The 219,555-nt window shown below is 46.2% G+C and overlaps 3 protein-coding genes across 4 annotated transcripts; all 3 read right to left on the reverse strand.

Moving 5' to 3' along the window:
- Positions 1-11,083: 11,083 nt before the first annotated feature.
- On the reverse strand, positions 11,084-122,258 carry LOC149344258 (endothelin-converting enzyme 2-like). Its single transcript, XM_089547191.1, has 27 exons — positions 122,226-122,258; positions 117,952-118,243; positions 112,018-112,077; positions 111,384-111,439; positions 103,840-103,938; positions 90,659-90,985; positions 90,095-90,628; positions 88,979-89,012; positions 83,924-83,983; positions 74,777-74,944; positions 70,334-70,393; positions 62,389-62,579; positions 45,856-46,032; positions 43,146-43,229; positions 42,970-43,079; positions 39,529-39,763; positions 30,618-30,716; positions 29,875-29,952; positions 28,933-29,045; positions 27,220-27,278; positions 26,723-26,774; positions 24,316-24,380; positions 20,806-20,909; positions 18,537-18,593; positions 16,319-16,426; positions 15,291-15,349; positions 11,084-11,186 (listed from the first exon to the last, which is right to left on the reverse strand). The coding sequence occupies exons 1-27, from the start codon at positions 122,256-122,258 to the stop codon at positions 11,084-11,086; spliced, it is 3,417 nt and encodes a 1,138-aa protein (XP_089403317.1).
- Positions 122,259-122,421: 163 nt separating this feature from the next.
- Positions 122,422-131,568, reverse strand: LOC149344259 (chymotrypsin-elastase inhibitor ixodidin-like). Of its 2 annotated transcripts, none has more exons than XM_089542579.1 (3): positions 131,412-131,568; positions 124,191-124,269; positions 122,422-122,736 (listed from the first exon to the last, which is right to left on the reverse strand). In XM_089542579.1, exons 2-3 carry the CDS (start codon positions 124,258-124,260, stop codon positions 122,543-122,545), a joined length of 264 nt encoding a protein of 87 aa, XP_089398705.1. In that variant the 5' UTR covers positions 124,261-124,269; positions 131,412-131,568; the 3' UTR covers positions 122,422-122,542. The 2 variants fall into 2 exon arrangements, with proteins under 2 accessions (XP_089398705.1, XP_089398706.1); XM_089542580.1 differs by having other exon boundaries at positions 131,422-131,554.
- Positions 131,569-194,659: 63,091 nt separating this feature from the next.
- Positions 194,660-202,618, reverse strand: LOC149344260 (choline dehydrogenase, mitochondrial-like). The gene is made up of 3 exons (XM_089547192.1): positions 202,486-202,618; positions 199,604-199,823; positions 194,660-194,807 (listed from the first exon to the last, which is right to left on the reverse strand). The coding sequence occupies exons 1-3, from the start codon at positions 202,616-202,618 to the stop codon at positions 194,660-194,662; spliced, it is 501 nt and encodes a 166-aa protein (XP_089403318.1).
- Between the last annotated feature and the right edge of the window lie 16,937 nt (positions 202,619-219,555).

Genomic DNA, 219,555 nt, shown 5'->3' on the forward strand with positions numbered 1-219,555 from the left:
CTCATAGTCGCTGAAGGTCAAAGCGATGCAGTCGGCGAAACTCGCGGTACATGGTGCAGTAAACTGCTGCTTTAAAAGCGGCAACTTTTAACGTAGCTAAACCGAGTTGACGTACGAAACATGTGTTTATCCTGGATTGCTCATGGTTTTGCTTTGTTCGGTCGTCGGCACGTCTGGTAACGATATTAAACATGAGTCAGTTAAGCTGTAGTCGAGGTTAAGCTGAAATGATGGGGTCGCGCCGCAGGTGGCAGTTGACGAACACGGCGATGTGCAATGCACAGTGCTAGAGTGTGTTGCAGTTTAATACGAGGCGTGATCGACTCCTTTCAGAACATAGCGCCCTCGTGCAGGAGTCAATGATTGTGGTGCAACTTTATAACCAGCGGATACAGAGGAGCGTTGCGAAGCCCCCGCCCGCTTAAACTACGGCCGCTATCCCTTCGGCAGCGGTGACGTCTTCAGCTAGCTGGAGAAGCTTGATCTGTGTCCCCTGGTCAAGGCTATGCATTAGAGCCCCCAGTAACAGTCAGTAATGAGCTGACTCGCGGGTGGGGACGGCGAGCAGTTCCATATGATTTGATTTAGATCGCCTTTGCTATCACAATTTTGGAATTTGCCTTAGTAGATTTCTTCGGAATAGAAGCTACACAGTTAAGGATTTCGATAGGTCTTAGTTTGAACTATACGCCAGTCTTTGGCCTGTCGTTTGGAGAGTGTTTTACCTGCTGGGGGGAGTCTTGAGTATTGCAAGCCACAGGATTTCTCTGTAAGAAAACAAACTGTCCTTGTCGAGTACAGGGTGGGCGGACTGAACGACCGAGCTCGGCGCTACAGTTATCGAGCTAGGTTATGAGCCGCTTCATTACTAGGGGCTGCTTCGCAACGTGTAGTAACGTATGGTCAATCTTGAGACGCTGACGATGGTTTCGGCCGAGGATCCCGCAATGGCTAGAACCATTGCTGTTTCTTCGCCAACTTGGGCGTGCTGAGTGCGTGTAGTGCCCCCATTTAAGTCTGCTCAATTCAGGCATCACTGTCTTCAGCGGTCCACCGGGTAGTATGGTCCCCATGGACACTGTGGTGGAGTTGTAGGATCTGCGCTAATTGGTGAAGCCAGTGAAGCTGATCTTCTCGTGCTGGCGCTGGTTCCATACTTAGTCGCGGCAGTATTTACTTTATTTCTGTATGACTGCTGCTATTCTATGTTTTGCCAGGGCCACCTTCATGGTCAAGCTTCACACAAACTCGATGAGCCGGTTAGACCTCGTGAAGTACTGCTTTCGCACTGAAAGTATTGCATGCCTAAAACCACACACTTTGCGCTTGTACTGTAGAAAATTGATGAATTTTAATAGAGTATATCTTTTCACGAAAAGGAGATATACGAACTGTAGCCTTACCCCAAGTCATTATGCAATGGAAAAAGCAACGAAGACAAAGAAGCATCACAGAGGCGACACACCCGCCGCGGGGGCTCAGTGGTTATGGCGCTCGGCTGCTGACCCGATAGGTTCGGGTTCAATCCCGGCCGCGATGGTCGAATTTCGCTGAATGCGAAACTCTAGTGCGCCGTGTACTGTGCGATGTCAGTTCACGTTAAAGAGCCCCATGTGGTCGAAATTTCCGGTGCCCTTCACTACGGCGTCTCTCATAGCCTTAGTCGCTTTGGTACACTTAACCCCCACAAACCACAAAACCACAAAGACGACAGCTACGGGGATAGTTTATTGGAGCAAGCAGGTGACACATTTATACAAAGAAGAGCATGATATGACCAACCGGGGTAAGAAATGAATGTGCAACCCGCAAGGCAGAATATTTCAAATGTCAAGGGAACCAGAAATAAATATGTTCACAAGCCAGATAAATAGACATGCCATGAGTTGCGAAAACAATTGTTAAATATGATCACGGAAAAGCGGAGTGAAAAGCAGTCTAGCAGTCACAGCAAAAAAAGCAATGTCAGAAGTAAAACCTGAAAACAAAAGCGAAACCATGAAAATGACAAAACCTACAAGAAGCGAAAGCAATAAAGGGATGCAAAAGTAGTAAAACGACGAGTAACGCAAAGAAATCAGAACATAAAACGGCTGACTAAGCCGATTTCTTTCTCTGATAACAAAAATGACTGCATACTAACGCACCGGTGACCAGTCCTGTACATAAACAAGTGTTCAATAATTTCCCTATGAACCTTGTTTTTTTCCCACGCTTTTATGTCAGACTCATGAAACAACAGTTTGTATTCAAGTTAGTGCGTGAATTTTATGAAAGAAGGTACATTATAAAGAAATCACCGTTCTTTATGGTTTTTCATTCATACTTTCTTTGTTTTTAAGTGTTTTAGTGCTTTTGCTTTCCTGTTGTTTGGCTCAGGTTGTTCTTCGGAATTTGTTCCACAACTTGAAGGCGCATCTTCGCCTCATGACTTTCTCATAACCTGGCTTGTGCGTGTGTTTGTCTCCTGGTTTCCTTGACCGTGTGAATGTGCTGCTGTTGAGGGAGACGCCTTCAGTTTTACAGTTTACCGCGATTGCTGACTTGATAAACTGCTTCAAATAGATATGTAGGCTGCTCGCTCGAGTAGCTTAGTCTATTGTCAGCGTTTGTTGGACCCTTTCCGGGTTCCGTCTTTGCAGTCGTTCTTCGCGTTGCTTAGTGGTTAATAATTGCAACCGATTAACTAAAACGAAGCGAATAATGGGTTATATTCATAGTATTCATTCGTGAACCCTAAGCTTGTGTAACAGTGCCTGATGATGTTCCTCATCGTTACTATAAATTCAATGTGTTCGGCATTCAACATTTTCTATTCTCTTTCTGAGGTTTGCTAGAAGCTCTACTCAACTCTGAAATTAGAAAGATGCTCTGAGGACACAATGCGAACGGCCCAGTTCAAGAAGAAACATTAATTAAACATTTCCATATTTTTATTTGTTACGGTGGCTGTTATATCGCTTACAGTTTTACAGTGTATGCTGGCTTCCCTGTGATTTTATAGGTTGGCACCCATCGCGCGAAATATTCCATAAGTGGGAACACTCGCTTTGCTGTGACGTGGAACACTGCAGGAAACAACTCACCACTTAGGCTAAGACTTCAACGGTGGCAGGCTTCTAGACATCACCCGTAGCAAGCAACGGCGGGAATTGATCCCCAGGCCTTATTATTGTATTGAGACACTGACTCCTTTCACGTTTCATTGGTAAGCAAAGCTGTGTGAATGCAGGTGGGTTGCACGCGAAAATTCGGATTCTAAGTCGGTTTGTAAACATCAGAGTCATAAAATCCAACAACGGCCTCCGCATCGTAAGCAGACAAGCTGCAGTTGGCCACGCGAGTCATACCTGGTATTGAATCTCAGTTATTTTGTGCCTCACACATAACGAAGCGAAGATATACACAACGCCAGAGTGCTCAAGGGAGGTAGAAAACAGACGGTCCATTTTTACAGCCAGGAATAGAGGCCCCGGTTTTATCTGCGCCCTTTTACCTTCCTGCCCGAGTTTTTAGGAGTACCCAAAGGGTTCAGCCATCGCATTGACGGAAAGGCTATTCATTGAGCTCTACCGAAATTTGAGTTAGGTGATACAGTTAACTGAAAATAGTGATGACTTGTTTATTTATTCATGACCCCTTCAGTCACGAAATATTATCTATTCACAAGAGCAAGTTAAAAATTTCAGGCATTTTTTTTAAACAAGCCTTGGTTTCGCACGGAAAAAACATTGCATTCTTCATTGATGATTACTTTAATTTCAGTCAAGTCGTAATATTTTCTTGTGGTGACTCTACACGGGTTTAAAGATGCCAATTATACTTATTCTGAATCATTTCTGGAAGTGGAAAGTTCTAATTGTATAAAGATTCAGCATGTTTTACGCCCCTCAAAATGCTACTGCATGCTGACCAAGCGAACGATTACACCTACGTTCGAAGTCACACCGGCTATTACGTGAAAAGCTGCGGCATCCTCATCAAAAGCACTTTTATGCGATCGTCTCGCATGCCTGCTTAAAATGGTTGTGAAGGCAGCTTCTAATGAGCAGACCAGATAGTAGACGACCACGCTGGACGGCCTACCAGGTGACTCAAACGTCACTCATCAGAGCAACCGTCAGCTGCTGCGACTATGCGACGCTTTCCTTGTAGGCAATTTCCAACTCACTTCTCATTTGTGGTTTTAACGGGCCCAAAGCAAATCAAGCTATGAGCGACGCCGTAGCGGAGAGCGGCGGGTAATTGACCACCTGGGGTGCATCAACGCGCACTCACTTCGCACAGCACAAGGACCTGTGACATTTCGCCTCCATTGAAATGCGACCGCCGCACCATAACCACTGAGCCATCGCGGCGGCTGTGTATAACATTACTGTTTCGCCAGCATGACAGCGTGAAAATTTTCATTTGCAGTGCTAACTTCGTGCTGGAATTACTGTAAGCAAAGAAAAAACATCACTGCATTCGTCTTCATTCTAAACATCCTTATGTTTTCTACTGAACACCATGAAAAGTAGCCGGTTATGGAATTCACAAGAAAGGATTCCTAAATATTTGACATTGACAATACTGCAATACTAGGTTCAGTGAATATTTATCTGAAGTCATGCTGCGGGGTAAAAAAATGCCTGCGTTTCCACGCTTCTCGTCAAAGTGAAAAAAAAAAAGTATTTTTTGCTGCGTCATTTTTCCGTCCGTGCACCAGCCATCTCTACCCCGCCTCTGTCGAAAAGTGCATGGCAATTTCACAACGGCCGACGATAATTTACCCCCGCTGGCACGTTAGTCCAAGCCCCCAAACTCTTATCACTACAAAAATAGCAAGCTAAACAGAAGGAATCGATGTCATTATATCCTAAGACAAATGTTGGGGCCGAATAACCTGGCGCACAAAAGTCGCTATCCGCAGAAATAGTATTTTACACAGGGAGCAAATAATGGACATTTATCATAATGAGCATTCTGCACAAAAGCTACTTTGCTTCCAGGAGATCTGTAGCGTGTATGCTTCATTCCAAGAAATATGCCTCCCGTAAAAATACTTTATTTGCTATCTTTATAATTATTTGCTTCTGGTTTGGAGCATAGCTTTTGTCCCTAGTTCACGCGTTTTTTTTTTTCGATCATTAACTTCGGCGGGGACTGAAGTGGGCAGAGCAACACACCGATGGACACATTACGCAAGTTTAGCACTCCTTAGAAGTGGCAGCGCTTTCCTGTCGAGCCAGAGTATTAACATTCCTTCTTTCCGTCAGCAATACACTAATAGGATGCTATGACTGCAGATATCTCGCCTGCACCATCTTTCACGATGGTCACTAAGATCTCTTAATAATAGTGGCATTCTCACTAAGATTTACAGCATGGAAATAAAACAGCATTTTTTTAATTCTATCATGTATATTAAATGACGATCCCTGCAGCGTTTTTCTGTCGTTCACTAGACATCTTCACTTCTAGCATTCATACTTAAGATTCCGCAACAAACTACACTGAGTTTTGTAAGTAAATGCCCCCGTCTTTCTAATAAACATAACCCCCCCCCACACACACACACGCACACACACAAACACACAGTTTCATAGTTGAGCCCGCCAGTGACGATGAAGAATGTTCTCTGCGCGCAATTCTGGATATACGAGGTCGTTTGATTTTGCAGCAGGAAGCAATAATTTCATCCAGAAAGGTTACGCACTGGTCTGGGTGTGATGCCCGGAGTAACTAAGAATATAATTATTTCAAGGTCACATTCGGAAACTTCGAGTCTGCTTACCTGTTTATCAACTGATTCATCACCAAGCCCTATAATCTCTCTTCAAGACCTTTGCTCCGGTTTTCTGCTGCCTGAAAACGCACCATCTGTATGCGCCCGTAGAGGGATGTAGCAAAAGCTCACAAATCTTCTTGGCAGCGTTATATTGACGCAAAGCTTTGAAATGCTTCTTTGTTCTTTCCTCAAAGCTGACTGAACGCAGCTTTATCGCCTTGTTCGTGCTGCAAGAGGCGAGCAGAATTATCTCCAATGATCGCAGCCAGGCGGAACCAATTTCACGTTGTTCGAGAGTGTTGTGGTTACCGCCGTATCTCAAAAGTTCGTTGTCAGCTTTAAACTGAGCACGGCCGAGAGCGGTAGGGATTCTATTCGATGACCGCTGAGCACCCTTGTTGCTATCGCCGCCGAGTCATTCTGTTATTAGTGCACGCTAGTCAGCTAAAACAAAGAAGAGTTTTTTTCGGAAAGCGATTCACTATCTTCGTGTGTGCCGCGCTGCCATCCGCACTACTTGAAAATGCCAGATGCCGGCAAAATTACAATACTCACAGGAAGATTTCGGCAATACCGGATAATCTTTATCACAGGAGACGCTTTAGACATACCTCTAGATTGTTCAGTATTTCTTTCTTTCGCATTTCTTTTAACCTTGGAGCAAGTTCTCTCCGAACACGCCAACAGCGAGGAGTTAGAAGGTCTGCCGCATGCAGACTTGTAACCGGGGATAAATCATCGTAAAGCTGTAAATACAAAGCAGCCAACGATATAAACAAGCGTCCCTGGGGTTACAGCTTAACGAGGGGTGCTTCCTGATCCCGGTGAACTAAAAGGGCCAGAATATGCATAATGATTAAAGATTAATAACACCAGAAAAGCTCACGTAGCGACCAAAAACGCGCTCCTGAAAAGAACGGGATTTATCCAAACTACTGTAACACACGGCCACAACATCAGGGACGGACTTAAGGGAGTTGGGGGAGCAGCGCGAAAATTGCTGTGAAGTAGCTGCATTGCTTCCTTAATCTTTGGTCTGAAAGAGTAGAGAAATACATTGTCCACAAGTGGCCACACGCTCTAAGAGTTTCTTACAAGTCCGTCTCTGCGCCCCGTTCTCTATGGATCCTTTAAGCACGGCCCTTCGTCTCCATCGGCTGCGAGATATAGTGACGTGTTCACGTTTCTTAGCGTGGCTACAAATAGCAATCACGTCTAAAGAGCGTTAACGAACGTTCATGCATCTTAGAACGAAGGCCTAGCAGACAAAACAAAAACTCCGCGTAAATTATCTGATGAAAATTTGTAGTTGGTGTATGAGCCGTTTATAAGGTGTTAACCAAAGGGTTGCATTCATTGCAGCTAATATTAACAAAAATTTCGAAATAGATCGAAGTGCTAACCAAGAGGACTAGACAGTTCAGGGAGCAGATGCGAGCTGGCGAAAAATGAAAACTGTAAGCTGTTCTAATCGGAGACTTTAAATCGAAACCAGGGAAATATTTGGAAGGCCATTAGTTAGTAGTAAACAAATGAATTCTATGAATGACACGCTTCACTACTGGCGAATATACAGAAAATAAAAATTATTTTATGATATATGAATGCCATCTTCTGCAAACGCGAGACTCGGAAATTTTATATTGACGAAACAAAATGGCCAGAATAAACAGAAATGGACATCAGGACCTCCGCCCATCCTTAGGTCAATGAGGCACAACGCTTTTAGACAAGGGGACGCATAGCGACCACAGGACTTTTACCTGTCTTATTGGGCTAGGATTGAAAATGGAAGGACAAAACGGATGTCAGGGATAATTAAATAATTGAGCGGGAGTAAGAAAAAAATGCAGCTCCTCGAATGATTGCTCTAAACCAGGAATTCCGTTTTAAGCGTGAACGATAATCTCAGCGTGTAGCCGTCAATGACAATTTCTGTACAGTAATAACGGTATACGAAACTAACAGGTCATACGGCGGACACGCAGGATACGAAGTGTCTTATTAAGAAACGTCAGAGCGTGATAATGGCGGGAGCAAGCGAGAAGATTGCTATGAAGTAGCTGCATTGCTTCCTTAATCATTGGTCTGAAAGACCAAAGATTATCTGAAAGATATCCGATAGAGCAAGCAAACTATCCTCATTAACAGGCACAACTTAACCAGACAAGGAACTGTAAAATGGATGACCAAACATTATTCAGGCACGGAGCGTGCAAGTAGTTATAGAAAATGGAAACCTACAGAAGCAAAATGCACTTACAAACAATGACGATAATCCCACTAGTAAATGCGCGGATGGTACACTACTGTTACAGTGAAGAAGTATCTACTGATGAGATCAATAGCCCGGGTATAATGCTGCAGGGTGTGTAAAACGACGGCAAAGTTAACCCATGATCTCTTAGCGTAATAGTACGAATTCCAAGATAAGGCAAGCGTAGCCGAGTGCGACAGATAATCAGGTGCCGACGTGATATTCCAAACTTTGCGGGGATAAAATGGCCGGTGTGGACAAAAAAAAAACAGGATGAATTGGAGTTATATGGAAGGGATCTTTGTGCTTCAGTGGACGTTGTTGAGCTGAGGGCGTCGATAATGATACCCCTGTAACCACCGACGATAATGGTAGAATAAGAGGCGCCTTGGGAAAGAAAAATTGCAACGTAAATAAAAGTAAAAGGATAATAGCGGAAGGGTAGCATGAAATGCGCGAGTTTATGCGAAGGATGGCTCACAAATGCAAGGGCACTAAAATAGTAGTGCTGAAAAATACAAGAAATGCATGAGTACTTAGAGTTATCAGCTTACAATGCATTAGTTGCAAGGAATTCACTTCATATGTTACTAGAGGTAACCGGCACAATAGCCTTCCGCAGGGAGACTGAGAGAATATAGATCGAATGGTTGCAGGCATGGATCTCAATTATAAACTAGTTGTTCACTGCATGCTTACAGGAGGCAATAAAATGCTTGGATTTGGACCGGCTAGATAGAAGAGTAAATGCGGAGCATCTTGCTAACCTCAGATCGTGGAAGTAACATAGTCTCTCTCTATGTAACGCAATGAATTGCAGTGCACGTATCAAACATCATCCCGCAAAATAAAAAGGTATTTTTAGAAACTGAGAATACGATTGCTGACACATCGTACAACCGACCGCTAAATATTAATAGCGCTAAAAATACGCACAAAGGACAGCGAGCAGAAACACACAGGACAGACGCTATTGTCTGTACTGTGTCTTTTTGCTCGCTATCCTTTGTGTGAATTTTAGTGCTAGTAATATGTCGCAGTCGGTCAATTGAAAGCATTAGCTAGCCCGACTTTATTCTCTAATCGTGCAATATTATTGAAAGACGACATTTTAGAACAGGTAGCAAGATTCTGAAAGTATGAGACCAAGAATGGATACAACAGGCATTGTATTAGCCGAATGTGATCACAATGATAAAATAGGTCTGAACGAATACAGAAGGCGTTCTGAGTTTTTGAAGAGAGGAGTCCAGAAATAACCTAAAATTGGGAAATGGTACACATGAACTGAATCATGTGAGTGCCAGGTGACAAGAAGTTGAAATGGCAGCATTCTAAGAAACAAAAATTATCACGAGTGACAACCCTAAAGGCAGAAAGGAAGGAAACTGGGAGGAATCCCACTATAAATCTATTTTATCTGTATTCAAGAGCAAGATAAAATTAAACCTGAATTTGCGGTAGCACAAGCGCCGCATATTTTCTGCATTCACCTGTGCATATTGATTGCACCTAAACTTGCTTCTAGGAAATTATATCGCATTTGCTGCACTCATTCATTATTACAGCGCAACGACGGCACAAAACAAGAGGGTTCACAACAGCGCTGCTGCTCCTGCACATTCCTAGCGTCCCTCGCTCTGTCACTCCCCTCGGTGCCAATAACAGTTTTTCGACCGGTACGTAGGTTGGTTATTGCCACATTTCAGGGTTTTAAGCAACATGTGAGTTTATAGCTTCAATTCAGTTGCCATTTCAGTAAGGTGGATAAGGAATAATGAAGTTTCTCCGTTTTTCTACAATCTGTAGATTTTTCAAACTTCCGAAATGAAGTGTAGTGTTCGTATTTTCAACTGTTCTTTACGGTTGAAGCCGTTGAGCCCTAGTATGCGTATGTCCAAATATTTACACGCTCAAAGAAAACGTGGGGAGGTTACCCGGGCTTTGTATGTTATTGCACATTATGGATACAAAAGGAAGGAAAGAAAAAGAAAACAGAAAAAGTAGATAGCTTGTCTAGATGGCGGTGCATGGAGGCACACAATAAACGGTCCTTAGTGTTGTAAACTTCAAGAACTGTACCAGAAATTTTGCCGCCTTCTGTGCCATTTATTGATGGGACAACATTCCAGGGTTTTTCCTGTGGAGCATGAATGTCACACGCTGAGCAGACATTAAATGCTTTTATCATACCAATAGTTGTCGCACACTGAATTATATCATTCCAGTCAAGCACCAATAGGCGTTCGTAACGGCGGCACCCAGCTAAATGCGGCTCCCCAAAAGGCAGACCCCAGCGGGAGAGGCTGGCTAACTTTCAATTCCCGTTTATAGTGCTGGTAGTCTTCTCTCCTCAGAACGCTATGCGAAAAGTGTGTTGCGTCATCATGAGCAGTCGGGATTGTAATCTCAGTCAGGTCGCTGTCACAAGAGCCGCATTGAGTCGGCGCCCAGCCAAAAACGATGTTTGCGTTGATAGTGCACTGAAGTGTTAGCTAAATTTGTGTGAACAAACATCTGGTGAGCTTCGTGAAATATGACTACTTTTATAGCGTGAACTGCCACTTTGTCATGTACAATGTGTATCCCGCAAAAAAGAACCCATGGCAGTACCGAGAGCTGTAGACTGTGCTGCTTCTGAAGGGCAAATAAAAGGGACGCTAGCCGGTGAAAAGCCTGCCTATGCGAATATAACTTTTCCAACGCCCCACCACAGCGAGAGAGTAGATTTTAAGCAGATTTAGCTTCATTCTCCTAATTGAAAGAAACCTTTCACGGATGAAATAATCTGTTAAATTTTGGTTCATTTTTGCATGCATAAAGGTTTAAAAAAGCAAATTTGGTAAAAAAAATTCTGTCTTAAAAAAATATGTATTTTGAAGACACCACTTCAGACACTTCATGAAAAAGCACGATGGCATCAGTTGTTTTGCAACGATGATAAGACACGCCTTTTTATTTAATTGCTCTTGAGAGTAGATTTTAAACTGAAATATTTGTTCCTTGCTCGAACTTCGCATAGGAGCTGCCGTAATCGTATTGGGTCCTGAGTTCTATCAATCCCAAAAGCTGCACTTTTTAGGAGGATTCATCTTAGTGTTAGCAGCGCAATTGAAAGCGGTTGCAAACTCGTACGAGTTCTTCAGTGGGACGTTGACTCTGGAAGGAAAAAGAACACAAAAGTAAGGTCAATTAATTTCCTCTCAAAGCTATAAACATATTGTGGTAAGTTGTTGGCACAACTAACAATATTGTGTGCAAAATGCGGAGAAGCAAAACTGGGAAACATATGAAGGATACGGGCGGGAACGATAATTTTTTAAGCTCCTGTTTAAAGATGCGAAACGCTGCCTTCAATATCTTGATGCTTTAAAATTAGCAAACACTATATCAAAATTAAATTAAGAAGGCCAGCTGTTTATTCAGATCTCTTTCAGGTAAAAATAGTGACCATGTAATTGTTAATTACATGGTATTAACAAAAGAAATAAAATCAAAATAGAAACACTCCCCCACACATTTCATGCTTTCAGTGACTGCTCAGTCATTTCCCGGTCCTCTCACGGGTGCCTCCCTAACTGCGCGACCTCATTCTACGTAGAGCTTGAGGTATTACACGACGTTCTTAAGTCCGCTGGTATAGCTGAGGGTGGCGCTGGTCAGCGCTCTGAAGGATAGGTTACATACAGCAAAAGAACCCTCGAAAGTAGAAGATTAGTAATAAGGCTTCATTGGCGTTTTAGCATCTTAACCAACTGCAGTTATACGTTTACAAAGAAAAGCTGTACATTCCTCAAATAAACTTCGCAGTTGAAGAAAATTTGCCATGGTCCACCGCCTGTCCCACTTGGGACCACCGCCTGTCCCACTTGGGACCACCGCCTGTCCCATTCACTCGCTCAGCAAACTAAGTTATCCGGGAGGAACCACAGTATATGGTAGGGCGAGACCAAAATGATCGACAACGCGAAGTGGGAACGGTCTGTGCAAAGCTAGGGAGAATCTCGTAAGATGAAGTAGATTTGTAATAAGGGAGCAATTACTCATTAGCACTCATGCAAGTGCACCCGTACGGCTAAAAGCTGTACAGCCATCCTTTATAGCCGTATGGCTGTGCTTGTGTGGATGTCAATGAGTACCTACTCCCTTATTGTAAATCTTCGAGCGCAGTGCACAGAAGCAGCGATGGCATAGCGATGATTGAACCACCTTGCGTGGAAAAGGACTGTGTTTCAAATCTTGGTGCCGCAGCATTCTCCACCGCATAAAAAAATTCAAGGGGTGCACTTAATTCTCCTTACGTGCGAAAACTTGAAAGCATTCAGAATACCGCACGTGCCGGCCCACAAGCCAACTGACAGGGAGCGACGCAACTACTTGTAAAAAGGTGCTTTTTCTTTTTGTTTTTTTGCGGCGTCACCGACTAGTCGACATCTTGTTTAAACTAGTTGCTATCACGTTACTATACCAATGGCGTGACTGGTTCATAACGTCCCTATCACTAACTCTTATTGCCCCTATTACGTCACTATTATTACTGTCACTATTATTAGTGTCACCGACTGTTACTATTACTGCTGCTAACTACTACTATCTCGCTACTACTGTCAACATTATTACTCTCATTAACTATTACTGCCAATAGCTATTACTGTCACTATTACGATCAGTATTTCTGTCGCTCTTACTTCCATTAACTACTACCACTATAATTATTGCTGTCAGTATCTATTAATACTGTGACTATTTTTGTTTATTATTAATTACATGTTATTTATTTATTTATTTATTTTACCCTCAGGTAAAAGCATTACAGAGGGGAGTGGGTAATACATAACACTGCAAAAAATACAAACAACAGCCGAGAACAATAAATTGTCAAAACAGAGAAGTTAGAATAAGTGATAAACACAATATATTATTCAACAGAAGCGGTAACAGCAGTCCGAAACAATACAGGGTCAGGAATTGTGGCGACTGAAGAAGGAAGGTGGTTCCAGTCATATGACGTGTGAGTAATGAAATAATCCGAGAATGTTTTAGTTTTGCATGGAGAAATGCCTACTTTATGTATGTGATCTGTGCGGCGTGAAATATATGAAGGGGGAAGAAGTAACTCGCAGCGAATGGACTCATGATGAAATATTTTGTGAAAAAGACACAAGCGTGCAATTTTGCGTCGTGATGCAAGTGCAGTTAGGCCCAATGTAGCCTTCATAGCCGTTACGCTTGACGTACGCCGGAAGTCAGAGAGAATCAAGCGCGCTGATTTGTGTTGTACCATTTCCATTTGGTCCATCAAACTCTTAACACCAGGGTCCCAGACTGATTACGCATATTCTAGTTGTGAACGTACGAGTGTGGTATAGAGTAGAAGAATTATGTTAGTTGGCGCTGCGTGAAATTTACGTCTCAGATATCCCAGCATGCGATTAGCTTTGTTAGTGATGTCCTCAATGTACGCATGCCAGGTAAGGTTAGACGTAATATGAATTCCGAGGTACTTATATTTTGTAACTGAATCAAGTAGCACACCATTAAGAGTATATACGGGAAGATCGCTATTAACACGAGAAATGCGCATAAGTTTGCACTTTTCAGCATTCAAAGTCATATTCCAAGTTTTGCACCATGTTGAGATAGTGCTAAGGTCAGATTGAATCATGTGCTTGTCGTTATCATTTGTTATTTCCCGAAAGAGGACGCAGTCATCGGCAAAAAGATGTACAGAAGAAGAAAGATTGCTGGGTAAGTCGATGAATATAATAAAAAGCAGGGGACCCAAGACGGTGCCTTGGGGAACCTCGGAAAGACAGGGTGAACGGCGGAATTAACATTATTGACGGCAACAAACTGCTTTCGATTAGTAAGGAAAACTTCGAGCCATTTTAAAATGTTAGTGTCTAAACCTACCATGCGCAGTTTTAGTAACAAAAGATGATGGGAAACCTTATCAAATGCCTTCGCGAAATCTAGGAAGATGCAATCGGCGATCGAGTGACGGTCTAAAATAGCATGAAGTTTGTGTGTGAATAAGAGCAGCTGTGTTTCGCATGAATATGACTTCCTAAAGCCGTGCTGAGAAGGATGAAAAAACGAGTTTGATTCAAGGAAAGCGACAACATGTGAAAAGAGTATGTGCTCTAAGATTTTACATGGAACGCTGGTAATAGATATGGGCCGGTTGTTAAGAGGCGAGTGTTTATTACCAGATTTATGCACTGGGACCACCTTACAAATCTTCCAATCAGCCGGTAGTTCACCTTTCTCCAATGATTGCTGAAATATTTTAGTTAAGGCGAGCGATGGATACATTTTCGTACTTTTCAGGAACTTTGTATTAATGTAATCTACACCAGCACTGGAGGATATCTTAAGGTTGTCAATTATTTTAACTATACCATCAGGATGAATGACCACAGGGTATATGGGTTATAAGTTCAGGGCCGTGTCTTTGTACTCGTCTCGTCGTCTTTTGCGCTGTGACATAGTCGTAACAAGCCCGCCAATTCTCTGTCCTCTTCTGCTAATTGTTAATGAGCGCCTCGGTTCTAGCAGTCTTGACGCCACAGGTAGCGTAAGAGGGTCCTCGCAGAGTCACCTCTGTCTCTTCGATAACGTTTCATGTGGCGCTTACGGTTTTACAGGACGTTTCTATGTCCGCTGCTGTGGTTGGCGGCGACGTAGGTGTACACTCTCAAGGTTATATTACATGCGACATAAATGCCCTCGACAGTCTATGTTTGGACAGCCGCCGTTGAAGCTCATTTGGTAGAGCATTGCACGCTAGATGTGAAGGCCGTGACTTCGTTTCCCACCGGTGACATCCAGTTATTTTTTCTTAGCTCTATTCCAGGCCAAATATCTTTAGACATGCCTATTGATTAGCTGCACAAAATGAAAGCAGGGGAAACACTCGCCTATATTTTTCTCGGTTTCACTGATTTTTAGCCTTCATGTGTTTATCGTAATGAGCTCCTCATTTTCCTTTCCTTCTCTGCTAATTATGTCATTTAGTCAGCATTTGTGTTTTGAAGGTTATTCTCTTAGACGTCATAAATGATTACGAATAACATATAATATACGCTATTTACCCATTATTTATGCCTCTAAAGCTATTGCTCCCTTTGGCAGAACATTTCAGCAAAAACAAAACTACATAACCAAGAACTTCCTAGTTACGCAGTATGACTCAAATGACTGTGACTTTAGAGTAGGAGCAACCAAACACTTTACTAAAATAAATGGTAATTAAGTAATTACTTGTCCTGTAAGGCTGCCTTGCTTCCTTTGGTAGAATTATCTGGCCTTGCACAATAGTCCTGAAACGAGAACAGCCCTTCTGTAATGAAACCGAAGAAAGGTCTTCAAGAAAAAAGCACATGTATATGATTAGAAGCGAGAAAGCTGAGGGAAGAAAAGGATAAACTAAAGTTTATCCTTCGTATCATTGCGCATTAACTATGCTAGAAGGAACTCAGGACGGCACTGTTCATTTACGACAGTCTCAAGGGAGAGTAGGTAAACTCCCAAAAGAAAATATGGCATCATTGGCATTAAATTCGTGCGTGGTTGCATGCCCCAAGACAAACGACAACATAGCTAGTCACCTGCTGCCCAACTTCGCAACACCTACACTTTTGCACAATACAAACAGGAGATACCACACACTAATTTAAGAAATTCAATTTTTTCATTGATGTACGACAAATCCACAGTGATAGCTTTTCCCCTCCCTCAGAAAAGCTTGCAGCAAATTAAATTCGGTGATATTTTGCATGAATCAACCAGCCAGTTGCTTTATTCAGCGCACTACATGTCGCCCATTTTGTCATCTGCGCATACGTCGCTACGTGGTTAGTTTTCCAGAGGCTTCAGGCTAGACCAGGAGCGGGATTCATTTATGGGCTGCTCCCTTGACAGTACTCGCAATTTGAAGCACGCGCATGTGTGTTCGTTCGCCTAAACTTACTCGGCTTATTTGAAACAGTGAGAAAAGAGAAGAGTAACGGTAGAGATCTGGTAACTGGACGCCGGGAAAGTAGGACCATCGAACAGAGATATCTTTTGTGCGCGAACATTGTAGGAAAAAAAGGTAATCATTGTAGGAACTTTTTATTAAAGCTCGTATGGTTTACAAGAGACGGTTTCTTCTATAGGACCCCTCACGGATTCCTTCCTTTATAACGGGGTACGTTTCCTTTTTAGCAGTTCCTTGACATTCACAAACACAAACCTATTTACATTGCTCGAAGAAGATGGCCTAACCGCGCTCTACAACTTGCACTTACGAGAGCGTAATATACGAAGAAAAGCTGGTCTGATGTCACGTCAGGCAGACCATAGAGGCCATAGTCGCTGTTCATGTATTGCTTTGTGAACAGCTTGTCCTTAAAAGCCTGCGTAGAAGATGCAAGAATTCAGCAAGTGTTGCAGAAACGCATGACATCATGACGATGAGTACTCTCTGCAAAGCGTTCAGCATCAACTTCACTGGTACATCAAGTAATGAGTGTTTATTCATGGCAGGTTCCTTGGCGTATCAAGGGTATTTTCTCTAGTAATGAACTGAAACATAAAAAAAAATTGTGGCCTCAAAAACATTCCGAACATTTCTGTTCTATGATATGCCGAATGAATAGCAAATATTTTGTGTGTAATGGTTCAAGCATCTTTGAGAACTGGAAAATTGCCACACGACTAAAAGTCGGCCAGAATCAGCTCTTTATGCAAGAAAGGTGACTGTTCAGCTACCACCTGAATTATCCCTGTACCAAGAATGGCGATCGTTTACTAGCAACTACCTATCGATTAATTCCCCTAATTTCATTGCAGTATAAATGAACTAAGCACATTATTTCTAATTGATTAACTAAATTTTTAAGATAGGTCTGCATTCAGTTCAATTGTCATGGAGCTTGTCGTAAAGGGTATTCGGCAGTAACCCATTCCGTACTGTCATTCACTCGCTTGCGTTCACCCTTGGAAGTGATGCCCAAGTTTATTTATTCATAAATTTTAGCAAAGCTTTCAGCGAAATCAGTCATGATATATCAATTCCCAAAGTTAAAAAGATTGGCCGTTCAGAAATATTATTTTTCTGCATTTCAGAAAAATTAATTGCCGTAACCAGTATGTTTAATACAGGGAGAAGGATAGGATGGTGTCAGTGATTTCTGAGGTAGCTCAATAGAGTCTAATTGGGCCTTTATTTTGCTTTATATTAATGACACCGTTTACACAGTTAACCCTAGCATAGAGATTCGTTTGTGTGCAGATGGTTGCGTTTTTTATGGCGATAATAGATGTTCTAATCACCAAACTGAAATCGATTTCTCTCTAACATCCTTGAACAGTGCCAGGAACAGGGCATGGTTCTAAACGACTGAAAAGCAAACTTCCCTCGAGCCAAACGTAAAAATAAAAGCGATCAGAGATATTACCTTCGACAAGCACCAATTTGTGAAGCCTCCGGTTTTAAATACCTAGATGTAATGTTAACAATGTGTCCTGGAATTCATAAGCCGAAAATGTCTCTGCGTACACCTATCGCAAGGTATGATTTTTACCGAATAAACTTTCGAAAGACCTCTCTGGCGTTAAACTACTCAACTATAAATCACTTATCAGGCCTAAATTCGAGTGTGCATGTGTAGTTTGAGTTATATATATTTAAGCCAAGACTGAAAAACTTGAGAGAATCCAAATAAAAGGAGCAAGCTTTACTTTCTGCAAATTGTTACCATCTTATTCCAGAGCAACCAAATGATGTGCAACACTGTTAAACCCGATGAGACAAAAGAAAACTATTCGTTAAGAATTCCTTTCCTTCACCATAAGTAATAGCCTGGCGCTTGATCCTGCGCCTTTTATAGAACTTTTGATTACACGCCCCACTCGTCACCACCATTTCGGTTCAGAGACACTGCGGTTGCTCAGTTGTTATGGTGCTCGGCCACTGAAGCGAAGCACGCGGGTTCGATCGCAGCCGCCACGGCCGCATTTCAATAGAGGCGGTATGCGAGAGGGTACTGCGTGATGTTAGTGCACGTTAAAAAACCCAAGTTTACGAAAGTTTTTGGAACCCTTCGCTAGGGTCTCCTTCATAGCCTGAGTCGTTTTTCGACGCTACATCTCGTAAACAGAATCAAACCATTAGCTTCACTTGACTCGTACTCTGATCAAACAGATAGCTTTAATTTTCCTTCCTGCCGACTACTCATTCTTTCTGAAAATGACTGACAGCGCGGAATGGTGCTGCATGCTACTTTTAGTGGTCCATTTTGCTTATTGTCCTCATGCTTGGGTCTTTACTATGATCGGCAGTATGCCATAAATAAATAAAAAGTTTTCTTCCGTAGGTGTCATGTCTCCATTACAAGGAACACTGGATAAGAACTATGATATCGAAATGCATTATATTATTCTGCTCCACCAAAAGTTTTTTCAGCGTGTTGACATGAATGTTTTTACTACATTTTTAACCTCTGAAGTAGATGTGTCAATTACCTCAAAGGCGATGACAAGGGCCGAACTTTCTTCAGCCCTAGATTCCATAGACATGACCTGCAGGGAGTAATACTCATATAGTTGCAAGTAATACATGGTGGGGCTAAACTTTATCCTGCCGATTTTTGAAAGAAACGATGAAAATTTCTTGAGCCTTTCATTTGCGTACGCGGCGTAAGAAGTTGCTAGTTGGTTAAACATTGCTTAAATGGGAACAGCGCAAACATAGGACAGAGGAACGTACAACAAATGCGGTGACTTACTAGTTAAGTTTATTCAAATGGTGCACACACATTCAGTTGTCTCGAGGCAAACTGCTAGCTGAGTCAACGTCAGGGGAGGCGTAAAGGGCCGGATGCAAACGATAAAATCTTAAAATCTATCAAAGTTTTTACAAGGAATGATGCCTCTGGAAAGAGAGACATAAGAAAATTGAAACACTAAGATGAGGTTGAAGGATGGATAATGGGCATGCGGTTGGGTAAAAAGATAAACGTGGATTTCACTTTATGTCATAGGGTTAAAAAGTAAAGAGAGTTCTACGAGAGGATGAATCAGTTTTTCAGATAGGCAGTCTCTTTTGGATAGTAGGTTTATGGACGGACGGCTGACACACGTGTCACCACGATGTTTAATTACCTAAGCTTCATGAATCTCACGTGTGCGATTTCCGTCATAACTTTTCAAATTTTTTGTCTTTTCGGGGGCTGGCACGCAAGAGCATTCTCTACAGTGAATGGGTAGATTGCAGCCTGTGCCGGTCTTGAGTGACTTCGATTGTTCCACCAGATGCTCGTTGAAGCACCTTCCTATTTGTCCAATGTAGGACACACCCTACGATAGCGGTATCTCATATAAATCCGATGCCACACAGGGCTTCAGATATGGTGCCTTGTGGCTACTCATGCACGCGCTTTTCGGCTGATCTTATTAATTTACTCTTTTACAGAGCCCTGCGAATTTGTTGGGCGCCGAAAAAGCTATACGTGAGGCGTGCTTCCAGGCTCTGTAATTCAAAATTGTGATGACACGTGTGTCAGCAGTCCGTCCATCAACCTACTATCGAAAGAGACTGCCGATATGAAAAAGTGATCCTATCTCTCACATATCATTTAACTTTTTAACCCTTTTACATATAGTGCTAGCTACGTTCCTTTTTTACCCAACAGCATGCCCATTATCCATCCTCCACCTGCACCTTGTTGTTTTCATTTTCTCCTGTCACTCTTCCCATACGCATCGTTCTATGTTTAAACGTTTATATCTTTTAAGATTTTATCGATTTTTGCGGCCCTTTGCACCACCCTTGACGTTGACTCAGCTGAAAGCTTGCCTCGAGACTACTTAATGTGAGTGTACCATTCTAAAAAACTTCATTTGTGTGTCAGCGCCTGGGTTGTACGTTCCTCTGCCCTGTGTCTACGCTGTTCCGCTTTAAGCAAACTAGGAAAAAGCTGCTGTATCTCAGTTATGAAGGGAGTGAATTCATTTTTACGTGGTATATTTTATTTTTTTTGCTGCACGTATGGAAACGCTGCAGTTAAATTCCTAAAGCTAGAATATAATTGCTCTTTCACCATACTGCATTTCTGTGAACAGGTGTCTCCTGTTGCGCTTGGTCTAAACTTCCCACAAAGCCCCTTTCCCTTGATATAACGACAGAATGCCATTGGCTAGCGACCAAAGACTTCCAGTGCCGGTATCACAATGCCAGGACAATCCAAGATAGTATCCTGGGGTGGTGAACCGATTCTATGCAAGTTTTAGAACGTGGCGCCATATTAGCCAATGACGAAGGGCTGGAATTTCCAAAACTGCATAAATTCTTCAGGAGTCATTATAGTATCCCGGCGCCGAACGACACGGTCCCTATGTAAAACGTTTGCTTGTGCGCTTCTACAAAAACAACCTCTTTATATTACACACAGCCATGCTCTAGAGCAGAAGGAGAAACATCTCTTAAGAGGTAGCTGTACAACGATAACGGCACCCGTGCTGTCTATTGCGTGTTATCGACCTTGTTTTCTTTCATCGTGGTGTTCTTTTAGCTATGGCTCAGCACCAACTAGCTCAAGCTAAACTCTTTCTGCATGAGTATCTTTGTTTCGACAAGCGAAAGCGCTCAAGCCTTAGAAGCGAGTGAAATTGCACAGGCACGTCATCGCATCTGCAGTTACATTCCGATCTTGCAAGTAGATGATTCAGAATAGAGACTGGTTTTTAACAGCACCTGCAAAGTAATAAACAGGCCAGGATTCCCAGCCTTTACCTTGTTTTGTTTGCTGTAATGTGTTTCCAAGCACTTGGAAGTCGTTTCAAGATGTTTCAAAGTCACATCAGTCCAAAAAAAGTTGACGTCATTGAAAATATTCACTGAAAAGAAACAATAAGACATTACTTAACTGGATGCCTTTCTTAAAACAGCTCAGGTGCGGGCTAGTTGGTTGATGATGGGTTAAGAAACAGCGCACGGGATTGGGACGTAGACAGAACTGGACAGACAGCGTAAAAGTGTTCGTTCGCACGCTTCTCAGATTGCCAATCTTGCCAGATAAATTTACATCGCACAGCGAAGTAGCGTGGCAATCTTGTACATCTTTCTAGCTTTGCACGCTATTCCCAGGCGGCCCGCTTTTAACCGTGTCGACGGTAAACAATAGTTTTGTCTTATTTCTTCAATAGTGCTATATTTTGCGCGGCCTTCGGCACCACAGCACTAAATGGCACCGTCTTAGCAACCACCGTTCATCCGCGATCCTAAATACCATTCTCCAGCTAATGCGGCAGTTTTCTTACGACGCGCCCGACTAACGCTATCAGCGGCACCACTCAGCGGTGGCAAGTGCGAAGCCTTGTCGAAACAGTGGCGCAAGTTCCGATTCTTGTGAGCTTCGCCGTTCACGTACACAGAAATTGAGGGCAAACATAATTTTTCGAACCGGAAGTTCTTTATGAACCCATCTTTTTTGCAGACCAAAAAGCCGCGTCGTATCGAACAATATATCCGCATATAGCTCCTGAGGGCGCTTGCAGTCTTACTTATTGTTAAAAACGGACTGGTTTCTATTCTATGGACGCCTTAGCAACTCAATGAAAGCGGTGGGCAAACTTTATAAGCGGACTTTTGCACGAATCGCAATATCACATCATGGGTATGAGTATGTTAACAACAGTATCTTACAGTATTCCACAGCTGCCTCACAACTATTGTCAAAAACGCACTCCATTGGTTTTCTACGGCAGCCTTAACCCGATTTTGCCATGCATCGGAAGGTTAGGCAACTGCCATTAGCATGTTCATAACAGTATCTTACATTTTTTCACAGCTGCCTCCCAGTTAAAAGGATCGCAAAGAAAGCCGGCATTGTCTGCAATTCGTAGAACTATTGCTAATCATACCAAAAGCAAAAAGCAGGCAGTTTTGCATGGACACTCTCTGACAAGCATGTGTTAAAAACAAAATGAACTTGTGAAGAGTGTTCTCGATCCGCTGCATAATAGGAGAACTTTAGGGGACAAGCGCAAGAGAGAGGATGCATCGCCGTATGATAAAACATTTCTCCGCTATATTCCAAAGGGCCCAATGTCAAATAATTTGCACTTATCTGTCCCTGCATTTCCGTGCGCGAAATTGAATGTGTATTTTTTCTGTGACGAACTAAAGATGTTCTGGCCGCACTACTTGATGATATCCCCTCGGTTCCCTAAATAGCAGGGAATGTAGTTAGTGTGGGAATGAAGTTAGCGGGCAGTGAAGAGTGATGAAGGTGCTGCCGCTCCGGCACTCCCGAAAAGTGCGCCACATACAGTGATGACCAAACACTTGGAACTGGCACGCGCAGTCACAAGAAACGATCTGGCTGTCCAAGCTGTGGCTTAACTGAGAAATCGCAGTCTAGTCAAAACAGCCGCACACATATTGATCGCTAGACATCCAGTTAGGAAGAGCGTAAAAATCGGCTGAGGAAAAGCCTAACTTCCACCACACGAACGTCCCCAGAAATTATCTTGAAGTACCGCACCGAGTTCCCGTACGCCGCAGATGACGACATTTCGCTGCTAACTTAGGACGCCTGGAGCCATTCTGTATGGCTTACGCGTCATACCTTATACCCCTCGAAAGTCACCCTCACGCATTTTGTTCATAGATTTAAACATTCTACCTATTTCAGCCCTTTCGTTCTACAACATTCGTATCCTTTTCTTCAAGATTCTTCATCATCAGCTCCCGCTAAGCGTATTTTCTCTCGGCACGACCATAAGCAACATCACACGTTTTGCGCTGCGTAACAAGTTTTTACTACCTAAGGTCAGAAAAAACTATGGGAAACAATGCCTTTATTTTTCATCCATATCATTTCGGAATTCTTTGAACTTAGACATCAAACTAATACGCTTTCTTTGTTCAAGGCCAAATTAAAGCTTTTCCTTCCTAATGTGTGATTTTTTTTTGTTATTGATCTTATGTATCATCGCGTACATGAGTGTTTCATTGTACATTCTCCTGCATTATATTGTTTGTATTCAAATATTTCGGTAACTCATAATACATTATGTATACTGTATATCTATATATTCTCTGCGTCGCTAATTAATGTGTTGTGTATTTTCTATTTTGTTGCTTATTGAAATTTATTTTCATGGGAGGTCCCACCCGCGGTGTTGTACCATGGTACCTCTCGCTGTATTCACTTGTAACTTTGTATGGATTCCTTAATAAACTTTCAACTTTCAACCTCACTCATGAGTAAAGAGCCCGCGGCGTCTTGTCTAGAGGGTCCGATACCACACCGATTGCTTACATCGCCTCAATAACCAGCTTGCACTGAGGCAAAGGCATTTGTTTCCCCTTTGCAATCAAGCTAATACCAACATCCAGATATCAACTTGACGGCTGGGCTGCAGAGGGATGCTTACTGGCCCAGACGGACCACATAACACTGACAGTTTAGTAAGGAGAACGCAGTGCCGCTCCTATTGCCACGCGCACGTTGAGCAGGCAATAGGTTTGATTTCTAATGCCTGCGCTACGTGCGCATTAGCCGGCGACAGGAACCCTTCCTCGCTATATAGGCGGTGAAAGAAAACGGTAAACTTTGTGCTTCGGTGGGATATAGAAGATACCTTATTTTCATGTCACGAAGACCTGAATACAGCGCAGGCTGCTCAAATGCTACATTGTTAACCCCACGAACGACTAGTAGCTGCTACCACACAGTAGTCTGAGCCGTTGCTAAACTTGGGAAGATGTGTAGTGCAGTTTCTAAACACCTGCGAAGGCTTTAATGCAAAGCGCAGCGAGGACAGACAAGATCGCAGCTCTTGTGCTGCTGTTATTTTTTGTGTCGTATACCCCACTGCGCACTGTATGTTTCTTGAGAAGCCAAATAGGCAAGCTTAATACCAAAGCTAGTAATGCGCGTCAGAAAGATATATACTCTTTCGGATGCATTTTTTTCTGTTGCTGCCACTGCTTGCAGCCACCGTGACGTGAAGACAAGTGAACATTAATAAACTAATTCAATCGGGTGTGATGGAAAACGCGGAGTTCGACAATACTGAAGAAGAGAAATACTGTCGACGGGAAAAAGTGGTTCAGAGCTACCACGTGGTTCGGAAAAACGCACACGTCATCTCGATCGCGCTACATTTATAGATATGAATCCCGAATTAAGCGTGAGGTACGCTGAGCTAGCCAGAAGAAATGTCAACACTCTTAGCTGCAGATATAGCATGTGCAGCTGCAATGCTCAGATGCGAGGGTCATATAGCAGCTTACTTCCAAAAGTAGCCCGGAATAGGCAATTCGCCAACCGGGGTCCTATTCTTGGCATGTGAAACATCCTGCGGAAAGAGAAATTGACAAACAGTGTCTGTTAACTTCCCGATGGATTCATAAAGGTTTGCACAAGGTAGTTCATTGCAAAACACTACCATTTCCTTCCCATTACTGCACCGCAAAATGTAAGCACCACTGTAGAGCGGTAGCACAAGCATTAATTGTGCATTACCAACCCAACGAGCCACTGAAATCGCCAACTGCTGTCCATAAATGAGCAATAAAGACAACATAGCTGTTTGTATTTATTCAGGAGAACAATACTGTCTGAAGACCACATATTATGCGTTTTATGCGCGTTGAGACTACCCGCTCGCGAAAACTTCACCTTTACAGAACGCCGCCATGCATGCGGGAAGTGCGGGGTTAGATCGCCAGTGCCGCCGCGTACCTACCGGGAAAAGGATGGGTACAAGCTTTTCCCTGTTCTCGTGCTTGGCTTATCTTGGGGGAAATGCTTGGAAAATCGGTCCTTGGCCCCACCTCAAGTAGTCGAAAACACCTTATGCCATGGCGCTCTGTGGCCACAGATGCCCTGGCGCCATATAAATTCATCGCCATCATCACCTTTACAGAAGGCGCTCATATCTGTTCACCTTTATTGGGGCCATGCGGCATATCCCTGTAGGAACCGCAATGGGGCCGCTCTTGTTTGCTTCAATCTACCGTCATAGAGCGACGACTTTTGCCAGATAGGTTATTTAAATTCTAGCAGGAACCGATGGTCTGACTTGTGTTTCCGTCATTGAATGCAGTAAAAACGAAGCAGCTGTCAAAACCTACGCACACAATCTCAGCTAACTTTTATTCTTTACGAAGGCAGGTAATCCCATTTAGTTAGAAGACGAGCGCACTACAATCGCTAAGCATTGTCTGGAGACTCTCAACTTCCTTTTCAGCATGCCACACTCAGGAACATTTTCGTAAGACGTGAAAATCTAACTCACAAAAATGCTAATGATCACTAGCTAAAATGCACTATGTATTATTTTCAAGGGGTCTAAATGCTGTCCATTCAGCGCCGTGGGGGGAAAATGTCCCTTTTAAAATTTCCTCATTCCTTCTGTCTAATTACTATTAACTCTACTTCTATGAGTCACTGCTACTGTGAGTCACTGCGCAATAACTGATTCAGTTTGCTTTACTGAGCCACTCGAATTAATTACATTTAATGAAAACCTAGCGCAAACATAGTACAGCCGAGCCTAACTAAAGCGACCTTCGATATTGCATGTACGCTCTCAAATATTGCAAAACTAGGGTTTGAGTCGTGGCAGTACCTACGAAGCAATTTTCATAATCTCGGAACATTGGGCTTCACACAGTTGTGTCGTACACTCACACCTACACAGGTGTGTACAGGCTCTGCACTCCTTCAAAATTTGAACGAGAAATTTGGGCTAAACCACTACATAGAGCTCTATACCCCACAAGGGTTTTCAGACCACACTTTTGTTATGAATCGGCTGCGTACGACTACAATTACCTCGTGAGTGCGGACAATGAACCTGCCTAGGCATTTCAGCTATTCATGTAGTGTCCCACGCAATGTGAGGCCCAAAAAATTGGCTGCGGCTTAGCTCTAGCAGCGCGGCGCTGGCTCTAGCTAAACCTGGAGGATTGCGAAAGCAACATCGGCGCGTAGCCATATATTGTTGCGTGAGCTACACTGCCCACAGTCTCGACGTTTCGTGTGCTCTTGCACGACCATACTGCGCATGCGCGAGGAGCAAGTGACGCCACTGCGCACAGCTGGCGTGCCAGCTGTGCGCCGCTAGCGCATGCTCAACTGGCGAGCGCGGCGGCGGCATCTCTGAGTCACCCGCGCAGCGACAGTGGCGGCACGCCAGCTGTGCGCCGTGTGACGTCACTGTTCCTCGCGCATGCGCAGTAAGGGCTTTCCTCGGCTCCGCGAAATGGCTCGGCGACTCGCGTAGTGTTGCTTTCGCAACAAAATTAAACGGTACATGCTGTGAGAAAATAACATAAGCAGCGAAATTTTTCAGAATCCCGTTCCTGAATGTGTCCCCTATCGGCTGCTCAAATTCGGCTGCTTATCGGCTCTTCAGCTGCGTTTGATACTTTCGCGCACAAAAGTCGGAAATCTGTTCCCAGTTTGAAGCCTCGGCTGGTTAGTTTAGAAGAAACCTTGCTTGAATGAAAAGGCTGTGTTTGTTCAATAATTCACGCACCAATATATATCTTTTCATAAACAACGCATTTTAGGTATTATATCACTTAATGTCTTCTCTCTATTGTCCTATATTTCGGCTTATGCAGGTGTTTTATTTGTTACGAGTAAAAAATAAAGTCCAATAATTGAACTTCAAATTTATGAAATGCATACCCTTCTTTCGCTGTCGTCGGTACAGAAATATTGAAGAGGCTCAGCGGAAGAACTGCAAGTGAAAACCAAAACCAGGTCGGCGACATTTAAAGGACGGTCTACCCTGTACAAGAGTGACAACTCTGCGAAATTCAGCCCGTGATTTAGAACAAATTGAAGCAGTCTTGGTTAAGTCATCATTGCGAGAGGCAAACACGCATGCTGTTGTGAAACATTTTAAAATCCTGCTAAACAGGCAAAGAGTGATAGTCTTTCGCAGGAACCAGAAAGTAGAATTCAAAATATAGCTTTTATACTACTAGCTCTCTTAACGTGCGCGTATGTAAGGACATGAACAGTTGCCTGAAGGCGAGAACGTCAAGAAAGTTAGAGGGTCAGTCGAAGTATGAGTCATCCACTCACGATAGCGAAGCGCTTGTAGCCTTGTGATGTTCTAATTCACGTTTTATGTGGTGTGTACAACACGTAAAAAAAGATGAAAGCAGTCATGCACTTACCGACGGCGTTCCGTTCCGGGTAGTAATAGCAGTCAGTGATGAAGAGCGATACGCCCCTCCTACAGCGACAGGAGAGAAAGCAGTCTGTTATGGATAGTTTCTCTCGGCGGTTTCTGATAGTAGTAGGCACGCAAGAAATGGAGTGTGGGTACTAACAAGCACAGGTGGTCTGATGGGTTAAAATAATTGTTTAGCCGTTTCAAGGTCACATCCTAGCTGTGATGAACCACAGCTTGAAGATCTTAATGCTGGTTTACGTCAGTGTGGGATTATTAGTGTGCGAAAATGGTTGGTAGGTTTATGGGGTTTAAGTTCTCAAAGCGACTCGGGCTATGAGAGACGCCATAGTGGAGGGCTCCGGAAATTTCGACCACCTGGGGTTCTTTGACGTGCACTGACATCGCACTGTGTGAAAATGCTCATTACATAAGGTTACCTGCGGTTTCTTATTGTACATGAGCTGCAAAAAGTATTTTGCTTCATGAATAAAATCAGATAATGGGGAACGTCGCAATAACTTTGTGGTTGGTGCGGCGCAGAAGTGGGCTGCTGCATCCAACAGACTCGTGGCTGAGCGGATTATTTCTATCTCATGACGAAGTGAAAGGACATCTGTGACAAACTCAATGACACCAAATCTAGCCGCACGTTCGCTCCGACAGCTTGTGATACCACGTTGCACTCCTTTCTTACTAAAGGAATTTGAGTTCAAGACGTGTTATTGCGCCCATATCAACCGGGTCTCTGTTTGTAGCTGTTTTTATGTGCCTTACATTAATAGTAAAAATTAGAAATGGGAAATGGAGATGGCAGAGCTCGCTATACGGCGCTCTGTTCTGGTGCGGATAGAGCTCAGAGCACTTGTAAGGTGTTTTGGGATATACGGCTTTATTTTTATAACGAAATTTTTTTCTTCACTTTAGGCGTCGGTTTTGGCTCTGGGTCTGTTAAGTGTCGGCACTAACTTCATCGCTATTCATGAAGGATGTTCTACTGCGATGCTGGATAATCGCAGCAAAAAGCCTTTCATGTTCAAACCGTGAAAGTGTTGTCGGAGAACAAGCGCGAAGATTACAGGCGTCCATTGTCTGGCGACTCATCAGAGCACCCAATTCCAAATTCCTCAGTGTGCCCACACACACACTACTCCAGAGTAGCGAAGGCATGAGCGGCATTGCGATAGAATCATGAGTTAAATGCAGTCGCGATCTCATAGACGGAAGGCGAGTTTTTTCGCTGACGGCTCGTGGAATTGAACCTTGCGAGTGCCCTTCCCAGTTTACAACTATTCAAGTGTTGTGTAACATATCTAAAAATTTAGAGGAGACATTCTAGAGGCCCGTGTACTGTGCGATGTCAGTGCACGTAAAAGAACCCCAGGCGGTTGAAATTTCCGGAGCCCTCCACAACGGCGTCTCTCATAGCCATAGTCGCTTTGGGACGTTAAACCCCATAAACCAAACCATAAACCAAACCAGAGAAGGACCTTCCACTGCTTGTATGTGGTTGGTGCCTAAACAGCGTTCGTATACTGACACTAAATTAACCATATTCCCTAGTGGATCTACAGCTGTAATGGTTTTAGAGTATAAAGTTTACCGTGAAAGCCACCCCAAACCTGTTTACAGTGCAAAAGAACCATCTTTGTTTTCATTCAAAGGAAAACAACGGTCAGTATTTTGCCGCCTGCGGCACAAGTACTCCTATACTTACCTCCCTTCGACCAGAAACTGCCACATTGGGTCGGTACGCATGGATCCTAGGAAAGAGCTGATGTTGAGAAAATAGTCGAGTGGCTGGCTGATCATTGGGACTTCAGCTTGTATCTTGAATGAAAAGAAATGGAAACCTGTTTAGTTCCTAAAATAGCGCCAAAAAATTATCCGATCGATCACGTCTTGCGACATACATTTTGTGCAAAAATTTTGTGAACAAAAGGAAGAAACAGCGAACTACTCAATGATGAACTACCTCGATGACTACTTCTGAAGAAAGTGAATCTAATTTCGTTCGTTTTAGTTTAGTTTAGTTTCTTTGGTATGCCATGGATATATTAATGAGTCGCTTTCGCGTCTTGAAATGAGCTACTGGGAAGCGTGCTCTTCAATTTCTCTACCACCGTATTGCTCATTATCAGCTGTTTTGCGTCAAATTCATCGAACACAAGCTTACTTGGTACTGACAGTCAGGAATTATGCTAATGATTAAGGTCTAGCAATGTCAAAGCAAGGATACAAAGAAAAAGCGCCTGTATTTCTCAGAAGACAAGATACTTTGGCGTCCTGACCAATTGTTTCAGAGTTTCGCTACAGTGTCAAAGGGCTCCTTGAACATGGATTTCATATAAAACCGTTGAATTTGAAGCAAAAGGAAACGGTGCTTAAGGTCACTTAATTAGACTAGAAGGCCAGAACGACCATCACTCCTTGCGAGAAACGAAAGGAAACACAGAATGTCTGAAGAACCGGTAGGCTACGAATAAATTTAAACCTGAATATTCGTTGTACGATTACATTTATTTGGTGCTAGCAACATTACTGGATTCCACATTGCATAAATAACCGCCTGCTTGGGTGCTGCTTCTTGACACTGCCTTGTTTTTTTTTTCCTAGAAGAATACTGAAGAATGTCAGAAACATTCATGCTGATGCAAACCTTTCCGACGAAAGCTGTCACCATGGAGTTTGTCGCGTATCGAGCAGGAAAGAGGGACAGGATCCGGACGTCTTCTAGCTGTTGGATGTTTAAGAAAGCCAAAGAGTGACCGGGCAAGTTAAAAACCAAGCTCTTTTGCTAATATTATTAGCATCGTCTGCGCCATTTTCGAATTTATTATTTCGAACTATTGAGTGCTTGCTGTATTTGGAGTTGGAATGAATATAAAAAAATTATCGGCTGAACTCAGCTAAGGCTAGGTTAAAGATTCTGTGATAGCCGCCATAGGTCGGAAATATCACGCGGAGGGGGCAGTTGCTAGACGCTGACAGAACTGAACTTTTACAGTGGCACGCCTTCCTGAGAGGAACATCGTCCGAGAGGGCAGTTCAATGTCCGCCCCTTCGTTCTATCGCTAGCGCCCCTCTCGCTTCTGCACGGCCTCTATCGTGCGTGGTAACTCCGGCGTTAGCGGCGCTCTCCGCTACTCTCCCATTTTTCTGGATTTATGCTTTTTGACGCTTTCCTAAATCTTCAGATTCAATTTTGTTCTTCACTGCGCTAGCAGTATCGTCCTCTTCCGCGAAGAAGCCGTGGTCTGTGTGTGCGTGTGTGTTGTCCGTAAAGGCACTCTACTGCCAAAGCGGGGGAGCTGAAATGCCGTGAAGTGGATACCTGCTGCATGCATCGCCATCGCGCAGCTCATCTATGTAGCCTTGAATATTTCGTAAGGTATAATTTACCTTTTGTGAAATGATGTTCTTTGTCCAGCTGTCCACCGGCCGCAGGTGCGAGAACTCGTCCAGAAAAGATGAGCGCACTTCTTCCGCCAAAACATAGGCCTAACCACGAAGGGAGAGAAAAAGAAAGTGACTGTCAGGTGCAACTCTCTAAAAAATTGTGATGAACAAGCCTTCCTCGGGTTTTCAAGAGTGCCTTCAAAAACATGCCCAAGAGGATGAAAACATTTCCAAATTAGGCTTATTTCATAACTAGTGTTCCCTACGGTAACAGCTAGCCAACGAAAAGGAGAAGCGCGCTTTGTACTTAAACAAAAAAAAAATCCGCCCGTCCGTCTGTACGTCCATCCGTCTATCTAAAGCCCCATTTGGCAGATGGCAAAGTGGAGAGAGCTAGAAATGTCCTGCGCCACTTTTGAGGGGAGAGGAACAATAGTGGGAGAGGGAAGACGAAGAGAGAGCAGGAGGCGATGGATGGCGGCTGCGGAGAAGTGCAGAAGAGGCACGACATGTCACATTGAGTCTGCTGGAGCCTGGGTTGCGTCGGGGTAGTGGAGTTGGAGTGCGGCGTGTCATAGGATGATTTACGGACTGCATCAGGCCACCCGAGCTCGTGGCCTGAAGCTGTCAGCGGCCGCGGCTGCTCCTTCTGCTGAACATTATTCCTAACACAAGCTATTCAGCAATAGTCGCATTGATCGCCTGTACTTTCTTGCTCCAGATATGTCTGCACCGCGGCTTCGAACTGAAGTCTTCTCTGTTTGATATGCAGTAAAAGTGATTTTAACTTAATGAAACTGCCCAGTTGAGACATGTTTAATTTGTCGGTTTGTTTTTTTCTTAGGATATACAAGTCAGTGTTACGAGTATTATGCTTTTTTAGAATCGACACTACGCAACGGCAGCTGCTTTTTGGTTTTTGTGAGGTGCTGCGGCTTAAATTCAATCCTATTCAACCCTCACTAAGCGAATTAAATATAAGAAGAACTCTAGCTGGAGTCAGTTGTAAGAGCACAATGAATTGTTTCTGATATCGCAGGCCAGCAAAAACACTAAGACAGGAGATTACAAAATAATATGCGTCATACCGAAGGACTACAAAGAAAATTTTCACTTTACTTTCGACCTCACCGCTTTAAGCGAACGACGGTATAATATACACCAGCGGGTGGTATGACGCGGGGGCAATATAAAAGTACCGGCGTGAAAAACAATACAGACAGAGAAGTACAAACAAGCTGCCAGCGCTTATTCGCAACTACCGTGAAAATTAGGTCCTTCACGACTACATTATGAAGAAGTTAAAGAGAAAATGGTACTGTGCACATATGTGAGCCAATGTGCAACAGTATATGAGCTAATGTGAACATATTTCAAAACTAAGTTCCATAATTTCTAGCGCCCCAGAAATTTAAAAAGTCTCTGACTCGAGATTTCGCTACACTGGCCATTTTATCTATATGACGCAACTAGCTCATGCTGTGTGGTAGACCAACAGGAAGGTAACTAATATATACTTAATTAGTGTTATACAAGCAGCTGTTCTTGCTTAGACAAAGATACCAGCTGCCTTTCTACAGAAACCTATCTCTACATTGCAGTAGCAACAGAAACCTATCCCTTCATTGCAGTAGAGTTACTTTCACCCTGCTACTTGGCATTATAACGTTTGCGGGACGTTGTGTTTTCTACTTTCGCATGTTATTCACTACTATTGTGAAGGCCATGGCCAGACAGTCATTGACTATTGTGTCTGTTTTCCCGTCATGTTAACTGCTACCAGTGCTGAACAACTCTTCTCTTTCTGAAATATAGAAATATTCAAGGTGAACTTCGTAGTTGGCCTTCATGTAGCAGCTCTAGCAGAATAGTGAGCGGAAAGCGCTACTTAAAATACAAGCTTTAATACAGGGAAGCAGGGAGAAGCTTCAGACCTCTGTAGAAGGCTTCGATCGAATGGCCAAACGATGTGTTGACCGAGGTTTCAACAAAACTACATATTCTTCCCGGTACACTGGGTTACCGTATATGAGATTCTCTAAACTTCTCAGATCAAGGTATTTAAATAATCTCGTCAAAGATGACTCAGTTAGGGACGGGAACGAAAGTGTATTGTGGGGAACCAGGGTTAAAGAGTGATGTATGTCTTCATGAAAAAATCCTGTCTTCTGGCTTAGTGGGCATCTTTTGGCTCCCTGCGCTTTTGCAACATCTTATTGCACATATATGTAAAGAAAAAACCTGCCATTTTACACCCAACTAAAAACCATATATTTTCTTAAACGTACAACCTAATTAGTTCTATCAAGCGTTTTGTTTTTCTTGCAGGAATCGAAAGCTCACTGGCAAAGAATCCATCCCCACCTCTTGGGCCACTGGTCATTGCAGAAAACCTGAGCATAAATTTTTGATACAGAAATGCGCTCATCGGTACTAGTCGCGCCGCGCGCGAGAGAGCCAACTAACTTCTTCCTCTTCTAGCGCATGCGCTACTTCTGTCTCTTCTTCGAATGCATATCTTCTTCGAATGCATGTATCACTGCCCCCCTCTTCTGCAGCATCGACACGATGCGGCTGGGAGTGAAAAGTCAGCGAAAGGGTAGAACACAGCTGCAGTGGACCGCAGTTCAGTCAGGTAGCCGGTCGTGGTAAGGCTTCATGCGAACAACGTGTACGACTTCAGTTCGGTGCGACCGGCGCGATGAACAAGCTGTCGGGGCGGGAGCAACTGCATAAGTCACATCACTGATGCGGCGAACTACTTCGTAAGGGCCGAAGTATCGGCGCAGCAGCTTTTCAGAGAGCCCGCGGCGACGAACAGGTATCCAAATCCACACAAGGTCGCCGGGAGCATAACTGACGAAACGGCGTCCACAGTTGTACTTAGTGGCGTCAGCCTCCTGTTGACGGTGGATGCGCAGGCGGGCCAGTTGACGCGCTTCCTCAGCACGCTGAACGAAGGTATCTACGTCGATGTCAGCGTCAGAGTCGCAGTAAGGGTCGACGGGCAACATAGCATCCAACGGAGTGGTCACCTGGCGACCGAAGACAAGCTGAAAGGGGGTCAATCTGGTTGTTTCCTGCAGGGCGGTGTTGTACGCAAACGTTACGTACGGCAGAATGGCGTCCCAAGTTCGATGCTCGACGTCAACGTACATTGATAGCATGTCGGCTAGTGTGCGGTTGAGTCGCTCTACCAACCCGTTTGTCTGCGGGTGATACGCCGTAGCACGTCGGTGGCTCGTGTGCATCAGAGTCATCACGGACTGGGTTAAGCGGGCCGTGAAAGCAGTTCCCCGGTCAGTAATAACAACGGCGGGTGCTCCATGACGCAAGACAATGTTGTGGACGAAGAACTGCGCCACTTCAGCAGCAGTGCCCTTGGCAAGAGATGTGGTCTCAGCGTACCGTGTGAGGTAGTCAGTCGCAACGACTATCCAACGCTTTCCAGGCGAAGACTTCGGAAATGGGCCAAGGAGGTCCATGCCCACTTGATGGAAAGGGGTCTTCGGTGGATCGACGGGGTGAAGAAATCCGGCCGGTTTCAATGGAGGAGTCTTCCGACGTTGGCATTCACGGCATGTTTTGACGTAGGCCCGCACCGATGGGAGTAACCTGGGCCAATAATACTTTTGTCTAATCCGCGCGAGTGTACGGCTGACTCCAAGGTGGCCGGCGGATGGTGCATCATGACAGGCACTCAAGATCTCAGACCGCAGCTGTGATGGTACGACGAGTAGGAACACTTCTTCGCTGTTGGCAAAGTTGCGTTTGTAGAGAACACCAGACCGTAAAGTGAAGGTGTGAAGCCCTCGAAGAAAAACACGCGGAATGGGAGCTTCACTGCCTTCGAGGTAATCGATGAGCGGCGCCAACTCCGTGTCCGCCCTCTGAAGCTGCGCCATTTGGGTGGTACTAACAGAGCCCAGGAAAGGAAAATCATCGGTGGTTTCTTCGGTATTGATTGGGATAGGCGCGCGCGACAGACAATCCGCATCCTGATGCTTGCGGCCAGACTTGTAAACTACTGTTAAGTCGTATTCTTGCAAGCGTAAGCTCCATCTAGCCAAGCGTCCTGAGGGGTCTTTGAGGCTCGCCAGCCAGCATAAGGAGTGGTGGTCGCTTACCACACGGAAGGGTCGTCCGTAGAGGTACGGTCGGAACTTGCAGATGGCCCATATCACTGCAAGACATTCTTTCTCCGTCGTTGAATAATTGGTCTCGGAGCGCGTAAGTGTCCGACTAGCATAACTGATGACCCGTTCTGCACCGTCTTGCCACTGGATCAGTACTGCACCAAGGCCAACATTGCTGGCGTCAGTGTGGATGTCCGTGGCAGCATGCTCGTCGAAATGGCCGAGTATCGGAGTGCTTTGCAGACGGCTGCGAAGCTCGACAAATGCAGCCTCTTCGTCGGTCCCCCAGAGGAAGGGCGTGTCGTCACGGGTCAGTGCGTTCAGCGGTTCCGCGATTTTCGAGAAATCTTGAATAAAGCGCCTATAATAGGAGCACAGGCCTAAAAACCGGCGAACGGCCTTCTTGTCAGTTGGGCGTGGAAAACCTGAGACGGCAGCAGTCTTGTCAGGGTCCGGGCGAACACCTTGTGCGCTGACAACGTGACCAAGAAAGCGAAGTTCCTCAAAGCCAAAATGGCATTTCTCGGCTTTGATGGTGAGTTGCGCGGATTTGAGCGCTTGTAGCACAATGCGCAACCGCTCCAAGTGTTGGTCAAAGGTGGGCGAAAATATAACGACATCGTCCAGGTACACCAGGCAGGACTGCCATTTCAAGCCGGAGAGGACAGTGTCCATCATGCGTTGGAAAGTAGCCGGTGCTGAGCACAGACCAAATGGGAGCACTTTAAACTCATAGAGGCCGTCAGCACGAAAGCCGTCTTCTCCCGGTCTCTCTCATCCACTTCGATTTGCCAGTACCCGCTTTTAAGATCCAATGACGAGAAGTATCTGGCGTTCCGCAATCGGTCGAGCGCGTCATCTATCCTGGGCAGCGGGTAAACGTCCTTTTTGGTCACGCTGTTAAGTTTCCTGTAGTCCACGCAGAAACGCAGAGTATTGTCCTTCTTTTTGACAAGAACCACAGGCGATGCCCACGGACTGGTGGACGGCTGAATGACATCGTCTGCAAGCATCTCGGCAACCTGATTCTGAATGGCTTCTCTCTCCACCGGGGAAACACGATATGGGCGCTGGCAGACGGGTCGCGTAGTCTCGTCAGTGATGATACGATGCTTGGCGAGTGGAGTTCGGCCGACCTTCGAGCACGTAGCGAAACAGTCCGCAAATTCTGCCAAGAGGGCCGACAGAAGATCCCTCTGAACCGACGGCAAGGCAGGATTTATTCTGACTGACTGAAGAACGTGATGTGGGCCAGCATACTCCGGAGAGGGTCCTCCCACGGTGCACAAACCTGGAACCTCAGCAACGTCGTGGAGGAAGGCAATAGCCATGCCTTTGGCCAGGTGCTGATATTCGTTGGCAAAGTTAGTCAGGAGGACGTGGGTGCGGCCGTCACGTAGTTGGACGAGACCTCTTGCAACGGCAAGTCCCCGCTTAAGCAGCAGTGGACTATGGCTGTCCGCTAGGCCCTCGTAGTCATGAAAGAGGTCGTTCCGCACGAGCACCAGAACACTGCACCGCGGCGGTACCGTGACGTCGTTCTCGACAATGCGCAGAGCGTTGCTGCAGGGATCGCGGGAGTCAAAGCGCGCCACGGCCTGTTTGGTCGAGAACGTGACACGTGCCTCCTGAAAGTCAATCACAGCGCCGTTCGACTGCAGGAAGTCGATCCCCAGAATCAAGTCTCTGGAACACTCGGGGAGTACGACAAATTCACCAACGTACGTAAAACCACTAATCCCAACTCTAGCCGTGCACTTGCCCACAGGGGAAATTAGGTGGCCACCAGCGGTGCGAATGGGGTCCCCGTCCACGGTGTCAGAACCTTCTTAAGTTCTCCAGCGAAGGCACGGCTCATAACAGAGTAATCAGCACCGGTATCGAGCAGCGCGGTAATGTCAGTGCCATCAATTGTCACTCGCAAATCGGATGCAGCGTATCTGATACTGTCGCTGCCTCTCTCTGTCCGGGTATCGTCGGCTCGAGGGTTCCGCGATGGAGGATCTTGACACGTCCCGACGTCAGCGGCCTTGCCTCCAGAGGTCGCTGGTGTTAGTTTTCCCGACGCGGACTCGGCGAGCGACGGCCAGCAGAGCTACTCTGGCGGCCAGGGCTGGAAGAGCGATAACGGAGAGGCGAAGGGGAACGGGACTCGCGCCTTCCAGAGTAGGCAGGGTTCTGGCGTGCCCAGAGATGCTGTGCAATCTCATGCGGTCGTTCGCCGTTCTGAGGGCAGGGTGCGTCGGGATGGAAACCGCGAAGGCCCACTTGGCGGTACGGACAGGCGCGGTAGAGGTGACCAGGCTCCCCACAGTGGTAGAAGAGAGGCCTGCGGTCCGGTGTACGCCACAAATCCGACTTGCGAGGGCGTGGCCCAGCTGTAGCAGATGCGGTTGCAGAATACGTGGCGATGTTACCCACGGAGGTCGACGGGGTCACACCGTAGCCAGGCACGCTTGCGTGACATGTGCCGATGTTGCTCACGCCAGGCGTTGGGGTAATGGGACCGTAGCCTGTCGTGCGACGTACAACAGATGCGTACGTGGGTCGGTCATCGAACCGGGATGGCGCTTCGGGGACAGGAGGTGCCTGCGCAGCCTGTCGCACCTCGTCCCTGACAACTTCGGACAGCGCTGCCAGCGGCGCAGGTGCAACCTGAGGCAGATGGATCCGTTGCAGTTCCTCCCGGACAACGGAGCGAATTAGTTCACGCAAGGTGTCTGCACTGCCGCCGAGACACGACGAAAAGCCTTCGGGCACCATGCAGTTGATGTCGCGGTTGTACTGGCGGGCCCGTTGTTGCAGCGTCGTCTCCATCGTGGTCGCCTCGGTTAGAAATTCCGCCACCGTGCGGGGTGGGCTGCGCACGAGGCCCGCGAACAGCTCCTGCTTCACCCCACGCATGAGATGGCGCAGCTTCTTCTCTGTCATGTTGGGGTCGGCGCGCTTGAAAAGACGGGTCATGTCTTCGGTGTACATGCGCACGCTTTCGTTCGTGCGCTGATTTCGGGAGTGCAGCGCAGCTTCGGCCTTCTCCCGGCGGTCAGCGTTGGGGAACGTAGCCAGGAGACTCCGGCAAAACGTCTCCCAGGTGGGAAGTGTAGCCTCGTGGTTTTCAAACCACGTCCGAGCAGACTCTTCCAGGGCAAAGTAGACGTTATTCAGCTTGCGCTCGTCGCACCAGCCGTTGTAGCGTGCGACCCGCTCGAACGTCTCCAGCCAGTCCTCAGCGTCTTCGAACACGTCACCGTGAAAAGATGGCGGTGTTCGCGGTGGGTGGCAAAGGATCGGCGCCAGGGGCCTGGTGTCAGCGGCCATCGCAGTTGGACTCGACGGTAGAGGCTGGATCGGCGGCTGGGTCCTGGTGTCAGTGGCCATGTCAGTTGGACTCGGCGGTCGAGGCTGCGTCGTCCTTGTTGGCGGGGGAAGGGGCCCAAATTCAGGCGACTCTCCGCGGAGACGGCGGCTGGGTCGCTGGTGAACCGGTGTGAGGTCCGTAGTGACGCTGTACGGAGTTTGCAGGTCGGGAAGCGTACCCCGCACCTCCACCAAACTGTAGCGTGCAACGCCAAAAAGAACACCCGCGCAGAGACGAAAAACCTGCGGCGGACCCCTAGTGGTTCGAGCGCGCGCGAGAGAGCCAACTAACTTCTTCCTCTTCTAGCGCATGCGCTACTTCTGTCTCTTCTTCGAATGCATCTCTTCTTCGAATGCATGTATCAATATACAGTCGGCATGTAGCGAATTCATGACACTGGGCTTTAAAGGGTTAAGAAAATCCACTAGTGCGTGTCTGTTACCAAAATAATTTCGGCAGCTCTCATACATTACGACACTCTGAACACTCTTGTATTCTATCCGAACGCCAAGCACAATAGGCTGCACTCGTGGGCACTTCTTCCTGCCGTTATGTCTAAAGTAAATGCTCAGGTACTTGAAAAACAACGGCACCTGAGGCGTATCGCATAGCGTGCGGCCTGACACGTTGCATTAATATAGGACGCCCAGTTAGCACCGCATATTTGATGACTGCAGCTACCCAGCTCAAGCACCGCAAGGGCTGCAGGTAAAAAACAGGTGCATCTGCAGAAGTAGGCGTGCTTATGGGGGCATATCGCTAGGCTTTGGGTATAAAATCACGAAAGCGTAAAAGCATTATATTTATATTCATATCCAAAATAGCTTATAGTTTCATAGCCTATTTTGCGCGATGTCAACCGGCTCTGATGATTGCTGTGGCTAGCAAGTGTATAAGCAGCCGAAATTTGCCGCAGTGTTCAGATCGCGTGGGGCAGATCTCAGACGCCACCTTTTACATTCGTTAGTACATTGCGTTTAAGCGAATGCCCCAAAGTGGAGTTTACTACAAAAAAGGAGGCAATTATTCCCTGTCATCTACCGAAGTGCAGCCACGCAGGTCACGCGCGAACGCCTATGTCCTAAGTGAAGTCCACTAGTTTGCTCACAAGCTGCTTAGCATGAACCCCACTGAAATACACGTTCATGGTGCACATATGCAGTGGGTTACCTGCGCATTAAAGCCATAAAACGTCCGCAGTTCCTACGTTCTTCTTACCAAAACGCAGCGAGTTTTCTGAGCCGCTTCGTCGCGCGCTCTGCTGGTGGCATGTATCCACACTGTGCTTAGCGGAAATTCGAAACGCTTTACCTGCAGTTCCGTCGTTAACACTTCCCACTGAAAAATTGCAACAATACGTATCATCAGCTGGACGCCAGTGACGCCTGTCCAACAGAGACCCTAGCGTTCCAGCACGCACCATGAGTTCGGAGAAGCCCAGTGTGCTGTTCATGTGCTTCTCGAAAGACATGATAAGCAAGCTGGGAAGGACGTGATCGACAAGTCGTACGCATAGGCGCCACTTGGGCACAGGCCCTCGACGCATGTGTCCAGTCAGCAAGTATGCGGCCGTGGCCCAGAAACGCTGTCCGCCTTCCAGGAACGGGGAGAGATACACCGTCAAGTGGAATGCCAGGTACAAGTACACGTTCGACCTGGGATAGCAGAGCGAGAAGCAGCAAAGAAACAGTTAAAATGCATTCCGGAAAATTAAGGAACATAGATATAAGCAGGACTGCGGCCAAGCAGCCTTGCTTGTTGTGGCCGCCAGACGCATTCGAATTGTGTGTACTACGTAAAAGTGGACTCATCGTGGAAAGTCTGTGTTTCGTTCCGCTAGCCCACCCAAGAGGGCCTTAATCACGTCAGAACTATACTATAAATATATCGAATGACCAATAAATATATACTTTTATAGTCTAACGTTAAATATTCGGCATTTTTTTCACCATATGCGGTTCTCCAATCAACAAAAAGTCTATTTGAGTAATTAGGTCAAATGCGAGTTAGTAGCGCTGTAATTTGGTTTTCCCTTCGGTCCTGCTGTTCAGACCCAGTGTTCCCGGATATCGGCTGTTTGAATAGCGATAATGTGTTAATGTCCATATATGCGGAATAGGCCATTCTGTCTATTCATAGATCGCTGGTAGTCTTCCTGCTATTCCATTCGCAGTGGTGCAGTGGTGAATTTAAGATGTGCCACTGCTCTTCTATGGCCGGTGCTGCCATAGGAGCGACTTGGTTTGCTTGTGTTCGGGTGGTTGCTCTTCCCGACCCAGCTTCATAGGATTAAAATGAGCTGTCGCCTGAAATTGAATTTATCCGAAACCCCACTGGAATGGAATATGCATGTGTGTTCCAGGCGTTTTGTGTTGTGTGCTGCGCGTGTGTGTTCCGGCGTTTCCTGCGATGCCTGTAGTACGGCCACTGGCTGGACATCCTTCTGGTCTGTGACTCATCACGCGCGAAGCGCGTAGGCGCCATTTCTGTTATTTTTTTTTTGGCGGGGGTTGGTTAATTCGGGCGCATTGCAGTAGCCTTTTTCCAACCCCTATAAATATTCGTCTGCAATAATAGTTTACCACTCGGAAGAAGACAGGTACCTAATTGAAACATCAGCAAAACCTTATTGTTTTTAGGCGTGTGTCATAGTATATATATATATATATATATATATATATATATATATATATATATATATATATATATATATATATATATATATATATATAAATTATGATACTATGATATATATACTCTCTTAATCTTTATATAACCCGGGCAGGATGCCCACCACCTGGTGGGCAGGTGAGCAGCCTGCTGCACAACACGCTTCGCACAAACAGGCAGACAAACACACAGCGGCTAAATGCGGGGAAGGGCCATTTTAGGCCGTTTACATCGCACAGTTCTTGCGTTTGAGACCAGGTGGCGCCACTAGTGCGCTCGAAACTAGGTGCCATTGCTCTTTTAAATAATAAAAAAGAACACCCAGCAAAGCCTTCAGTGGAAGAAAAGACAAGCATTCAGGTGATCCATTCAATGGTTTGCAGAGGAGGAAAGCTGGGCGGCTCTACGCGGCATGTAGCTTGATTACGTTTTCCCACCTAGATCAAACTAGGGTTCTCCATGTCCTTTAAAGCGTTAGCCAAATCCTGGTGTCGTCTTCCCAGTGGTTTAGAACTGTATCATCCGAAACACTGCAGCGCTGTCGAAACTGAACCAACAAGAGCGGCAGCCGTCGTGGCGAGGCAGGCGCCGAGCAGTCAGGAGGCGTATAATGACAGTGTTATCCCGTGACTAAACATAGCAGCCCCATAATACGGCTCTGTAAATCGTCTATAAGTCCGCACTAAAAACCTCATTGCCCAGGCACTTTTGCATTTCGCCTGCATTATTACCCGTTCGCAGCGACTAGGACTGATCTCTGCACCTCAGCGTTGCAGCCGCGAGGGCTTAATGTAATTCGAAAGGAGACACGGCAGCTCACATGTGCACAACACGAATGCGTTAGCCTCTCATTCCAGCGTACGCCCATGCGTATATTCAACTGGAAAATATAACAAAGGTGGGTAGAAAAAGAACATTATTCTCTATAGGCAGCCAAAGCGTGATGAACGAACTTAATGCTCTTGTTGTGACGCAGCTTTGCCGTTTACAGGAACACAAAGAAACAAAACAGACACCAATTATTTGCGCTCTCTTGCGGGCTAAAGGGGAAATAAACAGCAGCACCACGCTCCTCACAAACACATTCACTGCCAAGACTGCCTGGATCACGCGACGACGCAGGGGCCGGGATCCATTATCGATACAAACCACTTAAAGCTCACTTAGATCCCAGCGCTGCAGTTTATTGCTACGTCATACAACATCCATCTACCCTGAACCGAGTCTTTGGCGGAGCTTTGAATGTGAGATATAGAGAAACCTGCATGATGACCTTTCGGGAGTGAAGCTGCTTGGTTTAGTTAAATATTGTTACTACCAGGAGGTGTGTTAAGACCACGACGGGCGACCGAGAACCAGCTGGGTCCACTTTCCGAGCACGAGACACACATACACCTCGTCCTCCTCATCTTCTGCGTTGTCAGCGATGCCGACCAAATAGAATAGGCATCGCCTCGTCATGGGCGTCACAATATCAAAGCGCCTTGTGCCCATAAATCTCCCAGAGACTACTAAAGAGTCCCAAATGCAATTCCTAGGTGGTCAAGAGAGTATCCAATTGGCCACTTGGCAAAATACATGCTACCCAGAAAGGCTTACTCATGCACCTTTTGGCGCTTTGTATCTTTTAACCGTATGCTTTAGTAGTTTTCTGCAGCACATTTCACATACATCTAGGCTCGCTGTTGTCGTGTTGCGAGGAGGGAGCAGGGATTGTCCTAGGTTTCCGCCGCAGCCCCGCAGCGATATTGTAACCAGATCAAGTTTGTCACGAAAACCATCTACAGATTGGTTTCAAGTGGCAGAGAATGGCCATAGTGTAGTGGCTATAAAAGCGCGACGGGAAATCGCAGCACCTTAGATTCGGCGAGTTCTAAACAGTAAATTAGGCTAAAGGTGCAAGACGAAGCCAAGCTAAATGTGCAGCGAGCAGAGTTGCGCTCAAAATCTCATTACTGCTCGGGGAATTCTGGGTCTTGATATCAACAGGTATTAATCAGGAAGGAGCGAATATAAAATATAAGCAAGCTTTTGTATGAGCTGGTTTCAATTTTTGGTCGAAAGTGGTGTGTAAAATTTTCTTTTACGCAACAACTATTACTGACACAGGGCCTACGTGTCGAAATTCTCAAGTTTGTGTTAGTGTTTATCCACGCATGTCCGAGAAAGTTTAGGTGCATATTTCACTTACGGCTCTGAAGTAAGGAGAAGTTCCAGTGTCTTCAACTGCATGGGGTTTTTCACGACCACCTTCGTCGCTCTTGCAATGACGCCATCAAGCAGCTTCATCTCAGATATCATCTGCAGGAGTTACCACAAGTCTCAATTGTTGCTCCGCAATGAAGAAAAAGATGAATAGGATTTTACCGGCGTAAAGACGGCGATGGAGGAGTATGGTTTTGCGCTGTAATTCTGCATTCGATCGACGAAAGGGTCCTCTTTTGATGACGACTGCGAAGAACGAAAAAAATGCACGCGTTAATTAAAGTGATGGCAAAGTGGTCGCCGCTGCAAGCACTTATTCTGTGAGAGCGCGTTTCTGAGTGTCGTTGATGCGTGAACGGCAGCACCGACGGCTGCCGTTCAATTCATGGTGTTATATAAGTCAAAACCGTACCTGCAACCTACCACGGCTGTACCGAGATAAGTTTCCTTGTTATGTACGGCACGAAGCTACTCTTAGCTGTGTCGCGTGCCGAAGACCGCTGCGGTAATCTGTGGTGGGCACAGAACGTGCAGAAGAAAAATATGCTGATTCAGCCATGCGTGAAAGTTGTGCCGTGCCTCTGTGAAGAAGTCCGAGCTATACGACCAGGAGGCCGGCTCGTATATGTACTGCTTCACAGCAGCCGTACCTCGGTAGATAACTGTGCTCACTTCCAGACTCTTCGCTTATGGAACAACTGCTCGGTCAGGTACAACGACAGATACGCAGAGAACGGCGGAAGCGAGTACGCACTGGGCGTCCAAGATAACATCAGCCAAAGGTTCAGTTGAAACTGCTAGGGGCTGTGGTGTTCTAATAAAATTACTGTTTGTCGGTCTGAGCAGAGAATCGCATCTTTTGTATCATTTTTATTTATTGATTGATAAATTATCAACATCCTTGTCGTGAGCTTAAGTTTAAACCACAACGTCCAAGGAATTCAGACTAAACCTCAAAGAGCGCAGGTATCGTTACGTGCAGCTCAGTAGTATTTTCTTTGCTCTTCAAAATGGGCGCAAATTTCGATATCATAATGCAATGCTGCGCTCTTGAGAACGTCCGGAGCTATCAGTAGTCTTACATAGCTCACTGACATAGTGCGCCCACACAGCCTCTGTTCCTGAAGCATGCGTGAACGGGCATACTAAAGTATTCATTTTGTGCGTTACACGCTGGCTGCAGGATTCCAAGCAAAAAAAAAAAAAAAACAAGCGTTTATAATGATGCTTTTCTTCTAGAAACTGCGCCGGTTGGGGCTCCTTTAAACAGCCTACAGTTCTTAGGTAACAGCGTATATGTAATGCTTTGCGGGTGTTTATCGAGTGCAAGATACCTAGAGCTCTCTTCCTCTCCTGATATTGCATTTACATTTCAAGTTTTTGTAACTCTAGAATATCAAATATTTTTCTTAAAATATAGGGTGTATAAGCTGTTTTTACCGGTGCAAAAAGGCTTTTCCGCAGGCGTAGTGGTCGTAAACGAACAGTGCCGAGTTCACTCGCTCACGAAGAACACTGATGTTGATCGTGTGGGCCTCAGCTACGACGCACACATGCGCCATATGTGTTTCGCTCTCCAAGCTGTGGGGCTTCGTTGCCAAGAGCGCTATTTTGTGTGTCAGCACTGTTTTGCGAGCATGTGTCTTAAAACCAAACAGCAGCAACTTCTGCCCAACGCAAAGCGGCCCCAACCAAGCTCTCCTGAAACGCACTAGGGACAGCTCGATTAGCAGCTGCCTCGTCTTGCTGCAGACAGCAGCTCCTAGCATGTGGCTCAATTGGAGGCGCAAAAGTGCAGCAGCAGCAAGCGACCTTGCAGCATTGCAGCATTGCAGCGCAGTTAGTGCTTGGAAGCAGCAGCATGAATGACATTAGCAAGACTTCAAATCAGCCCAGTGCCGCAACGGCGAAGCGAGCCTTCCCTGCACGCTTGGCCGCTAGCGATACACTGCGTAACACTGCCGCGTTTCGCAATGAACGCGGTAATGGTGCCTCGTACAAAGAGGCGCAATAGGTGTGAAGTCCTGAAATCTGGCGCATATCAAAAATTTGCTTTAAAAGCCGACGAACAGAGCGCTTCCAGCGTGACCGGAAGAAACGGCATTACCTTGTGAAAAAATGAAAGGTTCCCACATCAAAGGAGCATGAATATGGGCGGGGCCCTTTCCAGTCTAACGCGGCTAAGCGGACCTGGGACTCACTCTGGCAACCGCTTGCGCGCCACGCCAGGATCTATCCGCGCATCCTTCTGCTGTCTTGCGGTTATGTGCAAAGGACTGTGCGTTGAACGACAGACAGAGGTATTTAATTTTGTCGCTGCGGGTTGCCGATGTCACTTCGCAGCTTGTCGGTTCAAGTCAGGTGAATGAGTTGAAAACATTTCACAGTATTTATTAATTTTCTTTTCAGTTAGTGTTGTGTCTTGCTGAGGCAAAATCCACGATGCTTTTACCGCTAGTATATGAGGAGGAGCCGAATCATCCAGCGCAATTTTTACTTCACTGCTCTTCATACTGCGCACCTCACAGCATAAAAATTAAATTACTTAGGTTTGGTTTGTGGTTTCGGTTTATGCGGATTAACATCTCAAAGCGACTTAGGCTACGAGAGACGCCGTAGTGAAGGGCTTCGGAAATTTCGACCACTTGGGATTCTTTAGTGTGCGCGGACGGCGCATAGTACACCGGCCTCTAGAATTTTGCCGCGTCGAAATTCGACTGCCGTGGCCGGGATCGTAGCCGCATCTTTCGGGTCAGCAGCCGAGCGTCATAACCACTTATCCACGGGGCGGCGAAATATAACGTATACGAAAGTAAAGTTCTTGCTTTCTTGTTTACGTAACACTTCGTCCGCGGTAAAATATCATACACACCTTGGCCATCTCGACTGCAACCTGTGCTATGGGGTCGCATCCATCAACGCTCTTATTTCCAGAGGTGGCATCAAGTTCGACTGACTGCAGAAACTTGCACACAAGACCCGTGAACTCTTTCGTACTCGCATTTGCGCTGGCGTCCTCACGACTGAGCAACACATCAGCTTCGTCGAGCTGCAAGAATAAAAAGATCATTATCAATGCCAACTTAAACGCTGCGGGTAGGTTTCAGGTACAGTCTTGGTAAAAAGTCCTAAGGCCACAGCGTTCACGTCCAGCGAAATGAATGTCCCAAGAATGCTCCGTGCAGCGAATCAGTCAAAACGCATATCAAGCAGAAAGCTTCTCTTCATCCAGAAGAAACCTTCACCTAGTATTTTAAGATCATTCGGTCTTTCGTAGGGCCATATTGGCTCTATTGTGGGGCTGAAGCGAAAAGCTTTAGGCCCTAAGCCTTTTTACCAAAACTGTACATTACAGTATTTAAACAAATTTAAACAGACTACCCCAGAAGGCTGTCAGAATGCAATGGCTTTTGTTGTGGATTATTCGTCCGTCTGACAGAAGATCACTAAGGAAAGCGGAAGGCTGTTATCAAAAGAGTGTGCCTGATTTGAAGGCAACCTTACCAGAATTGCGGACGCGCAAAAGCGTCCCATGTCTCTCAACACTCAAGTGGGACGTGCACAATCCTTGGGTGCCTTAACAAATTCGGAGCCGACTGCCAGTTATTTACACTCACCAAACTCAAGTACAACAAATGTTTAGGTGCAAAACAAGCGCCTTTTGCGGTATGATAACACCACTTCCGTACTTGAAACAGTAACTCAATATCCCGAGTCATGATCATGATCATGAGCCACCCTCCACCTCTGCTTATGCTCACAGCAGAACGAATTTTACCTCACATCACACCTACTTTTCATACTACTTACGCCACGCCCCTTGTTGTACATTGCTTAGTAACGAAGAATAGTTGGTTTTTGCCGCATAACTTTGCGAGCCGTTTTGCACTAAACATGGCTGAGTAGGACGGTGTGTATTAGAATCAGTGCACCACGCAACGCCACTCCAGCCCACACACAACTCAATTTCCACACGTACACCGCCAACTCAGAATATAGCGTACATGGAGACAAAAATGCATACACCTACCAGGGCAGACGCAGGTCTACAGCTTGATACCTCACCAATCTTTTCCTAACAGGATGAACATACTATACATAGGCGGTACAACGACGCCAGCCAAAAACAGTCTGCCACATCAATGTATACCTACCAAGCGGGCACGTTCACATGCGCGACTACTACATGAACATCAACTACCGTAGCAGCCGAGGCACTCGCCATAGCTTTAGCCATAGGGCAAATCAGCACACACTATACTAACATTTAAACCTACTCGCAAACACCATACTGACACTCCAACGCGGGTTACTACCACGCTCGTCACACAAAACCTCAGAATGCTGCTATCCGCAGTAAATCTCAACCAACCTCTTGTTGTTGGGTTAAGGGGCTTAAGAACAGGAAGGGCGGGAGGGGGGGGGGGGGGAGGGAGGCGTAATGATTCTTTGTTCTAATCTTCTGGCGTGGCGGTCACTTGGCTCAGTCAGTGAAGGGTGGGATGGCGGAGATGGAGTTTAGGTGTATGCAGAGGAAAGGTCAATGTTTCCGTGGTATTTGAGCAGGTGCTGGTCTGCCCGGACCCCGCAGCTAATGCTTGCTTAGGTGGAGCACTCTCCCTTGTCTTTTTTTATTTTTCTCCGTTTTGTGTTTTTGTCTTCACTGGCAGGCCAACATGGCGGATTTTGGAGTTCCGCTGCTTACAAACGATTCTTAATTAGGGCATGAGGTGACGAAGTGAGCGATGGTTTGAGCAGGACAGTTCGGGGTGGGTGCTAGGCGATCACAGTATTTTCGTCATCTCTTCCAGGCTTTAAGAGAAGTTTATTGAACCCAGGACCAAAAAGGGACATCGGTCCCTCTACAAAAACAAACATACATTACGGCGACTGATGTCGCCCGGTGCACACACACACGCGCAGGGAACTTAGAGTCCAAAACCACGAGATGTCCAAGAAAGTTCAGGGGTCCATAAGCGCGGGAGAAGCACGCCGGATGGAAATACCGCGCACAAATACCCGCGCACAAACATAACGGGCGAAGAACGCACACACCTCGCGCACAAATTTCGGGCACGAACATAACGAGCGAACATACACTTTATCTGAAGGAGCGAAACTAGAGACCGTTTCCTTTGATAATTCGTTAGGTAGGTTCTTAAGTGCCCGAGCACCCAGTGATTAATAGCGTAAAAGGTGACGCTAGTTGGTAGTTGGTTATCATGTAAAACACAGCACAAGAAAACGGCGCACCTATAAGAATATCGGACTTAAGCATGCACAGTTATTAGTCTGCGATATCCAGGGCTAAAAAAAATTGCCGACCATTACGTTACTTCCTCATGCGAAATTTGAGCGCAGCTCATCAGCTGTTCCGGCTTTTGTATAGATTCAATTCAATTCAATTCAATGTTTATTTTCCAACTCTAGGTTGGGGGGCACCTCAGCGAAAAAGCAGTTTTTCACTGCTTGAGAGTGCCGAGGGCCCTCGCATACATCAGCAGGCGACAGTTTTAGCAGGAAGCTGCTTTACATGGAACATATTACAGGCATAAACACAGGCATAAACACAGGGATAAACACAGGGATAAACACAGGGATAAACGCAATATAAAGGCAGTATAAACGCAGGTATAAACACAGGTATAAACACAGGTATAAAGAATAGATATGTGGTTACCGAAATAACAGTGCAACCTGATGGTATTACCAGAGGGATACAATCAAAGCATCAAAAGGATTGTTTCAACGTTTCATGAAATATTCGCGAACTTGTCTCCGAGTAAAAGTAGTGAAATCAGCACGCAGTTTTTCATGTTTATTCAGCACAAAGGGAACCTGGTATGTAAGTGATTGAAGTAAGTATCCCGTGCGACGATGTGGTAGAAACCACATGTCTGAAGCACGGGTTCGGGGATCACTTCTTTGACTAGTTAAGCCAGAAGAAGCGGTTAAAAATGCTTTAAAATCTTCACTTGAAAAGAACAACGAGTAGACTAAGCGGAATTCAAAGACAGTCATCACATTGATAATGCCAAAATCTGCAAATAACTGGCCGGTTGCATGTAGTCGTGGGAGATTGCCAATGTAGCGCAAAGCTTTCTTTTGCAAACGATGAAGAATGCACAGATTCTTAAGGCTCGTTGTAGCCCACACAAGTGTACAGTAATTAATTCTAGAAGCAAAAAGAGCGTGGTAAACTTGGAGTCTGGCTTTCACTGGTAAGAGCTGCCGGCATCGTGATACTGCACCTGCTGCTGCTGATAGGTGTTTTGATAATGATTCGATATGACTAGTCCATGTCATATCAGCGGAGAAGGTTACACCCAATATTTTAAGTTTATCAACTCTTGTTATCACTTCAGGACCAAGTACAAGAGGGTGGTTTATATCCACATGTTTGTTTCTGGCTTTGAACAGTACACCTTTAGTTTTAGTTCTATTAATTTTTAGTCCATTAAGATTGGACCAATCCCAAATTTTCAGCAATTCAGATTGAGCTTCCGCTAGAACTGCACTAATATGTTTGCCAGAAACAAACATGCTCATATCATCAGCATAAAGCACAAATGATGCAGTATTTCTATTTTCAACAGCGTCATTAATATATACATTGAACAAAAACGGCCCCAGAACACTACCTTGAGGTACGCCGGAGGTAACTGTTTGAAAAGACGAACAGATATTGTCAATAGAAACACACTGTTGGCGGTCACATAAGTAAGATTCAAGCAACGAATGACATACACCACGTAAGCCATATGCAAACAGTTTGTGTAATAATATTTGATGATTTAGACGGTCAAAAGCTTTGCTATAGTCAATAAATATGCCGAGTGTAAGGTAGTTGTTGTCAATGTTGTTAATTATAAGTTCTTTCATTGTAAGTAAAGCCGTTTCAGTACACCTGCCTTTCCGGAAACCGTGCTGGCAGTCGGTTAGTAAGCTATGCTTCAAGAAAAAGATGTTAATACGTGCAAATATTAGTTTTTCTAGTCCTTTTGAAAATACAGGAAGTATAGATATCGGTCGATAGTTATTAATATCATTCTTTTCGCCCCCCTTATGTATAACGGATACTCTTGCTTTCTTCATAGCGGTTGGAAAACAGCCTGATTCAAGTACTAAGTTAAATATATACGATAAATACGGTGCGATGATATCAATAACGTATTTAACCGGCTTTATTTGCAAGTCGTCAGCATCTTTGGCATTACTGTTATGTAAGTTCAGAAATGTGGAACAGATTTCTGCCTCATCGGTTGGCGGAAGAAAAAGTGTGTCACTGCAGCGAGATGGAAAGGTGAAATCTGCTTCCAGGCTATCTTGTGTATTTGTCAAGTTGACAAAATGAGTATTAAAGTGTTCCGCTAAGTCAACACCGGAGAGGTTTGTATTGCTTAGAAATTCTGCCGCTGAAAACCTTGGATTTCGGCCCTTCAACACCATGTTTATAACATTCCATGCCATATGAGGACGACTCTTTAACGTATTTGTAAAAAGGTTATTATAATACAATTTCTTCGCTTTCCTTAGCTCCGCATTTAGCTTATTTCTGCATTTCTTGAATTTTAAGAAAGCCGATGGCTCTCTGGTGTCCAGGAATTTTTTGAAAAGTTTGTTTTTCTTCTTTATCATGTTCAGATGATCGGGCCCAACCCAAGGCTTTCTTATACTTCCATTCGATTTCACTCGTCTATATGGAAAGCAGGTGTCATAGTAACGGCGAAAAATAGAGAGGAATGCATTGTAGGCATCGTTCGCATTTGTTTTCTCATATACAAGAGACCAGTCACCGTCTGAAACACACGCGCGAAAAGAATCCATGTTTGCTGTCGATAGGCACCGAGATATTATTGGAGGCTTAAGCATTTTTTTCTTGGAGAGATTGCTTGAATATGATATAAAGATGGGACTATGATCACTTATGTCATAGCTTATAGTGCCCGCAGTTTCAACTGCTGTGTCTGCGTTTACAATGAACTGATCAAGCAATGATTGTCCAGTAAGCGAAACGCGAGTTGGTGTCGAAATCACATTTTTGAAGCCGCACGAAGTCACTATATTATTCAGCTGTAAAGAATGAACGTTATCACTGCCCATGTTTACATTGAAGTCACCACCTAGTAGCAAGCGATAATTTTTATCTGCAACATAGTCTAATACTTCTTCAACGAACTCGAAGAAAATGCTATGGCGGCCAGTTGGCGGCCGATATACCACAGTAAACAATTGTTCTTCGGCTTGTACGCACAACGATTCATAATCCCTAGTGATCCGCGTAAATGGTTTAAAAATGGTTTGGTTTGGTTTATGGGGTTTAACGTCCCAAAGCGACTAAGGCTATGAGAGACGCCGTAGTGGAGGGCTCCGGAAATTTCGACCACCTGGGGTTCTTTAACGTGCACTGACATCGCACAGTACACGGGCCTCTAGAATTTCTCCTCCAAAGAAATTCTAGCCGCCGCGGCCGGGATCGAACCCGCGTCTTTTGGGTCAGCAGCCGAGCACCATAGCCGCTGAGCCACCGCGGCGGCGGTTTAAAAATGTCGGAGGATATGTTTTGCTTGACATGCATCGCAACGCCCCCACCACGAGTTTCACTTCTGTTTAAAAAATAATGACTGTACCCGTCTATAGATAGCATGTCACTGTCTAGACGATACCACGTTTCTGTGAACATTATCACATCGAACTGGATGCGGCACTCATCAAGAAAGTTTGAAACATGTTCCTGTTTAGATATAAGAGATCGCGAATTTATATGGACTGCAAAAACTGTGTTCTGTGTACAACACTTTAAAGGAATGTTGCAAGGCAAACTGTTTTCCAGGTATAGCATAGTGTTCTGAGGACGGCAGTATTGGTCTGCGTGACCAGCACCAGCGGCTTAGACAATCTTGTCCAAGTCGCCCATGCAGGTGATGCGCACAGTTGTGGAAGTCTCATTTTGCCTGGCGAAAATTTTGCCATTCTTTGTCCAGGCAAACTTCCATTTTTTATCCTTTTTCCTCTCCACAGTCAGGCTCATTAGCTTTTTCAGAGTAGGGCACAAGTGTTCGTTAATATACACGGCAGAACTTTCAGTCTGACCAAGATCAGTGTAACCAAGATCAGCAGTTGTGGCTTTGACTTCTTTTGCTTTACTTAGGAAAGCATCACGCTTCGATCGGTTGCGAAACTGCACTATCACATTTGGGCATGTCAACTTCTTAGCCGGAACCCGGTGGCAGGCTTCAATATCTTGAGCTGTTATGGGCACTTCGATTACTTCTCCAATCTTTTGGAGGATGTCATGGAGGTTTTCGTTGTCAGCTTCGGGAAGCCCTTTAATTTCCAGGTTTCTGTTTCGAGAGTATTGCTCCAAATCGGTCAGCCGAAGCTCAAAAGCAAGGAGCATGTTCCGTAAGCTGTCGCGATCAGCAGATAGCGCAGCGTTTTCTTCTTTTAACGTTTTGTTTTCCTCCTTTAGTGCTGAGAGTTCGGCAGACATGTCATCATAATTATTGCTGCAGAAATCTACGCTCTGCGACAGCTCACGGGTTTCTTTACGTAAACCCCTTTCTATTGCACTGCGCACTGCTGCAATTTCGGCGCGAAATTCTTTCCGCAGCTGATCACGCAATTTTTCTATCTCACTCGGCATGCTCAAAACACTCAAAACACAGTTGGCAGCGACAGCGGAAAAAGGTCACTTGTAGTAGAGAGGGTAAGTTACAGAATGCACTCAAACCTGTAATGCAGTTGCAGAAAGTTTAGCCGAAAGAGCTCCTGCTGCCGCTGTCTCTGCCAACTGAAAGGCAAAGAATTGAGGCAAAGAATTCGAGCAAGACATGTATGCCCAATTACAGACAACTTGTTATTTTTCACACATATTCCTTCTTCAAGAAATACTCCACTAAAAGTTTTTTATTATCATGAAAGAAGCTTTGCGGTCGGAGAAATAGATAATTATATGCTCGACTTGCTGCACCAGTGCCTGGTTCTCAAAGACGAGCAAGTATTTCGTGACGTCATCACAGCTGTGGGAGCCGTTACGAGCGAGAGGAACGGGATGTTCTCCCGCATAAGTCGTAAGAAATTGCCGCTCGTCTTTATACCTACATTAAAGTCCCCACCTACCCTGCCACCCTGGCAGGTGGCAGCGTTTCTGGCACAACGTTGCCAATACCAAAGCATGCAGGACACATCTGTCACTACCGCTACGTAGCTTAAAGCACGACTGAGGCGTCCACTGTACAAGGAGGACAGTTGCGCGCCTTCCCTCTGGTTCATGTGTTCATAGAGATGTGTGAGACAGATACTGCGCATTTCCTTTCCTGAAAAAACCAATTTCCAAATTTTACGCTCTGCTTTTACGCTCTGCTGGCGTCACGTGTGAAAACTCTCTCTACAACATTACTCCGTGGCACTCCCGTAGCAAACGCATGGGAAATGATCACGCAGCGTCGCCGCCGCTGCAAAGTATTCGCACGCACTTGGCAGGGTCCTATATCTGAGTGATGAAGGCACAATCGCGAAGACGTTTCGCGAGAGGAAAAGCTTTCATCTCAGGTGCATAGCTCGGGAAGCCAACACAAAGTTTGAGGCGTTGGCAGAGCAGCAGAAGACGCGAGATGGGAGTCGTCTGGAACACTGCAACGAAGCTACACCTCACCGGTTGCCTTACCGGTCACTTCTGCACTACGCTCCACCCACAGCTTCACTGACGCGGCAGCTGCGGCTTCCGTACATACGTGCTGACGATGGTACCTGCTTCTGGCTTTTTATTCCGGCCTGCTTTGCGAACAGTATCTCTTCTCGCTTCGGCGAGCGCGGCTTCGGCCGCTTATCTGTTTTTTGAGAAGCGTCCGCTCCGGCGGACGCGGTTGTTGCTGCGACGCGCGTCTTTCCTTTCCTCTCTCTCTCCTTCCTCTGATCTTTTAACTCTCATCTATCTGCACGTGGCAGCGGTGGTGGCTTGGCTCGAGCCAGTAGCAGGCCCGTGCAATTTCCTTTTCATCCTTCTCTCAGTCACAACAACAACAACAACCTCGTACAGAGCTGAAGGGATCTTTAAGACAAACAGCCCGTGCATAAATATCTACCTATTGAGAGTGGACGCTGAGGATTGTGGCGGTGAGGGAGACAGACTGATGGCACTACTGCTGCTGTACACACTGCTTAGGGAAAGCCGCTCCATGCTCGTTGCTTTACAAAAGGTGAAAGCGGGACTCTGTGCACCTAAATAATGACTTCACATTTCCACGGACCACAAATTTGCTTTCGTTCTGCAATAATACTACAAGCATTGATGATTGCAATCCACTTGGTGGAAAATAATTGAAGGACTGTAAAGTTTGCCCTTTGTGCTGCCCACGTTCTGGAGTAGATTTAGATCATTAAATATCCGGAATTCTTAACCTTGGCAACGCAGGAATACCCCCCCTCCCCCCTCCCCCCCTCTCCCCCGGAAAGCATATTAATATGATGGAGTTAGCAATGGGAGGAGGCTTTTAAACGCGGCACCGAAGGCTTCAAGACTAGCAAGTAGAGGAGGCTAAAACCTTGGGAATAACCTTCGTTACTACTAGAACTTCACATGTTTTGAAGAGAGAATTTGTTTCCGTTGCCAACCGCAAGTATTTCGTATTTTAAGTATAGGAGATCTACCTGAAGGATTGGACAGTATACCCTGCCCCTTAAAGGTGCTCTAGAAGGTAGCTTACTTTATTTTTACTCCTTTCGTGCTTAGAACATCCTGTCAAAACGAGTACAGTGATTTCGTCTTGAATTAAGTAACGTCATCACAGACAATGCAGCTGAAGCTGTAACCCGCCATCTACTCGCAGTAGACACATAAATTATTAGCCGCTACTCGCTGCACCCCCACGATCATTACTTTTATCTTATTCTTTATTTTTTATTTTTCCGTGATTTTCTCATATCGTACTTAGACAAAACATTTATTGTTAGTCAACTTTTCTGTTCGTCCTCCAGTGCACGTCCCGGACTCTTTTAAGGCGGAAGCCTTTAATGCCTCATCGTTGTAAGCAGGAGCTGTCGAGAGAAATGTCACGCTTTTCAATTGGTCGAAACGGTCGTGAAGTTACAGTGCGCGAATTTCAAACGGGGTCAATTGTACTTTGGCTACTAACCATGCAACCAATTAAAGGGATCGTAGTGATGCTCCAAGTAAGTTTGACTGAGTTTAGTTAATTGCTTACTTAAGCAGTTAGTCTAATTAACCTTTCTAGCCAGACCAGATAAATAAATAAAACCGAGTAAGAAATTGGCCAAGCTTGGGAATCGAACCCCGGTCTCCGGAGTGCGAGTCGACCACGCTACCACTCCGCCATGCCAGTTTTTTTTTTATTTATTTATTGCCTGACTTCGGCAAGAACCACAGTACACAAATACACTTACAGAGCGCAATGAGCAATAATTAACAACACTATCCGCCCGGGGGTGCGTGGCTTCATAATATTAAAACTCCTTAAGCGTCACCAAAGGCTCGACTCTTTCGAGCCACTCGGAAGCTTCAGGAGCAAGTTTCTGAACTTCAATATACTTATGCATGCACTCCCGAAAATAGATCCGTGCTGGCCGTGCATCAGGATCGCAATGATATCCTGCCATTCTGGAGCGCCAAATACAATGGAGGCCCATTAGCATAATGAGGTCTAATGGTGTCCCATCCTCACTCTCTACAGGCAAGTACCGAATACCATGAGCGTCGAGCGGAAATTCCTTTTTTAAAGTTCGTTGCAAAATGTCCCAAAAGTATACCCCCTCCCAACAGTGCAAAAAAACGTGGTCTATTGTTTCTGGTTGTTTACAAATTAAACAATGTGATCCCCAAGGTAGAAATAACTGCTTCCTTTCCAAGAATTCCTTTACTGGTAGTGTTCCGGTATGTAATTTAAAGAAAAAAGTTTTTGCACTTGGCGGCACCTGCATCGCCTTCACACGCTTAAGTACGTCGCGTCCCTGGCCTCCATTGTATAAGGCCCTGTACATAGGTTGTGGAAGAACTACATCGCACAAATGTTTATACAACTTCTTCCTGCTAACAGAAGATAAATATTCATACGAAAATCGAACAGACAGGAATCGAACACTCACGACAACCTCTCTAAAGTAACCAACAATACGTCCCGAGAAACTTTCGGTTGTGACAACAAAGTCCGGCAGTGCATTTCCGAGCCTTAATTGGCACACAGTGCGCAAAAACGGATCGCTTACATCGCGCACAAAACAAAATCTGCTTACAATCTGCCGCAGAAATAAGTGTCCCAGACTCAGGCCGCCATCCTTCACCCGCCTAAACAAATTGGTCCGGCTACAGCGTTCCCAGTCCGCAGCCCACACAAAAACGGCAAAGATCCGGTGCAGTCTCTGTACGTGCATCCTTGCACAATGCAACACTTGCATCACGTACCACAGCCTAGACATAAAAAACAGATTGCACACTGTGGCCCTTGCGAAAATTGAAAGGTGTCGCCCTTTCCACCTTTCCACCTTTTCACGCGTGGCTTGCGTCTGTGCTTTCCAGTACGAATCGCTATCGCGATAACCATCCAGTGGAACGCCTAAGTACTTTACTGGGGTCGTCACCCAGGACACGTTTGCAAAATTGCCGGGCTTCGTTGGCCCTTCTCCGTGCCAAAGCCCCAGGGACTTTGACCAATTCACTTTACTACCGGTGATCTTGGTGAATTCTTTTACGCATGCCACGGCCTCGGTTATACCTTCCCGGTTCACTGTGAACACCGCGACATCATCCGCATAAGCCAGCAGCTTAACTTCTGCTGCCTGTAGCTGGAATCCTCGAATTTTTTCACTTTCCATGATATTCAAACACAACGCTTCAATGTAAATGCAGAATAGAAGAGGGCTGAGGGGACAACCCTGGCGCACCGAACGCTGCAGGCTAATGGGGGCCCCCAAACTCTTATTTACAATTAATCTTGTCGTGCAGCTCCGGTACGCCAAGGCCACTCCCTCACAAATAATGGACCCTAAATTCACATGGTCGAGTATGCAGAACAGGATATCGTGCGAAACACAATCGAATGCCTTCTCAAGATCTAGCTGAAGGATGGCTACACAGCTATTTGTGTAATCACAACATTCCAGCACACACCTCGCTTTATGAATATTGGAAACAATAGAGCGTTGACGGTTTGGGATGAACAAAGGTGCGTCTAGTGAATACGGTGTCTTCGTTCACTCCCATCTTCTTCCCTTCCCGTTACGGCCAGGTTTAGGTGTCCACCGAGATATGAGAGACAGATACATTTCCTTTCCTCAAAAACCAGTTTACCAACGAGCAAGGCGTATTTGTGCGGGTTTCAGATTGGTCCAAATTGTTGTGACGTCACTGCGCGCGAATTTTGACGGGTGTCCACCGAAATATGTGACACAGTTATTGCGCAACTTCCTTTCCTCAAATACAATTTTCGACTAGTGTCTACTAAGATATGTGAGACAGTTAATGCGTAATTTCCTTTCCTCAAATACAATTTTCATTCTCTTCATTACGGCCCCCCTTTCTTCTTTCACTCACACTTCCTCCCTTCCTGTACGGTACGGCTCAGGTGTCCACCGAGATGACAGAATTACAGCCCCATTTCCTTTCCTCAAAAAGCGTTGCGTTCACAGGGCAACGCATCGCGCCGAATGGGTGGTGGCGTTCCTTGGACTCCGTGGCAGCGCCACAACACGCTGTCGCGTTCCACTCCTAAAGGCGAAGCTTGAGCGTCATTAATTGGCAGTTAATTAATGCACCAACAAAATGTGCAGTGAACAATCGCGTAGCAGAATGCAGCTCTCAGGCTTTCGCATTTCACCACTTTAGCCGCTAAAGTTCCTCGTAATTTTTTATTTCTATAACAGTTGTACGGTAGCCAGTCTAGCGCGATGCGTTCTGGAGGACGTGTGCTGGGCTGTTGTAGAGTTTGTTTCCTTGCAAGTACCGCGTGGCGGCGCCACGTCCACGCGTAAGAGGCAGATTTTATCTTCTTGGGACATTATGGTTCATTATGTCGTCGGACATCGAACATTATGGTATAATATCTAGGTTTTCTAATCTCCTTCGACCTTACCTGGACAGCGCATGTGCGAAAGGTAACTAGCACGGCGATGCAGAAATTGTTCTTTATCAAGAGAGTTCTGAGACAAGCGTCTACTGAAACCAAACGCCTTGCCTACGTCGCACTTATCAGACGTACCTTAGAATATGCAAATATTTTATGGTTCCCACGCACCAAAGACAATACCTACTCACTGGAAATGGTCCAAAGAAAAGCTGCACGTTTTTTATTTAACCCCTACAGTCGTTTCGATTCAGTCACAGAGCTTGTACAGCGCGCTGGTCTTCATACTCTGACAAGTAGAGCAAAACTGCAGCGTTTGAAATTTCTTTATTTACTTCTTCACAACACATTCCAATTAAATTTTTCAGACTTTCTAGAGATAAGACATACGCCCCAAACGAGACATGTACACTCAACTATGATACAGGAATTTTCTTTCAATAACAACTCGTTCCGGTATTCTTATCTTCCGATGTCCGTACGCGAATGGAACGCTTTGCAACCGTGTATTACCGCGCAGCCAAAATTATAAAAATTTATTGCGCTCGCTGAAAAGGCAGTTCTTTCTTATACGCATTGTTGACCCTGTTTCATCATGTGTATTTGTTTTCTGTTTTTTTCCCAATCTTTCTTTTTTTTCATTCCACTCCTGTGATGACCCCTCTGGGGTTGGCAGTATTCCAAATAAATAAATAAATAAAATTTCGTGGCAAGAAAAAAGACAGACGGAATGAAACAACACAGACTGTGTTGTTTCATTCCGTCTGTCTGTTATACTGATTCACTGTTCAACCCAGTATGTATTAGTAGCTTTTACAGGCTTTAATTGTGCATGCTTAGGCGTCCCTACATGCTGCACATTATCTGAAGCAGAGGCATTTCATGAAAAGTGGGCTTTATAAGAACTTAAGCCCTAAGCACTTTTTTTCTCCCACAGGAGATAGACAATAAGGTTGTATTGCACCGCATTTTATAGGTAGCATAAAAATAATGCAATAAAATAAAGCTAGATTTTTTCTTAAATTCGTAAAAAAATGTAGAAACAACTTCATAGAAAAATACGCCAATTGAGAAATATTGAAGATAGAGGTTATAGTCTTCTACATAATGGTATACAGTTGTTTATACTAATTGTAGCATGTAGTGCAAGAGTATTGAGTAAATTGCCTCAATAATTCCGGAACCCAGGCGTTCTTTACACGGAACAGGTCACTTTTTCTCTGAATTGTTACTGAAGGGTAGCGATTGCACACAGCTGAAATCTCGAGCGTGCGTAAGTAAGGATGTCATGTAGCACTGCCCTCCAGTGGAAAGTATGAGTGCAGCCGAACATTAGGAACACTGAAATGTACAGCAATGTGCTGGGTGATCTGCTCATTTGCAGCTTACTTCGAGAGAAACAACACCGACAAGTTCCCAGGAAACCACTATGTAATCTCGCTGCTGTTTTGGAAAACAAATTTCTTTTTTTCCTTTACTAGCAGCATTACAATTCTTAAATCGTCCTTTTGTGTGCTATTTCCTCCTTTCACTCACTGGGTCCTGAGAAAAGCCAGAACTGGGAAGAGCAACGAAATTATGCTTGAAACACTCCGACTGACTTTAACTTAAAATGATTTTTGTTTATGCTCGATCTTTTTATACCAGCTACTATTAGCGTGCCTAAATGTCTTACACGAAGAGAAACAAAGGCGCTGAATAATAAAACGAGTATCCGTCTTGCGGCTACTTGCAATACGAGCAAATAATACTAAGATCAAGAATGAACCACTAACAACATTGCCCATCGCAATCCTTCCTTTTAAAGTCTCCGCGGATGTGCCAGCACTGTCACCTTTGCTAATTAATTTTTTTTCTCGCGTAGGAGCTGGCATGAACGAACCATACTGGAGCGACTTCAGTCTACTGCGCCTGTCTACCGTGGCATGAAATGGTACTAGTTCACTTCCACTGTGTTAAATCATTGCGAGCAAGAACACTTCTCGTATATCACTCCTCTTATAGTAGGACTGACAGCTTTTCTATGGTTACCAAATAAAACGAAATCCGTGCTCTACACCAAAACGCCAAGATCAGTATAGATCAAATCGTGCTTCGTCTATCTGAAGGCCGCGCTGCCATCGACACCAGGAGTGATGTTTTCCTAAAATGACAGAATTTAAGTAGTCTTCTCACAAATATTTTCCGCTTATCAGTGAAAAAGTCCCCGTATTGGTGGAGAGGATCGTGGCGTCATGAGCACCATATTAGTACCCATAGACCAATCACAGGGTACCGCCAGATTTCCAAATCTCCAGACCCAAAATTTATTATCCCCAACAAGACCCCAAAGTTCGACCACTCCCAAAAATTTTAAAGCAGACCAGAAAATTTTGGAAATATTGCCCTCCCAGAAAGTGGATTAAGATGGATAAGTGTCACTCTCCAAGGAAATGGATTAAGGCGGATGAGTGGGGATCAGTGGATGGAAATCAGGTGCATTAGTGGGTCGGGTTAGTATAATCTCATATCATAGTCAACGAAATGTACTCGCACATTCTGGAAGTTGATGACTCATGCTTGCTATATCAGGACAATATAATCGGTTATAACTGGATTTTTTGAAGGAAAATTGCAAAAAAAGCATTACAGACTCATTTTAGACACCATAGCAGGCAGCGTAAACGGTATTGAACTTTTATTTTTTTTGATGTCGTAAAGAAGGCCCCCAATATTTACGTTTTCTGTTTCCTCACTTTCGCGATGTTCTCTTCGTGATAAATATAGAAATATCAAGGTAAGCCGCGTAGAATTTACCACTCCTAAGTAGCATGAGAGACAAAATAGGGAAAAGGTCTGGATTGTTTTCGAATACCTGAGGTTTTTCAACGGGCACTGACATCGCCCAGCACATAGACGTGTTATGTATTTCGCCACAATCTAAAGGATGCCGTCACAGCCGCAATTCGATTCGACGATACTGACGTCTGGAGCCGAAAACTCTAACAAGCAATCCACAGCGGTGAACCAATCGTGAAATAGTGTCCAGAAAAAGAGGGGATCTTTTTATTGGCGGGTATCCTGGCTCTTAGAGGAAGTGAGGCGTAATTAATTTGCACAAGAAACTAGTCACGTATGTGCAAAAGAAGCCATAATATGAATTCGGATTACATGCAGAAAATAAATGGCGTTAACCGCGTTCAGCATCCTTGAATGACTACTACTTGCTTATCTCTTACCTGGCCCCTTCACATGTTGACTTCTAATAACGTGCGACTTTTTAATGTCGATTTTTATCTTAAACACTATGCTCAATATTTTGATTCCATCTCTACAGGTTGATTACACAGCAAGACAGAGATTATGTGCTTGATAGAGCTCAATAATTGGACTAATAACTGAAATTATCTCTTACACTTTTTTTTATTCTTAAATTCAGACGGCAAGTATATATTGCGAAATTATAGGCCGTCAGCATCGAACCTGAGCCCAATTTCTGTTTGCTTTATCGCGCAGAACTCTTGCTCGGGATAGTTGGTGCAAGCTTTAAAATGTCCTGTCCTTTGTGTCCTCGGTCATTGCGCCATTTTCATTACATCTTTAAGCTTGATCGCCGAATGGTTTGAAATATCGAAGGTCAAAAATAACCATTTGAAAGCTCGTTGACTTAGATTTCCCGCGTTATACATTTAAAGAATAGCCCCGTTGGCACCGGCAATGATGCAAATACAGTTCAAAATGGTGTATTTTATGGCAGAGAAGCAGCTGAGAGGTTTTCGTTGATGAATCTACATGCAGTGACACCATTTTGTAAATGCGCAACGTGGGAAAGCCATCACGAGGAGCTTTCAAATGCGCATTTTTGACGTTATAGTCTGAAGTACTCTGTCGAATAAGAAACCTTAAGAACAGGGTAAGCTTCAGTGTTGACATCCTTCGATTTTGTACTCTAATCTTCCTTCCTGCAACCCAAAATTAAACCTTGATTAGTTATATTCAGGTAATTGATCGTCGAATGATAAGACCTGCCATGTACCTTGCTCTACAATCCACCTACGTAGACCGCGCGTACGTATCTTTCGTAGTTTTAAAATAAAAATTCGCATATGCTAAAAATTCACCTTGCATTACGCATTTCCAAGCAGGGGGGTCATTGCAAGCACTTTCATCGACTGCAGTTTGACACATAAAGCACAAGGCGATGATTTGAGCTAAGACCACAGCGGACGTAGGTAGAAACTTGCCACGCCGTGATGGCCATTGCAGGAATTTTCTCACTGTTGCGCAAATGTGTAAAAACGCCAATCTTCAGCCATTTCTTGTGGCTGAAGAACTGAACTCATCCTTACCGCTAGAACCTTTGCTGTGTCGTCGGAAAGGTCCGGATGCAGCGCGACCGAGAATAGCGGGGCGATGTCGAACCCAATCAGCAGTTCAGCCGCCGCCTTCAGGACATCCTCAGCTGATGCGTTACCAGGATTGGCGAGGTTGAGTCCAAACGAGGCCAGCGTTGTACGGAGGTCATCGTTACTCGCCGAGGCTGGGGAGTATTGTAAAAGCAGTTGAAGCGATCCTTCTTAGTGGCGGACAAACACTCAGAAGCGTCCATATATCAACGTCTTATAGGCCGAGATAAAACGACGCACCGTTAGTAGAACACTCAGCAACGATTGTCGGTATGGTCAGCTGGACTGGGGTCCAGCGCGAACAGCAGGCACAGAATAAAATAAGACTTCGCGCTGTGTCGTCCGTTTTCTTGTCTTTTGTGCTCGTCTTCGTTCGCGCTGTTTATTCAAGATGCTTAACCAACTAGCCCGCCAAAACGAAATATGAACTGGCCGAAATATGAACTGGCCTTGTAGTTAATGAGAGGGAAATGAAAGAAGACATGGTGCCCGAGTCCTCTTGTAGCGCTTTCACATCGACACTTTCTATCGGAATTAGGCTCAGTGCAGCCAATCAAGTGCGAACTAAAAATGAATCTATCCGAAAGGAATTGCACAAAAAATCAAAATTTGGAATGACTCGTTAATTTTTTAAAGCGTGATTTCAAAGCATTCGCTAACGCTCTTCGCACAACGGGCGTCTGGAGAGTATACCGGGTTATTCTTTCTCTGAATTGATACAGATATTAAAACATCTTCCGGAATGTCGGTGCGGTGTGTGCAGGTTGTATGCACAGAAAATGAAACGTTACGAGCGTGGCAGAGCGCAAAGAGAAGGAGAGTGGTTCACAAAAAATGCATAATCTACTTTTTATTCTGTTCTCAGAGTGAATGATTATACTGTGAATCTGAAGGCGGTCAACTTCGAAGGAGAGCCGTGCTTTCATATTTTGTTAATCATCATCGTGGTTTCAAAATTTTGATTCCGGAAAATGAACCTTTGCAAGCTGGTTAATTTGGCTTTCCAGCAATGCACAGCGATAAAACGGCGTTGCTCGAATTTTTAATGATGCTAATATAGACGTAGTGCCGGCATTTTATGTACTTTATGAAGTAGAGGTTAACGTGCTTTCGTGGACGATACCACAGGCAGCACTGCCATTACATATGTGGTCTAAAACGGGAAAGCCAACTAAGATGCCTTTAAAAAGCTCATTTTTTAAACTCTGCTTTTTTAAGCAAAACGGAGCTCCCAAAAAATTATAAACAGGGTTCGCATTCTGTGTTGGCGGCCTTATATTTTACAATATAATTCTGCACTTTCAAACCAAAATTCAAAAAATTACATGGCGGAACCAACAGTCGCCGAAGCATGGCAGAATAGCGGATGTTTTTTTAGTTTGTATTTGTAATCAATGAGCCATTAGTAAAAGCAAAAGAGAAACATCCACATGCCACAGGTGGGATACGAACCCACGACCTCCAATTTTCACGTCCGTTGCTCTACCAACTGGGCTACAGCGACCACTGTCCGATCTTCTGGCTTCAGGGGTCTGCATGTGCAGCGTAACCGAACCTTGAGAGCGTTCACTAGCTCCACCCTCGTACACAGCAGCGGACGTAGTTCGTACTGTATTACCGCAACTGCCCTGTGGGAACAGGATCAAACGGTAAAGCGGTAGCTTTGCGAGAACCCTCTTGTGTTGTCTAGGCATCAAGACTCCCAGATCAGAGGCCGTCATTAAACTAATCAACAGAAAAGGGAATGAAAAGCGATGATCGTTATGACATACATGACATACATACTTTGCGCAAGTTTATTTCTTTAATTGCTGTTATGCATCAGCTCTCTGAGACAAACGTGCTCTCTTATTTCTTTGACTGCCAAAAATTAAAAGCTTGTTAAATAATTTTATGTAAATAACCATTTTGCTTCACCTCAGCCAGGTTTCCAAAGTCTGCAATGGTGAAATGTGCGCCTCCACACACAGCACAGATTTATCTCTCACCGTTGGAAAAATGAAAGTCTGTATTGATATCATGAACAAACGGAGCATCGGTGAACGGTAGTACGGCGGTTTAGCTCGTGATTAGGAAGCAACCTGCTGCAACTACGTTATAACTACGGAATTTCGTTCAGGTCGTTTAATTTTTGGCATATGCATGACTGCGAATAATTACAAGCCCATTTTTTGCCGCCATTTCTTCAACTGCTTGTGCATGGCGCGTCAAGAGTCATTTAACGGCCCAACTCTCCGACCGGTGTCAGGTGGGAAGCTGTAGCGGCGTTATTTGTCAAGCAGGCTAGGGACTTTCTTGGCTGCCAGACTCCTTCAGGGTCAGAAATTCCGGTGTGATATCAGTATTACTGGCTAGCGGGTGAGGACTACAGATACGATGGTTTTATTGGCTTACGTGCACTTTAAATAGAGGAAGCAAAAGTTCAATCGAGGAGCCGAAATTTTGTACTGCTGGAAATATAATGAAATATCCAAAGGCACCTCTATGCAGCGAAATTACACTAATAGCTAAGTTTTTCCCTGTATCCGCTAAAATGCTCCTTAAACAACATTGCTTCGAAAGTGCAAGTGAGATTACAGCGCACAATAGAGGAATAAATCAAAGAAAGTGACTGATATGGAGTCGTCTGTGTCACTTCTTCACCCAGCAATGTATTTCGAGCGGCTTCTACCCAACATTTGGCTTTCATAATAGAGTTTACCGACAACATCCACCAAAAACCGCAATCAGAAGCACCTGCTCTACATGCAAATGATGAATCTATCTGGTGCTCTTCACATATCTCGTGAAGAAAAGTTGTGCTGTGCCATTTTCTTGAAACTTTCTTGTGATAAATTCAATGGTTTCTGTGTATTGAGCGTCTTTTAGGACTATTGGAGTCCAAACCAAAGTGCGGAAGTTGTAATACCAGTGCAAGAAATCTTAGCACTGGAAGTTTCATAGAACACTGCCCTGTCACTGTCATAGAGCACGCAACTTTCGTATAGCGAACCTTTTGTGAAAAAAGAATGCTAAGGAGCCGTACAAAAAACCCGATGCTCCGAGGCTTTTGCCAATATGGGTATATTTTCCTACTTCCATTTTCGAACGCTAGTCACCTTTGATGATATTCGCTGTAGTCAGAACAAAATTCACTGAATAGCGTCTGCTTGCGCCTTTCACCGCTCAGTGAGTCACCCAGTTAAACTTTTAATTGGTTACTTTAAAACATGATCCCCGCAGGAGATTTCGTTTCGGTTGCATTTTTGGAATTATTCGCAGAAATGAATGGTCTTACTAGCCGTCAGACTTATTTAAACAAGACAATGTTGAGTAATATTTGGGCAGTAGATCGACTGCTTTCCGACAGTGCTAATATTGTATATACGCAATTACTTCAAGTGCTGACTTGCATTAAATTTCGTGATCGAAGTCAGCGTTAATTACCAGTGATCTGATAAATGCGATCATTTAAGCAGAGATACTTTTAGCGTCTACGTATCCACAATAGCGCCGGTAAAGGACACAGCGGAAACAACATAAGCGTTGACAAAATTATAGAACCTAGGAATAAGTGGCGCCATTTTAACCTGTTTTCATTTTAAAATAGGCGCTCAATTTTAACGGCCTGAAGCACACCCCAGCGTAACAAATCCGCAAAAAGATAGGGTAAACAGTGCACAAGCCTTCATGGCACAATTTTAAATAACGAGTTTTTGACACCCGACTGTATTGAACATTATTGTTCGCTGTTTAGTCGACATAGCGCAAGTGCTGTTCCGTTGCCTTAAACCTTGGCTGTTTCAGCCTTGTTCTTATGTGATGTGCAGAAACGAAATGACCACAAGAAGAAACGTATTTCGAGTGGCAGGATATACATACACGAAAAAAAAATGGTGGAGACATCTAAGCTCCGCCGTAAGGGTATGACATGATATCGTGATGGTTGAATTGGCATTTAAGCAGAAGGTCATTCTCTACTTTACATTCATAGAGACCCCTGGTTGTCCCCATACCCCTCCTGGCGCAGTGGTGCAGCGGTTAAGCGATGCGCCACTGCCCTGCGATATGGCAGGGGCTGCCACCTGTGGGCCTTGTGCGACCCAGGTTGCTCTTCCCGAGCGACAAGTCATTAACTTCACTGCCACCTGCCGCGGTGGGAAATTTTCTCACTATCCGTTGGGCAGGATTGCGACGACACCGCAAGGTCACGTGACCTAGGTGACCCTCCTGCCTCCTAGGTTGCTCTGTGGGCACCACCTGCCAGAGGCATGCTCAGGATTTTTAGCTCACAAAGCGGACGCCGTAATTTATAGGTAAAAGGGCCTTTAACGCTGTCGCGTTAAAATTTATGGGGTTTTTGAACCTGACATATCGCTAAAAAATTCTGATCGTCTATTAAGCAAGGAAGTTTGAGTCCTAAGTCTTTGTGAATGGCATATATTAGTTAACTCGTGGCAAATTAACTGCTCTCTCTTAATAGAAAGCATGACTAAGAACACGAAGAAAGCAGATAATTACTTAGTATTTTTGTCTGCTAATTCACTCTGTGTATAAGCTGGTGTATAAGAGACATCCATGTAATATGAGCTGCGGTTGTCGTTCGTAGCGAAACAGATGGTGATAAGCGGATAAGGGTGCAGGCTTTCGCCGTGCTTCATGTATGCCGAAATAGCGACCACTGTGCCATCGGTGCAAGCTCTCTATAAATGTTAAAGAGCATAGCGAGGATGATAATGGTCTGTTTTTTGGATAGAATTTTCCAACTAATACTTCTAATAAACATGTGGAGGAAGCCAGCAGCCGCGAAACCAAAGAGCATAGGTGATTTTCTTTACTTTTCGTGGTGTTAATTCATTTCATCTTAAAAGTGCAAATATTCAGTCGCTTACAGATACTCGATAAAAAAGAACAACAAAAATAATCCCATGCCACCGATGGGATCTGAATCCACTACTTCCGAATTTCGCTTCCAGTATTCTGCCGACTGAGATAGGCGGCCGCTGTCCAATCCTGTGCTTTTGGGGGGCGTTTATGTGCAATGAAATCGAACCTTGAGTGTACTCACCAGCGCCACCCGCGTCCATAGCGGCGGACCTCGTACGTCCTGTATTAACCAATTAGCACTCAACGTACTTTTAAAAGTACAGTTAAATCTTTTCATGATTTCAACTCAAAAGATTGAGTTTTTCTTCTCAAGTAGGTCATGATTTTGTCACCAGGCCATCGGCCGACGCCCCTTAACTACGAAGGTGCGTTTCCTCTTCTCAGTACGTCATCTTTACAGGGTGAAACTTAGGATGTTTGTCTCCATGAAATGCACCGGCAGTCGCTGGCTTATAATTTTCTCGCGGCCACGTTTATGCACATATTATGCTAGTTTCACGTATACAGCAGCATGAAAAACGAAAGTGAACAACGGATGCTTTGAGTGCTCCACAACTTTGGGTTTCTTCGTGCTATGATGAGTTATAAGCTGCGGTACTTTCTATAGTACGCTGGGTCTTCCTGTGTGCGCAACGGCGCCTATTTATTTCATGTCATAGATCTTATGGTTCCTTGCAATTCCTCGGAAAAAGCCACTTTGTTTGCTCAGCGAGGCCTCAGAGTCTGCTGTGCTTGTGCTTGTCGCTAGCTATCCTGAATATGGAGATGGTGGGATTTTAATTGGTTATAATAAAGTTTTGGATATAAGAACTGGGTGTTCTGCAGAGCAGACGGTTACTATTATGCATTTCACACCTACTGTGGAAAGTCCTTGAGTCCGGAAAAGAAAATTTTGTAAGCGCGCGTTGTTCTGTCGTTGCCTGAGGTTATTTCAGCGCTTAGTGACCACTTCAACTTTTTGGCAATTTTTTTTTACCAGTCAAGACATTCTGTAACGCTCCACCGGGAGGAATTCCGGACTGCAGGAACCGCTCACCAAAACGGGCTTAGGAAGTGTGGACTCGTCCAAAAGAAAGCAACGGAATAGAAGCAGCCAGGAAAAATTGGTTCTTCCTTCAATTGTGTAGGTTGAAGTCTATACTGAAGGTCTTTTATTGAAGACTATGAACAAAGTGTAGGCAGTATGGCCTGCAACTATAACAGCATTGAGCCTACATGTTTTTTAAAGCGGAAGTTGCCTAGAGCGCTCAAAACACAGGACTTTTTGAAGCCAAAACTCCTTTCCTCTTACAACAGTGGTATGACAGGTTCGGAACAAGCCGTCAACTGCTACTACTTCGGCGTAAGGGACAAAAAGTGGGAGTGGCTGTTGACACTCAAGCTCCACTTCGCATGTGTGAGCGCGCGAACAATGTACCAAATTGCTAGAGACGAGCCTGCTGACTATTTTTGCTTTGGTAAGAACGTTACTAGCCCTTAGCTACGCCTTGACAGACAGCAACCAGCGGCTCGTAGACACTCTGGCTAAATCGTATATGATGCTTCTTTGAAAGAAGAAAGCTTGCCGCACAAATTAGAATTTCTGTCCCAGTATAGGCAGAAAAGATTCATGAGTGCCTGCAAGAAGTGTTGTATCACCCTGAATATAAATTCCGGGACATTAATAAAATTTTCGCCACCAAGTAGGAGTGGAACGCACTAGCCAAATGTGCTCTAAATGTGCTATAAAAAGTACACCTGTGTAACTTCGAAACGAATGAAGCAATCGTAATGCAATTTAGGTAATATGTTTTTCTTTATAACAGATCATTATGTGCTAAAAATGAAGAAAATCCCTCTGTTAGATTTCTTCTTGGGCGCTAATGGGTAAACGCGTGTGCCACGTGGGAACGTCGTCGAACGGTTAGGGCGGAAGCTGCATGAGAACGCTCTTATGAAATCTATGGGCTTAAGGCTACCGGATTCGAGGCCCTCGTTGAACTATTAAGCGTACAATTCCAGGGAAACGAGGGGCTCTTTATAACATACATGACGGAAGCCAACAGCCACTGGAACAAAGAATCACAGGGGGCTCTTTTTTACGCTTTGTGGTGGTAATTTGAATTTATTAGTGTAAATATTCAACAACTTAAATATAGTTGACAAGGCAGCAGAAGAAAAAACAACCACATGCCACCGGTGGGATCCGAACCCACAACCTTCATTTGTACGCTTAAAAGTTAACGAGGGCCTCGATTCTGGTTGCATTGATGTCGTAGGTAGCAAAAGAGTGTTCTCGCACAGCTACCACCATCACCGCTGGTCCACGTTCCTACGAGGCACTCGAGGTAATACAGGACTTACTACGTCCGCCGCTATGGACAAGGGTGGCTCTAGTGAACACTCTCAAGGTTCGGTTTCACTGCACACATATACCTCTGAAAGCCAATGATTGCGCAGCCGTCGCCGCAGCTCAGTTAGTAAAGCACTGGACGCAAAAATTCGGAGGCCGTGTGTTCGTATGCCACTGGCGGCATGTGGTTAATTTCTCTCTTCTGTTTTCTTATCAATTATCGTTGAGTTTTTAGTATTGAAACTATTAATTTCGAATTGATTCACAGCACAAGTTGTTAACAAAAATTTCCTATTCTCCTTGCTGCTTGGTTTTGGTGTGTGTTGGCTTCCGTCATTTATGGCATAACGACACCCTTTTTCCATTGACTTGTAAGTACACTTCTGTGAAACATGCTGTAGCAGCGCTCACTACAGTTCTGGGCTCAAAATGGTAGTCTGCAATGTATGCAGCGGTGGCTCCGTGGCTTTACCATTGCGCTTCTTGCAGCGTGTTCTTAGTTTCAGCCCATGCGGCGGTGACCTTCTAAATAAACGTAAATGAAAGAACTCTGGTCTACTTAATTTTATTTTCGCGCTTCAAGCATGCCGGTGTGCGAAAATATACAAGGCGCCGACTAGCAGGGCCTTCTAAGAAGCCCACTCTGTGGGTTTTAAACTGAATCAATTATGAAGTGCTCAGGATGCGCACCATTTTTCATGCAGGCACTGTAGACGTTGGTCAGTGGCTTCAGTGTCGAGGAGGAACCATCTGGAGAATAAAACGAACAAAGTAAACCGTTATCTATTTTGCGGAGCAAGAAAGAAAAAGATTCAGCGCAGCTGTTTCGGTAGTTTGGTTTTACGATATATTTAGGTAAAGAATTTGAGAGAGGCATGCATATAAGTAGAGATACACACCACCATTCACTTTCCCACACATACTCGTTGAACTAGAACTCCTGCGCAGTCCGCTACTGCAGCCGCGCAGTGTCGCCGCCATTAAGCGTCTACTCGGGCAGCGTGAGTCACAGCAGCCGCTGCAGGCGAGCGTGTCACATTATACTACACTTGCCATTACCAGCCTCCAGATCACCCTTCATTTTCCCTCCTGGGTAACCATGTAGGATGGTTATCGCGGTAACCACCCTCCTGGGCTCACTCAGCCGGTTACGCCGATGCGGAGAACACTGACAGGCAAAAGAAAGATCCGGCAATTAACAAATTTTCTGCAGAAGCAACGAACTACTTGCGCTCTGAGTTACGCGACAGCTGCTTGCATTGTCATAGGACTTGCTGCCAGAGAGCTCAGCGTGTCTTGTGCTGCACAGTCTTCGCAACTTACTACGGGCGCGCATACAGTGATGGCTCAAAGTAGCGTGGTTAGCATGAAGTGTCCACTTCAAGCTGATATCTGCTGAAAAGTACGCTCTCGGTTGACATAATAATTGCTAACGTAGAATTAAACGGCTTACCGAGCTTCGAACTGCGCCTGAGTACGAGTTTGCAGCCTTTCACCTGATGGTAAAACTGACGAAATTGGTCGTCGCAATATGGGCCAGTATGTCTGTGTTACATATAGGTACATTATTAAAAATTATAACAAAAAAGAAAGAAGCTTGACCGTAATTAACCCCGAAGATCTGGTGTATGAAAATTATATCGCTCTCCCTCACGACTCTGACGTACACAATACACTCTTCGCGCATCCGTTTTCTCTCCCTCTGAGAGGAAAACAAATAAAATGGGCATATATAGCGCATATTGATTACGAGAAAGCATTTTACTCAATGGAGACCTCAGCAGTCATCCATATATTGCGAATCAGGGGGCACAAAAGCCTTGTGAAAATACTAGCAGATGTCTCTAACGACTGCAGAGCTACCGTAGTCCTTCAGAAAGTAAGCAGTAAAATTCCAATAAGAAAGGATGTCACGCATGGAGACAAGATCACGCCAATGCTTAATACTAACATGTAGGTCTTAAAAACGTGCGGAAAACCAAACAGGAAAACAATCAACAGCGTCGCAAGCCAAAAGCAGTTAACAATTGGTAGCGAGGTGCTGAGAATGACAAAAGAATACTTCTCAATAGGGCAAGTAGTGGCCGCTTATCCGGATTATGACAGGGAAATAACTAGAAGAGTAGGAATAGGATGGACAGAGCGCATACGGCAGGTTCTCTCAGATCATGAATGGTAGCTTACCGATATCCCTGAAGAGAAAAGTATACAACCTGCTGAATTTTGTCGGTACTCACCTATGGGGCAGAAACGTGAAGGCTAAAGAAAAGGTGTTCAGTTTAAGTTGAGAACAACACAGCGAGCTATGTAAAGAAAAATGATAGATGCAACATTAAGAGACCCGAAGCGGGCAGAGTCGGTGAGGGAACAAACGCGAGTTAATGACAACATAGTCGAAACCAAGAGGTAGAAATCGGCTTGGGCAGGGCATATTATGCGAAGGCAAGATAAACGCTGGTCCATAGGGGTAACGAGATCAATTCCAAGAGAAGGCAAGCGTAGCACGGGGTGGCAGAAAGTTAGATTGGCGGATGAGATTAAGATGTTTCCGGGGATACGGAGGCCTCAGCTGGCAACGGACAATGTTAACTGGAGAGACATGAGAGAGGTCTTTGCCCTGCTGTTGGCGTAGTCAGGCTGATGATGACGATGAAGCATGCTCCTGCTTAGTCTGTGGACTCTTGCGCTCAGAGAGAACAATGGGTTAAAGAGGTGCCATAGGTCTTTACACCGAAACTTAATATCCATAATACAGATTTCCCAGATACTGAACACCACGGCGCAGTTCGGCAGGCTTTTAGTCGCAAGTTCCTGGCATGCGGAGAGCTACACACGGGTTTTGTCGAACGTTTCTTGTTGTGGAAACTCTGCGATTTAGCCCCAGAACACTTCCGCTTTGAAGAGAAGCATCGAAAGCTGGCGTGTCACCTGCACCGGCTCCCTACTAAACACTGCGCGGAATGCTTCGCTTCCCGCGCTGCCTTATCAAAACCAGCTCGACAAGCGTCGTCTGTATCAGCGCAAACCTTTTCAAACAGCGCACCATTAAAGCTGGCAGCGCTGTAGGGCTAGTATCACTATCAACACCCATGTTAATGGCGGCAGCGAAGGGAGGGTGAGGGCGAGATTGAAAAGGCAGAGGAGGAGGTAGCGCTAGGAGAGAGAAAGGCGGAAATGTAGCGAGAAAAGTGATGTGATAGAGGTGGAGACGGGAGGGGGGGTTAGGGGCAGAAAAGATGGTCGAGCATAGTTTCTGCCGGCTGTTGCGTAATAACTTTCTAAATGTCCTTTTAAATAGGCATGGAGGAAGGAGGGAACTCAGGAGAGAAGGTCACGTAACATATCTTGAAGCCCGCCCTCCCTGCTCCCTCCTCCCCACTCCACCCCCTACTTGGCCGCCATCTCGGTGCGCTCGCGCATGCGGAGGAGGCACTGCAGCAGACGACGCCGCTACGCCCAGAGTTACAACTAGCTGCGCCGTCGGCCAAAGACTTCCAGTAGCCCTTGCGAAAGTACATGACTTCCGGCACAGTTTTTGGCGTGCAGCTCGGATAGCGAGGGTCCTTCCTGAGTTTTTCTTCCTTCATGAAGATCGAACTCATGCTTAGGATATACATCGCAACCAGCCGCGCAAGAACGACCGCGGTGATTGCGGTAGTAGGCAGATAACCCACCAACCCTTCCGTTTGAGGCGGCACGCATAAGAAGGTTTGTGAAAAAATGACAGGCCATGTACTGCAAGACCAAGGTTTGAATACGCCTGCAAGCAGTTGACCACATTACCGATTGCTTCGCTATTTTTCGAACCACTGCAAACACCTTTTGTTGCCCGATGCAAACACCTTCTTTTATTCACTCTTAACTTCTGCTCAAACACTGCCACCACTGTCTCCACCGTCTTGTTCACACTGCGGCATGGAATTTTCTTTTGTTGTTTTATTCACAACAGTGGCACGTTTCGGAAACTGCTTGAGACACGCCAAGGCACTGCCCATTTTGCGTGGTCCATGTTGGCGCTTGGCCCTTCTCATGAGAAATTCCTGGGTTCGAAACCGATCCGTGGATTTTTTTGTGGATTTTTTTTTCTCTTTGTGAGACGCAGAAGGACCCACATTGGGCATTCAAATCACTCACCGCGGCCAGTAATACTAGTGCCATACAACGACGCACTGCCTTGCCAAGGCGGCGATTCCTTGCCCAGAGATAGTGGGCCGCTTATGTTGCACAAGTGCGTGACTGATTATGTTCGAATCAGCACAACAGCTAGCACAAAGCAACCAGTCACAACTTGAGTAAGCCGTGAATCGGTAATCAAACCTTCGGAAAACACATGCATGAGTGTGGATGGGTCCGTTTGCGGAGTCCAGCCCATTTACCATGGCAGCGAGTACACGCTACTCCGAATGTCGTTTAAACGCACCTGCTTGAACCAATGAGACAAGCACGTTGTAACGCGTTCTTCCAGGGACCAGCAAATGCGGGAGAGAATGACTCAAGCGGGCGACGGTTGCACCGCGCCGCTCCACGCCCCTAAGGAGAGTTCGATAAGTCTGACAGTTTAGAGGATTTGGACGATAAAGCGGCAGTGCTTCGTATTGTTCTCTTAAGGGTAGCTTAAACGTAGTCCAAGATTTCCTGGCTCATTATACCGCAAAACAATCTGCGTTCAAATTTCGCATTACGAAATGCCGTAATGGTCGGTTAACTTTGTTTAAGGATAGTTGCTTCGACACGCCTGTTTTTATGTTAACAGACTTCGTGCTCCATATGACTATAATTGTAATTTTACAGCAAAAACTACGATGGACGATTTTTCGGATATGTCATCTGTGCTAGAATTTTCCTCCTTGCTTGACTTTGGCAACATTGGACTGTGAACAGCTACACATAGGCGTGCAAATAAAAATTACATCTGAGATGTTGCTGCATCACTCGAGGAGTTTACATCACCAATTTTGGAGTCGCCAGGTATTATGGCCATTTGCCTGCTTGAATGGTGCGATTCATAAGCAATAAATGAAAGCATCAGACGAAGCTCGACAGGAGTGTCCTCTACACCTAATTTGAAAGCCTCCTGTGCTAATAATCTAAATACGCTTCAATATTTCTGAATTGTCGTCGAAAAGCGCTCACCTTCGAGTAGAGTTTTGGCTAGTTCTTCGATAGCGCCAGCGATTGCGTCGTCCACGTCCTCGTACGTCTGCGAAGCAGTTGACTTAACTTGCCAACCGGAGCAGGTGAACGCGTAAAAGTCGTCGCATGGGTCACGCCCGCTCTTGAAGATGCCAGATAGCCGCGACCCTGGAAATGCAAGACGAAAGAACACGATTTTAAGCTTCAAGGACGTTACCATTATAACATTACCAAGCAACAAAAATCCGCTTTGGAAAAGGAAAGAGTGCAGAATATTGGTAATCCTGAGAATGAAGTAAACTATCGTCATAATAAAAATCCTTGGTATAAAAGAATTCAACTAAAATTGTTTTGGTTGGAGACATAACGTAACGCCTTTATCAACTTATTTATTCATAAGTGGATGTTAAGCTTACAATTGTGTCTGCATGATAGTACAGAAGAGATTTTAGATACTCATACCACTGTGACGACCCCACATAATGCGCAGGTCCACACGGGACGGAGAGGCAAGAAGACACCGCATGGCTCAGTTTAAACAAAGTGATGTATTCAATAATTACACATTGTACATCAGAGGCTGGGGCGTCCGAGCTTACGTGGCGACGCCTTCATGGGGGCGATGGAGGGGCTCCGGAGTTGCGATCCGTCGGTGGCTTGCAGAAACCGCGCGCCGTCCGGCTTCGGCGCTCAAGGACCCTTTTTTTGTGTCCGATCTCGTCCTGAGCGTGCCTTTCGTCCGCAATGGCCAGCTATATGTGCTCCGCCGGCCACGCCCGATCTCCTGTCTTCCAGGCTGGATTGTTTCCTTCTTCCTCCTTTCCACGGCGGCGCCTGCGGCACCCCCGACCTCCCTCGTTGGAATGTCGTTTGTCTCCCGCCGGCAGCTTTTCTTTTCTTGTCGGGTTGTCAGCCTCCCCTGCCGACCTGCCTCGTTGGGATGTCGTTTGTCTCCCGTCGGTAGCTTTCTTCTCTTGTCGGGTTGTCAGCCTCTCCTGCGTCCTGGCAAGCCTAATTGGGCTGGCTTTCCCTCCCGCCGGCGTCTTTGTACTATTGTACCCCTTCAGTGGCTTTGCCGCCGCTGGGGGCTCCGTCTACGCGGCGCCGCCGAACGCGGACCGTTTAAGGGGAGACAAGGGAGTAGGACGGTTGAGTACAGAGAAGATTCCGCCGAAGATATGGGCCCTGGTAGCTCACGCACGGAACGTCACACTCGCTCACCCTCCAGAAGAATGTTCTCCGAACATTTGAGTCCATGCAGCTCTCCTTCTTTTTCTGAATCGCCTCGCACAGTGCGTCCGACAAAACACTTTTCGCTGCACACAACACCACTGCACAGCACCATATGCCTCAGCTGTCATAATTGGCGTCTCCAGGGGCAGCACTGATCTTCTTTCACAGATAAACATGAAACTCGGCACCCAAGCCTCTCCTTGCTAGTCCAAACTGGACGAAATAAATTTACCACAGTTACAAAGGAGCTCCCACTTCCAGCACAATCACGGCACAGACAAAAAAAAAGATAACGAAAGGAAGTCGGGCATGTTCTGCATCCTGTAAAAGTGTTACTTAATGACAGAAAGGCTTAACTAGCAACTCCGATATCTTAACACATAAGCACATAGCAATGTTATGAGCTGCAGCATTACACAGTCCTAACCAGTCCCCAACTCCGCTCTGTTTACGCCATTAGTCCGACTTAGTTTTCCGATTTCGAAGCGGATATCGGCGTTCATGAGTCGTACCAAGTAATTCTGTGACCCCTTGTCTGCTTTGAGACTCGCGAGGGCTCGTGGCAGGAGCCTCTCCTGGCGTTATCTGCGCGGCAACCTCGCGCGCTTCTTCCTCCAGCAATGCATGAAGTAAATCCGGTGGCATTCCTGCCGTAACCTCTGGCGCTTTCCGAACAAATGCAGGAGAGGGCGTTTCTTGCGAACTATCTGCGCGCTCCGCTTCACTTCGGTCCCCATCAAAATCCGCGCTTTCCCCCTCCTCATTTCGTGAATACTGAACTGGTGCCGACTTGAGGCGATTTGCGTGTATCCTTATCAAGCGGCGGTTCACGTCTCGGATTCTGAAGTTTACCGGAGAAAGCTTCTCGACAACCTCGCACGGTCCTCTCCACCTCGTCTGGAACTTACAAGCCAACCCAATCTGTCTTTGGCAGTTTTCGATGTACACGCTGTCCCCCACATCAAATGGCGCGTCTCTAGCACCGCGATCGTGCACCTCCTTCCTGCGCTTCGCCGCTTTCTTTAAGGCCTCCTTTGCGATGTCCCTCGCCACTTGCAAGCGCGATTCTAGCTCAACCTTATAGTCGTCCAGTGAAGCGTATGGGACACGACGGGGGCCCTCTGGCACTTCACTAGGCTGGTCCGGGTCTCGGCCGTAGAGAAGAAAGAATGGCGATTCGCCCGTGCTCTCGTGTGCTGCGGAATTGTAGGCAAACATTGCATACGGGAGCCACAAGTCCCAGTCCCGCTGGTCGCGCGAAACAAAATGCGACAGGAACCCGGCCACGGTTTGGTTCAGTCGCTCCACCGCGCCGTTGCAAGCCGGATGGTACGGTGTTGTCTGCTTCTTAGTGATCTTAAGCAGCTCGCAAACTCTCCTCATTAGCTGCGACACGAAGTTTGTTCCCCGATCTGTCAAGAGTTGCCTCGGAGATCCATGTCGGAGCACGATCTGTTCGACAAATGCTCTTGCAACCGTGTCTGCTTTCTGATCTGGGAGTGCTACCGCTTCCGCGTATTTTGAAAGGTGATCGACAAATACTAAAATGTACCTGTTTCCAGAAGTGGTCGTCGGCAATGGGCCCATTATATCCATACCTGTCCGCTCGAAAGCAGCCGAAACCTCAGGGAACGGCTGAATTGGTGCTGGCCTGCGTCCCTTGGGTGTTTTTCTTTCGAGACAGGAATGACACTTCGCACAGTAGTCTCTAACATCCTGTCGCATGCCACTCCAAAAGTACAAACGCTCGACGCGCCTGCGTGTCTTCGCTACGCCAAAATGACCGGCGCACGGCGCATCGTGGAACGCGCGAAGAACCCTTTCTGTCCACGACCGAGGTATGACGACTCTCTCCCAAGCGGTTTTCTCTGGTCTCCCTTTCCTGGTTGGCCTCGTGCGCCGACACAGGGTGCCGTCTTTGCCAATGAAATAACCTAGCTGTTCGGGGTGAGATGGTGCGCCCTCTAAGCTTTCGATTATTCGCTTCAGGTCAGGATCTTCGCACTGCTCTGTGCGTAATTCGGCGGGGCCGACTACGGGGACAAACTCATCTATAGCTGACACGGCAGCTGTACGGCTGAGCGCATCAGCATTCAGATGTGCCTTTCCTGACTTGTGCTCCACCTCAAAGCAGTATTCCTGCAGCTGTAGATTCCATCTAGCGAGACGCGAGCTAGGGTCCCTGACACTCATCACCCATTTCAGAGGATGGCAGTCTGTGACTAGCTTGAATTGGCGGCCGTAAAGGTAGCATCTGAAGTGCTTTACTGCCCAGACAACGGCGAGGCACTCCCTTTCTGTAGCTCCGTACTTCTGCTCTGTGGGGCTCAGCTGTCGGCTAGCAAAAGCCACGGGATGTTCTTTGCCCTCGATAACCTGAGATAACACAGCACCAACTGCGAACTTTGACGCATCTGTGGCCAAAACGAAGGGCAAATTAAAATCCGGGTGGCGCAACAGCGGTGCACTCATTAGCTTCCTCTTCAGGGCCCCAAAAGCATCCTCCTCGTTTTTGCACCAGCGAAAGGCGACATTTTTGGCTGTTAAGGCAGTGAGCGGCTTAGCGAGCTTGGCGAACTCCTCTATGTGCCTTCGGTAGTACCCGATCAGGCCGACAAGCTGCCGGACCTGGCGGACACTAGTCGGGGATGGAAAATCTGAGACACACCTTAGTTTCTCACGGTCCGGTCGCACGCCGTCAGCTGAAACAACGTGCCCGAGGTATTTCACCTCGTTTTTGAGGAATTGGCACTTAGAAGGCTTCAGCTTGAGACCAGCTCCTCTTAGTCGCACCAAAACCTACTCAATATCGCGCAAGTGGTTCTCAAAACTGTCACTGTATATGATTATGTCATCCATATACAAGAAGCACAGCTTCCCCAGAAGACCCGCCAGGATAACATCAGCGGTTCTCTGCCAGACAGCAGGGCTGTTGACCAGACCCATCGGCACTCTTTTCCATTCATAGTGCCCTGAGGGCGTGTTGAATGCCGTTTTCTCAGCATCTGCCGGATCCATTGCTATCTGCCAGAATCCCGCCGCCATGTCCACTACCGTGAAGTACCTGGCAGAGCCCAGCTGAGAAAGCGTCTCCTGTATATTGGGAATGGGGTATGGATCGATGCGAGTTACGGCATTTAGTTTGCGGTAGTCCACCACCAATCGATACGAGCCATCTGGCTTTTCCACCAATAGTGCCGGTGCTCCCCATGGTGACTGAGTGTTCGACAATGCCGCGATCAATAAGGTCCTGCACCTGCCGCTCCATCTCCTCACGTTGGGAGTAAGGAATCCTGTACGCACGTTGGTAAACGGGCGATGAAGTGCCGGTTTCTATCCTGTGCTTTATAACGCCACAGCAGCCCAAATCCAGGTTGGACGCGGCGAATACCTCTGAGTATTCGTTCAGCAAACCAGCCAGAGCCTCCCTCTCCCTGGATTTTACGTGGGAAAGATCGAACAACGCATTTGGAGGAGCCGAAGGACTAGCATGCACTACAGTTGCGAGTACCGTATCGGTGGGCTCATGTTTCTCTATCGCAGAGGTGAAGAAAGCCAATGTTTTGTTCTTGGGAAGGCTCAGTGGCTGCTGGCTACAGTTAACCACCCGTAGGGGCACTCTGTGGGCGTCATTAACAGTCACGAGGCACGCGGCTGCCTTCAGGCCATTACTAAGAGAGTCGACCGGTTCAAGCACTCCCACGGCGCCGCTCTCTACATCTGCAGGCACATAAGCGTACAAAATGTGCTCCGACCACGGAAGGACGACCGCCTCATCGACCAGCTTCACGGCAACCCGCGAATATACCTTCTCTAATGATCCCACTGTTTGACGGGTGTCATTATCGGTACTGCGAATCTCAGCCCTGCTCCTGTTCAAAAACGGAACTTTTGAGCCCCCCGCATTAACTTCTTCCTCAGAGAATGAGACTACTACCTTCCCTTTTCTCAAAAAATCCTGCCCTAATATACCTGACACTCCGTTTGGCAGAGACACCGTGTCCGGGCATACGTAGCAGTGGTGTTCCAATGCAATTCCGCCGAGAGTGAAGTGTAACCGGTAGAGCCCACTTATGCCAAGAGGATCCCCCGTTATGCCTACAAATTTGGTTGCCATACCACCAGACGCTTCCAACACCTCGCGGTTCCCTTTCCTTCGAAGCGTGTTAAAGCTGCTTTCCTTAAGCAAGGTCACCTTTGACCCCGTGTCTATCAACAATTCCATGCAACAACCATTTAACTTGCAACGCACAACAGGGCATGCCTCGTCGGCCACACAAACCACCACCACCTCATTACCCACTGCTCCCTCCCCACACTCATCAGGATGGGGAGGACAACCTAGTTTTTTGTCCCTGTATCTGGAGCCTCGCTGTAGGCTTGCTTAGGGCGTGTCTCGCCTGCTTCTCTTTGTGGCTCCCCACGGCGCACGTTTGGGCAGAACCTTGCGATGTGTCCGCGACCCTGGCACGCGAAGCACGCGATTTCTTCAAAATCTCGCATACCGCGCCTGTAGCTTTGTGGCGGTCTCCGGTTTCCAGCGAATGGGCGCCGTTGAGCGCCCGCTTCAACCTGGCGTTCCACCTGCTGAGATAGCAGCTGCTCTAAGCGATCTAACCGCTGTGTCAAGAGAGCAACCTCAGGGTTGGGCACCGCTCTCTCTATGACGCGTACTCTCGCTGCGGCCGCCGTTATCGCCTCATTTCGTTCCTCATCCAATGCGGCCGCCACGGCTTGGTCGAAATTGCTCGGCTTGCGCGAGAGCACGAACCGGCGCACGGGGTCTTGCAGACCAGCCACAAACAAAGCGGTCATTTCCTCTTTAAGTAGATCCTCCGCGTATTTCTTCTTTAGCTGGTCTCCTTCCTCCTCCCTACTCAACGTATCGCGCGCTAGGCGCTGAAGCCGCGACGCAAACGTTCGCACGTCCTCTTCTACCATCTGTCCGGCGTCACGGAACCTCTGTACCCGCACATGACGTGGTTCAGTGTCGAAATGCTCGAACGCGAGCGTCTTAAATTCCGCAAATGATTTTGTGGATTTTACTTTTTCGTCTCGCCATGCAAAATCATGAGCAGCTCCTGCCATCTTACACCTCGCCATTCCCAGCATTTGAGCATCGGACCATCCCCCCATTTTCCCAATCTCTTCTAGCATGGAAAAGAAATCGCAGACTGGAACCCCTGTCTTATCTCCCGTAAACGTCGGAATGACGCTTCCTAATGCCAGCATGCTTGCTCCGAGCGACGGCTGTGGAGTGGGAGCTCCGTCAGTTACAGACATTTTTTTCCGCTCCACCCTTCCGGTGCCTCAAGCCTCTCAAATGGGGGTCAAAGTCCCACAATCAGTCCCGTGATTCCCCTTTGATTACAATTTTGAAGTCATGAATGTCGCAGCATTCAGAGGACATTTGCTTTTGAGACCCCACTTCTGACACCAGCGTGACGACCCCACATAATGCGCAGGTCCACACGGGACGGAGAGGCAAGAAGACACCGTATGGCTCAGTTTAAACAAATTGATGTATTCAATAATTACACATTGTACATCAGAGGCTGGGGCGTCCGAGCTTACGTGGCGACGCCTTCATGGGGGCGATGGAGGGGCTCCGGAGTTGCGATCCGTCGGTGGCTGGCAGAAACCGCGCGCCGTCCGGCTTCGGCGCTCAAGGACCCTTTTTTTGTGTCCGATCTCGTCCTGAGCGTGCCTTTCGTCCGCACTGGCTAGCTATATGTGCTCCGCCGGCCACGCCCGATCTCCTGTCTTCCAGGCTGGATTGTTTCCTTCTTCCTCCTTTCCACGGCGGCGCCTGCGGCACCCCCGACCTCCCTCGTTGGAATGTCGTTTGTCTCCCGCCGGCAGCTTTTCTTTTCTTGTCGGGTTGTCAGCCTCCCCTGCCGACCTGCCTCGTTGGGATGTCGTTTGTCTCCCGTCGGCAGCTTTCTTCTCTTGTCGGGTTGTCAGCCTCTCCTGCGTCCTGGCCAGCCTAATTGGGCTGGCTTTCCCTCCCGCCGGCGTCTTTGTACCATTGTACCCCTTCAGTGGCTTTGCCGCCGCTGGGGGCTCCGTCTACGCGGCGCCGCCGAACGCGGACCGTTTAAGGGGAGACAAGGAAGTAGGACGGTTGAGCACAGAGAAGATTCCGCCGAAGATATGGGCCCTGGTAGCTCACGCACGGAACGTCACACCACTCATAACACCGAGATACTCATAACACCAGATGCTTTAATCCTTGACTGTCTCATGAGGTTACGTAGCCTCTCAGATATCTTCAAGCGGTCCTGGAAGTTGTGTTGAAGTTCAATATATGTGGAAATATTTATTGATTTTAGCGAGGGGCATCTTTTGCACACATTTTCAGAAATCACCAACATTCCGCGCAAGTTTTTCGAGTCATATAAGGCGAATTTCTTTTAGAGCGCAGAAGTGCACAATACACAAAGCTCAATGAAACGCCGTACACTCGAAGGTATAGAAAGCAATTGTAATGTGGAGGCTCTAATATTTTACAGAAGAAACCATTCACCGGGTTATAGTCGAACACGGAAGTGCAACACAAGGTGGATTTTTTTTTGTAGCTGCTCTGAATCGAATATGGGGGCTTTGTTAGGAGAACGGAGTATGGAGTAAGCGTCACCAGCAGTAAAGAAACCATCAAGGAAGAAATAATTCCTCATTCTACTCATTGTCGTTGCGGGCCAGTGGCCGTCGTCGAGTAGTTGCTGTCATAAAGCGCCTCATAGTAGAATGGCGGAACAGCTGAATCTTGAAGCGACAAAGCGACGACCGACCTTAAATCTCTGTCATGTAGCTGATGCCACCGTGGTAGTTGCGATTGCACCAATCAAAACGTTCAAAGCGCTATCACCGGCATTTAGCCCTTCGTTCGCGTGTTAAAGATGGGCAGAGACTGGACTGCGCAATTTCCATTTTAAAAGGCTTGTTTTCTTTCATCACCTTGCTGCAGAATCGACCGCTTCGGGATTATAACATGGGGACACATATATGTACTTCTGTAACCTTGCTTTGCTTGCAAATTCTCGAAAGAAGGCTTCAATTCTTGATTCGCCTACTAGAATTTCGTGCTCATAACTAAACTTTTTGGGCAACAGACAGCACTGTAAATTAAACCACACTGTACTCACGAACCGCCTCATTACTTTCCCATCTCTGAGCTGCAAAGCTCAGAGTTAAAGGCAGCTAATGCGGTCTTCAAAAGGGCATTCCTTAAAGCGTATAGCACGGCAAGTTGGAACTCGATGCTTGACAGAAAATTTCTAGTAAATCATCTAAACCCGTATCCCTGGAAACTCGAGTCTTAGCCACAATGAGAATGCAATCAGCGTGGGAAACGTTTGAGGCCGTATGCGTAGGGAAGCAAGGAAGACAATGGAGTTGCAGCATAGTGTGATCCGTGATCCACTAATGTGATCTGGTTCCGCGGGGCACCACTGCCCACGCGTTGATTGGTCCCTACCTAGGCCCCGACGCGGCAGGCGTGCAGGCAGCTGACGGGTGCGTGGCGCCATCTGCCGCCCTTTGGGCGATCTGCGCATGCGCAGTGGTGCCCCCGCGGAAGCGGATCACGCTTGCGGATCGCATATCGTCCTATGCTATAACTCAACACTGTGTCAGCGGGTCATCCTACCTCAATCGGTAAAAGAGGTCTCTCATCTTCTGCATGCATTACTGCTTGACTGCGCTTCTGTTCTCGGATGTGATGTATAACTTGTTTTGATGAAATAAACGAGATTTAAAAATAGCGTCGCTTCCATGTGTATGCGCTTTGTTGTAATATTTGCCTTGTGTTAAGCTCTAGGCGTCATTATTTCAAACTTCAGAAGTTTTCAGTGCGACAAGCGATTTCTTATGTTTAAATCTGAAGGTGTGTGAAAAATATCCCTGGAAGCTTACCTTCGCTCTTGCAGAAAGAGGTGTTGCATTGGATTTGTTCCCCGCCGCTGGGCCCTTTTGCTGAATCACAAAAAGGAGCACAGGATAAGTGATTCTGCCCTACTACGACGATAGTGTCGTTGCATTCAGCAACACCTTTAAAAAGGACCCACATTAGGCCCTTTTAATTCCGTTCGTTACTAGACCACGAATTTTCCGCAGCCTGTGACATCATGGCCATCCTGCTGTCTTCTACAAAGCTAGGCGAGCCAATTCCTTCACCAGAAATGCTCAACTTCTTTTTCACTCTGTCGGTTTGCATAAAGCCCTTATAGCTAGATATGAGCCCGGGTGCTTGAGCACCAGCTGAGCGCGAAATGAATGTAGAACTTTAGGATTGAATTCTTAAGGCAGTCACCGCAGGTGTTGAAATTTTACAGCTTTGATATGTGACGCCTTACAATATTACACGGGGTCAGTATCTGCCATTTCGATAACAAGGTCTTGTGTCCGTTCCCAAAAGCATGCGAATGAGCAATCGGTCTGAATAAGAACACGACTTTCGATGTGAAGACAGATACGGTGTATTGAAACGAAGTGCACGCAGTGCACGCTCCGTCTAGTGAAACACTTGTGCTCTGGTGGCGGCTCTTTCTGGATGCGCAGTTGTTTACACCCAACCACAGGAGCAGGACTCGCATGTGCATATTGAGAGCCTTCGGTAAAATTCTCTTGCAAGGACATCACGCCTTGCTGCGAATTAGATGCTTTGGCCGTATTAACAGCGGCAGCACTCCAAACACGAATTATCCTACAAGGAAGTAAAAAGGAAGTAAGCTGCATTCTAGCATGAGAAGTTTTAGGGGCATTGGATGCTTTTGCTTTTCAAGTCCCGGAGTAAGTGTACTAAATTGCTTACTCTCTGCTAGAGAGGCATGTTCCCTCCGCAAAGCGTAACAACATGGTGCATTTAGCAATACCACCAGGTTTTTAAACCAGGCGCCGGTCGTCTTATGGTGATCAAATAGAGGAGTTTGAAAACTCGGTTAGGATCTTTGTAACTGCTAGAGATTCGCAAAGGGAATTAGTATCCATCGCTAAGCAGAAGCATTCCGTATTTTTACAGATGGCAATCTACCTGTCCCTGCCCCTAAAAAGGAAATGCGCTAGAGGACAGCTTACTCCCTTTTTAATCCCGAATAGGCTAATTCATGTTAAGAGCACGCAGAATGTGACGCGTCGGCACGACGGCTTACAGAGGCAGCTACAAGTAGACTGTGCTCTGCGCGCACTCCCGTTCTCTCGTACGCCTTGCCTGTCCGCTCCAAGATGAGGCGCTGAACTTTAGTCGATACAACGCCCGCGCCATATAATTCAACGATGGAGGGCTCTACGATTGAATGTGCTACCTAGTAGCGTATTGGCCGAACGCGCAAAGTCGAAATAATTTGCTCTAAAACTGCCAGCTTTGGAAGACCTTCGAGTGGCAACGCTTAACTATTCAACGTCCAGGCTACTTGCCCTAGCTTGCATATCTGCGGCCTCTGTCGAAACGGGAGGACGGGCACTGTGTTTTGACACTGCAGCGTATCGCGTGAGTAATGCGTCAGATGCTGGCCTGGATTTTCGAATCCCGGTGGCCTCTATAGCTAGTCAGACGGCGAGGAGCTGGTGCTCAGGGTCTGGACTACGCAGAAAGGTCTCTCAGACCCCTCTACTATCTCTTTTATTCGCCGCGCCTGGGAATTGTGTGGACTCCCAAATAATATGGTCTAGGGTCGCTCTCGCTCCACATTTCTTACATTTGTCGTCCTCAATGTTCGGGATGCTATGTTTAATTAATGCTGGGTGCGGGTAGATGCCTGTTTGAATACGTCTCCACGCTACCACTTGCTGATTATTAAGCTTCACACTGGGCGGGCGAAGTTGCCTGCGGTGCTGCCTGTAGTGCTGAGTTACTTCTTGATATGATATCAGCCGCCCTTCTTATGCTGAGTTACTTCCTGATATGATATCAGTCGCCCTTCTCATCCATGGCTCTAGGGGCCATTCTTGAGCTGCTCGCTGGTAGAGATCTCGAGCCAGCTCACGGGCAGCCCCGTTGCCACGGACAGATTCGTGCGCGGAGGTCCAGGATATGTTAATTGGCCAGTCCAATCTTCTTTGTCTTAATATTCTGGCTCTGAGAGGAGAGACCCTCCCCCTACTGAAATTTTCGATTGCAGTTTTACTGTCGCTTATAAGATATTCTCCATTTGATCCGACGCAAGACAGCGTGATCGCCACTTACTCTGCTGTTTCTATATTTGTCCCCCGTTATCGTGGTGGCTGTGATAGGGTTCCCCCGGCCGTCCACCACCACGGCTGTCGTGTATGTTTTATTTCTTTCTCCTGCCGCGTCTACGACCTTTTGGTTTTTCGCCGTACATGCGTTCCACCGCATCGGCTCTCTTTTGTCTCCTTTATTTCTCTTCTTCGGGGTGCATGTTTTTTGGGAAAGGGGGGATCCTAATGCGGCTCCTGTTCTCCTTGTTAATTACTTCCCTTTCATCTATGCCCCTGTCTAATTTGAGTCCGATTTTGGCTACAGCGGCTTTGCCCGCACGTCTTATTCTTAGCCTCTCTATTTCTGATGTCTTTAATGCCTCTCTTAGTTCTGTCAAAATATTGTGCTCCCCTGGGGCTAAGAGTTTCTCCGAATATGCGCATAGGGGTAGCCCTAATGCTTTCTTGATGCATTTCCTTATGAGAGGGCCAGCCTTGTTTCTCTCTGCTGGTTTTAAATTTAAGTACGGCGTGGCGTAGCTGATTCTGCTGATTATGAAGGCCTGTATTAGCCTGAATAGGTTTTTTCTCTTTTAGGCCCCCTCTCTTACTTGTTACCCTTTTGATTAGATTGAGGGTCTGCATCGTATGTTCCTCTAGCTTCCTGATGGTGATTATGTTATGCCCATTCGACTGCTTGTGTAGGCCTAGGATTCTGATTGTTTCCAATTCGGTTATCTGTCTGTCCCCTACTAGGATTTGGAATTTCGAAGGTGGCTTGTTCCTCAGTTTCTTGTCACTGTATGTGAAAATCTCCGATTTTTCCGGTGAGCATTCAAGCTCTCTTTCTTCCGCGTAGTTTGCTATAAAATACGCTTCTGTCTGAAGAGTTTTTTCTATCTCCGCGTCGCTGGCCTGATTTAGCCAGGTATTAATATCATATGCATACAAACTGAATTTAAATTTTAATATCACCTGCATACAAACTGAACTTCAAATTCGGGATTCCTATGCTTTTTAGTTTATCGGAAATTTTTCTCATGGCCACATTGAAGAGAAGGGGTGATAGCACTGCCCTTTGTGGGGTACCCTTCCTTCCCAGTTGTATTTCATCCGAATGGATTTCCTGAAAATTTATACTTGCTGTCCTATATCTGAGGAAGTTTTTTTTTATGTAGCGGTAGCTCTTCTGTCCTAACTCAGACCGGCTGAGCCTCTAGTATCGCTACGAGCTTAACATTATCGAAGGCCTTTTTTAGGTAAAGCCCTAGGATGACCTTCGCGTCTTTGGTTGTAGAGTCAATGATGTCGTTCTTTAGTAGCAGCATGACGTCTTCTGTGCTGAAGTGAGGGTGGAAACCATACATCCCGTCTGGCCACAGCCTTTCTTCCATATAGTTAGATATTCTAATCTTGGCGACGTGTTCCATGAGTTTACGTACGCCGGATGTTAGAGGTATGGGCCGGAGATTCTGTATTTGCGGCTTCTTTCCTGGTTTGGGAATGAGAACCACTTTGGCCGTTTTCCACTGGGTGGTAAATTCTCCTTTCTCTTAGCATTCCTGCATGTCCCGATCGTTAGAGCTCTTATGGAGTTACCGTCTATGTTTCTTAGCATCTTGTTCGTGATCCCATTTGGGATCTGGTTTTGAGTCTATTTCTGCCCTCACTTCTGCCTTTGTGATGGGTGCATCTAGGGTTCCATTTGGCGCCCCTTCGTAGTCTGGGAGTTGGCTCTTACTTGTATCCCAAATGTAGGTTTCCACCAATTTGCTCATGAAGCTTTGATCCCTATCCTTTTCACATGCTTGCCTAACCTTTGTCATGTTGGTCCTCGCCTTCGTCTTAGATTTTTCTAGGGTCGGTCAGGTGTCAAAGGATATTAAAGGTTTGCTGGAGATTCATGTTCCTATCCATTTCGCCACATTTGTTGTTCTACTGTTGCTCGCATAGCTTAAATACATAGCTCTATTTTCGTATCATGCCTCGCTAGCCTTCTTTTAAGATTGCGGTTGTTTCTACGTTGTTTTTTTTTTTTAACCGTCCTTCCATACACTGTTTGGATTCCCACATGTGTAGTAGTCGTCTGTCTGCTACCTACGGGGCTTCCTCTCTTTCTATGACCTTGGCTGCGTTTTTTGCATCAATTTTAATCGCCTCGCACCAGCTCCCAATATTATCAATGTTTACTTCTCTGTTCCCTCTGAGTTCCCTAAAATGGTCCCATTCCGTGACGGTTGGAGGGGGGATTTGTTTCGTAATTGTTTATATTTGGTGTTTGTTCGGATCACAAAGAGGTGATGGTCACTCCCTACATTTTGTTTCGTGTTTAGCCATTCTCCCTGTGCAAAGTTTTTGGTAGAGGCCAGATCTGGTGAGGTAACTTTGCTAACGCTGTTCCCTTCTCTCGTGGGATACTCGGGGTCTGTTAGCAGTGTGAGCCCTAGGTTATGTGCATGTTTCCATTGTTGTCTGCCCTTGGGGTTCTCCAGTCGGTAGCCCTATTCTGGTAGAGGAGCATTAAAGCCACCTATTAATATGAGCGGTTCGTTGTTGGCCGCTTTGATTGCTTTATTTATTAGCGCCCTGAATGTGACCTTTCAAACACATCCCACATTCAAACACGTTCTTTCTAAATATCTAAAGCCCGCTTTCTGACAAGTTTTTTTTTTATTCAAAGCGTTTGAAATGTTTATGGAAAGATTGCAGCTGAGCTTCCAGGGAGGTGTGAAATATAAACGACCTCTAAACAGGCTGCTTCGTGCCTTTGGATTAAGACAAGTGTGGCACTAACTTGTGTAAACAACTTACTTGTTTTCTTCGAACCCCTTTTGGTAGGAACGACCTGAAAGAAAGTGAAACAACGCAAGGGGAGAGTACTCAACATGTTTTGTTCTTCTTGTAATAATGTTTGAAAGGAACGTCTTCTCTCGTAAGCTGTACTGCACTTAAAAGCGCATTTCACTTCATTGTACGACTCACCAATTGGACGAAATATATACACTGTCCTCATGTTATAGCACAAAAGCGTGGTAACGTGACTGTAGATGACAACCGTCTAGCCTCCCTCTAAGTAGACCAACAGCTTTCATATTACGCTAGTGTAACGTTTATTAGCGCGATAGGCTGCAGGAATGTTTGCAACTCGGTAGCTGAATCTCAGAATTGCTGTATGCTCTTGACGCTGTGCATGAATGGGGTCAGGAAACGCGGCAAGCGAGTGTAACAGAGCAAAAGGCAGCCTCTTCGGTTAATAGAGCCAGAGTTTTCAACGCTGCAAGTCACCCTTCTGGATGATTGATACGACCCGATTTAATCATCACCCGAATACGAGACCAATAAACAAACGCACTTAGACCAATGGGCCCAAAAGGTAAACCTAAGTTTCTTCCTCTTGATTTCGTCTAACCTATCTCATTCTACAATGCATTTTTTTTACAATGCTGTTATTGAGTTTGCCGCTACGTTCAGTCTGCTGCCTAGATAGAAAGCAACAATGATGAAAGGAGACAGGAATTACCTGGTTCGTAATTTGCGCACAAGGAATTTTCAAGTATAGTGCACAATTAGCAGTAGAATTCTCGAGCAGCCAAAACTGTCATGCACTGTGCATGGCGGAAAAAAGGTCTGAATCACTGGTCATATCGCAACTTGTGTTTTTTTTTGTCCATCACAAGATCGCAGTAACAATATTTAGTGATACAGTTTGTTCCGGTAAGCACAGAAATGCTGAGAAAATAATATTTCGATATACTGCAGAGCGAAGTAGTCATTCTACGCGACTAATTACATTCGAATCGTTGACTACCATCAAACACACAGAAATAAAAAACGGCATCAGCGAGAAAAAGTGAACGCAGAGACTTTGCCAAAAAGCCACAAAAGAAACAAAGAGCTTCGCAAGCTTTTCTGTGCCACAATACTCACCTCGGTGGTGGCATTAGAATCGGACGTCAAGTTGAAGGAACCGTCTTCTGTCTCCACAGTGAACACTGATGTGTTTACCTGCGGGTTTTCCGTTGAAGGCAGCGAACTGGAATTGTAATCCTCCGTGTCAGTGGTCAATGGCTTCGTCATGGAACTTCGGTTAGATGAGCCTCTGTCTGTTGCATTCCTACCGGTTGGTTTAGTGAGGCGGGTCATCTGTGTAGTCGCATTGCCTGAGCTCGACGACGTAACTGAACCAGTAAGCGTAATTGTTATATTCGCTATATCCGTAAAGTTATTTGGCGGCGACTTCTTGGTTGCGTCTTTAGATGTTGATTCCACGCTTGGCGTTTGTTTCACTGAGCTCGAACTCTCTGAAGAAGTTGAGCTCGCATTCATCTCAGGTGGCAAAATCACTGTCACAACTACCACGACTTTAATTCCAGATATATTGACGCTGAGGGTCTGTCCCGGTGGTTGTGCGCTTAGAACGGGAGTGAGAGTGCTTAGATTTAGTGACAGCGTAGAGCCAGTCTTCGAAACCAGGATGGCAGAGCTGGAAACCTTCTTGGTAGTTTTCCGCGCCTCTGCTTCTGGCGCGGGAGCGAGAGCTCTTCCGTCATCCCTGTCTGGCAGCGGCGAAAATACAGGACCGACGCTCTCACTCGGTGACGTAACGTCCTCAGGAAGTGCGGAATTAGGTGTAGACGCTTCGTCGTTTTCTCTGCGCGCCGGCATAGAGGTGAAGACGTTCGAAGACGTTCCTTCCTCGGCGAGTACCGACAGGTGCGAGCTTTCTTCTGAAGTATCCTTCGAGCCTGCAGTCACTGTAGTGGGCGGGGCCTGCGTTCTCGAATCGCTGCCTCTTGAGACGGCAGTGGCGCTCTTATCCTGCAATAAACGCAATATTGTATCAGGCTTCTGACGCTAGGCAACTTGTGGCGACTGAGAGGATAAATTCTGGTAGCTAGTGGGTTTCAACGTCACGAAGCGATTCAGTCTATTAGGGACCCCGTAGCAGAGGGATCGAGATTTGTTTGGACCACCCAGAGTTCTTTAGCCGGTGCTGACATCGCACAGCACACAGCGTTTTTTTTTTATTCCGCCTCCATCGAAATATGGCCGACACAGCCGGAATCGAACCCGTCATTTTATGATCAGCAGCAGAACGCCAAAGTAAGTAAATCACCGCGGCAAGTGAAAGTTAAGTCCGCGGTTGTCCGCAACGTTGCAAAACGCGTTGGCAGCTCTTGAAAGCTTTTTTTTTTATTTTTCTGATCGGCTTGCGAGAAGATTGCGGAAATGAGATAAACATTAGGAGATACCAGTGTAAGCGTGAAAAAATATCGCACCGACCAACTTAAACACCTACGTTTGAAAAAGCTTTGTATAGTCACCGCATTCGGGTGAAAACTGCACGCGCATTGCTCATCAAATGGCCCGCTGTGTGGTCGATTATCACGTGTTTCTTCGACAAACGGACAGTTGTGCTTCTTGTTACATCACTGCAGGTGGTAAAGCGCAAAAGGAACGAAAGACGAAGAGAACAGCACCCGGACGAGCGCTCGTCCGTGTAGTCATCGTATTTTGTCCATTATGCGCTGTATCACCTGCAGTGTTTGTAGCTACGCAGTTAGCTTGTTCGCCGATGATGCTTGTTATTGGCCTTGCTGTGATCGTTGTGACCTCTATGTTCTTGAATTTCGCCCTCTGGGTGTAAGCGGAAAATAATCACAGTGCGCTCCGCACAACTGTGCTCTGCCGGCTGTGGATGTCACGAAATGCACGCATAATAGTAAGGAAGACAAATCAGCTGTTTGATCGTTTTTCTCGCTCTGTCGAAAATAGCGTTACCACCAGTTTACGTGCATATCTCAACTGTATAATACAGCTTATGCTGTATAATTATACTGTATAATACAGCATAATACAGCTATAAGAACCTAAATGAAAAAGCTAAAATCTGGTCTTGCGTGTCTTGGCCTTAAAGGGATACTGAGGCGGTTTTCGAATCAGCTAATTTTTTAGGATTGGAAGTAGTGTCATTGCTGATCCCGTGTGTGAAATTATTTTTTCGATTTTGGCTAAAACAGTGGCGCAATCACCAATTAAAAACGCGATGTTTAAATTTCCCGCGCCCCGCGCGAGCGCAGGAGAGGGGAACAGCGGAGAGGGAAACCTCGTCCATGTCGGCCAGCGTGACGTCATGTTGAGGAGCCGGGGATGCTTCGGCGCACCCGAGCGCGCTTTCAGCGCGCGTTGTTTCTCGTGCTGCATGCGTTGTTCCTCGTACTGCGTGCGTTGCGACGTACAAAGCGTGTCAGCCGACCTTGAGAATCAGATTCAACAGGTTCAACTCTGCGTTCGTGTCCACGAACAACTTCGGCCGCGACTGTGTCGTCTTCCACTGTTTTCCGCAAGACCACAAGCTCGCAGCGCAACCGCTCGCTGCTGTGACAAAGAATTCAAGCCGACTAAAGCAAGCTTACTCTGCTCGAAACACTTTCGTAAGAGCGGCTACAGGCAGAACTTGTCCTAGTGTGATCTCTGGAGATTTCTGTCGAAAAGGCGCGGCTGAACCATGAAACAGTTCCATCGATTTCCTCGCGCATAAGAGGCGTGTCACCATTCCGAAGAAGCGCCTCTTTTAGAAGTAGAAACATGCTCACTTAGCCCCTGAAGAAACCTTATAGAGGCTTAAGCATGTGTCGCTCTCCTCAGCTTAGGTGCGGCCAGACCACCTTAGACGTGCTCAGCAAGGCTCGGTTAGTGATTTTATACTCGGTTCGACGTGTCCAAGCAAGCAAGCAAGCAAGCAAGCAAGCAAGCAAAGCAAAGCACAATAAAGCAAAGCAAGCAAGCATCGAAGCTCTTCATATGCAGCATCTCGTTTAATCCTAGCTAAGCAATTAAAATGAAAGCGTTCGACGTTGATTTCGGATGCAAATTTATGAGAGAAATGAATGCCAACCGAGTTTTTGCAAAAAAACACCGCAATCTTACTTGGTTTCTTCATCAAGTTGTGGCAGCGGGCGAGTTGCAGCTAGCTTGGCTTTTAAACACACATATAGTTGGCAACTACTTTACTGAACCTAAACTGCAAATCTAGGAAGGGCGAACGTTTCCGAGGCAGCGATTAATATTTTCTGGCATCTGCTGAACGCGCCACGAGTAAAGCGTATTTGTGCGCGTATTTCGCTTGGTTTCCAGCGCACCATGATTGCGTCACTATCTTGTGGTCACATGCCTCGCAGTGCTTGGCCACTGCGCTTCGCTAATTTTGACACCAACTTTGTGCTCCTTCATCGTTCACTTGAAATACTTTCTTGCCCCAACCTGCAACGCCGGGTACTGAGAACAGGATTTACACAGTGCTTTGGGCCTTTTCTTTAGGATGACGCTCTTCTGGGCGAGCCAGGAGGCGTCCGGTGGTGGTAATTGACTTGAGTATTGTTCGCACCCTTTCCTTTCCGAGAATACGAGCCGATGTTGTGCTGGCACCTTTTACGCATGGTCTGTATCGCGTCTTTGACGCTGGCGTATGCTTGTGCTAGGCATAGAATTTTTTGCTTGTGTCTTTTTTGGTTTCAGGCGATACGTGGAATGAGCAAACTGTAGTATCCTTTTCTACGGTGGTCAGTAAAAAAAAATAGTCGCCGTATTCGCTTTTACAACGACACGGAAAGCTGCGATCTGCCCTCAACGCAGCGCCGGATCCGCATCGGCAGCTTCTCCAGTCCTCAAAGTGACGTCACGACCTCTCTTGACCAATCACGGGCGGCGGCGCGCCGCGCGGCGTGCCCCGCGGCACAGGACGCATATTTCGGCTAAAAAAGGCAATTCGCGCTTGGTTTTGCCTTATTTGGACGCGATATTCCAGTATACAGTTTGAAAAACTATAGGATGCCGCTGCCAGCTCGATTTTCAGAAAAAGTGCTTCAGTCTCCCTTTAAGCACTGCATGCAAAATCAGCCGCGCCGGGAGATTTTTTTCTTCTGTGAGTCAAATGAGAGGTAATGGTGCATGCATGAGGGGCTTCTCAGATATTTTTCAGCACACCTCAAAGTATATCGCTCTTTGTACTTGGCAGAATATGCGGAATACCATGCGCTCTCACCGCGCTTCACACGTTGGCAATGTGCATCCATGAGCATGTCCGCTTTGTGCGCGTACTAAAAGGAAGAAAAAAAAAGACGCTCTGCAATTTCAGGATAAAGAATGCGAGGCGAAAAATTCGGCGCTGATGCATTTCGCGCGTAACCTTTCTCTCCTCGTCTCTTTTGTGCTGCTTTATTTTGAGACACTTCCCATTCTTGGTTTCCGCTCACCGTACTGTCCGCCTCATATTTCGATGGAGTTTGCCCACCGACGGGGAATTAGCACTGCTCGAGAACGCTCACAAACACGCCACCAACCCTTGCTACACGAATCTGCAAGCAGTGGCGCCATGTGTACTTTCCTTTTGCCGTACTTTCTAGCTTATAATGGCTTTGTTTTCCAACAGAATGGCATATTTGTTACCGCGTGACGCGAACCTATTAGTCTAGCCGAACTTAGTACTCCCCTTTAGCTTAAAGGGGTCGTGAAATGTTTTCCGCAAATTTTGAACGACGTGTGTATTTGGAATTCTGACCCTTCATTCTATAGTACACCTTGGTTCGTTTCATCGTCGCGTTGACTGAATAGCGAAAAAAACTAAATTTCGGTTTCCCAGCGCGCTTCCCCCTCAACTCACAGCAAACGTCATTTTAAGAAGCCAATCAGAGGATTCTGTCGTCAACACAACATGGCGGCTTAGCGAGGCCTGTTTAGCCATAGTTGACCGAGGTTACAGCACGCATATTGACTCGAATGTGGCACCGTCGTCTGCTCAGAATGGAGTCTGCTAGCTGTCAAGCTCACACATTTGCGAAAACTTGGACGGCGCGCCGCACCAGTCGCCGCTTGCGAACTGCCGCCTACTGCAAGCAGGGACACGGAGCGGCAAGCATCTTTGCGCCGCTAGACTCATGCCCGGCCCACATCCGGTGTAACACTTTGCCACCGCACACCAGCGCCTGCGCGCTGCTTGGCTACTGAAGTTCGCACCAGAAAAGACAAAATAATATCAGAAAGACTGCCGGCTGTACGCGGGCGGCGACAAAGCATGCCTGCCCACGTAGCGCGCTTTCGGCAACGGCGCTGGACGCGGGCGCGCCGGGCGACGAACTGCACTGCTCTCTGGCTGCCCTGGTCGTCGCTAGGCCTGTTTCGCATCGAAGCCGCGGTGGACAGCGCTTCGGAAGTAGCCTGGGTTAAAATAAAATGCCTGCTTTTGGCATCGCTTTACTGTCAACAGCATCGTCTCACAACAAAAAATATGGTCATTGTTGCGGTGCGCTCGGCAGCGGAGCTATATAGCGGACGCCAGGCGCGCAAGCCGGACCGCAACGGCCGGGCAGCGGCAGCTGAGCGGCAGTTGTGGCAAGAAATTTGCTCGTATTACAGTTGCTGCTTCTACCAGCAACTCGGCATTGTACAACAATCCTCAAAAATGATCTATTTTCCACACTTCTTGCTCCCGCAGTTTATTATTTACGTGAAGAAAAATCTTTAGCTCATTTTTATGACGCCAGCGGACGGGACCCATGTTTGCCGGCCGGCCTGCAGACTCGCTGTATTGCACATTCGCACCAGAAAAGACAAAACAGCCATGCTATCAGAAAGGCTGCCTGTTATATTCGTGCAGTGGCAGCATGCCGAGCTTTCGGCAACGACGCCGCCTGCGGACGCGCCGGGCTTTGAGCTGCGAGGCTTGCCGGCGGCCCTGGTCGTCGCTAAGCCTACCTAATTTTGCATCGATACTATCGATACCGCAGCTGAGGGAGCTTCGGAACTGGTCAGCGCTGTAAAAGCTACTACTCTCGTCACCCCTTTAACTGTGAACCTGTCCCATAATAAAATAAAGATATGCTCGATTTCCGCGACGCCAGCGGAGCTAGCAAATGCCAGCTATGCGAGCGGCGACCAGACAGTAAATAAAGCGGTCATTGGATGAAATTTGCTTTATCGCCGAATTAAATACTGCCACAACTCGGCATCAGCCAACGATCCTCAAAAATGATTCATTTTTGGCATTCATCTATTCCAGTGCTTGTTATGAGCGTGTATAGCGTGTTTTTCTGACGCCGGCGGCCAGCATCCAGGCTGACAGGCCGGCCCCGAGAAACGCGCCCCCACGTCATTATGACGCTGGCGCTCTGCGCAATCGCATTCTGCCCCTTGTCAGTGCGCGCGCCGCGTGCGGCCTGTCATTGACATCGGTTGGGCGCAGGCGGCGAGCTGCTGTCAGTCGTTGTTATGCCGCTCGCAACGGCACGTCGCGCGCCCGGCAAGTAGCAGTCATGCCGAGAGCCCGCGACACCTCTGCCTGCGGGAGCCCCGACCGTGAACCTCCGAACCCGGTCGTGGACTCGAGTCTTCATCTCTATTGCAAGGGGTGGGTTGACTCGCAGCCCCATCTGCAAATTATGCCTAACCCTCTTCACGCTTCTGGAATATATTTTTCTGCAGCAAAGAACAGAAGCGCGGAGCCGATGCGCGCCGCGATAGCTGACTCGTTCGTATCGAGTTCATGTAAACAGAGAGTCGTCGAGATGGGCTGGCCTTGCTCAGCTCGATTCTCTGACTCAAACCACCGCTGTCAAGGAACACCACCTAGATAGGTTCACGTAAGCAAGGCTATGTCGAGCCGCTGGTACTGAAGCCAAGGTGGATGGAGAAGCAGAACCGAAACCGAAACTGGTTCCAGATCAGTGATTGATGTATGACCACGCGCTTCAGTTTAACAGAGTGCAATTACGCGTGCAAATAATTGGAAAACCTTGTTTCACTTTCTGAATTTCTCATAAAGCTATTATTTTAGGGCAAACGAAAGTTGAAGATATCTGTACATTTCTGAAGATCTTAAAATGACGTAGTCGAGTAGTGCGTACGCCAGCCGACGGCGGTTCATGGTCGTTTCATGAGCACAAAAAGGCAGCGATTTCGAACGGGCTTTATTAAAGGCAGACTCAATACTGAGTCGAAATATTTCGGAATCAGCATGTCTAATGTTTATGGAAGGAGTAAAAATTAAAACCGGGCAGCTTCATTTTCTTTTCACAACCCCTTTAACTATAAGGCCCTTTGGTTTTAAGTGCGCCTTGAGTGCTCCACTGTGCGCCTAAAAAGAAGACTTTGACCTCCGGGCTTTTAACCAACACTGTGTATAGATTACCAGGACTCGTAACGTGGGCGTAAATCGGAGCAATGAAATGGTAATGCCATGCGCCTTCAATACTGCTGAAAAAGCTGATATTTCAGTTACCTGAAAACCAAAATACAGCGACACTGACATTTTCGACTATCTGAACAAGAGCATAAAACTTTGACATGAAGTAAAAATAAGTAGGACGCCTTCCGACAGGCTGTACAAAAAAATTGGGCTAGGCAGGCTGCTACGGAGCTGCAGGTGAGGCACCCTGAACGGATTATTCGAAGACCGACAGCAACGGAACTAATAGCGCAGATTTTGCTCCTTCAGGAGGCAACCTTTAGGCTTACTTGCGGCATGCAGTTCAGGCGCAAGTGGTCGATTTTATTTTCCTGGTAATAAGGCACACCGGTAAATTCAACTTAAGTCTTTCCGCGGTGAAGAAGCACCAAAATTTCCCTATCTTCTTTGTCTTTCCTCAAATCATCTTGTGCATCATTCCATGAGACCTCAAAAAAAAAAGAAGGTCAAATCCTCTCAGCGCACGTAAAAACCGCGACCCTTTACCATTTTACGTACTGTCTCTATATCATGATCAGTTTTCCGTGTATAACTCTGCACCCCTGATTGCTTAATAGTTGTTCAATTTCATGTGCAATCGGCTGAACAGCGGCAGTGTCTTGGCCATGAGCTGTAGTTTTCACTCCTTCCTAAAAGAACATGAAATCCCTATCTTCTTTGTCTTTCCTCAAATCATCTTGTGCATCATTCCATGAGACCTCAAAAAAAAAAAAAGAAGGTCAAATCCTCTCAGCGCACGTAAAAACCGCGACCCTTTACCATTTTACGTACTGTCTCTATATCATGATCAGTTTTCCGTGTATAACTCTGCACCCCTGATTGCTTAATAGTTGTTCAATTTCATGTGCAATCGGCTGAACAGCGGCAGTGTCTTGGCCATGAGCTGTAGTTTTCACTCCTTCCTAAAAGAACAAGAAATTGGTGGATAGACTTAAGCTCCGGCTAAGGGTTCCAGGCGATAGCGGTAATGGGTTAATGCTATTATATGCAGAACTGCTCAGTCTTAACTTCAGATTCACAGATCCCTGGGAGTCCACTGCACCAGAAGTGGCGCACTGGAGCAGTGTTTAACAGATGCGCCACTGCCCTGCTGTGGTAGTTAGTGCCATCGGTGGGGCTTGTGCGACCCAGGTTGCCCTTCCCGAGCAACCTCTCGCGACCTGTCATTATTTAAACTTCCACATGGGTGGCCACTCTAAACTCCTCCCTTTTTTACGAAAAACACTGACGACACCGAGTTTCCTGCACAAAGGGGAACCTTTATGTTTTCGCGTTAAAAATATTCACAACGCTTATGCTACGTCGCGTAATGCGCCAAGCTCGGACAGTGTTTTGCTCCGTGTGCGTGGTGTGAAGAAAATAGTTGGTGCACGTGGACAAGGCACTAGAGCCATCTCCTATTGCTACGCACGCGTACCCCACACTGCGCAACCTCGCCCTCCCCTCGTCGCTTCCACCGCGCTTTCTTTCACCCCTGCTACGCGTGGGCCGTCAGGAGACGTGCGTGCAGCAGCTCTCGATGTATAGCAAAGGAGCAACGCATCACGTGACCGCCGAGGTAAATGACAGAGGAAGAAAAGCAAAGAGAACATGAGCCAAACAAATAATGCGGCGGCATGTGCAAATGTACCGCAGCGCGCTAATTAAAGAGACACCTTAATTACCTCTACACGAAGTTCTGTAGAGTACAAATCTTCCAATGCGGGCATTTATACGACCGAATTCCATGCATGAAGGATGGTTTCGTTTAGCCTCATTTGTTTAATGTCCCAAAGCGACTCAGGCTATGAGGGATGCCACAGGGGAGGGCTCCGGATAATTTCGACAACCTGTTGTTTTTTAACACGCACTGACATCACACAGCTTACACGGGCCTTTAGAATTTTGTTATATCCCGCCAGGGGTCCCTCTGCGAAGTGTGCGCGCGCGGGGTCGTTCTGGTCCACAACACACAAGGGATGTGTTCTATGGCGACCTCGTGTGCTCAAACCGGTTCGTCTACGGCATGCGGACGTCCGATTTTTGCACGCCGGTAATCGAGGAATGACAGCTATGAAACAAGCTGCACGCAGTCATTTGTGGTGGCACCGCTTGAACAGATCATCGAAGAGTGTGTGGCTGGATATCAGATATGTCAGTCGATTGCCAAAGAAAGACCCGCCACCCTTATGCAAACATGGACGAGACCTGAAACTCCGTGATCAGTGCTTCATCTAAATTTTGCGGGCCCAGTCGCCGATAACTGTTACCTCATCGTGGTGGACTGAACAACGAGGTGGCTGGTAGTTCGCAACGCTGGAACTTTGACGTCAGCTGCGGTCATCCAAGAGCTACGTACAGTGCTTGCCACGTTTGACATTCCAGAGGTGATCGTCAGCGACAACGGGTCGCCGTTTACGCAGACCAAAGGTAAGGAATTTTGGCAGAGGAACGGCATACGACAACTCACAAGCGCGCCATACCACCGTGCTACCAATGGACAAGCCAAGAGAATAGTTCAAGAGACTCCAGTGGCACTCCGCAAATTTCAGAAGGCAGGCCTTGTATGGCGTCTTTCAAGATTCCTCTTCACACAACACACGACTTTTCATGCGAAAACTCATGACACGCCAGCCAATCTGATGTTTGGACGTCAGAATCGGAACTGCCTTGGATTAGATTCATCCGACAAGTGTGCCCGCTGAGGAACATGAGAGCCTATCCGCTCCTCTCTACTTGGTAGGACGACCTGCGTTTGTCTGCAATTTTTCTGGCTCACAGAAGTGGTTGGCTGCCAGCATCACCAGACAGATTGGCAAGCGTTCAAATAAGGTATGTCTGCTCGACGATGGCCCACTTCAAAGGAGAAATGCCGAGCACATGCGAAAGCGCCTGTCTAGTCAAGACAAAGGCCGATTTCCGTGGAGCACGTTCTTCCGTTTCCCAGATCTGGCAATCGCGGAGCCACCCAGGATCTCGGATGGCTCCCTTGGCTCAACGAAAAGTGACAGATAGCTTTGACTCGCCCATCTCTATTACGGGCAGTGCTGCATCCACACCGAACCCTTCTTCCCGATGTTCGCGCGGAAGACGGCTTGAAAAACCTGCCGTTTACACCTCTTAAAAACACTACTCTGGGGGAAGAAATGTTATATGCCTTCAGGGGTCCCTCTTCGAACTGTGCGCGTGCGGGAGGAGCTCTGGTAGGCTCGCTCGCCTAGGTCAGGCTACGGGCAGCAGCTCTGTGTTCCTGCAATAAATCCTGTACGGGCCCCAACTCAGCCGATACAACAAATTTTGCCTCCATCGAAATGCGTCCACCGCGGTCGGGATCTTACCCACGTCTTTCGGAACAGCATACGAGCACTATAACCACTAAGCCACTGCTGCGGTACATGATGGATGCTGCATGGCCCCATGATCAGTCACTAAGGATCACAATGGTGAACAAACACCATAACTACTGAGCCACAGCGGTGGTACATGGTGGATGCTGGCCCCAGGATCGCTCACTTAGGAACACAATGATGAACAAGCACCATAACTACTGAGACAACGCGGCGGTTCATGATGGATGCTAGCCTCAGAGTCACTCAGAATCACGATGACAAACAAGCATAGAGAATATGTCAAACGAGCTTTCTTTTTAAATGCAATTTCACCAGCGCCGTAATTTCTTTACTACTGTGCCAAAAACAAACGCATCACGACATTTCTAACTTTCATTTTGTGGCCCTTTTGTCAACATGCTTCAGGGCGGGAAATATGAAAGGATTCTAGCCTCCGATTACCGCCTCACTGACGACACCGTCACTCAACGACTCATGGGTTGCAACATCGTTTTCATTGTTGTTATCCTCACGCAAGGAACAAGTGTTTACAATGTGTGCGACCACCTGTCTTTGATTACACTGCACTAGCAGTGGACATGCCCCCTGTGAGTGACGGACTGAAGTTGTAAAGGCACCCCTTAGCGAAAAAGAGGATATGCTAAAATGCATTTCAAACATATTGCATTAATTTCATATTGATTTCGCGTTTTTTTCACCCTATGCTTAAAATTCAATACGAATGCTTTCTAAGTATACTAGGAGTAATATTTTGAACGTTCTTAAATATATGTGAAAAGTACATTTTTGCCCGCTTAGCATATTTATAATGCATTAAATATATACTAAAAATATACATTAAATGCATTAGAAATAGACTATGAATACACGCTTCACATATTAAAAATACATTTAATTGGGCTAAAAAAGACCTACCGGGCGGCTTCACAGAAAAAGAGGGGTTAATGCTTCAACTGCAGAATAAACTGTGCATGGGTAGTTATCATCAATCAAGAGAAGTATGAGATTATAAGGTCACGTGACGGAGAGGAAACGGCTAAAAAAACTACGCACAGCAAATCAAGTCCGAAGTGACGCAGCAAACGAGAAATGCTCCGACAAATGTTACACTTGCTTTGCCTTATATATATCCCCCGAGAGCGACGCACTATCTTGCCCGGTGAGGCGCTTTTTTTTTTTTTTGTGCAAAGACTGTGGGATCCCAAATTATCGCAGAAGTGCCATAGTGGCCGCGTTCGAATCTGGGGGTGATCTAGAACCGAATTGAGAGTCGCAACTTGCGTCAGGCATAGATCAGGAGTCGAATTGTCAACCAACAGATACACGGGCGTCTAAGGAAACCGGTCGGTCTTGCCAGTCGGGGTCCTTTTCGCTGGCATATTCGGGCTCGGAAGTTCTCAGGTCGCGTGTGCCGGTATAATGCTATCATGTATTCAACGGAAGGAGCGCCGACCAAAGGTTCTTGTTAATACGAAGACGTTTCGGCTTCCATACGGAAGCCTTGACCACTCTGATCAAGGCTTCCATATGGAAGCCGAAATGTGTTTGTATTAACAACCTTTGGTAGGCGATCCTTCTCTTAAATACATGTATCTTCTGCCCGACCTGAGGAGTTTTCGTCAAAGGCTAGATTTTATAATGCTATCACGTTCTCCGCACGTAGTGCAAATAATAACCTTCCTGCTAGAAGTTACATAAACGAAAGGACGACATCAACGGGAGAGTTCACTGTTCCCTGAAACATCATTTTGAGTCCTAGATTGTTCCACGGTAGCTTGAAGTGTAATGCAAATATGTTTACGCGGACTGCCCATTAACTAGAATTTAAGTACACTTCAGACAGATTAATTGTGCATTTACGAAAGTACACTTTGAATACATTGATGACGTCATTACGGCTGTGGTATATTTCAAAGGACACACGCTTTTTTGAAGCAACAAGGCTAGTGGCGCCGAAGGTAAAGCCTGTGGAAAGTTGTTCGGAAGCATCCAACAACGCTTGGCAGTGCGTGGACTGATGCAGCGCGAATCTGAAATCTCACCGCCCATGAGGCTATTACAAATTTCGCTGCACAACAGAGCACTTAGAGACAAAAAAATATCAGACGCTGAGGCAGCGTATGACGCTTTTTTTTGTTTTGCATGAATGTTAGCGTATATATGGTAAAAATTTCGCTAGATAAGGATGTCTAGATTATAATGCCGTTTTGATGCCAACGTATGCAGCACAGGAACACAAATCGTTCGACACCACTTAAAATGTCCTACGTCTAGTACTTTACTCGTAATCGACGTCTGAAGATCCAAGAAATTACGGCATTGAAGACCAAAGGTCGTAGGCACGAATCCCTATAATAGGCTAAGCTTTGATTCGACCAGCACTTTTATGCCCCATAATGAGCTGAATCGTTTCATACTACTCCGAATATTCAACGCCAGTTAGGTGGTTCGCAATTTGTGTACCAATGGTACCACTCAGTGGTCCAATTCGCTGTTTGCACACCGGGGTATATAGAGAAAGGAAGGTAAATAGTATATGCGCACTTCTATACGGCAAATGGGCACTCTTTATAAGTATAGCCCGTTCCTATGCAACCGGTTGGGTCACACTACATAGTACAACCCTGGTACTTGGTGATGCACCACTGTATGCTGGTGGACACCAAATATAGTTACGTATTATGGCGCAAAGTTGGTTACGGAATTTGCAAATTTTGTTTACGCAAACGCTAACCACGGTGGCCGCCATTTATAGGCAATGACTTTGTTTTGCATAATCACACGACCTTCTGTAACGCGAATACCAGAGCTAACGCTTTAAAAAAGCCTAACAACGCCGCGGTTTTGCACATTCACTGCGTCGCAATTAGGCGATGGGTCACGTTCCGTGTGGATGCTTTGCGGCAACGATTGCTGAATCACACGCTATACAGCCCTGGATAGCTCACTAAGTTCAAAAAGCTGGTGCAAAAAGCAGGCACAAAAGAACTTCGCATGCCTTTCTGAAAAGCACCCTACTCTCGATTCCTTGAATCTCGTTAAATTCTGAAGAAATGCTTCAGAGTCCTTATGAGAGCAGAATGTGATACGCGATATCTTACTTCATGTGGAATGGAGGTTGAATCTGACCCAGGTTGAAATGTTTCAGATGGCTCGGTGGTGATGGCGAACGGCTCTGTCTCGGCGCCCAATTGATCCTCCTGCGACAGATGTAGAGCATTAATCGGTCATTCCACGCCAACTGATTGAGACGTTCCGCTCGACCTTTTTCGTTTGCCCTAAAAAAAATCATGGTGTATTGCATTCTGCAACAGTCAGTAGGGTAAGAGTGCGGGCTGGTTGGTGATCCATAACATATAAATACTAGCGCAAACCAGCAAGACACACGACGAAGAACGAGGACACACAAGCGCTGACTTCCAAATGACGTTTAATGGGTGAAGACGTGCTTAAATACTGATTACAAACTGCAAAAAGAAAAAGAAAATATCTTTCCTTGTCACTTCTTCAAGAAGAGCAACTCCGCATCTGACAAGGCGATTGAAGGCGTGCTGACACAATTATCTTGCAGTCCGGCTATCTCAGCAGCCTCCTTGATCTCTCGCACTATCTGGTCCGAGTGCCTGCTGATTACCGAACCGCTGGCCAAGTCCGGAGTGCACTGCTCTTCTTTCCCTGTAGTTCGGTCTTTGATGATGCATTTCCGCCGGTGCAGCGCCAGATTGCCTGTATCTGTTCCGAATGTCCTGTACCGATGTTCTTTCAGCCGCTCATTCAGTTTCAGCGACCTATTTCTTGCCAGGAAGGACAGAAGCTTGCTAACACATTTAACAGGGTCTGCCGTGGTCAAGGTATTTCGTTTCGTAGACGACTACCTAGTCCTCCTCGACCATACGACGGATACTGAGGCTGAGACCGCGATCTCGGATGTTTTTGAGACCTTTCAGGAATGCCTGAAGCCGCTGAAAGTGACACACGAGATCCCGTTGGAAGGTTCGTTCCGGTTTTTAGATTTAAGGCTCAGGTTTTCAGTAGGTCATACTTGCTGGAAGTATGAGCCTCGGAGCTGCAAGAAGCTGCTACCGTTCCGTTCGGCCCACTCCAAGCTGACTAAGAGAGGGATCGCCGGCCTGTGCCTAAAGAACGCTATCCAGAAATCTTGCGCTCATTTCATGCAAGAAAGTCTCTGCGGTCAGGTGGCTCGTCTTCTTGACGCTGGGTACCCTCCGGGCATTGTTACTTCTGTTAGTCAACGCCTTCCGAAGGAAGTAAAACAAGAAGCACGAGCCAGCAACGGGATCGAAGAACCGCCGCGGAAACGAAGAGTGGTCGTTGTGCCATATATACACAATGTGTCACATCGCCTCAAGAAGATTGGTCGGCATAATGAGGTTGACGTCGTCTTTTCGGCCGCTATGAAAATAGGCACTCTGTACGCACGTGTCAACAAGGGAGATGGCGAGCGTCGGCGGTGTAACACGGCACATCAGAACCCTTTCATCGAATGTGTGGAGGGTGTGGTGTACTTCATTCCCCTTTCATGCGGCAAGGGTTACGTCGGCCAGAGGGGTCGTTGCCTGAATGAGCGGCTGAAAGAACATCGGTACAGGACATTCGAAACAGGTACAGGCAATCTAGCGCTGCACCGGCGGAAATGCATCATCAAAGACCGAGATACAGGGAAAGAAGAGCAGTGCACTCCGGACTTGGCCAGCTATCAGCAGGCACTCGGACCAGATAGTGCGGGAGACCAAGGAGGCTGCTGAGATAGCCCGGCTGCAAGATAATAGTGTCAGCGCGCCTTCAATCGCCTTTTCAGATGCGGAGTTGCTCTTCTTGAAGAAGTGACAAGCAAAGATGTTTTCTTTTTCTTTTTGTTGTTTGTAATCATTATTAAAGCACATTTTCACCCATTAAACGTCAGTTGGAAGTCAGCGCTTGTGTGTCCTCGTTCTTCGTCGTGTGTCTTGCTGGTTTGCAATGGTATTTATAAGTTATTCTGTGACAAACATTGTCTCTGTTTGGTGTTGGCGAAAAACGTTTTTCTTGCTGAGGTCGCCAAGTTTACTTTAATAAAATCGTATAACAGAACGACTTGTAAAAAATAAAATAGTTTACGCATAACTAGGAATTTTTAGCGCGAACAAAAGTCATTACGCTTTCGTACACAATAGTCTGAAATTAGTTTATTTTGCCTCCGTTACGAAACTAGGAAAAAACTATGCAGTTTTGAAATTTTTATTGAATCTAAGTCTCCAGTGGAAATTATAATTATTTTCGCAAGTTATCCTTAGGAACTTAATCCTTAGACGATAAAAATGTTTCAGCGGTCAGGAAACGCAAGTCGTGTCAGAAAATTAAAAAAATGGCAGAGGCTTAGCTCAGCTAGGCCAGGATATACGTAGTTTCGTCCACTGACAATTTCTCTAGCGACACGCCGTCGCTGTCGTTAAGCAGCTTGGCGGCGTCCCTTCGCGAGAAGTTCCTCTCGTTTTTCGGGCGTCCCGGCCGCCCGCTTAGCCTTTCTCGCCTCGTCTTCACGCGGCGCGGAAGCTGTGCGCGGTTAGGGTGCCTCATGGAGGAAAAAAGGCATGGGGTGCCTCGATGCCAGCTCCGCGGTCCGCCACCAGCGCCATCTGCTGGGCCAGCGCCGTACTTTGCAAGAGTGGTTTCAATTGAATGGCGAATGATGGCGGTTCTTTCTACTCCACCCCAAGCACGGAGGAAATTTACTGCAAACGGAGGAAATTTGGTACTTGCTTTTTTGCGACATCTGTAATTAAATTGCTCATAATTACTTAATACATATATCAAAGATAAGTTTTTAAGACCTGTGCATTCACTATACGCGCCTGTATTCAGTTTGAATTGTCGGAGCCTCGTGGCACACATCCCAAAAATAAACCCCTTTCCAGCAATGAAAAAAAAACATGGTCTATTGTTTCGGGCTAGAGCTACCACTTGACGCGCAGGGAATTCCTTATTTGAGCACTGATAATGAGAATGGGGTACCATTTGATCTCATAGTGCACTTGGGCCTCCACTCTATATGGCGCTCAAGAATGGCAGGTTATCATTTTGACACAGATGCGCGACCTGCCCGAATTTACTTTCGGGAAAGAATGGAGTGGTTCCTTGCCATATAGAAAGCCACTGCGGAGCCTCCCGAGTGGATCACAAGACTAGAGACATTGTGTATATTACAGAAATTTTAATCTGGCGAAGCCAGACTCGTGCTGACTGACAACGACAGTGTCGTATGTACATAGCGTTTTGTATGTTTTTTGTTGAGCGGTTTTTGGTTAAATTTCGTGCCTAAGCCAGGCCATAAATAAAAAATTAGAGCGCCGTGGCACAGTGGCAGCGACCCCGTTTCGCACGCCGGCGGCCTGGGTTCGATTCGCGCCCTGACCCCTATTTTCTGTTCTTTTCTTATGATTAGAGGCCGGATTTTTAGGCACTAAAAAGCACGTTTTAGGCGCCATAAATAGGCGGCTAAAATTGCATTTTAGGCACCTAACGGAGAAAAATAGGCACTATAAACTTTATCAAAAGAGCACACAGTTCCGAACTTCAGCACACAATATCTACCGTAAAATAAAACAAAAACACAGCAGGAATGATTTGGGACCTTTAGCAAGGTGCGAACTTTAGAAACCGTTTTTTTAAGGCTGTCGCGCAACTTTTCATACAATACACGTGCTTCAGCAGAGCAAAAGGGACGGTTACCAACCGTTTTAAAACACTTTGGTATACCTGGAAACAAACAATTCGCTTGTCGTGTACAAAAGTAGAAACAATGAACACCTTAACAGGAGGCCATGAAATTAGAAACTGATAGAAACATTGTCAATTCAAAGCATCCGACAAATGAGTTCAGTCTTCGGTCACACAGGAATTGAACAGTGTTTTATAGTTTGTGGCTTCAAGAGTCTGGAGCCACGCGACTATCAAATGGTGCTTGCCATTAGAAGGGTCTGGAAACCTTAAATACGAGATGCTAGAAAATGTTACACACAGTTCTGCTTGATGCGGAATATGCCGAAAGGAATCATAGTTCTGCACGGGCCTACGTACATCCACGAGGATCGATGGTAAAATAAACATCATCCATCTAGAAATCACTGCTAAAGCTATAGAAGCAGTAGCAGACAAGCACCATCGCCAGGTTGATGGACTCAAATTTATGCCTCTTATCAGTATGAACAAGCTTTTATGCTGGAAAGGAACGCTCAACATCAACGGATGCTACAGGAGCGTGCTTGTACTTAGGAACATTTGATAGCTTTACACTGTTCGGTATCATAGAATGTTCACCGGTAAGTGCTCCTGAAATTTGCTTGAGGACTGAGAAGCCCTCGTTTTTGTCCAAGACGGACTGCAACTTTGGGCGGATTTTCTCGGCAACTTATCCGTGAGGAAGAGCAGCGATTCGTTGCTGCACATTCTCAATTAGCCCAATGTTGGTAGAGAACATTCAACCCCCACATTCCATTTTTTTATAGTGCTCGCAAAAAAATTGAAGTTAGCGGCAAGTACGCGAGGTCTCCTTGGAGGTTGTCCTGAGAGAGGGCAGCTTGAGCCCTCCTGACAAGAGCACTCTCATTACCTGAGAAACTTTTTATGACGGTCTTCAGGTCAGAAAGGTGGTAGTTGTAGTATCCTACGGCTTCCAGCCACGTTCCCCAGCGTGCGATGATAGGCTACGTCGGGAGAGGCACTTCCGGCAACTGCTCTTTAAACGCGTACACACGAGAAGGCGCTTTTAAAAGCACACCCTTGACTGAAGCAATAAGTTCATTAACGTCCTTCTTTCTGAGTGCTTTCTGAGTTCTTCAGAAAGAAAATATCTTCTTCAGAAAAAAATCAGTTAAACTGTTTCCAGCAGGTTTATGGAACATTTTACAGTTGGTTTCAATGGGAACCAACTGGGAATTATTTGGACGAACCTATAAATTACTCCGCATACTTTCCAAAATGTGGTGCCATCTGATCAACTACCACTTTAACAGCCAAAGTCATCAACAAGCTGGCACGATAAAATGGCAGAAAATAGGAGAAAGGTTGCTTCGATATTTTCGGCTGACGTGGTTGGTATTGTGTACACAGCCGGCATAGATGCAGTATTCACCACAGCCAACTGACGAGGTCATCTAATGTTGCCACGTGTGTGTTCTACTCAAAACCGAAATGGATTCGAAAGCAAACAGAATCTGAAAGCAAAACCACAGCGTATTTCAGGCCCCTTTTCTGTAAAATAAGGCATTTTAGGCACCGACGTCGTAAATAGGCATTTATAGGCACTGACACCCAAAATAGGCATTTATAGGCACTATAAAAAGAGTACTAAACATATTGTCAACACCTAATTCATGCTCATATGTAAAAATGGTGCGCCTACGAAGCGTTGAAAAAAATAGGCATTTGCCTAAAATCCGGTCTCTACTTATGATTGACAGTCCGAGCGGCGCCATGGTTTCCAGGGTAACGGCACATGCGCAGAAGTGGCCTGTGCCAGGCACCGCGAAATGCGCTTCGGTTCGCCTCGTACAGCTTCCGCTTCAAAAATCTAAATTTGGCAAAACTTGATTTTGCGGCATGTTAAGCCGTCCATTGCAGAATGGGGTGCCCCTAGTAAAAATACCGCACAATATCATCCAACTGCATTAATTCTAGGTTGTTTAATCGCAGTAATTTCAATTTTAATCGCGGAAATGGTTTTGAAAGTTGGACGCAGACCGCGTGCTCATCACTGCAGTGCAGGCTGGAACCAGCTACAAACATCCACTTAAGCAGCGCTGTCCTGCCCGAATGAGTTGTTGCGCTAGGAAAACCACTGCGAGCGTTCGTGCCATATTTTATGAACGGAATGCAGTGGGGTTTTTCGTTACATTTGACAGCACCTATGGGAGAAATAAGTCAAAGCTAACGAGCTGATCACACTCCGTCTTCTTCTGCTAGAGAAGCAGGAACTTGGCAGCAAAATTCTGTCGTCAGGGGCCATACAAATGTCAAATACTGCAGCCTACGAACTGTTTAGAAAGATTGGCAAAGCTATCAAGGCCGCTGAAGTGCTCAGGGTTCCTCAAGCGATTGACCAACAACAAGAAAAAAAGAAAAAGAAAAGATCACTGTCTTTGTGATGAACGCCGGCGTTTAATCACAGCACGTCTTCATGTACCTCAACCGTGCATGCTGGATTTAAGTCGTGCTCAGCGACCCAGGAGTTGTAAGCGTCGAAACGTGTAGGAACGCCCCAGCCGACCTTTTAATCCCAACACAGGAGCATCAACTTAGAGCGCCCTGCAGCGCTGCTTAAATATCGTTTGCAGCCGGCTCCAGCGTGCACTGCAGTGAAGACCAGGCACAGAGCAACGCCGCAGTAGGGCTGCGGTGCTTTACTTGCAAAATAAATTTCCCGCCTAAAAAAAATTTATCCGAATAAACTCGTTAAGATAAATGAAATTGGACTCTGCTGCGGAGCTCAATGCCTGTCATATTTTCTCTAGGAGGATCTCACTGTCCTACTGACGGCTCAATATGCCATTGGAAACAACTTTTTTCAAATTTAGAATATTTTTCCTGACATGGCTTATGATTCGTGATGTCTGAAAGAGAACATGAATTTTGGTAAAAATTTCAAAATTACGTAGTTTTGTACCCTTTTCCGGGTTCTATAAAAAAACAGCGATCTAAAATTATTATGTATGAAAGCGTAATGTCACCTACTGACGCAAAAAAATTAAAGTCATGCGTAAAACATTTTTTTTACAGACTCTTCTGTTGGACTTGTATTTGCTACTTTTTGAAAACAATTAAGAGTGCGGCCACCTCACGAAAACAAGTTTCGTCAAAAGCACGATGGTTGTTTTTTTATAGTAATGCAATAAACCCTGGTTTTTCTTTGAGCAAAATCGAAGATGGTCGAGAGCAAAGCCCGGGTTGGTTGAAGTAGAATGACCCTTATCGAAGGTAAAGAGGCAGCAGTTTTCTAACAATGCTGCTACCATTTCATTAACTGATGAAATAGCTCGCAGTTTCAAGCATTCACAAGAAGCAGCAACATATATACAAGGCGCTACGCGATGTGCAGTTATTTTTAGGTCATGAGCTGCGCATCGTAAAAACGCCCCTTTAGTGGCGTCTGCTTGAAAAAATGGCTTTGGAGACAATTTCCGTAAGTGCGAAGAATTTTAATGCGTTTAAGTTTTGTTTCCAATAACGTTTCACTTCAGTGTTTAAGTTCTTGTGTCTACATTAAACTTGAGTAATAATATACTATATTGTGCCAAATGTTCCAAAGGAAGGACGTAATTTCGCAATAAACGGCCAGGAACGGAAGAACAGTGGCTGTTTCTAGCAGAAATGCACACATTGAGTATTGGTCCGGCGTCATGCGATCGTCAAATGCATTGCTAATTGTTTTTGCTAATTTTCTTCGCTTATCGAAGCCGGTAAATGACCTTGTCATTCTGTTTCTCTAAGCGAGGCGAGTTTACGCCTATTGTTTTCATCCATTATGAACAGATTGCACTGAAATACAAGTGGCAGGCCTATTAAATATTGCCTTATGCAGGCCCCCTTCTACCAGCCTTCCTTTGCGCTTTATCATTAACCTCAGGTGCAGTTGTCAAGGCCACATTACCATGACATCGGTGATTACGGTGGTGTTCTTCACTGCGCCGCGCTGCCGACTAAATCCTGCAGTGAAAAAAATGTCATTAGCAAGCGGAACGTAGCAAGCAGTGAAATAACTGTCGCGGTTTGCTATTGACAAAAACTGATATGCCTATTAATAAGGTGAGCTATATTTTCCAATTTTCGGTTGATTCTAAGAAGAAAAAAGTTCTCTAATGCAAATTAGTTCACCAGCTTATTCGTAAACATGTAACACGGGTGTTCTGACGTTCCCTACCAATAGTATTACTTTGTAGCTGTAGAGCCATCTTTATACTTCAAGAACAACGGTTAGAATATTAGTTGCGGTCTTCCCTGATATTCCGTCACTGCGCCCTTTACTTGAGCTCGACAGAGTGCAGGTCGAGTTGATTATTCGAGAGAAAACACAACTTTCTCTCTGAGTAGTCATCTGCTCCACAATGCTCGATGTTTTTTCACTTTCTCTCAAAAAGTGGACTCAGGTTGACATCTGTTCAGTTTATGTGTTCCTACGTATGCAATGACACCGGTACGGCTCTCGCTCTACAGCTGGTACACGACTGCGTTATACACTGATAGCCGAACTACAGCAACAATTGTCGGCAACCAAAAATCCGTACCGCGCGTAGGTATGTTGGCTTGTTTGCGATACAGATTCATCTTGTGCGGAAAAGCAGCCTCTGGAAAGGAGAGAGCACCATATGGTGAGCATCGCCTGAATTCCAAAATTGCGGAGATGTCACGATGTATGTCCTACCCCGGCAAGTACTGCTGACGTATACTACACGTCTGAGTAGAGAAAATAAAGAAACCAAGACTATGTTATGGGCGATTGCAAGCGCGTACAGATTTATATAAAGTATGCTCCAGCAGTCTGACACGCTCGCATGTCTTTAGTTTAGAGACAGGGCGTATGCCATACCCCCTGTTTACTTCTTTGGTAATGGCTTGTTGAGGACGGCGTCAGCAGGTTTGGCTTCTAAGCAGCAGGCAAACATATTTCTCCCCGGTTGTTTCGAGTACCTCCTGTTTGTTCGACGACGATTGCTCCCAGTCCTACCGTAATGCACCAGCAGGAGAAGTCCCGGTTCTCTTCTGGATTCGATCAACGGGCTTTGCTGCGTCGGAGTGCAGCCGTATTCGACTCAAAAGAATGATGGGCTCAAGTTTGGTCACGAAAGCGGCCAATTTCTGGTGCGACCTCACGTGCCGAGAGCCACCGCAGCGAGCAGGCGGGCGCTGTCTTCCTAATTGCCGCGTTCATGTGTGGAGATAAAGCTTTGGTTAAGTTTTGTTGCGGAAGCAACACTACGCTACATGTTAGCGATTTCGCGGAGCCCCGGAGAGCCCAACTGCGCATGCGCGAGGAGCGAGCGTGAGAAAGTGACGGCGAAATTTCCTTTCCTCAAATACAATTTTCATTTTGTTCAATACGGCCCTTCTTTCTCTTTCTTCTTTCACTCCAACTTCCTCCCTTCCTGTACGGTGCCGTTCAGGTGTCCACCGAGATGACAGAAAATTATTGCGCCATTTCCTTTTCTCAAAAAGCGTTGCGTTCAAAGGGCAAGGCATCGCGCCGAACGGGTGGTGCCGTTCCGTAGACTCCCTGGCAGCCCTACAACACGCCGTCGAGTTCCACTCCTAAAGGCCGCGCCGTTGCTTCCGCAATTCTACTCGGGGTGGCCATTGGTCAAACCACAGCCAATTTTTCCCCTCCTGCGTGCCTGCCTCACGGGTCTGGTGTTATGAAGCAAAGGTTTCGGCAACACGTGCTACCCACCGCAGCATATTCGCCCTCGTCGGCATGCTTCTCACTCTCAAGCTCAAACACGTGGCGGCGACGTGTCCACAAGTGATAGAAAATATGAGAATGTGTGCCAAAGTGAACGTTCCGGCCACTTCCTTTTGGGCGAGGCCGTCCTCTCCCAGGGGACTTAAGGGAATGAGAGCCCTGTATATAACTCGGCATTGAGTGTGGCCGACGGACTCTCTCGTTTGCTCTTACGCTTGCAAAATTCGGTAAAAAAAAAAACCACACGTAATCGTTCTCCCATCACCCAAATCCTTCAATGAACGGCAGTCCTGTCCTTCTGGTAGGAACGGGTGTCGACTTGACAGCGGTTCCGTCAAGCAGCTACGACCTCGAACTCCTCCATTCAACGGGGTGAACAAAGCACAGCTTTTGTGCTAGAACAAGCGCCGCCAGAGCGATGGACATTGCTCTAATTACATCTAACCGCTACTTTACATAAAGCTTGGCGCGAATGAAAATCACGTCTGCGCCGGAGCAGTGTTCGAATGAGGCCGCTGCACCGTTTATCACGTCGATTGTCTTGTGAAAATATTTTAGGGAGCGTGAAACACCTCCTAAAAAATTCATAAAGCGTACTTGTCAGGATATGTGGCCGCTTGTGGTTATCACTAGTCGGAAAAATTCTTCGCGTGTTGCCGGCACTGTTGGGGTTAATAGGCGTCGAGAATTTCACCGCGGTACTCCTCAGGCTTTTCCTTTCAACATATTAAACATATTGCTGAACATATTTGCTGTCCAATTATCGTCCCAGAATACAGAATAGAGTTTATCAATATGATCTAGAGGGATAGCTGTCGCCACCGTCTATGCAATTACGTTAAAAAGCAAAGCTTCCGCTGTGGGAATGCCAAGAACACGGCATTTCTTCTCTAACTTGGCCAGTGTTGGGCTGTAAATGTGGATTGTGCCTCAAAATCAGGAGCTACGCCCCGAGACTCTCTTCTGCACAGAGAAGAAATTATTTTAATACTGCGCTTTTCACTTCTTCAAAAATATTAACCCAAGTATTAAGCTGGTACGGAAGCTTTGCCATCATTACTTTGATGTTTGAGCGAGAAAAGCAGTATTGTTATGGCTAAATCCATATTTAATGTCAACAATAGCCCTGACAAACACGAAACTTCTTTTCCCTGCGCTCCTGCGTCTCTCCGTGGTCGATTTCAGTGCAGCCCTGCCAGCTTTCCCTCTAGTTTTATTATGAAAATCTATGGTCCCAGGTCCGCCGCGGTGGCTCAGTGGTTATGGTGCTCGGCTGCTGACCCAAAAGACGCGGGTTCGATCCCGGCCGCGGCGGCTAGAATTTCTTTGGAGGAGAAATTCTAGAGGCCCGTGTGCTGTGCGATGTCAGTGCACGTTAAAGAACCCCAGGTGGTCTAAATTTCCGGAGCCCTTCACTACGGCGTCTCTCATAGCCTCAGTCGCTTTGGGACGTTAAGCCCCATAAACCATAAACCAAACCTATGGTTCCAGTCACTGTCGATGCCCTCGCGGTGCTCCGCCCATACTTGTTGTTTATGAGACCGTTTCTTCCAGCACACTTGTATTTAGAACAGTGACAGCAAGGCGCAAGACTAGCCGGGCTTTCTCATCTTTCTTAAGCTTCTGTTGGTCCGCATCCGTTAGCACCTGGTATACGCCGTAATTAAACCTAAGTGGCTAACTGGCGTGTAGACACGGTCTGTCATCGCGGACGTAATGGCAAAGAGCATGACGGGTACACTTAAACTCCGCCTTAAATGTATGACGCGATAGCGTAGCGGGTTAATTCCCATATATTCAGAAGGATTTTCCACTTTACATTCAAAGATCACTGACAGTCTTCCCTCCTGGCGCAATGCTGCAGCGGTTAATGCGCGACTGCACTGCGTTAGCAGGTGCTCCCAACAGTCGGCCTTCTGCGGCCTAGGTTGTCTTTGCCGAGTGATCAATCAATAATTTAACTGCCACCTGCCCCGGTGAGCGGGTTTTGATGACACCGCAAGGTCACGTGATCTAAATAGCCCATCTGCTTCTTAGACTGCTCTCTGGGGACCACCTGCCAGAGCCATGACCGTGATATTTCACTCCCAATACGGAGGCGACGTCGACGACGCCGACATCGGATTTTATGGAGAACGAAGCCTTTAAAGATTCCGCGTTATAAATCCATCGATGCGAAAGGGGGCTCAGCAGTGCAGAGCATATCAATGCGAGAACAGACAGAGAGAGCCCACTGGGGATTTAATTTGGCTTAACAGTAGATCGACAGTTAGACTAGAAATTGGGCAGTCTTACTGATTGAAATTGGGCAGCGTTTCACTACTGCGAAAAAACAGAACACCAAATTCTTCGAGCATTTATCTCTATTGACAATGAGTTCTAACATTTACAACACACGTCACAGAGAAACATGGTACGTTCCTAAAACGCGCACTAACTACGGTCAACAAATGTTACGCCACACACTGCCATCTTTGTTAAACTCATTAGGAACTTAATAACAACGTAGCTCTCCTTTTATGGGCTCATTGTGGATTCGTTTTTTTGTTTTGTTTGCTTTGCTGTAGTATACACTGACGCCATGAATGTCTAACCAATTTTCTTTGCTTGTTAGTAACTTATTATTTATGTTTGTGAATTTCAAAGCTATTTTATTTGTATAATTTTATGCTTTCTGCTTTTTAAATCCTTTCAGCATTCTATCATTGATTTTTTTTGGCCGTATGTATTTCTGTTATAGCATAGAATGTTATAGAATGTTCACTAATACTTTTTTTTCGTTTATCCATTATTGTATCTTTGCGTTCTCTGTATTGTGCATAGTGAAATTTCTGTAGGGGGTACAGACCCCGTCAAGCCAAAACCATTTGGCTTTTTGTCTGCACTCCCGTCATCTGTACATGTATAGATGCAAATAAACTTGAATTGAAATTTCCTCTGTACGCTCGAGCACTACTACCTAATAGAGTAAAGAGGTATAAAAGTAAGCAAACAAAACTTTCGTAAACGCGTCAAAGGCAATGCATGGAAGTAAGGATACGCCTCGCATGTGGGAGGTGCCGATTTAGATTCCCAGTGCAGTCAGATACCAACCGCTGACACTTTGGGTACGTTTCACCCGACTTGGTGGTCTGTTTTTCTGGGTTGGAGTGCTGTAAAATGGGTATTTGATCTCTTCTTTTCAGAAAAAGGCTGCAATGGACTTTGCTGCACATGCCTTATATTTCGGTGACATGAGTACCGATTGTCTGTCGAGGTAAAGGGGACGGGGAGGTGAGGTTCGCCAAATATTCCTTCCGCCAGCGTTCCACACTAGAAGACCCAAGTAAAAATCTCGCATAAATACTGTACCCGTCAGAAAACCGGTATCTACCCATCAGAACTGTTTATGGAACCCACCCCCTTCTGAATGGGAGCCGGATGTACTACCAAAAGATCACCTCTTTAGTGTTCTGTGCTGTTCTGGGAAGGAAGAACATAAAACTCTGCGGTATCCTCTTGCTACTTCGATTAATCTCAAACAGAGGCTTTATTTGCTTGCTATAGGTACGGGACAGCCGATTTAAGGCAAGCACAAGAAAGATTGAGCTGTGTCCTCTGTCGCGCTTGCATTTGTCTTTTCCCAAGCACTTACGCAAAAGGAGCCAGAAAACCTAAATATGAACCTGATTCAGAGTGGCTAGCAACCTCTAAAAACTGCACACATTCGCAGTTGGCATGCCTCTCCACCACACTTAATGCTTATAGTACAGTGACCTCAAATTCAGAAGTAAAAGCATGTACATTGAGCCAAGGGTGATGAAAAGCGACACAAAACAAGCCGCAGAGCAGACATGTTTGTCAGCGTCCTTCGAGCACTTTACGCTGCTTTCTCACTCTTTATACTCTAAAATGTATTATTGAACAAAAACAGAAGACAGAAATGATGCTTTAAGCATCTACTAATTAAATCTACTTCAAATGTTTTAGGGGAATTCCCCAATGTGGAGTAGATTTGTAATAAGGGAGTAATTACTCATTGACGTCCACCCGAGCGCAGCCATACGGCTACAAAGGAAAGCTACACAGCTTTCTCAGAAACTTCGTAGTTAAAGACTAGTTCGTAGTTCAACACTATTCCCACTTCGAGTTAGTCAACACTGTTCCCACTTCGAGTTAGTCAACCCTGTTCCCACTTCCAGTTAGTCAACACTGTTCCCACTTCCAGTTGTCAACACTGTTCCCACTTCGAGTTATTGATCAATTCGCTCTCGCCCTACCATAAGCTTGCCGTCCCGGTTAGCTCCATTGGTAGAGCGACTGCTCCGGTGAAGCGGTGGTCCCGGGTTCGAACCCCGGACCAGGACGAATTTTTCTTTAACTACGAAGTTTCTGAGAAAGCTGTGTAGCTTTCCTTTGTAGCCGTATGGCTGCGCTCGCGTGGACGTCAATGAGTAATTACTCCCTTATTATAAATCTACTTCACCCACTCAGCGTCGTATGTCGTGAGAGATAAAAAGAAGAAATTATACGGCGGGCGCAGGCAATGAAATGCTGTTAGAAACAGCTGAAGCTACTATTTCAAACAGCACACTAAGTAAACGGCAGCCAATTCATCGAAAATAGCAGTACCAATCAAAGCCGCTGCTCCTGCATCCAACAATAGCGTGGAGTTATGTGGCTGCCTTTTTGGGATGGCTTTCTGATGTGCTCCCTACCTTGCCATTTGTTCATAGGCCTCCTTACTCTTAGCCATCATTGCTACGTTGCGGGTTAACCTTACCGGGATTCCATGTCGGAGGGCTCCTTCTGAGCATAAAGCCGAGAGCCAGGCAGGCGAAGCAGGCCAGCACCACCCACATACGGCAGTAGCGTCTCACTCCCAGTCGTTGGACGATCAATCGTCGCGGAGGAGACGGAGGGTTCCCGCCTTCTGACGGAAGGAATTCCCGGGGTAGGACATTAGTACCATGCATGTCGGCAGGCACCGAAGCGAAGCTCGGTTTCTTCTTCCTCACTGTCAAGTGTTTTCTTCCTGTTGCGTTTGTGGTCGACACGCGCTTCACGGGGTGGCGCTACATGTCATGGAAAGCAATCACCATGGGGATGGCTCCCTAACACGTCGAAGCATCTTTATCAAGCGGATGTAGATAATTTAGGTATCCAAGCAGTGCGAAGGGTATACCCGTGAGATCGACAAAATGAACAGACGCAGAGTGATCGACGTACAGCCAAGTACATCTTAAGTTTATTAGTAATTTCTCTGTCTCAAACATCGTCTCCAACAGACAGAACTGTTCTTATCTTCAGCATGTATAAGGGATATAAATTTCCAACTTTAAAATTTCATCAATCATGCTTCTGTAGCGCATTTCTTGTCACACTTAGTGTGGTCACTTTCACGAGAATCATACCTTACGTTTGGAAGGAAGGAGAGGTCTCCACAGTGTAGAAATCCGGCTGCAAGTACTTCCCATTAATTACCATCCTGTCTCGCTGAGATACGCAACCTGAAAACTAGCGAACACATTATGTGTTCTGAACGCATAGAAGAAAACGGTCTTTGAGGCCAGAGAAGGCAGAGTTGAATATTAGACATTTTATTACGGGTTTCACTAAGGACGGAAAATGATTGATGTTTTAAGCTTGTGATAATTTAAAACAAATTCTTTTCTTCCACTTTTCTTAGAATATCTTGTACCTAACTGAAATAATCAATTATATTTCTCTATGGAAAATTGAAAATAAAAAAAAACGTGACATTCCCGATGGGGATATAACATTCCTTAATGTATCGACGCTCGCAAACCACGGTCCCATTAAGGCCTTCGCCTTCATGTTTCCAAAATAAACCTGGGATCAAATCTGGACTAGTATCCTTAAAGACACTAATGCCCACTCTAATAGGCTTGACTGGATCCGTTAGGATCGTTACTGTTTTATTCATGATTGCATCTGCTATGTTTTTTCCCCCTGTGCAATCTCCTACGAGTGGTCTCATAGGTAGCTTGCGCCGTTGAAGCACACTACAATTAGTAGTGGACTTCCATTTGCTGCAATTTTCGCTTTTCTAATAATTTTCTCAAACCTGCCTCTTGTATCCTTCGGCCTGCTATAGATATTTACTATCTACGCACTCTTGCTTTTCTTCGAAAGGGTAGCATTTCTATACAGGCATATTCTAGCCCCTAAACTTCGAGAGCATCGATTTGTGCCATGAATTCTTCGCGTACTAATGTACACCTACTTGGGTGAAGATGAAAGGTATTGAATGCAATTATCTTCCCGCCCGCATCGCGTTGGCTTCATCCAGCGCTTTTACCGTGGGCTTGAGTTCAACGCTTTACACATACTACTGTAATGTGGCCACTTTTTTGCTAAATCCTTGGCAGTTCCATCGCCAAATAATGAATTTGTTCATTTGATTACGACTGTCCATCTTTGTCCCGACACTTATCATCACCATCGTCTGAAACTCTGTTGGCAGTCCAACTCTTCACTGAGGTCGTTTTGAACAGCGTTTTTCTTATTTTTCCTGTCCTTCTTAAAGTTAAGGGCCTCTATTTCATTTTGCTTCATGCCTATCGCCTGTTGAAGCTGATGTTGGTTGAGCTTTAACTGCTAAATGGCGAGTTGTGTTTGCTCCAGGCTAGAACACTACTGCGAAAGTTCCTCTCTAAATTGTGCGTTCATCTGTATGATCATGTCCATAATTTATTCGAGGCCATTTTCTAGAACCCCAGCTTGTTTGGGTTCGAAGCTTTGGCGAGCAGGCCCCGCAATATGGATTTTTATGATGCTTTTTACATGTTCTGTTTCATCCTTCAGTTTCCAATTTTCCTTACTAAGCTCTTCCAGTTCTTTTTTTAGTTCTCCACATTCATTCGCGGAAATACTCCAGGACTGAACGGCCGTAATTATCTCCATGGCGTGCCCCCCTCCGTGCCAGGTGCTGGCAGACGATTTATATCCCGTCAACAGGGAGTCTATCTTCGCCTTCAAACGACAGAAACCTAATGTTGTGAAAGTCTAGCAAAAAGTACTCTTGAAAACTCTTCCGCAGTTTAGAGAACAGTAATCGACATCCATGGCTTGCATCGGTGCGAATGAGAGTTCGATTTTTTCACTGTTCGCCCAATTAGAGGAAACGTTGCGCAGGCTGTTAGTCGCTAAGGGTGGGGCATGCGAGGCATAGAATTTACGGCACATTGGTAATTCAAAAGTTTAAGATGGCTTATGGACACGAACACCCGGCGTCACCCGCAATGTGGCGGCGTTACAAAACTCGGAATTTGTCGAAAGACTTTAGCGCCATCGGAGGCGGGAGAATGCGTAATAATAACCAGTAATAATCAGTAATAGTACTTATAACTGCACCGTTTACAAAGGAATGAGACAAAATTAGAACATAATTTAAATATAATTAAAATAATATTCACTATCAATGAAACAGAATTGGAATAGAAATTCATTCCTTTCGCATTACTCTTGCGTAACCTCCGTTGGTACCCTCACCAATTTTTTTTAGTGATAATCGCATGAGTCTACTAACTTAGCAGGTCATTCTGTGAGCTGCATGTGCATGGTATGCAGAAACACAACAGTGCTTCAGTCACTGTGAACGCAGCTTAAATCTCATGGCTGAGGACTTTTTTTTTAAAAAAAGTAGCGGCTGAGATCACCGATGACGTTCAGAATAATGGGCATACAAACGGGCTCAGTGAAGACGTTTGCCTCTTTAACGCGATAGCAATAAGGAGTTCCTATCGCAGAAAATGCGGTGCCGTCGTCGTCGTTGACTGTGAGCGAAAACTCCGCAAAACATCCCCAGAGAAGCAACCTAAAAAGGCACCTGGCCCACCTAGGTTACGTGCTCTTGCAGCGTGATAGGAACCAGCCCACCGTGGAAGCTAAATTAATGACTGGTCGCTAGGGAAGAGCAACTTGGGTCCCACAAGTCCCACCGGTGGCAGCACCTGCCATCCCAGGGCCGGGCCGCATCGCTGAACCGCCGCACCACTGCGCTAGGAGTGGTTGGAGGACTCCCAGGGATCTATGAACGTAAAGTAGAGAACGACCAGTACTGCATATATGGGAATTAATCCATACGCAATCGCGTCATACCCTTAAGGCGGGGCTTAAGAGCCCACTCCAATGTTTTTTTTTATGTGTGTGTATGAAGAAGAAATAATTGTATAAGTAGAATCCAACGAGAAACAGCATGGTCAATTATTTCTGCAACTAGTAAAATTAGCTGTGAGCAAAAAAAAAAAGAAAACTTTTTAAATTATTTGTGTGCGCCCGGGTGAGAGCATAAACGCGGGTTAATGACATCCTAGTTAAAATCGAGAGGGAGAAGTGGGCTAGGGCAAGGCATGTAATGCGAAGGCAAGATAACCGCTGGTCCTTAAGGGTAACGGAGTGGATTCCAAGAGAAGGCAAACGTAGCAGGCAGCGGCAGAAAGTTAGGTGGGCAGACGAGATTAAGAAATTTGCGGGAATACGGTGGCCGCAACTGGCAAATGATAGGTTTAATCGGAGAGACATGGGAGAAGCCATTGCCCTGCAGTGGGCGTAGTCAGGCTTATCATGATGATGATGATGTTGGTCAAATGTTTAGGGGAATCCCCCAAGGTGGAGTAGATTTGTAATAAGGGAGTAATTACTCATTGGCACCCACCCAAGCGCAGCCATACGACTACAAAGGAAAGCTATACAGCTTTCTCAGAAACTTCGTAGTTAAAGAAAAATTCGTCCTGGTGCGGGGTTCGAACCCGGAACCACCGCCACACCGGAGCAGTCGCTCTACCAATTGAGCTAACCGGGACGGCAAGCTTATGGTAGGGCGAGAGCGAATTGATCAGTAACTCGAAGTGGGGATTCCCCTTGGGGGATTCCCCTAAACATTTGACCAACACTCTTCCCACTTCTCTGCTCACTTCCCACTTCCCACTTCTCTGCTCACCGGATGTTGAGCAAAGTGCCCACCATGGTAGGTGGCAGTTCATTAATGACTGGTCGCTCAGGAAGTGTTGCATCGCTTAACTATTGCCCCACTGCACCAGGAGGGGTAGGAGGACTCCCAGGCATCTACGAATGCATTGATGAGAATCGCCTTCCGCATATAAGGCAATTAACTCATTACGCTATCGCGTCAGACACTTAAGGCGGAGCTTAGGTGTCCTCTCAAATTTCTTTTCTGTACTACAGAAGACGAGAAGAATACGTTCGTCAAGAAATGAAACACGATAAATCGAACGCGTAGCCTCGGGTGTATTTGAAGCTTGCATATTACACGGTGGACGATTGTTCCACTGGAAGGGGTTCCTTGCGCTGTTTAAGATGGATCGTTGGCTGACTCGCTGCGCCAATGCCTATCCCCTTCGGCACTGGCGCTCGGGTATGCATCCTCCGGACTGGGTGCGGATGTATCCCCGACGGCAGAAGCATCCGCTCACGCACTGCAGCGTGCAGGCCTGGGCCGGTGGTCGTCCGCAGACACGTGGACAGGCGCTTCCGCATTGGTTGAACGCCTCATTGCGGCCACAGCGCCGACTCGGACGACCACCTGTGAGAGGCAGGAAACGGTGAGAACCGTAATAGTCCAAAACACTAGAAGATTTTGAGAACATTTGGGAGAATGAAAAAAAAATCATGGACAATTTTACTTAATTAGTCGTCTATATCTATTACGCTATCAGCTATATCAAGTCCATATATCCACCCGCACAGGCGGCCCCGACGTGTATGTCTCTGCGTCTTAACTAAAAATATTTAAAAACCCCCAAAAAATGATTATGCAGAGCTGGGCGAGTTGGAGAGGATGCATCTCGGAAAATTCAGCTCAACAAAGGGACGAGTACAAATGATAAAGACACAGACACAAAATCAAGCTACTGAAATCATGTGGGCTGTGGTGTGGCCACATCTTTTATCGCAGAAGAGAAGACGCCGCCCGGAGGAGACGGTTACCGTACCAGAGCACCAATTGCTACCGAAACAACATCTCAAGACACTGCAGCTGGGGCGTAAATGTACCTTTCAGCCTTTGCTGCCTCGCATTGACAAGCTCGATTCGAAAGGAAAAAAAACAAAGAAACAGCGCTCATCTGTGTCTTCTTTTGCACTCGTCCCTTTCTTGCGCTGAATTTTCCAAGATGCACCCTAAAAAAATCGCCCTGTATATCATTCATGGGATTGTCAACACAAAACAAACTTAACTAGAGTTTACGGGGGAGGATCGTTTGCTTAGACAACGTTGCGACAAGAGGACTTCTCTTCGTAGGCATGAATATTCTTTTTCGTAGGCATAATTGAGAACATTCATTTGACTAGAACGGCTGTGGTCTTCAGAAGTGCTAGCATCGGCATCCATTGCTTGCTTCAAGCAGTGCAGTCGGCTGCGCGCTTCCTGAAATGCCTATTAATGCTTTCGTGCAATGGTCACTTTGCCTGCACTGATTGCATGCAATGGTTACTTCTTGCTCAAAACAAGCGCTCGTCAAAGTGGCGGCCCTCCTTTTTGAATCTACCTGCTCTGCTGCGAACTGACGGAAACATGAATTTGTTGCAAGTAAATTATATCAGCCAAAGCAAACACGCGGAGAAAACGGGAGAGCTGGTCCTGTGAGACCACCTAGAAGCGCAGTGGTAAGAAGCGCGGTAAGGAGCGGTAAGGACATTTCACCCCACTGCGAAAAAGCGAACGCAAAGTACGACGTCAGTGCATCTTAAAGATCCCCAGGTTGTCAAAATTATTCCGCAGCCATCCACGATGGCACTCCTTTCTTCCGTTCTTCTTTCACTCACTCCGTTCTTACTTCCTTTACTATTCAGTTCAGATGTTCACCGAGATATGTGATACAGTATGTGCTTCATTCCCTTTTTTTTTCAAAAATAAAAATTAACGGCCTTTTTGTAGGAGCCACTAGCAGCGCTGCTTATTAGACGTCTCACAAATCAGTAATGCACGTTGTACTAAAAAAAATTAACTGCGTGCGGCTGCTGCAAGAAGATACTCACGCTGTGCTTCGGTGAGGCCGACGACTAAAACGACCAGCAGAACTGCGCAGATCACTAAACGGGACTGCATCTTCAATTCCTGGAGCCAAGAGAGAGAGAGAAATGAACGGAAAGGCAGGGAGTTTAACAAGGTAATGCCCAGTAGGCTACCCTACACTTGGGGCGGGGAAGAAAGGGGAAAAATGAAACATAGTGGCAACGAAATGAGATTTTCAAGTGTCCATCGACCAATTTGTCAAGAGGACAGAGGGCGCGCACTAAAAGCTTTAATTAAAGATTATAGGCGGGAATACAACCCCATGTCCTTTAAGAATTTTAGGAGTGCTTTAACCACTTTCCTTCACCATAGGCTCGATGCGACGTTCATGCATTCTGTCCCGCTCCTGCCGTTCTTGCGTATCGTGAGTGCGGAAAAATTCTCTAACTCAAAAACACTACCATAAAAAATGCTAACACAAAATACCTTAGTAAGCAGGAAGCGGTAGAGCTCCCAGTTAGACCATTCTGAAGCGCACCGCACGCAACATGCGCACTTAATGGATCCGGCTTCTTCCGACGGCATTTCGTCGCCTCTTGTATCACCTATTTTACGTGTTTACTTCATTACTTACGCTTGATAAGAAACGAAACCATATCAATATTTCCCTCCGATATCTTTGGTTTCACTAACTCCTTGCTCCTTTCGTACGCGCTAAAACGATAGGACTCCTCAGAAAGCCGGAATTCAAATTCATGTCCAGCTGCTAAAGACGGGAGTAAGAGTGGAGCAACTAAGACGGCATTTTTTTCTCTTTGTCACACAGACTACTTCTATAAATACGAAAAAATGATAACACCAACACTGGTAAGGCGCTATCAGAAAGATTTTTTACCTTGCGATGAAAAAGTATTGTTTGCAGACTTCACCTGGGCCCATTAGGCAAACAGCTTTTTTGGCTTCCAGAGATTGACTGACTAAAGGTGCCTATTCGAAGACATGAAACGATATATGTCAGGCTGTCAGATAGGCGCCCTTCTTTCGAATAGCGCCTTTAATAGGCAACTTGAATATCAGAACTACACTTACGTGTTTCCACATCATTTCTAGTAAGCACAAAGGAGGGGACCACCTAAGCCAGTATCACGCGTGTATGCGTAGCTTTCCTCTAAGATCAACCATCTCCAAAGGCATTCACGCCTGCCGTTCTGCGTAAGGGAAGAATGAGGTGCATGAGCGTGGCAGGGAGTGGTTGAATGTTAACACGCACATCGACAGAAGTGCCTACGATGCGAGTGTCGGCTTCTGAGTTGAAGTGAGCTGGCACCACGCGTGCAGGAAAGAATTTGTTCCTGCCAGTCGCAGTCATACTCGCTGGCGGAAGCCTGCTTGATATATTCTCCCAACTGTTTCCGTGTTATCGAGTCTAAATCAAAGGCTCAGTACTTCTCTCCTTCCTCTTTGATTTGGAGGTTAGAAATCAAGCACGCATATCTCGCCGCACACGTCATCCACTTGTTTCCTGTCCACGTGCCCACACTGTCACATTTGCCGCTTTATTGTTTTCCCGCGATTCCTAGCCTATCGAATCTACCAAAATTGCATACGGGATGCGGACCCCGCACACCGTTCCCTCATATGGGCCCCTGCTCATCAGGGGTTGGCAGGAAACGAGGCAGCAGACGCAGCCGCCCGCGCGCTCTCTCACCGGGCTGTTTTCTCCTCCCCACCTGATCAGGAACCCGATTTTAATCCGGTCTACACGTTCAAAGATATTACAACATATTATCAAAATTGTCATCGCCTTTACCCTAGCCCATGTAAAGGCCTGAAGAAGGCGGATGAGAGGCTCCTTCTCCGCCTTCTCACCAATACATTGCTCTGCCCGGCAGCGCTAAAACATTTTGACCCCTCCTTTAGCGGCAGCTGCCCACACTGTAGTGCAGTGTCTTCTGACACCTATCACATGGTGTGGGCCTGCCCCTCCAACCCCGCTATTTTCCCCATCCCCAACCCAACCCGAGAGGACTGGGAGGCGACCCTGCTCGGCTGCCACGACTTACAGGCCCAACAAGCCTTAGTCGGGCGCGCCCGGGCGGCGGCCACCGCCACTGGGGTCCCATACTAGGGACCTCCACCTAGTGTTTGTAGGGATCGGTCCCTTACGGGCTGATCCAAACATACCTGCCGTTCATTCTTAATAAATGTTTTCACCACCACCACCATACCGCAGACTGGAACGATCTGTGCAACGACATCGCTGCCATCAAGTCCTCATCCGCGATCGCTAAAAATGTTGCAAATCACCTTTCATTATATTAACACTTGGTCATCCCAATGTTTGTACCCACCCCTTATGTAACACCGGTCATCGGGGTCTTAAGGAAATAAAATGAAAAGAACTGAAATCTTCGAAGTTTGAATTCAGCTAGAAACTGGGATATTCAACAAATGTTTTCATTGTTGAGATTTCGTCGGTCCATCTCTTGCGGCTTAATAAGCGAATATTGCTTCCCGCTTATGACAGAGATATACCGGGAGTCCCACCTAAAGGTGACCAAGCTTTTAAAAAGGACGGACTGTTCTAGCCTAAGGCAACCAGCTCAGTGCTATTAGAAGTCGCATGTCTCAAGTATTTTTCGTTTTCTAGAGTTATTTATTAAACATTAATTGGAAAAAGTTTAATGTTTCGCTTCAAGAATAAAATTTCAACTCAGATGTTGTAAATCACCCTGAAAAACAGCTGGCTAAAATGTTTACAGTAAGACGCCATTCACCTTAATGTAGCTCACTTTACCTGCCTTAAAAGATTACTAGCAAAATACAAAACCCTCTCTTTGAGAGTGGTACTCCTTCGGCCTCTTAAAACACGTCTCAGGGAACAAAACTCGCTTTTCTCTGTGCACGACACGGTTAGTGTGAGCACTTGGAGACATATGTATATGTGCCAGCTGCTGGCACGTGGTAGCATTCTTTTAATGCAAGTAAATAACGCGACGCGAAAATTACATTCGCTCAAAATAGTTCACCAGCTGTTTTTGAAGACGATCTACAACTTCTGTATTAACACTTCATTCCGGAAGCCAATAATTAAAAAGGTTAGCTGATTCATCTTTATTAATTAATTAACGTTGAAGAACAAAAATATACTGCCGACAAGAGCACACGACTCTTAACAACCCTCAGTTGGTTTCACTTGGCTTCGTCATACAGTCTTTGTAAAATGTTTGGTTATCTTTAGGTTGGAAACCCGATATGTTTCTTTGTTCGCCCTGATTAATTCTTGCATATTCTAGAAACGTCAGCCTCTACCAAGATTGAGGCGTTCAAGTCGGTTATTTGATTTTATTTTATGTAATTAAACTATTCCTCTACGTACATTTCCGCTCTGTGCTAGACATGTCTACCTTTGTACGTTCCAAAAATATTCAACTTAACAACAGCCATTTGATGAACCGCACTATCAACTTGGTACAAATCGCTATCAGTGTGCGTAGCTGTCGACATGTTGACGCCAGTAAAACGTCCCGTCAGTATCTGTGTCCCCAGTTTCCGATCCTATGACGCCCTTTTCGAAATTATGCGTAGAATAAACCACGCCGATATTAACAAGCATTAAAAAAGTTTGAAATAATCCAACCCTTGAAAACACCGCTCCAGAAAATGTACAAGGCATGCGCTAGTTTCCCTGCCTAGTTTTCAGCCTTGCAGTATAAAAAAAAACTGCATTTCATCGCATAATTTGGGGTAGAAGTAGGTTGAACGAGAAGTTTACACATTTAGCTCCGGGCGCAAGAATAGCCGTTGATTGAGTTGTACGCTAAAACAAGGGCACTTTCCATACGGTTACACGAAGCGTGAAAGACTCTCGTTACATCAGTAAAAAAAGCTTGGTTTGGGTGAAATTGTGCCGCATCAGGTGGCATGGACCAGGACTAAATATGTTCACCTTTATCATCGTCACTGTACCAGATTTTATATTATGCGTAGAGCACTGTCTGAACGTTTTCTGTTTCATGGTTTCGTAACTTTATTTAAAGCGCGGCGATAAAATTTCTAACTTCATTATCACGGAAAAGGTGCCTTTGCCTGAACACAAAAAGGGTCGGGGCAAAATAACCCAACAGGTGCCTTGAACTCGGCATATCCGAAAGAGTTTCAGAGCAGCAGGAAGCTAAAATAGGGATAAAAATATAAAAATAAAGCTTTCAGCATATGCGCGGCGCGCTATATTCGAGACTTCGCTATTACGCTCTCTGTACGGCAAAGAAAGCTTCACGAAGGCTGACGTCTTACTGCGGTGTTTCTTCCGAAGTGCCCACAACTGTCCGGTGCGCAAATGGGCAGGCCTGGTTCACGCACGGACATTTCTAAACGTTTTTCTTTGATTGTGCTGCAGCAAATAAAGACCCATGCACGAACTGCCTACAGTTATGTGCATGTTAAGAGCAATCAGCCAGCCTACTTTATTCCTGCGCGTTTTACCTGAGAACTTTCATTCAAACCAAAAGCTATACAATACACGTGTATACAATACACGTATTGTATACAATACTTGTCTAGCTGTAATATACATGACACCATTCAAGGTTGAGACGCCTGTCGCATTTCTGCAGACAGTGGAGCTGAGTTCTAGAATACGAATGCGTAGGTGCACGCAGATGGAGCCGTATGCGCGGAAACAGTTTTTTTCGCAGTTTAATTTAAAAGGGGCGTTGTAATCGTTTCGAGTACTTTAGTAGGAAAACGCGGAGCCAAAAACGTTTTTTTAACCTGAATGAGCCCAAGGATTACTTCCGGCATTTCTGGTTTTTCAGAGAAGGATAATATCAAGCGTGTGGGGATAAATAATACCAACAGCTCTCTTCAGTGACGGGAACACTTTTCGGAGATACGTGAATGAAAAGCGCTTCAGGGAAAACTATGACTGACTGCTTGCATGGTGAAGGTAGCGTGAAAGAGGAGGAGGAAAGAAAGAAGCAAGACACGAGATGAGCGCAACGGAACCTCGGATAAAAGAAGGCAACGGAACTTCGGATAAAAGGATAAAAGAAATATAACCCACCTCATCAAAAATTTCAAAAAAGAGAAGAAATGAAAACGAATAAGAAGGAAAGCTGGGGACCAAAACGATAACGTGAAAAACGCTGGGCAAGATATTCAACTCAGGAGAAAATCTGCGCAACAAGAGACTTAATATACTATTTAGAAAAGATCGCTGTCATAAACAAGAAACACTGAAGTAAACTAGTTGCCCATATGGTTAGACATGTTTGTTGTTCCTCAGTTACAGCAAATGGTGGTGCACCTCATCATACATCTCACATTCTACTCTAGGTAACAAAGAGGAATTAAGAACTACCCTCCCATAAAAGAAGGAAACGTACAATTGACCGAAACACACGTTTTAAAATAAGACCATGTTGCACGGCAATATTTATTAAAGCGTAACAGTCGTGAGCAACATGAGAGGGAACAAAGTTTTGCCCAAAGTTGCAATTTTTCTGGTTGCCACAGCCCTAAATCTGAAAATGAGTTTAGGACATTATATAGCAAGGGGAAAATGTTATAACAAAGAATAAATACTGTGCTTGTCGCATAAGTTAATGTCATTGAGTCAATGCTAAAACTTTGATCATTCTAAAACTGTGCATGGCTGTGCACTTGTTTGTGAATGCGTTTGCAGCGGCCATTAAAGTTCTCAACAGCAACCAACAATAGACCGAAACAGCGCACAGGAACTGCTGTTTTCGAATTTTACATAGTAAAGCAAATGCTGAATATATGGCCGAGGTTCTTGAAAGCATGACCGCAAGGCAACCGGCTGGGCACTAACGCATACCGTGTTCAAACCTCGTTCCCAGCTTTGAAATCTACTAAGCCTGAGCTTGGGTGGCACTGTTTGGCGTCAGTATCGCACAGTAGAGAAACGTTCAGCTGATCCTAAACGCACGCACGGGGTCTTAGCAAGAACGCGCGCCTTTCTGTCCTCTCCCGCTTGTAGCAGCGGAAAGAAGTGCCATTGAGTCGCTTACGGCTGGCTGTACATAATCTAACCTCTTTTAGCCTCACATGAAAATGAACTAGAGAAATATTCCCGCATCATTACAAGGGCTGGCAGCCGACCATTTTACGCCTGTGGACATCAAAAGGACCACCCATAGTTAGAAATTGAACCCTCGAATTGGTCCAGAAATACCAAGGGCGCATTCAGTACACTACAGACTTGACTGATGCTCGTTGAGAATGTAGACGACATGGTGATGGCGTTCAACAGCTAATTAACAGCTGTTATTAGAGCAGTCCACCGTTTGTTGAGGCCTATGGTCTCGAGCGATGAGCTGTGATTATGTGGAGTCCCATCTCTTTTCTGGGCATTCTTCACAAAAGATCTTAACGCGACAGCGTTAAAGGCTCCGTTCACCAGAAAATCTGGTGTCAGGATTCTGACCAAAAAATCACGGGCGTGGCTTCAACAGGTGGTCCGCAGAAAGCAACCAAGGAGGCAAGTGCGCCACGTTGTTGACGTGATCTTGCGGTGCCATCACAACCTACCCACCCAATAGGGATCAAACTACACACAGTAGCAGGTGGCAGTTAAATTAATTATTGGTCGCTCGGGACGCGCAACCTGGGCCACACAAGCCCCACAACTGGGACCACCTGCCATCGCAGGGCAGTGGTGCATCGCTTAACCACTGCATCACTGCGCCAGGTCTGGTACGAGGACTCTCAGGTAACTATGAATGTAAAGTAGAAAATGACCTTCTGCCTATACGGCAGCTAACCACTACGCTATCGCGCCGTGCCCGTAATCCGGAACTTAAACCTCCTCTACATTTTTCCTTGAGTATCTTGTAAGCCCTTGTAATATGGGGCAACGTGGTCAGCTCTATTTTTACCATTAAGCGAGCACGCTTTCGTACTCAGCCTCTGGCGTGACGTACCAACGCTTCAGATTCAAAGCTAGCATTATGAAGTTCGCTAAGTGAGCCAGTCATGCTGATAATAATAGCCGCCTTAAAACTGTTTTTTGATGCCAGCGCGCGTTTCTCCACGTCGAGAAACGTCGAGAAAATCATAGTTTAAGTAGGTTCGTTAGGCGGGAAGCGTCGCTGCGTCTTAAATAATCTGATTTCCGTCCACAATTTTACACTTTGGTGCTCAGCGAAGAATGGCTTGCCTAGACCGCTGTCCGTAGCGAAAGCTTTGTATATCAGAGAAAATCGAATGTGTAAACTCACGATTGCTCACAGAGTGTTGTGGAGTACACAAAGCCGCAATGAATTCAGGTTGTGGCCGTCGTTACTGGCTGGCTTTTTCATGAACGCTCACGAAACTGCAGCACGCGCGCTTTTATCCACCGGCGGCGGCGGTTCGCGTCTCAGGGAGGAAAACAGGAAAGGCACGATAGCGCCTCTGTGTCGCACCTCCTTGCAAGCTTCGCGTCCGGCTCAGCTGTCGCGCGGAAGATTTGCTGCAATCGCCGCGTCGCACACGCCGGTTTTCCCGCGGTGCTCCTTTCCTGCTGTCTCCAACCTTAGCTATAGCAGGCGCTTACGCAGGATGTCCACGAGACGAGGTGCCACTTCCAGAACGCCGCACTGGGCCAGCTGCATATCGTCAAACAGTGAATCCGACAGTTCCTGTCAAATGCTCGTATCCTTTTGTGATGTTTCTCCTGCTGAAGTACGCGACTTGGCAGTCAGGAACCCTTGCGAGAGCAGAGTGATAGGAGCGATAATGAAGTAAATTTCATGCTGGAGGCTGTTGTGCCTTTTGTATGAAAATATGTAACATATTAGGTTGAATAGCCTTTCTTTTCTTATGAGCCTATTTCTCTGCGATTAGTGCCTCTAATACTAAAGAAAACTAAAATAAGGATGATTACATGAAGAAAATTGAAAATAAAATTACTTGAAGCCTATCACGGTCAAGCATGTGAAGAGTTGCATTGTGATAGCTTCATGTAATACGCCGACGCCAGAAAGTTTGGCCAATAATTTAACATCTTGTTACGTTGGTTACTTGCATGGCCTCTCTGGGTATACAATTGTTCCTATAAAAGAAAGAGTGGTACAGGACAGTTCTTAATTATAGGAAAAACATAGTATCGATAGCTTTGGTAATGATTACTCACAATATGGATGCAACGATAGCTAGTGAGCAGATTTTCCCATCTTCAGTGTGCAGACGAGAAATACACAACTTTGGGGTTACAAACGTTTGCACCACTTGCAGACAACAAGGATAACTGCGTCACCGTTACCTATTAGTGTCCGGTCGTGCCGTCCAGTCATCTTATAGTTTAACTACATTAAAACCCAGAACCTTTTTTCTTCTACTTTGTAATCAATTATCTTTCAACAATAAAGTAATTATACTAATAATTTCTCATTAGTGAGAAACACAAAACATAAAAAACCTAGCAACATTCGCATATCCTCCTTTGTTTCGGCGGTTTTTGGCTTGCTTCGTATGTATGTATGGCATAGCGGGTGCTTCATTTCCCTTCCCTTGTTTTGTTGAATAGTTATAAAGGGTCGAGGACGAGTGCTTGATCTAGGCTGTTTGTGCGGAAAAACCGCTTGTGATCCGATAATCTAGCTTTCGCTGAGAACGTATGGTCACCTACTCCATTCGAAACGAGCACCAAATAAAGCAATCATACAGATTCAGGCATTACCCTCAGTTCTCCTCTAACGATTTTCTAAATATTGTGTGAGAACATTATCTGAAGTATTTTTGCACAACTAGATATTTCTATGTGGCCAGGTATTAAACTCTACAGTCAATATCTAAGTAACTATAATATCTGGTCATTTTTAGTTTGATGGTGTATCGAAGATGAGTGCACGAGAACATATTAAGTTCATCTAAAAGCTCGCGTGAAGGGGTAGGTGCCTCTATACCCCTCCAACAAGATATACAAGACATATCGCATCGTCAAGCGCGTCAGTCTGTGGAGAACTGGCTGGGGCGCTCGAACGCTTGCTAAAAGTGGCCTCGAAGTAAATATTTTGTCCCTTTTGCACTGAAACTTGCGTATACTCGCTTCTTGCGCCGATTCGAACTGAATGAAATTTAAGTGATGCGTTCAAATTTTAGTGATCACAATTCAGTGATGCGTTCTATTATATTTTAGACAAATGTGCCTTATTGCTTATTTTTAATATTTGTGACAAGCTCATTTTAGGCATATGTTTACTGTTATTGCCGCCCTGCTATAATGCCCCTGGGCGCTGCAGGTACTTGTATAAATAAATAAAATAGTGTGCACCATGACGGCTAACGGCTGTCCAGCCTCATTCAACGACGGCTAGTGAACACGGCGGCCAACGGCCTTGCGTCTTTCTTCAGCGACGGGTACACATATGGCAGAGGGCGGCAGTCTGGCCTCTGTGTCCGCGGGCTTCTTGAATGACGCGGTGGTTTCAGTAAAACCTGAAATGTTCGTGGTCGGCTAGAAGTATTCTCAACAAGCATCTTCTCTTTTTCTCATTCATTTTTTTTTAATGAGGCTTCGCTTCATTCCGCTCCTTCCTTAAGTTTTGAACAGCATCTACTCCTGCTGCGCTTGCAACTTAAGTAGACTTGCAACTTCTCAGTCGGCTCTTAACGAGGCGCTGAAGAAAGGCCTAGCTCCTTTGCGACATGTCACTCGACGCATCGAAAAACTGCAGGTGAGAACGAATGATCTCACTCGTCCTGTCGGGTTGCTTTTCACGTCTGGTGTGAGGCGCCTTCTGATGTGGTGGCGCGGACCCCGCCGGCGGTGAAGGAGGTGTGGAGCCGTAGAGCTCTTTCGGTGGTGGGTGATTTGGAAATTTCCGACGTGAATCTACTGCCAAATGCTGCAAAATCTATGAGGACATTGCAGAGGAGTGATGATGACAGGCGTCGCTTCTTGCTGCTGCTCCCCCCGTGCAGCGGCGATCTCCCCCGTGAAGCCTGAAAGGGCGAGCGACACGGCATCGCAGGCGGCGTCCTCTCGTTAATCTTGAACAGCCGAGCGATGCTGCTTACAAGGCAGCGCTCCTTTTTTTAATGCGAAAGCATTTATTGTCTCATGAATAATTCTCGATATTGGATGGATTTCGCAAATAGTATATAATTAATAATTAGTTATTATGTAGATTGCATGCATGAATAATTCAGGCACCGAAAGGACTAAACAAATGAGCAAATAATCAGAAGAAATATTTCATTGCTTGAATTAGTCAACTATTTCGCAAATTATTAGGTACTTCATCGCAATGATGAATTGTTTAAATAGTGGGTTGATTACATAACGATAAATTTCATTCCGTTCAAATAAGACACCCTAACAAACAACTCATTAACCGAATTAGCAGAAGAACGCCCGAATAGGAGTAAATGGCTCGTCACGTAGCGCACTCCTGAAAAGGTCGTTGGATACTCCTCAGAACAGGGGTATTTCGTCTACTCCTCTGCTTGATTAGGTATTTTCGCGGTGCTAGAAGGAGTAAATTAAGTGTTACCACTCTCAAGAAAGGAGTTTATTTTGGAGTAAACGCTCCGCTAACAAATGAGTTAGCATGGCAATTAATAGAATTATTATATAGTCCTTTGCTGTTTACTTTATAGTAAATTTCAGGAGTATGCGCCCTTTCCTTTTAATTAGTTTTACAGGAAAATTTTGCAGCAATTTTTCGCTCTAGAAGGTGGCATTTATGATGTCTAGAGGAGTATATTCACTTAATAGGAAGGCCATTTGAAATTGAGCATTCCTATGGAAGCTTCGTTTTAGAGCTTTATGTTCCAGAATAAATGCGCCAATGAAATTACAGTTGCTGATTTTAAAAAATATTTTATTGGGTACAAAACATTAGAACCAAGTGTCGTGCAGCTTGCTTTCGATGTACACAGAGAACCAACGCCTTGTCCCCGGTAAAAAATAAGAAAATAAGAGTGAAGAATTAAATTGAAATACCGAAAAGAATGAAAGTAATCTTGCCACATTTGCAAGCAAAGAGGGCATCTTCATATGCATTGCTGTCAACATAGAGGCATGTCATGCTACCGCTCTTTACAAGGCACGGCATCAGAGGCGGCCCCTCCTGAAAAAGTCTTTAGAAAAATACATAAGCGCATTAAACCAATTACACCTCTAATCTTGAAGTATCATGTGCTTCAAGAGTAGTTTAAGTCAAGTTCACAAAAGCAATTCAGCGTACAATTTTGAATCAGATAGCTATTGTTGAAGTTTAAATGTTTTTTTCATAAAAAAGCTGCCCTAGTGAACATAGTAGCTAATCTACTAATCTAATTGTCGTGTCCGGTCGCTGTGTTGAATGCAGCGAAAGACTTGCATTCTCGCACCACTGTTTCGATGTCGTTGTAATGCCAGGCCACCACATGTAGCTTCTGGCACACTTTTTCATTGCAACGATGCCCCGATGTCCGGCGTGGATGAGAGACATAGCTTGTGCGCGTAGTTCTCTCGGCATCACAACTCGGGACCCAAATATGATGCAGCCGCGATGGGTGCTCAACTCTGTAGCTCGCCTGCGGTAAGCGTCGAAGTTGTCCCCTTTGAGTTTATGCACGTTGCCTTGTTGAACAGCTGTGTAAACTAGCCGGAGAGCTGCGCACTTCTGCGTAGATGCTGCAACTGTGCCTGCTGTAAGCGGAGGTTCTGGCAGTGCTTCGAACATCAGAACGTCTCCTGGTGGAAATGGTTCGTCAACAGTTGCGTCTAGTGGCAGACGGCTTAGCGCATCGGCGTTTTGATGTTTACTCCCATTGCGGTAGACCAGAGCGTAGTCGTACGCTGAGAGTTTGATGCACCAACGTGTCATTCGCGGAGACAAAGTTGGTGGCATAGGCCTTTGTGGTCCCAGAATGCCCAATAGCGGTCGGTGATCGGTTATAAAGGTCACCTTCCGGCCGGCAATGTACTGGTGAAAATGTGTCGCCGCGTAGACGATGGCTAGCCCTTCTTTGTCAAGTTGCGCGTAGTTGCGTTCTGCTTGCGACAACGTACGTGAGGCGAAGGCGATGGGAGCTTCCCTTCCTTGCTCGTCAGTTTGCGATAGAACCGCGCCGACTCCGTACGGTGATGCGTCGCAAGCCAAAAGCAGAGGCTTCCTTTCGTCGTAGTGGCGGAGGACTGTACATCTTCGAATCAGGTCTTTCAGGGCATCGAATGACTGCTGATGGCGTGGCGACCATGTCCATGTCACATCTTTCCGAAGGAGTTGGTATAAGTCGTTGGCCACGGTAGCTCTTTGTTCCAAGAACCGGTCGTAGAACGTCAAGAGTCCGAGAAAAGCCTGTAGCTCCTGCTTGTTTGTTGGAGCTCGTGCTTCTGTGATCGCTCGCACTTTGTCCTCGGTAGGGTGAATGCCTTCCGCATCAATTCGGTGTCCCAGAAATTGCACCTCTGGCACCGCAAAACAGCACTTCGATTTGCTTATGCACAAATTAGCGTTTGCTAGCCTTTCGAGAACGAGCTCTAGGCGCACTGCATGCTCTTCAGTGGAAGTGCCACTGATGATGACATCGTCAAGGTAGACACAAACTCCTGGGATGCCCTGAAGCACTGTCTCCATGAATTTTTGAAATATGGCCGGGGCTGCAGCTACGCCAAAAGGCAGTCGCTTGACTTTGTACAAGCCTTTCAGTGTGTTAATTGCCAATAATTCAGCAGTTGACTCGCTCACCTTCAGCTGCTGATACGCCTGGGTGAGGTCCAATGTGCTGAAGACTCTTGCGCCACGCAGTACACTGAATACTTCTTCAGGTGTCGGTAGCGGGTAAGAGGACGCTTTAGTCGCAAGATTGACGGTGCTCCGGTAGTCTCCGCAGAGGCGTATGGTTCCGTTCTTCTTGCGAACTACGACAAGTGGTGTGGCCCATTCTGAATGCTGCGTCGGCTCGATGACACCTTGCTGCTCCAGTTTGTCCAACTCTTTTTCAACTGAATCTCGGAGAGCAAACGGCACCGGCCTGGCCTTCAGAAATTTGGGTTGCGCGTTGTCCAACAACTCCAGTGTGACCGGGGGCCCTTCGTTTCTTGGAATCTCTTCCGAGAATACTCTTTCGTATTTCTCTTGCAGTTGCTCAACCATGTTCTGGCTCGGCGTCTGGTGTATGCCGCATATCATCACGCCTAGTGGAGAAAACCAGTTTCTCCCTAGAAGGCTTGATCCTGTGCCCTTCACAACAAGCAGAGGTAGCGTATGGGTCTGGCCGTTGTAGTTAACCTGCACGTTGGCAGAGCCCAATAGTGGCAGATTCTGTCCTGACCACGTTCGCAGGTGCGTGTCGTCTTGTTGCAGGGCGGGTGCGTCAGATGGCCATGAAGTTCGGAACGTGTCCTCACTGATCAGAGTACAGGCTGCGCCGGAGTCCACCTCGAACTTAATCAGCTGGTGATGTACGCTTACTTCTGTAAAAATCTTCGGTCGCGTGCCGAGATTCATGGTGTTCAGGTCGTACAACACAGATGGTGTTGCTGATGTTGTTCCATGGAGATCAGATTGCGGCGTATTCTCTGAGGCGTTGACGCTGTGATTAGGCTGGGAAGGTGACTTTATCTTGGCAAGTCTCCGTTTCGTAATGCATGCTCTTTCGATATGCCCTCGCTTGTGGCAAAAATTACACGTGGCTGACTGGAATCGACATCCCTGGGGGTTGTGTTGGTCGTCACACCGCCAGCAGCGTTGTGCCTTTTTGACCGATTTTACAACAACAGAAGGCTTGCGCACCTGGTTGCTTGTCTGGTGTACCGGCTCGGTGTTCCGGCGAATCCCTCTCTGCTGGTGACCGGCGCTCTCCGCTCGAACGGCGATGTCGTAAGCTTTGCTGAATGTGAGGTCCTTCTCAGCGAACAGGCGCTGCTGCAGTGACTCGTCACCGTGTGCGTCTTTCGCTGCATTCAACACAGCGACCGGACACGACAGTGGCGACGAGAAAGTGGATTCGACCCGCGCTACGCAACGCTATTGACAAGCCATGGCTACGCGAGGGTTTCCCAATCAGATACCAGAGTTCAACGGCTCATCGTGGTCATCGTGGGTTGGACGCCTTCAGTTCTACTTTGAAGCTAACAACATCACAGACCCAGCCTTGAAGAGGGCCAACCTGCTGACGCTGTGCGGGGAGCAGACCTACGATACTGTCTGCGCCCTTATTCAGCCAAGCACACCAGCGGCAGTGTCTTACGACGACATCGTAAAAGCGCTGCAAAAGCACTACGACCCAAGGCCATCCGAGGTCTACAGCCGGGCTCGCTTCCAACGACGAGATCAACTGGGAGGAGAAACTGTGAGCGCCTACGTAGCCGCGCTCAAGAAGCTCGCTGCCGACTGCAATTTTGGAACGCTGTCGACAACAGCTACCGGGCAGGAGGGAGACGCAGCTTCTTCTGCTAACACCACCATGCTTCCCTTGGACGTGATGTTACGCGACAGATTTGTGTGCGGACTGAGTGACGAGTCACTGCAGCAGCGCCTGTTCGCTGAGAAGGACCTCACATTCAGCAAAGCTTACGACATCGCCGTTCGAGCGGAGAGCGCCGGTCACCAGCAGAGAGGGATTCGCCACTGTCGTGTCCGGTCGCTGTGTTGAATGCAGCGAAAGACGCACACGGTACCTTAAGACTTCGTTTATTTAAAGCCGATGAGGGTGCGACCAGCGTCGACCGAGGCAGGAGCCGAACTGGCCGCCCGAAGAAAGGAGGGAGCGGAGAAGCGTCCACGGGAGGGAGTGGCTTCCCAAAACAGGAGGAGGATGCGGGGGCGCACCATGGGGGGGCATCTGGCGACAGCGTGCGACGAGGGGCAAGTGGTCGTTAGGAGGAGGATGCGAGTGGTCGTTAGGAGGAGGATGCGAGTGGTCGTTAGGAGGAGGATGCGGGGGGCGCACACACACAAAAGCAATAAGGGGACACAACACTTATCTAATCTAGTAACTAATCTACTAGTTAGTACATACCTGTACCATGTCGTATGACAGCGGCTGAACGCGTTTTTCAGGGTATCACAAATTGCAGAGAGCCCCTTTTGTAGCCGGTAAGGCAATACGGGTGAATTAAAAGCACGCCTCCCGGGAATCTTTTCTCCATAAAGCATAAAACTGTAAACATAAAAATGGTTTTACTGAGGCACTTGCGTATTCATGCTGCCTCTGGCTGCTTTCCTGCACTGCAAGGGGGATTGAAATATATATATTTTTTTTTTCACTGGTCAGAAGGTTCCTCACGCATTCCAGGCACCATATGAAAAGCAATTATTGGAGGTATAGTATGCAAAAAAAATCGCTTCGCACAGACGCAGTGGAAGCTTGCATACAATTTCCGTGCTGGGAGAACCCACAGCCGCGCATTTTGCGGGCGTCGTCATTCTTGGTAGAGGCCAAAGGCAGGGCACGAGGGACTGACACAGTAGGGGGAGAGAAGCTTTATTGCAATTTCTTTGGCATTGTTAAGAATAGAAAGCTACGACTAAATTCACGAAACTCAACGGCCGTGCATTTTCAAGAAGAGTTTCCTGGCGGGCTAGTTGGTGCTTTTCGTTCATGATTAAACTGCGCGAAGAAAACACGGGCAGAGAAAGAAAACATGCACACACACTAAGCGCAAAACTTCCAACTTTTATTCGAAAAACGCTTCGGGCATTACCTTTTATACGCTCTAAGCAACCACCACATGACACACCCGGGATAAAAACAGATAACTATTGACAGTTACGTGTACATGATGCGCAGACCCGCCAGAGCGCCAATCTAAACTACACCAGTGTGTGCAAGCTTACGCACCAATGATACCTAGATACAAGGGGAAAAAAAAGGGAGACCGGAAGAAAAAGATCCTAAAAGTGAAGATAATATCAATACCACCAAAGAGGGCATCAACAAAACGCTGTATTACTTGCGCAACCTACTCAGTAAAATGGGATGAGACGCGTTTTCACCCTGCTCCTTTCCTGTACACCTTTTTCTTACTCTATCATGTTCAAGAAATCTATTATGTTCAAGAAAAACTAATGCTTTGAAGACATGTGATCTGAATAATTGATTTTTTTATTGCTTTCTGTGGTGTGTTAAAAGTATGTTTAGCAAATATGTGCGTAAATGACATGTCATGCTGCTTTGAACTGTGGGGGCGCAGAGGCTCTGTCCGGCATTTTGCCTTTACTTCTGCCCCCTACACGGAGAGAACCCGTGAAACAATAAACAAACAAACAAACTCAAGGGGTGTAAATGAATGGATAATAGTGTAAATGAATGTAAATCATGTAAATGAATGAACGGGGTTCGCATCATGTCTACGCTCACTGAAGAGAAGTGGCGTTAAGAGCATAGGCGTCCGAGGCATCAAAGGAGCGTTCAATACTGCTTACTCCTATACGCGACGATGATAATCCAGTCTTTTGTACCTTGCATGTTCACGTGAATATAGAGCGAGCGGATCAGGGGCCATTGGTGGCGAGAAAACTGATGCGTCACACACACACCGCTATGTCGGCGCGGCGAAATGGCAGCCGCCAAGTTTTTAATGCTGGGTAGACAATGAGCGGCCATTCGTTGCTTCTGCGCGTATTTCCGGCTTCAGGGAGACGTTCAATGCAGCATGTTGCTGCCAAGGTTGATGATGGCCTGACTCTTATGTCACGGCAAGCGCGCATAAAGGAGCGGGCAGTAAGCTTGTGGCTGTGGGGAGGTCGACGCGTCACACACAGCAATGTTGGCTGGACCGAGCTAGGTCCGCTAGGCCTCTCGCGGACTGGCGGCGCCGGCGAAGCGTCACCAAATGTTCCGCGAACACGCTGGCGGCTTCAGAGGCAGAGTCTGTGCAACTACTATAGTGCAGCACATTGCTGCGCAAAGCGGCGGCGATCCGTTGTCTTTTGTCATGACGATCATGCGTGAAGCAGCAAGAGCAGAAGCGAGGAGCGAGCAACATGCGACGAGGGAGCCGCCGTCCTTCCCTGCAAGCGCGGCGAATCTACAGCTGCTACTACGCGGTGGCCAGACGCTAAGTTATTGAAGGGTTTGAAGTAGTACTATAGCCGACGTATACTCCTGTTGGGAAAAGCAGCAAAATCATGTGAAGGCTTTGTTTTAATCCTTGGCATTATGTCGGCAGTAAAAAAGAGGGATTTCCTCATTTTCATTGTCTATAACCAGTAGCACAATTTTTGATAACGAGTTTAAAAGCGGACGGTAGCCATTTATACTGCTATTCGGGCTAATTTATGCTGACTGTGTAGGAAGGAAATTAGAGTTAAAACGCAACTTAAAAAAAAGAGAAGGCATAAGGAAACGAACACACAGCCACATAATCGGCCGCAGTAAGGGAAATGCTTTCTCACTAAGAGTGGGCTACATGCGCGCAAAAAAGAGAGCGACGCGAAGAGGCGGCGGAGCGGCGTTCGCTCCGTCGCTTAGCGGTCAACCTCCAGGCAAACGAAGGCGGCAGGCGACGTGCATCAACGATGTGCACAGCGGCTCTTGTGCTTGCGCGCTCGAGCTTACTAAACACGTTCATAACCATTTCTATCTCTCAAAAATTATGAGTGTGCCTCATAGCCGGGCAAAGGAATTTTTTTCTACTGTGGTGATGTAGCGTCCGCGACAATGACCAAGCCGGCGGGCTTGCGGAGACGAAGTCACATCACGGAGTGCCTACGCACTTCGGCTTAGTCAAAACACTCCCGTAAACTGTGACCGCAATCTGGTTGTAAGTGAGCAAACTGTAATATTCAAGTGAGAATACGCGCCGCGAGTGTTCCTGCACGTATATAAAGTGGAAGCGCAGCGGCACAGTGGATCGAGCGCCTGCACCTGCCGCTCAGCACGAATCTCTCCCTGCAGTGTGCCAGCTCAGACAGCCCGCTCCAAATGTTGTTTTCCCTCTGTAACCGTCAAACATATTGCTCTCATTATTTATATTTTGCGGGGCTGCCGCATAACTAATGCAAAGCCAATATTTTCTGTACAGTGGCGATGACCAGAATACGGGCTTGTTGAGGGGACGACATCCCGGAGGAGAAGCTATGTGGCAAACCGGAAACGACCAGGGTGATCTAGGCGACGCAGTAGAACGTTCTTGCGGGCTAGCTGGTTCTTTTCACCAAATATTAGTACTGCGCGAATGGGACAGGACAGCAGAACGAGGAACAGAGACACAGATCTGCGCCTGTGTTGTCGCCTGTGTTCCTCGTTCTCCTGTCCAGTCCCATACGCGCAGTACTAATCTTTTCGGCAGGGTGGTTTGGTTGGCTAATCACGGGAGGGACTTCCAAATGACGATCGAAATTCTGTTAGTGCGGCTCCGAGCAACATGGCAAGCTACACGGCAAAAATGCTTCGAGCGACTCTGTCACTCGTCGCTTGCCGCCGCGTTGGCTTGAGTTTTCGCGTACATGGAACTCTGCCTTTACTAAACATAAGCAGATTTAAGTGCCCCCTTGGAAGTATTTTCTTGGCCGGGCTAGATACCGCTCCTCGAAGCATGACGACGGACATCTTCGCTGCACGATGATTGGTGGTCCTCGTTAAGCCTGTAGGCCTAACGGATACCGTCCTCGATCACCGGTATCGGCCGGTTTTATTGAGGGGACAAGGGTTTATACGTGAAAAGCTCACGTGGCCCAAAACAGCCAATAACCAAGTGCACGTACACATAGAAAAGCTATATTACAATCCAACAAAAATTACGGAGGGCAGAGAGAGAGAGGGAGTAAACTTTAATTCTCAAAAAGTAGGTCAGATGCGTTCTGTCGACCAAACCATTTCCGACCTGAGCAAACGCCTAGCAGACCTGGAAAGCCTCTTTCAGGACATTGCTACCCTAAAATCTGATCTAGAATCCGTCAATTCCATTGCCGCCGGGACGGCAGCTCTTGTTACTAACCTTGAGGCCCGAATAGACGACACAGAAAACAGATCACGCCGCAACAACCTGATTTTCTATGGCCTTCCAGATTCCAATCCGCGCGAATCATTCATCGAATCTGAAGAAATAATAATTAAGCACTGTCAGGATAAGTTAAAGTTAACCTTAGAGCCCAGTCAGATAGAGCGTGCCCATCGCTTGGGACGCCATAACGAGGACCGCCAACGGCCAATTATAGCAAAATTGGTCTCCTTCAAAACCAAAGAAACTATACTTTCCAAAGGTCCTATGCTGAAGGACACGAACTATAGCATTGGAGAAGATTTTACCCGCTCTGTCCAAAAAGCCCGCAAACATCTTGTCGCATTTGCAAGAGCAGAAACCGGACCGTTTTCTTTGCGGTACAAGACCCTATTTCTCGGCAAAAAACGCTACACTTTTGATGCTGCCACTGAAATGGTGAAAGAAATAGCATAGCGCTCACCGCACAGTCGTCACTTATCTAATCCTCGCCATACCTCCCCTCGACAGAATATTTCTTTTTCGGTTATCTATACTAATATACGCAGTCTGCTTTCAAAGTGCGATAGTGTATCCAGCCTTGTATCTTCAACAGAATCTAACCTGCTTGTGTTGACAGAGACTTGGCTGACCGATAATGTGGGCGACACTGAAGTTCTGTGCAACTTACCTAATTTTAACCTTTTCCGTGCCGATCGCAAAGGCCCCCGAGGAGGAGGCGTCCTTATCGCTACCAGCAGTCAACTACAGTGTTCCCACATTAACGTCCAATCTGACCTCGAAATATTATGGCTGCTTTGTCGCGCCACGCCAGTGTCTATACTAATTGGTGTTTGCTATAGGCCCCCCCACAATAACCCCGAATTTCCTCGAAAGCTGCACAACGTTCTGAACCAACTTACAACAAAACACCCTAATGCACACGTGCTCCTTTTTGGAGATTTTAACTATCCTGACATAGATTGGAATAACCCTTATCAGCCTATTTTTAGACAGCATGAATCACAGGAGTTTGTGGATGTGTGCTTAAATTTTAATCTTACTCAATTAGTAACCCAGCCTACACGCATCGCCGGAGACACCGCAAACATTCTTGACCTTATACTATCTAGCCACCCCGAATGCCTCAACTCCATTACTTATCTCCGGGAAATTAGTGATCACAAAGTCATACATGCGTCATTTACCTTCACTCCAACAATAAAAGAAACTTGCAAAAAAATATTCACCCTTTATAACAAAGGTAACTATGAGGCTATAAACAGGGCGCTGGAAGCTTATTTCCCATCTTTTCAGCACTCTTTCCCGGAACAAACCATCCACGAAAATTGGTCGATGTTTATTCATAAAATTAACGAACTTACTAACAAATATGTTCCCAAATGCAGCTTCCGTGCAACCAAACAGAAACCATGGTTTACCAAGGCTCTAGGAAGACTAGAAAACAAAAAGAAACGCTTGTTCCGCAGTGCTAAACAGACTGGAAATGACTACGCATGGGAAAAATATTACGCTGCCGAAAAGACATACTTGGTCACAGTAAAAAACGCTAAACGCTCATTTTATCATACTGACCTACCCAACATACTTAAAGATAACCCGACTAAATTCTGGCAGCTTTTAAATCCGCAATCTATACGCGCTATTACCTTAACTGATGATTCCGGGCGTGCTTTTTCCGATGTCGACTGTGCTAACATATTTAATTCTGCTTTCGCATCTGTATTCACTCATGAACAGGAACCGCCCCCCCTCAAGATAGCAAATGACCAAAGAAGTTTAATGCCAGCCGTTACTTTCTCTGAGGCCGGCATATCATGTCTCATAGATAAACTAAAACTGTCATCATCTGCCGGCTTTGACGAAATCAACACCAAGGTACTAAAAAACGTTAACCATACTTCTGCCAAATTTTTATGCCTGCTGTTCTCACAGTCTCTTTCTACAGGTGTCATACCCCATGACTGGAAAGTGGGGAAGGTCGTTCCGGTTCACAAGTCGGGTAACAAAGATTCACCACTTAATTACCGACCCATATCACTCACCAGCATACCATGTAAACTCATGGAACACGTCATTTATTCTTTAACAATGCACTTTCTGGATTCAAATAATTTTTTTCACTCATCGCAGCACGGATTTCGCAAAGGATACTCATGTGAAAGTCAACTAGCACTTTTCGTTCATGACTTGCATGCCAACCTTGATGCTAACCTCCAAACTGACGCAATTTTTCTCGACTTCGCTAAAGCATTCGACAAGGTACCTCATAACCACTTATTTCTGAAACTCTCTCGCCTAAACTTGCATCCCGACATACTAGCATGGATAAAAGAATTCTTAACTCACCGCTTCCAATCAGTCGTTGTCAATAACCAAATGTCTGACCTCCTACCAGTCTCCTCAGGCGTGCCCCAAGGATCCGTCCTTGGGCCACTCTTGTTTCTAATTTATATTAACGACCTACCTGAGAAATTAGATTGCCATATTCGGATGTTTGCTGATGATTGTGTTATTTACAGAACAGTCACTAACACCTTCGAACAACAATCCCTTCAAAATAATTTAACTCATGTGCAAGACTGGTGCAGTGAATGGCTAATGACACTTAACACAAGTAAATGCAAATATATGTCGTTCCATCGTCGCCGTTACCCTCTTCTGTTCCAATACAGCATATCTAACGTTCCTCTCGATCTTGTCCAATCATACAAATACCTTGGTGTCCATATTTGTCATGATCTTACATGGAATACGCATATTTCAAACATCATATCATCCGCCAACAGAACACTAGGATTCTTAAAGCGTCACCTACGCTCTGCACCTCAGCATGTCAAGCTCCTCGCATACAAATCATTAGTCAGATCAAAATTAGAATACGCATCTCCCATCTGATCTCCAAAGCAAGCATATCTCTGTAATTCAATTGAAGCAGTTCAAAACCGAGCAACTAGATTCATTCATTCATCGTATTCTTTTGATATCAGCATATCATCCCTCAAATTACAGTCCAGCCTACCTACCCTTGCTCATCGCCGCTGCATTGCTAGTTTATGTTTGTTTCACAAGTTTTTTTACTCTGAGCTACGACAGGAACCTTACATCTGCGCACCACCACCACGCATCTCCCTCCGCACCGGCCATCAGCAGCAAGTGTCACGACCTCGCGCCCGCACCACTACATTTTCTTCATCATTCTTCCCCCGGACCGCGAACGACTGGAGCGGCCTTCCCCGAGAACTTGCTGCTATCACATGACAATCATTGTTCATCGAAGAAATCACGCGTGTACTTGCTCAGTGATAATCTTATATTTGTATAACTTTCAACTTATTTGTTAGTCATTCTGTTTTTCATTTCTGTGTGCCCCACCCCTTATGTAATACCCTCTAACGAGGGTCTTTAAGGTATTAAAGTGAAGTGAAGTGAAGTGAAGTATGATGTGGAGCCGCCAGCGAATGTCCTCAGTCCAGGACCCGTGTGGCCAGAGCTATCACCTGTGTTCGGGTGACCAGCTGATACTGAGCATCCAAATCAGAGCTGGACAACTGCGCCTGCCAGTGGTCCCGATTTACACGGCATATGTGCTAAATCGCCTTTATTACAGGGCATTGCCATAACGCATGATATGTTGTGGGTACTTTCCTGCATCGGGAACCCGAATCTCTAAACTTGTTCTTGTAAATTTTAACATGTATAAACATGTGCACATAACACTAATAAGTGCTGGGAATGCGGAGGCATACAGACGGGGCGTTCGACTGTGGCGATGGCCTACTGCTCTAATGCAGTAGTCATCGTAGCGGTTCGGTTTGCACCGATAGAATGGAAATCGACGGGGACGAGAATACTGAACCAAGCGCGAGAGACTGGCAGTCAGCGCTTCAGAGGCGACAGCAACAACAATGCCCTGAGGCAGTAAATCTCATTTTAAAAAAAACGATTGGCAATTTAGCGTGCAGGGTGTCGTGCTGCGGTGATGGCGTAGTGCTCTTACGAAGTCTGTTCGCGCCGGGCTCCGTTGTAAACTTCCTAATGTTGTAAACTGCCGTTGTTTCCTAATGACGTAGGCACTGTCGATGACGTCAAGAGGTCGCCTGTGTTTTGGGTTGCCTTCTTAGGAACGAATGGCCTGATTTTGGGGCTGATGGGTCATGTATTGCTTTCGCCTTAAAAACGCAACCTGAAGGCGAAAGTAACGATACAACAACGTGTGAAGTCGATAAGGCGCGCAGAAAGATTGCATGAAAATGCTGTACAATTTTGGGGAAAACAGACTTCCTGTGCCCCTGCAATACTGCTGTAGGCACAGCTCCTGATACCCATCCGGTGAGTGCGGTTCTAAGAAAGTTCTTGAAGCGCCACCTGGCACGATTGGGACGTAGGTATGTTGGGCCTCCAAGTGAACAAGGATAAAGAAAAGTGCCTGCAGTTTAGTTTGCGGGAAATTCTACTACCTTTATTTTCAGAACAACGACACAAAGGAGCTGCCTGCACTGCCAATTTTTCACCTTCATAGATATATGCGGATCCGATTATCATAAAACACCGCTTTGTGTCTTTAAACTCTTCTGGCCATAGTGATTCTTGGCAGCGTCGTTTTCTATCATGAGCCGCCGTCTGTATTACACGTGACTGTGTGCCGCCAGCGATAGAGGAAGAAGATCGCGAAGTTGCCGAGGGGGGCCGCTTGCTCTCTAGGGTAATTTCCGCAAAGCGAGATGGCTGACAGGCAGCAGCCTGTAGGGAACGTTCCAGCCGCAGTCGTGCGTCCTCCACTCCCTGCCACAGCAGAACTACAGGCCCAAAGGCCTCCTGTTGGATTTGTCGGTGCAGGAGCCGACAGACCACAGGATGGGGCACTCGCACCACCGCTGCAAGGGCAGGCCGCAGACGCCAGGGTCGCCTTGCAGCGGACCAGGGCTTCTAAGCAGAAGACTCGTGGCCGAGGCGAAGCAGCGGTGGAAAAACAGCCGAAAACAGCGCTCGGTCCAGAGGGTAAAGAGCTATCCGCTGAGCAGCTGCACGTGTCGCCCGAGACTTACCAGTCGCACCACCCAGCTGCTCCTGAATGCCAGGCAGCACGAGCAGTGAGTACGATTTTGTTCGCAAGTGCATGTGAGAATTATTAGGCCCGCACCAATGTTTCCGACCGCATGGTTTGTAGGCACGAGTTCTAATAAGAAATTGGATATAGTGCCGGCTCTGACAGAGAGTCCCGAGAAACGGAATGCCTGTAGTGTCACCTCATTGGCTCGCTGCGGTATTTCCAGACATCCGCTTTTGAAATTGTACAGCCAGGTGGATTGTGCGGGAAGAATTATTGTAGCCAAAGCTACACTAGGCTAGCACAAGCGCATTTCGCGGAGCCAGACAAAGGCCAATACTGCGTATGCGCCATTACCATGGCAACAAGTTGCTCTTACGCCGCGCACCGAGTTTCGATCACTTAGCCACGCGCCTCACTGAAGTTAAAGCTGGAAGCTATGCACTCGATCCTCAGATACGCACCATGGAAGAAGGAAGGCGGCCGTGCTCGTCACGGCAGCAGTACAGGCGGCGTGAAATGAGTCTTCCGATCCAGAAGTCGTCGCATGGTACAAGGCCGGCCGACGTCGTCAAAAAGAGGCGAGAAAGGCTAGGCGGGTGGCCGAGACGCCCTAAGAATGAGAGGAATATTGTCTCGCCAAGAGACGTCGCCAAGCTGCTGGACGACAGCGACGGTGTGCCGCTACCGCAATGTCAGTTGACGAAATTGCTTTCGTTACGTATACCCTCGCCTAGCTGAGCTTAGCCGCTACTAGGGCAACACAATTTATTTAATTCATATTTCCCGCTTGTACAATTCAAACATTTTGTTCCTTTACCATTCCTGTGTTCCTTTCTTCACCATACATATTCTTTATCATCTTCAAATAGTTCTTTACGAAAGCATTCAGCAACCAAACTCCAAGCTTCAGGGCCCAAGTACACACTGCTTTGCCGTCTACTGCAGCCACCCCCGAGCCATGGTGGCGGCAGACCCGTCCGTCCTTCCGCCGCGACCTACCGCCCTCTGCCCCCTCTGTGGCGCTACCGATTACCGCTGCGGGGCCAACAGTCGCTCTGGGCGCCCAGGATGATGGGGCCAGTTGAGTGGCGCAGCCAGATTTCGCCCAACGCGCCCAGCCTGGTCGTGGTGCGCGACTACCTGCGCTCGCCTCCACAGTTGCCCCCGACCGGCAGCCCACAGGACGACGAAGGCGGCTCATCGCGGGGCCTCATTTTTGTCGCCTGTACACTTATTGTTGTCGGCCTCCTCTTGATTTGGTTCTATCTGGCCATCAACCTGACGAACAAGAAGAAAGGGCGCATCCCGGCCCCCGTGGACTACTACACGCTGGATAGCGACGAGGCCGAGCTAAGCAGGGCGCTCGGAGCCATCCAAACGGACTTCCCGGCACCCGTTGCTCGTCACCTTTCGGAGAACTCGTCGGTGCATTACACCTTGATTACCTTTAAGGCCGACAGCTAGATCTTTGTTTTGCTTGTTAGGAACATGGTACTGCTTTTAGGGAAGAGGTAATTATCAATACTGAACTGGCTGTACTTACTTTCTCGACTCTTCACACACTGGTACTGTCGAGCTCTACAAAGAATTGTAGTGAACCTAGTTTTTTTGTTTTTTTTCTGGGGCCTAAATGCTCCCTCATCATGGCTTCGCATTTCGCCGCCGGTTTTTGATCGACCAGAGCCTGTTGTTCAGCATACTAGCTTACCTTGCAGAGAGTTCCTTGAGAAATGAAGACGGACTGCTTAGTGCTTCTAGACATTGCCCTGTGTGGTGGTCACGCTTGCAGTCTATGCAAGATTTGTGCAACACTCAATTAAGGAGACTATCTTTATATAAGCGAGATAAACTCTTATTAAATCCAGTGCAAAACAAGTGACATGACGCGTTGAATACAATATGTTTACTGCAGACTACCTGTACAGGCGCGGCCATAAGTACACGGAGCACGCTATTGCGTTTGAAGTGCAATCACGCTTTCTCCATTGGTAATGAAGGAGCGTTGTTTGTCTACAAGAAAGCCCGCCACCCTCCGCTACCAGCATGCGCGTAGCACTGCTGGAAATGTGAATTAGGTGACGCGTGAAAAATGTTCGAAGACAATTGCGTGCTCCGTTTACTTTTGTCCGCGCCTGTACATGTTACCTCGTATGCCTAAGAGCAAATACCTTTTCCGCTCACAGACCACACTCAAGTTTATTGGGTTCAGGTTACCGTAGTTACGCCTAATTTATGCTTTTGTTTGGACGAGCTGATGCCTTTCTTCCCATCTAGGTGCTTGCGGAAGAAAGGCGGGGACAAACGAAGTAGCACATAAGACATGTACAGAGCGAAATTTGAAGTTTTTTATTTCTTTGAAAGCCGCTATATTTATGCCATCGAAAGCAATCACAGGCTGTGATTGCGTTTTGATGTCCTGTGATTGCAGTCTATGCTATCGATGTAGCTGATTCTAAATAAATAAACCAGTTCGAAGTACCGCTCTTTACATGCCTTATATTATTTCGTTTGTCCCAATCTTCCTAGTTCCAGTACGTACCTTTGAAGTAGTTATGCCATTATCGTCTGTTCCAGGGTTGCTCACTCATAATTATTTCTCAAAGAAAAGCATTGAATATATCCTCCTGATGGCACTCTACAAACGAACCGACGAATGCTGTCCTGTGAAAGCATGACTCACTCATGCGAAACTTTGCATCCCTTTGGAATGCAGTAGAAGAAGGGGTCAGAATTCTTCCTTTTGCTCACTGCAGCTATTCAAATATAATTTCGATTGCCAGCGAATAAATTCTATCTCAGTACGAGAGAAGAGGTGTCAGGTTGATAAGGCTTAACGGTTTTATCATCTGAACATTTGTCGCAGCTCCGTAGCTTTGCTTGTGGCTGGATGCATGTCCGCATGGACATCAAAATTCATGTTATAAGGTAAATGTTCTGAGAGAATGAAAAAAAGAATGCTAACGGCGCCCATATAAAATCGATTTATAATCCCAAAACAACGATGTGTGCTGCACCATATAAGGTTGCAATGTTCATTTAATCTTATTCGGTCGATTAGCGGCCGCGCTTCTCAGCCGAATAGTAATAGTTCCGGACGTTCCACCTCGGTTGTCCACCTGTTTGCAAAATGCAGCCTGTTGACTGGGTGGAAAGTTTAGAAGAGGTAGAATTTGCGGATGGACGATATAAGCCTTTCGGAAAGTGGACGGAAGTGATCACCAGCAGGTCGAGTACTTTTCTTCCATTTTACCCCTCCCTACAATAAAAATATTAATGCGAAAGCATTTCATGTCTCATGACTGGCCTGTACAGCACTTTTCTGCAGAGGGTGTCGGCAGAGCGCGTCTAAGCGCGTCCATCTTCCATTATAGGAATAATTAATAGAATAGTTGATTAAATAATTGGTTAATTAGCGCGAACTAAGTCGCCAAAACGATTAATTCGTTCTATTTAACGATTGGACGCCGTAAATAATCCGTCAAATTAGTGAAATGCTTCACAAACTAATCGGTTCTAATCGAACTCACAGGTTACTTACTACCACATTAACTACATATGTATGCAATTAAATTCAATTACACTTACAGCCTAGGTCTTTATCTCCAGCGCTGTGCAAGCTGGCGGAGAAAATGTCAGCCACACGATCATCGTGGTGGCTAGAGCAGCACGGTTTCTGCCACCCCGATAAAATTGGTTTTCGTCCTATATATTGGTCCAGAGGACGTTGCTTGTCTTGGCATCTACAGTTTCTTTTTTTTTTTTTTGTCATCTACCCTCAGCCGCAATTTCTGTACCGTTTCAGCAATGAACATTGAACAGGCATATCACAACAGTCATGCTGCCATCCTGAACTCCATTGAAATGCTTCATCTGCTTCTGAGAATTTGTAGTTTTGGTGAATCATTTTTGGAAGTCAGAAAATTTCTTGCACGTCTCACCGGTGAAGCGGTTGGATCATTTGTTCCGCTCTGTGGCGTGCCCCTGCGATCAGTGTTGGTTTATTGTTCATGGGGATTTAACGTCCGAAAGCGACTCAGGCTATGAGAGACGCCGTAGTGAAGGGCTTCGGAAATTTCGACCACCTGGGTTTCTTCAGCATCCATTGACAAGGTACAGTACACGACCCCCTAGAATTTCGCCTTCATCAATATTCGACCGCCGCGGCCAGGATCGAACCAGCGTCTTTCGAGTCGGCAACTGAACGCCAGAACCACTGAGCCACTGTGGCGGCTAGGGATCAGTACTCGCACCCACGTTATGTAATACTGCTTTCGTCCCGCTGGCATGGCGCTTAGATGACATCCGTGACATAGAATTTCTGAAATACGCTGATGGCATTCTGGCGTGGAGTACTCACCACGATCTGCTTAGTCAGGAGGCTGCCCTTCAGTCAGCCTTGGCTGCTACCTCTAATTACGCATCATCCGTCGGCCTTCAACTTCCCGTGCATAAAAATACATACGCGTCGGTCGCCAATCGCTGGGGACGCCGTAAACTTCCTGCAAGTCCACTCCGTTTTTCTCAATCAGGCACCCGGCTACAAAGAAGTCCGAGTAGAGAAGTCCTGGGTTCATTGATTCGCCAATCGGGACTGCTTGGCTTTCTTCGGCAAAAAGACAAGCTATTCAGAATTTGGGTTTGATTAGAAGAATTGTCTCCTAAGACGGGTGGCGCTGGCTCGTTCGTTGCACGGAAATTGGTCGCCACTTACTGTGCGACTGCATGCCGTGCTCTCAACCGTAGAAGGATCCGGCACCTGAAGAAAGCGGGTTTGTCATTGTTCAACCCTTTTTCATATATTGCCTGGACGCACGGACCGTACCATCGCTGTCAGCTAATCTGTTCCCATTACTTTGATTATTACTGCACCCTTCATCACACGTTCGCCTGTTGGTAGCCTCAGGGAATGAATCTTGTTTAAAAGAGAACGGTAAAGGCATAAGGAAATGGACACGGAGCAACATAATCGGCAGCACTAAGAGAAATGCTTACGCATTACTTCATCTAAGCAGACTTAGACTGCAAACCTGCAATTTAAAAAAAAATTACTCATGTTTCAGACACGCTTTCGAGGGGCTTTGAGGCTATACCAACTTTAAATTTGACATTAGTATTTTGTTCACTGCTCTGCTTCTTATGCACTAATCCTTAGAGCGTGTTTACTCTGCCGCGGATGTTACAGAAGCATCTCTGGCTCAGTGTTTTTAGTGCTCGACTGCTGACCCGAAAGACGCTAGTTCGATCCGGCCGCGGTGGTTGCATTTCGATGGAGGCAAAATGCTGGAGGCCTGTGTATACCGTGCGATGTCAGAGCACGTTAGAGAACCCCCGGTGGTCTAAATTATCCGAAGCCCTCCAGTACTGCGTCCTTCATTGGTTGAGTCACTTTGGGACGTTAAACGCCATCCATCTACCAAGGATGAATTCATATTTCCTCCAGTACCTTTGAACGTTATCAGGCAAAAAAATAACGTTCACAATTCTTGGAAGGGAACAGCAGTTTACGATAGGCAGCGAAATATTTGATGTGCTACGGCAATACATCCACTTAGGGCATGTAGTGAGTGCAGAACCAGAGCGTATTGGCAAGTACTCTCATATCACGATTGGCAGTTACCCGTATCCTTAAAGAGAAAGGAAAATAACAGCTGCGTTTTACTTGTGCTCAAATATAGGGGGGAAATGTGGGAACCAACGGAAAATAATCAACTATACCCTTGTAATATGCGCGTTCTCAAAGGCAGTTCAGTTGACCTTCAGTTTAGCTGAACGGCAGTCAGTGTTTTCACAATGGTGCGCTGACTACCTTTTAAATTTGAACGGCATTTAAGTTGACTAGAGGTTGGGGGCCGAAGTTGAATGAATAAACTCAAAATATGTTGTTCGTCAGACCCGCCGCATCGAGAGTCTCTGACATATTCTCAAATCGCGCAAATAGTTGTCCCGGCTTGTATAAGTCCCTGTCTACAAATTGCAGAAGACGATGGAGTGTGAACACTCAAACCTGGTATGTGGCCGAGAAAAACAGCGATAAGCGATGCCGCCAGACGTGCTTCTACTGAATTGTCTTGGCTCCGTAGGATGCTTCGCTTTGACGCACACAAAGCAGAGGCTACGAAAAACAGAATGCACCAAGGAACACATACGTTGCAACATGCGCCGTCTGCCTTAGGCTTGTTTACTGTATAACCTTTAAGTGCCTGTAACACTACTCTGACACGACGCCAACGAGACCCGACGACGACTGCCATCATCGGCCGACCAGTCGGCAGACCGTGTCTATGGCCGACCAAGCTGTCACACTAATCTGACAACAATCTGACAACGACACCAACGCGACCGACGACCAGATGTCTTCGCAGTGTGACATGCTATGAAGGCCGCGACGCCGACAAAACCAATCTTCCGACCATCGGCGACCGAACTCGCTTCCGAACTCGCTTCCTCTATAGTATCATTTGTTTACGTTTACGTTCGTTACAAGCTATGCAATAGATGAGTGCCAAAAATGTATAATTTCTCAGATTCGTTGGCCAATACCGAGGTGCTGAAAGAAGTGATAACTACGATACAAGCAAATTTTACTCTATAGCCGTTTTTCTCCTGCTGCTTGTGCGGCTCGCCTGGTGTCTGCTAGATCCGCTGCTAAAGGCCTCTTCGCAGTTAACGGGTCACGAGAGTAGCTCCTTTATTATGGCGCTGGCTAGTTCCGAAGCATCCTCAGCTCGGGCATCGATACGAAGCCAGCTAGGCTTAGCGGCGACTAGGACAGCCGGCAAGCAGCTCAGTTCGTCGTCCGGCGCTCCCGCAAGCGGTGCCACTGACGAAAGCTGGGCTCTTGGGCAGGCATGCTGTCGTTGCTCGAATATAGCAGGCATCCTTTCTGATAGCATGGCTTTTTATCTTTTCTGGTGCGAACGTGAATAGACCGAGCCTGCCGGCTGGCCGGCCAGCCTGGATCCCGTCCGCCGGCGTCATAAAAATCAGCTTAAAATTGCTTTTGACGTAAATCATCAATGCTCGGATAGAGAAATATGAAAATATACCATATTTGAGGATCGCACATCACTACCGAGTTTCTGGTAGAAGTAATAACAGCTATACGAGCAAGTTTCTTGCCAGAATCGCTGGCTCGCCGTTGGCGTCCGGCTCACCTCGCGTCCGCAGCGGTCCGCTAGCTTCGCTGCCGAAGGCGACGCAGAATTTGAGCATATTTTAGTTTATTGTGAGTCGATGCTGCTGACAGAAAAGCGGTATTGAAAGTGCACCTTGTATTATAGCACAGGTGACTTTTGAATCGGCGTTCGCTGCTCGTTCGATGCTCGTTCGATGCGGAACAAGCTATAGGCCTAGCTACGGCCAGGGCGCCCAGGCAGCAGCACAGTTCGTCACCCGGCGCGACCGCAGCGGCGCACTTGCCGAAAGCGTTTTCCAACTTCCGCAGGCATGCTTTGTTGCTACTCGAGTATAGCAGGCAGTCTTTCTGATAATATTGCTGTTTTCTCTTTTGTGGTGCGAACTCACCACTAACCAAGGAGCGGTCAGTCACTGCTGCATGGTGGCAAAGCGTACGCTTGTAGATTGAGTCGAGCGGCGCATCGATGCTTGCCGCTCCGTGTGTCCCTGCTTGCGTACGCCTACCCCTATCAACGCCTCACATCCTCTCAAGTAAGCAAACTGGAAGCCTCTCTGCGTCGCTTCACTCGATTAGCCATGGGAGTTCCCATCTACGCCGCAAATGCTCTGATCGCAGACGCCGCCATTTTCAACTCCCTCGAAGAACGCGCAGCAGCACACCACCGAGCCCAGATACACCGTCTCTCTACCTCCGAGCAAGGCAGAGACCTCCTCAGCCTTTTCGGACACACCATTTCCCAACTACCCCCGCTTCAACCATCTGCTCCCCCGTGGAAAAGCCTCCCGCGTCTTACTGTAAAACCCATTCCACGCCACATGTCTCCAACGATAAATCCCGGGCGGCGTGAAGCACTGGCGAACCATTTACCCGTACTGGGCCACGACACTTACTATACCGATGCCCATATCCTCGAGCACCAAGTAGTTACTGCAGTAGTCGGCCCTCGAAGCACCTCCACACATCTCCACACAGGAGTGCCCTCCTCAACCGACGCAGAAACTCTGGCCATAGCAGAGGCGATTACGCTTCACGACCACCTGTCCTCCACCATCACCATACGTGCAGACTCTCAGGCTGCCATACGCTCATTCGAATCTCAAAAACTCCCTCCCCATATCCTAGACACTTTGCTGCAATACCTAACAGCCCACCCTACGCTCCATGTCCGCCTTGAATGGATTCCTGGTCATCAAGGTATACCGGAGAATGAGCTTGCTCATGCTCTGGCCCGTGAAAAAATACCACCGGGCCCTCCGACTGCCTGGCCAGCCCATTATAATCCCAAGGCAGACCGCGCTACACACCGACAGGACCGCCGCGAACACCTTCGCAATTTGCGGCACATGCGACGAACCCTTCCGTCACCCTCCCATTTCCTTTGCCGTGCTGATGCCTCTCTAATTCGACAGGCACAGACTAACTCCCTTCCCTGCGAACTGTATTCCCACTATATCCTTCATAAACCTGGCAAACCCGCCTGTCTCGTGTGCGGAGAGCATCCCTCCAACATTCATACATATTGGTTATGCCCCCGCGCAACTAACTCTCCCACCATACCTTCCTCGCATACCTTGCCTCCCCCCTTTCACCTCACGTGGGCCCGATGGACCGCTCCACCAACCTCTCTGCAGCCCACCCTCTGGCCGCTCCTCGCCGCCCACATCCGACGCATCCAAGGGACACGTGGCCCTACTCTGCCACCGCCGATAAATAGCGCCCACCAAACGGGCAACTAAGAAGGCTCGGACTTGAGCTGAAAAATAAAAGTTATCTCTCTCTCTCTCTCTCCCTGCTTGCAGTGGGGCTGTAGTTTGCAGGTGGCGACTGGTGCAGCGCCAAGGCCGGCTTGCACGAAACAAATAAGACCGGCTTATTTCCAGTCTAATCTTATTCGCGATCTAAAAGCTCTCTCGATTTTGAGAAAAGAAAATGCGCATTGATGGTTCACTTTGTCGGTGAGTGCCTCAAGTGCGCACGACACCGACTAAAACATTGAGTTACCGAACTTTCAGTCGGAGTTCGTGGTGCATTTGAGGTGTCCACTGTCAAAATGAACCAGCTATGCGCCTTTCCTTTCTTCAAAACCGAGAGAGCTTTTAGACCGCGAATAAGATTAGACTTGAAATAAGCCGGTCTTATTTGCTTCGTGCAAGCCGGCCATGTGTCGCCTGCTTTACTCCCGTCGCGAGTGTGACAGCCTGTCTTCCATGGCATTGAAGATATGGTAATGCGTTTTGGATCGGAAGTCCCTAGTTCCAATCCTCATTGTTTAGAATGTAGTCTTACTTTTTTAAACATTTTTAGCATTAAATACTCTCCCCTTTCTTGTTTACCCGCGAGCTACTAGACTTATTTGTTGAGCTATACCTTTCTGACCTAGCAAACAGTGCCGCTCAGTATTGGGCGTCACTAAATCTAGGTGCATAATAACGATTGTTAAGAAGTGTTTTACTATGGCGGAATTTCTTTGAAAGAGTTAAAAATACAGTGTCCCGGCCCATAAAAAATAAAATCAAATTTGAACGGAAAATAACGGCAGTGAGACAAGAAGACGAGTGAAGAGGTGCAAGGGCCAAGTTGGCCGGAGGTCTCGCACCTTGTCTCGCTATTGTGACATGGGAGTTGGCGGACCATCGGCCAGTTGCCGTCCTGTGGGAGACACCGACACCGCTACTCGGCTTAATGTTTTAGTCGGCGCAGTGTGACATAGAGCAAGACGTCACGATGGCATGGTATTGGCAGACCGAATCGACTGACTGTTGGTCTAGTGTAACAGGCCCTTTAGTTGTGGCCAGGCCTACATAAGCCAAACAGGACGCTGTGCAAATGACCGGCTCAAAAAACATGCCTTATTTCTCAACAACGGTGCGACTCAAACCTAGGAGCGCCCTTTAGCGAAAAGTATGGAATAGGAATGTATGGAATAGGAGCAGGAGGAGGAAGAGAAGAAAAGTTAGTTTAGTTTAGTTTAGTTTAGTTTAGTTTAGTTTAGTTTAGTTTAGTTTAGTTTAGTTTAGTTTAGTTTAGTTTAGTTTAGTTTAGTTTAGTTTAGTTTAGTTTAGTTTAGTTTAGTTTAGTTTATGGGGTTTAACGTCCCAAAGCGTCTAAGGCTATAAGAGACGCCGTAGTGGAGGGCTCCGGAAATTTCGACCACCTCGGGTTCTTTAAAGTGCACTGACATCGCACAGTACACGGGCCTCGAATTTCTCCTCCAAAGAAATTCGAGCCGCCGCGGCCGGGATCGAACCCGCGTCTTTCGGGCCAGCAGCCGAGCACCATAGCCACTGAGCCAGCGCGCGGCGGAAGAGAAGAAAAGGCAGCACGGTTAATCGGAAGAAGGAACCAGTTTACTACCCTGCAGTAGGGGAAAGTTAGGAGAAGGAGAAAGGTGAAGGAGAAAAGGGAGCAGCAGGAAAGTGAAGTCAGTCTGCGAAGTCAGTAATCTGACCAAATAAAACAACGTTCCTCTGATGGGTGTATTAGTACGGCGTCGGTTCGACTGTTAAATAATTCATGTTCATTCATTGAATTTATGCTGTAACCTAAGGAAGGGGGCCTTCTTTTTAGCCAGAATACAACTAGCTTTTCATCAAGAGCGCTAGTCCTTTATTGCTCCATTTTTGCCTCTTCTGGGAATGATGTCGCGTGAAGCTTAATGTGCTTGCTGTCTCATGATAAGCGCCCGCAGTGCATCCAAAATTACTCTGTCGTATTATGAGTGGGAGGGTTGCACAAACGCGTTTTCTTTCTTTCTTTGATTGCAAGGACAATTAAATCTTCACTTCAAAGCTAGCTCTTGTGCTCCTCATTTCTTTTTCCTATTGTCGGCGCTAAGCCTCTAACGGGAAAAATATGGTTATGGCCACAGCGGAGAAATGTATAAAAATGGGCGGTTGCCACGGGCACGGACCAGGCGGAGGTTACCGTGGAACGAATTGGGTACCGGAAAAACAGAATGAATGAATGAATGAATGAATGAACATTCATTTTCAGAAGTGGTGGCTAGAGCTGTTGCAGTTGGGGACTTCTGTCCAGGGCCCAAGTGCCTTCTGCTGACTTCTTGGTGATAGTGAGCAGCGCCGCTTGGTCTTTAAAGGAGACTCTGCAGCTTCACCGCCCACTGCTCCCAGGCTACATCAGGTGGCTTAAAATGGTTCGGTAGGTGTGGGCATGCCCACGTGCTATGTGTGAATGCAGGGGTGTGGCCACACTGTAGACATGCATATACATATAGTGTCGGGTGAAGTCGATGGAGGTGGTGAGGATTACGGTGTGTGCAACTCGCCGGAGATGGCAGGAGTCTTCCGGGGTAAAGTGTTTAGAAGTGGTGGTTAGAGATACGTATGGATTATAAGATAGGTTGATGATGTTCCGCCCGGTGAGCATGATGACGAGCTACGGTATCAGCACTGATGTTTCCAGCCAGGCCCTTGTGGTTGGAGACACAGGTAATGAGCATTCGGAGCGCTTACCACGGTGGTTCCACGGGTGGTTACCATGGTAGGAAGAGAATGTAGCGAGAGGAAAGGAATACAGAACCGGAGAGTAATTACACTGGAAGGAGCCGGAGGAGGGGGTTTAGCGTGGAACGAGGGTAGGGCGAGAGCGGAGAAATGGGCAACCTTAGAGTTCATGCCAGAGGAGCCATCCGGAGGGTGATTACCGTGGAAAGAGGAGGCTTTAGCGAGAGCGGAGGAATGCGTCGCCAGAATATGGTTGCTGTGAAAGGAAGAGGGTTCGCCGAGATCAGAGGAATACTTGACCGGAGCAATGGAAAAATCAAAATACTAAGTGCAGATAGCAGCGAAACATACCAATATGTTTCTATTTCTTCCGCAAAACAAAAAGAACAGTAGGAATACGAGGGCTCGAAGAAAAAGTAGCCACTTTTTCGAGTTTCTAGCCCCCTGTTCACTTGGTTTGGTTTATGGTTTAGGCGGGTTTAAGACCCCAAAGTGACTTAGGCTATGACGGACGCCGTGGTGAAGGGCTCCGGAAATTTCGACCACCTGGGGTTCTTTAACGAGGACTACATCGCATAGTACACGGGCCTCTAGAATTTCCCCTCCAGCGAAATTCGACCGCCGCGGCCGGGATCGAAGCGGCGTCTTTTGGGTCAGCAGCCAAGTGCCATACCCACTGGCGCACAAAGACAGTTTGGAGTAAGGGCGTACGTTTAACAATAGAAAGTGAGTATAAAATATATCAGATACAAAATATTATATAGTTAATCTCGCACAACAGCCGAAAGCGCGTACAGACGCATGGAGGGAGAAAAATCGAGAGGGAGACTTCATTTGAGTGTTTTGTATGCTCTCTATAAAAACAAAAAAAGTTCGGCGCCCGCATCACAGCATGTGCCTCAATTTATTGTTCACGGCCGGGCGTGAGCCCTCACATGTGGACTACTTTGACGTGTTGAGCAAGAAAAAAAAAAGAGCAACGAGAAGAGCTCCAGACACCTTCGCCTGTGGAAGCCGGACGCACGGCGCAATGCCCTGAGTTTTTTTTCTTTGTACCAGCATGCACAGGCAGCGCTGCGTATTTGTGCCTTTACGTGTTATTTCGTTTAGTCCAGCCGCAGCCATCAGTATGTTTTCAGTAGGAAATCTTGGGGGCCGCCAGAGATGGCATCGAGTACAAAAAGAGTGACAAGAGCTTATTTAGGAATATTTACTTTTGCACTAAACTCCGCTAATTTAAATAAAATTAAACAAGAGTGAAATCGCCTTTAAAGTGAGTCCCATGCCGTCTAGTTAAGGATGGGCTACAAATGGCTCGTGCTGTAAATTACTCACAAGAACGAACAGACGAGGGGCAAAAGCTTACCTTAATCCAGGCCGACATAAACAACACGATAGTGGCGCGTGTGGAGCACAGCTGCTGCAGAACGCTATAGCACAATATGGCTCAGTCTCTAGCGCCTCCGATCTGCTCCAAACCTAACATGTTGGAGTCAGAACAGGAACAGATACCGGGGATTTAGAAGGCAACCGGACTGTATTACTCCACGCTCGACGTTCTACAAGTTACTCGGCGCCACGTGAGTAATGCGCTCATGCACATCAACTATCACACAAGAAACGGGAGGGCTGTTTTGCAGTGAAAAACGCCACTTCACGCATGCAAAGCTGAAGGTCAAATCAGGCCCGGATTTGACCTCAAACTGGAGGTTCGCCGGATGATGATGATGACTTTTATTTTCACTGGAAATGGAGTCCACTTATTGCTCCGCACAACCAGCACACAGGCCAGGAGGACGGGGGCCGGAGCCTCCACGGTTAAAGGCTAACAAAGGGACTTTGTCTCTTCGCGGCCTCAGCCGCCAGGCGAATAGCTTATTTCTGCCGAGTGGGATCTTCTCTCCGCAGCAGGGCTTCTCAGCTTTCTCTGCTTTGAATATTTTCTTTGACTCCAGGGGAGTCGGCGCTTTCCCATTTTATGTGGTACAGGGTGCCCCTCTCCCCGCACGTTTTACAAAGATCGCTTTTGTGTTCTCCTGGTAGGACGTGAAAGGCCTGCACTGGGTTAACGAGATTTCCTGCTTGAAGGCGCCGCCATCCGGTCACTTCTGTATTACTCAGCTTATTATCCGGTGGTGGTACCAGTTTTCTGTATAGTCTGTAGTTGTCAACGATTTCGGAATAGGTTTGCGCGCGCTCGTCCAAGTTCCGACAGTCCGGCGGTGCCACCGTTACCCGGAAGTAGAGAGCTCGGGTTAACTCGTGTGCCGCTTCGTTTCCGGGAACCGACGCGCGCACTGGGGTCACATTTAGCTGATTTTGCGGGTCAGCTCTCTGCCGGCCAGAATCCTCACCGCTTCCAGCGAGACTCTGCTTTTTATGAAATTACAGATGCCAGTTTTACTATCGCTGACTACGAATTTTGCTTTCGTTCCAACGCAGGCGAGCGCTATGGCATTTTCTTCGGCCGTCTCTGCTGCGGCTGCGAACAGGAAGTTTGGCTGTGACGTCACACCACGTGACTTCTCGCAGCTGTTACCGCTCATTCCGCCGCTTCGCCGCCCACCGTTCCGACCAACGTAAGCTAGTCTAGTAACGTTGGTTCCGACCGCTCGCTCTCGCCAGTTCTGTAACGTGACTAACCACGTGATTAGCTCTTGCTGAATAAAGGCCGGCGCCAACGCTCGCCGCCTACGCTGGGAGGAGGAGGTCAGCGATTGCGGTATCTGTTACAGCCGACGCTGTTGCTTCGGCGGACGCGGTTGTTGGGACGAGCGTCTGTTCTTTCAATCTTTTCTCTGGCAACTTCCAACTCACCGCTGTCTGCTCGTGGTAGCGATTGCGGCTCAGCTCGAGCCAGTAGGCAGGTCCATGCCCTTTCCTTTTCATCCTTCATTCAGTCGCAAGAACAACATAGACACCGCTGACATACGTAGTCCGAACCGGTCAACGCTACGAGTTTTCGAATTAGGTAGAAGCGCCAGGCTTCTTCTAGCGATCCCAAGGACTGAGAGCACCACGAAGCCGCGTTAGATATTTATTTATTTATTTATTTATTTATTTATTTATTTATTTATTTATTTATTTATTTAATATACCCTCAGGGCCATTACGGCATTACAGAGGGGAGTGGTTACAAAAAAAATGAAATTTAACAAACAGGAGTTAATTAAACAGGCAAAGTACAAACATGACTACTACACATACATTGTTAGCTAAGGCGTTCAGGGAAAGAAGAAAAAAACAATAACAGTATAAAATACATCCTAGTTAAACAATGTTAGCTATGACATTCTTGAATAAATGATGATCGGTGATGGTGGCCGTCGAAGAAGGAAGGTGATTCCACTCATTCGATGTGCGTGGTACGAATGACTGAAAAAAAGTTTTTGTTCTGCAGAAAGGGATGCCAACCTTATGAATGTGATCTAGTCTTGATGATACGTACTGAGGGGGTGAGGTAAGTTCGGTATGAAACTGCGGGTGATAGAATAACTTGTGAAAAAGGGAAAGGCGAAAAATTTTGCGACGTGATGATAAGGATGGTAAGTTAAGGCTAGATTTCATGGCACTGATGCTTGCTGTTCTGGTATAGTTAGAAAGAATGAAGCGAGTAGAGTTATTCTGAACCATTTCCAAAGCTTGTGTTAGGTTTGTTAGGCCGGGATCCCAAATTGACGCGGCGTATTCCGAGTTTGGGCCGTATTGGAGTTTTGTAAAGGAGTAATTTTAAAGAGGATGGTGCTTTAGAAAAATTGCGTCGTAAGTAGCCAAGCATTCGATTAGCATTGGATATTATATGCGCGATGTGAACGGCCCACGTTAGATCAGAGGTGATGTGAAGGCCAAGATACTTGTAAGTTGTTACCGGATCTAATGGTGCGTTATTAAGAGAATACACAGGAAGTTCATTAGCATTTCTTGACACACGCATAAATTTACACTTGTTAACATTTAATTCCATTAACCATAACTTACACCATACAGAAACAGCGTTAAGGTCTGATTGTAGTCTGGTTACATCGTCATCACAAGTTATTTCGGTGAAAATTACACAGTCATCAGCAAAAAGGTGAATGTGGGAGGAAACGCAGGAAGGTAAGTCTTTAATATAAATGAGAAATAAAAGGGGCCCAAGCACAGAGCCTTGAGGTACACCCGAGTGAACTGGACAGTGCTCCGAGGTTACGTCATTAACTGAGACAAACTGTGAGCGGTTAGTCAGGAAAACCTCAAGCCAGTACAGAATTTTGGTATCAAGGTTTAGTTGATGCAATTTATAGATTAATAAACTATGACACACCTTATCAAATGCTTTGGAAAAATCTAAAAATATTAAGTCAGCTGCTGAAGAGTGATCAAGTATTAGGTGCAGTTTATGCGTGAAGGAGACTAGTTGGGTTTCACATGAATATGTTTTGCGAAAGCCGTGCTGAAATTGTGAAAAAAATGAGTTCGCTTCTAAAAAGTTGGCAATCTGAGAAAACAGGATATGTTCAAAAATTTTGCATGGTATACTGGTTAAGGAAATAGGTCGATAGTTAAGTGGACAATGTTTCGTACCTGATTTGTGGAGTGGAATCACCTTCCCAACTTTCCATTCAGCAGGCAGTGAACCTTTGTCAAGTGATTGCTGAAAAATCTTTGAAAGTATAACGGAACAATATGAGTTAGTGTTTTTCAGAAACTTTGGATTAATTAGGTCACAGCCAGGAGCAGATGAAAGTTTCAGTGATGTGATTACTTTTTCTACGCCGACTGGTTCAATGGTTAAAGGGTACATTACAGCAAAGTCGTAAGAGTGTGTAGTTGGATGAGTGGCATGGGTGGGTTTCGAAAAGTTGCGTGTAAAAACCTCGTTAAAGATGGATGCAGAATCGGTAGGTGAGATGGCATTTTCAGCGTCATCAACAAGCGTTATTATGTCGTCATTCTTTGGGTTAATGGTGCGCCAAAACTTTTTCGTGTCAGTAGATAGCATAGATGGCAATGTGATTTTTAAAAAGTTATCTCTTGCAGCCCTAAGGGCTGTGATGTAGTCGTTAGATGCACGTTTAAAAGCTGCCCATTTTGCAGTGTTAGCAGACGTTTTAGCTGATCTATATAAGCATTTTTTTTTGTTAGATAAGCGCTTTATGTGAGTGCTGTACCAGGGAGCGTGACCGTCGGAGGAGGCAGTGTACGTAGGGATAAACTTTTCTGTTAATTCAGTGGTTTTATCCATAAACGTATCCCAGTTCGCTTGCACACTGCGGTCGTCGAAATCTGTGAAGAAGGTATCAAGAAATGTGCAGAGCTCTTTGTTAATGGAATCAAAATTTGCTTTCTTGTAGTCGCGAATGATCTTTGTTTTCTTTCTGATTTTTGGCCGTGAAATGTTGATGTTGAAATTAATCAGTGAATGGTCGCTCAGGGGAGGTAAATAACAAATGTTCGAAATAAATTTGGGCCGAGTAGTTAGCAGTAGGTCAAGAGTACTAGAAACGTGTGGTGAGGTTCTGGTAGGTTGTGTTATTAGTTGACTGAAAGTGAATAATGCACACAAGTCAAGAAAATCTTTTGCTAACGCGGAAAAAGGGCGTATGATAATGGGTTCGTTATTCCATGCAATGTTTGGAATATTGAAATCGCCAAGCAAAAACAGGGGCAAGAAAGGGTGGCGTGTTATGACGATGTTGATGGCATCTTGTAATTCGTCAACAAAGGAGGCAGAGTGAGTAGGAGAACGATAGCATGCGCCAATTATAATTTTTTGGAAGTTTATTTCAATAATTGCCCAGACTATCTCCAAGTTCGTAGTAATACTAATATGCTTAGAGGGTAAGTTTTTGTTAATAGCCAGAAGAACACCGCCCCCTTCTTTTATCGTGCGGTCGCAGCGATAAACAGAGAAGTTATGAGCGGTTAAGAAAATTTCGGGTCACGAACATGCGCATGCAGCCAAGTTTCAGTAAGTACAATGATATCTGGGTTACAGGTGTCTACTGCAGAAGTGAACGAGTCGTGTTTGTTTTTAATGCTTCGAATGTTAGTGAACAGGACTGATACGGGGGATAAACGACTACCACTGCCCCTCACGCCTTGCTACGCAGTGCCAGGGGATGAAAGGCCCTGTTGCGTATCAACATGTAGTGTTTGTGAGGCGCATTCTGTCACGCTGTCGCTTGCATGGTCGTACATGTAGAGTTTCTTGTTTACTGATAATTTGTTGTAGCGCAGATGAAAGAGGGGTGTTCCTGGCAAACTTTTACCAAAGGCTATCAGTTTACTTCGTGCATGACGGGTGGCGGATGAGTAGTCATCAGATATTGCTATGTCTTTTTCTTGTAGTTCACTGCGTACGGAAAACACTTTTTCTTTTATTTTGTAGTGGCTGAAGTTTGCAACGATGGGACGGCATTTGTTAGGCGAGTATGAACCGAGACGATGAGCGCGTTCAATTGCCATGTCGAGTAAATTGACGTGAAGGCTTGTTAACATGTTGACGACAAGGGCTTCAGATTCCTCCCACGATTCCCGAGAGTCAGGGAAACCGTGAAAAATAACATTATTTCTTCGCGATCTGTCCTCTAGGTCGGCAAAGCGAGATTTCATAGAATCAAGCTCAGCGTTGCGGGCTTCCAAAGATTTTTGGAAATTCGTAACCTGCTCTTCAAAGTCATCAAAGCACTTTGTTTTTTCTTCAAGGGCATCAAGTCTTTCTTGGATGCAGCCAATCTTAGATTCAATATTTTTTTGGCTAGCTTTGATTGATTTAACATCGGCCACCAATTCTGTCTGACACTTAGAGGACTGGACAGATCGCAGTTGAATATCCTTGAGCAGTTTGAAGATAGCGGCCATCTGTTCCGAGGGTTCGTCAGGCAAAGTTAGTGTTTCTAGATTGGATTCAGAGCGCGTGTTAGGGCCAGGATTGGATTCGATGTCGCCGCAGCAAAGTAAGAGCACAGACATATGAAAGCACTCGCAAATAATTTCAGAAAGCACTTGTGGGCACGGGAGCAGCAATAAGCAGATATCATCGCTTCTCTTAGCGTACAAGGAAAAAGGCTTACACACCTGCGAAGTGCAGAAAGGTGGAATATAGAACATGTTGGTGTTGCTACTCCGGTGCCCACTGAAGACGGTGTCGCACGGCCAGGAGTTTAAGTAGGCGCTGGGAATTGACGTCATCGTGGGTGACGTATATGCGCCGTACGATTGGCGCATCTGTCCGGGTGGGTGCAGCGGGATGTAGATATCGGGACCGGCGTGGTGGTTGGGTGATGCCACACAATCTGAATGGCTTGGTGAGGGAACGGTAGCAAGCGCTGACCAAAGCAGAAAAGACGCCAGGAACGCCTGCGAAGTGCAGAAAGGTGGAATGTAGAACATGTTGGTGTTGCTCCTCCGGTGCCCACTGAAGACGGTGTCGCACGGCCAGGAGTTTAAGTAGGCGCTGGGAATTGACGTCATCGTGGGTGACGTATATGCGCCGTACGATGGGCGCATCTGGCCGGGGGGGTGCAGCGGGATGTAGATATCGGGACCGGTGTGGTTGTTGGGTGATGCCACACAATCTGAATGGCTTGGTGAGGGAACGGTAGCAAGCGCTGACCAAAGCAGAAAAGACGCCAGGAACGCCTGTGAAGTGCAGAAAGGTGGAATGTAGAACATGTTGGTGTTGCTACTCCGGTGCCCAAGCGGTGCCAAAGTCGCGCAAGCGGGCTCGTCTAGGTAATGCAGCCGATGCAGAACGGCAGGTATGTACAGGTGCAGTCAAAAGTAAAGGGAAGGCAATGTTGCCAAACAAATTTTATATTATCGTCTTATTTCATGCATTTTAGAACAGACATATGCACCCTAATTGTGATTTTGCCAATTAGACAGAGCACCAATGAATCTCGATAATTATGCTTTGGATTAAATGAAATTAATTTTTTTCCACAACGCCGCCTTCCATTTACATTTGACGGCGGGTATGTACGGCTAGAGAAGCAGTGGCACAGGCAACAAGAATATCTCAAGTGGAAAATGGTAGTGGATGCTGCCAACGTCTCCGCGCCCACCTCGGCCAATTGTTCGGTTCCCGTTCGCTCCTTACAACCTGGCTCAGCCACGTTGAGCCGCACCATTGTGCATTTCGCCTCCACCGAAACGCGGAAAGGAAATGAAAGGAAATGACGCAGTAACTGTCTCACGTCTTAGTGGACACCCGAACCGTGCTGTAAAGGAAGGGGTAAACTAGGGAGTGAAAGAAGAAAGGAAAAAAGAGGTGCTGTAGTGGAGGTCTCCTGAATAATTTAGTCCACCTTCTTTCTTTTTTCTTTCACTTCCACCTTCCTCCCTTACCTTATTGCGCGGTTCAGGTGTCCGCCGTGATATGTAAGACATATACTGGGCAATTTTCTTTCCTCAAAACCCATTTTACCTATTTACCTATTTTTTACCTTTAACGTGCACAGACATCACACGCATGGCATGAAAGTGGGTTCTGTAGAGAACGCCGATGAAATTAGATGCGTTGAACAAAACGCTGGTTGTGCTCGATGCAACAGCCGGTCGCAGAGCCAAAAGCTGGCGGCCGGGCATGGTAATAATGAAGCAAGGTCGCAATTATTGCGGAGACCTCCACTATAGCACCTTTTCTTCCTTTTTTCTTTCACTCCCTTCTTTACCCCTTCCATTACGGCGCGCTTCAGGAGCCCACCGAGATGTGTGAAATATTTACTGCGTCATTTCCTTTTCCCCCATTCGAAACCAGCGTTGTGTCATATCACCGGAGCTATCGCTCGACATTGGTTCAGCAGCGTTGAACCCCTGTAACCTTTTTACAAGACCATTCGAAACGAATTCAACCTGAACGCGATACAATTGACGAGGCTGCGGTCCATGGATACCTTCATGCCAGGTACCGCGAATGCTTTGCCATCGGAATATTGATCTAAAGGCGGAAGATTCGCCGTCCCGTTCAGGACGGTCCAAGAACAACTAAACCGCTGACCGGGCCGCCGGAGCCGCGATACTCTCCATAGCCTGACCGCTCCGCACTATATTTTGAGCTTGTCCACGCTGGATGCTCCCTCTGCCAGTGTGTGGTCTCACTTCCCAGATCAAGCGCATGATCGCTCACGCCACTTTGAAAAACTGGTCCGCCATTCTCAATACGTTTGGTCGCGGGAGTGCTCGCCTGTGCACAAAACTGGGCGCAGTCATGCGCGTTCGCGACACTGCTCTTCACAAATTCACAGGAGGTCCATGACCTCCAAGCATGTAGCACTCGCAGAAATGAATGCAACTTAAGAAAACCGCTAATACAAAAGTCTCTTCGCGACGATTTCCTTCTGAACACACACCAAAGCCCTAGTGATGTATCACTGCAAACCAATCTAATGCAGTCACCAACGAATGAAACGAAATAAAGCGAACGCGTGATCAGAGGTATGATGCTTGCTAGGTCGTTTTATTGCGAAAGCAAGAGTTCACTAGCAATCCTGAAAAAGCTGATGGCTCTTTGACCATTTGCGGTGATCTGACTTGGTTATGGGGTGGCTAGGGGAAGGTCACGGGGTACGAAAGTTTAAAAGTTATTGTCTTGGGGGACAATTTAAGGCAATGTTTAGGCAATAGTCAAGCTCAATAGAAACCGAGGATTTCTCCGAGTGGCTGACCGACTACACTAAGAGCAGGAACCTTCATCACTTCGTGCACGGAAATACCTTGCTTGACGTTCTATACCAAAGAGCGAACCCAAATTATGCCTTTATGGCAAGTGTGCGAAATAAATAAAAAAGAGCTTTCGCTCGTCATACTCGGTTTAATGGTGTTAAAACTGTGGTATTTTTTACACTCGTAGGACTTGTTTTCGTGATTTAAGTGGGTTAAGACGACAACGCGAGAAAGAAGACACAGGGCCTCTCTGTATGCTTTCTTGTATAGTTGTTATAGCGCCCTTACATCCAGAACACACTCTGACTCGCCCCACACTCTGTCATTTTGAAGGCTCCTGTGTCGTGGTGTTTGAGACGGATCGCAGGTATAATTGCTCAATTCGTGTGCGTCCTCTCTCCCTCAAAGCGCATGATCTTTCGAAGAAGCAGCCATGGCCTTGTCGTCTGCGGATGTAACCCTGACGGCAGAAGCATCCGCTAACGCATGCCAGCGTACAATTTTGCCCCAACGGTCGTCCACAGATGGGTTCGCAGGCTGTGCCGCACTCCTTGTACACCTCGCGGTTGCTGCAGCGCTTAGCCGCAGAGTCACCTGGAGGAACAAAGAAAAGGTTAGACATTTTACTACGTCGAAGAAGGGCACAAGAAAATTTTAGCAACGTTTTGAGTAATGACGTTTTTAATAGTGTGGCGAATTGGACAAAAACAGAAAAATTGTATGAAGTACGGTTGGACTCGACAAGTATGTGAAGTCCGTGTACAGTGAAGTTTGCCGAGCTGATGGCAAGGCCGAAGACACAGCCTATCGAGAGGAAGAAACACTTTTCAAGCCCAACGGAGGTGCTGGTCCAAGCCAAAAGGGACATGTCCCTGTCCAAGCCAAAAGGGCCACGACCAAAGCACCCAAGCAAGGAATGCTATCATCCAGGTGGGCGTATCTGTTTTCTTAGAATGTGCATGGTCGCGCGTTTTTCACGATTCTGGGTACTGTCGGTAGCAGTTTTCACAAGCTTCGTAGAACCGAACCGGCATTGGTGCGGGAGTGAGTCTCGTTTCTATGTACCGTTTGATCTGTTCTCATTTAGTCAATTTCCTAAAATAATCATTTAGAATTCGGGTCGCAGGAATGGCGCTCGGATCCTCCGTCGCCTTTTTTATTCCGTGTTTTATATTACATCAATATTTTGGTTCGTTATGTGGTCACCAAAAAAAAGTCATATCTAAGCTCAAGAAAGGGCTTGCGGTCAGATAGCTATCTTTTAGCCATATTACGGAAAATAGTTGCTTTAAGTGAAAGGTTCGAGCTTATACTTGGGAGCTCAGGCCCCCGAAGCCTGGGTTTGTTTGCAGAAGCGGCGCCTGTCGGAAGGTTACCTTGCGGCTCGATTTTCTAACATTGATTCCAGTCAACGCACCTCTGTAGCTAGAAAGGCACTGTGCACCTATATCTTCGCTCAACCTGCCCTGTGAACCTCTGTGCTACACTGTAGACGAAATAAGTCGTAATGGTTGGATTATGCGGGAATAAAAACGCGGACCACTCAGGGTAGCATCTTCCATGCCATTATGTAGAAAACAAGGGCAGAACTAAATGTGCTTTTATTTTCTTGTATGCCATCTTCGGCCATTTTGATCAACACGGCACCTTGCGCCACTTCGACCGAATGGTGTAATTTATGAATCTATGTGAGTAAGAAGAACTCATGACTGACCTTTCTCTTCTGCACGGCCGATGACCAGGACAGCGAAAAATGCAACGTAAATTAGGAAACGGGCCGGCATCATTTAAACCTGGAACGAGATAGCGGAAACATAGAGTGTAAGGAGTTTGGCATGCGCTAGTTTTCCTGTGCATCAGCATCCATAGTTCTTTCCGTTTATCTGTGTTGTGTCGTTTTTGTCCTCAGCTAAGAGACATGGCTCTAGTACAGAGGGCAAAACGCATGCCTAGAACAACCAAACCGTGTCTTCCGGAGCTCCCAAAGCCGCTGCGACCAAGAAAGCAAAAAATGACGATGAAATTCTATGCGTTTAACAGCGCATGTTTACATGCAGACCATTTTTAACCAAATCTTATGGCTAGTTATCGCTTGTTTCGCCCGAAACACGCTCAGAGCGTGTTCTAGACATGCGTTTTGCCCTCTGTACATGCTCAAAAGTCAGGAATGAGGCTCAACTGCAATGGTGTTTGTACCCTGGTCAGAGTTAAGGGTATGGGTACTATTTGAGGTACGTAGGAGGCGTTTTCGTGTAAACTAGAAACACCACTTTATTATAGACTAAACTACGTCGCAACACCGTCAGCATAAGAAAGACGGGTGCAATTTTGCATGCGTACTCAAAGAACACATAATCTACAGAGAATGTTTAGTACATTCGAATCAGTGCGAAAGCGCGGATTTGTGCTCCGTAGAAGACAACGATGAGCTTACAGGGCCACAGGACGGTGCAGATGGAAGCTGCATGGTTTCGCATTGTCTCCCCTCTGTGCATTTTCCCGTGAGCCTGAATCTATCGATCATTCTTGGCTCCATTGTCGTCGTTTCACCTCTTTGAGAAGAAGACTGCAGGAGCTGCCCTTGCAGCATCTTGGCCTTAGTTCGAGCAGCCCACTCTTTCTATCATTTGACGCCACCACACTTGGGTTCAGCCACAGGTCTGTTTGTGGCACTGTTCGAAATTTCTTGCTGGAATCTCATCGACTGCCTTGATAAAGCATACTGTATTTCATTTTCCATGATTTATTATATTTCGAATTAATCTATTCTTCTATTTTTTCTCTTTCTCTCTCTCTCCCCAATCCAAACCCATACCTTTTTCACTCCCTGCCCTCCTTGTGGTAGACTTCCCTGGTGTTGCTCTCCCGTGTGCTTTTCTTTTGCCTTTAGTATTGGGGGACACACATGAATCCCCTGCCCCATAGTAACGGCCGCGCGTAACTATCACGCGATGTTACGCGCGCGCCGTTCGGGAGGCTTGCGAGGGAGGGCACTCACGCCGCCCCCGCTTCCTCTCGCACCCCGCCGCGATACCGCCGCGGGGACTTTCCCTCTTTCCCCTCTAAAAACGGAGAGACCTCCTCTCTACAGCCCTGGAGAAGGCGCGTTCCTCCCGAGGCTCGCTCATCTTCTCACGAGAGCCGTGCACACGCACAGACCGCTGCCCTTCCCATATCGCCCGGCCACCGCGTGTGATTTCACCGCCGCGGGCCGTGTGCCAGGAGCCACGCGAGGTGAGCGGAACCTTCTTCCTCCACATTTTAGCGTGTATTCTTTCCTTTTCTGCTTTTCCCCCCGTACGCGAGCGGAACACTCCATCGTTACGGCGGTTGTATTGTTTCTGCTGCATTGTAAGCAATAAACGCTCATCCGAGTAGAATACTGTGTTTGTCCCCTCTGGCCCGACCCCACCGTAGTTGCGACTTACCGCAGCGCGGGTTGGGGGTCACGGCTTTGAATACTAGGGCTGGCAAGCTGGTGCTAGCAAGCGACAACTGCCTCTAGTTCTTTGAGCGTTATTGCAAGAAAAACCCCCATATTCTTGGCGCCCAATGTGGGGCCGCCGGTGCGACAAACCGAGCGTCTGTGTGACCGACAAACGACACAAAGGCTAGCCATGGCGGGGAGTGAGATTGACTTCCAGTCCCTGCTGTGGTTGTCCAATACGGCTCCTCAGCAGCAACAGCTTGACACAGCAGTAACAGCTACTGCAGGTGTATTCCCAGAGGCTGACGCTAGACCCTCCGATCTTATATCCTTTGAACCGAGCGGTGATTCACGCGACACACTGGCTCAGAGGAGCGGCGACACTAGGCACTTCTCGCCATGCGCTATGCCGCCAGGTAGGGAGAGCTTGGCGCGACCTGTGCAATCTAGCTCATCCCACGTGGCCCCTCAGCCAGAACTTCCTCACCAGGCCAACACCCAAGAGGCTGCGTTGCGCGACGCCTTGCGCCTCGTAGAGAGCCTCACGGGTATCTTGCAGAACACCCTGCAAGCACCCGCTCCAGTGTCCAGCCCGAGGCTAAGGGTGGACCTTCCCCGCTACGGCAGCTATCATGATCTTGTCAGTGCCAACGAGTACCTTGAGCGCATGCTGACTTAGTAGCAGGCGATAGGGCTTACCGATGGCGAGATTCTGGCGCGTATCATGCCAGTCTCACTGACCGATCAGGCTGCCCGCTGGTTCCACCTCACTGGCCGCCGGTCACGCACAATGAAGGAGTTCCGAGTGAGGTTTCGCGAGGTGTTCTTTCCCGTAGATTACGAGCGTCATCTGCGGCGCGAGTTGGAGCAGCGTATTCAGCATCCGGGCGAATCCTTGCTTCAGTACGTGAGGTCGATGGACGAACTTTATCGTATCGCAGACCCCTCAGCTCTAAACGGCGAGAAGGTAGAGCGCGTCACGCGACAAGCTCACCTGTGTCAGCTGTGTCAACTCACCTGTGTGTGCTGAGCTGTGTCAGCTCAGCTGTGTCGTCCGTTTCCTTATCTCTTGTGCTTGTCGTCGTTCGCGCTGTTTATTCAAGAAGCTCACCCTACCTTCGCAGCCTACCGATGAGGCGTGCAGTTCAGGGACTTGGACGAACTTACCTCGGCAGCCAAGCGCATACAGAAGAACATGCTGGCCTCCCGCGCGTATCGGCCACCCCCGCCAGCGTAGCAGGCACTTGAGCCGCGATGCGCCTGGAAGGGAGACACTTAGCATTCGTTCCCGGGGAGCCGAGACGGCTGCATTCATTGACGGGCAATTGAGAAATGGTTGGGAACTATCAGACCGAGCTCTCGACCAGCACACGCATGCTATGTGGGCAGCACATGCTGCACGTGACCAAGGTACGCAGAATCGGGACCTACATGACAACCCGAAGACGCTATAACAAATGGCAACTGCGACGGTAGGCCCGGCAGGGAGAAACGGTCAACCGGCGCGCGGCGACAACTGCCCCGCCTGGCAACGGCCGAATACCCTCTGCTACCGGTGCAACAAACGAGGGCACTACGCCCAGGAGTGCAGACGCCCCGTGAACCGAGAGCACGCGCTTTCGGAAAACGAACGGAGCCTTCGGTGAGCAACGCTGCACAGCCGGCGGCGTCAACAACGGTGCTCAGTGAGTCCCACGAACTCCTAGCCCAGCTGGCCTGTCGTTTGGAACCACCCAGCGACACGCCAGTACCGCTTATTGAACTTACAGTGGCACAATGTAAGTTCATGGCTTTGCTAGACACAGGAGCGTGCGCACAAATCACACATCCTGCTATCCTTCATTCGGAACACGCAGAGAGAAGATTTGCTCCATCGAAGAAGCCTACTTCCAGGGAAGACGAAAGTGTTAACGCACCGAAACCGAAACGAGCCCCTATCGCTTATGTATCATGGATCAGCGAGGCGCTTGCGTGGATGTTCCGCAAGCACGGCATCTATGTTGCACATGTCCCAACAATCAAGATAAGAAATGAGCTTGTAAACGTGACCTAAGACCACCTTCCTGGTGCCAAGTTTTCCGGCGTGGTTTACAAAATTGCCTGCGCCGACGAAAGATTTCATGAGACGCCTGAAAGAACACCAGTGCGGTATATGAAAACGAAAAGTGACAATGAACCCAATCGCGGAGCATGCGCAAGAGACTGGCCATTAAATTAACTGGGATGTAGGAGATATAGTGACAACAGAAAAAAATGCATCAACCCGCCTTAATCTCGAGTCACTAATCAACCAGATTACGCCTAACACCATAAATAAGAATGATGGCATATTGCACCCTATGTATGCGAAATGTCTAAGAACGATACGAACTGCTACAAAAAGCTCAGGACGTTCAGCCGGTTGCTCATTGTGAACAAGGGAGCTGTAGCGCTGCCGAAACTTCGTTTGTGTTTGACCATGGTCAATGACCAGTGAGTCTCATCTAGCCATGATTCCTGACCAGACGGTATGCCGTCGAACCCTCGACTACGTGGCATGAAAAGAGGTTTGCGGACCTGACCTTCGATGTTTGTGATTTGACAACGTGCACTCATCTGCTGTGATGGCATTGAGGTCAAGCATCCTCCTCTCGTGAAATGTGACGAGCGTACGAATTTGCGTGCCGAGTAATTAATTCTCCACGAGAGAAAAGAAAATCTTTCTGTCGATGGAATCGCACTGCGGCCTGATCTCGGTGATCAGAACCAACATCGCACTCCCTCAGGAGAACAGGATTTGGCAACCCTTGTTTCGTACTTGGCCAAAACTGTCTAGATGACGAAACCAATTTACCCTCAAGCCGAGAGACGCTGGTTCGACCCCGGACGCGGCGGTCGAATTTCGATAGAGGCGATATTCTAAAGGCCCGTGTACTGTGCGATGTCAGTGCACGCTAAAGAACACCACGTGGTCGAAAGTTCTGGAGTACGTCTATACGGCAGCGTCATAGCCTAAGTGCTTTGAGACGTTAAACCTCCATAAATCATAAAGCGGAGACAGCAGCGACTGCTGAGCAGGTGACCAAGGCCGCGGTCAGATCATTGACGCTGTGGCGCAGCGGAGGGTGCGAAGAATCTAAGACTCCTTGCTGTGGACTGAATACCAAGGCAAACTGAATACGGCGACGTTTAACGCTAGATAGAACCTTATCCAGCGAGGCCAGTTTAGCAGTGCTTTTCGAGGAACTAGCGGGTATTAAATGGGATCTCATAGTTCTTAGTGAGGTTGAGAGGACAGATTAGCCGCATACAGGCTAAAGGACAGATGTATACTATGCTATCATGGAGTAGCGGACAGACAAAAACTAAATGTGGGATTCCTCATCAAGCGAGGATCGCTAGGCAGCATAGGTGAGTTATGTAGTATTAACGCGATGGTGGCAGTTATCGTAGTTCGGCTTAATAAGAGGTACAAACGAAAGCCCTACAGGCCATGATGACCAAATCATCGAAAGTGTCTATGAAGACGTGGAATCTTCGATGAGTAAAGTGAAAACCCAGTGCACTGTACTAATGAGCGACTTCATTGCCAGGTTACACAAGAAGCAGGCTTAAAACCAGGCAGAGGTCGACTCTGATATGGGCTATAGAAACCGCATGGGGGGAATTACTAGAACAGTTCCAAGAAATAATTTCCGGTTCCTCAATACTTTCTTCCGAACGAGAGAACGAGAAGTGGACGTGGATGAGCACATATGTTGAGACTAAAAAAGAATTAGACTTATAATGTGCGCTCAGCCTGATATTGTGCAGGATGTGGAGGTCCTCGCAAAGGTTCTATGTAGAGGCTACAGTATGGTAAGGTCTCAAATTAGCCTAGAGTTGAAGAGAGAAGGAAGGCACCAGTCAGACCGAAGCCCGTCACCAAGCGGTAACGGGAAAAGTAGAAGAATTCAGGATGTCGCTGTCCAACAGATATGCGGTTTTAACTAAGGCCCTCGACCTTAACGCTCAAGCAATTAACGATAATTTCACAGCTATCAATACTGAGCGCGCAATGGAGGTAGGTGGTAGGACGGTTAGACAGGGTACCGGGAATCTCTCTCAAGAGACAAAAGGTCTTATTAAGAAACGGCAAAGCACGAAAGCCTGAGACCCCGAAGGCAGAATAGGACTTGCAGAGGTAGGAAACCTAGTGAATAAGCGCAAGATAGCCGGCATAAGGAAGTTGAATGTGAAGTGAATCTAGCATGCTCTAAAGTGCTGAGGTAGCCTAAAAGTCTAAACTAGGCACAGGTGAAAATAAGATGTATACGTTAAGAGGCCAATGCAATTATCAATATGGTTAAGGTAGTTAAAGTAGGGGCAGACATCACCACAAATCTATACAGCGCCAAGAAAAGAAAACTATCGGGGGCACTTGCTTACGTGCTACGAATTCAAAAGCATAGTGCACTAGAGCTGTTTCCGTCGATGCGCTTGTGTAACTTAGTTCGCGTTGGACACCAAACCGCACACCATTCGGTGCTCCTTGGATTAATGCCCATATAAGCAGAATCGGTTATTCTCTTCTTAACATTCATAGATCGCGGAGAGACCTCACACCACTGCCAGGGCAGTGGCGCCAATGTACTGGCTAAGCTTACCTGAGCCTCCAAGCTTACCTGATCCTCCTTATTCGTTGCAGCTTGTACCGCGCTCCTCCAAACTTCACGACCTTACCGAAGTTAGTAACCGAGCTTCTCCGAGCTTCCTCCCAATGGCTGCAGCTTGCGCGGCGCTCCTCTGAACTTACCCGAGCTTGCACGAATTACAACTCGGCAACAGAGTTAACTGAGTAACAGAGTTACCGAGTAGTAACTCGGGTCACCGAGTTACCGAGGAACTTCGGTATGCTCTGGTAAGTTTCCGAATTTTCTGTTCTCGTGTTCTGCGCACACTTTCTGATAACACTTTTTGAACGCACTTTCCGTGGACGCCATGCATCAGCAAAGTAATTCTTACGCATCAGTATAACGAGGCCGTTAATGAGCGAGGCAGTAGCGCACAGCAATCGGACATCCAGCCAGTGACGAAAGAGGAAGTAAAATAGCGTTAGGAACAATGCAAACAGGAAAAGCAGCTCGTGATGATCAGGTAACAGCATATGAGATCAAGGACGGTGGGGAGACTGTGCTGGAGAAATAACCACCCTGTATACTCAACGCCTATGATCTCGAGCGCTCCAGAAGCATGGAAGAACGCTAAAATCACCTTAATTTATAAAAAAGGAGACGTTAAGGACTTGAAAACTGCAGACCGATCACATTGCTGTTCCTTGGCTACAAGGTATTTACTAAAATAGTCGTAAATAGAGTCAGGAGAATCTTATAGTTCAATCAACGAAATGATCACTCAGGCTTTTGTAAAGGCTACTGGAGAGGAGACCATATTCAGATTATGAATGAAGTGATAAAAAATGACTAGAATATAGCGAACGAATTTACCTTCTTCATCATCATCATTAGCCTGACTACGCCCATATCTCCACTCCCTGTCCAATATCCCTCCAAACGACCCTGTCCTATGCCTGCTGTGGTCACCCTATCCGTGCAAACTTCTTAACCTCTCTCTCCCACCATACTTTCTGCCGCCCCCTGCTGCGGTTCGCTTCCCTTGGTAACCAGTCTTCATAGATTACGTAAGCCCCGCCGCGGTGGCGCAATGGTTATGGTGCTCGGCTGCTGACCCGAAAGACGCGGGTTCGATCCCGGCCGCGGCGGCTGAATTTCGATGAAGGCGAAATTCTAGAGGCCCGTGTACTGTGCGATGTCAGTGCACGTTAAAGAACCCCAGGTGGTCGAAATTTCCGGAGCCCTTCACTACGGCGTCCCTCATAGCCTAAGTTGCTTCGGGACGTTAAACCCCAATAAACCAAACCAATCATAGATTACGTAAGATTTAAGTAACAGGTGAATCCACACACAGCCTTCCGCGGGTGTGGAAGCGCAGTCGGCAGGTTCTACGTAAACGAGAATATGGTGTTTCGAAAGCTACGAAGGGCGATATTTCTCAGCGTCAGGTCTCCGAGGCTCGCGCAATGGCCCACGGACCCACGGACCGGACCCACGGCGCGGCAGCTCAGCCAGAAGGGCTAGCGCTGATGGAATGCTCGGATCTGGGTATCGAGGATATTCCCGACGATAAGAGATGCACAATCATGAGCAAAGCCTTGCGTCATGTGGATTCAGGGGAAAAAGTATTAATTTCTGCTTTGCCTCGCTACCGGTAAGGTGGGATTCTTCAAGCGGATATAGCATGCACGTCTCCTGTTTCAACAGTGCTATTGATTGAAATGCTTTCGATTCTGGAAGCAGCAGCGGACACGCACACAAGCAAATCAAGATACTGTCTACAATTTTTCAGGCACTGGACGCAGGACGCCTCTTAGTACGGTGCTCTACAGGTGGTTGCCCTGACAGCTGCCCTGCTTGCTCTAGTCTGCCGGCACTCATCGCTACGCCGCTTTTGGAACTTTCTGCAGCTTTTCATCGACGTACCAGCCCGTGCCATCATATGAGGATAACCGGAACGGGCGTGTCAGGCACCCACAGTGAGCTCCACCTGGATTGCTGTTTTCCTACAACTGCGCGAAGCGTTTGTCTTCATATTATGGCAGCAGCAGCGGCGACGCGCACAAGCAAATCAAAATACTGTCTTCAATTTTTCAGGTTGGTGCTTGTTCCCAAGCTTTACTACTGTAACAGGCACCGTCATCTTGCCGTTGCTGCTGCTGCCAAGCGTATTGTGATGTAAGGTTTTGTCGTTGCTAGATTTAAAGCAGGTTAGTCGTAACCTCATGTTTTTTGTTATACTTCTACGCTTTCTTTGATGCTGCCTCTGCTGCCCTTGCTATTTTTATATTAGGCGCCGGGGTGGTGGCTTGCATAGAAAGTGAATTGTTAGTCTTGTTATCAAGATTTTCGCGATGATGAACCAGCCATGAACTGTGCTGAATGCCTACAGTATTACCATTTTGTAAAATGTGCTGGAATAACTGAACGCGCATACAAGGAAAAAAGTGATGAAGTAAAGAAAGAACTAAAATGTCCTACATGCCGCATATCCGCGTCCAGTGGCAGTTCTAGCACAGTAAGCATTCCGCTACGCAGATGACCGCTCTTAGCCAACAGCTAGGTGGAATAAGCACAAGCTTGGCCATACTTACACGGAAGGTGAAGGACCTGTCAGAATTATAGCAAACTGTATTAAACATTTAGCAGTCTGTACAACACATGTCAGATGTACATGATGATTTGCTTGAAGCATCTGCAAGGCACGAGAGGGACATTCAAAGCCTTCGAAAAAGAGTCGATGATGTCGAAAGCAGCCAAGAAAAACCAGACATTGCATAGCTAAAACAAGAACTAAACGATCTACAACAGTATAGTATACGCCAGAATTCGGAAGTTCATGGCCTGCCCCACACTGAAAATGAAAACCTTCTTGAGACACTCAAGACCTGGCCGGAAGGCTCCACCTGCCCTTCCTGTCCGAGGATGACATGGAAACTTTCCATCGTCTCCCACCTGGCAATGACAAAGACAAAGCGCCTGTAACCCTAATACAATTTCATAAACTGTCTGCCAAGAAGGACTGTCTTGCAAAGCGCGTCAGTCTAAAAGACATTGAAGATGATATTCGATTTTTTCATAACCTGACAGCTCTGAACAAGAAACTGCTATGGCTCGCCAAAGCAAAAGCGAACGAAGTGAACTGTCGTTTCGTGCGGTGCGCGGAGGGCAGGGTTATCGCTAGAAAGGAACGGAATTCCCGACTGATAAGGATTGCCTCAGAAGATTATTTAGATAAAATCGAGCGAACTGCTGTGAAGAGCGTTGAAAGAAGTCTCTGAAATTTAGAAGAGCAATGGCCTCTTATTTTGATGCAGACCTCTTCAATAACCTTACAGGTAGGAACAGTTAGCCCATTCATCAGACACTTTCTTTGTAACACCTCAATGCGCAGAGCCTCAAAAACAAAACTGAAGAAATCGCGGCGAATCTGTATCAATTACAGTGTCGTTTTGACATTATTGACTTCACAGAGACATGGTACAGATCAGGTATGGATATCAGGCACTTTCCTGAATACAACAACATTACTGTCAGAACAAACGTGGAGGCGGTGTCGCTCTCTATATAAGGAAGAACCTAGTTTGTGAAATTATTCGGGAGTACACAGTTGTAAATAAAGCATATGAATCTATTTGTAATGTCACCAAAAAAGTTGTCGTTCTTTTGCTATATCATCCACCTCACGCCATGAGCAATCAGTTTTTTGTGTTTCTCGTGTCTTTTGTCGAATTTGCCGCTGTCAACAAATGCCGTGTAGTATTATTTGGGGATCTATATATACACCTCCTTTCAAACAGCACCATAAAGACAAATATGATTGAGCTAATGTCATCTTATGGGTGTGAAAATATCATTGACCAGCCCACAAGGATAATTGAACCCTCTGCAACATTAGTTGATGTATGCTTCACAAGCACTCTTTCTCAAAATATATCTTTGGGAGGATTTTCATCTGCAATGAGTGACCCTCTGCCCTTTTTTTGCTCTATTCCCATTAAAAAAGAAGTCTCAAAGAATGCCTACACTCGTCGCATAGTAAATCCTGAGAGAATTGGCCGCTTTTGCTCCTTGATGAGTGAAACTAATTGGGAAGAGGTGTTTCAGGCGACTGATCCTTCAAAAGCTTATGACATTTTCTTACAAAAATAATTCAGAGCTACAATTGTGCATTGTCTTATGTTACCGTTAGGAAGCACAGGAAAGCCAAAAAAGAATGGATCACACCATCACTGTTCAAACGCATCAAAGAAAAAAAACTGCATGTTCTCTCGCTTCCCAGAAACAAAGAATCAGGCCGATCTAGTAGAGTCTAAGCAATGTAGAAACAAGTTAAGCTTGGACCTCAAGAAGACAAAAAATGCATATTCTGAAAATAAAATCACCCCTATAATTAATAATTCGAAACTTCTTTGGGGAGCGGTTAACACAACTATAGGAAATGAACGACCGCGTATACCTACTGAGCTGTACATAAATGAAACAGTCCACTCCGGCGTGACGCTGGCGAATCAGTTTATCTCTCATTTTTTAGTCTCGGTTGTCTTTAAACGGCCAGAAACGGCACATGCCTCAAAATCTGCTACTTTATACATTCCGTCGGCTTACAGCGATTCTTTGTTCCTGGCACCGACTTCAGACACGGAAATAACACAGATTGTAAGCGCCCTGAAAGACACATGTTCGCCCGGCAATGATGAAATCAGCGTTTTTCCTATCAAAGCAGCTATCTCTTATATTTCCGGCCCACTTACCTACATTTGTAAGAGAATGGTAGTGACTGGTGTGTTTCCTGATAAAATGAAAGTAGCACGAGTTACAGCTGTATTTAATGGTGGTCGCAAAAATGGCCTCAATAACTACAGGTCAATATCGGTACTGCCGCTTTTTTCTATAAAGCAGAGCGTGTTATCTATAAAAGATTGTATGAGTTTATACAAGTGAAAGACATAACCTAACCTTGAGAGTGTTCATCAGCGCCACCCACGTTCTTAAGCGGACGTGCTACGCCCGCCGCTTAAGAACGTGGGTGGCGCTGATGAACACTCTCAATGTTAGGTTATCTTTAAAACATAAATACCCCCGAAAAACCAGACCATTTGACAGCCGTCGCCGTAGGTCAGCGGTAGAGCACCGGACACGTAATTCGGACGTCGTGGGTTCGGATCCCACCGGCGGCAGGTGGTTGTTTTTTCTTCGGCTTTTGTAATCAATTAGGTTCAAGCGATAAAATAATCAGTAATATTCTAAATCGAACAACAGCACGAAATAAATTAATTAAAGATCCCCTGTGTCCCTTGGTTTCTGTGGCTGTTGGCTTCTTTCATATTTATAACGAGCCCCTCAATTCCCCTTCCCTTGATTGCTTAATTGCTTAGCGAGGGCCTCGGTTCTGGCAGCCTTGACGCCATAGGAAGCATAAGAGGGTTCTCACACAGCTTCCACCCTCGCCGTTCGATGACGTTCTACGTCACATCAGCGCTGACAGGACGTGCTACGCCCGCCGCTTAAGAACGTGGGTGGCGCTGATGAACACTCTCAAGGTTAGGTTATTTGTAACCATAAATACCCCCGAAAGCAGAAGATTTGACAGCCGTCGCCGTAGCTCAGCGGTAGACCACCGGAAGCGTAATTCGGAGGTTGTGGGTTCGGATCCCACCGGCGTCATGTGGTTGTTTTTTCTTCTGCTTTTCTAATCAATTAGCTTTAAGCGATAACATATTCAGTAATATTCTAAATCGAACAACAGCACAAAATAAATAAATTAATTAAAAATCCCCTCTGTCCCTTGGTTTCTGTGGCTGTTGGCTTCTCTCATACTATTAGAAATTAGTTAACCAGCCTGCTAGTTAGCACGTTTCAGCTGTATTCTTTGGTCCTACACCTCTCACCTTGCTATACTGAAAAAACCGCTCTTATAGCTCAAAAAACCTGCTTTAAAAAATTGTGGGAAATGTTAGGTGAAACGCCCTGTATATACAATGGAAATGACATAGCAAAGGGTTCTAGCTCTTTTTAATTATTTGAACGAGGCTAAGTAAAGTTCCTGGACAGAGGGAAATCACATGAACGCTTTACAAAGCCGATGAAGTTCTCTGCAGAAAACTTCGCACAGACGTCTAGTAATCAAGGCTAATTAGATTCACCTAAATCCAGGTGTGAGTTTGCTCAGGTGACGATAATTTTGAAATGATGTGCCCAAAACACGCAAATGCAGTACAGTGGACATCGCGCTTATAGGAAGCCATAATCGGGCCCTATAAAAATCGACGTGGTACTTGCCCATCTTTCTTCGCGGTCGCTTTCGCTTTCTTTAAATTCCGATAGGAATCATTGACCACCTTCAAAGAATGTACGTTGGTCACGTTTGTGGAACGACATATTTCAGTCTGCAGCCAAGTCAATTGAGAAAACAATGTACATAGATGAAATTTGTGAAGAAAAACGACAAGATTTAAATTTTGTGCGAGTGACAATTAGGGGCATTGCTCTTCACTTTGATTGTGTGAACACCGCTGCTTGGGATTCTTAGCTGTCCCTTCCTGTACTCATTCTTGAGGACTTAGTATTTCTTTTAGCTTTGTTTCCACACTCGTTAGTCGGTTCCCGCTTAAGTTGACACTGATAGTACATTGGATCACTCTGTGTATAAACGCGACTCTTTCCAACGTAGACCGCCACGTACGAAGATGCCGCGTACTGTCATCACATTAAAAAGCCGTGCGGTATGCAAGTGCAGTCATCACCCCTGTAATGGCGAAAAATTAACGTTTTCTATCTTTACTTTGTATTTATTTTTATTTACTTATTTATTCAGAACACCTAATTGGCTCCTGCACAGTGAATAATAAAGTATATAAACTTCCAGCATTTCTTATTTACTTCAGCTTTCATTGCACACATGTGAAAAAACTGGTAGCTTTGCGGGAAGGATTTATGATTACAAAGCATATAAAGGTGTAAAATTATGGTAATATTTCTGCTTGTAAGAACGATAAGCTTTCATCCCAGTACGCGGGCGCATTCAATAAACGGTTTGGGAAAATCAAGAACCTTCGACAACCTGCCTATACAGCAGTACGCTCAATTAAATTTTCGGTTCTTTTGTGGGTGGCGGTAGCTTTTTCAATGTCTCCTGCATCTTTTTAGCAGGAGAGCGAAATAAAGATGCGGATTATACTTATAGCGGCTCTTCCACCAGGCCCCGTATGTCTCTAGCAGCGGAAACTAATACTTTCCTGTGATAAATATGCAGAGATATTTAGATTCTGCAATGCTGCGAAACGTTGATATAGTTTGCAGGCGCAAGAAAAACGTTATTCACATTTTTACGGTATCCTTCGTAGCGCACGCTGCGCGGGCATTGCCTAGACCAAATAGCCGTAGCCAGTGCGACAAAAAGTTACCTGGCTGGGACGTTTGTTCCTCTTTATCCTATTCGTCATTGATTGGTTTGGTTTGTTTATTGGGGTCTAACGTCCCAAAGCGACTCAGACTATGAGGGTTGCCGTAGCGAAGGGCTTCGGAAATTTCGACCACCTGGGGTTCTTTAACGTGCACTGGCATCGCACAACACACGGGCCTCTAGTTGCGATGGCTGAAAAAAAGCCCTGCAGATGTCACGACACGGTGCCTCAAACTCTCGCTGTGCAGCCTCAAAATGTAGCGTAAAGACAAGCGCTGAGCTCTGCGCGTGGCAGCCTTCCCGACTGCTTGTAGACTGGACACATAGCTTATGAGCAATGGGGGTAACGTAGTGTCATGAACACGATTTACTCCATAAGGGTGGACGTGAAAACAAAAATTTCTCTCTTCCGTCTCTACTCAGTCACAATGGATGGAGCAAGCATAGTCCTATACATATGAAACATATTTGACCAACTGAATTGCCTTCTTTTGCGTATATATTCCTTACGCTGCGTCTCCTAAACTTTTGTCCACGATTCTACACCAGCCTGTAACAACAATTGGGGACTGGGGACTTCTTTGTCTTTTCAGGTCTATGGGCTCGATCAATATGCTTGCCACCTCCGGCGTGTTCCTGATTTTTTTTTTTTCCGCACTGTTCAGTATCAACTTGGTTTCAGCGCCTTTAGCCCTTTATTGTACAGGGTAATGCAGCAACTTCTATTACAAGCATAAATCAAACTTTTGGTTGTGCGTCAGGCATTTTCGTTTTCCCAAGCGGCGCTGCTGATTTTGCTAAAGGTACTACTGAAACAAACGACACCTTTGGCAACATTTCTTCGATACCCATCTATATGGCTGAATATAGCTTGCGAGAGCAGCATGGTTTTTTATGTTATCTCACCACCTTTAAAAATTCTACTGGTAGCTACAACAGAGCACAATGTTCACAGAGCTCAGTGACACAAGATATATGGCGCAGTGAGCTATACTCACTACAGTTCTTTCGTTGAGCACGCCAAGCAGCTGCAAGGAAACCGACGTACGCACTTCGCTCCCGGGGGCCACATTATGAGCTTCTCCCTAGTACACAACGCAATTGCTTTTATTCGCGGGTGCCACCGCTCCACGTGCCGGCAAAGGAAACAGATAACGCGCGCTAATGTGCGTCGCTTTCGCCCCCCTCGGCATCTTTTCCTTCGGCTGTAGGTTCTTGGGCCTGTGGTACTGACGGACCGTCCCAAACGACCCACGCAAAAAACCGGTCTTACTGCTCTGCCGCTGCTCAGTTTCCTTCTGTTTTCAAACGCTTAGACATGATGTCCAAAAGAAAAGGAAAACCTGCTGCGCGTAACTATGCAGTCATCTGCAGAGGAGGGAGGGGCAGCAGCTTCCATAACAATCCGTGAGTATGTGGCTGCGGCAGAGTTGCAGCGAGACTGGTTTCTATCGTGTCAAAGCTCACTTCTGAACACACTGCGCGCAGCAGACGCTGCGTCAGCTCCCTCCGATGCTCTTCTGTGCTGCTTTCGATTCACCTGTGGTTCACTGCACCGCCTGCACTGTTTAATGGTGCGCTGCACCAAAGCCCTCAATTCACAGCGCCCTCTGCACCGCCATCGGCGATTTATTTGGGTGCAGCCGTGGTGCCACTTTGGAGCCAGTTTGGTGCAAAAAGTTCTTCACGTGCAGTCGACTTTCAGCAGGGGACGCGCAGACGACGCTCACGTGTGCTCGTCAATATTCGCTGTCGTCGACGGGTCCGATATCATGTTACGAGAAAATGGCCCTGAAATCTACGCGACAGCAGGTAACTTTCTGTGTTTTGTGGCAGATGCCGCGGCTAGCAACATCTCTTTCCTTCATATTTTTTTTTATTACCAATAAATAGCCACTAACAACATAACATTATAGTTACCATATTGTGACCGGCCATCAGGGTGCGTGCGAGTTCACACAAAACATATTTTTTTTTTTACACGGCGCAACAGTGGTTTGTAGGCTGTTGAGCAACTGCGGGCAGGGTGAATTCAAGCGTGTTTTGCTGCAACCGGAGCCAGTACCTTTGCCTGCTGCGTTAATCATGCCGGCACATGCTTCTGGTTCACCGCTGTCTGATCATTCTGCTGCAGCTACAGGGACGCCGGCGCCAGCGCGCTAAGCAACGAGAAAGCCCTCGGATGCTGCCGAAGGACTGCTTTTATTTTTTGGCGGCAGCGGCGGCAGAGCGAGGACGCCCCCCTAATCTGATCTTGCTTCGCTTTCCAGGCCGGAATTTCAAGCCTTCTCACGCAAGAATCGCGTAATCCTGCGTGGTCTGTTTTCAAGACTGACGTCACACCTGACGTAACACCTGCGTACCCTTGCTGTGCTCCTGGTGGCTGTAATTCACGAACGAGGCATTTTGGCGGCAGCGGCGGCAGAGCGAGGACGCCCCCCTAATCTGATCTTGCTTCGCTTTCCAGGTCCGTGCACTAAGCCTGCTGCCGGTCTTGGCTCTACTCCTTGCGTTGACTTCGTGGGGCGTCGTCCACTCACCACCGTTTCGTCTTTCGCCTTTCCCAGGCCGGAATTTCAAGCCTTCTCACGCAAGAATCGCGTAATCCTGCGTGGTCTGTTTTCAAGACTGACGTCACACCTGACGTAACACCTGCGTACCCTTGCTGTGCTCCTGGTGGCTGTAATTCACGAACGAGGCATTTTGGCGGCAGCGGCGGCAGAGCGAGGACGCCCCCCTAATCTGATCTTGCTTCGCTTTCCAGGTTGGTGCTGAATAACATTTTTTGGTTTATTTTGTCTCCTGTATTTCCTTCCCGCACTGCCACCGCTGCTGCCACACTGCTTGTGTTCTTTGTTCGTTTTTATGCTGCGCCGAAATGTCTTCTGTATGCCCATCTTGTGACGAAGCCATACCAGCGGATGACCAGGCCCTGCTGTGCGCCGAATGTAAGTGCAGCTATCACCTTGGTACTTGCTCGGGCTGGTCGGAGGCGACTTTTAGATCTAAAGGTGAAGCCGGTCGCAAATCGTGGCGTTGTGTGCCTTGCCGCAACTCGAAGCTAAAATCTGGTGGGAAGGGTTCCGTTGATGTAGAACTCGCTGCAAGCCTCATTGATATTGTTCAGAAGTTGGACGCGCTCGCGTGCTTGCCGTCTCAAGTCGAGGAAGTAAGGGCATCCATAGAAATGATGTCAGCCAAATATGATGCCATCCTAGAGAAACAGGAGCAGCAAGACAAGGAAATAGGTAGCCTTAAAAAGCGCGTCCAGAAGCTAGAAGAGAAAAGCTGCGATAGCAGCACCGTTGACCAACTGAAACTGTCTGTAAATGAGCTAGAGCTATATAGCAGGAAGCACAACATCGAAGTTCACGGAATTCCCGTTTCCCCTGAAGAAGACTTGCTAGCTAAATTGAACAATGTCGCTGAAACGATCAAACTGCAAGAACTGAAATCGAGTGACATAGATAATGTTCACCGTCTCCCTGCTAAACCGGGGAAAGTACCCACGATTCTTGTACGTTTCTCACACCTAGCGCTTCGCGACAAGTGGCTCGCAGGCCGTATAGCTTTGAGAAAGGCCAACTCTTCTGTTTCCATATCGGAAAACCTGACGAAGTACAACAGAAACCTTCTGCAGTTGAGCCGGGACTGGGCAGCAGCAAACGGCTATCGCTTCGCGTGGCATGCCGGTGGTCGCGTACTTATTAGAAAGGAGGAAGGGGAGACTGCTATTGTCATTCGTAGCCCGGAGGATTTCGCTAAACTTGTGAACGCGTGATGTGTACACCACTTTGATGTTTGTTCAGTTATTTTTTGTTATATTTTTCAATGCTTCATTTTCTGCAAAGTCCAGTCTGTTCATCGGAGCTGGCTTTCCATTGCAAAACTTCGCAGCAATGTTTGAACTTTGCTCATTTTAATCTGCGTTCAGGCAGAGGGAAGCAAGACGACATTGAGTGTTTTCTTGCTGAAGTGAAGTTGACGATTCATGTTCTATTGTTCACAGAAACATGGTTTTGTACTGAGGACGAGACATTTAGTATCCCAGCTTATAAGAGTTACTGTCTGAACCGCCAGGGTAAACGAGGAGGTGGCGTATCGCTGTTGATCTTAAAAGATATGGAATGTGAACTGCTGGATGAATTTTGTTGTGTAAACGCCCATTATGAGGTACTTACACTTAAATTCCGTTCATATGTGTTTACTGTCTGTTACCGTCCTCCATCTGGCGATACGAGTGTTTTCCTTTCTTTCCTGGATTCCCTTCTTGAGTATGTAAACCAACATAAGTATAATATCGTTCTTGGTGGTGACCTAAACATTAATCTTTTATCGAACAGCACGGTGAGGCATGAATTAGATTTACTGTTAAATGTTCACTGTTGTCTGAATGCTGTGAATGCGCCAACGAGAGTAACGAGTGAATCAGAAACATTACTAGATGTTTTCGTTACAAATATAAATCCAGCTCATCTAACATCCGCAGTAATCAGTTTACAAATTAGCGATCATCTACCCATTTTCCTATCTGTGAACCATACTCTTAATATCAAGAGAAGGCCGAAAGAATATTCTTACAGGGATATTAATCCTTCTACACTTTCCAACTTTCGTGAACATATAGCCGGCGCGGATTGGAGTGATGTTTTTTCTGAACGAAATCCCGAGGTAGCGTATGGTAAATTTATTACGATATTTCAAGAAATATATTCTACCTGCTTTCCACACAAAGTACACAATCCCCCCCGGCAGGCTCGCAAACCGTGGGTCAGTCATCAGTTGCTTAAACGGATAAAAAAACGTGACAAACTGTACAGCAATTTTTTGAAAACCAAATGTCCTGACGCATTGAAAACCTTCAAATCATTCAGGAATAAGGTGACAAAGGAGCTTCGAGTCGCGAAAAAACTGTATTATGAGAACCTGTTTCTCTCGTCGAGAAATAGTTGCCAGGCGACCTGGAAGAAATTAAGCTCAATCTTAGGGCGTACGCCAGAACCGTTCACCAAAATTACTCTTCACGGAGTAGATTGTGAGGGACCCGAACTGGCGAACGCATTTAATGACTTTTTTATTTCCATAGCTCAACCCTCCTCATCTTGCGAAGACTTGCCGCTCAATTATTCTCGCAATAACTCTACTGTTTTTTTAAATCCTGTTTCAGACGACGAGGTGGTTGCGGCTTTCAACAGCCTTAATAACAGCAAATCTGTAGATAGTACAGGCATTCAGATAAAGCCAGTTAAATTTGTTATTCATGGTATATCAAGCTGTTTGACACATATTTTTAATACATGCATCTCAGAAGGGGTATTTCCACGCAGCATGCAGTCTGCGAAGGTGATAGTATTGTTTAAAAAAGGCGATAAAAACGACCTTGCTAACTATCGCCCAATCTCTATCTTGCCTACCTTCTCAAAAGGTTTCGAAAAATTAATTCTCACGCGTCTTACATCCTTCATCGACCGTCACAATATTTTAAACCCCGCTCAGTTTGGTTTCAGGAAAAACAGATCAACTGAGCTTGCCCTTCTCACGCAAAAAGAGTATATTTTAGAGAATTTTGAAGAAAAGAAACTAGTGCTAGGAGTCTTTTTAGATTTCTCGAAAGCTTTCGACAGCATTAATCACAAAACGTTACTCAATAAACTAGACCGCTATGGTATACGTGGTACAGCCTACTCCCTTATATCTTCTTACTTATCCAGTAGAACACAGTATGTTGAAATAAATGGTTTTTCCTCTGCAGTGCAGCCCGTCATCTCAGGAGTTCCACAAGGAAGTCTTTTAGGCCCTCTTCTTTTTATTCTTTACATTAATGATATTGTCAGCATAGATCCATCTGCAAAATACATTATTTACGCCGACGATACCAGTCTGTTTTTCTCTGGTCATTCAGGTATTGATCTATCGAGCCGTGCTAACACGACCTTAGGCAAAATTGATCAATGGGCATCTAAGAACAGTTTAAAACTTAATGTAAATAAAACAAAAGCTGTACTCTTCCACCCCAAAAACAGATTATTCGAGTTATCCCCACTCATACTCAACGACAGTCAAATAGAAGTTAGCAAATCTGTCAAAACGTTAGGCGTCTATTTTTCAGACAATATGTCATGGGATGCCCATGTAGAATACTTAGCCACAAAGCTCTCACGCACTATAGGTTCCATACGTCGACATCTTTCAGTATTTCCTTTCTCGATTAATATTCTCCTATACAATGCACTTTTTTCCTCTATTTTAAACTATTGCTCACTAGTGTGGGCAACCACAACTGGAGAAAATATCACTAAGTTATTACTGCTCCAAAAAAGAGCAATCAGACTAATTTCTAAAGCTCCTTTCACCGCACACACAGGGCCATTATTTGAGCAACTAAAAATTGTTAAAATGACATCTTTGTATAACTACAGACTTTCCCTACTTTATAGACTAGGCATCACCAAGAAGGACGACACGCTAACATTACTAGCGGTGCTTCAACAACACATCAATACACATAACATCCGAAATCCAGAACGTTGGCATATCACTGGCTGTCGCACAAACTACGGCAAGCAGATGCTTCGTTATAGGCTTCCTGTTTTACTCAATCAGCACTCACGCAATAGTCGGAAAGATTTTACAGTTGTTTCCCTGAAACAATTCCGTCAAATGTTTTTGTGAACAGTTTGTCCATGTCCTCATTTAGTGCTATGTACATGATGTACTTTGATTTTTCTTTTTGTGCTTTTTAACTCAAATTTCTTTCAATTTTGATTTATTGATGTAAAAATTCAATCAGTTCATTTATCCTGCGCTGCCAAATGCCGTCAGAAAGGGGGCAGTCACCCCGTCAAGCTGCTCTCTGAAGCAGCTTTTTCGTGGCTGCTCCTTTCCTTTGTAAAAGAGGAAAAATAAACTATTATTATTATTATTATTATTATCACTTTTAACGGGGAGGCTTCTCGGCGGCGATTTGTGGGGGCCCTCCCGAGGCGTCGGAAAATATGCAGGGGCCTTGAAGTGCGCCGCAAATTTTTTGAACGTCTCTCTAAAGAGTGTGAAGAACCTCCTGAATTCGAAACTGAAGTAGCCTGCAACCATGCTTTTATAGTATTTTCGAATTCGACTGAGGTCGGTCCAAACAAGTGAACGGCTGGGGCAAAATACAGCATGAAGTCGGATACCTCATGCTCACTGTCGGAAGAGGAGAACTACTCCATAATGAGTAACTATGCTGTAGCGGCTTGCCACGCGATTGCTACGATGGTCCGGCCGGAGAAGAAGACGACTAGCGACAACTGACGCGTGCGCGTTGTCAGGAGAGATTCGGAACACAGTCTGGTTTTCCGCCTAGCAAAGTGGGCCTAAAATATATATATCACGGCTCTCGAGGAATGTTTTAACAAAGCCGTAGCCTAGTTTCATCCCTTCTTTTCTTTAGCCTCTCCTCATATGACATTTTCCTCTGCGCTTCTGATGCTTCAAACGACGATCAGCTCAGTTAACCCAGTAATGCTTCATTTTTTTCTCTTTCCGTAAGCACTTACAGGCAATCTGCCAAGCTCTCTCTGATTAATCATTAGTCTTTGTAGAACATCTGATTTGAAGTACAGTGCAGCGTACGCAATCGCTCTCGACGGCCCTCACAGAGAGCTAATCGTCTGACTAAAAAGCTCTGTTCCCGAAGGTCTTTAACGTTTGCAGTGACCGCGAGAGATCCACCGGCAACTGTATGGCACGACAGGGTACGGTACAGTGTAGTGTCCTGCGGTGCTATATAAACGCGTTCTATGGCATAATAAATGAAAGATCTCAATCAGGTAAAGATGCACCCCGCTTATAAATGTGAGCCAGGACGCAGAAGATAAACAAAAACAAAAATAAAAATTGGCAATGGTTTAACTCTTCTAAACCTAGTGAGTGAGTGCGAAATATCTACTACACTTCGCTACGCTTGGTTAAAGATCCGCGAGCAAATGTATGGCATGTCACTGTACGTTACGCTACGGTACGGTACGGTGCGGTACGGTGGGTTGTGGACCTGTATATGGTATGCGATTTTTAACGTTCCGAAGCTGCATGTGCAGCAATATAGATGCCATAGTGAGACGCTCCTGAGCAATGATTCTGACTACACAGGGTTCTTCAATTTTCTATGACATCGCACAGCACAAGGGCGCGTCTTGCATTTCACCTCCATTGAAATGCGGCTTGAACGCCAGCAACTGTTGACACGTAGTGGAAGGCTAGAGCACGTTACGCTTCAGTATCGGGCGGCAGTGAGACCGACTGTGATAAACGCGCGCTATAAGATAATAAATGAAAGATCTCATTTATGTAGAGATTCACCTCGTTTATAAATCTGAGCCAGGACGCAGAACACAACCAGAAACAAAAATAATATTTGGCAGTGATTTAACTCTTCTAAACCTAGTTAGTGAGAGCGAAAGCTCCATTACACTGTCTATGCTTGGTTAAAATGGATACAATGGTACAGAATTCCTCGCCGACGCAGCAGCTTGGGCCATTGCTCTCCGCTGACGCCTCTCGCGATCTTGCAACCGCCGCTTAGCGAGTCGTGCTAACACTCCTCCTCGGTTCCGGCTTCTGCCTTTGCACGCTTAGATTCTCGTCTTCTCTGCAACCAAGCAGGGCGTCCGGCTATTTCAGCTGGATGGTCAGACGCAGGCTGCCACCTGCAGTACAAAGTCCTCGCAGGCGCTTCACGCACGCTATCAGTCGCGCTTTCATCCGTGGCGAAACTGCATGCGAGAGCGGCGTCACCTCTTTAAGCGAACGCGAAATCCCGTGCATAATCACATGAGCACATCTGGCGAAGCGGCGGTCGGCCCACCAGGGCCGGAGCAGCGGCGAGGCACGTGGTCGCATGTCACAACCACACCTCCGGCGCTCCTCCTTCTCAAGGTCGAACTGCAACACCCGACGATATTGGCGAAACGTGGGGTAGTGAAGCTCTCGGTCCAAGAAGGGCCTCCGAAAATGCTGCCCATGAATGGTTCTTGCACGAATATAAACGTAATCGTCATTCCTGTTGAATCATGTTATCGCCTTGCTGCCTTGAAAAAGAACGCGAGGGATAGCGAAATACCTCTAGAACCCCCCCCCCCCCCCCCCCAATCTTTCCACTGCATTCTTTTATGAGAGTGATCTTGCCAAACGACACCTAACTCTGAGAAACTCATTCCCTCAACTTTGCCTTGCCCGTCTTAACCACTCGCATTAAAGTCAATAATTTCATACCAATACCTTCCTTTCCACTCCTTACCCTCAATAGCCTTAACATTTCCACACTTTTCTTTCCATCTTGTATTCAGCCATTATTCCACCGCTGTAAGCGTATTGCAGACACCACCCCTGTGTATTCTAAATTGCTAAGAACAGCTAAATCCCCCTTTCCTTCTGTCGCTTTGCCTGCAGTCACTTCGTAAAAGGAGCAGCTGGCCGAACGTCCACCCACCTTTCAGCACTGGCTGATGGCTTGTGTTGAAGTCCCACCTGTGGCGCTTGTGACTAAGATTGCCACTTGTTTTGCTAACAAAAATGTTTACTCATAAGTGTAAACTGCTGCCACTGGTCATATGGTTGAAATAAAGTGCAAGCAGGGTCACTGAGCACAAGCAAGTTCTTACAAAAGTTTCGCAATCGACCAATGTGGACACGTTATTATTTCTTCCCTTCCACAACGCTTGTTTCAGGCGTACTTGGTGTGCAATTGTTTTTTGCGAACCTGTAATCTGAAATTTGAAATCTGAATCTGAAATTTGAGTCCTACTGCGTCGTTGTGAGTGGAAGTTTCTTTTTCCCATGTTTTCGAATCGAATAAAACAGCTCTAATAATATATCAGCTCGTAGACATATTTTATTTTAGTCATGATTTCGGTGTATTGTTATCTCGAATGATCATGGCGGCTGCTCTGTGTCCCATCATCATGAGGGGAGCATTCAGGTTCACAGACGGAAGGTAAGGCATCGAAGAAGCGTCGACAACGCGTAGGTTCTTCACGCCGCCCAAAACCCTGAAGACAGCAAAAGACGCAAAAATTCTTAATGAAACAATCTTTTTGCCATACAATATGATCAAGAAAAACTTCATTGATTATTCACACTCATTTATGTCCAGCAGTGAGCACGCAGGCGCCACGTAAACGATTGCAGCCAGCTGCCGCAGTTTCGCAGGTTCAACGGCCTGAGAGGCACGCCATTTTTCTTCTCTCTCTCAGAGACAATTTGACTCGTTTACTCGACAGTGTTTGCACATTTCTTGCATGGCTGGTTAACACCTACATGAGCCCGGTGAAGAAATTTCAGCCCCACAAAAACGAATCGACGTACTCTTGCCTGTTCATGGTAACTCCCTGTCCGTCCAAAGTACTCTGGCGATTGAGACTGCGGGACTACACCCAGCCGCATTCCCTTGCTATGTGGCCCATCCTGTGGCGCAGACCATAGTTATAAAAATGTAGTTAAAAATAAAGAGTCCGAACCCGGTGAGGGGGGGGGGGGGGAGGCAGGGAGCATTTCCAATGAACACTGGCACTCAATGAAAAATGAGGTGTTGAAGTAAAACGTGCGCGTCTTAGCTTCAGCTAAACTTAGCTGTTCCAGCTGTCTATAAATAAACAAAGCCGCAGTCTCATGCACATACCATTGCTTCCTTTTCTGCGCGGTCAGTTTGGTTTTTGAAATTGCCAGACGTGAGTAGGGATCCCTGTCGCCAAGACTGACTGTTGAATCAAGGACATTGCACGGCAACGCGAATAACCCTGGGCGATCAAAGGCATACTCTATTTCCCGATGCACTGTCAAGCCTGCTGCGCTAAAATGAAACAAAGGTGTCGCTTACAGATCAATTGATAGTGGAGCAAAAAACTGTAGTTCTTTGCGCTCAAAGCACTTCATACGACTGATATTCCAATTGCACGAAACCTCAGTCTTCTCTCTTTCGCTGAGATTCTAGCGGCCAATGCTTGAAAACCACTTGACGGAGCTGACTTTTAAGAAAAGATATTTTTATTTGTCATATGTGCTTAAATTAGGGTATCAAACAAGTTGGTGCTGGTCACAAAGGTGTTTTACCAAAGATTTTTGCAATGTTTTTAATACACCACGCCACAATACATGTGCTTTGAAGAAGATTCTGGGCAAAGAAACTTCTCCAGTGCACGTAAGTCGTCGAAATAGCCAAAAAATATGGGGCCACAGCGTCCAGGGTAACCGCGATTTCGAAATTCTAAAAACTTTTATGGATACTGCTTATGGCGGGCTACACGCCGCTCAGTAATAAAGGAGACCAAGAGCAATAGTTAAAACTTAAATTTTCAGTATCAGCCAACCCGCTGGCTAGTATATCTTAGCTATAGTATTCTGATGTACACACTCCCACTTTTTTAACCTGAACGCGCGAGCGTCGACTGCCCGGTGCAGCGGTGCATAGGCGAAGCAGAGCGGAAATCGAGAGAGGGGACGAGCATGCGCGCCGATCATGTCGCTGCAGCTATCGTCGTCTGCTCGGCTCTTCTGTTTCGTGCGAAGCAACCCCTGCGAAGCAATTTTTGTGGCAGAGTTCTGAGAGCGTTTGTTTCGCGTTCTGTCTGATGCGTGTATATGCCTCTGGGATGGTGCAAACACGTAGCGTTCCAGGCACGACTCTAGACCCCCGTTGCATTTGCGGGTAGCGTCTCGAGTGCATTTGCTTTAAATAGCGAAATTAAAGCGTCAATAGCGAGGGTCCTCTTCAGTCAGTTTTTTAAAGCAACGATTGCAACTGGTTTTTTGGGCATGCGAGGTTGTTCCCAAATATATGCTCTTTTCAGAATCACCCACGCTACATGCAGCGCCTAAATCAATCGCTCGCAGCTTCTTGGGGCTCCGATACATAAGAGCCGATGATGGGCAGGGGTTGCTCCGCACTAATCAGAACAGCCTAGCAGACGAACCTTACACCAGCAGCATGAATTGTGGGCGTGCCGTTGCCCTCGCAGGCGTTCTCCTCTCCTCCTTCTTCCGGTACCGCAGCGCCAGGCAGTCGACGCTCGCACGTTCAGGTTAAAAAAGTGGGAGGGTGTACTACATCGCAAACAATGCTATGCCGAAGCAAGTGCTCTTCTAACTCAAAAGCCTCTATTTAAAAATTGTGGGAAGTCTTAAGTGAAACACCCTGTACATAAAGGGAAAATTTTTTTAGCCTTAGAAATTTTTATTTTCAAAACTGCGAAAGATAGGTCACTGCATCTTGTTGACCTGGTTTGTACAGCAAGGCGGACAATATGTATATCATGTAAATAAAAAATAAGCAGTTAAATAATATTAGTACCTACACAACTCTTTAGTTTCATTTTAGGAGCCAACGTTTTGTTGCGAAATTGATGGCCGTCAGTATCGAAGATGAGTCCAGTTTTCAAATTTTCTTAGTAGGCCATGTGTTTCGAGGCATAAAATAGCAAAATACGCATTTCAAAGACTGTTGAGTTCACTTTCCCACATTACCTAAATTGAAAATGGTGTCACTTCGCGTGTTATCGTCACTGGATTCACATTCACTTCTCCTACATCATCAAATACTCCAGCTGCACCTCTATTTGATGCATAACAAGTGGTAGAGGCGCCATTTTATAAATAAGAAATGCCATGATGGCTAGCGAACTCCGTAAGCTTTTAAATGCGTATTTTTGACGTTCGGTATTTTGAGCCACATTGGCGATTAAGAAAACTTGAAAACAACTCACTTTCGCAATGGACGGCCATAAAAATCGCAGTATAAACCTTGGTTCCTAAAATCAATACCAAAAACGTTTATTACTTAATTTAATTAATCGTATATTTTTCAGCCGTATGAGCCGCATAATTCCCGCCTTCCTAGGAATCCAGCTCAAAAGGCCGCGCCGACGTATCTCTCAAAGTCTTTTAAATGAAATTTTATAAGATTAACAAAGTCCCCCTGTAAACATGTCTCTGAATTCATCAATGTATACGTGGTGTCCCTTATTTCCGAATGTAATGTATTGGCCCATACCATTACAAGATAAGTACGCACAGATACGGTTGTCGCAGCTGGCACAAGACGTGGGGAATAGGAAAGATATGGGCGAGGCCTTTATTCTGTAGTGGGTGCAGTTTGACTGCACCCACAACCGAATAAATGCCTCGATAGTAGCACTGTTAGGTAATTCTAACAGTGTGTTAGAACTGACAATTAGTATAGTAGCAATAAAATAATAAAATATGGTGCAGCGCAAGAGAGCACCTTAGGACCAAAACTTTTTAACATATATGTTACTGACCGGGACCATTTACCAATGACTTTAAAAAATTATTAATATGCTGATGATACCACGATATCCTTGATACAACGGATTTGCGATGTCAGTGCCCGTTAAAGAACCCCAGGTGGTCGAAATTTCCGGAGGCCTTCACTACGGCGTCCCTTATAGCCTGAGTTGCTTTGTGACGTTAAACCGCAATAAACCAATAAACCAAACAACGGATTTCAAGAAAGGATGTGTTCGTTTCCAAGACATACATAAAATCATGGACTGCCTTGGTAAAAATAGGATTTTTGTCAACCCTCAGAAAATAAAATTTTTATGTCTCAAAAATCCACATAAGCTGTTTACCGTTAGTCGACCTCTATACTTGCACACTTATACTTGTGGCACTTGTAAATGTTGTAAATGTGTGCCACTAAGACCTGAGTCAGTGGATAAATGTTTAGGCCTTTTTTTGGACCAACACCTAACTTGGAATAACCATATTGAGCAGTTAATTGTGAATAAAGTTACGAATACGGCGGCTTCAATTTACAGCTTACGTGGGAAATGTCCTCTTAATATAAGAATTGCAATATATAAACCATTAGTGCAGTCTATTTTACGCTCTGGAGTCACTTTATATGGCACATGCTCAGAATATAAAATGGAAAAGATTAATACACTAATAAAAAAATAGTAAATAGTATCAGTTACGGCACAGAAATACACACGGCCTGCACAAAAGAGAAGGACTCCAAACTAGGCATACTAAAGGCACACGAAATGTTTCGGTTTTTGGTAGTTACGCGGCACTATTTCGCAAGTGATTTCAGAGTACCTGTACACAAAGAAGTCACTCTCAGTAAAATAGAAATATACATTAAGGCAAGAGTTTATACATACTACGGAAAAAAAATAGAACCTAATATGTCCTTGCGCTATTTAACGAACTTAATGACGAGCTGTGCAATATTGAACAAAGGAAAACAATGGTGAAAAGCATTAGGAAGATGCGCTTAGCAGCAATGCAAGAATGACAGTTTTATGGCTTTGCAGGTGGGAACAGCGCTCTTTGTATACCTCATGTGTCTTGCCTTCTTAGATGTGCTTATCATGCGGTACTGGCCTTTTTCTTTTTCTTCTGACTTTTTCGTGACGAGCAGGACAGAATACTGATCACTGCTTTGCATAACAAATTTACTGATGATGTATCCATGAACTGCCAGGTCAGCCAACAAGCGCTATGTACTTGGGCTGACCAGCAGACATATGTGTATGAAAAAGTGGTGAGTAAATTGTATTGTATTTTATTATATTGTACAGTAATATCAATAATGATATTCGGCGCTGGTGGTGGAGATAATGCTTGCGCTCACAGCTCAAAGCAGCAGTTATGTTCATGTCTATCGTTGCAATTTTTTAATATAAAATGAAAACAGTTTACTCTGGTTTAATCCATTATAGAGTGTGCTTTGTTAGAATTAACGCTATTGACACCAACGTAGCAGATAACCTCTGGAATAGGGAGCAGTAATATTAAATACTTAGACTTTCACGGGCATCACCTGAGCCTGGCATCCAGCACAGCTTCTTTGTGGGTCCCCATGGGTGCCGTGCAGCACGGGTGCCAGCCACTCAGCGCAGTGTGCCGCACGAAGCAGCGCAGGTACTCCTCGCTCCATAGAGGGCCAGCGAACTCGCACCCCGGGCGGGGAATGTCCCAGAGTGTTATGCCAGCTTTCTTCATTACGTTGCTTCTGAACACTCGTACGGCTTCTTGCGAACCTGCGATTGATGTGCGCAGGAACAGCACGCTTACTTATCTCAGAATGAATGACCCTTAAGTGAACAGAAAAAAAGAATAACGTCTGTGCTAACTACTACTTTTGTTGTGCAGTTAGAGGCCCGGTTCAATTTTAACTGAAGTATTTCCTTGCAGTTGAAGTGTTTTCCATCTGCTCCAGCGATTTCCGCATGAATAAATGAGTTTCTTTCAAGGCGCAGCTTACGTTAAACATACATATGCACAGTGCCGAGAGACTAGAAATAAGAGCTTAATAGTAATGTTTTCAAATACTAGTCGCCAAAAAAAAAAGTGTGGTACCACAGGCCATCACCAGCCGCTGGCATTAGGTGTACGACGATAGCTAATTAATCCTAATGATTACTCACAGACATGAGGACGAGATCCAATTTCCAAGAATGGGCAGCGGAGAGCCTTTAAGCTGAGGTTGCTCCACGGATTTCCAGAATACGGGACAAATCGCATACGTAGAGAGGTGCACACTCCCTGATTTAGGCATACAACTTTCATCTTGCTTGGTCATCCTTGTCCTTACACGTACTCTGTTCGTGTACGTCTGCTAAGCAAACAATATAACCAGCTCGAAAGAAAGCATTTTCAAGCGGTGATTTCACTCACGAAGTCTTAGAAATTATTCTAACCAGCTCGAAAGCCTTGAGTGGTGGCTGAGGGTTATCGGATGCCGTAGACCCTCTTGTTTCCAGAATGAGGTACCTTGTTTCAAGAATTAGGTACTGCAAACAAGGAACTTCACCGCAAAATATGAAGGACAGAAGATGTCATGTACCGCATTAAAACAAAATGGTAGGGTTTTATCGAAGTTAATTCGAGTAGGCGTGCGAAATTTGTGTTTAGCCTGACTGGCTCATAGTTTTGCTGTGCTAGGTCGTCAGCACGTCTGGCGATGATATTGCACTTAGGTTAAGGTACGGCCGAGGTTACGCTGATCTGGTCTGTTCGTGCCGGAGATTAGAGGGGATGAAGACGACGACGTGCAGTTGACAGCGTGAGAGTGTGTTGCAGTTTAACACGAGCCGTGACCGGCTGTGCCGATAGCATAATGCTCTCGAGCAGCGCCCAGTGCAGCTGATTTGTTCTCACCTCAGCGGGTTTGAATCCCAAACATGGGAATATTTATTTATATATTCAAGGCCAAGGCTTCAGCGATGAATCTGCTTTTGCATCTTTGGTCGTGAAGAAAAGCTTTCACTCTAAAACTTTGAGCGAGGAACGCATGAACGCTGCGCAAGAACTGCTGTAATACAACACTTGAGCCACATTAAAGTGCACTGACATTCACCACAGACTGCATGACGGAGAGTGTTGATATTCTGCTGGAGCCTGTTCAGTTTTTAAATCATCACGATAGATGCTGTACTCTTTGACAAATGAACAAAAACGCATCCATGGTAAATGAGGCGTAAGATGTCTGGCAAATTTCTGCTATGCGAACTCTATACCATTATCTGTCATTGTTACATGTAACGAGACTTGAATTTACAAATTTTGTCTTTAGGAAAAGCTTCGGTTCAAAGAAGAATTTGCTGCCCTAGGGAGTTGTGATAGCAAAGATAAGGAGGTGGCTTGCAGTCAAAAGTGCTCTGGCAGCACTATAGAGAAACGACGTGGAACTTTCTAAAGTGGATGAGATGAATGCAAAAGGACAAAAATGTCCAGGCGAGTATTTCCACAGTATGCACTGGCAGTAAAAAAAAAATTATTTTGCGTTGCTTGATTTTTGTCTCATAACTTCTGCTTCTATGTCCTCTTTGCAGTACGCTTTCGTGTGTACAAGAGTTAAGCCATGCAGCTCGTTTTTCACGGCACGCACATATCTTTGTATTAAAATCAGACTAACTTTGACGTTTTATGATAGCGCAATAAAGTTCTGATTAACGCCTCGTACCTGTCGAAATTTTTGTATGAGTCAGCAGAAGGTAATTTTCGCAAGACGTAATGGCTTTCGTCTTCATTTTGATGATGATGATGATGATGAATTTTTATGGCGCAAGAGCATCTGTGGCCAAGCGGCGCCATGGCACAATGTTTTTTCATCTACCCAGGTTGTGGAGAAAGATCCATTTTCCCCCAGTTAAGCCGAGCACCAGGCCAGGGGAAAGCTTGTACCCATTGTATCACCGGTGAGTGATACAATGGCGTTGGCGATCAAACCCCACTCCTCCCGTATGAGTGGCGGATTCTCAAGCGTCTAGGCCACCGCTGCGGTACGCTTCGTCTTCGTTTCATTGCGTCAGTTAGTATTCCTTAAGCTATGCATCTTGCGGCACAAGATAGAGAGGTAAGTTTAATAAAAAGAAGAGCAAAGAGGTCGGCTGCAAAGATGGATATCTCGCATGCTGCTCTACACTTTCTTGCTGCACAAGTCACTTAAGTGGGAAGCGCGAATCATGTCTTATAATGTTGTGTCCAGCCAACATATCTTGTTTTTTTTTCTTTTGCTTTTATAAGGAAGCAGCGTGGAAACATACGGCAGGCATTCCAGACAACATACTGCAAGGGCTGTGGTGTGTCTCTAAATACCTCCCTGGTATATTTGCTTTCGATTCTCACCCATATCCTTACGTTCCTGCAGGTGACACTATTGCGGTAGTTGAAGTACTACATAAAGCACACAGCACTCACCTTTAACTAGGATGTCAAGGCCGGTAGCATTTGAAAGAAACTTTGGGTCAATAATGGGGTATTCAAAAGGGTCTGCACTCCTGAGCTTTATGAACCCACGTGACTTGAGGAGGAGCAACACTGGAACAATCATTAGGACATGCTTTCCCCGTTTGGGCTTGTAGTAGCCATTAAACATCTGAAATGTAGAAACAGTTAATACGTTATTATCGCCTTGCGGAAAACAAAAGAAATGCATTACGTTGCAAAACGTATATTGGAAAGCCGTCTTATTAACACAAATACTTGTCTTGTTTATCATTTGCACGTTCCATTTTAAGAAATAAGCGAATAGTAGCAAGGAAGTAATCAGCAACTAGAGATAGTAAAAGGTGTCGAGTTCCCATTTCAGCAAGCTCTACTTCCAAGAAGATATACATTTTTGTAACAAGGCGGCTAGAAGCTAAGAGATTCAGTCTTGGCACCGCTCTTTTATTTTTTTAATCATACGGCGCCGGCACTCTATATGTTTACAGAGGTGAAAGTCATGTAAAGGGGAACACATCTGAGAAATTTCTCGATAAAATAATCTGCAGTTTATTAGGGACGACACGAGGCCACTTGGAACGGTTGCCTTGGATGCGTACTGCGTTTTATCATCCGTCATGCGAAATCGTAAAAAAGAAATTTGCAGTCCATCTCTTCATTGAGAGTTTGCGAAAGCATGAAATGCCTCAAAGAAGTGCATTGACCGAATTAGGACACCTCATTGATGGCGGTAGTTGGACTCAGCAATCGACTAGGTCCCTTGGATGCTGGACGTTTCACCGCCTTCAAAAGCTTGTTCCTTGAGCCAAGAAGCCCACTCGGTCTGCCTGGCTGTTCCCCCGTTTTGAAAAGGCGGCGCCATCAGCTACTTATAACTGGACACCGCGCCAGGCATCCCTCTCTGCTCTTCCTGCCTTACATTCTGCCACGTTCAGCTGTTTCTCTTTGTAGTCCTGGGAAATTTGCACAGCGTCCGTCGCTCCTTTCATTGCATGGCGCGCCGTATTTTCCGCCTTAGAATTTTGGAATTGTCATGTGCTCTTTATCGGCTTCAGAGACGCGGTCAGTCTCATAGGCCGCCTGGTTACTTTTGTGCTGAGCTACATAAAGCTGCCGTTAGCGACATAGGCGAGCCTACCTATGGCGCGACATATCTTGCTTCCTTTCAGTGCCATAGCTGCAGCCCTTCCGCGTGGTATTCTCCTGCGACCTCGAATTATGTTATAATCGAATTTCTTTCTCGGGCTGTTTTTGTTTCATTTTCAACAGCCGAACGATGACTATGACGTCAAAGAGTGGATTTAGGTCACGTGAGGCATGAAAAAACTGCGATATAATCGGTGCTTGTACATTCGTTCACATTCCCGCTGGCTCTTGAAGAAGGCTGGCTTTAGCACTGTAGTGATTTAAAAGAGCAAAGCAGCTATTATATAGACGTATTTCGATGCCTCGCATGACCTAGAACTACTCTTTTACGTCACAGCCATCGTTCGGCTGTTGAAACCAAAGCCGAAATGGCACGGGCAGAAAAATTCGTTTATAAATTATTTAGCGGTGGTAGGCGAATGTACCACATGCTTATTCATGCATAGTACAATCTTCCGCATCACTGTAGAGAAGAAAACATTCCACCAAATATAGGTGAATATAATCCTTTGATCGACGGTTGGTAGGCAGGCGGCTCTCAAAAAACTAACCACAGGGTCACCGGTACTGGGGGTGACCACCATTTTCTTGATGTATCCTTCCCTGGAAGCATCTTATGGGCTGACGGTTGGTCGAAGTGTCGGCGGGCACTCCACGCCACGCACAGAATATATAATTATGCTGTGCTTATAACTATTCGCCGTTCATCTCGATTTGAAAAAATTCCGAGGAATCTTGTCGTCTTGAATCATTGGTCCTGCCAGAAGTTTCTGTCGCAACTAAAAGCACCTAAAAGACTGCTGACGTGTGCCCAGTTACTCTGGGCACTAGGTCGTAGGTCGTCTTTTAATTTCTAGCAGGTCGTGTCTTAATTTCTTCGACAGATAGCACCTCCCGCCGCGGTGGCTCAGTAGTTATGGTGCTCCGCTGCTGACCCCAAACATGCGGGTTCGATCCCGGCCGCGACGGTTGAATTTCTTTGGAGTAGAAATTCCAGAGGCCCGTGAACTGTGCGATGTCAGTGCACGTTAAAGAACCCCAGGTGGTCGAAATTTCCGGAGCCCTCCACTACGGCGTTCACTCATAGCCTTAGTCGCTTTGGGATGTTAAACCCCATAAACCAACCAAACCAACCAATCGATAGATAGCACTAGTTATTTTGCAAGTAGTCGATAGGTGGGTCTCTAGTTGTCACAAAGGTATTTAAAGTCGAACGAGAACGAGGACAACAGTCAACTTCGATCTTCTGGTTCGCGAGAACTTCAGGCGATTCTTGTGGTGGTGCTCATGAGTTCTAGGTTAATAATTTCGCATTTTTCTTGCGGCTACTTCTTCGGTAACAAAACGAAATATAACGTTTTCTTCGATTATCTGCATATTTCTATTGTTCGTTCTTTGTCTAGATTGTTCATTGTGGGGCAAGAGGAAGCATCCGGTTCAAATTGATATGTGAGCTTGTGTTTAGAAATTATTCAGATGTCGTTTGAGCGTGATAAGATTAAATTTTCCCGCGTAAAAGCTTATTCTAGGCATTATTTAAAATACCCTTCACTGATCCGAAGTTGTTTAAAGGAGCACTGCGATGTTTACCTCGGTACCGATTGGCACGCTTCAATAGTGGCGACGTGACAGGCTCCACTGAGTTTAGGCGGGGCTTAGACACGGCGTATCCACAGTGGTACCTGTGCTTTAGCGTCGTGCACCCATGGAGATGTTTCCTTACCTCATCGAGAGCCATGCTATCTTGAATTGTCGCAGCCACACAACATTATTCGGTTTCGCCAATACTCTATAACCATAGTCCCATCAGCATCCCGTTCCAGCATTTCGGCATTTCAAGCAACATCGCGTAATTTCTAGACCTGCTTTTCGGCTACGTTCATTATAGACCCAGTGTAAGCAATTCGCCTATGCTTGGCACTCGCGCAGATCTCAAATGCAGACATTTTTGTACCAGAGTTTTATTGGTAGTTCTTCTCACGTGTACGACAGTGTCATCATGGTAAAGCGCAATTAAACCTTTTCTGGTAGCATGCCGGCTAATGGAAACAGCGACCTTATATTATCCGACCTATTTCTGCAAAAACTATCCACAAAAATATACACATGAAGCTTCCGGCAGTCTCGACTTAAGTTGATCCTGAAATTGCGAAGGATCGTGGGCAATAAATTCTAAAGTACATTCCACCGTTTTTCTCGAATCAACTTGCAGCTGTATACTAACTGCTGCGTAATTGGATATGCAAGATTATGGGTCATACTTGTGCTGTCTGAATTATTCTGGCCGTATGCTGCCGTGTACTCTACACAGGGCCGCACATCCAGTCAAATTCATCTTATGGTTTTTTTGTTTGCAGTCCTCAACATCATTGACGCCGAATAAACTGGTATAAAGAGCAGTCGAAAGAGGGGCCAACAAGTGCATCAGCATCTCATTTATTAATTTCTCCAAAGGAAAGGGTTTCGGGAACTGCTATTGCCCAATTCGCTCTACTGAAATAATTTGGCGTTACTTCTGCCGCAAATAATTTGGAATTTATTGCGCATAAGCAGAACCTATTCCTAGCTTATGATGATAAAGAAACTTCTACAAAAGATGTGAACAGGAAAAGAACATGCACGACCAGAGGCACCAGCGTGTTTTAGGAAGCAGCAAGCTAGAATTCTGCCAGGTGGTAGAAATAAAGTCGATGAAGTTAAGTTTATGGAAAAAAATACCATCGTAGATCGATTTTTATTCGACGTGGATTTGCTCCCGCTTTATAGGACAAAAACATAGTTTGAAATCTTTCTTTCAATCTCTGTGCTATAGGGAATGTCGCGTAAACACGTCAGATTAGCTGCTCTTTTATCACAGTACCTATACCTTTAAAACGATGTAAAAACATTCCAGTTTAAGCAAAATTTCGCACGGAGAGTTTCCTTTTAGCATCATGTTTGTGCTACTGATGTTTCTTTATACCTTGGAACAAGCTCGTTTTCGACTTTACGGCATGAATGAAAAAATTCTTGGATAAAACCGGGTTTTTGCGTCCTCGAAGCCACTTGTTCATTTCTTCTTCAGCATCCTGCGACAGCAGAAACCTCTCCTCAGCAGTCAGTGACTTGCTTCCCGGCATCAAAGCGGTCATGATTTCTGCGAAGACAACAGAAACAGAATTGCCTGAGACACAAAAAAGCTCCATCCACTTCCATGCATATGGCGACATGCCAGCATCGGTTTGCGTTCTCTTCAGTTTATCCCAAAAGGAAAGGCGTCGTTGCCTCCACGTTTTGCGAAAAAAAAAATAATAAAAACACTTCATTCTAGGCAATTCCCGAAGATATGCGTACACTGAGACCACCAGTTTGCAAGGTTTGATTAGATGAATATCATTTCCTGCGCTGAGAAAGCCACTAATCCACTTGCAGTGGCTTCAAAGTCCACATTAACTCCAGAATAGAATATAAATGGCTATTTATCGCTATAGGTGCCCTGAAACCATTCGGAACAACTAGAGTTGAGCGAATATTAAAAAATTTAGAAAATTTGGCCGAATATTATATTATTCAAAATTATATTCCATCCGAATGTTTGGTACTCGCAATCTCAAACCATTCGTCTCCAGCAAATACCGTTTCTGGTACGTTTGCTCCATGTGGTTTCAGTTTAGCATACCACCTCCGGGATCGCAGCGCAGTGCACGCAGCAGCAGCTCCAACTTCATAGGCATTTCCTAGGTGAACGCAACGCGAGGTTGCGCGCCCGCGTGTACACCGAAACGGGTATGCGCATGCGCGCGGCTGCACACGCGAGCAGGCGCCCAAATCCGCTCTTGTCAGATGTCTGCTCCCGCGTTCCCCGCGGACCGCTCGCGTCGCAACCGGCACGGCGGCGTGCATCGATTGCAGGACGAATGGACTTCCGCCGAACGAGTTTTATCTGTCTGCAGCTACTGCAGTTGTTCCCTGCGTTAACTTCACTAATCAAGTGTGACGGCGCGAGCCAGAAGGGCAGAAATCACGAGACATATGGACACACCTCCCTTTCCGAAGCCACTCAAGGTGACGCTGTGCACTAGGCGCGCGCTGAGTACTCCTAGCAGGTGGCTATGCAGTCGCCGCTGAAAAGCAACAGCTGGGCAGCCACGCAATCCCATTTGAGAGCAGCAGTCGCATTTCAACAATTTTTCCGTTCAAGAGTCACCGTTTACTGCCTGCAGCATATAAAAAAAGAGAAATTCGCTATTTTTATTTCTGGTACCTTTCGATTAATGTGCCTGAAACGGTTTCTTTGTCCATGTGAACTTATAAAGCTAAAAACTTCACAGAGGACGGGACATAAGGAGAGTAGAAGAATGCAGGACGAGTGCGCACTAATGTGTATATTGCGCCAACACCTCCTGCCATCTTCAAGAACAAAGCGCATGCACACCAAAAACACTGCCTCAAAAGCACAACCAGTTTGTCATGCCTTCGAATTCCAGTTCCTTCCTGGAAAAGAAGAGGAAGCCTGACTTAATCATTTCGTCAGGTCTAAGTGCCGTTGTATGGAAGGCTTCAACAATTTCGCGTTCCTTTCTTTCGTTCGCATCATCGATAAACATTGTTCGGTATAAGTGCGGCGAGCCATCTTCACTGTCATGCCTGCAGGGCTCACAGTGGTTAGGAGGGTGCTGTCCACGTGCTTCGGCTAACATATTGGCCTGCTCAAGGAACTGTTTTTTACCGCAGTGGCCTGTTTGATAGATAAGTACCTTCCCACAGCTGAGCGGAATCTAGTATATGACCTTCGTTCTGCAAGCTAGGCAAAACCTGTTTCGGGGGTTGCATGGTGCCACACTTAACCTTCCTTTATTTATGCCTCTTGGTTAGTTTGCAAAGACAGGACAGCTTGCCGGACGCAGAAAAAAGAGAGTCAATGCATAATCTTTCCCTGAATCCTCTTCAGGCGGCACGAGACCTCGTGAACATAACTGATCGCCTCGAACTATGTATCCAACCTTAAATCCTCTGAACTCGGGCGTAAGGGCTTCAACATGTACTCAGCAACCGCCTGAACAAGAGAATGTGGAAAACAAGAAGTCCGAAAGCGATCGACTTCAGCAGGAAAACTAATCTCAATATTGAGCGAACAGCATTTGGCCAGCGAAGACCTCATGGACTGATTCATGCCTCTCCAATCTAGTTAAGAGGAGGATGTGTATAAATCTGCAGCTCATTAGTTTTCACAATTATTATCACTACGTACATATGGAATACGTCTGATTCATCACTTCTCCTCAGACGGCGATTTCTAGGAGCTCCGTTTTGTACTTTGTGCTACCGTTTTGTATTAGAGGTGTGTTTTCATGTTTAGTGGGTGTTAGGTGTGTCCTGTCACGTTAAAATTTTATGCACGGTGATTCGGAGTTAAAAAGCTGTGCAGATAGCTTCACGCTAATCGTCTGTTTCAGGCATTCGTATACAGTTACTTTTATTCCCAGCTATTGTCTAATTACAGGTGTGACATCTATGTAAAGACAGAGCACATTCAAAGGTGAGATAAAATGACAGTCGTTGACTATTTTAAACGGTCAGAGATAAATGCGGCCTTAAATATAAGAGCGGTCGGCGATTCTTAAGTTGGCATGGGGCTCTTTTACAAACATCGTCGTCTCTAACTGCCGGCGCCGGCTCTATATGAAACACCTGCGGTAGTTATCCTTATGCAAATCCTCTATATGAAACACCTGCTTACCCTAAGGCAAATCTAATCCTGCGTTCACTTCTCGCATATAGTTACTCTGTTTGATTTAGGATTTATTTACCTTCGCGAAATAATTGTCGGGTCTTGTTGCACATGAGGAAGCTATATGCGAAACACATTTTTTCCATCATGCAATCATAGCGTGAAAATGTCAGTGAGTGAAACGGTAACACCTCAAAGGATTAACGAATCTAAAAATGTCCTGCACACCAGTTTTTCCTTCGGATCCACCAAGTGAGCTTCGCTTTCTGTATATCTTAAAATTTCTATAAAAATAGCTGATAATACATACCCTCGCCTGCAACCTGTGAAGGTGCCACGGCAGCCAGTGGGAATAGTTATAATTTGTTATAATATATAACAGTTATAACAGAAATAGTGTAGTTAACTATACATAATAATATGTATAGTTAGTATAGTTCCAATAGTCATAATATTCTGACCTGCGTCCCGAATATGCCAGTGCCCTTGCCAGCCTTTTGCGGTCGTACAGCGACATTTTTTATTTCGGTCACGGATCCCTGGGCCAAACGTCCGTCGTCACACATCGCATAGATACTGCTATTTCTAGCTGCAAATCAACTTCTGTCGAGCACTGGTAGAGCAGCTGCAATACCGCGTTGCCGAGCCCTTCGCTGTCACACAGCTGTCACAGTGCTCGCCGCAATGGTCCAAATACATAGCGTGCGGGGTTCAGCGCACCGACGCTGCGTTTGCGCTGAGAGAGAGAGACAAAATAAACTTTATTCACAGAATGTAAAATAGATCTGGCCAACTCTGAGTCATTGAATAATACTGAGATCACAAAGTACATAGGCGTTTTATTTCAGTGCAACATAAATTCAAGCGCGGCTCCTGAGACTTGAACCCGCAACCTCGAACTCAGCACCCGAAATCCTTAGCTACGCAGTCACTGCTGCAAAGAATAGCAAACACTACCTGCGTATGCGGTCTTTTTCAAGTTTCGCCAAAGAGGCCTGTGTACTGTGCGATGTCAGTGCACGTTAAAGAACCCCAGGTGGTCGAAATTTCCGGAGCCCTTCACTACGGCGTCTCTCATAGCCTGAGTCGCTTTGGGACGTTAAACCCCATAAACCAAACCACACCATAAACCATCAAGTTTCGCCAAACATAAATTGAGGACCTTCTCTCTGATTGCGCAACGATGGCAACTTTCGATGTGCACTGATGTTATTCGACATCGCCTCACAAATAGGTAAAACTTGCGAAGCAATAGTAACTTAAAACAAGTGAGAATAACTTTTTATACTTGACTGTTTTTCTTAGCATAAATGCAATGTTATAGGGGCGGAGCGTTCGTACCTGTGTCAGTCCACCAAAAAACCCAGACTCTCCCGTAACAGAGAGTAGAGTAAGCATGAAATGTTTGCGGGCTTTCGGGAGCGGCCGCATAATCCTGGCGTTGTCGGCAGGGGCGAGCAGTCTTCTGCTGAGGCGTATCATTCGCAAAGCGATCGCTTTCCGCAAGAAGCTTCCTACCTGTCCTTTCATCAGGCTCCATTGCTCGTCTTAAGCAGCTGTGACGGTGGCGCCATTGAAATGCAGGACGGTGCAGAAGCGTACGCGGACACGACGAGACGCAGGCCTGACAAGAATGTATATGCAGCGCGTTCGAATACTCCGCGAGCGTGTATACATCTGCCTGCCAAAGGGGGAAACGTCATGAGCTGAAGGCCCAGCGGCCGGTCTTTTACATGCGTGAGTGTGGGACCGCAGCGCCATTTTTGGGGACGGCGCGGAAGCAGTTTTTCCGCCGAAAGCCTTTCTCGCCCTGGAGCTCCCCTCTTGCTCTAAGCGGCCCTCTCTCAAAGCCCGTAACAGATCACGTATGATAGCGAAGTGTATCGTGGCATGTATGTGCTTTTTGCACGCGTTATTGGAAGTCGGAAATTATAATTCGGCGCATTATCAAATGCACACCTCGAGTTATATCTCGATGAACATTGAGCAGACATTGGAAGCAGTTATTTTTTTGTAACTCGTTTGGAGAGCTACCGGCGCTTGTATGCCGGTCCTGTAGGAGGGCTTAGAGACTCTCGTTAAATCTCGTACGGTGCGCGGGTGCTCTCGTTAAAACTCCCGGATGAGTGGAATTCAGTGCCCGGATGTTGGCTCTCAGTCTCCGCGGGACGTCACCACACTGCCGACAAAGGGAGATAAATGCACTTCATGCTTAATAGCTCAAGGTGCGCCTGGCGAGCTTCTCTCCTCGCGCCACCTTCACACCGTAGCTGCCGCAGATGGTGCCATCCATCGAAGCTATTTTTTGTTGAAAAGAAGAAAAAATCGTTTCCTAGTCTTTCAGCATTAAACGCTGGCGGTAGTATTGGAAATCGGCCCTAAACAGCGAATGTTGACAATATATTGTTACGGATAGAATGGGCTCATTTACAGTTTAATGCTGGGCGGACTACGGGAACCGGATCAGGCAGCCAAGCGAACTTCATTCGCGCGTCTTCAGCCTTGTCCTCTCCTACCGCGGTTCCTCTTCTACCGAGGCTGCTGCTTAGCTTGTGACAACTTCCCCGGTGGCAGACGAAGCTCATCCTCGAGCTAGGCAGGGTGGCCTACAGTGGCAGAGCTTGAGACGAGCCACGTGGGCTACTTGGGCCTTGCGAGAGCGGGACTGTCTGTGGTAACTTTGGCGAGGACGTAGTTTATTTATTTATTTATACTGCGATCTTGTACACAAGATCATAGCAGGTGGGAAACAGTGTGTTAAGATACAAAAATACAGACACACACGAACAAAACAGAATTCCACATTGAAAATCAGCAAGAAAACACCGCGGTAAGATCTTCAACAACAATCATTTCAAGTGCTCTTCAAACAAATGCAATGATGTCAGCCTGACAACATCATCCGTGAGGTTATTCCAATCAGTCATGGTCCTTCGAAAAACAAAGAATATTTTGAACAGTTAACTCGCAAATTTAATGGCGTTATTGAAAGAGAATGACGATTCTTCTTCCTTCGTGTTTTCGTCCCGTTCCTTGCGCTGTTTTTTCATCGACGATTTCTAGTTTGGTACCCCGAGGAATAAGTAAGGACATTAGAGGTGTCAACTGTGCAATTATTATTAATTGATTGAAAGAGAAATTTTAAACGACATATGCGATTTATCATAGGCATAGAGGGTAAGCCGCTTTTTTTGAGGAGATCACTGACTGATGAAGTGTTATGTATAAACCTTACTGCTTTCTTTTGGATTCTTTCAAGTTTATGTTTGCCTTTGTGAACGGGTCCCAGGTAATGACTGCATATTCTAAGATTGGTCTAATAATAGTGTTGTAGGCAAGGAGGCGTGTACCAGGCGTCACTAACTTAAGCGAGCGTAGTAAGAAAAACAGCTTTCGGAGAGAGTTTGCTGAAACATAGTCCACATGTTTGGGTTAATTAAGAGAGCTTATCAGAAATCCGTAGGCCTAGATGCTTATATTCTGAAACTTCATGAAGGAAGTTATTATTATCAGTGTAGTGATATAGAAGAGGGTCCTTTTTAAGTGTTATTTTCATACATACGGTTTTCTCAAAACCAATCGACTTTTGCCACTTCTCACACCAAGAAACTATTTTTGCAAAATCATTCTTCAGCCTAATTAGAGCGTTAGTCGAACTTATTTTCTCATACAGCACACAGTCGTCTGCATATAACATAATACCTACTGACAGGTCATTAAAATATCATTAATAATTATCAAAAACAGTAGGGGCCGAGGACTGATCCCTGGGGAACGCCAGAATCGGCAGGAACGTGGTGGAGCGGGTTTTAGGTAGTTCGACGAACTGATGGCGATCAGATAGGTACGATCGTATCCATGTTAATATCTGTTTTTATTTATAATAAAAATGAGTTTATGAAGTAGTTTTCTGTGCGAAACCTTATCGAAGCTTTTCGAAAGTCCATGAAGCAAAATCATGGAGCATATTTTGTACTCGCATGTTGCTGCCTTTTTAACTTCTGTAAATTTCTTCCATCCTAATCAACATGGATTCCTTAAAGGTCGCTCATGTGAGACACAGCTTGCCCTTTTCCTACACAATTTACACTCGTACTTAGACCGTAATATTCATAGTGACGCTGTGTTCCTTGATTTCGAAAAGGCGTTCGATAAAGTTTCTCATGGTCGCTTAATACACAAACTCTCCCGTCTGAATCTGCACCCCTTCATCGTTAATTGGATTCGTGCCTTTTTAACTGACCGTCATCAGTTCGTTTATGCTAATAGTCACTCATCATCTCTTTCACCTGTGAAGTCTGGCGTCCCACAGGGAAGTGTACTAGGTCCCCTTCTTTTCCTAATATATATTAATGATCTTCCACTTAGTCTTTCTTCCAACGTCCGACTGTTTGCTGATGATTGTGTCATATATCGCCCCATAACAAATTCTTCAGATATCGTCACTCTTCAAGAAGACCTTTCAAAAGTGCAACATTGGTGTAACACGTGGCTCATGTCTCTTAATATCTCAAAGACCTCACTGATTTCTTTTCACCGTCGCCCCAACTTCATCGCGCCAGTGTACACTATTAATAACAGCCCAATTTCTTCCGTCAGTCATTACAAATACTTAGGCGTCCATATCTCTCGTGATCTAACTTGGACTCTCCATATCACCAACATAACTAACTCCGCAAACAGTGTCCTTGGGTATCTTCGGCGCAACCTTGCTCTAGCACCAAGTTCTCTCAAATCGCTCGCTTACAAGACTTTCGTCAGACCTAAACTTGAATATGCTAACTCTGTCTGGGATCCCCATCAGACTAACCTAATTAATACCATTGAGTCTGTTCAGAATCGTGCCGCGAGGTTCATCTCATCTGACTACTCCTATCATACCAGCATCTCAGGTCTGAAATCACGATTGCAATTGCCTACACTAGTCACCCGTCGGAACACAGCACGTCTCTGCTTATTTCATAAATTCTTCCACAACTTTACAGAAGCCAACCAATTAATTCCACGTGTCCATCGCATTTCCCGCCATAACCACCCGAACGCTGTTTACCCTGAACGTGCCCATACCACCACATTCCAGCAATCATTTTTCTTAAAGACTGCCCATGACAGGAATAACCTCCCTGCTGAAGTGGCCACCATCATGATTCACCGACTTTTCAAGACCACCATCGAGGAAGCCCATTCATCAATGTAATATTTGTCCATTTCTTATTAATGTATAATATTTTTGTTTTGCCGTGTTATCCCCACCCCTCATGTAATGTCCCGAAAGGGACCTTTGAGGAATAATAAATAAATAAAAAAATAAGATAACATCTGTTTGTTTTTCTTCGTTGATTGCTGTTGCAAAATCATGGATCGTCTCGACCAGCCGAGTGCATGTTGAATACCCTCGTCTGAACCCATGTTGTACATCGTACAGTACATTATGCTCGTTGAGGAAATTAGTTAGATGCTTATGAGTGATATGTTCTAATAATTTGAACGTCGTCGAAGTTAATGAAATAGGGCGATAATTTTCAATACACGTCCTCTCTCCACTTTTATACAAAGGCTTAATTCGAGCAGTTTTCCAATCCCACGGTAAAACACTTTCTTTCAAAGATCGATGAATAGGACGCACAGATAATTGGAACACCACTCTGCATACAGTTTAAGAAAGGTATTCGGAATATCATCTGGTCCAGGTGATTTCTTAACATCCGGTTTTAAGAATAGATTTAAAACACCCTCTTCAGAAATTATAACATCCGGCATGGAAGGAACGGACATACTAAAGGGTGGGAGACGCCCGTCATCTTTTGTGAAAACTTTCTTCAAGGTGTTGTTTAATGCTGAGGAAACCTGGACACTGTCACTTGCATATTGGCCACTTATAATAAACGTATTGGTAGAACGAGAAACTGGTGCAATTGATTGCCAAAATTTTTCAGGTAAACTTTTTATGAAAGCCGGAAGTTGCGTATTATAGTATTTTTCTTTATCTTTTACAATGCGCTGTTTTAATTTCTCTGAAGCTTCATAAATTCTTGCCTCTAAATTGGTTGAGCTTGACTTTTTTATTTTTTCTTCAGTCGTTTAGCTTGCGCTGCATTTGCAAAGTTTCTCGCGTAATTCAGGGATTGTGATTACCGGACTTGTGATCACTGCTACAAAAGAAGAATGGCCTGAGGGGCGAGTTGGTGCATGATGAAATGAACGGCGGCGCAACAAGGACACTTAACAAGAGAGGGGACACCACATGCGCACACTACCAACTGTTTATTGCATGGAAAGGTGGCATATTTAAACATACAGCTCAGGCATGACACTCATCGCATTTTTAGCACAGACCCAACACGTGGAAAAGAAACAGCAACATCAGGATAAAAGACAAGAACCCTTAACCTCTGCAGAAAAAACTAAAAGATTTTGATAACAGAACTTTGAGCAGGCCATCTCGTAGCAAAAGCATAGTCAACAATCGTAGCAAAAGCAGAGTCAAACAAGAGAAGCAAAAGCAGTAAAAAAAATATATATATACAATCGTAGCAAAGGCAGCGTCAATTTTTTATCACTTCTAGAATTTTACCTAAGGTCTACGTTTGTTTCCTTTGAAACTGAAATGTACTTGCAGAGAAGAGGCATCTGCATCGGTTCCTGTGTCGCCCCTGCATTGTGTAATATATTTTTATCAACTATTGACCGTGCTTTAGCTTCTTCCCTTGACAGTGGCCCAGTCCTGCGAATTTTTAGATACGTGGACGACTTCTTGGTAATACTAAAAAGTACTAACTCTGCATTGACGCTCCCCAGCACAGTGGAAAGAATCTTATCCGTTTTCAGACAACAGGGAAAAGGGCTGGCTTTTACTCACGAACTTCCTGACAACAACAGCTTGCAGTTTTTAGATATTAATATCAAGTTTTTAGAAGGACGTGTTTGTTGGATGTATTCTCCACGAGCAAAAAAAGAACTTCTTCCGTACGGATCAGCGCACTCTAAGACAGTAAAAAGGGCGATCGCTTCACTTTTCCTCGAGTCCGCATTGCTTAAGTCCTGTGCTCACATGGCTGAGGCTAGCTTTAACAATCAGATCGAAAGGCTTCAAATGGCTGGCTTCCCGTGTTCTGTTGTTTGTAGCATAGCGGAGACCCTCCTTCAAAAAATGAAAGGAAAGAAGAAAAAATTCCATGCTAAGCCGGGATCAAAGCGACCAGAAGTGGTCCCTTATATACACCGTGTGGCGCACAACTTGAAGAAAGTTGCTGGCCGGTACGACGTTCCTGTCGTTTTCTCTGCGCCAAGAAAGCTGAGCGGGTTATGCTCGCGGATCAGCGAAGAGAAGAAAGCCATGTGCGGAAAGAGGCACGGCAAGCATTTCGTTTCTTGTGCCGTCGGAGTGGTGTACGAAATCCCACTGACCTGTGAGGGGGTCTATATAGGCCAGACAGGTCGCTGCATTAACGGCAGAACACGGGAACACGAAAAGTCGTTAGAAAACGGAGGAGGGTCGAATTTGCCCCTACATTGTAAAGATTGCAAGTGTGAGCCAGTGCTTAACGGAATAAGGATTCTCGGCAGGAGTCGCGATCAGGTGGCACGCGAAATTCTTGAGGCCTTTATGATCAATAAGAAGGGAAGCACCTGTGTTAGTGACTCCTCAGTATCCCTCCGTAGAAATGAAGTGTCCTTTCTTGACAGTTTTTTGTAACGCCATGTGCTGTGCATCTTTTCAGCCCTGCATTTCTAGCGGCCGTCTGTTGTTTGTTTTAGGCGGGTTGTTAACTTTGTTACTGTTTTTTAGAGCGCAGCTCTTTGGCGTCCGTTCCTGGGTTTCGCGTCGTCGTCGGCGTCGGCGTCGGCCTCGTAACCAGCTCCGCCCCCAATGTCACGCTTTTCAATTGGTCGAAATGCTCGTGACGTCACAGTGCGCGAATTTCAAATGGGGCCAATTGTACTTTGGCTAGTAACCATGCAACCAATCAAAGGGATCGTATAGTGATGCTGCAACTAAGTTGGACTGAGTTTAGTTAATTGCTTAATTAATCAATTAGCCTAATTAATATAGAGGAGAATGAAGAGGTCAGAATAAAAGAAAAGAAAGACGCGCGCCGCAGCGACAACAGCGTCTGCGGAAGGAGACGCTGCTGAAAAAAAAACAGATAAGTACGAAGCCGCGTTCCCTCAACCACCACGCACTTCCCCACTCAGTAAGACGTTGCTCGTTTCATATACGTTGTGTCGAACATCCTAGACAGTTCCAACAATTGACAGGTTAATGACAGAACACGATGGATAGAAATGCAAGAATATAAATATGAAATAGCCTAATTAACCTTTCTAGTTAGACCGCATAAATCAATAAAACCGAGAACGAAATTGGTCGAGTTGGGGAATCGAACCAGGGTCTCCGGAGTGCGATACGAGCACGCTAGCCACTCCGTAATGCCAGCTGAATGGTTTGGAATGAACAAAGGCGCGTCTAGCTAATACGGCGTCTTCGTTCACTCCCATCTTCCCCCCTTCCCTTACGGCGATGTGCAGGTGTCCACCCAGATATGCGAGAGAGATACATTTCCTTTCCTCAAAAAATAAATTTACCGTCCAGCAAGGCGTACAGCCGAATTGGCGATGGCGTTCTGTGGACTCCCTGGCAGCGTTGCAAGACGCTGTCGCGTTCCACTCTTACAGGCGAAGCTTAACATGTTAACCACACATCAGTAACACACGCAGACAGCCAATGGACGCGTCATTCGCTGGCAGCACTTGATTCATCATTCACAACCACATTCGTGACAGAATGCTGTACTAAGGCTTTCGCCTTGCACCACTTTAGTCGCCAAAGTGACTCCTAATTTTAGAGCGCAGCTCTTTGGCGTCCGTTCCTGGGTTTCGCGTCGTCGTCGGCGTCGGCCTCGTAACCAGCTCCGCCCCCCTTTCATCCCCCCAGCGCTACCAGCGACCGACTGATAACGACCGACTGATACCGCTGGATGCCGCTGACGCCGCTAGAGAGTCAAGATAACGTGACTGCATAGAACACCGTCGCCGCCATGCAGAAAGAGGAGGAAAGGGTCCCCCCCCCCCCTGTTCTTGTGTGGCGGATAGGGTGCTCTTCAGTTGCCGACGCGCCGGTTATTTCACGTAGGCCCCGGCACGTCCACGAATACGTGACCACCTTCCCACGGCTAGACCTGGTTCTTAGCGCTGCGGAAGCGAGGGTATCATATTGTTTGTGTCGGCATCGGCGGCGTTGTCCCTGAAACCAACTCCGCAGCTGGGGTTGACTCACTATCGAAAAGGTGAAACAGCTTATTTGCTGCGCTCAAATTTCGCATTAGAAAGTAACGTAATCATCGGTAATTTTTTTTCGTTTTGTTGTTTCTCGGGTTCTGACTGCTTTTGCTTTATACGTTTGACGCTGCCTTTGCTACGATTGTATATATTTTTTTTTTACTGCTTTTGCTTCTCTTGTTTGACTCTGCTTTTGCTACGATTGTTGACTCTGCTTTTGCTACGAGATGGCCTGCTCAAAGTTCTGTTATCAAAATCTTTTAGTTTTTTCTGCAGAGGTTAAGGGTTCTTGTCTTTTATCCTGATGTTGCTGTTTCTTTTCCACGTGTTGGGTCTGTGCTAAAAATGCGATGAGTGTCATGCCTGAGCTGTATGTTTAAATATGCCACCTTTCCATGCAATAAACAGTTGGTAGTGTGCGCATGCGGTGTCCCCTCTCTTGTTAAGTGTCCTTGTTGCGCCGCCGTTCATTTCAACTGCTACAAAACACTGAATGCAGTCACAAACAGTGTTTTTAAAAACAAGTCACAGGTCATCCACGCTAGAAGTGCAGTGCATAAAGCTATAATAATGAAGATCTAAAACATCAATGATCGAAAGCTTGTTAAAAAAAAGCTTGACCTTCGCTCTGTTCAGTCTTTCTTCCGCTGAGCTTTCCCATAATATTTCTAATATTTGGAACGTTGAAAGAAAAGTCTTCGGTGATCGAAAATTCTGTTCCCTTCAGCTTATAGCACGCTTTTAAGACAATGTTTTTCGCGGTAGTCTAAGAACTTAATGATTACCGGGCGACCATTTTCGCTCTTTTTTCCAAGCCTGCGGCATCCATCTAAGGCTTTAAGAGTAACATCTAATTTTTCCTGGAACACCGTATCGTTTACCGCCGGGGTAAGAGATTAAGCAGTTTC

This window comes from Amblyomma mixtum, chromosome 5 (genome assembly GCF_055824585.1).
Source record: "Amblyomma mixtum isolate Tamu chromosome 5, ASM5582458v1, whole genome shotgun sequence".
In the NCBI taxonomy this organism is placed as follows: domain Eukaryota; kingdom Metazoa; phylum Arthropoda; class Arachnida; order Ixodida; family Ixodidae; genus Amblyomma; species Amblyomma mixtum.

Coding starts and splice junctions, on each gene's coding strand:
- LOC149344258 (XM_089547191.1), bottom strand. CDS start 122,258: ATGCCTGGGAGTCCTCCTACCCCTCCTGGTGCA. Junction 43,230..45,855: donor TTGCAGTCGAGATGGCCAAG/GTGTGTATGATA, acceptor CGTTCTTCGCAG/TCGTCATCAAAAGAGGACCC. Junction 16,427..18,536: donor CCCTTGTCATCGCCTTTGAG/GTAATTGACACA, acceptor TCTTCTACGCAG/GCTTTTAAGGACAAGCTGTT.
- LOC149344260 (XM_089547192.1), bottom strand. CDS start 202,618: ATGATTGTTCCAGTGTTGCTCCTCCTCAAGTCACGTGGGTTCATAAAG. Junction 199,824..202,485: donor CCTTGACATCCTAGTTAAAG/GTGAGTGCTGTG, acceptor CATCAATCGCAG/GTTCGCAAGAAGCCGTACGA. Junction 194,808..199,603: donor GTGCTGGATGCCAGGCTCAG/GTGATGCCCGTG, acceptor TGCTGTCTTCAG/GGTTTTGGGCGGCGTGAAGA.
- LOC149344259 (XM_089542579.1), bottom strand. CDS start 124,260: ATGCAGTCCCGTTTAGTGATCTGCGCAGTTCTGCTGGTCGTTTTAGTC. Junction 122,737..124,190: donor CGGCCTCACCGAAGCACAGC/GTGAGTATCTTC, acceptor TGCCTCTCACAG/GTGGTCGTCCGAGTCGGCGC.